Source organism: Polypterus senegalus, chromosome 13 (genome assembly GCF_016835505.1).
Source record: "Polypterus senegalus isolate Bchr_013 chromosome 13, ASM1683550v1, whole genome shotgun sequence".
NCBI lineage: Eukaryota > Metazoa > Chordata > Cladistia > Polypteriformes > Polypteridae > Polypterus > Polypterus senegalus.
In genome coordinates this window covers 34,101,478-34,335,876 of record NC_053166.1, presented here as the reverse complement: position 1 = coordinate 34,335,876, position 234,399 = coordinate 34,101,478, and the positions used below count along the sequence as shown (strand labels likewise).

At 40.6% G+C, this 234,399-nt stretch overlaps 1 protein-coding gene across 1 annotated transcript; it reads right to left on the bottom strand.

Moving 5' to 3' along the window:
* Positions 1-13,639: 13,639 nt before the first annotated feature.
* Positions 13,640-211,900, bottom strand: ppargc1b (peroxisome proliferator-activated receptor gamma, coactivator 1 beta). The gene is made up of 12 exons (XM_039774709.1): positions 211,823-211,900; positions 59,839-60,021; positions 54,609-54,803; positions 44,181-44,303; positions 43,076-44,030; positions 42,682-42,727; positions 33,176-33,240; positions 29,968-30,538; positions 29,651-29,702; positions 26,091-26,209; positions 25,185-25,321; positions 13,640-15,095 (listed from the first exon to the last, which is right to left on the bottom strand). Exons 1-12 carry the CDS (start codon positions 211,898-211,900, stop codon positions 15,004-15,006), a joined length of 2,616 nt encoding a protein of 871 aa, XP_039630643.1. The 3' UTR covers positions 13,640-15,003.
* Positions 211,901-234,399: the final 22,499 nt, after the last annotated feature.

The window sequence follows — 234,399 nt, the reverse complement described above, 5'->3', positions numbered from 1 at the left end:
AAGAAATGAGCTCATTTATGAACGTTGTCCTCACTTTATTGAAGGGTGAAGTTGACCATAAATTAAAGTCACAGTCTGGGGTTCAGAGAGCCTGTTGTCTCAGTTGAGACCCCCAAGGTGTGTGTCTCCTACATTGCATGGTGACTCAAACTAAGTGAGCCTGAGAGCGGCTGTGAGGGCCTTTGTGGTGGGCTGATATCCCAGCTAGCTTTGGCTCATTCTGCCTTATGGTCAGTCCTGAATTTCAGCGAGCTGATGGCTGATTGAAGAAGGATGATCTAGTCACATCTCCAAGTCTGTACGCTGGCACTGTGCGGGTTTCCTTCCACATCTCAAAGCAGCTTGAGTATCTGTGTGGACAACACCCTGGGATGGGCTGGCACCCCGTCCAAGGTTGGTTTGCACGTCGTGCCCTCTGCTGCCATGTCAGACTTTAACATTGCATTATAATTAATTACAATGATCAGGGGCATTAAATGCATGGATGGATGAAAGAAAGAAAGACAAAGGGGTCTAGTCAAGTGTTAGTGGGCGGTAACACAAAAGACTGAAGCAGACTTAAGGCCTTCCAGAGTCACACACTCCTTGGTGGGTTGGCCAACATTTCATGTCAGAGGAAGAACGTGGGAGGTCCCTTTCCTGAGAATATGAAGACCCCCCACCTGATAAACATCCTCATTTGTCAGGCTCTGCCCCTCTATGGGCACCCTAGACACCTGCAGAGAGGCTACCGCCATCTGGTGGTCCTTCGGTATTCATAACTGCCAGGCTAATCCCCTCAACGGGACCTTAAGGAGCCGTGAAGTGGCCAACTGCTTTGTGCCGCGGGTTCAGACCGTCAACAAGCACTTGACAGTCACATGCTGCTTTGGACACTCCAACCCCTTGGCATCGCCCATGCCAATATCCTTCCTTGCCCACAAGGTTCTGCACCTGCACTGCAAACTGACAGCTCCTTTAGAGGCAGCATTTTAAATTTGGGATAAATTAAATATGAACAAATCTTTTTGTTCGTATGCACAAAGAGCAGTTATATATAGAAGGTGACTCATGGGCCTTTGTGGAATTTGTCACGGCGGGCTTTTTGTGGCTCGTCTTCAAGAGCCGGTGAGTCACTCATCCTGCTGGGCAAAAAAGCAGCAGTCACTGGGTAGCACAGCGGCTCTCAGCCCCCAGCAGCACATGAAGAACGGATGCCATTTGTTCGGCTCCAGATGAGGTGGGACACGCGGTTAGCAGATGGGCTACATGCCACACGTAACTGAGACAGACATCTACGGTTTACAGACATACTCAGGCACTTCCACACTGCGTGGACATGCAGCCCGGGTTCACGTCTCCGTTTTCACTTCTGCCTAAACATTTTAGTTTGGCTCTTATTGTAAGAGGCACGGGCCGTGCCCACCACTCCTGCTGGAGTTGAACTTGTGACCTCAAACACAGCCACCCTGGCATGAATGAAATAAACACTGTAACAAAATAAAAAGCTAAATAAATGGTCCTTCGTACGGGGACTCAGTGATGACCCTCCATAATGTTTGGGACAAAGGCACATTTTTCATACCCCAATGCTCCACAGTTTCAAATTTCAATTCAGACAAGTCAGACATCGTGATTAAAGTGCCCACCGCAGACTTTCATTTAAGGGGATATACAGACATTCTGATCACACTGTTCAATTCAGGGCCCCATAATGTTTGGGACACAGCAATGGCAGGCTTATTAAAGCTGTCATATTTAGCTCTTTGTTGTGATTGAAGTCCATGATTTATACAGTGGACATCAGCAGGTGTTGAGGATCTTCTCTGGTGACGCTCTGCCAAGCCCCTAACGCAGCCATCTTCAGCTACTGCTTGTTTTGTCCCCTTAAGTTTTCACCTCAGTATACTGAAGGCCTGCTCAGTTGGACTTAAATTGGTTGACTGGCTTGGCCGTTCAAGGATTTTCCATTTCTTAGGTTTGAAAAACCTAATTGTACCTCATTTAAAATCTTATTGTAGAAAGAAGCGCCGGCCACAGAGTTTGGAGACATTGACTGGAACTTGAGAAGTTCAGATATTTCTCTACGCCTCAGAATTCACTGTGTGACTTCCATCAGAAGGTCCATCATCAGTGGCCAGGACCTGTGGCAGCCATACCTATCCAAGCCGTAACACCCCCACCACCATATTTAACAGATGAGGTGGTCTGCTTTAGATCTTGAGCAGTTCCTGTTCATCTCCACACTTCTCCTCTAACCTGAAGACCTTTTTCCAGAGATCTTCGGGCTCTTTTCAGTCCTTCATCACAAACTGTATTCTGGCCATCCTGTTTCTGTGGTTTGCATCTTGCAGTGTGGCCTCGGTATTTCTGTTCCCGACGTCTTCTCTGCTGATTGTCGTCTTTGACATGTCCACATCTGCCCCCTGAAGACAGTTTATGATCTGTCATGCAGGCATTGGGGGCTTATTCTTTACCGTAGAGAGGATTCTTCTGGCATCAGCAATGAGGGTTTTCCTTGGCCTATCAGTCCCTTTGTGATTACTGAGCTATCCAGATGGTTTTTTACTCTTGCTGTTATTCCAGACAGTTGATTTAGGTCACCTTAAGGTGTAACTGATGTCTCTAATGCACTTATTCTTCTTTGCCAGCCTCATAATGGCTTCTTTGAATTTCATTGGCTCTTCTTCTCATATTGAACATCAGCAACTGCAGACTCCAAAGGGTAGAAACAAGCTGAGGTATCTGATGAAGCAATGAAGCCCACCTGAGGAATCACAAACACCTGGGACGCCAATCGTCCCAAACATTATAGTACCCTGAAAATGGGGGACCTTGTAGAAAAAGTGTTGCGTGACTGAAATGTCTGCAAATCCCCTTAAATGAAAGTCTGCAATGTGCACTTTGATCACATATGAATGGTTTGATTTGTATTTTAAAATAATGAGAAGAGGGGTAAATCAAGGAAAAATGTGTCCAAAACATGCCACTGTGTCACTCCTGTCACACGGTCACTTCTGTTACTGTGTTGAGCAAATGGCCAGCTGGTCTGATCTTTTATTGGTACCAACACACCTTCTTATAGCCCCACCAATACATTCTGGGTGGGCCTGAGGGGGCCGAGCCTATCCAATAAGCAAGGCTGCTAATGAATGATTTTTAATGAAGGAAAAAATCCTCACTCATCTAAAATATAAATACTTGTCGATTCACAAACAATTAGAACAGGCCATGACCGCATTTCATACCCAGCCAGACACCTCCAGCAGGAGCTCGTGTGGCAGTGTAAAGTTGATGACATCACAGATATTAGCGTTACGTCCACAGGGCAGACGAGATATGGAGTGACCAGGAGAAGGACGTGAAATCAGAAACGGGTCCAAACTGGGAGAACAAAGAAAACGGTGTGACAAGGCCAAAACGAAGAGCAAAAAGGTCGACACACGAACACATGATGCGTAGAGTTTTTGCAACCAATAGAATTGTTCTTTTTTTTTTAATCTGTATAGATAGCTTGGATAGGGAAAGGTTGTTTTCTCGCAGTACCCGGGTTACGACCTCTCAGGACACGCCCATAAAAACAATCACATGTCCTGACAAAGGAAGCCCAACAGCACGGTGAATACGAAGCCTAACAATCAGAAAAGGCCTGAATCACATGACAGGACACATGAAGGCCCCCACATTGCTGTAGCAGCAGGACCTGCGGTGGCATTAGACACAAAGAAGACACCAAGCAGAGTCTCGCTGAATTTCGTGTTGTGAGTTAGCTGACAGTGGAGCACTTGGGCACGGACCACCCTAACCAGGCTGTACTGAGCGAATACTGAGGGGAGCGCCACCTGGGGCGAGATTTTACTTTGGATTCTTTCTGTGCTTTGTGGGGTGTGTGAGTGACCACAACTGTCATGGTGACGCGCTGCTCTGGTGTTGATTAATGCTAGCTGTGGCATTTGACTAACGTCATATCTGATCGAGATAGTCTAGTACTAAGCCTGCCGCAGTAGTTGGGGTGTTCACAGCCTGCAATGTCTTTAATGGCGGTCTGCATTTCACAAGTCACACGTCTGAGTTTGGATCTCATCAGGCCACATGTCACATGAGGTCACAGGTCTCATGTTGGACCTCATCAGAGCACATTTGCAGTTATCGTAATGTCACAGGTCTGATTGTGAACCTCATCAAGCCACATGTCACATGATGTCACATGTCTCAGTTTGGACCTCATCAGGCCACATATCACACAATGTCACAGGTGTCACATTGGACCTCATCAGTCCACATCTGCAGTTACCAGTGTCACAGATCTGATTTTGGACCTCATCAAGCCACATGTCACATGATGTCACAGGTCTCAGTTTGGACCTCATCAGATGACATCTGCAGTTCTCACAATTTCACAGATCTCATTTTGGACCTCATGAGGCCACATGTCACACAATGTCACAGGTCTGAGTTTGGAATTCATCAGGCCACATGTCACATGATGTCATGGGTGTCACATTGGACCGCATCAGTCCACATCTGCAGTTACCAGTGTCACAGATCTGATTTTGGACCTCATTAAGCCACATGTCACCTGATGTCACCTGTCTCAGTTTGGACCTCATCAGGCCACATCACATGATGTCACAGGTCTCAGTTTGGACCTCATCAGATGACATCTGCAGTTCTCACAGTTTCACAGATCTCATTTTGGACTTCATGAGGCCACATGTCACACAATGTCACAGGTCTGAGTTTGGAATTCATCAGGCCACATGTCACATGATGTCATGGGTGTCACATTGGACCGCATCAGTTCACATCTGCAGTTACCACAATGCTACAGGTCAGAGACTGGACCTCATCAGATGACCTCTGCTGTTCTCTCAATGTCACCTCCCAGATGACACTCTGCCTGCCATGTGTTGCTCCCGCACACACTTAACTGTCGTTTTCATCTCCTTCCATTCACTCAGCTGGAGGTAATGAAGTTCCATCTGTCACGTCTGGATAGCCTGGCCATGTCCTGGGTGCCTTTGATCTTCTGTTCGTCTCTGCTCTTCTTGCTAATACAGTAATGGAGTTGCACGCACACAGCCACTTAATGTCGTCTTCCTCTGTGGTGGGTGATCACTGACTCTGCCTTGGGCTCTGCTACACAGAGTGGGTGCCAACTGTCGACTTTTTGAAACTTTTCATACGCTGTGCACATCTGCTCAACTGACACCTTTACACAAGACAAGTCAATGGAGGTCACGCATTCATTCTTTTTCCTAGAGATGTGTATGTTGGGGGTGTTTTGGCATTTATTGTCCATTAGATTTAGGCTCTCAGTTCTGCCAAATTTAAACAATTTAAAAGCGATACAAAAGCCTAGATTCGGGGGGTTTGCGCTGTGCAGACATCTTCTCGCTACGTCTCGTCTTCTCATTCACGCTTTCTATCCACGTCTCTTGGAAATGCTGCCGATATGTCCAGATGATTCAGCATCTTGAAGCCCAGCACGGTTTTGGTGTTAAGTGGCATTGCTAACCTGTGTATTCAGTTTAGGGTTGTGGCCTTGTTGTGCGTACGCCAGCAGCAGTGACCGAGCTGGGATCTGAAACCTGAACTTGGAGCTGCGAGGCCAACAACTGCAACAAGGTGAGACTAAATATTAAAAAATGTATGAACTCGAGTAAATATGAGGGCTCAAGTCTAGTCAGTCGAGTTCAGGGTCATGGGGCAAAGTGCAGCGGGCTCATGCCATCAAAACTTGCACCATCATGAACCACTGGCAGCCAGTCACAAAATCTTAGGGTATATCTTGGGGTGGCCAAACATTTGCACGGTGCAACTGTACAAACAAAAACAATATGCTAATTTTGTATAAAATCTCGAAAAGGACTGCGTCACCTTTACCTCGATGCCTTTTGGCGATCAGCTCATCTTCTGCTCACTGTGTTCCTCTTCACAGTAACAGCCGCTTTAAGTGAGGCAGGCCGCCGTTGCTATTAGCTAAACAAACGAGCTCCACGGACTCAATGGTCTCCTCTTGTTCGTCACAAATCACGTGATAAACAAGACTGCGTTCAAATAACAAACTCCGTCGTATGTCGTAGAAACCCGGGCGAGCTCAGCTGACGGCTCGGCCTTCTGCTTCCCGACTCGAGGGCTCCCCTCATTCCCAATTTAAAACTTTTTAATCAACTTAATCTCGCTGGCTTTAAAGGATAAAGAAAACAAAAACAAAAAAAAAAAACTTATTTTCCACATGGGTTTTTATTACTTGGAGGCAAATCAATGAATAAATTTATTTCTTTATTTTACAGTTTATACGCAACATTTCTACAGTTTAATAATGTAAACAATCTCTCCAGAGAAATTTTCTTTAGTTTAAAAGAAAGACAGTTATTGTTCATTTAAAATTATTTACACGACTTAAAATAGATTTTTTTTATTTTACCATCAGATAATTTCAACTATTTTGGTAAAATTATCTATGAAACTAGAGGAATTTTAAAAGTTCAAAAATACAGAAATGCGTTTTTTTTTTTTCTTCACACGTCAGAGACATATGGAGGAAAAGAAACAAAAAAAGGGGAAAGAATGTGATTAAAAGACATTCAAGCTACATGCAACATAAATAATAAAAAAGCACACATACATAAAAATATACAATTTTACTGCTAAAAGTTACAAAAAATACACTAAATTAAAGTTACAAAAAATATATATATATATATCAAGTGCCCGTTTGAAAAAAAGAAAAAAAAAAAATCTGATAAAACAAACGAAAACCAGGAGGAAACAAAAAGTTCAATACACCACTTTAACCCAACCCATCTATAACCCCACGGCAGAGACAGCAAAAGATAAAATTCAATTAAAAATAAAACCAAATCTGCCGGGTCCGTCTGGAAGGAGCAGCACACGCGGGCACAACGCAATCCAGAGAGGGACCAAACAACTGTGTGGACACGGAGGGGCCGCCACGGGACACAATGCTCTCAGAAATTTACATCACACCACACCGCTCATCTTCAAACTAAACAAATCAAACGGGGGGAAATGGAGAAATGAAAAACCAAAAAAAGCTTCAGGAGATCTCCACGTCCACAGAGCTCAATTCTTACGCCTGAAGTCGAACCCCAGCCAGGATGGTGAGGAAAAAAAGGAAAAACAACATTAAAGCTTTGGACAAGAAAAGGACGGATTTAGTCAGCTACCTCTACACACATTCAGTAGTTTTTGTGTGTGCACATGTGCTTTAAAGCAAAAGAGAAAAAAACACATGCGTGTGCACACTGGAAAAACCGACATCGACTATGGCTGCGTTACAAAGTTGCGTTTCGTAAGTCACAGTACGCTAACGGGTAACAGGAGGGACAGAAAACACGGCATTCAAAAAACACACCGCCCTCCGACGAGAACAAGCCCACCCCAATGACGTGAACTGATGCTCGCACTGCGCTGGATGGCGTACTCGATGGGCGAACATCGAGCGGACCAAACAACGATCTGCACAGGAAATAAATCTGGAAGTAAAGGTGTCAGGATTGTTCACAGAAAGGCCGAGAAGCCAGCCATAAAGTGGGAGCTGATGAGGGGGGAACAGTTTAACATAAGCTAGACAGGCAGTGCTGCCCCCTAGTGGTTGGGGCATTGAACTTTAAGTTAGTTTAATCTTTAATCTCCATAAAACCTTTCACAAATGACTTCCGCCTTAAGCCAACAGTAACGTATCTTGAGCTTCTAAGTGGTCTTAAGTAAATACTCAGGGATAATAAAGTGTGTGCTGTGGACAACATGACAAGCCCAACCCAGGGCTGATTTAACACATCGATGGAGCGCACGTCCTCCTGGCGCTACGATGGGGTTGTTCAGGGACGTCTTAGCAAACATCGAATGGATCAAATGAACAATCGGCACAAACACTAAAGAAGAGTTAAAGGTTAACGAGTGTTTGAACAGCGCACCACAAGCCAGTTCATAAAGTGGGAGCCAATTAAGGGGGGCATTTCTGTATAAGCTGCCCCCTAGTGGTTAGGACATTAAACCACTTCAATCTCTACTCGCCACGAAATCTTTTAGTAAATGACTTGTGCTCTAAACCTCCTGTAAAGCCTCTCGGCCTACTAAGCTGTCTTCTTTAAATGCATCTGTCAAAGACTCCAGGATAATAAAGTGCGGACAACATGGAAAACCCCGTCCACGCGCCAGCAGCAGCAGCTTGAGGGACGTCTGACTTGAATGCACTGCTGTCACCATTTCAGTTCTCTCTTGCTGGTTTGATGAACCCCATTTGTAATTATCAAAAGCAAGAGCGTGGATGGGGTTAGCGCCTAATAAGTGCGAAAATTAGAAATGATGTTTAATGGGAGTACTGTATGCGCAACTCCCGTTTTCATCCTCCAGATCTATGCAAGTGTTTCAGTGATTATTAACTCTTTCAGGGCGGAGATCAACTTTTGTCGAAATTCAGGAGGGCTGTAAACGGTGACAAAACTCACCATTATGTTTTACTTTGACTCTCTTTGCTTCGCTGATTTGATCTCGATTCTTTGAACGTGCTTGAGTAGCGAAGAGCAAACAAACTCTAAAATGGCATCGACATCTGACGAGCGAATGTGCAAACAAAGCAAAATCCTCTATGGACAACGTTTTGTGTATTGCGCCGAATCGAACTCTGACTTGTCGGTCACTCTGATTTCGATGCTAGTAATCTGGAGATGGAGATCAAATTGAAACAGGGGTACCAGCATCATTGGTCCTCAGCTGACTGTGCTGCTGAACACCTTTGTGTAGCTGATATGCCTACAGCAACATTCGCCCGGGAGGACCGCCACTTATGATGACGAGAGGTGCCAATCAGATTGTGTTGCACTGTGAATGCCAATGCCCACCTGCAATGAGAAGACATCCAGGCACCCGGCCTACCAGAGATGCTGAACAGACACCAACAGCAGCCACAGCACGCAGCAACAGATGTTTTATGTTGATTTACGGGTGAAACTATGGCTGTGTGTGTTTTTCAGAAATGTGAGGTTTTTGGAAAAAATATTCAGCCCTCTAAAAGTTAAGCAGGGGTGTAGTGGAATTCTGGCTAAGTGCCGCATCTCTAATGCTAAGACAGCACCAGTATGAAGTTAGGCACGAACAACATCACGTCACACCACATCTGGGGAAGGAAAACAACATCTTTCAACGAAAAGAGTTCAAGTCTGACTGAAACAACGGAAACAGATGATGCGTCAGCTCGTAATTACATCAAGGTCTGCTCCGCTGTGCCACTGAATTTGGAAAGATTTTCAAAGACTTAGGTGAGTACGGAAATTTTTCAACTATTTTTTTTGTTTTAGTGGTAGAACCCATTCATCCATGAGAGAATTTTTAAAGTGCACGTCTTGGAGGGGACCTCACATACATATGTTTCATATAACGTACTCACTGAGTTTTAAAAACAAATGTCACAACAAAAGCTGTCAGGTGAGAATTTTTTATACTGCACTTCAGGCCAAGAAGCCATTAAGGCAGCTAACAGAAAGTCACGACGTGTGGAGTCCAAGTCAGGGAGGTTAAGCTTTAGAACGCACTGGGGAGGCCCCATCTGGAGTGCTGTGTGCAGTTTTGGTCTTCATATTCCAAGAAAGTCCGAAGAAGAGCGACAAGGCGGATCAGGACTGAGTGGTAAGAGCGATGAGGAGAGACTGAAGAAGCTGAACCTCATCAGTGTATGCAAACAGAGTTTAAGAGGGGAAATGAATCAGTACAGTGGACCCCAGCTGGTACTTCAACAGGAATACGGGGGCATCTGTGGAAACTTGTTAGGGGTAAACGTCACACAAGTGTACGTAAATGAAGTGACCAAGTAGTGCGGCTGACACTTTAGGGACCTTCAAGTTCATGTTATTTTGGGCATTCATGGTGAATAGAATGGAGGAGCCTGTTGGGCTGAATGGCTCGTTCTCGTAAATTACAGTCTAATGTTCTAAAAAGATGTTTCATGAACCTGCTGGATTCAACAGAAGCGAGAGGATGTTCTGGGAGGCGCAACAGGTGAGGAGTAAAAGTACCACTTTCAGCGCCAGGCTACTTTGTGAGATTTGACAACTGGATGGAAATGAAACAGCAATTTTTAGACGTTTCTAACAATTTTAGAAGTTTTAGTTTCTCGAGTTGGAGACAACTTTTATTTTAGAATAAACAAGCAGGACTTGCTAATGTAGCTGGTTACTTCACGTAACTAACACGTCTTAGTAGCTGAAGGTGGATGTCACCACTGGCTTCTTTAGGGCCTTCTTATTAAAGAGAGCCTCTGGACACCCGTGGCCCTGAACTGGACTAGACATGTTTGGGGCTGTTCTGTTCTGTCTTCTTATCGCTGCTGCTCAGCGTTGGCCCTTTGTGACACAGAAGGGTATGCTGGCTCAGCGTGTGACTGTGAGCGATTCACTGATATCGTCATCAGCACACACAAACGTTCGTAGCAGCTAAAGAATCTTATCTAAGACCCGGGTACGTTCAGCAGCTTCAACGCAGTCAGTCTGGCGTCGTCTGGTAGGATTAGAGCTTTTACCTAAAGTACGTCTTTTTGTCTCATCATGCTAAATTTCCAAAATAAAGTATAACCCTGTTTTATTTATGCCCAGGCAACACTGGTGACTTTGGCTAGTACAACAATAAATGTGTGTATTTTAATAAATAGATTTTTACTTCTAATCCCCTACATTGGATTTAAAGTTTATAAAATATTAATTTGTTGTGTTAACATCAATTGATTAGGGAAAGTAAAATGCCAGCTGAGCAGTTCACTGGGCTCTAAAGGCCATGTCACATGTCACAGAGGACGTTTCCAGTGATTTTCAGTTGTAGCCTTAGTGAGTCGGGGGCAGTCAGTGGCATCCTTCTGTGAAGGCCAGTCACATTGCCCGACAAACCCAATGGCTCACTCCAACTCGGCCGTGACTAGTTTAGTCGTGAGGATGGGCCCTGTGTGCATGACAGCTGACCACCAAGGAATGCTCATCCGGTGTTTTGGATCTCACAAACAGAAGAGAAACTCGTCTTTCTGATGTCTCATGTTTTATGTACCACGACAGAATGCAAGGAAGAAAAGAGAAAAGACTCTGACTGAAATCACCATAGCTGTTAACCCTTCGTACAGCACCGGCTCTGTCAGACAGCACTCTATTGGGTCATGAAAAAAGAGTCGATCACAAGTGACCCAGCAAATCAAGAAATCGCTAAATTTGACATGCCTAGTGATTTTCAATTATGTAAATTGACATGGAATAGCAACAAAAACTGCAAATGCAATCAGCAAGCCTGGCTTGGAGTCGTGTGATGGAACATTGGCGTGAGACGTCATCAAAGTGGACGACAGGACAGGTTTGTTTTCAAAGACACCCCACTAAGAGAACAAAGAAAATGTGATTTTGTTATTGCAAATTTAATAAAGTGCAAAGAATCTAAAGAAACCAGGGGGTGTCTTGGAAAAGAAACTTAACCGACCATCTTCAATTACCAAATAATAGTCAAGTAATCCTATGTTGAGCAGACTTTTTTAAGGATCTACTTCATCTTTGTTAATTTATTCCAGATTCTCGTGACCATTTGTGTTAAAAATAGTAGACACAAAGCCTCCTAATTTCCACCCAGCACCCTAAAGTACAGGACTCACTATGTGACTGAGAGAACTCTGCTGGATCAACCTGGCCTTAAAAGCCATAGTATACGAGTATATTAGAGATATCGAGACGCACAAATGGCCACTGCAGCCAAGGCATCAATGAAACCAGTGGCTCGAGAGAGCGGAGAAGCAGCGTCACTTAAACGAATACCCTGAAAGGTGATACATTTAATTACCAAGATGGTGACGTGTAGGTTCGAGTGTCATTCGAGCACAGTGTTATGTCACCAAGCTGTACGTCATCTGAAATGGCATGGCTCCCCGAACTGCTGCTGGGCACGTCAGGCCTAAGCTATCACCATTCATCTGAGAAAACATGCTGGCTTGTGCAACTCTTTTGTACCGCTGCTGTCTTAATTGTGAGCTATCAACGCACTCTTATTATTCCTCCTATGATGGTGTCCAGAGAGGCCAGCGGTTTGTTACCAGGATCTTTTTTCATGCAGATAAAAAGAATCCAAAACATACACAAATTAAGTGTAAAGGAGCAGAGCTCAGCCAGGCAGCAAATGAACTCTTTAGCGGCTTCGTCCGATGGCTTCATGCAGCGTGTGTACGTACATTTCATCAACGGAGATGTGTGTGTGTACTTTATCCCTCTCACAACACCACCATTTCGCAACAATCTGCTATCCAACGAACATCTAAGGCCAAGTCTTTCGTTTTTCTCTCTGGCAGCCATTCGTCCTCTACTGAAACTGACACAGCGAGATGTACGCCACACATTTCAAGTTAGTCCATAAGTACGACATTTATGTAAGCCGAGATACTGTAAACCCACACATTCTCTTACTGTAGAGTAGTATGACGCCCAAGTACAAGCGCATGGTTGGCGCTCCGCCTATCTTTAAGGTAACACAACCAATGAGCTTCAGTTTCATAATAAACAATAATTGCCAGCGCCATCGAATGGAGACGCCAAACAGGCACAGCCTTCGGAGTACTGCTGCTACCCGGTACTTAGACAGCTAATCATTTTCAAGGAGAAGTAGTTGTAAACACGTTCATTTTTACTTTCTTGTTTGCGAAGTATGGGGAAAGTATTGTAATTGTCCAAAAATTCAATTTCGAGATATCGATGAATTTTGACGTTTTAGACCTCTCGGAGTTGGAAAAAAACATTTTTGGAATTCTGTCTGTCTGTGTGTGTGTAAACACGATAACTTGATGATGCTTTCACTTGGGTCAACCAAATTTTGCTTACAAGCATTAGGTACAAAACATAGATTTCTATCAACTTTTGGACTATTTCCGCTAACCAGAAGTGGTACTTTTTTATTAATGCAACTGCAGAGTTCGACTTATTCATCTTTACTGTTATAATAATTGTTCAATAAATTATACATTTGATATGTTATTGATAGTTCTTTAATGTAGAAAATATAATCATTGTATTGCAGTTTACTCCTCGAATATCCATCCCCATATCCGAGTATACAAGAAAGTCTAGGAGAGACCTCTCCCGATTTTTCTTACAGAAAGAAAAGTAACACACCGAGTAGAGGTGAGAATTGAAACCAGAGGCTAGTCAGTACGGACCCCCACACAGTTTGATCTGATGGAGACTTTTGTTCATTGCAGCGCCTAATTCTGTTGTTGTGGGGCCATTTTCTTTTAACTGGATATTAATTAAAAAAAAAAAGAGGGAGATGTCAATGAGTTTTCCTACATGTGAGCACCTAGCCGACTGTATAACTGGACAGAACTTGTGAGAAACCCTGGTTTAAAGGAATGGAGGAGGCCATATAAATGACAGAGTCGTCTGTCAGAAAACACAATCTGCTGGCCTGTGTTTCGAGCTTGGTTACAACCAGAAAAAAATCAAAAAAAAAAAAAAGAAAGACAAAAAAATAAAAATAAAAAAGGACTCGTACACAGAGCTAAGGGAAAAATGACACGTCACAAAAGGATACAGATACACAGACACGTACAAACACACACACGCACATACAAGACACACAAAATACAGTATATGAGTGTATATAGATTTATATATGTGTGTATCTATCTTTATATATATTTGTATATTCATGTATATTAGAAGTTAAACAGGTAGATGAGATAACAGTTATTCTCAGTAACAAGGCAAGTGCTGAAGGATGGTTTGCACACTTTCTCCTCTCGGTAAACATAATTGGTGAGGACACGGAGAGAGAGGCTAACAAACACACACACACACACACACACACACACGCACACGCACATAGAGATTGTAAATGAGGTAGAAAGATTCCCTCTGGTAAGACAGCGATATGGGGATCTGCACCTCCTAGTCACAACTTTGTAACGAACGAGACCCCAATTGTTACATTGCTCGGGTTTCATTTCAGGTCAGGCGGTGCCACCTTTCTTTAGGGACGCACAGGCCAACTCTGGCTTTTGCATTTTGTTCGTACTCACGTGCCATCTTTCAAGCCCCCAAATTTTGATGGAGGCTCGAGACCACTGTTTGAGGAGAGCAGAGCTGCAACATCAGTAATCACAAACTGCTTTGCAATGATCGACTGAGGACAGTCAGTCGGGGCACAGATGGACGTTATGATTGTGCGGTGGGCTGCGCACAGGTGTCTCAGGCTCGCTTTTTTTTTTTGGTTCATTTAGCAGAGACAGCGATGGGGCTTAAGGCGATTTTTGCACCAAAACAAGTGCCAGAGCGACTTTTGCGTCAAGTGCTCAAATCTCACAGACAATCACCTCACAGGCTCAGTTCCCAGTGAGCACTGCCAGCACTGCACATGTAAGCTGAATGACCAAGGGAAGAGGAAATGTGTATCACCTCATTACAACTGCATAGATGACATCGAGGAAGCACTAAAAATTACAAACAGGAAGTGTTTTGCTTTTCATATTTCTACATAATTATTAGACATTTAAACCCATTTCTCGGTGGTCTTGCTTAGTATGCAAGAGGACACACACAGTTGAACATCCGACTCTAGTGAACAGTAAAGCAGCTCATCAAGATGGCAAATTCAGCAGTGACTCCACCAGCGGACACTAAACTGACACATATGCACTTCACAATGACCCTGGTTGGGTGGCATGGAATGGGACTAGCGACAAAAACAGAAAAATAATAATAAAAATAAGAGAATTAAAAAACAAAACAAAACAAAAATGTCGCTATGCAGCAGTGCCCGTTTAATAGCAGTGAAGCTGGGACAGGGCAACTATGACACGACTTCACAAACATGTAGGAAGCAGCTTTTGTTAATGTAAACTTTTTTTTTTCCTTTTCTTTTCTCACACAAAAGAGGCAAAGTCCTTTGCTTCTTTCCTATATTTAAGTGAACCCCCCGATTTTTAACACGTAAACATTGAGAGGTGCCCTGGTTGAGGTACTGAGGCTTGTCTCTTGTTAAGGCCCCTCAGCGATGCAGACTCTTCTGGGCCTCTTTCAGAAGGGAATCAAAGTCCATGGCATCGTACTTGCTCTTCACAGGTACTGGTCCACCTTCATCTGGGGAGACACAACATCAAGAGCACTCCATTATTATATAAGACGATTCTTACGGACATGAGCAGTGTCAACGAGGCAATATTTGAAAATATTTCTCAATATCTTATCAATGTTAAAATCACACTGCCGAGCTTTTCTGAAAGCAGAATAAGTAGAAAAAAAAAGGCCAACCAGCTAATTAAATGAGATCAGATATTATCAGTTATTATCCCTGACTGTGAATCTTGTTGGGAAATCCCAGCCACATGGGGCCCACCGGACCGAGTTTGGGAAACACTGCCCTGAAGTGTCGACTCCCCTCTAGACCAATAAAACCATTCCTTTGTTATAGTTTTGGAATTATTTCTTGCACCTGTCACCTGTTCTTTCAGACCAGTCTGAATTCCAACCAGACTAAGACTCACTGTGGCATCAACCAGCCAAGGCACCTGCCACTATTCAATAAGCGAATCTCCAGCCCACCTACTGCCTGTGTGCAGGCCTAAGATGGCTACTACAACTTCTGCACAATACCAACATGGAGGAATATAACTCAGACATCACTTGTAGCACTTGTCTACAACTCCCAGCTGCCCCGGTAATATTACACCATTGGGCCGATTCAGAGGGTGCAGGGATTGCTGGGAAGAGGGATAATCAAGTGGCCTCTTTAAAAAGAAGATGCAGGGGAGATCGCGATCATCCGTGTATATCTGTTCCTACACATTACACACTATTGGATTACAACTACAACCACTGTGAATTCAAGTCTAATCAGCATGTATGTGATTTCGTCTTGGTTGAATACGTCATCAGGGAACATCACGCCAAATCTTCACACTGCGACAGGAACCAGGTAGGACAAAATTTTACATTTTGTTCATAGGGGGTGTGGCAGTAAGGGGCGCTAGTGCTCCCTTGAACCCTCAGGTACCACGCTAGACACCAGGTAAAAGTCTAAGACTCTTTATTTTTCCTTAACACAGTGCACCAAGCACCCTGCACACTACTCATAAATTAAACACACTACAATAATATTCTCTCCTCCTCGCCCAGACACTTCGCCCTCCTACCTCCCGGCTTAGCTCAGTGTCTGGACTGGCCCATCGTCCTTTTATAGCCCCTGACCCGGAGGTGTTCCTGCCCGATCAGACCACTGTTCCTTATTCCTTCTGGGTCAGGGTAAACAGTCCTTTTCTTCAACCCGGGAGCACGTCGTTCCTTCCTGTCACGTGACCGTGACGTACTCCCGGGTTATAGGGCACACAAGAGCCCATTAGCCCCCCTACAGCGACTCCCAGTGGCCCCCAAGGTATCCAGCAGGGCTGTGTATAAATACTACAAAGTCCATTAGGCCCTGCTGGACCTCGGGGCGCGATCCTGCTGTCGGGAGAGCTCCTCCTGGCGGCTTTGGGGTGAGGACCGGAGCACGGAGCCGGCAGTCCTCCACAGGGGGAGACTCTGTTTGGACTTTATTGTGTTAACTGTTACTATATAGTGTCTGTTGTTTTGTTTGGCTTCATATAGGCAGTGTTTGTAAATAATTATTGCTGTCGAGTTGTTTAATAACACTGGCCAACAAGCATTTTGCTACTGGGATTCTTTTATCTGTACTTTGACAAATTTCACTTGCTGACTCCAAATCTAAAAAACGTTTTCGTCCAGCATGTCCCATTTTTTAGTTATGATGTTCCAGGTCTTGGACAACTAGGGTGACTGGACAACGAAGGCAATGCATTGCAGCATTTAAGAAATAAGTTTGGTTACAAGAAAAGTGAAGCCAAAATTAAAGAAGGTGTTTTTGTTGGCCCTGAAATCTGTGAACTGATGCCTGATGATGAGTTCATAAGGAAACTGAAGCCAACTGAATTAGTACCCTCCTTCGTGCAGATTGTCCAGAATTTTCTTGACAGTCACAGAGCAGAGAATTATACTGAGCGTGTGGAGAACCTGCTGAAAGCGTATCAGCTCACAGGAGCCAGAATGTCACTGAAGACACATTTTTTACATTCTCATCTCGACTTTTTCCCACCAAATCTAAGCGATGTCAGAGATGAGCATGGAGAAAGATTTCATCAAGATATAAAGGTGATGGAAAACTGATATCGGGGAAAAATTCACTCCGAGCATGATGGGTGACTACTGTTGGTTCTTACAAAGAGAGACGGGTGTGCAGTACAAGCGCAAAAGCGAGTGCCTCCAACATTTTTGGGCACACTGACCTCACTTTTATATTGAGGTAAATTGACATAAATATGCTTTAACGTGTCTCCGGTACAGTGGAACCTCGGGTCACGACCGTAATTTGTTCCAAAACTCTGGTCGCAACCCAATTTGTATGTGGTCTGAGACGTTCGTAACCCGAGGTTCCACTGTATCGTCTTCTGGTTTGTTTTCAGAATAAACACATCAAAACAATTTTGGTGGGACAGAGTCCAAACTCCAGATATTGTGTTGATATATTATATTGATATTCAAAAGTGTTAAAACGTCAATGCTGTGTATTTCAAACACCTGACGTGCTAGCTTAATTCCAATTTCACATATGAAATCAGTGTAAAAAAATGTAATAAAGTGCTGGTCTGAAGTTCCCAGAAGCAAAGAAAAAATATTTTTTTGTAGACCAGTGTAACTGTGTTTACGCCTTCTTTGTTTAATAGTTAGTTTATTATTATCCTAATTATCGATTCATTGAGCTTCTTTATCAGTGACCGGGTCAATGCTGGGTGTGTTCCTGGGGTCCCCGTAATTAAATAAACAAACCACTATCTTCGTGTGAATCGTTACGACCGCCCCACTCTCCTGGTTTGCCTAGGGTGACATCCCACTGACTCTCTCAGCATTTGTATCCACAACTCCCACTTGAAGAAGGCCTCCATGGGCTGCACTTGTGCTGTTTCATGAGTTAGTTCTAGTTTCTAGTTAGCTGGCCTTCTTTCTGTAACCAGGTGCACAAGTTGGTCATGCATTGATGTTTCCTCTCCATCTGTTTCTGCTTTGATGACAGTACCTGCTATGGGCACCCATACACAATTGAAATGAACCCGAATGGAGGAATTCTAGGTCGACCCACAAGCGGCTGTACCTTGACAAAATGGACTGTGGATCAAAGATAAGAGAAATACAGATCAAGAAGACTAAAAAGAAAGAAAAGAAGCAGCAATCGGTGGTTACTTACTAAAAGTCGGCAAGCAAAGAAACACCTTAGAAAAGTAGTTTAGATCCAATTTATTAAGATTTCTTAAAAAAAAACAAAAAAACAATATTTTTCGAATCAGGTGGGAAAGCTAGAACACTGCGTAGTGATTTAACAATGTCTACCGAGAATATAATAATGGATGACGCAACGGAGAGCAAGCTACCTGAATTTTCTTTATACTGCTGATTTTTTACCTGACTGTAAGATAAAGGCAGGCACCACAATCAAACGATTTTTAAAATGCAATGGAGGCTATAAGAGAAAGAGAGACACTTCATTTTAGCAATTTTGGGGAGTGAAATTCCATAGCTCTGCAGCTTAAATATTCTCCTGCAGGTCCGACTTGTGACAGATTAGTGCGCAGACTTTGTTATCTGCAATTCTATACTCTTCCGCTGCTGTCCATTATCCAAATGCACCCCAGTGGGTCTGTAAATTGCTTGATGCTGAATATGTGGCGGACTGGAGGGCTGATTTCACGATCCACATATCCGCACTTGGCTTCACCCGTCAAACACTCTCCCCATTCCAGCAACAGTCTCCACAAATTCTGCAGAGAATTCCACGGTTTTAGTGGTGCTACAAGATTTATATCATTTATTTGGTCCATTTGTAGACACTTCTAAATGAAAAACAATTGTAATTAAGTTGCCTGACAGGCCACTGGTTCTCACAATTTCAGCACTTCACTCTTGTCTATTTTCGGGGGAGCAGACTACACGCCACACCAGACTGGCCTACTCCTGGGAGGCCTTCCAACCAATTTCTCTTTTAGAATTTGTTTGGTTTTTTTGGCCAGATACTGTATTTTGCACTTTATGCTCCCTCAAATTTCTTTCCCAGTAAATTTAAGGAATTAAAATGCACTGGGAAAAATAAAACTGTCTCGCAGTTTGTCCAAAACCCTCTTAACATGTCTGCAATTGAGTGAAAACAACACTCATTTAGCTAATTAGCTGAAGTCTGCCTTGTTATTTGTGATTCATGGTTAATTGTCTACCGTCTAATAAAAAAGTAACAATAAACAACTTAAAATTCTTGACGAGCAACTGAACTTAATGAAGCAAAAAATAAAAACAGAAAAGTGACGACACTGCCACTAGTAAGGGAAGAGAAGTAAAAGTCACATTAGGAGCAGACTGGAGTGCCAGACTAGGCCATCTGATTAAATGAGAAGTTCATTTCAGTATAAGACACCAAATTATGAGACCGGTAGGAACAAAAGCCTGCCTGCCCTCCAGGACTAGGACTGTGCACCCCGCTTTATGGCAATGCCGAGTTTAATAAGCACCCAGAGGCCTCTCAGCAGCAGTAAAGTCTAAACGGCCCAATCTGTAAATAGAAAATAAATTTAAAATGCAGTTTGCATAAATACTCTTCACGTGGTGTCTTAAACGAAACAGTCTGGTCTGAGTACCATTTCATTTTTCTTTAGCACGCTAGTGTTTGATATGGGCAACAAGTAGTGGCTGACAAAGTCTACCTCAGCAGCAATCCTGTCATGTTCTCTGCAGCATGGGTCGCTCACGACAGCAGCAGAAGGCTTTACGGGCCCCATCTTGAAATGCTAGAAGAGCTGCTGACTCAAGACAACAGGAGAACGTCTCAGATCAGGCCGGTCCAGTGAGCACTGCTCCAGCGTGTAGACACTGTTATGTTTTAGGAACAGAAGAAATGTGACAAACGAAAGGAGACCACTCAGTTCATCAAACTCCTTTTTTTTAGCTAATTCCCAAGGCTGTCCCAAATACTTCTTCAAGATCGTCAAGGTTTCTGTTCCAACTCCATGGCTCAGTAGTTTGTTCCATATTCCCAGAACTCCTTGTGTCAGGGAGTGCTTCCTGGCTTCAGTCCAAAGTGTACTTACTTTTCTTCAATTCCCACTGGCGTCCTCAAATACACGATTCATCGTTAAGTTGAAGGAATTCTGCTGGTTCTGCTTTGCCTTCGTGCGTGTTGTGTTTTCATTGCACTTGTTTTAGCCCCATTTGAAATTGCAGTATGGCACATAAGTGGAAGTGTCCTTAATAAGAGTAAGTGAAATTGAAATGGGTGACCCCAATGGTGCGGCGAGTACCGAATTACTGGAGTCTGCACGTTCTCCTTATGCCCGCACACATTTACCCTCTAATCTCCCGAAGGTTAAGAGAGCTGAACCAGGCGGGTCGAACTGAGATGCTGGTGGGTCACAGTGGCTGCAGGTTTTGTAACGCAATCTAAAAAAGTACCCAATTACTGTTGTTAACTGAACCCATCACGTTACCCTGCTTTTAAATGACTTCTGTCTTCATTGTTTACTGATCTAACCGTCAACCAATACTGTAATGAGATGCAAAGCAAGTGAACAGACGATCAGGCCAACTTCATTCATTTTGCACTTTTCTGTCCATCATGCTATACCTGTCTGAATAAAATTTATAAAAGGGGAAACAGTGAAGATCTGAGAAATATTGATCTGCTCAAACCCACAAAACACTTTGTAGAATTCTCATTAAAAAAGAAAAACAACCATATTGCTGAGAAAGACCAAGAGAATTCAATGTGTTTCACCAACAGCTGCACAGGAAATTGGTGGTCCTCCAGGAGCTGAGACTGTCATCTTTTGGCTTGCTTTGCATCTTACTATCGTTTGGTTACGACTGGTTAAGAAAACACGAAATCAAGGCTTCAGTATGTTTGAAAGGCAAGTCAATGAAAATGAGGGGACATGCAGTGTGCTCCATTAGCAGAAGTTAGTGGCCATTAAACTGAGAGCATGGCTAGTGCAAAAACCAGTGGCTCTGATTTTGACGCCCCTGCTCTAAACTGAACCTGAACAAATCAGGGTGTGCAAAGCCCATCCAGGGACAGTTCCAGTTTCTTTTAAGAACCACAACTGACCGTACCCACGATAATAAAACCGCATCAGAACTGTTGCCCACAAAATAAATGTTGATTGATTCTACAAGCCAAACTGAACTGGTCCTGCACATGTTTATGATTGGGAACAATTACAAGTGACCAAGTAAGTACCAGAACAGCCATTTGTAAATGTGTACTTCATTTAAAATATTAGTATAACAATTCTATAAGCAGCATATTTAAAGTTGTGAGGTTAGTGATGATTCCTCACGAGCCCCCCATGCAGTCGGATGATGGTGCCCTCTGCCCCTATTACAGTATTACTTACCAAGTTCTGTGATTATTAAACATGCACTGTTTATTGTCGGTTTTACTACTGTTACTATACTAAGCGAGACTGCAGCTTTTTTTTCTGTGAAGCGTCCATATGACAATAAACTTGAAATTTACCTCTTGAAAACCTTCAAATGAACAGTTCATATACACATAAATGACACCTTAAACGAGAAACATCAAACTCAAACTCTGGAGGCCCACAGTGGCTGCGAACAACTTTCTTAACACATTGGCACCACATCCCAATGGTAATTTGCGAGGTAACACGTGGTGTCCATCTATAGGTCGCCTAATATTTAGCAGACAAAAGCGAGTACATTCATGGGTAACACGTGTAAAGAGAGGGGAGCAGGCATCTGACAAAAAAGAGACAAAATCAGTGTGGCATTACAGAACAATGCCAGTTATTAGCTATATTTTAGACATCATTTATTTTCACAGAAATAATTTCAATATGTAGAACCAGAACTATCTAAATATCTTGCAGTACTTAGCATCTCACCAGTATAAGCATAATATGAAAACTGCAACATTCAGTTGTAACAATTTGTGCAAAATCTAATTTGTTAGACCTGGCCAAGATATCGTGTGGCCAGCAGTAACAATTTTCTGTTTTGTGTGCGATGGAACTGATATATATATACATATATATATATATATATATATATATATATATATATAGAGAGAGAGAGAGAGAGAGAGAGAGAGAGAAGTAAATTTTTATTGTGAGTTTTGCTCATCAGGAACAAATTCACTTCTTTTCACTGAGGCAGTCAACGGGTCTAATAGTAACAAATTACAGCTTCTAATGGAACAGATATTCCTTGCCTTAATTTTATTTGACTTAAAATTTATAATCCTTAATTGTTTCTTTTTTACTTAATCAGCAACCAAACAGCAATGAAATGCATACGTTTTAGGAAGTAAAAATGTTAGGTTTGAATTCACAATGGGAGGTCTAAAAATCAAGAGTACACCTTATGAGAAGGATTTAGGAGTCGTAGTGGACTCGACACTATCAACTGCCAGACAGTCTTCAGAGGCCATTAAGAAGGCTAACAGAATGTTAAGATATTTAGCACCCTGATGTGTGGAGTACAAGTTCAAGGAGATTCTGCTCAAGCTTTATAACACACTGGTGAGGCCTCATCTGGAGTCCTGTGTGTAGTTTTGGTCTCCAGGCTACAAAAAGGACATGACAGCACTAGAAAAGGTCCAGAGAAGAGCGACTGGGCTGATTCCAGGGCTACAGGGGATGAATTATGAAGAAAGATTAAAATAGCTAAGCCTTTTCACTTTAAGGAAAAGAAGATTAAGAGGACACAGGATTTAAGTGTTTAATATTATGAAGAAAATTAGTCCAGTGGATCGAGACCATGACTTCAAAATGAGTTCATCAAGAACACGGGGACACAGTTGAAAACTTGTTAAAGGCAAATTTTGCACAAACATTAGGAAGTTTTTCTTTACACAGAGAACCAAAGACACATGGGATAAGTGACCAAGTAGTATGGTAGACAGTAGGACTTTACAGACTTTCAAAACTCCACTTCCTGATACCCATGATACCAAAAAAACATTGACATCTTGATGGTCTGTGTGTGTATGTCTGTGTGTCACAGTTTCTTGAGCTAAAACTGCCGGATGGAAAAAATACTAAACTCGAAACTTAATCCTGTTATGAGATGACAATGCGTTGATTATTGTAGTTTTTGAGCCACATCGTGCAAGAGAAAGACACACTCTAAGAACCCTCAAATACCGTAATTCTGCAATTAATTACATTTTCGTCAACTGCTGTCGTAAAAACTTGTTTTATGATCAGAAAGATCAGCATCAGAACAGTAAATAATTACTGAAATGTGATACAATAGTTTGGGTAACTTGGTAACTGCGGCGCATCGCCTACTGAAGCTCACGTCTGGAATTTTTTTTTTGGTGTCCGATGTCACACGTGTGTTTATAGGGGACAGCTGAAGAGCTCTAGGGACTGTAATTTTACGGCTGCTCCAGGGGCTTTTCTCTGCCTCCTTCCGCAGACCGGATGATTGACGGCTATAACACCTCTGATGTCACTTCCATGTCCATCCACCTGGACCCGCTTCTTCCTACCTGGAAGTACTGTAAACCTGAAGCTCTGCCATCTTTGGTTCAGTCTGAACTTGCATCTGAAAATCATTTCTGCAACTTATTGCATGTTTTTTGTTTATCAGTAAACCTTCATTTATGCAGGGTCCCCAGGCTGGTACCCCAACTCTTTATCGTTGCCTTGTCCTTCTCTTACAGCACCTTCAAGCTCATTAGCTGCAATCTCCCAAACTCAGTTTTTAATCAAATGAAGTCCCTTCTCTGTGGTTGTGCCCTCTTTTTATATTATTTAGGATGGAAAAAGCAGCACATTATTGTGAGCTCCTACATTGCTTATCATGGATGACATTGATTTTGGCTTTTAGTGGTTATAAAGATGTGTGCTATGAATGATGGAACTGTAAAAGTAATAGGAAAACATATAAAAGGTAATTACAATTACATAAGGTTAAAAGCAATGTTTATGATGCCGAGTCGTACTCCATTAGCTGTGTATCACTGTAGCGACAGTCTTAATCACTTTTTTAGCATATGTATTATTTTTCAATCAATAATGACACAATGTCCTCACACGTCCTAATTAACTCTAGATGGATAATCAATTATTTGGTATTTCCCAGAAGCTAATTTCTCCTTTTCAGCATCAGGTAATATGTTCCTATAATGAAGATGGGATTGCCTGGCTAAATATGACAGCGTCTTTGATATTGAAGAATCCAGTGAAGGGCGTTCCTTTAACTCTCCACCCCGTAGGCGCTGTAAGAAGCCGCACACGGATTTCAGCATCATTCGAAAAAAATGTAAAAAGAGAGATAAAGCAATGCAATCCAAACAAGGACATATTGTCATTAGATTGGTTTTGTTCAGACCTGACCCACTTTTTCTACATTTTGATTACAACCAAAACCTCCCAAGCATAACGTCCTAAAAATGACAAAAAAACTTTTTGTTTTGCTGGCACCTGAGGATACCTGACCTGATGCAGGACTCTACCACAACCGGATCTGGTCCCCCTGGTCCTTGAATTGGACTGGGTGGGTTTGCCAATGTTCAGTCTCACAGAGCCAGCCCCTATAATACATCTTGCTTAAAAGTGGGTGGGACAACTGGACAGCTCTCTGAGTGTTACTTTTCTAAACCAATCCAATGCCTCACAGAAGTGGCACCCAGACTGAGGGCGGTGATTTTGAACTGCAAAGAGTAGAGGTGCTCTTGTTAACCTGATCTGACAGACAGCAAGCTTCTGATTACGATAAACGGTCTACAGCCAAAACGGCACCTAAAAAGACCCCAATTAAACATACAAATGGGGGGGTCACATGTGTGGAAAATAAAAACAATATCGGTGGGCGGAGCCTTTTTAGCAGCAATATTCGCTACAAACCTTTCAAGCAGGTTGTCTCCTGACGTGTTCTCATTCGAGAATCATGTATGTCTTGCCATTGTTACATTGTTATAAAACTGAAATGTATCGTTTATTCAAGCAATGTAAGCAGCAGGTGGTCTAGAAAGACAATACTGTTAACAGTTACTAAATTGGGCTAAAATTGGGGTGGGGGGCGTTTACACGAAGGTCATTGATAGGCAAAAAGTCAAGGAGTCAAATGCAATTTAAAGAAACACCCAGTTTTGAAGCATCTACTTACCCAGGTCAATGTAGCGTTTTCTACAGAACTTTCTCAAACCCCCAAAGCTGATCTGGAAAGGGGTTTCCCGTTTCTTTTGTTGTGTCTGTGAGTCCTGTGTGTCATTGGGAGTGGAGCCAGCTTGTCGACATCGCTCTCTGGAGAAGTCAGAAAAAGAGAGGAAACAACTTTAGTTTATTCGCTGGTTTTTATTTCTCAAGATGGAAGCCCTTTTTATCAAGCATAAGCAGACGTCAATGCCAGGGCCTCAGCTCCTGCCGTATACTTTATATTAATTTATTAGATGGTTACTGTGAGTTCAATTAACAACTCGTACGAGTGTCAGACAGATTGGGTTTGTGAACCGATGCTGAACTGACTTTTTGGATGATGTGTAATAATTAGATTTGATTGGTTACTGTTAATCCAATGAGGAAATTCAGATGCATACAGCAGCAGAAACATGAAAAACAAGAATACAGACTCATGGGACATAAAATACAGCCAATCATTCAAACAATTAATAAATACAGTACATCAATAAAAATAAACAAATGTTTACCGCGCAGATATTTCAAAATGAACTTAAAGAGTATGTTGGGAGGAGACATTGAATTGCCTGATAGCAGTGGGCAGAAAAATGCGTAAAAAAATTTTTGTGAAGGAGCAAAGTACAATATTCTTCATTTGGTAATTTATGATATTAAGAGTGTCAAAAGAAAAACTGATAAAAATTAAGTTGTACAGAAGGTTTATGTATAAAATGGCCACAATGGCAGAAAAATCTAAAATTATGTATAAATCCATTCAACATGTTTTAAGAAGTTGGTCAGTGAGTTTGCAGGCAGTCTGACACTTGTATAAAATGGTGCATGTCGATAAAATAAATGAAACAATGAAGAAAAAAAACAAAACAGCACCACATACTTGTCTTTCACAGTGACCTTGCGCTCTTTTGGCTCTCCATGCGCCTCAAATCGATGCCAAAGTGCAGACTCCTTGACATTGCTTCGCAAGTTATGGACGTAGAGCATGTGACGCTCATTCTGAGGAACAAAACAGAACATACTGTAAGTCTATCTCGTAATTAGAAAATGCTTTGAAAAGTAAATTAAATAATAAAATAAGAAGTCCATGAAGAATGACTGGGAGGCCTACTGTGAGAATGAGCTAGTGTATGCTGTTTATATTGCATGTGTTTCCTTAATAAATGTACAGACTCTCGGTAACAACCAATGGCAAATATTAAGGCATAACATCTCAGTGTGAAGAGCAACAGAAAACTCTAACCAATGACGTTAAAGACACATTAAAACACAGCACTTATTACATTCATATTCAGAAATTTGATCCCATTGGAACACAAGAGTACTTTCTGGAAGTCGTTTATTTTACAATGTTGTAGTCATCCCCTGAGGTGGGCTGGCGCCCTGCCCGGGGTTTGTTTCCTGCCTTGTGCCCTGTGTTGGCTGGGATTGGCTCCAGCAGACCCCCGTGACCCTGTAGATAGGGTATAGAGGGTTGGATAATGGATGTATGGATGTAGTCATCCCACATGTGTTTGAGACGTTGTGAGCTTACGACTAGATACAAGACAACTGAATTATAATTATATCACACGGGTAATTTGACATTTTTTTCATGGACGGTATGATACTGTTTGCTGTTGTTCCAGGAGGGTCTCCGCTGAAACCCATGGTATCCACTCTCCATGTATAAATTCAATGTTTTTTCGGGCATCACTACAAATAATACAGGGTAAGTAACAGATACAAAAATTATAATTTCGAGGTGCAGTATTCCTCTAATTTTCAATTCAGTTCAGGGCATGGAATGCAAAACCAGGGTGCCAACCTTACTTAGGCTATTATTAATAATGAACCAGCGATTTGAGTGAGACTGAATTTATTTTGCTTTGCAAAAAGAATTGTGAAACTGTGCCTTTTCATGACCAGTTGTGCCACTGAGCCAGGATTTTTGGTGTTTAATATAAAGTATATTGTTTTTTTCCCCTCTCGCTATACTTTTCTCTCATCTGCAACCTTGTAGTGGTGCCGAGGAGGGGTCCACACTTTCCATCAGCCAGCAGAAGTGCACTGGGGTTGATAGGAGGCCGTCTGCTGAGTTTTTTCCTCAACTATATTGTGCTGGATGACCTCTTTCCTGCACAAGTAGGCCTTTTTGTCTCATCGTGGGTTGTCGTTAGTCATACTGGATTTCCAAACAAACACTATTCCCCTCTTTATTTTCATCTGCAGCCTTTTCTGAGAAAAAGGGGTGCGCGGCATTGCTAAACCCTTAAAGAGAAATGTTTCTTTCTCTTTGCCCCAAAAAGCCGTTATAATCTCCAAAAGAAAAACTGCACGTGAAACACCTTTTAGCGTCCATTTTGCAGAACCTAGCTGCCCTCGGCTCCCAATCATATTTTGTGATGCTGTATATTTTAGTACGTAATCTATGGAGTGCGATTCGGGGTGGCTGACAAGGACTGATAACGTCACATTTTTTATCAAAGCACAGCTTTATATTTTTACAGAGTCAGTGCAAATGTACACCCCATTTGCACACATAAGAAACATATTGAGAAAAAGGTAAAATAAATCACAAAGCATGCAGTAAGGCCAAGTCATGATGAAACAAAATGAAGTACAATTTTTTCTATAATGCATGACGAGTAGCCTTTGTTCAGCAGATGATCGAAAGAGAACGGCTGAGAATGCTGTGTCTGAGTGAGTAAAATTAATTTGGAATTGTTTCTTGCTGGTACTCAAATCTATTTTATGATCTAATTTTAGGGTTTGATGCCAATCCAGAATTGTGATCTGTAGCAATTTTAAATCAACTTTAAATGAATCCCCTTTGAATCATCTTAATAACATTACTGAATACTGCGACTTGGGTTGAAGTGCAGCAATCTTTGAGACACACGCAGACACCCCCCGGAGCCCCCTACTATAGATGCTTTCCATGGTCTACTGTATAATATTAATGTAATAAGTGCTGTCTACTGCCAGGGTCCTGTCAGTGTTCAGATGCCCACAACAAAGATTTCTTAATATACAAGTACAGTAAATGCCCAGAGATTCTGCTCCCTCTGATTTTCCTTATACGCTAATATAAACGTGAAACCCGTTTCATGGCACTCGAAGTCTGATCTCACCTATTTGCAGATCAGGTCCTCACTGCGGGCCACGAGTTAAGGTGGAGACGGAAATCATAGGATTGTATTTGCAGCCATGTGCAGCAGAAAAAAAATTCACGGAGTCCTATTGAGCACGAATGACATGTGAGACTGAATATTAATATTGCTGTGTTACCCTTAGATGTGAATTGATCAATGAGTGTCTATCCAGTGCCAAGAGGGGCGAGTAAGCCGTGGAAGCCCATTCATGTTTGGGATCAAGTCTTGTAATTGTTCCCCACGAATGCGTAATATCCAGTAAGTGCAGGTCTCATTATGTCCCTGCTCGTTGTACACACTGCCTGTTGCTATTACTGACTGGATGGTTTAGTGAGGTCCTCGTATCAACCCTACTGTAGTTTTTCGTGGCATCTGACGGAGCGCCTAGAAGATGATCAAACTGCACTCAAGAGGAAGTAAAGGTTGCAACAAGGTTTCTGTAGGTGAAACAGTGGAATGATCATTACAGCTCCCCTCCGGCTGACACCCCGACAGACCCTAACCCCACATTTCCCACAGGATCAGGGCTTCAGTCTCCACGTTTTCTGTATCCGTGGGGTTTATCAAGAACGTAACTTCTGCGGATTATGTGAACAGACTGTATTTGTAACGATCGTATATAGTGACTGACAGTGCATTTATTTATATGACAATCCTTTCCATTTTTTCCATTCTCTGACTGAAAATGACTTATTTCATCCTTATTCATTCTGCATACAGTAATTTTCATTTTCCATCTATCCATTATTAAACCTGTTTATGCAGATCAAGGATTTGGATAGCCAGAGCTTATTCCGGCATCAGTGGGTACAAGGGGGGGACTAACCTATTCTCTGGGTTTTAAATTGTCTGGTAGTAAATTTATTTAAATCCAATTAAAAAAACATTTCATTTTACAAACTGAATCATACTCTTGTATTTCTCACCAAACCTGGTAAAGAATTTAAATATTTATTTTGGCATAAAAGCAACTGCAGCTTCATAATCAATATGGTAGGTGTGACTCAAACACAAAGGAACTTATTATATGGCGCTTACATGTTGTATTCCAATTCCAAGCACTTTGAGCTACATTATTTGTATGAAAATGTGCTATATAAATAAATGCTGTTGTTGTTGACGCAAGTGTCCATTTGGGTCTTAATGCCAGATGATGGGAGTGTTGGAGCCTGATCCTTCACTTCAGAGTAGGACACAATTCCAGGACACAGTAAACACGTCTATTAACCTGACAGCATGTGTTCAGACTACTCATTTAGATAAGCACACAGCCCTGCTTCCACATTTGTTTTACTTTTTCACTTACATTGGTCTTGTTTCTTTGTTTTTCCACATGACAGGTCTCTGAATTCTCACAGCTAAGGAGATTAGAATGCAAAATGTTATTAATATTTTAGGAGTTTAACCTTCAGCAACAAAATAAATCAACTTATAAATAACAATATTCCCATGCGAAGCACACCTACTGCAAAACAGACACAGCTTTATGAAAATGCCTGCAGCCTAACAGATCACACTTTAATAACGGAGACTACACACCACTAGCTGGGCCACAGCAATGTCCACAGATGACTAAAAAGAGAGGTTTGCATGAAAAATAAAGTGTGCCTCGTGTGTCATTACCTGAAGGCTTGCCGACCACTTGGAGATCGAGACTGACAACACACTGTAGAACTTCCAGAGACCTGTGCCCGTGATGATCGTAGGTAAGGCTCCCTGGTGTTTCTGAGGGACAGAGCCAGGGGTGATCCTGAGCGGGACAGTAATGTGTTGCTCTTATTCCCCAGGCTTGGCTGGCATGGGTGCAATTTCTCAGGAAGTAGACTATGCTGCCTCTGGGGCCCACTGTTCAGGCCTTTCTCATTTTCATGTGCGCAGCCGCCAGGCAGAGTGGTAACAGACAATCGCTTGCGTCGCTCCCCTGCACTCTGCAAGCAGTAGTCGTGATCTCCAAAAATACGCTGAATGGTCTGGCCGCTGCCTTCTTGTCGCTGGTCTTCTTTTTCAGACATTGTACCTGTTCGGCACAGCTCTGCATACAGTTCAGTTTGCTCCAGAATCTTCCTTGACTGTGACCGTAACCCACTCCCTACCGACAGCCAAGAACCTTTTTGAGGGCAGTCGTTTTTCACCTCTGGTTTAAAAAGGTCATCATCTACTGTTTTGTGAGGTGGAGTTGTTGGTGGTGTGAGGCCTGAAAAGAAGTAAAAACAGAAAAAAAAAAATCATACGTTTTAAAATAAAAATACAAATAAAATATATATAAGAACATATAATGTATCTAGCAGAGATGCATGCTGACTAGGAATGGGCTCTTTAAGAACAGCGACCCCATTGAAAATACAGGGTGAGTCAAAGTTATGTTAACACTAATGGATTATTTTTGTTCTGCAGATAGATATACACCATGGGTGACAGATTAGTACTAGAGCAAAGAAGAGTGGTGGCAAGGTTGCAATTCATTGTATGGTGAAGAAGCGAATGTATATATAGCAGGAAAGTTCGTGATATCAATGACCTGAAGGACAGAATATGGACTGTGGTTATCATCTTTTCCCCACTTAATGTGTGTCCGGGCTTTAAATGGTTCTGTTGCTCGTTGGTTTTTGTGTGTTGAACATGATGGCGAACAGGTTGAGACATTCCTGTAAATCATCTTGCACATATGAAGTGTTTCTGCCATTCAAATGTTAAAATAATTTTGACTCACCCTGTATAAAATCCCACTCCCCAGTCTTGATGACTTGTTATATCAATGCCAACTTAAACCTCCTGAAAAAGGAGCTGAAGGAATCCCATGGAGCTGCACGACGTCAGTCTGTAGCCTCAGACAATCTTCTGTGTTCCTTCAGAAGAGCAGACGGTATTGTCCAGGGCATGACAGTCAGTTCTGAAGAGATTTTTAAGGAACCACGTGCTAATCTGATTGTGCACTCCACTACTGCATCAATTCAATTTCTTCTTGGGTAATATCTAATCGGTCACCTTCAAAAATATGCCTTAGTTGATGGTTTTATTCCAAGGATAAGATGAGAATATGCACTGGATGACCAAAGTACGTAGGAGATTAGGGCTCTGTGCACAGTCAAACTGGAACAGAAGATGGCCTTCCACAAATTGCTGCCACATAGACTGAGGTGCACAATTTCTAAAATACTTTGGTATGCTGTAGCTTTACCAGTAGCCTTCACTGGAACCCTGGAACCAGACCCAAACTCTAAAACACAGCCCCAAACCATTATCCGTCCTTCACTAAACTTTACAGTAAGGACTACGCAGTCCACAAGGTAGCGTTCTCCAGGCATCTGCCAAACCCAGATTCATCCAGCAGACTGACAGATAGTGAAGTGTGATTCATCATTCCAGAGTCCAATGGCGGTGTGCTTTACACCACTCCAGCCAACCCTTGGCATTGCACATAGTGATCTTAGGCTTGTGTGCAGCTACTTGGCCAAGAAAACCCATTTCATAAAGCTCTCGACACACAGTTCTTCTGCTGATGCCGCTTCCACAGGCAGTCTGGAATTGTTTTGTGAGTGATTCAACAGAGGATAGCCGGTTTTTATACACTTCAGCACTCAGTGGCCCTGCTCTTGTGTTTACATGGTCTACCACCTCATGGCTGAACATTTGTTGCTCCTAGATGCATCTACTTCACAATAATAGTCCTTACAGTTGACCCGGGCAGATCTAGCAGAGCAGAAATTTCACATAATGACTTGTGACAAAGGTGGCATCTTATTACAGGACCACATTTAGAGCCCATTCAACTGCCAACGTTTGAGACTGCATGGCTATGTTCTTGATTTATACACCTACTCTGTAGTCGGCAAGAAAATTCTCAGCAACATCCTTGAGTGCCTTCCATGCTACTTCGTCCAGCCCCACTAGCAGATCTTTGAACTACTTGTCATTGATGACGTGTTTGAGTTATGGACCAACAAAAATGCTTTCCTTAACTCTGGCATCAGTTATTTGTGGAAACATTCCTCTCAAACATTTTCCTTGGTCATCACTTTCACAGACTCGTCAGTCCAAGTTTTTGTTAGGTCCAAAAGTGGCTTATGGGCCGCACGTTTCTGCCTCAGAACCAAATGTTTACGGAGTGGCTAGTTGTATTTAATCTAATGAGACTCTTCATCACGGCTGTTTCCAGCAGTCCTTAGGATATCCAAGCTACAGGGCCATTGCTTTTAAATCACCACAGACATTCCAGTTGTAGTTTTGTACTATGTATGTATAATTAGAATATGAGAGGAAATCATAAACATAGGTGATTACAATATAATGGTAGATGATAGGAACATTTAATTGTGCTTTTTTGTGATCAACAGGCTGAAATTCATAAGAGATCCTCAAAAGTGTTTAGGAAGCAAAACTATTGTTGTTCAGCGTTAGCTCTCCTCTTTTCAGAGTTTATAATTTTAAAAGGTGGACAACCACTTTTGTATTGCAATTAACAAAACTAAATATCATTTTTCCTATGATCATATAAAAGACAAATGTTCACATCTCAATTTTTCATCTTCATTTATTAACGGAGTCTCAGTCAGCCCTGTTGCTGGACCCCCCCTTAAGTCGGCACTTTGTTAAATGAGTGACATTCAAAGGCTTTTACAGAAGGATTCCAAATGTCTCACAATGCCGCAATGGCACAAAAGTCTATTGTGGCACGTTACAATAAGCAGGAGCTCAAGACTATGACTCAGTTCAACAATATCAAGGCAGTTCTGCAGCACGACTGTTATGTTTGGGTGACAGTGAAAAGCAGGCGAGTTCACAGCCAAGTGCTCATTTTCTAGTAACAGGAAATAAGCATCCTTCAACTTACCAGCTGTTCCACACAATTCCACACTCAGTGTCTGTTCATAGTGTTTGCTGGGGAAGGCGGTGTCTCTAAATGAAGGAGATTAAAAAGCAAAAACAGAATATTAACTGTCATTATAAATGAAAAATATAACAGGCGATTTAAAATATTACTCTATGGCCTATATTTTCAGGTAACGGCAGCTGTAAAATGAAATACAGAACAGCATAATGGATTTAGTTTTTCATCTTCTATCTCTATTCCCCCTGCAGCCACCCCCAAAGATCTCTATTCATCCATCAATCTTTTGATCTTGCCTTTCACTGGACAGGCAGGAATGGCTTCTCAGTTGAAAGTTGGCCGCTTTCAAGCACACACTCACGCTTGGCACTAAGGACGGATTCGAGAATGGCTAAACATACATGTGAATACACATGCAAACTTCACACCAGCCATAAGCATGACATGATTCGAACGCAGGGCCCCGGATCTTCAAGGGCTAACATATTAAACACGGTGCCAGTGTGCCTGTGTTGTGTGAATGGATTTTGCAGCAGTGAGAGACCACTGTTATGTTTCAGTTAGGGCTCCCCTTCGGCTAGTGTTCAACATTTTTCATTTATATCTATTGTATTCATTTTTTGTGCTGATTATTTAGTCTCTGTATGTCAATGCGTTTGGTTTTAATGTGTGATTTGCTTTTGTGGGTGATCCTCCAAAAGACATGACCACCTGCTCATCACACAGTCCTTTGTGGTTCATTGAACGTGCTGGAGCGTGGCGAGTATCTTTTGTGATTTTTTTCTGTCTGTGCTTTTTATTAATTTTCCAGATTTTCTTCTGTTCTCTGGATCTGTTTATTAGGACATTGTTTGATTCAAGGTTACCCGTTTCAGGCAACTCCTTTTGCCTTGTGTGCTCTTCCAAGCTTCACTGTTAACAGAGCATTTTTTTTTTTAATAAATATTTTTATTTATAAAGATTCTATGCCCTGTTCATCAATAACCAGGGTTTGACAGTTTTTTCCCCTCTAGTAGGCATTTTAAATAATTTTTGGGACTTTGTGTTTAGGAGCTCTCTAGTTGACTACAGCTTCCAAGTTCACATTGACTATTAAGTTAATCTTTTGTGGTTTTTCTTCTGTGCTATTTCTATATATCAATCCTTTGACTATTCTTTGGCACGGCCTATACTGGGACATTGTTTGCTTCAAGACTGCATATTTCAAGCAACTCCTTTCGCCTTTTGTGCTCTTCTGAGATTCACTGTTAACACTGCAATTTTGTGAAAATAAATATTTTTATTTATTAAGATTCTATGCTTGCCCTTTTTATTTTTAGTCAGGGGTTGATGGCTGTCCCCCTCTAGTGGGAATTTTGAGTCATTTCTGGCTTTTGTTGAGGAACTCTTTAGTTTTCAACAGTTTCCAGGTTCACATTGACACTTTGATGAAAAGCACGCCAAGAACACAACACATAAATTAAAGAGACGTCACATATGCCGGGTAGGCACAAAATGTAATGTGAAGGGTTAACTTTAACCACTTGCTAGGAAACTACTGCTGCCATTCACTCAAACAAACCACAAATGTAGAACTTTTAGAAGACTCTTTGCACGAACACCGTTAGGATTGTGACCATATTACCGATTGCATTTTCATTATTTAAAGGAATACTCAAGCCAAAATGGTACATTTTTATATATGTTACTTAGCCCATGTGGTGATCGCGATTAAGTTTTTTTTTTCAATTCTGCATGAAAACATGAGATTAAAACTTTTTCTCGGCCATCACTACAACAGCATTGGGGGCCCCTGGGCAATGCACTCCTTACCAGCCTGCCCCAAACTACGCAGCTACTCTCAAGAATTAAAGTCTAAATAGTTAATAGAGTTAAACATATATTTATTAGTACAGTACTTTAAATAAAACAGATTTTAAGCAATAAGAATACATGCCATAAATCAAAGACTAATTAACACAAATATCCAAACAATCTAACAAGTTTTGAAGAACACAAATTTCAGCCTCTACTCAATACGTATCCGTAATACAAACTACATGGGGTTAGTAATATAAATAATACAGCATATTTAGTTGGGGTACTCCTTTAACAAATGTAGCAAAGATATACAAGAAATGAGACACATTTTAAAAACAGTCACCCACACACACAGGTCCTCCACATGATATCCTCTGCACCTACCCTTGGACTTTAGGCTGGCAAAGAGACCAGGTGGTCAGTGTAGCACTAGGACAGCTTCAGCTCAGTTTTCAAGGAGATGGATGGACAGGTGGTTTCAGAAACCAAATGACTACAATACCCATTACTCAAAATAAATAAATACAAATCTAAACCCAAAAACTATGGATATCTTTCTAAAGAGAGTAGAAATGCTTAATAATAAATATTCATACATAATACAAAGAAAATGCTAAGAACTGTTAACATTTATATCAGTTATACATACCAGTAGACAATGAGTCAGGGAAATCTGATTGTCTTTTAATTACAGACAACAGTTCCAAATATTTGTTTCAGATTCCAAGAAAAGAACCAATAAAGAACTGGAGTGGTCCATTAGCTGCCCCCAAGGTGCTCTGTGTCTTGAGCCAGCCATTCTCCAGACGGCCAAGAAACGCCTCAGAAGTCTCAAACATAGGGGGCTCGTGAGGAAGACACCCATTACAGTGGAACAGCCTGCGCGTTTCCTCCCTGGTCTTAGGCTCCTGTATCTCCTGGATGTCACTTGACGTAATGCTAGCTTTGGATACAACACCACGGGAACAGCTGCTGTACTGAGATGGCCTACCCCAGTCCTCTGGAGCCTGATATCTGGAATTGGAACACTCTGCACTGCATTCACATGTGATTGTCTGTTTATGTATAACTGTTATTAAACTAACCAATCCTAGTAAGTTAATGTTAATGTTAAATTCACATCAGTGTTTGCTTTATTCTAACGGAATGTTACTTCTGGATAACTAATGAAAGGTTTTATAAGCTCGCTCGGTTTAAATTCTAACACTCAGAAAGACAGATGAGAGCGTTTGCTTGCTAATGGAGAGGTGTCGAGGCATAAGGTTTTCTCGCCGTATGTTATATTGCACGCACTAGCATAACTATTAATGTAGTTCTTGACTTATGTCATATCTATAAAGAAACTTAAGAGATATAACTAAGACTAGCAAAATACCCGCGCTTCGGCGAAGTACTGCATTAAAATTTTTATTAAGAAGAAAAGTAAACCTTTTTAAACTGAGGGAAAATATGCCAATAATTATTTCTTAAGGATCTCTTTGTATGCCACGTTGTCAGTTCGGCCCTCCGGTTATAATATGACCAAGCTGTGCGCTGAGCTTACTTTTGAGCATGTAACGTACAGTTGGCCATGTGAACAGTAATCTTGTCTCAAATCTCGCAGCTTGGATTGCTGCTGTCATAATCGGTTTGAGTTTCATGGTTTGTTTCAATTATGACAGTATTTGCAGGACTTGTGTTGAAGTGACATGCGGCATCTGTCAAGCGTTGTAAGCACACAACCGGTTTCATCGATAAAATCACATCCAGCTTTTGAGAGTTTAAACATTCATAAACATCAAAGTGTCCACTACTGAAATCGTCACCTGTGAATCTAAGATGTTTAAGAGGTATTGGCGGGTTGTTGAAAGGTGTAAAATATTTGGCCATTTCGGTACACTTGAAAGCGACAACCGAACAATTCAGCGGCAGCCATCAACTCACATGCAGAACCATAGGTGAAGGGCTTAAGCATTTCACTCTTATAGAGCTCCTGTGTAGTATAATTACAGTAATCCCTCCTCGATCGCGGGGGTTGCGTTCCAGAATCCCCCGCGATAGACGAAAATCCGTGAAGTAGAAACCATATGTTTGTGTAGTTATTTTTATATATTTTAAGCCCTTATAAACTCTCCCACACTGTTAACATTATTAGAGCCCTCTAGACATGAAATAACACCCTTTAGTCAAAAGTTTAAACTGTTCTCTATGACAAGACAGAGATGACAGTTCTTTCTCACAATTAAAAGAATGCAAATAGATCTTCTTCTCTTCAGGAGCAGAGAATTTCAGAGGGAGAGAGAGAGCTCGCGAAGAAAAGCAAACAATCAAAAAATCAATACGTGTGCTTTTAAGTTTGCCGCAGCATTTTATAGGAGCGTTAGTATCTTCTAAGCAAACAGCCTCTGTGCAAACAGCCCCTCTGCTCACATCTCCGTCAGGCGCAGAGAACGTCAGAGAGAGAGAGCGAGATTAAAGCAACAATCAAAAAATCAATACGTGTGCTTTTAAATATGCCGAGCACCGCAATAAAGCAGCATTTTTTTAGAGGAGCGTCAGTATCTTTTAAGCAAACAGCACCTCTGCTCACAGCCCCTCCGTCAGGCGCAGAGAATGTCAGAGAGGGTGAGAGAGAGGCAGAGACAAGCAAACAAGCTCCGCGCGGGATGCATATCTTATAGCATTGAGGAGTTTTAGTTAATATGTAATACATGCTCTGATTGGGTAGCTTCTAAGCCATCCGCCAATAGCGTCCCTTGTATGAAATCAACAGGGCAAACAAACTGAGGAAGCGTGTAGCATAAATTAAAAGACCCACTGTCTGCAGAAATCCGCGAACCAGCGAAAAATCTGTGATATATATATTTAGATGTGCTTACATTTAAAATCCGTGATAGAGTGAAACCGCGAAAGTCAAAGCGCGATATAGCGAGGGATTACTGTATCTCCTGTACCGTCATCAGTCCACACCTTGAGCCTGTCCCAGTCATTCAATACATAAGACACAATGTTCCTCTGGATATCAAGAGTGAGCCTGATATGGCCGTGCAATATGATCATCTCGATAGACATGGTAATGGGGGTTGGAATGATAAAGGAAATGGGTACCTGAGCAATATAAAGTAAGTGTAAAATACCTACACAATAACTATAATTGTAATAAACAAACAATAAAACAGCGGAGAAGCCGTGGATTAAACAAAAAGGCTGTAGTTATCAGTAGGGAGACGTGAATCCCGTGCCGAAACAAGGAAGGGAATGTAGAGACCGGAGCGATGGAAGGTCTTACAGTATATAGGCAGGCAGCCAACAACGTGGGAGGCGCTGGGATGGAGGACCCAATGCCGCCTCACACGGCGACTGAGCTGCAGGCTATGGACGTATATATGTACGTAAGTAGGATTCAGTTAGCGTTGGGAACCCGTGTACCAAATTTCTTGAAGATGGGCCCATAAGTTACAAAGACTGTTGAAAAGTTCAATATGGCGGCTGACAGTGACATCATACATCATTGGTTTCGGTTAGCTCAGGGAAGCCGCCTACTAAATTTTGAGCAGATGGGGCCATAAATAAGAAAGTTCAACATGGCGTACGTTGTTGACCGTTATGACCATTACTCGTAGAATTTCGAAATACTTTTGTAAGTAAACTGTAAGGAATGAGACTGCCAAATTTCAGCCTTCTACCTACACGGGAAGTTGGAGAATTAGTGATGTTGGAAAGTTCAATATGGCGGCCTACAGTGGCGTCATACCATCGAAATAAGTAAGTACAGTGGTTTCGGTTAGCGCAGGGAAGCCGCCTACCAAATTTCGTGAAGATGGGGCCATAAATAAGAAAGGTCAACATGGCGGACGTTGTCGACTGTTACTTTATGTACGTGTAGAATTTCGAAATGAAACCTGCTTAACTTTTGTAAGTATGCTGTAAGGAATAAGCCTGCCAAACTTCAGCTTTCTACCTACATGGGAAGTTGGAGAATTAGTGATAAGTGAGTGAGTGAGTCAGTGAGGGCTTTGCCTTTTATTATTATAGATTTAAACCTGGAACTTCAGACAAGAATGTTTTTTTGTATTATCACTTATTCTTTTCAATTTGTTTTTGCATTTTTTTGTGATCAATTTTTTATTGAAATATAAAACAAACACTTTAAAGGAAACCATAGTCCTTTCTGATGGGAATTGAAATAAAAAAAAGCAAAAGAAGGATATGAAGTGCAAATGTAATGCAAATTTTAACAAAAGTTTTAACAGTGAGGAGACCCCTCCCTGAGTCTATGTTGAATGTAAAATAGAGTCTATATTAAAATAAAACAGAACCCCATGCTTGATGCCCACTCTCTACACTACCACCGTATAACATGACCCAACTCTGTTACATTAAAATTAATAGCGACAACAAACAGAATAAAGGAGCCCACGAGGCCCAGCCAGTGATTAGGGTGGCAGCCAGGACGTGAGCCCATCCGTGCTCGGACCAGCTATACCCTGTCTGCCCATTTTTTAATATAAGAACAAGAGCCCCTATTCAACTTCGCTGCTAACAACTCCAAAATGATCAGATTAAGAAAGGAAGACTTCCAGACAGAAAAAGAAAAAGAATCAGGGGTTTTCCAGCAAGTGCAATTTTGGCAGTGACTGTCCGTAACGCAAATAGCCTCTGCTAGATAAACGAAAAATGAAGTGAGGAAAAGTCTAAAAGTAGGGAAATGTGGGGAGGCAAAGGGATGCTAATAGAGAGAATGGAAGCAAGAAAATCGGACACTCCAGACTAAAAACTAAACACAACTGAAGAGTCTCAAAACAAATGCATAAATGAACTGGGGGTGTTCTGGGAGCAAAAGTGTCAATTTGGGTCAGATGAGAATCCCCATGCACACCATTTATGGTGTGGGGGGCAAATAATCAGTGAACAACTTTAAATGGAGTCTGTTGATGATTAGGATTCCTTGAAACCAATGAGAGATGTTTGTTCTGAATGTCACTAAACTTCAAAATGAAGATATGTGGACCAAGGAATTTTTGTGTTGGTGTCAATATCAATGTTCAAAACTTTCCAGTAGCTGCAGAATTTTGGAAACCTCAATGAAAAGGTGACTGCAGTTACAGATCTTGTATTGTGTTTGAATATTTATTTTGAAGCACATCCACTCTCTTTTGCATTATGTCAGAAAGTGAATGGTCAGACCTATTAATTATTCATTGTCTGCTTTAAGGGGGAAAAAAAAAGTGCACCATATTTCAACTTTGCAGAAAATGAGAGAACAGCCGCCCACTCATGGACGCACTCGCAGCAGTACACGAGTCTGTCTATAAAAACTATCACGCTACATGCTTGTGACAGCAGAGGAAGAGGTAAAATTAGCTCCTTGGCTGAAGTATTCAATTAAAGGCGAAAATGATTTATAACTCTTTTTTTAATGACTTCACATTTACTGATAAACCACAGTCTGTCGTGGCTGCAAATCCTACAATTCCACCCACACCTTAAAAGTCGCATCAGTCTGTCACAGGGTACAACAATCCACTGCAGTGACCCCGATTAACCATAAACACAACTGCTACTTGTAGACGCAGAAGATCGGCTCCAAAAACACTTGATAGCTTTTCAAAACCAGAAGATACTGCCATGTCCTGCGGTGGGTTGGCACCCTGCCCAGGATTGGTTCCTGCCTTGTGCCCTGTGTTGGTTGGGATTGGCTCCGGCAGACCCCCGTGACCCTGTGTTTGGATTCAGCGGGTTGGAAAATGGATGGATGGATGGATGGAAGATACTGCCAGCACAACGAACTCAATAACCATGCTGGTCTTCTTCCTAAGCATTCTACTCTTCAAGGGTCTCATTTATGAAACTTTGCGTGGATTTGAGTGTGAAAATATAAAAACGTCCAAAAAACAGGAAATTGCATCCACCAAAAATAAAAATCTGATTTATAAACCCTGGGGTACAAACATTTCAGTGCAATTTACCTTTATAAACTGTAATTATCTTGTTTAATGCGTGTGCATGAACCCACCTCTAACTCCACTGGATGCCACCCAGAAACAACCGTACATGGACTGTGCTAATGAACCTCATATATATGCAGTTGTGATGCTGCAGTATGCCAATGGCTGGTAGAGCAGCCTCCTTCTCGATGCATCAAGACCCCACCACCTGAATTCAAGAGTATCTGGCTGCGCTCCACAAATGAGCACGCAAGATCATGCGCAGCACTACAGGACCTCTCCTCTGTGTTCTGCGGGTCGAGGAATGGCATAATGTAATGGCACATGTATCGACATGATTATTGATACAATGAATAGTAAAGACCACAATGAACATTGAGGATTCAGGTAGTTACGTTACCATTAAACCAGCCAGTGCGTGGAGCACCATCATGTCTTCTAAAGCTACTCAGCCTTAAAATAAATAAATCACAGGTTGACCCAGGGCACCGAGCCATGACATTTGTCACTGTCATCTTGGCATCACAGATGGCTTGTGTGTTAATGGGAGGTTCCCACTCATGGTTAACAGAAGCAGCTTCAAACTCGCTAGGTGCCCTTATTGCAATATGAGTGCAGTAAATTTCTCCAGTTATGTTAGGAGAACTGGGCACTGCAGCACTTCTCTGGTCAGTTAATGGCTTCTGGCACAATGGGTATGATGGGAGTTTGGCTGACTGACCTGTCGGCCAGTTCCCTGAGAAGTAACAACAGGTAGCCGATATAAACTGATGAATAACTAAAAATGTATTTCAGTGTCAATACATGGCATTGGCCCTCTTAAAAGGAAACTACAAAAGAGTCTATATGTCATTTTCAACACTGTTAAAGTTTAAAATGCTTGTCACATCAACACACTTTGTAACAAAGGCTCAGTGATATGAACTGTTTCGCTGCATCTCTCTATTTGATCCACGGTGTCATGTGTATGGATGGGTCAGAGTTTCCACAAATATACACAAATCCTTTGTCAAGTTTTCTTTTATAAAACCCCACGTTTGCAGGGAAAGCTGTGTGTGCACATTTAAAGCCTCTTTTTATGCAAATACAAGTTTCATAAATCTGACCCCAGGTGCGTCATGTCCTCCTACACTCCCAAATCCAATTCCCCTGGATGAGGTGGAAAGGCAGCTTTTAACATCAGACCGGGGAGGTCTTCTGACCCACCAGAGGTGTGACAAAGAAGCACGGCTGGGTCAGATGGAGCTTCATACTGACAGGAGAAATCCTTCGCCGTATCTCCCTTCAGCGGCCCTAAGAAACCCAAACAGGGAGCCCATGGAGCTCCAGTGGGTGTCCAAAGGGGGCACTGCCAGACGGATGCTGCCAGCCAGTCTACTAAGATAATATTTTGCATAGCTCCGCATCACCATTCTGACATGAAGTCTGGAGAAGGTTCCATCAACCATCCTGTCTGGAATGCCAGCCAAACCATTCTCCTGATATTTACTCCATGAAATTAATTCACAAATTAGCTAGAATAGAAGTTAGCTGCCACACTGATCCTCCCACAAGCCAGGATTAGGAGGCGCTGATACTGAACAGCACTCGTTAATATATCAATAAAAATAAGAAGAATTACTTCACGGTACGTAGCTTAAGGGCTGACCAGACTGTATGTAAAGATCGTGATTTTCATAAGAGTGTAAAGGGGAAAATGTCAAGACCTGTCCTTCACCTGACCATCACTAACCTTTACAACACAACATGTTTATGATAACAGACATACAAAAGGTCACCTACCCCTCATGTTTGGAGGTCAATGGAAGAGTCAAGGAGGCGCGCTTCTCTGTAGGCAAAAAAGACAGAAAAAGGAAAAGTGTTATTAAATGAGTTACTAAGCATATGATTCTACTCAGCAGTGCTTTGACACTTTTAATCTGCTCATTCATGGAGGTGCTGCCCAATGATGCCAACTTCCTTCACTTAATTTTCTAGTCTTGATTCTTAGTGGACAGACAAATCATGAATACATTTCTGAATAAGATGGTACAGATTTGTGGAAATGGTTTACTTCGCTAAATGAAAACATTATAAAGTGTGCTCTTGCTCCTATATATCAGGTAGTGTAAAGATTGTGGTTTAAATAAAGCTGCCACTTTATACAAAGAAATGTTAAAACACCAGTAACGCTTACCGTTTAAAATTGCAGAGGTGTCATTAAGAGCCATGCCTTCAGGTTCCTTCTCAACCATGGAGCCGTGCTTTGGACCTTCTGGCACCTGGGAATGCAGACAGCTGGCCTTCACTGGCGTTGGCTCCTTCCTTTGATTTCCTGTGGTAGCTTTATCACCCTTGAGCCTTCCCAACGCTCTGCGAGGCTTTTTGGCAAAGCGTCCAGGACAGGACAGCAGTCTTCTAGAGCGTCTAACCGAATAGGAGTCTCCTTCTGCTTCCTTTCCTGGTTCTGCAGTTTGTTTCTGAACCTCTCGCTCCCCTCCCTCTTCCATTATGCTCAAGACCGAATCCTCTGCACGGCCTACGTTTGCTGGTTGCGACTCTGCCTTGCTGAGCTGCTCTCTTCTCACAGTGAGCTGAGGTAGACCCTGTTTGGGAGAGCCAGGGGTGGTGTAGGGAGGGCTGCAGATTCTGTAAGGCTTAGAGACGTCAAATGACGTACCAGTCTCTAAAAGCTCCCTGAGGACAGAATGTGAATCAACTGGTCTTATTTGAACATATCTTGTCCGATGAAGGCCACAGCCTTCTGAACGCTTAACCGACTTCAACCATGTAGGTTCTGCTGGTGCTGTCCTGGAGGGAAGGCAATCCGACTGAGCCAAGGCTGCACCATCACGCTCCTCCTTCCTGTTGGGGTTAGGGTGTTTGCGGGTGGGAAGGCAGTAGGGGTGCATGTACCTGATCAGATTCACCACAGAATCCAGCTCCTCTGCTGTCTGAAACTGCAGTCCACATGGAGAAGGGGGGATCTCGGCCTCACTCCAGGACTCCTCCTCAGAATCACTTGCACCATCACTACATGGCGAGGGCAGCTCTTCAGCCTCAGGCGAGGAAGTAAGGTGTCGGTGTAGCTCTGTACACTGGCGACTAGGTGGCAAGAAGACTTTGGACTTTCTCTCATAGCTGCCATTGAACTGTGGACATAAAAAATGCACATTAGGATGCAAAATTCTCAATAAAGGTGACTTAATCTGAACAATGCAAACAGATGAAAAGATGAGGGCAAAACAAGATATTAGGGAAAAAGGGGGGATGTTAATTTGACAAAACAGAAAAGCTGTCACCTTTACTGTAGGCCGTGAATATCTAGATTTGACACTTCTGTTGCCATGGCAATGAATGCTGCCTTGTCTGTGCGTATCATAATTGAGAGGCACATTGAAAGAAGCCAAAAGCAGTTTCTTCAGCTGTGAAGAGAATTTTGGGAACAACTGTAATTCACACATAATGGACAATTTACGTGAAAGCAACTCAATAAAACAGTTTAGGCTTTTTACACTGCTTAGTAGAAGCCCTTTAAAAACAGAAGATAAAAGGCAACCAGAATAAGGGTAAGCAGCTCCACAGTCTTAAGATGGTTATGGTGGTAACAGTATCAGGTCTGAGTAAAGTTACTTGTGCCCTTTTAGATTTTGTAATTTGTACAGTTCCTCATTGTGTAATTTTAAAGTATACAGATATTTCTAGCAAGGACCCAAGTTAACAAGTTATGGAGCTTTGAAAACTGCCAAGTAGTACAAAAAAAAGTCAAAATGACAGCCACTAAAATTTGTCTGTAATGTAAAGGGCTGGGAAAAATCTGTGAAAAATTTGATTTATGATTTTATTTGCACATGCAGAGGGCAGAAAGATATGGAAGAAGATGATCCGCTGTGGCGACCCCTAATGGGAGCAGCTGAAAGAAGAAGATCATCTATATAGTGTACGTATGTATATATTATGTACTTTATATATTATACATACACTGCATACATAGTATATTTAATGCATACTGTACTGTATATTTAATGTATATAGTGAAGGGGTGTGCCAGAATGCATCTAGAAACGAAGAAAAACGTAATATTTCCACACTGGAAAGAACTACATACAGAGCTAAAATGTTGTGTCTGCTATATCCTTACCTGTTCAGCATGAAAAATCACTTTTAACCTTTTTCCTCTTTAAGCTGCATATATACAGAGTATACAAATACACACACGTATAGAGAGTATATACACCAGTCAGCCGCAACATTAAAACCATCTGCCTAATCTTGTGTGTGCCACCAAAACATCTCTGATCTGTCAAAGCATGGACTCCACAGGACCTCTGAAGGTGTCCTGTGGTGTCTGCAGGCAGATTTTAGAATCTGTAAGTTGTGAGGTGGGGTCCTTCATGGCTCAGACGTGTTTTTCCAGCTAGCATCACAGATGCTCAATTGGATTGCGATCTGGGGAATTTGAAAGTCAAGACAACGCCTTGAACTCGTTGTCATGTTCCTTAAACCATTCCTGAACTATTTTTGCAGTGTCTGCAGGGCGCATTACCCTGCTGAAAGAGGTCACTGCTATCAGGGAATACCGTTGCCATGAAGGGATACATGTGGTCTGCACTAATCTTTAGGTAGGTGATACCTTGTCAACGTAAAAACCACATGAATGCTAAGGGTCAAGGTTTCCCAGCAGAACATTGCCCAGAGCATCACACTGCTACCATCAGCTTGCCTTCTTCCCATAGTACATCCTGATACCACACGACGATACATACACAGTCGGCCATCAATATGATATAAAATATTATACAGGTATATACAGCTAAACTTCCATTACAACGAATTCCCAGGGACTTAAAAAATATTTTGTTGTAATGAAAATTTCACAGTAATGAGATTCTGTATTTGTCACTATAGTGCTTTCTTTAACTTGCGCCCAGGCGTTTGCAATCATTTCTATAGCTTCTTTCACATTAATTTTAATCTCCTCCTGCCTACAAGTTATGCTGACAAGAATTTTACTCAGCATTTCCTTACTATAATACACTTTCTGGGTGCGAATGATGCGCAAATCCAATGGCTGAAGCACTGCTGTGCAGTTGGGTGGGAGGAATTCAACGCAAACCTTATCTAAATGTGGAAGCATGTTGTGGGCAGCACAGTTATCACTCAGAAGCCGAATCATCCTTTTCTTCTTCATATTGTGAGGTTTCTGAACTCTTTTGAGACCCCCCACCACCCACCCTATTGGGAACGACATGCTAAATTTGTCCCGAAGCGCGATTGCAGCGTCTGTGGAAGATTGTTTGTCCGTTGTCACAACAGCAGGCTCACAGAGCTGCAATGAATCGACACAGAAGCAAATCCTAAAAGAGTGGGGTCGCACTATAAGTCCCTGTCTTACACCCCAAAACACGAGGCTGAGTCTCAGTACTTTAGCAACACCAGCTTTATTGAGCTTGAAACAGGAATGGCACACTTATTTATTGTAGCATGATCTGCCACTCTGCTATACACAGACACAGCAGTCAGGGAGGGTTGTGGCCAGATCAGTGATCAAGTAATCCTGTTACCTGAATTTACATTGTTCCTTGCATCACCCATCGATATCTTTTCTGTTTACTTTGGCGGAGAGACGCAGCAGAGCTTTGAGCCTTCTGTTCTTCCGGCAACAGATAAACAGTCTTCTACAGACGTGTTGATCGCACTTCGGGACGCTCTTCTGCATGTTGTCCCATTGGGGGAGGTCCCAAGAGAGTTTACAAACCTCACATTTTCTTGAATGAGTGCCGCATTAATAGGCATGTTTTGTGAACGAGCATCACTGAACCACATAAAAACTGCTTTTTTGACGTCTTCAAATGCATCAGTTCACATACGTTTGCAACCCAAGATTTTTTTTCTTTTTTTGCGTGGTCTTTCAAGAAAGTTGACAATTCACTGGCAACGTCTTTTTTCTTTTTGCCGCAATCGAAAGCTGCAAAAAATGTAAAGTTTTTTTTTCTTTTCTAATATGAACTGTTATCGTTTTCTCATGTCTGCCGTTTCTACAGGAGGATGACAATAAGTTAAATTCCAATGAATGTTTTTCAAATGTTGACAAGCGATAAGCAAAAGGTATCACTGAGAACCACAGGAAACAAAAAAGGCAAAAAAAAAAAAAAATGTATGAGGAAAGTCCGAAGAAAGAAAAAAAAATTACAGTATTTCTGTTTGGGGATCGTTGTGCACAGCTGAACTAACTGCTCTGTGGATGATTGGGCACTTCGTTGTAATGAAAGTATCTGCTGAATGTACTTCATAGTAATGAGATTTCTAAAGACTCGCGTCATACGGGGAAACTGTCGGGACCATAAAAATACTTCATTGTAATGAAAATTTTGTTGTAAAGATATTCATTGTAACAGAATATATAAAAACACCTATATATATATATATATATATATATATATATATATATATATATAAATATATATAATATATATATATATATATATATATAGTATATTTATATATAATATATATAAATTGGCTCATCCTGGGTATGATGTTAATCTGCATCCAGCCCTGCAAGCAGGTCATCCATCTTACAGGGAAAACCTGGGGGTTGGTGACAGTAATGGCACTCTAGCCACCATCAAAAACCTCACACAGTTCCAGTGCGGTGCTGTGGTGTCACCTACTGCACTCTGGTCCCAGTCCAGGTGGTTCGTTATGTGGTGGGTGGTCCAGTTCTAACACTCACTTGCTCATTGTAAGCACTTCTAGCGATGCTCAGAGGTCAGCACTAGCATTCTGATCAGGTTATTATGCTCAATACGCAGCAAACTGCGATGCACAGTGTGTTCTGCCACCTTTATCTTATGGTCAGCATTAAGTTTTACAGCAATTTGTGTTACAGTAACTCTTCTGTGGAATCAGACCAGATGGGCTAGCCTTTGCTCTCCACAACAATCAATGATCCTTGGGCACCTATGAATCTGCCATTGCCTTGCCTTCTCTGGACCACCTTTGGTTGGTACTAAACACTGCAAATCAGGAACACACCACAAGATCTGCTGGTGGAGAGACTCTGTCCCAGTCGTCGAGCCATCACAGTTTGCCCCTTGACAGAGTAGCTCAGATCCTTAAGATTGTCCATTTTGTTTGCTTCCAACACATCACCTTCAAAAACTGGCTGTCCATTTGCTGCCTAACATATCCTACCACTTGACAGGTGCAATTGTAACGAGATAATCAAAGTTAATCACTTCACCTGTCAATGGTTTTAATGTGGGGGGTGACTGCTGTATGTTTTAAACCAAGGATAATTCCTGAGCCTGAGACTTTGGACCAGAGGTTGTTAAGTTTGGGGAAGGGGATGTAATCTACATAAATAGAATAATAAGCCATTTGGATGTTTGCTTATCTGTTGTTCAGCAATCACACAAAATGTTGCTCTAACTTAAAATATAGGCTATATGTTGTTATAATGGCAGGGGGAAAGCCCAAAATCCAGGGCTGACACAGGGACTACAATTCCCATCAGGCAGAAGGAGGGCACTAGGGCTGATAGGAATACATCTTCAGCACACACTTATGCTGTGTTTCATTTTAACTGGCAAGTCAGAATTTCCGAGTTACTAATTGGAATTTTCAACTATACTGTAATGCCCCTCACAAGTTAGATTTCCTACTAGGGCCTGGTATGTCAAGTCTGAGTTTATCCGATTTCAGGTTACGACATTAATCCAAACTGCAAACTTTAGTGAAAGCTGTAGTATTATGATGTCTATTAACACATCTGTGTAAGTGTGTCACATTACATCAGTCGTACACACAATACTGCCCTGCCTCTTTATGTCGACACATTGCTACTGTGTTTGGATGCACAAAATTTCACGTAATGCATTGTTCAGTAGTTGTCTCTATTCTGAAACAGCAAGCACAATAAAGGTTTTCCTAGAGGTGTCCGTATTGTGTTTTTGAATGTTTCACTGGAACGCAGTCAACTCGGGTGTGATGTCATTGCCAGCTCTGACATCTGACTCCCGAGGTTAAAGGAACACAGGAAACGTTTTGTAGCAGTCAAAGCGCGGCCTCAAAGACCACAGGCACTGTTTTCAACTAATTTCGGATAACAATTTCATTGTCTCACTGGATTAAAGCTTTTTTGTACGAGTATCTTTTTGTCTCATCATGAGCTGGCTTTATCCATGTTGAATTTCCAAAAGACGGTTTACTTTCCCTGTTTATTTATACCTGGGCAGTGGCGGGTACTTTGGCTAGTATAATACGAAATAATAACTAGAACGACATGAAAATTAATTTGTGCTGATCGCATTTCAGTGAACACATGAAATAACCTTGTTTCAAATGCAAATAATAATTCATTAATTTGTGCAAGAATGGAGATGAAAAAGAAGATTACAACATTATTATATTAAAGAAATTTGCAAATGACGGACAACTTTAAAGTGCTTTCTTTTTTAGGTGCAAACAACTTTTGCCATCATATTAATCCGTCTGCATCAACTCGATGACTCTGAGTGAACAAGTTTTGTTGAGATTTGGTTCTGATAATAATCAAAATAACTAACAACAAATGCGCTTGGCTAGGGAGGATGAGGCAGAAGTCACCTGCAGCCTTCTGGTAACAGAGGCTTGGCGAGAGTTGTGTCAAAGTCAACTGCTAGATTTCCCAACTACTCAGCACAGCCTCTGCCGAAATGCTGAGTGGCACTGAGCATCATATTAAATGTGGCGCCTGTGTTGAGAGGAACAGTTAAACACGCAAACTCTGAAAAACAAAGTGTACTTATTATCTGCTTCATGCACTGCTGAAGGCAATTTGATTCCGACTGTTCTTTTCTTTGACCACTCTGGTACATACTGTACTTGCTAAAATGAGCTCTGCAGATGGATTATTATAACAAAATTATCTGACAGGAATGTCTTTGATTTAGGGCCTAGGAAGAAAATACATTCTGGCCTGTACTGACAAGACAGAGAACTGCTTCTCAGCATAACAGACACCATAACCTTATACAATTACAATCAACAATAATGCACTGTCCTTTAAAATTAGCTTAACAGAACAAGGATATTTTAGAGAACAGATTTCTGCAAATGTTAGCATAACACATAACAGCAAAGGCAAATACCACAGGACACACAGGACCACAGGATTCTGAAGAATTAGGCTTCAGAAGAAATATTCCGTAGTATAGTATATAGTCTTGCAGAGCCAGACATGTAACACATACATCTGAAGACAACTGTGAGTGAATAATTAGACGGTTCACTGAGCATCACAATTCTAAACCAATCCAGCGCCTCGGCAAGGCGGAGCAAAGAGCAGTGGTGAGCTTGTTAGCAACGTCGAACCAACAGCAAACCTGTGCTTACAATAGATAAACCTTCTATAATGAAAAGCCTCCCAAATTACCCCAGGCAAACATAAAAATGTGTGTCACGTGTTAAAGACGAACATAACTTAATGGAAGGGGAAGACCATCCTGTAAAGCCAGATTATACTTCAGTATATAAAGACACCACTGGGCTAGGGGCAAACGTGAAAGATGCATGTTGTCTCTGTCACACGGTGTTACAACATTACAGTCAGATTCAATGTGAGGTTCAAAGAATTAGCAGCTTGTGTTCACGAAAAGATTTAGTATAAAATATGCGTTCAAAATAAACCTTGTGGTGTCACCTCCAGTTTACTGTTAACTCCCGTTAAGAGTGCTGATATCAAGGAGCCACAAAAGATGCCAACAACAGTCAGTTGTTGAAGTCAATTCCCCCAAAACAGTAAATGTGCCTAACAACACTGGCACCACTCCGGCAGAACCAAGGATGAGGAGGCTGCATAGCATCCCATCCACCTTCTGACTGCACGTCTAAACGTATAACTAAAGGAAATTAACAACACTTTCTAAATGGAAATACCAAGCATGGCAAACCAGAATTTTACATAAACACTCACCAGCCACGTTATCAGGTTAATGCAAATATCTAATCAGTAAGTCACACGGCAGCAACTCAATGCACACAACTTAAGCAAGCTTCAGTTACGTTGTGCTACTGAGCTCTTGAATGGATAACAGTAATTGTACCTTTTCATTTTTTATTAGAGTCACATCTTTTGTTGAGGTTTTTTTTTTTTGCTCTCTTTCAATCTTTACATACTGATTGTATGTAGTTGTCTAATACATGAGGAGAAATGGGACACAACAAACTCTAGCAGTTAAAATGCACGGACTGGTGTAAATCAGGGAAAGGGTTTTAGGGAGAAATCTTGTGTGCAGAGCCATTATAGTGGCAGATGTCAACATTATTTACTACAAAGGTTTGAATGGGTTGTCCCCAGATGTTTGTTCTCATTTAAGATCCACATCTGGCCCTATGAGACTAGCTAATAGAAACACTCTTAGTTTTGTTTTTAATGTAATAGGTAAGACTACCCTCTAAGGGTACCATCTCTTGCTTCACAACTCCAAAGACCCGTCTTCAGGACTCAGGCTGGCCAGTGGCTGCTTGTTATAAAGGCAGGCTCAGTTATGGGGTCCACTGTCGACCTGCTTGTGGTTGTAGTGGAGCAGAGAATGAAGACAAAACTGATGGTCATTATGAAAAATGTTGTACGTTCTCTTTCTGACACACTAGCGTTGAGGACTTCAGCCAATTAATTATTCAGCAAGAAGTGTGTCAAGAACCACAACTGGGCCTCCTTCATATCTATGGCAGTATGATAGATAGATAGATAGATAGATAGATAGATAGATAGATAGATAGATAGATAGATAGATAGATAGATAGATAGATAGATAGATAGATAGATAGATAGATAGATAGATAGATAGATAGATAGATAGATAGATAGATAGATAGATAGATAGATAGATAGATAGATAGATAGATAGATAGATAGATAGATAGATAGATAGATTATTAACCCCAAGGGGAAATTCACATAATCCAGCAGCAGTATACTGATACAAAAAACAATATTAAATTAAATAGTAATAAAAATGCATGTAAAAGCAGACAATAACTTTGAGTAATGTTCGCATTTTCTCCCATGGGTGGAATTGAAGAGTCGCATAGTGTGGAGGAGGAACGATCTCCTCAGTCTGTCAGTGGAGCAGGACGGTGACAAAAGTCTGTCACTGAAGCTACTCCTCTGTCAGGAGATGACACTGTTCAGTGGCTGCAGTGGATTCTTCATGATTGACAGGAGTTTGCTTAATGCCCGCCGCTCTGCCACAGATGTTAAACTGTCCAGCTTTACTCCTACAATAGAGCCTGCCTTCTAACAAGTTTGTCCAGGTGTGAGGCGTCTTTCATCTTTATGCTGCCTCCCCAGCACACCGCCGCGTAGAAGAGGGCACTCGCCACAACCGTCTGGTAGAACATCTGCAGCATCTTATTGCAGATGTTGAAGGACGCCAACCTTCTAAGAAAGTATAGTATGATGCTATGATGCCTCACTGCTCTTTTTATCCTTATCCTAGCCAAGTCAGACATTTTTCTTTTGTTTTAGTTATTCTGGTATGGCTTGTTGTTGTAAAATTTATTTATTTACTGTATTCATGGGGCTTCTGTAAAAAATCAATCAATCTATCTACCTTATAGTGCCTTTCCTAATCATCTGTCTGTCTGTCTAAAGGAAATGCAACCACTGGATACCATATGCACACATTGCCAGTGTCTCAGGTTACCAGATGGGCACAGTAGGCACTTTGACTTACTCACTGTGTTAGTCACTAACAGTTCCTTAACATTAGATAACACAGCATGGATACTTTGGATTACAAGCATACCCCAAAGACATGTTGATTGGTTTAACTGGAGATTCTAGACTGGCTCAGTGTGTGTGTATGAGTGTGTGCCCTGTGATGGACTGGCATTCCAACTAGCTCTGGTCTGCCTTGTACCCAGGGCTGCCAAGTCCTGTAACAGAAGCAATAGAATCATGAAATAGATGGATTGGTGGATGGGTTTTAACTTTGGTTTAGTAGCTGCCATTCTGCCAAGTACATCTATTTAAATTATGCTGCCCCATAAACTTGCTTAACTCTCAGGTGGTACATAAGCATACTTCAGGGATAAATAATATATTCACTATAGTTCTGTAAAACAATAATTATAGAAATAATTTTAATATCATACTGATAATTTGTATAAAGATAATTCTGTAAGTATATCATTATTAAAACATTTCAGAATACATGTATTTAAACTCTGGTTGAATTCCCATTTTTATTCTCTCAAAATGTAAAATGTATGCCTACTGTATATAATAAATATACATGTTCCTAATAATATGTTTCTACAAGGAAGCCCCAAAGGCCACCATCTAAAGAGTCTATTCTGACCCCACAAGGGCTATAGAAGGCTGCGGCGCCTTAGATTCCTGTACAAGGCGCTATATCACCTATCACTCTGCAGAGGCACAGTAACAACTGTAATCTATGGTTGCCTAGTGGCAGACTGTGAGTTTTATCCAATTATGAACACGCCGCTGAGACTCTGACTGCAATCTTAATTTCTAAGTTTTCTATTCATTGCACCTGCCATAAATAAGCAGCCAGGTTATCAATCAAATGTATGCCTATGCCAAACATTGAAATAGTCGTATCATAAAATAAGCAAACACATCTCAAATTAGAAAATTGGAAGAATCAGAAAAGAAAAAAATAAATAGCCGTTGGTGCAGTGGCACATTTTTTTAAGGATGGGTTTCTGAAGCTAGGTTTGTGACTGATCTTGAAGAGCTTGCTCTGAATTCTGAGCTGTGCAGCCGACAGCTAATCCATCACCAGCCACAGAAGGCCTCAGAACTCTTTATAAATTCCACACAAAGCAGCGGTAGCTGCCTGCTCAGAAACAAGTGTGGCTAAGCGAGTGGTGCGTGTATCTCATGACCTAGGCATGGAAATGGAGGGCTCAACACTTTTTTGCTGGGTCTCTGGGGCCTTGCTTTGTTGGGTTTATTGTATTTCATAAATTTTCTCTTGAAGTGTTTATCTGAACAATGCATCACCTCTGACAGGTCTCTGTTTAATGCTGGTGCTCTTCAAGTCGGCTTCGATGCTGTTGTTTCTTCAAAAGATCATTTGAAACCCTTCAAGCTGGGAGGCAGACACAGGCCATCAAAAGCAAACCATCGGTTACAATCCTAGCTGCCGGGTTTCAAATATACTAAGGAAATGTTTGAGAAGAGATCTTCAAACCAGCAGGAATAGACTAAAGGACTTTTTAGTGGCAGAACAGGAGTCGGGTATGTACAGGAAAGTGAGGCCGTCATGCAACAAACAAACTACTCTCTGATGTGATTACTGTATGTCATAACTTAACAAACCACTACCCACGTCAGAGAGACCTGCACCACATGAAAACCCTCCCAAGGTTATCACATGAAGGCTTAAACAAAAATGACACCAACTCTAGGACTTCCTCTCCACTCCACACTCAAATTGTCCAAACTGAAGTTACTACATAACTGCATGGAGACACCCGCTAAAGAAACTTTCCATCAGGAGCTCATTGTCAAGGCAGCTCACTGCAGTGTTATTATTTCAGCAGGAGCACAGATCAACAAGCCTGAAAGAAGGGGTCTGTTAAAATGGTAGCTATTGAGAAACAAAAAGCTCAAAATGAGAAAAATTCAGACCTTTGTTGCCTATCATACCCATGCTGTGGGGTAGTCAGAGGCCCATCCAAATCCACCTTAAACAGGAAGGAAGGGTTCTTACTAGAGACGGGTCTTCTGTCTCTGGGCTGGGGGGGGAAGGAAAAGGATCATTTTCTGAGGGGGGTTCCTCGTCATCCCCCTCAGACCCCTCACTCAATGAGGGGAACACAGACGACCCCCCCACCTCATCCACCTCAGCCATCTCGTCCAGACTTTCTGTGAGGGCAGCCAGCAGAGCTGCATTATCATCATCTATCTGTAAGGAGAAGATACAACAAAAAGAAAAGAGATCAAATAATTTTCCAAATCAGGCCTGAGAATATTAATCTTTTGCAAGAACGTCATTAGGTTGAAATTTAAGCAATTCTTCAAAGGAGTTTGAACCATCTTTAAAACATTCTTGCACAGGGCTGCTACGTCATAACAGAACCTGAACACCTCGTTCAACTCCATAGTCTCTCTCGAGACTGACCGATGCCTGCTTACCCACCTAAATCAATCAATGGTATCAACTTTTGATTTCTAAATCTTACAAACAGAATAATTAGCTGCACATAGATTTTTAAAGAGCAGTGCTGCTATGCTCTCAGGAAACAATATGTCTCAGTTTTTACCACAAAAACTGGATAGAGATCGCCATGTTGATTCATCTCATGAAATGCCATTTGCAGAACTTGTGACAGCAGTTCTCGTGCTTTCAAGGCGTGAGCTGAAGTGTAACACTCAATGCTGCCATGCACTCTTGTCTCACAGAAGACAGGTGAAGGTGTGGGGTGTTCTCTAGAAAAGTGGGGGAATTTGGCCCCATAAAAGGGGCATGTCCTTCATAAAAATGAAGGGAAATGGCATTTCTGAAAAATGCAAGGGACAGGCTTGAAGCTGCATTTACAAACATTTTACAAGCGGTCAGTGTGGGGGTATCCGTCTCTCCTGCCCTGAGCTCAGCGCTGCTGGAATTGGCTCTGGCCGCATGAGAGCCTGCATTACATTAGGCGAGTATGAGAGTGTTATTTCTAAACAAATAGAAAACTATGACCAGGGTCTGTCATGGTAGGTCTGTATAGGAAAACTCACACTAAACTTAAAGAGTTATTCAACACCATGCTTGGTCTCTATGAATCTCTTTTTAAATTAAAACTAGTTTTTGATAGATCTTACCAGGTTTGCTTTTAGTTGCTGGCAGTCATTGATTTAATAGAAAATAAATTTAACAACAGGTGTAAAATGAAAATGCAATTGTATAAAGTAAATCTTTCAGTTCGGAATAGAATATGATCTCCTCTGCGAGCTCCAAATCAGCTTTCTGGCATTGCCAATAACCACTGACCCTCTGTCAGCCTGAAGGAAGAGCCAGTATGAGTGGGGCATAACAGCAGAGACCTGACGTCTGACTCAAGTGTTACGTAGACAAGACCCAGGACAGTTTCTATCTTTGTGACACGATTGTTACCAGTTTTACTTTAATTTGCTCAATAACAACATACAAACAAACTCATAAATGTAACATCAAATTTTCAGAACACCAAGATGAAACAAGAAATATGTGACCAAGCCCCAGATCCATTTTACTGTAAATTGGTGAAGAATAAGAGCACATGTCCTAATCCAGCAAAAGACAATTTATCAGATTAACTCATTAAAGCGACTACGTCAAAAATTATGGAGTTTTTTTTTTTTCTTCAAAATGCAGGTCCACAAATTCAAAGATTAATGTAATATCTGCACTTCATGAATTTCATGTAGATACAGGAGCTTCCTTGGGTCTGTGAGTGGAAATGCTACACACTTGTATTAGTTAGCCAAGGAAGATGATAGTAACAAGCTAATCACAACAGCTCAGTAGAATTTTTCAATTGCTTAAGACAAGGAGATAGAATAATAAAATACTGCTATTGACATTGAAGCAACTATAAAGAATTTCAAAAGACAGATTTACTTTAATGTTTATTTGCTTAACAGCCACTTGAATCTAAAGTGATTTACAAAGAAGGTCAACATAATCAAGCAAACACCAACCCGGGGGGCTATTTAGGAACAAGCGTTACAGGACAAGGTTATAAAATTGATCATCACAAGTGAACAGCTGTGAACAAAATGCAAACAAGTAACAGTTCTTAGATTAATAAAAAACGTAATATGAGTTAGACAGAAATTCAACAAACAAGAAATTCCTGAAACGCTCCTTGAGCACATTAAGGGAAGTCAGAATTTCGAATGGAGGGGGCCAGCTCATACCATCAGCAATGATGTACACAGAAAAGAGTCTGGATTGAGATTTGGTGCCATGCACCACTCTCCCTGTTTCATCCAGATCGATCATTTTACATCTTCTGGCCTCCTCCAATCTCACATCAGTTTCTCAGACACATCAAATTTTATTGCAGCAGCACAGTTACCAATTTCTTTCACCACTTCAACGACTTTTGATTTAAAACAAGCTGCATATTTTCTTCTGATCGGATGCTTCATCGTAGGTAAGGGATGCTCTTACGATAAAGGTGCATGAGATACAAAAAACACAAATCAGTGCAAACGTCGCTTCAGAATAGTTTGGGTATTACCGTGTGGTCACGTGGACACAATAGAGCGAGAGGGAGAGTTAGGCGCGCACGCTGACACAAAACATTGCCGCACCCACATAGAAAATAAAGGCTGTGTGCTCCATGGTTACTCTCTCAGGTGGGCGTTAGCATAACATAACAGTTTTCTACCTTCGACTTATACAACTTATACAACCGACATTAGAAAATACCAGAAGTGATACTGTAAAATCAAGCCCCGACTTATCCAAGGGAGAACTTAAACACAGGTATATATGGTATATAATCCAATAAAAGTCCAAGTGATTGTGGAGGTTATAATCCATCAAATAAATAATCCATTAAAACAAGGTTGAAATTCCACAGCAGAAAACATTCTAAACATGCAGTGCATGGTGCATCCCTTTAAAACCGAAGTCTCCTCTGCTTACCCTGCACAGGCTTTGCAGCAGAGGGGGCATCCTACTGACTGGTACAGCCAACCTTTTCTCCTAGGATTGGGTCACTACTGTCCACGGCTCCCAGTAGGGATCTCAAAATAAGCTGAGAGTCTCTCCCTTCGTCTCCCACTGCCTTTCCTCAGACTTATGCGGGAGCCCCTACAAACATCGGGCCGGTTAGCTTAGCTGGAGTGGCCCTCCTCAGTGTCAGCCCTACAGTCCCCTAAGTGCTCTCCTCCTGGCTGCCAGCCTCCACTCTTCTCCCTGTCTTTCTTCTCCCCAGTCTTTAACCTCCATCTCTCTGTCTATTCAGTTTCTCTTTTCTCCCCTGCAGGCTCCTTTTATCTTGCCTAATTGGCCTGACTGGGCGCAGGTGCAAACCTTCGCACAGTCCGAGCTGTGAATGCGGCATCTGAGCAATCTGCTCACTTTTGCACATTTGTGCGTGATCAGCCAAGCTAACACAATCAACCTCAGAGCGGTGCCGTCTTACCCACACACACTGTGCCTGGACTTTCAGGTGTGATTATTTATTTACAAACATGCCCTTCGCCATGGACCATTCATCACAGACCTGAGTGGGTGAGTAGGACCACTGAATCTCAGAAGAGACTCCATATACATAGGTGCTGGTCCACTGACTACTCTGTAGGGAAGCATCACAAATTTGAGAAGAGTGACATGTGCCAGCCTTGGCTGATTGGACATCAGATGTGCTGCTGCATTTTGAATTTTCTGCAGCACATGCCGGTACTCCTGCCAGCAGAGACTTAGAGAAGACCAGTGGTGACAAGACCAACGCCTGTACAAGGCATTGTACTGCATACTCTGTCAGCTACAGGCTGATCGTGAAGTATGAATATGCAAGACCAACAGACCACAGCAACATGATCGGTGGAAGATAGCTGGTCATTGATCTCCAACCCAAGGTCGTGTATAGACTTGGTAGATGAGGAAAGAAACAAATAAAAGGGAACTATATTCTAATTACATTACATTTCAAAATACTTTGTTGCCTCTCATTTTGTGCGGATCACAATAAAAAGTATATGAGAATGAACAAACAAGTCAAGGTAAGAATGATCTCTGGATAAAGACGACAAAACACCAAAAACACAAATACAATTGTGACGGATGGTGGCCGGCGCCGTTACCTGGACAGGACACCTCCATAATGGAAAGACAGGAGAGATGACTTTTGAAGAGTGCTGTCTCCCCCAAAATTCTATGTGCAGCTGCCCCTCTCTATATGGCTATATGGGACTTGGTATTGGTCAGCTGAGCCTTGTTGGGTTCCGGGGATGCCACCAGGGGGAGCTGCAGTGACCTACTTTGGGCTTCCACCACACCCTAGAGTATTCTAGGTGGCTCATTAGGGAGGTGTGAAAGAAGCCCAAAGTAGGGCACTGCAGCTCCCTCTGTTGGCATCCCCGGAACCCAACAGGGCAGAGACGACCAATACCAAGTCCCATATAGCCTTGTGGGACTCCGAGGGGCTGTTGCACCCCACAGGGACTGGCAGAGATAACACCCTTCATAAGTCATCTCCCCTGTCCTTCCATCACGGAAGTGTCCCGGTCAGGTAATGGCACCGGCTGCCATCCATCACACAGAATTATAAGTTAAATGCATGTGAGTCAGAAATAAATTCATGGCAGCAACAAAGAAAAGGGAAGCCAAATCTCCCTTACAGTGTTATTCCCAAATAAAAATAAATTATGCTATTACTAAAGCAAATGTTTCAACAATGAGACTGTGTGTAGAAGGATACAACTACCAATATAAAATAAACTTGTTAAATCTGCATGCAATTGAGTGATTACCACAGCATATTTTCTGTGCATTATTAGAACTCCATTAGATAATGATTTACCAATGATTTCTTTCATAAATTAATAAACAAACATTATGGTTTTACTGTGAAACATCAGGAGAACAGCAACACAGGGATGACCCCAGGCAAAAAGAAGACAAAGAAATAAAAGTTTCTATTTCTATTCCGATGATCCTATAATAACTCAAAACATCCTGGGATTCTTTTTGGCCTGCTGTTTAGCCAAAAGCCTGTAGAATCAAAGAAATGGAAAATGGGATACAAAACAAACCTTATAGTTTTGCAAAAAACAATAATTCAACTTATGTGTCAATTTATAAAAAGGATTTCAGCAAATGGAGCAAACAAAATATGGGCTTTACTCTAACATTATACCCATTCAAAAATAACTAAAAACAAGAGCAATCATGTTAAAAAAAAAAATCATAATAGTTCTCCTCCATAAAGAGATGTAGGTTTCTGTCACACATTGCTTACCTCAAAAAGCTCTGAATCGGTCTTGGGATAATGGCTGGCAGCCGTGGAAATTTCGGACTGGTCACTGCACCACTGCAGTTCTCCAAGACAGTTAACAGAATCAAAATCACTCGACTCTAACTGTGACAGGTCAATTTCTGGGAAATCTGTGTCCAAGTGTTCTCCGCCCACCTCCTCTCCATACTGCAGGAAAAAGAAAAAGCAAAATATGCAGATGGGTCATTGTGTTCAGGTAAGAAGATGCTTGTGGCACAGGAGGCATTGCTGTCTGCTGTGAGATGCACATTTTCAGTCACTGCTGCAGTTTGCATTTCAGTTTATAGAGTGGCACAACATCATTTTGCTTCATAACAAATAATGCAATGCTTCATAAAACATACTAGAAGAAACTAAAAATGGCATTTGTAAAAAAACATGGCACCGATATGGAATAAAAATAAAGGGAGCAAAGTCAAAGCAGCACATAATACCAACTAACTCAAAATGAATGATTTCAAAATATTAATAAAGAACCATAGGCTACAGCTGAGCGCCTTGTAATGACAGTAACAGACTATTAGACCAGAGATGCCATCACAGTTTGGGTTATAGTGAAGCACTTGCCGGGCAAAAGCAAATAACAGACTTCATCAAAATGGCTTCTATGTATGACTCAAGACTTTGGAATTTTACTAAATACAAAGGAAACAAGTACGGTTCTGCAAAAAAATAGTTCATATAAAGCAAGCTGAAATTTTCCACGTTGGTAACACATTCTTTTTGTTTTCACCTTTGAAACATACTGTACAGCATCACGGTGATCACATTGGTGAGCTCACTTTCCTGATTCAAATAAGCATTGATCTAAGGATGTAAATGCAATGCCTGTATATGGTCAGATTTTTTTTTTTCTTTTTTCTCCAGCTGTCTAGAGTTTTTTTTTTGTTTTTTCTGTCCACCCTGGCCATCGGACCTTAGTCTTATTCTATGTTAACTAATGTTGACTTATTTTATTTCTCTTACTGTGTCTTTTATTTTTCTATTCTTCATTATGTAAAGCACTTTGAGCTACTTTTTGTATGAAAATGTGCTATATAAATAAATGTTGTGGATTCTGCAAGTATTTGACAATCAAACCTATCTATTTTGACAAAACACACAAAAAAATACAGGATGACATTGTTCACATCACTGATGTATACTTGCTAAGTAGTGGTCTTCAAAGAAACGTTAATGTTAGGATGTAAAAGCAATACTTTCATATGGTCAGAAGTTGCAACTATTTGATGATGTCCTCGATCGTCGCTGTGGATTTTTAAGTGTTAAAGCCACTTTAAAGCTAAGCATGTTGTTTGAAGACAGTAAAGTAAGGGGCCTTTCACATTGGGGAGCAGGATATGTGACAACTGTAGTTACACATCAAACAGTAATCTCTCCGCCAGTTGTTTACATACGTAAGAACTCCCACTTCCTTCTGTATCCCGCACTTGACAATTCTGACGAGCACATGCATTTCTCTGTGTTTGTCGTTCCTACATTTTGTATTCCGCACTTGACGCTTTTGACGAGCACATGCATTTCTCTGTGTTCACCACTGGCAGTTCACCACTACACATATGTCTGAACTAAGATAACAAGACCACAGCAATTCACTTGGTGATGAGGACGGGATAGGTGGAGTTTAGTGGAGATGCGCGACAGATGGACAGACATTACCATTTTATATACATAGATTCTATTGCTAAATCTATTTTACTAGTGTAGCAGGCTATATGTCCTAAAAAATATAACAAACCGTTTATGACCAATGACAGTAATATTACTTAAACACAAAATTTATTTTTTGTGAGCTGGAAAATACACTTTATTTATTTAAAATAAATATTTTTTCCCTCCAACAACTGAAATCGCAATTAGTTTGCTATAGTAACCAAAAATACATATATGCTATTATCTTGCATGTTCTTACAATATCTGTTATCTGATTCGGGACAAATGAGAGTAAAGCTTGTTTAGGATGTGAGGGCTCTAACTGGGCTTTTTACATAAAGCCAAGCCAGAGTGGATTTATGAAACACAAAATGACAAAATCTTTCATATTCATCATCATAGTGTCATGAATTTATTTATATAAAGTTATTTAGTTTGACCATGAGTGAAAATGTAAAGATAAAGCTGTGCACACACTGAAAGATTACTGACTGTATTGAATGCTTAATCCAAGGTCACCTGATTTATTGTTTGCTTCTGTTCTGCTGACATATGCCTGGAATTGTATATTACAGACAGGAGAACATCTAGGCCTGGATTGGTCATGACACATGCAGGCAGTGACATGAGCTTCAAAGGTCAGTGGAAGAAATTATCACCATTTTAATACCAAATAAACAGAGTACTCTCGTTGTTTTGTGAAGTGCAGTAACATAGAGTTTGGCCCTGGCTATCTTTCCAGTCTTTTTTCCTTGCTCTGTAGCACTGAAGCCATGGACGATACTGAAACAAATGAAATGCATGTACAACATCACACCAAAAGTAATTAGTAAAGCCAGGCACTCAGCAGGTTCTTCTCTCTTAAGAAATGATGTCCCAAAAGGAGGTGCAGATCTTTCTAAGTAATCGAATCTGATGAGGAAAGCACTCCCGATTCTCTTCATCAGCTTAATCTCTTGCTCATAACATGGCTTGGCTGGCAAATTCTAAAATTGTAACCTCCTTTCTAACCAGCAGCATACTCTCAAAGCCTCCTGTCGGAAGGTTTAAAGTGCTGCACATACCCAAGCTACTTTCCAAACTTCCATGTGAAGACCATATGTTCTTAGCATAACAACAAAGAATTTATCTTCAAATCAATGCACCCAAAACAAAGGCAGACCAGGCTACTGTCTATAGGTATAAATGAAAGAATATCATTAGTATAAAGTAAAATTTGGTATATGACTAGAGAACCGATGCTGAGCAAAAGAAATGGGGGCTACCAGAGAAATCAGCTGATATCACCAGGAAGTGCACTGCTCACAGTGTTCAGAAACAGTCTCTTCTCAGCTGATTAATAGTATTATCATGGAGACCACTACGGAACCGAACACTGCAGGTTCACATCTGACCACCAGCAATTTAAAACTGAGATACTTCATGGTGCGAGTCCACTGCAATTCACTTGGCGACGGGGATGGGATTTGCACGGCGGACAGGTGGGTTGTAGTGGCAGTGCCGTACAGAAAAGGTAGAGGCTGACAGAGAGACAGATCAATTGATGCCACCAGGAAGCACACCGCTCGCAGCGCTCAGAAACAGTGTCTGTGCAGCTGACTAAAGGAGTTTCTCCTATTAGCTCACACTGTAAGCAGACCGCTTCAGTGCCAGACATTGCAGGATCATGGCTGACCACTGGCAGCTTACCACAGTCCTAATCTTTCAAGTGAGATGCTTTGAGGTGAGAGTCCATGGCAATTCAACCACCCACATCTAATGACCACCCTGTATCAATCATATATCACACTCTTATATCTACACCACTCCAAAGGTCAGGAGACTTGATCGATGCTTTATGGAGATGTTTGTTTATTGCAAAAGTATGTACTGAATAATTCATTTCTAGTGATGTCCTTGATTGTTTTACATATAAACTGAAATTGTGCTCTAGGAGGAAGGGATGAAACAAAATAAAAATGATTAAAGTGATTCGTACATGATTAAAGAATTGGAAAGCCTATAAATGCGGTGGGCTGGTGCCCTGCCCGGGGTTTGTTTCCTGCCTTATGCCCTGTGTTGGTTGGGATTGGTTCCAGTAGACCCCCGTGACCTTGTAGTTGGGATGTAGCACGTTGGATAATGGATGAATGGAAAGCTTATAAAGTACAATGGGACCTCTTGGTAACTGTGAGCAGGTACTAAGCAGCTGCTAAGTAGACCTGGGGAGGATGAGGAGGCAGCTGTCAGAATTTACTGCTTGACTTCTGCCTCAAATTCATGTCAAGATCATCTGATCCCATTTTAAACATTTTGTTTTTGAATTTAGAAATGCAGGTACCTTCTCACTTTTAGTATCTAGGTGTTAATTCTTTTGTTCACATAACTAAACATTAACTATTGCATGTTTAATAATACAAAACTATATTTTGACACTGCAATCTTACTGCAAGTGAACACAGGCACACAACTCAAGATAACACTGGAATGCTGGGTATCGTATTGAATATACATGAACAACCATTTTATGCTCGAGAAACGAGTCAGAAATGCAGCATTTCAGATGTTGAGTCTTCATCAGCTATAGTTTGGCAGACATCTCTTACAACACTGAAGCAGCTATGAAATTCTCAATTTCAAAAACACCATAGATTATGCCCTGTAAAAAATACACCTCTTCAAATTATTGGTGCTGTTAATCCACAAATTTACAAAAAGGAACTCTGCGTTCTCAATGCTGTGTGAACAGAAAGAGAAAGTCTGTTATATGCTTTTGAAGCTTAGTGAAGCACAGTGTGGTAAAACACTTAGGGTCTCCTCACAATTATCTAACATTCCAAGCAGTTCATGCCAAATAAAGACACTGAGGCAGTGGGCACTGGACTGGATCTTCAATGTTTCAGGTTCAATCACAACACCGGGTCACTAAGTGGCCAAAAGCAGATCACATGTCTGCTCTTTGCACAAAGTACACAGGCTTAACATTGGGTGACATTGTGATATAACAGTCTCCATAATAAAATAACAGCTAGACATCTGCAAATAACTTCTGCTGAACGGTTCACCTGGAATGAGAACAGGAAGATCTCCAGCATAATTTGTTCAAGAGATGTCTTTAAGTGCTTGTGCGATGCAAATTATTCCCATTGTGCCTATCATTTGCTGTCTAGCTTATTGTTATTCTCTCAATCTCTGGGAGTCTGGGAAATGTCATTAGTACTACTGGCCTGGGAAAACCAGATTTAAAAACATTACTACGGTCTCACACTTCAAGGACGACATTCTGAAGAGGAGTTGCACATTCCTAAAATTTTTTGGATTGCTATGTCTGATAAGATGACATAATTATACACTTACATTAAAAACAACAACAAGCGAGTTCTCTTCCGTCTTTTACAGTCTGATCTAGTGGCTTTTTTTTTTACTCTTAGACGCAATATTATATAGAAACAGCATTACACATAGACCAACATTGCATATTTCTACTGTCAGGGTCACACCATTCGTAGTATGTGGTTAAAAGAAATTTTGATCATTACAGTCACAGGTGCACAGACAGATCAACACACATTTACATTTACACCATAACATTACGTCTTGCCTGAAGATGGGGCCTGAGTTGCCTTGAAAGCTTGCATATTGTAATCTTTCTACAACCCCAAATCAGAAAAACTTGGGACAGTGTGGAAAATGTGAATAAAAAAAAGAAAAAAGCAAGTTATAAATTCTCCTCAAATTTTATTTCATTGCAGACAGTATGAACACAAAATAATTAATGTTTTTTTTGTCAACATCATTTGATTTGTAAATAAATATCCATTCTTGCCATTCAGGCTTGCAATACATTTCAAAAAGAGTTGGGACAGTACAGCATTTACCACTTTGTACAGTTCCCCTGTCTTTTAACAACACTTAAAAGACGTTTAGGCATTGAAGAAATCAAGTGACTAAGTGTTGCAGGTGTTAGTTTGTCCCATTCTTCCTGCAAACAACGTTTTAGGTGCGCAACAGCACGGGGTCTTCGTTGTCGCATTTTTCGTTTCAAAATGCGCCAAACATTCTCTATAGGAGACAAATCAGGGCTGCAGGCAGGCCAGTCAAGCATCCGCACCCTCTGTTTACGCAGCCATGCCTTTGTCATGCGCGCAGTATGTGGTCTGGCATGGTCTTGCTGAAATAAGCACGGGCGTCCCTGGAAAAGACTTTGTCTTGAAGGCAGATTCCCTTAATTCTTTTCACTATGTTATGCACTGTAGAGGGAGAAATGCCCAAATCTCTTCCTATCTGTCTTTGAGAAACGTTTTTCTTCATCATTTCAAAGATTTTTGCCTGCACTTGGTGGCAGACTGGCGATCCTCTGCCCATCTTTGCTCCTAAAGGAGTAGGCCTTTCCTCGATGCTGCTTTTGTACCGAATCATGACTGCAATCACCTGTTAACATCACCAGTTTCAAATCACATCATTATTTAGTTATTATACCTCATTACTACCCCTGAATTGCCCCATCCCAATTTTTTTGGAATGTGTTGCAAGCCTGAATGGCATTGACCAAAAAAAAACATGAATTATCTTGTGTTCATACTGTCTGCAATGAAATAAATGTTAAGGGAAATTTGTAAATCACTGCTTTATTTTTTTATTCACATTTTCCACACTGTCCCAACTTTTTCTGATTTGGGGTTGTAGTTAGCCAATAAAAGGTGTCATTTTGCTTGACTTCTCACTACATTCATAAAGGCTAACACGGTACAACACCCTACCCTACAGTTCTAGACCATAATATTACCAAAGCCAGTGCAACAATACAATGCAAGAGGACAAAAAAAACGCAGGACTACAAAGCTCAGCAATGCTCAATGTCCACAGTAAAGTGCAGAGGGTAAAGTGACAGTACATAACTGGGGGAATGTTATATAGCTGTGGTGCTGGGTGACGTGTAGGAATTCTATAGTCTGAAAGCCTGGGGAATGAAACTTTTCCAAGACCTGGTTGTGCTGGTCCTAATGCTGCGGTATCTTCTACCTGACAGCGGGAGGTCAAACAGGGTGTGTGACAGGTGAGAGATGTTTTCCACAATGGTGGAGGTTCTACACAGACAGAGTGTGTGAAAAATGTCCTGGACCGAGGACAGGGAGAACCTATGATCCCCTCAGCTGTCCTCAGTTCATGCTGCAGAATCTTGCTATCATGGGCTTTGGGTGTTCCCAAACCACACACTGATACAGTTTGTGTGAAAGTGTTTCAGCCTCATCTTAAGTCACAAAACAAGCATGGAAGAATTCATTTTTGTCACAATGCCAATTGAATGTTTCTTATGCATTGCGTTTACCTGTTCTTTACTTCTCCATGTCTTATTAATACCCTGATTTGTTGTCCCCCACTGACTGACATGTGTTCTGTTCCTCCCTTACAGTACTATTCATGAAAAGTGTAGAGAGAATAAATAATGGATATATGTTTTGCTGGCTTTATGTCTTTCTATGTTGTGTTTAGTTTTTCTTTAACTGCAATAATGGACACTGTTTTATAATAAAAAGGTGTTATACACAATTGTAAGGTACTTCAAGGTGGCACAGACCTCAGCAAATAATAAAACCAGGACCATAAAAGTAAAGACAGCCAGACAGATAGCATTCAGAAAGTATTGAAACCCTTCACTTTCTTCACACTTTACTGTGTTGTAGATTTCATTCTAATTGGATAAATTTGCCCTTTTTTGCCCATTATCACTTAATAACTCATGACGAGAAAGTGAAAACATGTTTTCATAAAGATTTGCAAATTTATTAAACATTAAAAACAGAAATCTCTCATTTACTCAAGTATTCAGACACTTTGCTGTGACACTCCACATTGTGGTCAGGTGTATCCTGTTTCCTTCTGTTCTTTTTGAGATGTGTCCAGAATTTGACTGGGGTCCACCTGCGGTAAACTGAATTGATTGGACGGACATCATTTAGAAAGGCACATGTGCACCTGTATATATGAGGTCCACAATTCACACTGCATGTCAGGACAAAAACCAGGCCATTAAGTCCAAAGAACTCTCTGTAGACCTCAACAATCTAATTGTGGTGTGGCATACAGTATGTCAGGGCAAGGGATGAGATCATTTCTAAATCTTTGAATGTTTTCATAAGCACGGTGGCTTCAATATTTGTGTAACATAAGTCTAGAAGCAGCAGGTCTCTTTCTAGAGCTGGCCATTCAGTAAAACTGAGTAAGCAGGGAATAAGGGCCTTGATCAATGAGGTGACCAAGAACCCAACAATCAAACTAACAGAACTAAAAAAGTCTTCTGCTGAGATTTAGTGATTACTAAAGGACTGAAAGTTGATATAAAACAGATCATTGATATTGGTCTATCAGACCATTTTCTTCTACTTTTTAATATAGAAATAATGATAAAAAACACTCATGAGAAGCATATTGTTAAAAAACGCTTCTTTGATTCGCAGCAGCTTTAAAACTTACAAACATTTTAAGCAATCAGTCCGTTTATAGTGCCAGCTATAATAGCGAGGACAATGTAAATAGTAAGGTGGAAAGATTTAATTCTAAAGTGAGAGCTGCTGTTGACATAGTTGCACCTGAAAAGACAGTGAAAAAATCTTCTAGCATTGGTATACCATGGAAGACCCAAAGAGTGTCTGATTTAAAGAGAACATGCCGTAGAGCTGAGCGTCAATGGAGGAAGACTAAACTTACTATCCACCACGAAATATTAAAAGTCAAAATAACAGAATACAATCACACTGTCCGTCTTGAGAGACGCTGCTATTTCTCTAATATTATAAATAACAATGCTAGTAATCCTAGAGTCTTATTTTCAACAATTGATCACCTACTAAACCCAGGTAGCTCAAAGGAATGCCTCCTAAGTGCTTCCAGTGAAACCTGTGAGGCTGTCGCTGTATTTTTCAATCAAAAAATTAATGATATTAGAAATAACATAGTATATCTCCCCAACACTAAGGATCCCCCTAAACCCCAACATCCTGTTATAAACAAATTAAACTCTTTCACTAGGATAGATTTACCTGATTTACAAAAAATAATATCTCAATTAAAACCCTCCACCTGCGTCCTTGACCCGATACCAACAAGGTTTTTCAAAGAAGTATCAGGCGTGCTAATTGATAATGTTCTTGACATAGTAAATTGTCACTAGATACTGGGGTCTTCCCAGACTGTCTTAAGACTGCTGTAGTTAAACCCCTACTTAAGAAACATAATCTTGACCCCTCGGCTCTTGAAAATTTTAGACCCATCTCTAACTTGCCCTTCTTAAGTAAAGTTCTAGAGAAGGCAGTCATTATGCAGTTAAATGACCACCTCAATAAACATGCTATTCTTGATAAATTTCAGTCAGGTTTTAGAACAAATCACAGCACAGAAACTGCACTCGTTAAAGTAGTAAATGACTTGCGGGTAAATGCAGACAGAGGCCATTTATCTGTTCTCATCCTCTTAGATCTGAGTGCTGCATTTGACACCATTGATCACAACATTCTTAGAAATCGCCTTAGTCAATGGGTGGGCCTCTCTGGCAGTGTCTTAAATTGGTTTGAATCCTACCTGACAGGGAGAAAATATTTTGTTAGTTGTGGGAATTACAACTCAAGACACATGATATCCAATATGGTGTTCCACAAGGCTCTATCCTGGGTCCGCTGTTATTCTCAATCTACATGCTTCCGTTAGGTCAGATTATCTCAGGGCACAACGTGAGCTACCACAGCTATGCTGATGACACACAGCTGTACTTATCAATAGCACCTGATGACCCGATTCTATTGATTCACTAACACAATGTCTGACTAGTATCTCAGAATGGATGAATAGTAATTTTCTCAAGTTAAATAAAGAGAAAACTGAAATTTTAGTGATCAGCAATAATGGATACAATGAGGCTATTAGAAATAAACTGGATACATTAGGATTAAAAGTCAAGACGGAGGTAAAAAGCTTAGGGGTGATTGTTGACTGTAATCTGAATTTTAAATCACATATTAATCAGATCATTAGGACAGCATTTTTCACTTAAGAAACATAAGTAAAGTTAGACCTCTTTATCACTGAAAGATGCTGAGAAATTAGTTCACGCGTTTGTTTTCAGTCGACTAGATTACTGTAATGCACTCCTCTCTGGACTACCCAAAAAAGATATAAATCGTTTGCAACTAGTGCAGAATGCAGCTGCTAGAATCCTAACTAGGAAAAGAAAATCAGAACACATCACACCAGTCTTAGCGTCACTACACTGGTTACCTGTGTCATTCAGAATTGACTTTAAAATTCTGCTTATGGTTTATAAAGCCTTAAATAATCTCGCCCATCTTATATATCGGAATGTCTGACACCTTATATTCCAAATCGTAACCTCAGATCCTCAAATGAGTGTCTCCTTAGAATTCCAAGAACAAAACTTAAAAGAAGTGGTGAGGCGGCCTTCTGCTGCTATGCACCTAACATCTGGAATAGCCTGCCAATAGGAATTCGCCAGGCTGATACAGTAGAGCACTTTAAAACACTGCTGAAAACACATTACTTTAACATGGCCTTTTATAACTTCATTTTAATCGTAATTTAACTTAATCCTGATACTCTGTATGTTCAATTCATCATAACAACTATTCATGGTGGCTCTAAAATCGGTACTGACCCCTACTCTCTTTTCTGTTTCTTTTTCCGGTTTCTTTGTGGTGGTGGCCTGCGCCACCTCCACCTACTCAAAGCTTCATGATGCTCCAACAATGATGGACGGATTAAAAGGAAGAAGTCTACGTGACCATCATCATCATCAAGCCCTTCCGTGAGAACCCTAAATCCAAAGAGGACTGTTTCATTTATGTTAGGTAGAATGCCCAGAGGGGACTGGGCGGTCTCATGGTCTGGAATCCCTACAGATTTTATTTTTTCTCCAGCCGTCTGGAGTTTTTGTTTTTCTGTCCCCTGGCCATTGAACCTTACTCTTATTCGATGTTAATGTTGATTTATTTTTTATAATTATGTCTTTCATTTTTCTATTCTTTAATATGTAAAGCACTTTGAGCTACTGTTTGTATGAAAATGTGCTATATAAATAAATGTTGTAGATGGGAGAATCTGTCAGCAGCACTTCAAGCAGGCATTTATGGTAGAGAGGAAAAGCCACCCTTGAGTAAAAGGTATTTGACAGTTTAAAGGAATCAGAGAGAATACGGGAAAAGATTCTATGATCTGATGAGACAAAAAACTGAACTCTTTGGGCAGAACTCCAACTCTCCTGCCTAGTACCATCCATAGGATGAAGCATAGTGCTTCTCAGAGGCAGGGACAGGAAGACGTATCAGAACTGAAGGAATGATAAAGGCAACGAAAAGCTGAGGGGTTCTTGAAGAAAACCTGCTCCAGAGTGCATGCAACCTCAGACTAGGGTGACGGTTCACCTTTCAGCAAGACAATGATACAAAGCACGCAGTCGAGAGAACACTGAAGTGACTCTAGGACCAGCGTATGACTGTCCTTGAATGCCAAAGCCCAGACTTAAACCTCACAGAACATCTGTGGAGAGACATGTAATATAATGGAGCTTGAGAAGATCTGCCAAGAAGAATGGAATAAACTGCAAAAATCCAGGTGTGCAAAGCTTGTAAAGACTTACTAAAGATGACTCGCAGGTGTAATTGCCAATGGGGCTTCTACAAAGTACGGAATTAAGGGTCTGAATACTTATATGAATCACTGCTTTTTGCAGATGATGATGTCCTGTTTGCTTCATCGGGCCGTGATCTTCAGCTCTCTCTGAATCGGTTCGCAGCTGAGTGTGAAGCGGCTGGGATGGAAATCAGCACCTCCAAATCCGAGACCATGGTTCTCAGCCGGAAAAGGGTGGAGTGCCCTCTCAGGGTTGAGAGCGAGATCCTGCCCCAAGTGGAGGAGTTCAAGTATCTTGGGGTCTTGTTCACGAGTGAGGGAAGAATGGAGCGTGAGCTCGACAGGCGGATCGGTGCGGTGTCTGTAGTAATGCGGGCTCTGCATTGGTCTCTGGTGTTGAAAAAGGAGCTGAGCCGTAAGGCAAAGCTCTCAATTTACCAGTCGATCTACGCTCCTACCCTCACCTATGGTCATGAGCTATGGGTAGTGACCGAAAGAACGAGATCGCGAATACAAGCGGCTGAAATGAGTTTCCTCCGCAGGGTGTCTAGGCTTTCCCTTAAAGATAGGGTGAGAAATTCAATCATCCGGAATGGCTCAGAGTAGAGCCGCTGCTACTCCGCATCGAGAGGAGTCAGATGAGGTGGCTCGGGCATCTGATCAGGATGCCTCCTGGACGCCTCCCTGATGAGGTGTTCCAGGCACGTCCAACCGGGAGGAGGCCCCGGGGAAGACCCAGGACACGCTGGAGGGACTATGTCTCTCGGCTGGCCTGGGAATGCCTTGGGATTCCCCTGGAAGAGCTAGAAGAAGTGGCCGGGGAGAGGGAAGTCTGGGCATCTCTGCTCAAGCTGCTGCCCCTGCGACCCGATCTCGGATAAGCGGAAGAGGATGGATGGATGGATGGATGGATACTTATATGAATGAGAGATTTCAGTTTTTGATTTTTAATACGTTTGCGAGCCTTTCAAAAAACATGTCTATTTGGCATTAAAGGTATCAGAGTGTAGACTGATGGGCAAAAGTATCCATTTAAAATGAAATCTACAACACAATAAAGTCTGCAGAAGTGCAGGGGTCTGAATGCTTTTTGAATCCACTGCAGATAGATAATAGGTAATAATAATAATAATAATTCTTTGCATTTACATAGCGCTTTCTCACTACTCAAAGCGCTCAGCAATTGCAGGTTTGAGGGCCTTGCTCAAGGGCCCAACAGAGCAGAGTCCCTTTTGGCATTTACAGGATTTAAACCGGCAACCTTCCGATTGCCAGTGCAGATCCCTAGCCTCAGAGCCACCACTCCACCATTTTATTGACTACAAGACAGACACCACCACCACATAATACACCCAAGATGGTACAGTTAACGACATGTGAGAATATTCTAAATAAAACAAATGCGGTAATCTTGCAGCTCTTGTCTATAGCTGGTTAGGAAGGCACTGAGCAGGATGACCAGCATGTCAAGCTGAGGGTGTGAGACGTTGTTCATCCTTCCTGCTGCTGGTGCCTCCACAGGTCCCAGGCTAGTGCCCAGAATAGAGCCAGGATTCCGGATTGTTAATTATGTTGGCATCTCCTGTTCTCCTGCTACTGCCTCAATATAGCACGGCATCAAGGGGCGCACTTGTGACCACAGACAGTTAGAACATATGCACAAATGTTAAAGGACCTAAGCCTCCTCAGAACATACAGTTAACATCGGCCCTTTCCTGTGTTTGTATCTAAACGCATCTGACAAGACAGCCCCGTTCACACTTTGCTTTTTTAACCTGTTACAATGTGTTTCTGTCTGTAAAGGAAGGCCAAGAACAATAAGCGGTGATACATGAAGAGGTTTCCATTGTTACTTTGTCTTCTGCTATGATCATTTCTCCATTATGCTTTGTTTAAAACAAAACCAGTCCTTCTTGATAAAGAATATCTACGTGATCCTGAAGTTGGACACCAGATAGATATTTGTGGAAACTCCTTGCTCCGTCAGTTCATTTAGTAAAAAGTATAACGTTTTTATCTCTAATAATACTGTATAAAGCCACAAACTTAAAGCATAACCTTTAAAAACCGTTCTATAGTGCTTTACATGCTCCTTCTAGTATACCTGCTTTTATATGCATTATTCTTGCAAGTGCAGTACAGGCAGGTGAAGCACATTACTCAGTGGGGGACATAGACGGGGACTAAATTTAAAAATCTGTGGCCATTAGGACCGTCCACATGCCAGTATGAGAACAAATTCAAAGCCAATACAGGGGCTATCTTGGATTAATCCTGCAAGCTAAATAGCAGGCATACTATAAACACTCCTAAATTGTAGAAGATACCAAATTAATAGAAAGAAAAAATATATCTGTCAAAATTGTCTTTTGCTGCCACTCAAACCAAAGACAACACTTGTGACAGCCAGTGTATGAGACCAGCAAACCTTCCATCTGCTGTATTCCACTGAGGATTTGCAAACAAAATTAGGTTAATCACTGCATTAGGTAACAGGTGATTGTGTCACCCCTCCCAGGCATCCTTTTCCACAAATCTAATTTCCGTCTCAGGCTATAATACTTCCTAATTATAGTGCCATTTTGCCAGAGACACGGCACAAGGCTATCAGAAGTAAGGGGACTGCTTAATGCCAGTGTGCTTTCTCAGCCGAGGGAGCAGGCCTGCTCTCTGGGGAGCTGCCGCTAATATTTCTCCTGAATCCTGGGAGCCAGCGACTTGTCACAGAAGACACTGGGCCTAATGCCAGAGAAGCCATTTTGACCACATTCAGCTTACGCCAAGAGGGGATGAATAAATAAAGGGGACACATGATATGTGCATTCCCTGGCCACCCTCCCGCCATAAGCTCTTATTACCGTTTCTTTTTGAATTCTGTCAACAGGTCAGAGAGAGGTGACTAGCCACTTGGGCGCAGTAGGTCAGTGGGCACCTTTCTGGCACCCTCTGACATGTAAGATATGGAGTGCTGGAAGGTGTTTAGGGTGGCAACAGCCACAGCTGATTAGATACTGAAATTATTATGAGTGCAAACTTAAATATGAAAATATTTATATATGTTTATGAAAAGTGTGGAAGTCTGCATCCAACAAATCTTACATTGATAATAATGTACTTTTACTGTGATTATCTCATAATTGAGTTTATATTTCATTATTATAAATTAGGGTGGCATAGTGGTGCAGTGCTAGTGCTGCTGCCTCGCAGTAAGGGGAGCGAGGTTCACGTCCTGGGTCCACCCTGTATCTCCCTGAGGCTGCAGGGGTTTCTGCCAGTTTCCTCCCACAGGTTAGGTGGTCTGGCAATGCTAAATTGGGCCTGTTGTGTATGTGGGGGTATGTGTCTGTGTGTGTGTTCCCCTATGATGGACTGGTGCCCTGTCCAGGGATTTATCCTGCCTAGTGCCCTATGCTTGCTGGGATAGGCTCCAGACCCCCACAAGCCTGATAAGAATTAAGTGTGCTTAGACAATTGTATGGTATTATAGCTTAAAGGAACACTTCACACAAAAATAGTATTTTTTAGGATATTACTTACCACATGTAGTGTGTTATCATAGCTAAGAAAAATGTTTGATCTCCCATTTTCATGCACAACAAGAGAAAAGGGTTATGATACAACAGAACCCAAAGGTGACGAGCACTGGACAACAACAAATGTGAAAAATCTCCATGGGAAAAAAGAAAAAAAAAAAACACAAATCTCAAGTTACTCGTTTCACATAGTCCACACATCTCTTATCCCGTTGCATGTTCAAAACATGCAAAATCAAAGAATTGTTTGCTAAAATATTATTAACAGTTCATCATAAACAGGAAAGGCATTCCCATAATACTGTGCTTTTTGATCTGAAGATATGCCTCTCCCCCTCATTGATTGGTCAAGAGTCCTGTCTTCAATTCAAAAGCATTGTATTACAGGAAATGCCTTTCTAGTTTTTGAGGTACTCTGATTTTTTTGGAAGTAACTATTAATATTTTAGCAAAAAATGCACGTGTTGTGTATGTTTTGAGCAAACAACTGAATAACAGAAATGTGGAGTATGTAACACGAGTAACATCACTGGGGGTCTCAAGAGCTTTAATAAGAAGGACTACAACTTCATCTGCGACATCTGTCAGTTCTCCAGTGGCCAATTCACTGATAAAATACCCCAAATGCCAATGTATTTGGTTTAAAGTTAATTTAACAATGTTGACACCTACACCAAGCTGGGCTGCAGCAGGAGTGAAGGGGTCCTTCGTTACTTATGATACACACCATAAGCAACACAAGATCATAAAGTTATGGAGTGACACTGACTGCCAGTGCAGCTCCACGTGTGTGTTTGTAGTGCACACTGGACATGTACTGTATGTGGGACTGCTCTTCAATCCCATTCCCAAAGATCCTCTGGCTGCTTCCATCTGCTGCACTGTTCTCTAGTGTATGCCGTCAAAAAAAATGATAAAAGTAATTTAAAATCTGTTAACAGAGGAGTGTTACTTTAAACTGTATTTTGTAGGTGTGTCAGCAAAGAACTAAGAAAGCCACACAAAGCCTGTACGAGCTACAAAATTACAGAGACCAACACAATTCTTTATTTTTTTTTTCTTGTTTAATGCTAGCAGGGAGCATGTCTTGTTTTTGGAACATGAAACACAGTTCACTTAGTTCAGTTCCTTTCCATCTAAATCTAAAACAATTGAAAGGCTGCTCCAAATATCTGACTCCCATGTCGTTGTTATTTTGCTGTACTGGTCGGTGTTGACTGCCTCCTGCCTGGTCCATTATATCAATACACTGTGAATATCTGGTGCTCAGAAACGACACACCCGGATGGAATAATTTTAAAATTAATGGTTTTTGATCATATTCAAAGCAGTATTTTTACTGGATATTTACTGCAAATGTAGTCAGCTTGTCATCAGGCGTTTCTCACGTGACTGGGAAACAGTTCTGTACCCACGACTTTTACATTGAGTCTCACAGGACCCCAGTCCCAGTGCACACCTCTAATGCACATCCTCATTCGGCACATGCTATAAGAGATGAGAGTGTCATAATTTACAAACACTACACATGAAAACATTTAACCTGCCAATCATTACTGAATTGTAATGTGTCCTATAAAAGCTACAGGTCGCGAATTAGCATATACTAAAGATGGAGTCTGACTTGTAAGCTTTTTGGAGTTGGAGACAGAGAGGAAAGCTTTTGTTCAGTAACCTCACAAACCTGAGTGATACACACAAACAGGAATGCCACTTACATCTTTGCTGTCAACTGGGCATATCTTAACTGTGATAAACTTTAAATGTGCACAATAATCATTGACTTATGATAATCCAACGGAAACTACTTTCTTTAATGTGTGCTTAACATGGTTTGTATGCTCATGTGCGTAAATGTTGTATGGGTTAGCATTCTGCTGTTCATGCATTGCAGATCTGTCCATGCGCTCTGAGCCTTCAGTCAGTAAAGAGCACTTTACTGAAATGGAAAACAGTGGGACAGTGCAGAGTATGAGTACGTAATGGTGTCTTTGTAATGAATGAAGTTTCAGCCAATTAGTTGTTGTCTAACTTTGACGCACTGGATTTCCAAGTATACAGATTACCTTTAATTAGTGAAGTCAGTATTTCCATGGACATTTCTGTCTAATAACTTGAGTTTCCTGTAAATTCATAACTCTGAACTGGCTTGGAACAGGGATTTTATTCTCGGGCCTGCATTTTCTGTGTGTAGTTTTACAGACTGGCACTCCTTAATACATTTTTCTCTTAAATTTCAGGAAATATTAAATCATGGGTGTTTTGTACCAATAAGATAGAACTTTCATTTGTCCAAAGTGGATAGATAGATAGATAGATAGATAGATAGATAGATAGATAGATAGATAGATAGATAGATAGATACTTTGGTCTGGACAAACACCAGAATGATACAAAAGGAAGAAAATGAATAAGAAAAAAAGTTCAGACTTGGCGGTCCCAGTCCCAGTGAGGTAGTGAGACAGGTATATAACCTTTGATATAAGGAGCCCCGGTCGCATTTCCTGACACACTTCTGCTAAATAATTTGTTGGCTGAAAGTCATCAGTGTTGATGTGTCAGACAGAGGATGTGCAGCATTGTTCATAATGGCACCCAATTTTGTTCTAATTCTCTTCTTTGCTATGACCCCCAGGGGGTCCACAGTGTGCCCCATAATTGAGCCTGCCTGTTTAATTAGTTTGTTGATTTGGTGGGCCTCTCTTGAAGTGATGTTACCAGCCCTAAATGGATTATCCTTAATTAAATAATTTAATATTTCTGTAAATATTTGGCCTTCAGAATTTGAAAATAACAATTGGATTTAATCTGATTCCACAACAGAGGTGCTTCTGAAAGTTAAGGGTAAATGACACTCACTCCTCCAAGAGTGTAAGCAACCTACATCAAGAGTAAATGTATTAATGTAAGATGCTGGGCTATGGAGGCATGCAGCTGAGAATCTGCAAATGTGCATGTCATCTTGTTTATTGCGGGAGGGTTTATGCAAGTGAATTATTTATTTTATAAATTATACAGGAGAGAGCAGTAAGCCACCTGGAACAAGTATGTGCCTTCAGCAGTTCTGTAAACTTCCTCATGCTACATGCCTGGTGTTAACAGTAAAAGGGCTAATTATGGAGCTTATCCCTTCAATTATTTGCGGCGAATTACAGACACATATAGTTTGGGGAGCAGATGTTGAGAGATAAGGCTTCTATATTGTTTTCATGGGGAGTGATCACTAAAATTTCAGAATGTATACTACTGCTTTGTATAAACCAACAACCTGTTTTTGAGGCTATCAAATTAAATTCATGAAGAAAGACCCTTTTAAAGAGAAGACCAGGGGGAGGGACATATGACCAGCAGTACCTCCCCGGGACACGAGAGCAGCCCCCTGGTTAACATTGGGGCCACAGAACTGGAGCTTGCCGGGGGCACCTGGACAGCTCCAAAGTCTGGCCGTGAAGCACTTCTGCAATGCCTGGAGGTGCCGCCAGAGGAGAAGCTTTATATGCCAGAGGAGAGAGTTTATATGCAGCACTTCCTCCACACCCGGCAGTGCTGCAGGATGTCAATCGGGAGGCACCTGGAGCACTTCCGGACGCAGTATAAAGGAGGCCGCCTCACTCCTTTCAGGAGTTTGAGTCAAAAGGAGGAGGACAACGCTTGGAGGAGTGGAGTAGAGGAGGCAGAGTAAAGAAAAGAAGAAGAGAAAGAGAACTGGATATGGTAAATGAGGCACTGTGTTGTGTGTAGAACCTAAGAGGAAGAATAAACGCATCTGTCTTGAGACATTTCGTGTCCGTGTCTGGGGTTCAAAGTTCACTATATATATATGTGTATGTATACAGACACACACATGCCTGCGGGTTTGTTTCCTGCCTTGCGCCCTGTGTTGGCTGGGATTGGCTCCAGCAGACCCCCATGACCTTGTAGTTAGGATATAGCGGGTTGGTTAATGGATGGATGGACGGAGACACACACACATACAGTACATACACATATAAAAATGTATGTACAGTACATTATTATTATTTCTTTGTCACATGTCATGTCTCTGCCAATGTTAACAATGGTTTCCAGGTAATGGTTTGGACTTCCATTATCTGGCAATGAAAAAAAGCAAAAAAATCTTTGTAGATGGCGGGACGAAATACTCTCACCATAATAGATAAAGTACAACTATTTGAATTCTGTCATTTCTTATCTTACAACATTTTTTGTGGGCTTTTTAAAATGTCTGACGATATTACTCTTTGAAATAGTAGAAGAAGAAAAAAATATTTATTCCATCAATTTTTCTGGAACTTACTTTTCCAATACATGATTAAGGACATCGTCAGATCCAAGATGGAGGAAAGTTCTGAATGGGGCATCAGTCTCCTGCAAGGTGCACTTAAAGATAGGTTTGGCATTTTTCAATTTCATTAACAGTTTTGTGTGTAGGTTTTGGTAATGTTTCGACTTTGGTTATCATCTTCTGCTATTGTCTATTTAGTCAGTGTTCACGGTTTAGGTCTTTGGTTTTAGCAACTATTTCTCTGATTTATGGCACTGACCTTCAGTGCAGTTTCCTGGACCTATGCACATATCCCAGTCTGGTCAAACCCATCCTAGTGGTTAGCCGCATTCTCTCTCTCTCTTGACGGAAGGTAATTCTGGAGGGGCTGCTGGTAATAAAAGCGCAGGTGGGTGTTGTCCAAACTGCTGTCCAGCAGATTATTTGTGGATTTAACGACTGGTATGACATGTTGTCTGTACGTTTTCCCCATGATCATATGGGCCTTTTGAAAGATTATTTAGGGGAAGCCACTGTCCTGCAGTACCCACTTAAAAATAAACCTAATTTCAGGTTAAACTGGCCTAGGTCTAAAAGCCTAACATTTGCACAGAGAAAGAAAAAATGAATTTTAAAAACACACCATTCAAATGTACAGTATGTGAAATGGGTCAAGTCATCTGAAGATGATTATATTGTAGTAAATAAATTAATAAATCAGCCAGGCCAGTGCAGATGGGAAGTCTGCTGTCTATTGCTAATCATTTCTGTCAGATTTTGAAAATGAATAGGAAATCCATTAGTGGAGTTTTGTAGATGAGCTCAAGTTCCAGTCTACCCCGAGGGTATGAGTATCACTTTTGTAAGCAAACTGAATAAAATAAGAATAATAAAAATGGCAGGAGTATTATGAGTCCAACTAAATGTGCTTTCCATCTTCCCTTCAGTTTGTACAAAGCAGAAGGTTCAGAGCTGGGGCTGTCTGCTAAAAATACTCTCCTAATTATATGCCGCGGGTGGCGATTACTATACATTACACAAAAGTCTGCCAGAGATCCACAATCATGTGATCATGTGCCACACTGGTGTTCAGAAAAGCGTTGGTGATCCCACAGAACAATGCAGACAGGCTGCTGTTATCTCCTAAACAATCTGGTGGGTGGACAGAAGGCTGTTATGATCTCATGACATAGAGACTCTGCCGAAAAAACTCCAAAATGCCTACAAACTGATGCCAAAATCACAGAGCAGTGGCGAAATTAACCCCTGAAATCCAAAAAATTTGCCGACTCACTGGTTGTGTAATGAAAACTACCGTAAATGTGCACCACAGGTCATTCATATTCATACAGTGTTGCGTAAAAGGCTTCCTCTATAAGCTACAAGAGACCTGGAGGTCGCCTGACATGCAAGTGCTGCTTGACACAACCAAAGCTGCTCAGTAGCCGACAAAACCAGACGCACAGGCGTCCTGCCTTTAACGTTTAAGAATAGCAGGTTGTCACCAAGACTATCAGATCTGGAGAAGGCCAGAATTACCCATGCAAGCTAGAGTAAGTCCGCTGAAGGGCTGCTATTGGTCAGGTTCTGTGGGGAGAACAAGGTCAAGCAGAAGTGATGATTACTGGTTACAAATGAAAGACTCCTTTCACATAAATATAAAAAGTGCCAGCTTCACTTTCACCGTATTGTTTGCTGTTAAGTCGCTTTCACAAGTCTACACCGATGAAGGTGTCCTGCATGTCAGTTTCACAAGCCTCACTTACAGGAAGCCCACGGGCCTGTGATTCTGGTAGAAGTCAAAAGTGAGGTCCACGTTTCATTGTATTTTTATTTTTGTATATGCTACTAGCACATTCAATCTGTAATGTACTATTCTATCCATGGCTTTATTTCACAAAGACTCAAGTACCATTTGCTGAAAATTATACTGTAACACACAGTACAAGTGGTTTAGGGATTTTATGGTTTCACTTGCTTTTGAGTCAATTCATTTATGAGTTTTAGATTGAACGAAGAGCTTGTCTACAGATATAAATATAAAATGATATCCAGCACTGTTTTGGATCACAAAGTCCATCAAAATATGAGCTTCATTACGCAGAGTGGCCCACTTTAATGAGCATTACCGTTTTACAAGCACGGTCTTCACAGACTCTCCTGATTTTAAACTGCAAAGGAGCTTATAATGGCATGAATGATTCCATTCATTCCTGGTCTTAAACTGGGTATTTCATTACAGAATGGCTGGGAACCACAGCCAACCCCAGAAGAAACAGAAACGAAACTGGGATGAGCTGCAGGTCCATCCCGTGTGGACACTGAAAGAATCGATAAACCGCACAGAGACATTTCCTGGAGCTGTTTTTGTACCACATTCTGCGTATGCCGTCATCAGATCTATTAACAAAAGGCTTGGGGGAAAATGTTAAAATGCGAAGATAATTAATTTTAACATAAAGCAACCAGGGATAGAAGCCTGTTTTCAAGGAGAAATAAAGAGTGACACCATTCTGTGGAGTATACCATTAACTTCTCAACCTTTCGACACTCTCCTATGGTTTTACTGTGAAAATATTTTAAAAATCTGCACCTGTACAGAAAAGAACTTAACCAAAATAAGTCTCAGCAAGACGTTGGTTACATTTGTATAAAAATAGTAATATGACCTGCAGTTTTTTTGCTGTGTATGCAACAGTTCTGTACATACTGAAGCTGTGGCCTCCTCTGCACTACTTTGTCGTGGCCTAATCTGGCAGATACAGAATAATATAAGGGCTGGCACCCAGAACTTTCAAATTTTCTCCTATTAATGATATGTTTTAGCCAGGCACATGGTCAATGAAACTCAGTTGCAATGAAAAAAGACAAAAAAGGCAGAGCTTCATGAGAACTGAGTCTCTGGAAAGATGTCAGTAGAATATGACATGGGTAAAATATTATGTAACTTGTGAAGCATGTGGAACTACAGTCCTACAATAAAATACTACAAAAGGATGGAAATGAACAACAGTAAAGTCTCCACCCGTTGTTTACACACGCAATAACTTACACTTGATTGTGAATTTTGAATATGTATGTGCATATGTTTAATTGGCAGGCAGTTTGGTGTAGCGGTTAAGACTTTGGACTTCAAAACCTGATGTTGTAATGGGTTCAAATCCCACTACTGACACCATGTGATCATGAGCAAGACACTTGACCTGCCTGGGCTCCATCGGGGGAAAAAAAGGAATGCAACCAATCATACCTTAAATGTTACAAGTCGCCTTGGATAAAGGTGTCAGCCTAATAACAAGTAATATGTATCATGTCATGGGGGATTATCAATAGATGGGCTTGTGGAGACCGTGCTTTAAGTACAATAAATGTTCCTACCCACCAGGTTGCAGCAGCCTACATATTCTGAATTTCACAGGAATATCAGCTATTGAAATAAGACCAAGATCAAGGTTCTAGCGCCAGTAGCTCTCAAGTAACTGTGTTACAGATGGACAGACTATCCAGCATATAATAATAATAATAATACATTTTATTTATAGGCGCCTTTCAAACACTCAAGGACACCGTACATTATACACAGTATAGCATTTAGATGTTAATTCTGATTGAAAGAAGATAATTTGTGAAATGATTTTCTGATTTTTTTCTTTATGTAGTGCATCCAGAACTGTATGACACTTTAAGATAGTAAAATTCCAAATCTGAATTGATGACAAAGGTTTTTGAATGACATACTTGACATCAGAAAGGAGATTGGGATTGTCTGATTTAGCTGGAAAACATATTTATATTCAGATTTAGCATTCAACACACCATTATCGTTATGCATTTTGTGAGTACACCAGAGTGCGACTGATCTTGGTGGGTTGGTTACATTTTAATAAAAAGATACATGGAAAACAATGGGGAATCTTGTTTGCTTCAGTTGTTTGAAACAGCAAAAAGGTCTACATTTCTTAAGCTAATCATCCATGTTCTTTGTTCAAAGGGCTTTTTCAGCAGCATCAAAATTAAATCGGGGCCCAACTCTAGAAGAGAGGACAAGCCATCACGTAGTATGTACAGGAATAAAACGGAACAATTCAGAGTCCCTCATATATCTGTTTGAAATGAGGGAGGAAATCAGAATACTTGAAGCAAAAGCCACGCAGCCATGGAAAGTGAATGAGGAATGAAGACAGCAACAGCACAAATCTAAGTCAGACTTCGAGAGCTGTGACCAATCAGCAGTAAGCACAGCAACATCCTGCTGCACTCGATGAACCATCAAGACAGGAAACCCAGGAGCATTCATAAGGGAGACTAAGGAGAGTAGAAAGTGAGAAAATCTGCTTTTGCTTTGCCTTGCACATCATACTGTGTTATCCAATATTAAGCAACTGTTAGTCACCATCACTGCTAGTAAGTCACCGATGGAACTTTCAGACACCTGAAAACCTGAAACACTGGCAATGTATGCTCACACCATCCAGTAATGGCATTTCCTTTAGACAAGACAGACAGAGAGCACTTTGTTTGCCCAAAGGAGGAAATCTGCCTTTTTGCAGAAGTGTACTAAACACATAATTCAATTTTATCATAACAAACAAAAATCAACCCTTCCAATACACACCAGAACAACTAAAAGGAAAAAAACACACTAATAAGAAAGAAAAACCTCTGAGGTGGCTCAAAATAAAATGTCACAGTCACAGTGAGGCATTATACAGGCACATTGCTGTTGGTATAAAGGAGCCCCCGTAGAGTTTCTTGACACACCTCTGCTGAATAATACGAAGTCCTCAGTGTTACTGCGTCAGAGTTAGGATGTGCAGCATTGTTTATAATGGCATCCCATATGCGAGCCTGCCCTTCTCAATTAGCTTGTTAATTCAGGGATGTTACCAACCCAGCAGACCACAGCATTGATAATCCCACTGGCCATCAGATGTGCAGAATATGTACAGGATGTCACTACCCACATTAAAGGGACACAGTCTCCTGAGGAAAAAGTGTCCTCTCTCCCATGTCTTCTACAGGTCCTCTGTGTTACAAGACCAGCCCAACCTGTTATTAATGTGGACTCCCCCCCAACCCCAAGTACTTGTAAGAGCGTGCCATCTTTACATCCATCCCATGATTAGTGACCAGGCACAGAGGCTCTTTGGTGTGGTGAAATTGAATGAACAGTTACCTTGGTTTTGCTGATGTTAAGCTGCTTACAATTCTTTCTGCATCACGAAACAAAAGTTTCCACCTGCCTCCTACACTCTGTCTCACCCCCACCCCTTATCAATACACCCCATAAGTGCAGACTCACCTGAGTATTTCTGCAAGTGACATGACCTGGTACTATATTTATAGTCAGAAAATGAGACACGGCTGCTCCTTGTGGTGCTGCAGTGTTGCTCACACAGTCTTTGAGCCTCCCAAACTGCAGTCTTCCTGACAGATTGTCCATTATGCAGGACACTCCAGGCTCATCCACCTGCATATCATGCTTATAGTACAATTACTTAGTACATCTTCCCTCTCAAGTCAATTAGTATACTCTTCTTCTTCTTCCTCCTCTTCATCTTTTCTTTTTTTTTTTTTGCTTGATCAGCCTTCTCCATACAGCTTAGCCCTGCAGCTCTTCTTCAGTGAAACCCTTTTTCCTTCAGACCTTCTTTTACTTTATCCGTTCATCTAAGCTTTGGCCTCCCTCACTTTCTCTTCCCTTGTACTTACATTCCCATCAGTGTTTTCTCCAAACAATTCATTGTCTCTCCTCATCACATGTCCATACCACCTCAAACTACTTTCCTCTAGTTTCACTCCCACTTTTGCTTTACCTCCGATTGTCTCATTTCTTATTCTGTCTTTTTTGTGTAACTCCACACGCCCATCTCCAGATTCTCATTTCTGGGACATCTCATTTCTTCTGCTGCTCTCCCTTTACCGTCCATGCTTCAACCTCCATACATCATTGCTTGTTTCTAAGACTGTCAGTCAGTCAGTCTCCAACCCGCTATATACTAACACAGGGTCACAGGGGTCTGCTGGAGCCAATTCCAGCCAGCACAGGACACAAGGCAGGAACAAACCGTGGGCAGGGTGCCAGCCCACTACAGGGTATACACACACACACATATACAGCAAGCACACACTACGGACAATTTAGGATTGCCAATGCACCTAACCTGCATGTCTTTAGACCGTGGGAGGAAACCGAAGCACCCGGAAGAAACCCACACAGACACAGGGAGAACAAGCAAACTCCACGGAGGGAGGGAAGTGAACCCAGGTCTCCTTACTGCGAGGCAGCAGTACTACCACTGCGCCACCGTGCTACCCTGTTTCTAAGACAGTCATTCTTAATTCTTCGATCACACAATACTCCCGATACCTTCTTGCAGTTGTTTCATCCACCCAGCACTCCATGGGTTTTCTCTGTATCTAATTCTCCATCTTGGGCTACCACTGATCCTAGATGTTTAAATTGATCTGCTCTTTTCAGTAGCTCTCCCTACAGGCTAACTTCTGAATCCTGATTATATTTAAAATCACTTAGTAAATAATGTGTTAAAATAATAGCATTCTTTTTTACGAAACTAGCAAATTCTTTACAGTAAGTGAACATGTTTCTTCTGTGCAGGATTTTTCTGATCTGATCGGGTCTCCAGTGTCTTTTTCTGAGACAAAGATGTCAATGACACATGTTCTTAGTAAATGTACCACAGGGATTGTTTGTTGTAGGCTCTCTTTCTCTAGGTTGCAAAAATCTAATAAAATAGCAATAAATCCATTTAAACAGATGCTAAAATGTATGCTTTTTTAGGATTCTAAGTTGTGCATGCAATAAAATATACTTTGCGACTCGCAGATGTTACATTTAATCGTATAAAAATCAGAATAGCAGCATTGCACCAATAAACAACTGAGTGACAATAAAAACAAGAATGTGCTTCACATGGAGCTCATACTAGGGATGAGTCTGAACTATCAATAAATGGATCAGTGTTGTCTGCTTTGGAATTTAGATACTAAAGTGAAACATCGGCTGAGTCGGCTGGCCACACAGTCCATATTGGATGTACTCGGTCATAAATACTCTTCACAGAACAAACTGACATTTTGAGTTAACTGAATCAAGGCCTGTGGACAGCAGCAACACGCACTGTAGACGGCACAAACCCCTGAGGTCATTTGGCAGAAAGAGGATTAACACCAAAGCTTAATCTCTCTCTTTTTATTACATTATTATGAATGCAAAGCTTGTTGGCAATGCCAAGCAATAATGCAATTGAGAGTTGGTAGTGTTACTTCTAGTTCTCTAAATGAAATTCACTTGCTCTGTGCTGACCAAATGCTCTAAGAATTCACAAAGCAAGTCCCTATACAGCTTCATCAATATGAGTGGTGTTTCAAATGCAAGCGTGCATAGTGAGTAGTATAAAATGGAAGCCGTCATCAGCAATGATGCTACCTCCTACGTCTGTCCCATATCAACAAGCAAAAATGAACTTCCAATCACCCCTACAAAACACTCCTGGAGTGTTACAAAACACTCTCGTAATCCATAAGGCTCTGAGATCTAATTTATACTGCACAGTATATACTTTTATGACACATCTGTATTGTCCTTTCGATTTATACTCAATCACAAATAAGTAACACACAGTGCTAGGTTACTTTGCACCCTAGGCCAAGATTATTAGTGCGGCAACCAACTGTTCACTAGCTAACCAGTGCGGCTGGGTTTTACCCAATTATGATCTGCACCCTAGGAGAATGCCTAATTCACCTTAATGGTGGCGGTGGCCATGCATACGATATACATATATACAGAGGACACTTTATTCGGTTGTACAATTAATTTGAAATGGATGCATGTGCCATTCTTGCCCATCAATCTACACTCAAAAACCCAAAATGGCAAGCATGAAACATGATTTCAGAAAGGTCTGCACATTTATTACAAATCAGAAAATGAAATCTCTCATTTGCTGTAGATAAGCATTCAGACCCTTAGCTGTGACACTCCATATTGTGCTCAAGTGTGTCCTGTTTGCTTTAATTGTCTTTGAGATGTGTCCAGAACTTGATTGGAGTCCACCAGTGACAAACTGAACTGACTGAACATCGTTTAAAAAGGCACACATCTGTGTATATAAGGTCCCACATTTCACATTGCATACCTGGACAAAAACAAAACCATGAAGTCCAAGGAATTCTCTGTCAAACTTCTGGGATTAAATTAAAATAAAGAATAAATCAGAACAAGGGGATAAAACCCTTTCTAAAGCTCTGAGTGTTCCTAAGAGCAGACCGGCCTCAATAATTGTGAAATGGAAGAAGTTTCAGACCAGAAGGACTCTTCCAAGAAGTCAGGGAGGTGAGAACAAGAGCCCAACGGCTATTCTAACAGACTTTTGTAAGACCTGGTCATAAGGAAAACCTTCTCAGTAGCACTCCACCAATCAAGCATTTATGACAGACCACTTGGAGTTTGGCAAACAGATGTTAAAGAGCAGAAGGTAAAAGACTCTCTGGTTTGATGGGACCAAAAACTGAACTCAGGGCAGAAGTTTAAGCCCTTTGCCTGACGAAGACCAGGCACTGCTCACAACCTATCTAACGCTATGCCAATGGCGAAACATGGTGCTGGCAGCATCATGCCATGTGGGTGTATCTCAGTGGCAGGGAAACCAGTCAGAATTGAGGGAAAGATGAATAAATGTACAGCCAAATACAGGGAAGGAAACCTGCTCCAGAGTGCACTCGACCTCAGACTGACACAATGGTTCACCTTTCAGCATGACAATGACACAGAATATACTGTCAAGACCATGCTGGAGTGGTCTCCGACTGTCTTTGAGTGGCTCAGCTAAAGCCCACACTTAAACCCCATTGAACATCTGTGGAAAGTCCTGAAGATGGCAGTTTACAGAACTTTCCATCCAATCTAAACTAGCTTGAGGAGGTTTGCAGGAAAGAACGGGATAAACTGCCCAAATCCGGGTGCACAAAGCTTGTAGAGACTTACTCAAGAAGACTCAGAGCTGGAATTACTGCCAAAGGGGGTTCTACATAGTACTGAATTCAGGGTCTAAATACTTACATGAATGGGAGATTTCAGATTGATTTAAATGGACGTGTTTGCGGCACTTGGTGGCATTGTGGCACAATGGGTAGTGCTGCTGCAAATCAATTCAATTTTTGTCTTACCAGACCAGATAAGCATTTTCCTTATGGTCTTGGAATCTTTTAAATGTTTAGCTGCTCTACCATATATGTCTAAATGATGGGAGTTTTGCTGAGATGATTGTCCTGCTGACAGGCTCTCCCATCCCAGCAGATGACTTGTGGAGCTCTGTTAGTGTGACCAATGGGTTCTTGGTCACCTCCATGGCCATGGCCCTTCTTGCCCAGTTTGTCCAGATAGAAAACTCTAAGAGGGGTCCTGATGGTTCCAAACTTGATCCATGTCAGGATTATTGAGGCTACTGTGCCCGTGGGAACACTCAGAGCTTTAGAAATGGTTTTATTCACTTGCCCTGATCTATGCCTCACCACAGTTTGATCACAGAGATCTACAGAGAGTTCTTTCAACTTCATGACTTGATTTTTGTACTGACATACAGTACGAACTGCAGGACCTCACATACACAGGCGTGTGCCTTTCTGAATGATGTCCTATCAAATCAATTTGCCACAGGTGGACTCGACTGAAGTTCTGGAAACATCTCAAGGAGAATTAAAGCAAACAGGATGCACCTGAGCACAATTTATAGTGCCACAGAAAAGTGTTTGAGTACTTATACAAATGAGAGATTTCAGGTTTTGATTTTTAAATAAATTGCAAACCTTTCTGAAAACAAGTTTTCACTGATTCTCTCTGAATCCACTTAATACACAATGGCCTTGTCCAGAGCTGTCTCTTGCCTCGGGCAGAGTGCTGCTGGGATAGGCTCTGGACACAAGTGACACTTCTGACTGAATGTAGAGGTTTCACAAACTTATAGACATTTTCATCTAAAGGCTTACACTTAAACACTTAAATACAGATAAAGAACCGGATATCTATGTTTGATTTTTTTAAACAAGTATAATAAATATATATTTTAAATGGCCACCACCCCAAAACAAGTAGTTTTCATTTTGAGTTGTTAAATATTGAACCAAAATCCTATCACCCTTATTATTATGTGAATGGTAAGAACAGCTTAACAGCAGACAGAAATGACAGCCCATCAGTACCTTTAGAAATCAAGGCCGGTCAATCATGAAAATGTCAAGAACTTTGAAAGCTTATTTAAGTGCTGTTGCAAAAACTATTAGGCCTTCTAGCCTGCATGAGGACCGTCACATTAAAGTTAGACTCTGCTGCAGAAGATAAGGTTATTAGAGTCACCAGCCTTAGAAATTGTCAATTAACTGCACCTCAAATTACAGCCCAAATAAATGCTTCATGAAGTTCAAGCAGCAGACACAGAACAACATCAACTGTTCAGAGGGGAGTGCGTGATGCAGGCCTTCATGGCAGAACTGCTGTGAAATCATAACTGAAGGCGACGAAGTAGAAGGAGATGTGCTAGACACAGAATACCCAAGCAGTGGACACCTACCCTTTGGGCCGACGAGTCCACATTTGAGATTTTTGGATTCTAACCGCTGTGTCTTTGTGTGGCACAGAGAAGGTGAATGGAATGATATCTGCTTGTGTGGTTCTCTCTGTGAAGCATGAAGAAGGAGGTGTCAAATGTGAAGCGTGCTCTGCTGGTGACATTGTCAGCAGTTTATTAAGAAATGAAGACTTACTTAACCAGCACAGTTACCACAGTATTCTCCAACAGCACACTATCTCATCTGGTTTCTCTTTTTTGTTTTACCACCATATAATGACCCTAAGCATATCTCCAAGCTGTGTAAGAGCTATCTGCCAAAGAAGAGGAGTGATGGAGTACTGCTGGCCTCCACAATCACCTGGCCTAAACCCAGTAAGGGGCCATTTGGGGTGATTTGGGCTGGAGAGACAACAAGTACTCAGCATATATTGGAAATTCTTCTAGATGGCTGCAAAAGCATCCCAGGTGGGAATGCCATCAAGCTGATTTTCAGAATGCCAAGAAAGGGCAAGGCAGTGATCAAATAAAAGAGTGCAGCCATACCACCTGCATTTCAGAACAGGTAACCCACCTGAAGCTAAGCCAGTACTTGGATGGGAGACCATCTAGGAAAATGTGGGTTGCTGCTGGAGGAGGACAGCAGAGATGTTTACCATGTGGTCTGTGTGCGGGTGCCAGTGCCCCTGTGCTATAAAAATGGTACTGTCCATTAGATGAGATGAAAAACTGAGGTCTTGACTCTCTGTGGTAATAACTGATCATTGAGCATTTTTTGAAAAAAGAGATGTCCTGGCTAAACTGCCCATCATGGCCTTGTCCATTCTGGCCTCCATATCATCCCCAGTCTCTAACTTGCGAACTGCCCCTCTCTCCCAACCCTTCACTACCTAACAGCTAATGCGTGGTTAGCGTTCTGGCATAAGAATGGCTGCCATTGCATCATCCAGGTGGGTGCTACACATCAATGGTGGTTGTAGTGGCCCCCTGACTGTCTACGGTCTAAGCAAAAAGTGCAATATAAATTTAACTGTCTATCTATTTTGAAGAAACTAAAATGCAAGATGGCTCTTGTTTGTTTAATACTTTTTTGGTTACTGCAAGATTCCATATGTAATATTTCACAGTTTTGATATCTTCTCTGTTATTCTAAATTATAGAAAGAAGAAAAAAAAAATTTAGTGTGTCTGACATTTGGCTGGCATTGTATGCGTCATCCATCCATACATTCATCTTCTTAACCTGCTTACCCAGGGCAGAGTCACAGGGCAGCTGGAGCCTATCCCAGCAAGCATCTGGCACAAGGCAGGAACAACACCTGGATGGGACGCCATTCATTGCAGCACAAACCCACAGACACACAGACCAGGGTCAATTTAGCAACACTCATTCACCAAATCTGCACATCTTTGAATTATGGGAGGAACCTGGAAAATCTGGAGGAAACCCACACAGACACTGGGAGAACATGCAAACTGCACACAGGGAACACCCGAGACATGAATCTAAGTCTCCTTACTGTGAGGCAGAAGCAATACTACTAAGCAAATCTGCTGCCTTGGTTCACTTCATAGTTGTCAAATCAACTTAAGCATGTAAAGAAATGTGCTGACAGTACTACAGAGTTAAAACAAACCCACTTAATCCAAATTAGGGTAGCAGTGGGTATGACAGGCCTGGATGAGACAGCAGTCCATTACGGGGCCTACTCACGCATACAGCAATGGGGCCACTTTACACTCACTTAACATGCGGAGGATGTTCTGGCTCCACTAGACAATGACTAGGCATGGGTTTCAAATTCTAATGCACATTTAATTGTGTATAACCAGCAGAGAGTTTCTGCAGTCATTCATATAAAGAAAAGTGCAGCTAAGATGCTGACCCCTCCCTTACTACTCCACTCCTGAAATTACTTTAGAAAAAATGCAGAATCACTGTGATTTGTTGGCAACAACTGTTTAAACTTGTCTCATAAAAGACCTGGACATTCCAGCATACAGCACCTGAGATTGCATAACCTGCACAGTCATCGTGAATTTCAACCACGTGATCTACCTGGACCAGGGTCAGGGTTTATGGAAGTTTACAGGCAGGCCTTTTCATTCTTGACATCTTCGCCATGCTAAGGAATATGTTTCAGCAAATTACAGTCAAGTCTGAAACTTTTTCGTCTCGGTAGTCTCCATTTTCTCCCTCTAAAAGCATAACTAAGAAATGACGACCATTTCCTCCTTCTTCATGTGCATCCATAGAATAAGGAGTATTTTCACAAATTACCCTGCACTTTCCTTTCCAGATATGGCTCCTCTCAGGATACACTACTTCAATGCTTTATGATTTCTTCATTCTAAATGGGGTTGCTTTCTTATGTGCTCCAATTTCACCAGCTCTGCAGAGCATGGAAAAAGTAGTGAGCCAAACAGAAGGTGCTATATAAAATAAACGAGGCATGCAAATGCAAAAAGACAAAAACACACTCAGAAGAGAAAGACATCAAGTTAGCAGGAAACCAAAATAACCAACAGAAAAAAATCCTTCTGTCCTGCAGAATCTGCTGAAATCTCCAAAAGGCTAATGGCAAACATCACAGTCACAATCAGAAGGAAAAGTCCCAGGCCTCCCTTCATCGGTCTGAAGCTGCATCATAAACAAACATCCAGCTTCAAGAGGGCACACCATCTTAACAGCACGGTCATAGTAGTAGAATCAATACTGTGGGAAGTCTGAAAATTGAAACTACACCTTACGAGAAGGATTTAGGAGTCGTAGTGAAGTCGACGGTATGAACTACCAGACAGTGTTCAGAAGCCATTAAGAAGGCTAACAGAATGTCACGTTATATAGCGCCCTGATGTGTGGAGTGCAAGTTAAAGGTGTCAAGGTATATAAAGCTTTAGTAAGGCCTCACCTGGAGTTCTGTGTAAAGTTTGATCTCCATATTACCAAAAAAAAAACTACCAGTACTAGACAAAGTCCAGAGAAGTGCAACTAAGCTGATTACAGGACTGCGATTTATGAGGTTTGACGAGAGATTGAAAGAAGTGAACCTTTTCATTTTAAGCAAATGGAAATTAAAAGATGACATGATGAAAGTGTCAACTGCTAGACAGTGTTCAGAAGCCATTAAGAAGTCTAACAGAATGTCAGGTTATATAGCGCTCTGATGTATGGAGTACACGACCAAGGAGGTTCTACTCAAGCTTTATAACACACTGGTGAGGCCTCATCTGGAGTACTGTGTGCAGGTTTGGTCTCTGGGCAAAGTGGACATAGCAGGTGTCAGCAACAATTATAAAAAATTAATTTCATAATTTCATTAATAAATTCCACACTCTTATATCCGGATAAAAGCTCTTCTTTAGCATCTAGTCGAACCAAAAAAAAAGCAGCACCTTATCTCCAGACAGAAGATGGGCCAAGGCCAGGCCCGGACTCAAATGTGAAAGTTAAGAATTAAGATCCTGTAAGTGACGCTGTACTGATATGAAGAATGCTTTTTGAAACGTTTTGCCAGCTAAGTTTATTGTTCCCTGGTTTTCACATCATTATAATAAAATGTGATTTGTTTAGAGATCAGCATAAATAAAAGTCATGCGAACAGATTCCAAAATTTGACCTATAAAGCCGTACTGTAACTGTAGTGGCAGGAATATTGTTACATGTTCAGAGTGCAGTGAAATTATTACTTGCATGTCCGACCAACATGTACCTCACCAAGTACTACAATTAAGTAAATCTAACTTCAGGGGACAAAGACATTTTCAGCCATAAAACCAAAACTATATTTTAGGCCAGGGGTGTCAAACTCCAGGCCTGGAGGGCCGCAGTGGCTGCAGGTTTTCATTCTGACCCTTTTCCTAATTACTGACCAGTTTTCACTGCTATTTAACTCCTTTTCCCTTCATTTTAATTGTCCTATTTTTAAGGATTCAGTCCTCTGAATTGATTTGTTTCTTCCTGAAATGGCAGCCAAACAGAAATGAGATGTGAAACGAGCCAACAGATGAGCAGCTAAACTGGGATTTCAAACTCCAACCAATTTCATTCCAACCAATCTATTAATGAGAAGCTGATTCTTGCTGTTAATAAATTAAGCCCGTTATTTAATTCCATGGCTTTTTGCTGCTCTCATTCTGCCACAGCAGACATTTCCAAAACTGTTGATTTTCTGTTTGTCAAATGTTTTGGTGACCTGAGGGATCAGCCTTACTGAGACCTTCACTTTTCTTTAGTTTCAGATATTGTGTGATGGGCACTGGTGAGCTGCTCATGTGGCAGCTTGTTTTGTGTCTCATTATTGTTTGGCTGCTAATTAAAGAAAAAGAGACAACTAAGGGGCCTGGGTCAAGTTAATTAAAAGTAAAGCAAAAGAAGTTAATTAGCAGCAAAAACTGGTCACTAATGAAGAAGATGGTTAGAATGAAAACCTGCAGCCACTCCGGCACTCCAGGCCTGGAGTTGCACACCTATGTTTTTGGCCATGGAGAGGAACTGATTACTGCTCGCCACATCCTTACACGTAAAAACAGAGAACTGACGAAGCGTGAATATATCGTTCATATGCCTGTATCAAAGGCGCTATATAAAATAAGGACAAAGGTGTTTTTTTTTTCCTTCTTCTGTAGGCACACAAGCCCCTCATGATGTGCTGACAGCCAAAACAGACTCCTTCTCTTTAATTAAAGGCTTGGGGGATACATGAGAATGTGCCCTTCAATGTTCCAGGAGGAGGTTTCTCTAGAGATGTCTGGCATAAACAGAAGTGCATTTTACTGTTAAAGATCCTGTTCAGGTAAGTGATGCTACGAGTGTTTCGTGATTTTCTTTTTGTTTTAAACCCAAAGCCGTGAGAGGGGTGAGCAGTTCACTTATGCAGTAAGAGCTCTCCAAGGACAGACATGTGTCTTTGTGCGGTATGGTAGAGCTGTGGAGTGTGAATGCCGCTCACTCGGCAGTTAATGTATTGTTATGTGCTAAAAAAAAAAAAGTACTTAAGGGACAGCCAATCAAATTTGCGCTTTGTTTTTGCTGTAAAGTGATTTGTGACATTGTATACTGTGAAGGATGCTATATTATAAAAGAAAAAAGATTAACTGATGCTGCATGTGTTGCTATTACACTTCAAAGCTTCCTTAAGTTTATGTTTGCTGTCAAGAGAAGGGCATCCTGCTATACATCCTTTGTCCAGCTTGATGTTCTCTCAAATTCAAAACAAGACGCAGTCACTTAACATTTAGGAGGAAAATTACAAACGTAGCGTGCAAACAACAAATCACATTAATTTAGGGCAACGTCTGCCCAAGTCTAAGCCTCTTAACAAGCGTTTCAACCATCCCACGCATCATTAGCAACTGCAGGCATTAGTGTCTTTTTACTTGAAAATCCCAAATAGTGCCTTCTCACCATGACTTTTCAGAAAGACACCGGTTAGCAGTCACCTTTGAACAGACTGGCAGCCAGAAAACTCTTAAAACAAGCCTCCGCTTGTGTCCTATATAATTCAATAGCAATCTCGTTTTGTTTTTTTTTTTTTTTTTTTAATATCGACCTTTACCTTACCACATTCTTTCCTTCAAGGACACTAGGGTTGCTGTTGTGACTACTCATATTTCAATATTTCAGTTGGGTTTTACGATACCACAGGTAAGGGTGAGAAGTAATGCCAATAAAAACTTGGTGAACCAGACCACCAAGCTGTTTGCCAAATACAAAGAAAAACAAACAAAGGCCAAGATTCAGTTATAAGGATCCACCACAAACAGCATACAAAAGAAACAGTTAATAATGAAAAAGTCACACATGAAAAAGTGCAGAGTCATCATGACTTTCTCCTAAGTTCAGGTTTTGTTTCTTTTTTTTGAATTGCACAGTAGCATGCAAAGGTGCAGAGCGTGAGATCAGTGGGGTCCAACCAACTAAAGAACAGTTAGCCTTCTGCCAAACCTAATAGTAAATGAAATCTAAAATTTCTTCATGAGACAAAAGCAAGTGACATAGAGCACTATGGCTGAGTTATGGCTACTCCGTAGCGGCCTACTTGGAAATAATCTCACACTGATTTGAGTTTCGCTCCCCACAAGGACTTAGGAAAGCAATATTGTTTAATCTACTATTATAAGTCCCCTGATATCTTATATAGTGTCGTTCACATCTCTCCAGTTACAGCTGCGCCTATCTAACCACTAAAAGTCCATTTCCTCTATCTGTCCACCTATCTATGCATCTGTCCATTCATCCTTTAATTATCTCCTATATTTAATGAATATCTAAAGTCCATCCTATTCATTTGCAGTTTCCTCTCCCTAATACAGCACCTTTCACAACAATCTTTTGCTCACCTGAGCCACACCAGCTTGTGACTTTGTAAAGAGTTTTTCATGCAGTGAGCATCACTTAGTCTTTCTAACCATTTATTAGCAGACATCTCCATCTTTATATATAATACGCTACTGTGGCTGTTCGTTTCTCTGTCCAGGATTTTAAATCGCCTTTAGCTCGCAAACCGTTTGACCTATTGACCTGAAACTTAGTACACATGTACTATGTGACGTCTACTATCCGCTTTCAGGGTGATGATTGACCTCCAAGGTTATTCCTCTTTTTATTTTTATTTTATTGTAGAATCAGCTCTCGGTAGTGCCCAGCAGGGTGGCCGTGTGGCACATATGTACGGGCGCTGTTCTCATGCCCTACCACCTTCACCATTACTTCCCTTATCTGTTCATATCTTAAATCATTCTTGAGGCAGATTGAAGACTTAAGTGCCAGCTTAAGTGAAAAATTAAATAAAAGGTACTAAGTAATTGTAACACAAACACTGACTTAATCAGTTTTAACACGAAAAGATGCCGATTGAAGAAGAGAAGCAGCGGGCTGCTAGGGTGGAGAAAAGAAGAGCTGCTCAGGAAGCTGCAAGCGCATCAACCGCCGAGTAAACAAATGCTAAACGTACAGAGAAAGAGGATGAAAACTAGGAATGCTCAAGTCAAGTGTATTCAGTGCACATTATCATGCAGTGCGCCGTTACTGGTCTCTAATATTTAGTGAATTTCACAACTGTCTATTTTTCTAGCTAACTGATTTACAGAATGTTTCATATTTACCTGTAGCCATTATCTATATTTCTCGCCCTGTGATATGTCTGTCTGTCAAAATCTAACAAAGTTCTTTTTGTTTTAAATTTAGTAGATTTACTTATTTGGCTGACACCGACATCCAAGGCAACTTACAACATTTATGATACAATTGGTTACATTTCTTTTTGGTTTTCCAATTGGAGCACAGGCAGGTCAAGTGACCTGCTCATGACCACATGGTGTCAAGCAGTGGGATTTGAATCCACAAGTACAAAGCTTTAACCACTTCTCCGCACTACCTGTCTAGTATCTATCATAACAACACTACCACTGAGTGCCTTGTATATAACAAGATGGCAGAGGATCATTGTAATGATGGTCAAAAAATCCAATTGCTGGGCTTCTTTGAGTTTAAGTTTTTAAAGTTCTAGATGGATGTAGGAGACTTCACTGCAGTAACTAATTATAGTATTTTAAGCCATAGTTGAGTCTGCTGCTGACCAGGACAACAGTGAGCAACACACCACTGTCAAATCATCCTTCACTCTAATAGAAACGCTTTGTATTTAAATATCTCTTTCTATGCTGCAGGTGTTTATTATTTATTACGGTTATACTCGGCTCACACAGTATTGAAAATCTGTTATCCTATAGAAATTCCTTGGAGTCATTATGGTTGCAAAAGACTTCTTATACATAAAATGACTGATTGCGCACCTTTTACAATCTCCAGACGCCTGCATGCTTAGGCTTCTTTGTGCACTCCAATCTCTGCCAATCACCATTCCTACAGCTTTTCTCTGAGCCTTACCACAAAAAAAAAACTCATTTCTTGTGCCTCATTAAACTGACTTTTGTGATTTATTCTGCTGACGCCATCCTGATTCGACTATAATCACAATAAAAATGTGTTAGGCACTACAGTAAGTTTTCCATATTGAGTTAGTTTATAGGGGGTCCTAAACTCCAATATTAAAAATGAGATTTATGTCTTCGGAAACTAATTGGCCGTTATGATAATTAGATAAAAGTGTGATTCATTTTACTTCTTGATGAGTTATTCTTATATTAGAATACAGCTTTTAAATCACTCTTTACAAAATGAGCTACATAAAATTGGTTGATTGATTTAAATGGAAGTGTTTGTGACAGTTGGCGGCATTGTATCACAATGGGTAGTGCTGCTGCCAAAGAGTTCAACTTTTGCTTTATCAGACCTTTTCCTCATGGTATAAGAATCTTTTAAATGTTTAGCTACTCTACCATAAATGCTTAAATGATGGGAGTTTTGCTGAGGTGATCGTCCTTCTGACAGGCTCTCCCATCCCAGCAGATGACTTCTGAAGCTCTGTTAGCGTGACCATTGGGTTCTTGGTCACTTCCATGGCCCTCTAGGAGGGATCCTGATGGTTTCAAACTCCATCCATGTGAAAATTATTGAGGCCACTGTGATCTTGAGAACACTCAGAGCTTTAGAAATGGTTTTATCCACTTGCCCTGATCTATGCCTCACCACAATTTGATCACGGAGATCTACAGAGAGTTCTTTCAGCTTCATGGCTTGTTTTTTGCACTGACATACAGTATGAACTGCAGGACCTCACATACACAGGTGTCTGCATTTCTGAATGATGTCCTGTCAATTCAGTTTGCCACAGGTGGGCTCAACTGACGTTCTGGAAACATCTCAAGGAGAATTAAAGCAAACAGGATGCACCTGAGCACAATTTGTAGTGTAGGGTTTGAGTACTTATATAAACAAGAGATTTCAGTTTTTGATTTTTAATTAAATGGCAAACCTTTCTGAAAACAAGTTTTCACTGTCATTGTGGGTGTTTGCGTGATAAACTCATCCATTTAAAATTAAATCTACAACACAGTAAAGTGTGCAGAAAGTGAAGGTGTCTGAATAGTTTCAGAATACACTGTTGAAGAAAATTTTGCACACATCTTTACTGTATTCACTAGCAAGTTAGGCGAGAAGCACAAGGGGTCATCAAGCTCAAGGGGTCACATTGGTTGCCAGTGCATAAGTCTGAACCGGTGGCCTTATTTTTCCCTTACATTAATGCAGAAGACTATGACACAGGAAGTAAGATTAAAATAGTATAAGTAATACATTAAAATAAAAGCAATACATTTTTGACAATATAAAGAATGCTGGTGTTAGTTTCTTGATCATTCAAAACATGCATTTTAAATAATATAGATTGTATTAGAATCTTAAAACATTGAAAACAATGCTTGGAAAATCTCAGACGTTTATTGATTTACTTTTTTATTTTAGCTGATGAGCAAGGAGTTCATGCAGATAACCACTTAAAGGATGCATTAAAGCTACTTTAAAGCACTATTTACTTATTTTGAAATGATTATCTTAAAATGCATTTTAAAAACAAGAAAAAAATCATAATTACTATAAAGTAGTTGATGTGGGGTATTTGCTGTGTGGAGCTGGTGATAATGAAGAACATTTAAAACTCCTTGGTACAAGTGTAGCTAATGCCCACCTGGGCCACACCATCTAGTGACTTTGCAAAGAGTTATTCATGTATTGACCTTCAATTATTGTTATTAGGAGGCATCATGTTGTTGCTGATATAATAAATAATGCGTAGAGAAAGAGAAAACCTGAGCATAAAATATATTAACACTTGCTTGTTTAACAGACACTTTTACCTGAAGCGAAATAGAAAACAGGTCAACATAACTGAGTGAACACCAGACTGGGGACCAGTGAATGGTTAACAGATACGTCAAATTCAGATGCAATCTCCGCCTTTTTTTTTTTCTTTCAGTTTTGTCGTGGTACATAAAACATGAGACATCAGACAGACGAGCCTCTCTTCTGTTTGTGAGCTCCAAAGCATCTGTGTTCCTTCTTCCTCACCGCTGCAATATATGCATCGGACTTTTGGAGTTCTTTGATTTAGCGCCCTTCAATAACATAATGATTTATAGAAACTTGATTTCTGCAATGATATGTAAACCCTTATTCTGAGAAATCGGGTTATTGGTCTCTGACAAATCTGAATAACAGATTTAGATTCCTCAGTGAATAATCTGCTTATGTGGCAATGTAAATCCATACCTGGGTTACTGTTAAGGATTTCCTAGTCTATGCATGTCTGGTTAACTCTGTCAACCTGTGCACGATTTTTGCTTTGCGCTCACTTTCAGCAGCTATGGGTAGAAGCATCCACAAGATACATTTGTAGAGGCAAATGTTCGGGTGATCACATTATCTCTTCCTCCTATCTGAAATAACCTGTCTCAGCATTTCAGAAATCTCTACATTTATGTTGATGAGCTGAATGTACTCTGCTAAATTCAGCAGCACAATCTCAAGAGCAGCAGGGAAGCACGTTAAAGTAATGTGTTTTATGTAGTCTGATTACTTTTTAAATTAATGAGTAACCCAATGCAGCACTTATTAAAGAATAAATACCTGCGTTATTATTAATCCAGCACCACTGGGTTTAAGACAAGAGGTACACACACACTGGGGCCTTTGTAGGACTCAATTGCACAGCCAAGCAGAAACAGTTCACTTCATGCACTTCCATACTAGGAACTTATTAATATAGCATCACTTTGAATAAACAAATTTATAAAACACAAGAAAAGTATTACAGGTGTTATGCTTACTTTTAGATTCACATGGGCTGATGATGATGTTTAACTTGTTTTTGTTTACGGTGCAGTTTAATGATGTCGAGGCGCTTTGACAAAGCAGATCTCTTACCTGCGGTTGTAAATGCGGATTATTAAGAAACCAGACTTCTGCTTTAACCTTAGCTTGATTTATGTGTGTGCATGTAAACGCAATGAAGGTCAGCTCTCATGCTCACAAGCCCACCCCACGACTAAAGACAAAATCAAACTGATTAGACGTTGTCATGGTGAATGTCGGACTAGTTGGAGTGAGTCACTGGGCATGTCACACTACACAACCGGCTTCATGGACTTGCACCATCGACTGCCTCACTAAGATTATGGTAATGAGGGCTACGACTGAAAATTGCTATGGAATCCTTCAAGAAGCAGAAAATCCAGTCAGTCAAAGAATTTGCATATTTCTTTCATTTGCTGTTAAACATCTCTTTTATTTCGAAATTGCCCTCCCTACATTTCTTTAATTTTGTTTTTAATATTAATATGGACAACACAATATTGCAAATCAAGATGGGGATGTTCTGTGCGAATGTTTAGAATCGAATTTGGAGTGCATCGCTCCTTAGCAATGAATGCTTGGATGTTTCTTGAAATCTGCAAGGGAAAAAAGCAGAATTTATAAAAGGTTAAAAGAGTAAATTAAAAAACAAGACTAAATGTCATCAGCATGACGGAGGTGATGGGCACCCTCTCTTTCCCTGAATGCGGTAATGCTCTTCCATTGTTGGAAATCCTGAATAGGCGCTCCTATCTCGGTTTTCTTCTCCGTGTGCATCCCCCTTCGAGGCACATGACACCTCACTACATGTCTCTCGGGAGGATGGCTGACGCACGCTCCGGCATGGAGATAGAGCCTCCACTGCTCTCTGCAAGTGTTTGCAATTCAAGCAGTCGATGGTAGCTGATTAATTGAGTAGCCAGAGAACAAAAGCAGAATGAATTCTGTTCTAAATATGGGATCAGTTGAAAGCAACTATAAAAAGAACCGAGGTTAGCAGACAAGAAAGCAGCAGAACAAGTTAGCTTGTAAATGCAAACACCAGAAGGTCTAACTTAAGCAAGAAACAGGGTTAAAAAACTGCAGACAAGAAAACAGAAAATCAAATGCAGAATTTAGGTGACAGGCGATTACTACTGAAGAATTGGATGCCATGGATCGATAAGATACAGAATGTACTTGAGCTGAAAGTTTACACACATCAAGCTTAGAGGACTTCAGAGAAATATTATGTTGTCAGAATGAAAAAAGAAGTCTTTGGAAAAAAAGACATGAAGAACAGTCAGAATAGCTGACTAAATCCTAAGAAACCACATCCTCAGCAAGATTTACTTACTGTATGGTGGGGTCATAACAGTTTCGATGATGACAGGCCATTAAGTCTAGTATTGTATGCCACTTTTTGAAGTATTTTCTGTGTCCTTCCAAAATATCTTTGGATATCTTGACGATTTGCTCAATGCGCCTACCCAGCCCTCTATGGGATCTTTCTTTTTCTTTTGTACCCTAAAAAAACAAGCTTCCATTTGTGCCCTGTGTTCTTGTTGAAGAACTGATCTTAAAGTCAAATCTGACATTCTTTGATTACATATATTCCTGTTATAATTTCAAACACTTCTATCAGGTCAGTGCTTAACCCATTTGCTTATGCTACAAAGAAAAGCTTATTCAGTCTTTCCTCAGAGCACATGACACTTAGTTCTGGACCACTCAAGATAATATCTCTTGTTCATTTAATAAGTTAGTGAAACCAGATAATGTATGCCACATTCAAAGTGGTATGTCATGATACAAGTGGGTAGCACAGTATGGTTGACTAGTGTTATTACTGGTATCTCATAGCTCCAAGGACCTGAATTTGATTTGTGGTCCATTCACTATCTTTACGGGTAATCCTAGACTAATAAACAAGTCTAAAGAATAAACTGTATAAACTGTGACTCGGAGCTGGCCTAGTAAGAATGGGTGCAGATGTGAGCATAAGAAAGCCTCATAGTGAACTAGCATTCTATCAAGACATTGATTCTGCTCTGCGGACAGGCTTCAGTACCTCATAACTCTCTACTTGAATAAGACAACCATACATTCTCACATGAATCCATGGAGCAGGCTTACTAACAAAACACTGTATACTCATTTCCATACTTCTGCCTGGGCTAGTATTACTATGTGTGCATGAAAAAATTATTTGCAATGATACTTAGCACTGAATATGAAAGACTACGATATGTTCACAAAGTTGCTAGGTCAGCAAAATGATACAAAAGGAACAATTGCAATAAAATGTAGTTTTTCTTTTCCCTCCTAGGCCTTATAATTCTAGTTATGCCAAAGTTATGCTTTGTTTATTCTATATGATGTCATACACTGTTAATCTACTACATAACAAAACACTAAGGTGTGTGCGATCTGATTGGTCAGTTTGGCTTTTGCGACACGACAAAAGAAGAACCAATAAGTGTGAAACACACAAGGGGGAGTAAAGACACATGAGGCACAGTGAGACACACACCTTCCAAGATGGTAAGAATACAACCAAACTGAAGGCGAGAAAGGCATCTCGAAAAAAATGACTGAGAAGCAGGCCTTACGGAAATGTGCTTGAGAAAAGGAGTGCCGGTGAAGAGACGCTCACAAACATGTGAATACAGAAGAAAGGTGCTGAAGGTACACATAGGGCAAGAGAGAGCAAATATTTTTTAATCATTCTATTACCTGTCTTCAATGGGTACTGCGACTAGAATATGTTCAATAATCTGTATTGTTAATATTATTCACTTATTGACTCACGGTCATCATTGTTTGAAGAGTTAACCTGGAACAGATTTAAAACAGCCTGAACCAAAGACAAACACAGCAGAGATATGTGCACAAGGATTATTGATCTCATCATGACATTAAAAACAGGAGTACTGTATTAAATAACGATTGAGGTTAGTCCATTTTGGTTAGTCAGCTGTAGGACAACACCACCACTTGGAAGTTTGAAAACAAATGGGTACGTTCAAAGGGACAATTTTCTAACGGTCCTGTGTAAAATAAATCATCTTACCAACCAAATAAAGTTCTCGTGTCACCTCTGATGCGCGGAGCATGGTGTTTAATTGTACATGTGACTGAGGGCCTTGGCTCGCGCACACTTTACTTCAGATTTCTGATAATTCAACATGCTGGGAAGTTGCTGTATATAATTTTTTTTAACTAAATACAATAATATAGGAAGAATAAAAATGACAAGTAGAATATGTTTTCTCCATGTCAGAAAAAGATGCATTCCTAGAATAACATGAAATTTCATACTAATGATATACTAAAGTATTTCTTGAATTATAACAAATAGTCCAGTATATTGTATCATTAGTATGTAATTTCAGGACGTGTCTTTTTTGCTATATGGACCCTCACCTATCCACCATGTAAATAGTACCTTGGAGCATACTGTAAAAGTTTTTATGGAAAAAGAACAACTTCCAGTATGGTATGGTCATTGAAATTTGCAAGTAAATTCCTAACTGCCGAGCACAATACACAAATTTGACAGATTACTAATCAGCTGTGTGCTAGTGAAGTAGGACTACCAACATTTTATCGTTATCAGCCCACACAATTCAAATTAAAACTATAGCCAAAATATATTTTGCTTTCCCATACAGTTTCAACACAATCCAAATGTTACATGAACTGGACTGAATATCTCGCACAAATTCCATACGTAATTTTCAAGGAGTGAAGCATTGTAGCACAGTGCTCAGTGCTGTTACCTCACAACTGCACAATAAGGGGTCTGAAACGCAGCTCGTTCGGTGTAGGGGGGAGTTACCTATTCTCGTATTGACTGAGAAGGTTTCTGGATGATGTCTGGTGTTTCTGGTGACTCTAAACTAATCTATGACCCACCATTGGAATTTGCGGGCACAAAAAACTGATAAATGAAGGAAAGGGCAGACTAGTGACCATGGCATTGTACTGCATGTCAAAAACAAGTTTTAGTTTATTTGTTCATTTCGTTGTTAGTTAACAGTCATTGGACAAACACCATTCTGTTTTCAACTTGGTGCGGTTTAAAAGGAAATAATGTAGGCAAAGCACCCTGTTCTCCATTTTTCATTTTGATTATGACAACTCCAAATCTCTCTTTCACATTACAACTTTGTTGTGAAGCAGACCTAAAATTGTTTATTCCTAAATTAAAAATATTATATCATTATCTGTCAGGATGCTCTTGATTCTGTAGTCTTCCCAATATACAGTAAGTCTCTGAAATCCAATTTGGTTCTATGTCAAGCCAGTTGTCCTGCATCACATAAAAGTAAATCACAGGAGCAATCCCTGACACCGAGAGCTTGATGTTTAGTATGGATTGCTCCTGTTGGTGAAGCCAGGACATTTAAAAGGTGTGACAAGTAAGGCATAACAAGATTCCAGCACTATGAAAACTTCTAAATCACTGGTATTGTCTCCATTGACCAGCAGTGGGAGCGCTCTAGTTGAAGGAACGGGGTAACACTTATACTATACTGTACATTTGATTAGGAGCTTGCTTTACTGATCTATTTATGTACTCTGCTGCTATCAGTTTAATTAAACTACATTGATTTTGTGTATTCCATGATAGGCTCCACATGTTCATGATTGTACAATTAACCAAAAAAAGGACAAACACCACAATATTTACTATGGTACAAAGGAAGAAGAATGGGGAATTACAAACAACATCAAAACATAAAGATAAGAGTAACAAATAAAAAGCAGTAGCTAACAAAGCACCTCATTCATTAATGGAAATTTCAAAAAAGGAAATCTGTCTCATGACAATTTAATGCTGCCCTGCACAGACGCAATAAAGCAGGAGGTTTAATGGCTATTTCTCATTAACCTCAACATCATTACCATCTCACATTGATTCACATTGGAGACGTCACAGCGGGCTAAACATTCACCTGCTTTATCGTAAATGAGAAGCCCCAAGAAGGTTGACCTGAACTGTATAAAGTATCAGTTTTTCCTGTTTTACTATGATGAGAAGGTTTCCTTCCATAACATGTCATCTTCTGACCTTTGAAGAACAGGAAACAAAAAAGACAGAATAAAAGCCCTGGCAACAAGATCTGGATATTATTTACGTGTCTTTAATCTGTTTGGTTTGCACTTGTCGTTAATTAATGTTTTGTTTCTCCCAGTGGTTTCTACCTTGTGCAGTTATTTACTATTTTTCAGTTTCCGGTTGCTTAATATGTTTCAACTTTAACTTCTTCACTTGTCGGAGGTAGATTATATGCCATCCTCATTCTTGAACTCTACACATCACAATTCTGTCGGGTCCACTCTCTACAGATTGAAGGTAAGCTTTAAATCTGTGAAAAGCTGACGGCTCATTTCTCATTTTTTCCTCAAATGAGGCCATATTATTCATTGGTCACTGAAGAAATAGTAACCCCACTTTCTCATGCATTTGTGAATGTCACCTACTTAAGAAAATGTAAAATGTCCAAGGTGGATGGGGAAGACACAACATCCATTCTTACTTTCTCTTGGAATCTGTCAACTCGAGATCTAATCCATTGTCAGATGGCCAAATCTCAATTCCTGTTTTGATGGGACAGAAACTTGAATGATTTTTGCAATGTTTGACCATTGACGTGTGAGCATCTACACTGTATATGCACATTTTGTAAGGTTTACTACTTTACTGTCAATGTACTGTAACTAAAGTTGTACATTTGGGTTTAGAGCTCTGAGCCTGTCCTCAGGAAAGAGCGAATAATTGCATTTTTAGTAAAAAATTTTGTATATTCAGTGCTAGCTGCAGAACTGATGAGAACAATGGTTAAAAAGAATATTAGGAAAGTAAAAAGGCAGTTAGAGAGAAATATTGAGGAAAATGAGAAAAATGGCCAAAATAGATTCTGTCAGTAGATTATTTTATTAGTAAAATAATGGTAAAGGAGAAGATGAAGTACTGTATATTAAAAACAGTAAAGGTAAATCTTATGTTTTCATAAATTAACTAGTTAATAACCTCCTAGGTGTTACACAAACTACTAAGAAGTTACTCAGAGACTTGAAAATTGTACAGACTGAAGTTCTGCTTAAATTATAAAGGCTAAAATTCAGCAAATCGCTTGGATCAGATAACACTTATCCTAGAGTGCTTACCAAGTATATACTGTAGTTAGCAAATGGTGTGCAATTACATAGAAAAAGTAAATGAGCTGACCCAAGTTGCTACAGGCCAGTAACCCTTAACATATATCACATATAAATTAATGGAAACAATCATTAAATCACCCATCACACTACATTACGTTTCCAGATGTAGTCTTCTTTTACATAATCTTAGCAAGTCATGAACAGTTGACGTGTAATCTGGGAGAGCTCTAGTGTGTGTATGAGATTTGACAACCGATAAATGCACAAATTGTGAAAGAAAGGAAAGAAGAAAAAGTGAATTATATTTAGCACAAAGAGAAGTCTTGCATTTGTCATATAATGACAGAATGCAAAAAGAAATAAGGTAACGAGACTAAGGTGGAACTCACCATGCCTGGAAAAGCATTCAGTGAGGCAATGGCACTCTCCGACTGTCAAAATAATGCATGCAATGCAGTGCAACAGGAAAACTGAACCTGTCCTGAAAAGTCACAAGGGAGTTGTGAAGTCTGTCAACCCCTGTGATCCTTAGTTGCGTAATTTGAAAGCAACTGCATTTGTTAAGAGTGATATGATCTCTGACTTGAAATTGTGTACTGCGATATTTACTTCCGAAAAAAATTTTGAGCAGCATGTGTTAAGAACAGTGATATTTGTGAACAGTCCTTAACATGCAGGAATTTTATGATACAAAAGCAAAAGAGAAGAATATAACTTATTGATCTTAATTTTCAGAAGGATTATGATAAGCACTCAGGGACATCTTATACTTTGAAATACTTGTTAATGCTCTGCTACCTAAATGGATGTTGTATCTTAGAAGGGATCCACATCTCTCACACTGATAAAAGTTCAGGTTTTACTTGCTCATACTACTGCAACTATCACTGCTGCTGCTGCCAAGCAAACACAGCACAAGACATGGTTTCTTCTTTTCCAATAATTTTTAGCATGCTGGTAATTTTGCTTTTTTTATGAAGTTGATACCAAAAGAAGAATGTCATCTAGTACAATAGATCAAGTGGTATTCCACCCACTCCGAAGAAGCAACTACATCACTCAGTAAAACTCTGCCCAAGAACTGAGGAATCTGTTCTTACTGCTGACACATCAACAATATTTACACATGGGTTGTATGTTAACACATGTAATGAGTATAAAAAAGTGCAATTCTAGTAATTCTACCAACCGGTGCTGCTGGAACCCCAGTGCAATGGTGATTTGTTATAGGATGAGAATTGAATGCACAGATAACAAGTGGCTGCCCCAGCACCAAAAGAATTTTTCTAAATAGGTTACTTGACTGTCACCATAATAAGCCAAGAATTAATTAACAGGAAGAAATCTGTAGTATTTAAAATCTCATCTTTGAAATGTATACAAGTTTATAACTATAAGAGTACATTTAGATGTCAAAGAACATTTAAGTATGAATTGGCTTTGGCAACAACTATAGATAGGAATGAAGCCTGTAAAATATTGAATAATGTCATGAACTGAAAAGAAAAGATCGTAATAAAGGTACACAACTTTTCATGCATGTCTGTCTTTTAGGAAATACTCTTTGTTTCACACAGTATCTCTCTTTTTTGCAAATGATATAGTTCACAATAAGTGTACAAAAACATGTCTCATTTATGAATGGTGGCTGTTTAAACAACTTGGTCAGGGTCACCCAGGGCGAGCAAGTAGGTGGACACGACCGAGCAGTCTTGTTATTTGGTTAGGATGTTGTAATATACCTATAAAATATCCAAATCCATCCTAAGCTGAGTACATATAATTTAGACAGGAAAAAGCAGAACATGAAAAAGAAAGCCACTTGTAGAGCAGTCCTGAGGAGTTTTGACAGGAAAGTATGCTTTCCCACACAATCCACTGCTCCTTCTCTTTTCTCACAGACCAGTTTTCCTGGCTATGACATAGCATCGCTGTTTCAATGACCTCTATATATGCATACCCTGCATCAGTTTTATTGTTTTTCCTGAGTGCAGTTACACCTTGTACCCTGGGTTTGGCAAGTTTCGTTATCATTCAGTCAATCAATCTTTATTTTATAGGATACACTATAGCAAGGTGCTTTACTAAGTAAATAAAGGAACAATTTAAAACTATTCTAAACTAAACTGAAGGAAATTCAGATTATTGACGGATGGATGGACAAACAAAGGCTGAAAAATATAACCTGACCTCTCTAAAAATGCTGCCTTAATTATTTCATTTATCCATTATTCCCAGAAACCTTTCATACTCTAGCAGTAATTCTCATTGCCTTAAATTAAATTCTTGTCATATGCATCTTAAGTCTTTAATCCCAATCACATTCTGAAGTCAAAATCTTTAATGTTTGGTTCATGCAGTGGAAGCAATTTTCTGAGTTCTGGCATCTCTCAAAGCATGTCATAGAGGTACAGGAACTGGAGATGACCCCTCATTCCACCAGGGGTCTGGGGCGGATTCTGATTCTCCATATGTCTGTGTGGTGCAGATTAATCTGACAGCCAACTTTAAATTAGGGGCACAGTGGTGGTAGTGCTGCTGCTTCGCAGTAAGGAGACCAGGATTCGCACCTCCTTGCATGAACTATGCATGTTCTTTCAGGTGTTCTGGTTTCCTCTCACTGTCCAAAGACATGCAGGATAGGTAAACTGGCAACACTAATATGTGTTTGGTGTGCTTGTTCACCCTTCAATGCACTGGCACTCCATCCAGGTTTGTTCCTGCTTTGCACCCTATGCTAGCTTGGAAAGGCTCCTGTGAACTTGGTCTGGATTAAGTGGGTTAGAAAATGAGATGACATGAGTTTAATTTGGCATAGTATGGGATTCTGTGCCCGATGATGGAGAAGCACCACATCCAGGGTTGGTTTTAATGTTGTAGCTGATGCAGACAAGGTATGTATAGATACGTTGCTATCATGTAAAGCAAAGACAAGGGACAAGGTCAGCACTTACAAATACATTACATTTGTTAACATTAGCTGCCACAGCCAGTAAACTGATTAAACTGATCACTCTGTTTTTAATATTACTGATAATAGTGAAACTATTACTTGCACATGCTAATCAGCGTGCAATACTCAAAAGTCAACTGTCTCTGTGAAAGTTGTATATGGCCAGTTAGGATGTGGTGAGGTTAGAACAGACAGGGAGTTCTCTTCAATCGTAATCGAGGGTAAGCACATAGTGGCTGGCACCTTTGAAAAGGTGAAGTGTGTACCAGATGTGTGTATTTTCCACTGTAAAATCAAGACCTGACCACAATGAATGGTTATTTATCAATAATCTGAACTTATCCCAATCATAAAGGGCTATGTGTATTAACTGAAAGAATAAAACAGTTGGAGCAAACACTGCTTTAATATAATGAATAATGACACCTCATTGTATATTTTATCAAACCAAAATAAAAATATTGCTAAATTCCTTATGCAAAGCTATAATATATTTTTCAGAATTGCATCACAGCAGGACATATTAATATACGCAATTCAAAGTAATGTCTGTGTTTAGATACCACGGAAACCAAATATTATGAGGATGACTAATTTGACTTAATGCAAAAGAGATTTGTTTCTTCAAAGCTTTTCTATAAACTGCGACATAACTCCTTAATCCTTTTCATAAATTTCAAAAAGCATCCTTAGCACCACACGTTTTTGCAGTCCTCTAGGATAGTACCTTTAGCATATTATACAGGGGCGCCCGTGTCCCAGGAGTGTCCAGAAGCGTGTTGCTTCTGCTGTGTGCTCCTGGAAGGAGTTACCACATGGCTAACAGAGAAACCAGGAGAATCACACCACTGATGGTGCACTGGGCACGAGAACATCAAAAGTCCAACAAAACAGAGGACATCATTCAGTCCACCAACCTCATCTTGTGTGAGTCCATAAAAGGAGACCTGGGACTTGCTGGAGGCTTTATATCTATCTGGTGGCCTAGAAGCATTTGGGAATTCCCCAGAAAATGTAAAAAAATGTGTCAGTGAAGTCAGACCTGTTCAGCATGTTACCACTATGACCCTCGCTAGGCTAATGTACATAAGTATTCCTCCCGTAACTTTAACTAATCCACAGAACACAAGGAGAATGAAGCAATTGAATGGAATAAGACAAAGAGGAGGAGGAACTGTACGCAAAACCAAAATGAAGATCTGGAAAGAGAGCTACACAGGCAAAAAGCAGCTAGTCATTGGCTGTCTTAAAAATTACACTAAAATAAATAACAGGATAAAGCCTACTCTCCAAGAAAAACAAACTATTCGTAACTATTGCCATAACTACTACGATATAGGCACGGTTCTTTGCTATAGATAAACATCAATTGCATTTTACATAAAATTACATTCTCAAGCCTGCATAATCCATTTCAAGGTGGTAGCTGGTATGGGTGTTGTTAGGGCCTTCTACCCTGGTAACTATGGACACAAAGCAGGACAGGGTGCCAGCCCATAGCATGGCTCACTCATGCCCACACCTACTTTCAGAATATCAATTCCATTTAATCCAAGGTATACTTTTTAGAAATGTTTAAGGAAAAGCTGTTATTCATTTCCATAGAATAATTCATGTAGATGCTGTGAGACTATATAATCTACACAAAGAATAAAACCAGAAGTGGAATTTGAATCCAGAAGGTCAGAAGCATGCCACACTGTGCCTTCACATTCCCCACAATAACATTTTTTTCAAAATCAATATTCTCTATACACATCTGGAAGAAATTACTGTAACGTTACTGCTCCAAACACATCGGTCAATTCAGTAACTAGCCACATATATTTTACACTACAAAAATTTCCAAAGACTGAACGTTTCATTTTGCTACTTCTTCATTCAGCTTTTCCACATGCTCTCCTCTGAGCTGCTTCGTCTTGTGGGATTTCGAAGTGTGCAACACAACAAGAGACTGTCGTGTTTGTGATGCCTGGTCCTGTCACCCACCTAACCCTAAGCACTGTTCAGCTAACAAAACGCCCTAATGGCATTAACCGGTTACTTCCCTTATTAACCTAGAAACTAAAGCCATGTTTGTCCGATGCTGACAGATGAACCGACAAAACCAGAGTGTCGCTTCTCCCTTTCCCTTCTATGCACACAGATTTAACAGAAGCACAATTGACACACATAGCAGCTCAGAAGATTTACACCTGGATAAGCCAAACATGTGATCATGACCTACTAATTCAGAAACCATTTAAAGGTTTAACAGTGATAACTTTTTTAACGTCAGTCAAGCCAAAGAAGCTGTTCATTGACTTCAGGAAGCAGAAGGCAGGCCTCATTCCCATCTGCATCATTGAGGGCGCTTTTAATTGGGTAAGCAGCTTTAAATTTCTTGGTAGTAAACCATCACTGATGAACTGAAGTTGACACATTTCGGCTCTTGTCAGAAAGGCTCACCAGCACCTCTTAATTCCACAGACGCCTGAGGACGGCTCACATTTCTCCATCTGTTCTCATGAACTTCTACTAGTGCAGAGTGGTGTCCATTCACATGGGTTGTATCACATCCTGGTACAGCACCTGCTCAGCTTGAGACTGTAAAGGCTGACAGAGGATGGGGAAGGTGGCACCAGCAACGAACTGCCTTTTGTTCAGGACATACACAACACTCTGTGCCTAAAAAGGGGAAACAGTATCACTCAAGACCCTGGCCTTCCTGCACAGTTACTTCTCTCACTCCTTAGGAAATGGTACAGGACCTCTGGTACCTGCACCAGTAGATTTCTGCCCACAGGCTGCCAACAAGACTACTGAACAGCAAGTCATAAGAACAAATATTGTAACTTAAAAAACACTGTGTAGAGTAAGGACTGTAGGTATATATGCATATATATGTTTATGAATAAAATATTTCAAAAATACACACTGTATATAATTGTAAATACAGCAAATATATCTTGGAAGCAATTTATACTTTTTGTGTACGTCTGTCTTTTGTTGATATTCTAATATTGTCAGCTCTTCTGAGGAGACATGCAAGTAAGAACTTAATTTTATTATGCACACGTGGCATGAACTCAATTACATATTACACGTTTGTCAAAATGTGGATGCAGCTGCCAGTTATTTACACGCTTCACTAGAGGACTTGCAGGACAGGTGAAATGGAATCTGTGAACCGGCCAGGTGCAAGTATGTGCCCTCTGATAGACTGGCGTCAAATTCAGATATGATGTTCCCCAGTGACACCCGATGCTGGTAAGATGACATGCTGCCATCTGCCAACCTGTATGTGGCTAGGCAGACTTAGAAAAAGGAGGATCACTAAAGTAATTGGGAATGAGCAAGGTGGAGAAAATGAAAGGAAAAATCTCACTAAAGTTATCCGTCAATTGCTTACATTCAGCGTTAAAAGGATTCAGTACATCTATGTATTTTAAATCAAATTGAATAATGTGAATCAATCAAGTAATCTTCATATTGTAACATTCATATCAAATCTCACAGCAAAATAATTGAGAGAGCAACGCTCAAGATCAGCAGATAGAGATAATTCATACAATGACAATATTCTGCAATATTAATCTTTATTTCCTACCACTACACATCCACTGGATGTCTGGTTTTTCTTAAATTCAGGTAGTTCAATTGTGAAATGCAATTTATAAGGAGAAAGAGGAAGATCTTGCATTTGGAATCCATGTCATATAAAGACTTTACAGAGATGAAGCACCACAGCCCGCAGTAACCACACACAAAGACGTTTCTCGATAGTGAGAAGGCCTAATCTCACACGGACTTAAATGGCACACACGGTGCAACTGGGCATTGTGCAGTGTGTCACCAGTTGAGCATTTGAAAATAAATCAGATATCGATAAAACGCCACAACACTGACACTGCCAAGGTACCACCAAGCTTCTCTCCTCAACCTTTTAAACCATCCAACAACAAAATTCAGTTATATGGCACATTTTCATACAAATGATGTAGCTCCAAGTGCTGTACAAGATGCAGAAAGAAACTTTTATAAAAAAAAATTAAAATAAAATTAGGCAATACTAATTTTCTCCAACGAAGGATCACATGGTCAGACATCATGCAGGGAGATTTCTTTCGTGTCTGGTTCCTGGTGCAGGCAGTCTACGATGCCCTGCCAAGCCCAGCAAACCTCCATGTCTGGGGAAAGAGCGAGACACCATCCTGCCCACTTTGTTCAGGAAGAAGCTCTCTAGAACATCTACTCAACAGCTGCCCTAAGGCATTGGCAGACAGCCGCTACCAGTGGCGCCATGACAAGGTGCTCAAGGCAGTTGTTGAAAGCTTGACTGCAGCCATCAAGACAAGCAAACTCCTCCACGGCCCTAAGAAGTCAGTTACCTTCGTTAAAGCGGAAGAGCAATCCCAGGCAAAGGCAGTAACAACAGGCCTCTTCTACACAGCCTCTGACTGGCAGCTGCAGGCTGACTTGGGAAACCAGCTAAAGTTCCCGCAGCAAATTATAACAACACCACTCCGGCCAGACATGATCATTACATCTGAGGCCTCAAAACAGCTGATCATACTGGAACTGACAGTGCCCTGGGAAGAACGTATTGAGGAAGCTAGTGAGAGGAAACGCGCCAAGTACCAGGAACTGGTGGAGGAGTGCTGGGGCAGAGGCTGGAGGGTACTCTATGAGCCCATAGAAATTGGTTGCAGAGGATTTGCATGACACTCACTCTGTAGAGTCCTCACACGGTTGAGCATAACAGGAGCGGCCAAGAAGAGGGCCATTAAATCTGCAAGTGAAGCTGCAGAGAAAACCACAAGGTGGCTTTGGATAAAGAGGGCCGATCCGTAGATTGCTACTGGGATACAATTTGGGGAGTGATCAACCCCAGCTGGGTCGCCTGAGCAAGAGTGTATGATGTTGCGAGAACTGAAACGCCCAATGACCTCAGGATACATCACTGATGATGTGTCCTAGTGCATCCAGGTGATGCTTCTTATATAGGTAGTAACAAAGAATAAAGTATGGTCCAATGGCCAGGAGAATAGAAAAAAAAATCTGCAAGGGTTCTGAGGCCACGAGACCACCCTGCCCCCTTAGGCATTCTACCTAACACAACTGATCTCAATCGGTCCTCATGGTTTTCAGGCTTCATGTGGAAATCTGGCCTTCAATCCATCGATGTGGGGACTGAATGCTGCCTTGATCAGATGGTGGAGCAAGAATTCCACCACAGAAAACCGGAAAAAAAACAGCAGGGAAAGTAGGGTTTAGTATGGATTGTGAAGCCATGATAAAAACAGTAATTAAATGCATATCTTCTTATATAATACGCTACCGTGGCTGTTCATTTGTCTATCCAGGATTTTAAATTGCCTGTAGCTCGCAAGCCGTTTGACCTATTGACCTGAAATTTGGTACACATGTAATACGTGACGTCTACTATCTTTCGGGGTGATGATTGACCTCCAAAGTTATTCCTCTTTTTATTTTATTGTAGAATCAACTCTCCACCTTTGCCGTCACTTCCCCTACCTCTTCATATCTTAAATCATTCTTAAGTCTTCAATCTGCCTCAAGTACCAGCTTAAGTGAAAAATTAAGGAAAACGTACTAAGTAATTGCAATACAAACACTGACTTAATCAGTTTTAACGCGAAAAGATGCCGAAAGAAGAGAAGAAGCGGGCCGCTGGGGTGGAGAAAAGAAGAGCCGCTCAGGAAGCAGGAAGCGCATCAACCTCTGAGCAAACGAATGGTAAACGTACAGAGAAAGCAGATGAAAACTAGAAATACTCAAGTCAAGTGTATTCACTGCACGTTATCATGCAGTGCGCTGCTACTGGTACATAATATCAGAGTTCACTAAAATGAAGCTATGAGAAAGCCATGCTAAAGTAATGTTTTTTAAGCAATTTTTTTAAAGTGCTCCACCTTATTATCCATTATCCACAGTACAGGTAGTCCCCAGGTTACAGACATCCGAGCTACGACATACGAACGGGGCCACAGCTGCCACGCATGCGCCTCAGTAACTGCCGCTCCGTCATCTTCAGCCTGGGGACACTGCAAGCAGTGGCTGGATGGAGACAGGAGGGGGGCGATTTTGCTGCTCGCGCAGTGTAGTGTGCCTCGGGTGGCTCCCGGCAGCAAACAGTTTCACTGCCCGTCCACCACACACAGCTGCCCATTCATTCTTGGTGGATGGCCAGTAATGCTGCAAGCGGTGACCCGGATGTGGCTGAACGGAGGCCATTGAGGGTGAACGGGGCGTAGCATTGTAGTGTGCCTTGGATGGCTGCGTGTTGAATGGGGGCGGTGGTGCGGCAAACACTGCAGGCAGCATACTGTAGTGGGCTGGTGATGAACCGCCCCTCGCTGCCCCCATTCATTCTCAATAGCAAGCCTGCTTGCACTGTTACGCACATAGCAGGAAGTTGTCTCTTGTCAGTATAGGGTGGTCCAGATCTACTTATGCAGATCCAGATCATCTGGATGACTTTGATTTATGTGGGGACGATTCCAGTTTGGCACGAACACGATTCTCCATGTCGTCAGTTCGCACACTTCTCGATGGTCCGGGATTTTTCAGGTGATCTTCTATGTAATAAACTGAATAAGTTATAGCGTAATGAAAATTGCACGATCAGATCTGGACCAGCCTATACATCAGACGTGTTCATGTCTGGTGCCTTCCTGCTGTGATAACGTGTACAGTGCTGTGCAGAAGAGCTCATCTTAACCTTTTGTCTTCACCCTTCAAGAATGTCTCTGAAACACAAATCTGATGCAAGTGCTGGTGATACAGTGAAGAAGAGAAAAACCATCACCATTAGAAATAAAGTAGAAATAATACAAAGGTCAGAGAGAGGTGAAACTTCATCATTCATTGGCAGAGCACTTGGTTACAGTGGGTCAACAATAGCATTTATTAAAATAATGTACCTGTTCCAACTTACATACAAATTCAGCTTAAGTACAAACCTACAGTCCCGATCTCGTACATAACCCGGGGACTGCCTGTATACGTTTTTTTTTAACTCAATGAATAAAATCAACATTACAGGAAAGGAAGGCAAGGCCAATGTTAGCATTGGAATACTCCATCCAAAATGAATATTTTTTTATATATTACTTAGTCCCATGTCGTTTTGAAAAGTTTTGAATCTCATGTTTTTTGGCGACCCATCTCTTCCTCACATTCAATGCCCAAGAGTCCCAATTCCAATTCAAAAGCTCGATCCTGTGTCATTGTGTTTTCCCTGCATGCACTGCTCTGATTTTCTGGATGCATTTATTAAACAAAATTTTAGCAAAAATGTATGTGTTTTGCACATTCTGAGCATGCGACTACGTGATGTGACACGCAGGTTATGTGACATGAGCAACTTTTTTTCCCGGACTTTATTTATATTGTTTGTTATGGTCCAACATCGGTCTCCAAAAAAGATTTCTTCATTCTCTATGGAAACATGAAATTATTTTTTTTCTCAGCCACTATAAAAACTATATGGAGGAAGTAACCTATAAAAATGTATGTTATGATGGAGTATTCTTTTAAGGCTCAATGCAGAGGACTAGACTAGAGAGGACACCACAATGCCTTGGGCTATACGTATGTCCAATTTGAGCCACACGGGCTAGTTTACAGATAACTTTAAACTTCATATGCATATCACGGGAGTGTAGGGCACTGGAGGATGCAGTGAACACATCTGAACACCAGGGGAATGTCCACAGTTTGCATGGAGATTGGATTTGAACTTGAAACCCTAAAACTTTGAGGAGCAGCACTAACCACTGAGCTGCCATGCCACCCCAGTCAGAAATTAATCAATAAATAAATAAAACAATAGGCTGTAAAAAGCGCCTCTCACTTGGGTGGGTTATGTATGGTGTAAGCGGGCAGTGATAGCAGTCTTATTTAACAAAGAGATAAATTAGGAATCCAGACTAGAAAGAGTCTTTAGTGAAGATTTCAGGAATAGGATTAACTTCACCATATCACCATCTGTCAGCATGCTAGACTCAAAGCTGTAGTTTACTAGGTCATTCAGAGTGCCACAAAAAGAGACTGTACAACCAATTTAAAATAAAAAAAAAAAAAAACCTGAGATAACAATCCACTTATTTATCTGACAATTCATAAACATGGAATCAAAGTGCAAAGAGCCAAGGCGGCTAACTTGATGCATTAACAAACGCCAAACGTATCCTGCAACTTGCTGTAAACATAAAATATTTGACAAGTAAAAATAAACTAAAAGCATTGTTTTTGCCCAACTGACAGATGTATCGGAATATCAAAATGCTGCAAGCACTGCTCAGCATAACATTTACAATGAAATGGAGAAAGCATGTAGGAACGTGCTGTTGCTTAATAAATGTGACCGTTTACATTGTAAAATGAGCAATTATCAAAAAAAAACCTGCCATGTCATTGGATGGTAAAACAGACTCAAAACCATCAAGCTATCCTGACATGTAGCCAATTCACCTTAGAGATTCCCGGGAGTGGAATATGAAGGAGAGTTTGTTCAGGAGAATGGAGTACTTCTGGGTATTTACAGTACGTGGGATTCCTGATCCGCACAATCCCATTTGAGACATGTTGGGAGCTATAAGCTTATTATCAAAAGTTTGTGAAGGAGTTCAAGGCCAACACCCTGGGTGGGGCTTTTGGAAGGAATTTTCATTCAAAGGATTACACAGGAGCCGTCACTGAGTACACCGTCTGTGCTCTCGCAGACTATTAAGAAACAAAAGGCGCCCTCATATTGTATGGTAACTGCTCTGCTATCGTGCTGTTGTTACGATGAGCTCCATTATAATGTACAACATGAAATATAAAATGAAAACTATTTGTGCTTTTTCAGTTTCAGTGTGGGGGGACACCTTAACAGAGCAGTTTAGTGGGAGTGTCAGGCCAGCACTGAAGGATACAGAGCTCTAGTTTTTAAAATGGTGGGCCAATAACCAGCACTTTTCAGATGTACTTGAGGACAATGCAAGAAAGAACAAGGTTTCTCTTTATAAGATCACTGGAAAGTTGAGGCAGCATCAATAGCAACGTGTCTCATTAAAAGCCATTTCAACTTGAACAACTACAGAGAGAGAAGTGTCCAACATCATCCCATTTACCTGAAGAATAGCGGGGATGGATGGATAATGGAATGTCAATATTGCAAGCCCCGTTATTTAAACTTTATCTTTGAATAAAAGGCAAACTAGTCAGGAATTGAACTTATCAGAGTGTGCCACAAAAATTATACTCTTCTCCACACTGCCATTCACACAGCATAATAAACAGAAGCCATAAATAAAATACAGAGAAATAATAAGTATCCAGGAGGAGGTTCGTACTCACTCCTCTTAAAACCATACATTACAGATTCAAAGGACGCAGAGCAATAACTGCAGTTTCATTATGGAGAGGCATTTAGACCTCAACAAAATTGCCAGACATAAAAAAAGTTTTCGTTTTTAAATGGAACAACAGTGTGTCACCAGAAATCAATATTTTTATACAAGCACAAGTGATTGCACTTATATAAAGCTTTGGACTTTAAGCAGATCCAAATTGTTAATATATTATCTGTTCAGAGCTAAGGATTTGAATGTAATTCCCTGTAGCTGCCTCGCTGCTTGACACTAAGCCATCTCCATCTTGTGATAAAGTAGCAAAATTGTATTTCTGTGAACTATAATGTAGTTGAACATAAAGTATTATAGAAAGATGTTCATTATGGTTGATGCAGTTTAAAAAAAATGGATTACTTTGCACTAAACTAATGCTTATGGTAAAAGAGTATGAATACTGCTCACCATCCAGACACCTTATAACAGAAAGTCTGACCTGCATTAACACACTTTATCATGCAATCAGTCATATTAAACTTTATTTGATTACTTTGATTTAAAAAATCACTTAATTTGAGATTATTAGAAAAATTACAGTATGATGAGAACAGGCCGTTCATCCCAACAAGCTTCTGGTGAAGCACCTACAGTACAGGCCAAAAGTTTGGACACACCTTCTCATTCAATGTGTTTTCTTTATTTTCATGGTAGATTCTCACTGAAGGCATCAAAACTATGAATGAACACATGTGGAGTTATGTACTTAACAAAAAAAGGTGAAATAACTGAAAACATGTTTTATATTCTAGTTTCTTCAAAATAGCAGAGTGAAGGCAAAGGGGCCAACAAGTGCTAAACACCTCTGGGAACTCCTTCAAGACTGTTGGAAAACCATTTCAGGTGACTACCTGTTGAAGCTCATCGAGAGAATGCCAAGAGTGTGCAAAGCAGTAATCAGAGCAAAGGGTGGCTATTTTGAAGAAACTAGAATATAAAACATGTTTTTTGTTATTTCACCTTTTTTTGTTAAGTACATAACTCCACATGTGTTCATTCATAGTTTTGATGCCTTCAGTGAGAATCTACCATGAAAATAAAGAAAACACATTGAATGAGAAGGTGTGTCCAAACTTTTGGCCTGTACTGTACAAATGAACTCCTCTGTGAAGGACAGCATCCTTCTATATAAAAGCGGTCGGGATTGTCCTTCTATCCTGTGAGTGCTACGCAGGTGCGAAGTTTCACACACGCCCCGTCCATTTAGCAATGCACGATGGGATTTGTAGTTTCGTTTTCCAGGTAAAAGATGATTTTCTACTCCAGACTGTGCGATATCTTCTTCTTCTTTCTTACTATATAAAAGCGGTCGGGATTGTCCTTCCGTCCAGTGAGTGGAAAGCGTAGCGGTATTCCGCTTATCACCGACTTACTACTTGCAGCTTGCGGTACGAAGAGACATGATGTGAGCAGAGTTCTGGTGCTCCCATCGTTCCCTTGCTTTTGTGCGCGATGCGCTGGAAAAATAGACAAAATTATGTCTCTGGAAATAATTAATGTTGATGGAGTACAAATGCCTCACCGCGTAGTATATATCAGGGGGGGTTCAAAAGGGCGACCACAATATAGAAAAAAAGTTTAAATTTCATCACAAAAATAACAGAAACTACGAGTATTAAAGTAATACCGCTCAAAAGCAATATAACCAAATTAATGAGTTTGTATAAAATATCAAATTGATCTACATATTGAATTGCCTTAAGAAGTGGTCAACTTAAAAGTCGGTCGCCTTAAAAGGCGGGTCAGCCTAGTATAAAATAAATGTTGTCAGACAAACTACTGTGAATTGAACTTACATAAGCTGCTACAAATTTCTTTATTCACTAAAAAGACTAAAATGGTGACTCCAATTATAAACACAAGCAGTGCTACTCATCTAACATGTGTTGAAATCTAAATGATCAATGCAACATCTGCAGTGCACCATGCAGTGCCTATGTCTTTGTTATATGCCTTTTGATATGGGGTTTGTAAAAGCAGTGTTCGTGATGCACCATCTGTTGGAATGACAAATGCAAGGTATTTTATTACTACAAATGTTTGCAATGCACCATCATGAGGAATGACAGAGACATAGCAAACTGGATATACACACAAACAGACATTTATCCTTTTATTAAGATGAATAAGCAATATTAGTATAATATCTTATTTATAAACATCTACACTTTGAAGTGTGTGTGTCTGTCTGGCTGGGAAGTGAGAGGTGGAGTCGTGGTAAGGGCCCCACCATCTGAGGAAACAGAAAATTCGCTTAGCCACTAATACACAAGCGAGGCCAACATGTCAGCAAAACAAAACCTCAGAAGAAAGACAAAGTCGCTTAGCCACTAACATCGGCAAAACAGTGTCCCTTTAACTTTTTCTCCCGCCGCAGTGATGCGAGCACGTCAGCAAAATGAATCCACCTAGGAGACAGATGCCCTTTGTAGTTCCCTTCAATTACCTGACAGCTCTACATTTTGATTTTTTTCTGACGATTTCAATAGTTTCTAGGACCCTGGGTTTTACAGCAGGGGTTTACACAGCTAGTTATATAATATTAAGTCTGGTGAGACTAATTAGCACCACTCTTCAGGGTTGTTCTTGACTTGAATTCTGGTGCTCAGCTCCATCAGGTTTGAAGATGAATGCTCCTCTGAATTACAGTTGACTTTTGGAATTCTTTTTAAAAAGATTTGCCACAAAAGGTATTACATGGAGAATTAAAAATCATTTGCAACAGACTTTCCTGCTGACTTTAAACTGAAGTGATGCAGCCATGTGTACAAAAGGGACAATGTGGTGCCATATCTACTGCAAAAGTAGATGGAAGTTTCCAGACAAAGCCATTGATTACTTTCAAAGGTGGAATCACCACTAAAATCTGCTTAACCGATCAGTACACCTAAGACTGAAATGCCCACCCTGCTTCCTATTTGTTGCTCCTCATCAACGTGTACATTTAGTTAGGATTATGGTAAGCTGATAGTTTCCACACCTTACCATCAATCTGCATTGGCAGTTAAGGCCCCTCAGACTGATGCCGGCCATCTGTGGCTAAATACAGTTACAGTGGTGAGCTAGTGCTCACTCTCTACATATCCCAGAAGAAAAGTCACATCTGCACAACACTGAAATCCTTTCTGTTTCCTTTCCCGAGGCAACTTAACTAACTTTTGAAGAAAGGTCAGATATTTCAGGCGAGGGAGCAGAGGAAGGGGTGGACAGCATGACTCAGATTGGTCATTCTCATGTGTGGTGTGTCTCTCAAACAGGCTATGCTGTTAAAACTCCAAGCACTGGTATGGAAAGCACATTTTTCCCAGAGCTATTTTGGGGATGTTGCTGTTGTGGGCAAGTTGTGACACAGAAACAAAAAAATGATCAACTTCTTATTTATTTCTGAGGATGCAGAGGTCAGTGGCTTAGCTATTTATCTCTTTGATGTGTGCCACGGTGTCATCTATTTTGTGTGATTTTTCAAAGTCAGTCGCACAAGATGCTTAAATACTGCATGCACTGTGGACGCACAAGGACTGCTACAACAAGATTGTGGTATACCATACAGATCAACCAGTTAGTGTAGCTTAGTGTAGGGCTGAAAATTAAAGGACCTTGACTGAATTTCCCAATTCCCCAATCCACTTTGCTACATCTAAGAAGGTTATCTAACTTGCCTATACCCAAAAAAGTATTAGATTCTGTAAAATTGTGCTTTGTTTATGTGCTTAGAGATGGAGTTCATTAATGAGATAAAAACTGGTAGCCCATATGATCAAGAAAATAAATTACTCAGGGTGTTAAACATATTCTAGTAATCTTAGAGTTATTTACCAGCAAGCACAGAGGTGGGAAAGAACTGGGATTTTTGTTGCCTTTTTAAGTATAGTATGAGATTGCATTGGTTTGGACATATGCAGAGGAGAGATGCTGGGTATATTGGGAAAAGAATGCTAAGAATAGAGGTGTCAGATAAGAGGAATAGAGGAAAGCCTAAGAGAAGGTTTATGGATGTGGTGAGAGAGGATATGCAGGTGATGGGTGTGACAGAGTAAGATGTAGAGGACAAGAAGATATGGAACAAGATGATCTGCTGTGGCGAGCCCTAATGAGAGTAGCCAAAAGAAGAAGAAGATACTGTACAATATGATTAGTACTCCGGGTTTGTAAATGGAAGTATGCTGCATAAGAATATGATAAATTGGAGAAGAAGATGTCAAAGATGTCATATGCTTATTAGTTGTGGTAAATGTGGTTTGACAGTGTAGCCTACATAATAAGCCATTGTACTTTAAAGCAAATGTTTCTGATTCAATCCCTATCCTAAATCACTGACGCTGGGCATGTCACTTAATCAGCCCCTGCTCCAGTTGTTAAAAAATAAGAGGCAAAATCTCAGACGTTCCACCACAGCAGCTGGTTCAATAACTTGACAGGGTGAAGATCAGAGTATTACATTCACACGTCTGAATCTAAAATTGATTATTTGGATACTTGCCTACCAGGTAATGCTTGTGGTTGATCTGCTCCTTGCAACTGAGAGGACTTGGAGGATGTATGCCAAATGGCTGACCAACCACAAGCGTTACCTGGTAGGTAACCACCCAAATAATCAATTTGAGATTCAGACCCGTGAATTTATATTATATATATATATATTTATGTATATATATATATATATATATATATATATATATATATATATATATATATATATATATATATATATATATATATATATATATATACATATACAGTGGTGTGAAAAACTATTTGCCCCTTCCTGATTTCTTATTCTTTTGCATGTTTGTCACACAAAATGTTTCTGATCATCAAACACATTTAACCATTAGTCAAATATAACACAAGTAAACACAAAATGCAGTTTTTAAATGATGGTTTTATTATTTAGGAGAAAAAATCCAAACCTACATGGCCCTGTGTGAAAAAGTAATTGCCCCCTGAACCTAATAACTGGTTGGGCCACCCTTAGCAGCAATAACTGCAATCAAGCGTTTGCGATAACTTGCAATGAGTCTTTTACAGCGCTCTGGAGGAATTTTGGCTCACTCATCTTTGCAGAATTGTTGTAATTCAGCTTTATTTGAGGGTTTTCTAGCATGAACCGCCTTTTAAGGTCATGCCATAGCATCTCAATTGGATTCAAGTCAGGACTTTGACTAGGCCACTCCAAAGTCTTCATTTTGTTTTTCTTCAGCCATTCAGAGGTGGATTTGCTTGTGTGTTTTGGGTCATTGTCCTGTTGCAGCACCCAAGATCGCTTCAGCTTGAGTTGACGAACAGATGGCCGGACATTCTCCTTCAGGATTTTTTGGTAGACAGTAGAATTCATGGTTCCATCTATCACAGCAAGCCTTCCAGGTCCTGAAGCAGCAAAACAACCCCAGACCATCACACTACCACCACAATATTTTACTGTTGGTATGATGTTCTTTTTCTGAAATGCTGTGTTCCTTTTACGCCAGATGTAACGGGACATTTGCCTTCCAAAAGTTCAACTTTTGTCTCATCAGTCCACAAGGTATTTTCCCAAAAGTCTTGGCAATCATTGAGATGTTTCTTAGCAAAATTGAGACGAGCCCTAATGTTCTTGCTTAACAGTGGTTTGCGTCTTGGAAATCTGCCATGCAGGCCGTTTTTGCCCAGTCTCTTTCTTATAATGGAGTCGTGAACACTAACCTTAATTGAGGCAAGTGAGGCCTGCAGTTCTTTAGACATTGTCCTGGGGTCTTTTGTGACCTCTCGGATGAGTTGTCTCTGCGCTCTTGGGGTAATTTTGGTCGGCCGGCCACTCCTGGGAAGGTTCACCACTGTTCCATGCTTTTGCCATTTGTGGATAATGGCTCTCACTGTAGTTCGCTGGAGTCCCAAAGCTTTAGAAATGGCTTTATAACCTTTACCAGACTGATAGATCTCAATTACTTCTGTTCTCATTTGTTCCTGAATTTCTTTGGATCTTAGCATGATGTCTAGCTTTTGAGGTGCTTTTGGTCTACTTCTCTGTGTCAGGCAGCTCCTATTTAAGTGATTTCTTGATGGAAACAGGTGTGGCAGTAATCAGGCCTGGGGGTGGCTATGGAAATTGAACTCAGGTGTGATACACCACAGTTAGGTTATTTTTGAACAAGGGGGCAATTACTTTTTCACACAGGGCCATGTAGGTTTGGATTTTTTCTCCCTAAATAATAAAAACCATCATTTAAAAAGTGCATTTTGTGTTTACTTGTGTTATATTTGACTAATGGTTAAATGTGTTTTATGATCAGAAACATTTTGTGTGACAAACATGCAAAAGAATAAGAAATCAGGAAGGGGGCAAATAGTTTTTCACACCACTGTATATATTATATATATATATTTATTATATATATATAGTGAAGGACAGCCTGGTCCCATGCTTGGTGGCAGCCTCCCTGGCCGACGGTGATTCCCCAACCACCCGCAGGGCTCCATGCGAGATGGAGTCCTCCACAGCTTGGTTGGGGCCCGGGGTGGCCGGTAGGGGGGGCTGTCTGCTTCCCACAGCCCGGCTGAACGAGTCTTCAGCCCCACCCGGAAGTGAAATTAGGACCAGGTGGTTAATCAGCTAGCACGCTTCCGGGTGGGCTATAAAAGGGCCCAGCCACCACCACTCGAGGAGCCAGGGTCAGGAGGAGGAGGACTAAGCTTGAGGAGGAGTGGTGGAAGAAGAGAAGGATAGTTGGTTGTGTTTATTGTGCTTTGGGACTGTGTTTGGGCTGTGTGGCACGGGGAAGACGTGTCCCACAGCTGAAGAAACAATAAAAGTCTTTGTGTTTTTATACGTGCCTCCTTGTCTATCTGTGTTGGGTCAGGCGCCTATATAGCACCTTTGTTACAATATATATATACAGTATATATATATATATATATATATATGTGTGTATGTATATACTGTATATATAAATATATATATATATATATATACACACATAAAATAAGAGAGAGAGAAAGAGTAACTGCAAGGTGGTTCAGTGGCACTTAATCTCTAGGATCTGTGAGACTACTGTTCAGTATAAAAAGGTGCTATATAAAATGAAACATCTTTCATTTGTTGATTCTGAAGAAAACTTAAAATGTCAAAAAAAATTCTAGATAAGACAAAAGTGGAGCTAAATATACCAATATGCATTCATGCATCTGTCCATTTTCACTCCATTTAGCCTGTTTTGAGGTTGTGGAGAAGTCAAAGCCAATCTCAACCTTAACAGCAGCTGCTCCCACAAGGCTTGATCTTAAACCTGACTGGGATGGCATATGTCACAAATGCACTTCAATTGTCTAAAAGTTGTTAGAATGAGACATAAAAAAAAACATTGGACTCATTAAATACGTCTGAAAAGAACTGAACATTTTCAAGCATTTATTACTTACTCAGTAGGCATCATGGGAGCACGTAGTATGCACCCTTCATTTTTTTTTTTAAATGAGGAAATGAAGGACTGGATAGTTGCTGCTGTGTCAACTATTATGGTGACATGCTACGTACAGTCTGCAATGAATTAGATTACTGGATTAATGTGTGCCATGTGAGCCAAAGGGTCTCACAAACTCTCAATGTGCACCCTTTGGCTTACATGGCACACATTAATCCATTTTCCCAGGAAAAAGCTGTGGCAAATGATTTCAAACAACATGTTTCTATGATACTTAGTAAATGCTCAATTCTTGTTGAATCGCCCTTTAATGAAATACTCAGAAAAGAGCCTCTAGAGATTTGAAGGATATACCTTAAACACAGAACCAAAATGCCATTTCCTCAATCACAGCATTGCCTGATGTTTCTAAAGCTACACATCAACCCTGTCTGTGCATTCACTGAATTCCAGATGGACTAGAGACTACAAACGGTTTTCACAGTTGTTGTATTGCTGACTTTGAAGTCTTATTTAAAAGCTGGATGAAATAGTGAGAACTGCAAGTTACAAGTGGACATCGACCCTTGAACGCTGCCATTTTGCCAAGGATGCTCATCTAATTGCCCCAAAGGAGTCCCCAAAGAACAATTACACAAAACACACCCTTCTAGTTTGAGAAAGGTGCAAAGAGTTGTGGAGAAGAGAAAACAACAGTGGAAAGATAAAGAAGGAATGCGTGGATACCTTACACTGTCAACAACTACTCTCTCTTAAAATGAAATTAAAAGAATCAAATTATCCCCCAAAAGTATAATATGTACTGCCAGTGTTTGGCCCGAGAAAATTAAAGTTAGAATAAAGATGACGCAATCTTTTCATTGAAATGTCAGGAGAGGGCTGAGTTTTACAGATAAAGGAAGACGGGTACTGGAATTATATGACTAATTATCAAAATACAACAAACCTTTCTAAGCAATAATAAAAAGCATCTAAAATGCTTATCTTTTATAATTGTGCCTTTTAAATTTCAGCTCTGTCACGACATACAGAATAACCCAGTTCTGCACTAGTTACAGCTGACAATTCACAGCTCCAAAATTCTGTTTGTCACCTCATCTGTTATATATGCTGGCTATCCCTGGAATTTACTGATAAATCAATGGATTCAAGCTCACAGATCAGAGATGATGCAGACATTTCAAATGTCAAGGCCCACTGCGAATCCTCAGAATGTAAGGCCTGACCTTACTGTGTACAACAATACCGATACCCAGTCAGGCACCCAAAACAACCCAAAACTTACCTACGTATTATATCCTGTTCTGGAAAACTGGCAGATGTATTGGAGGAGGAAGCAAATGCCACCCAACAGATGTAAAGCACTAGGCTTCCAAGATATTATAGATTATCCTTTGTTAACAAGTAGACAATAAGAGCAAAAGAGGGATATTTACTTTAATTGAGTTTGAGTTTGGGTACAAGAGTGAATCAGCTGATTCAAAAGCAAATAGGCTTTTGTTTAGTCTTAATCTGTATGCTGCTGAGGTTTAAACTGTCCTGAAAACTCAACAGGCTCAGCCGGGAGTCACGATCACCTTTGTGTTCTGTAAAAATCAGACTTTTACATATGCAGTCCAACGTCCTCCCAGATTTAACTTCTTTTTTTTTTTTTACAACCAAACTATCTGTGCCACCCATCTAAGACATGTCAACATCTAAGTATTCAATGTAAACCGCAGCGTTAATGTTTGCAGTTGCACCATCTGCAGGAATATATTTTGTATTGTATCTAGGAAAAAAATGCATTTTATCTGATATTCCAACAGATGGCACATCACAAGCATTTGTAATAATAAAATGCATTACCTCAAATAGAAGGCAGTGTGGTGTACTGGTTAAAGCTTTGGACTTTGGACAAATCCTGAGGTTGTGGGTTCAAATCCTGCTACTCGCACTGTGTGACACTGAGCAAGTCACTTTAAACCAGGGTGTGCTCCAACTGGAAAACCAAAAGCTATGTAACCAATTGTATAATGAATAATCATAAATAATTGTATATAAATAATATTAGTTGCCTTGGATAAAGGCCTCAGCAAATTAAGTAAATGTTTGTGATGCACCATGTGCTAGAATGACAAGTGCAGTGCAGATTGCTCTGTTATTAGCTATTTCATAAAATCAGTGTGACTGTTTGTGATGTAGCATCAGATGGAATATCAAATGCAATACATTTTAGAACTACAAATGTTTGTGATCTACCATCTGTTGGAATGACAAATGCAATCCATTTTATTACTTCAAATGTTTTCGATGCACCGTATGCTGGAATGACAAGTTTGGTGCATATATCTCTGCTTTCTGCTATTTTGTAAGGGATTCATACAAGCAGTGTTAATGTTTGTGATACGTCATCTGTTGGAATAACAGAACAATAGCAACCTGACAGAAAACACTGATACATAGACACACAAACATTTATCCTTTTATTAAGGAGGTCAGGCAATGTTTGGGTTAAAAATGAGCTTTCCACCATTCTATGCCAGTGTATTCAACATGGAAACTCTTCACCTTTTAATTAGCATTTCTATTATTCAATTACAGTTAACAGGAATTGTCAGGGTCTGATTTCAGAAAGTCGGATGTTTAAAAGTTCAATACCTGATGTATTTCAGATTAATAACAAGAAAGACATGTTGTTTATACCATGTACTTCATCAGAATAAACATATAACTGAGAGAAAAAAAATACACAAAGATAAATCCATTTTCACTCTTACAAAAATGTACACAAATTATCCATCCATCCATTTTCTAACCCGCTGAATCCGAATACAGGGTCACGGGGGTCTGCTGGAGCCAATCCCAGCCAACACAGGGCACAAGGCAGGAACCAATCCTGGGCAGGGTGCCAACCCACCGTAGGTACACAAATTACTTAACAGTAATTCAAAAGTGGTTTCTAGTGTCAAGTCATATAAATTGGTAAGACCGATCAGATAATGCAATAACACTAAAACAATGTGGTTAAGCAAGCAACTTCACTGGAAAACACAGAAAGGGCACAAGGGAGCAGGAATCACCCAGCAAGCACAGCGTATCGTACGCTCTGGACTGGCACAAAACAACAACTGATTTAACTGGGAATATTCAAAGAGTTTTGAAATTCCCACAGAAAACTATGAAGTGTTTTGGAGATAAATAAAAAACAAAGGAAGAGAAACACAGATGGTTATGGAATCCCTAATCTGTGGCTATTCACATTTTTAAAAATATATGAATAAAAAATTACACACAATATTGCAGCAAGTCATTTCCCATGCCCACACAACACAGGGCTATACTGCTATAATCTTGCATGTCAAGCGTAAGGACTCACATTGACTTACATTCATAATGTAAATATGTACTATATATGACAATTATAACTGCTGTACTTCATATATATATCATATTATATATGGAAAAGATGAAAGCTCAGAAAGAATTAGAAGAAGGTCGGAGATGTATCTGCTTTTGCGGATGCATGATGGCACAGTCCTTAGATACATTAAAACGAATGTATATATGATACTATGAAAAATTAAGTATAGCCTTTGAAAAAGTGTGTGTTCTTCAAACTATTTGCATGAATGAATATTTCTTCTTTATTTCAGTAATAATGGTAGATAAAGGTGGTCTCGTTTTATAAAGAATATGGAAAATTAGTCTTTGCAATCATTAATCAATAAAAACATTACGTCATCTTTGACTGTGACTGACCCCAGACGTGCCTGTCAATCCCTTGATGTTATCCTGGGGTTTTTCAAGACTACCTCCATTTCTTTTAGTCAGCCCAATAGGCTGAATTCGATGGGGTAACCTAGCCTGGCTAGACTGTCAGTGGTTATCCATCCATCCATTATCCAACCCACTATATCCTAACTACAGGGTTACCGGTGTCTGCTTAGGCCAATCCCAGCTAACACAGGGTGCAATGTAGGAATCAAACCCCAGGCAGGGCGCCAGCCCACCGCAGCTGTCGGTGGTTATTCCATTTGTAAATGGTGTTTTGGAAAGCAAAGTGATTTGAGTACAGATTGCTCGTAATTGGCTTTAAAATCATTCCTTGACTCAACGTCATCAAGAATCTTTCTTCTGACATCTCTTGACTTTGGCCGTTTTTTTTGGAGAAAAATTACCTCAAATGTCTGTAGAACATAATCAAAGCGTCACTTCTGACTGTAATTTGGCCTGACCTAGTCTGAAGAGTGACACTTCCTGGCCGTGTCATCACCTAATGAACTGTGGTGCCATATCATAGAAATGGACCAAACTTATCAAACGACCCTCGTACATAAACTTTAAAATACCTGATTGTATTAGTACTGAATCTGAAATATAATTCATTCATTCTATAAATGACTCTAAATATATTATACATAATTCTGTTTCTAGACCAACAGTAGATGTGATGGTTCTGTTATTGGAATTCTAGAAGTGGCACAGATGTTAATATTGGAAGTCTGTGGGTAATTTGCAATATATCAGTTTCCATATTTTTTTAAACTGTGTTGTCTGAAACAGAAAAAATTCTTTGACCACAACACAATTATGATGTTTCCTCGTAGTTCTCGCTTCTATGAGCCCCAGAAAAGCTTTTGAGCAGGTAGAGACTATCTGTGCAGCTTTATTACAACATTGTGGCCAGTCATGACACGAGCCCAAGGCACTTATGCGTCTGCTTTTAAACGTTGCATGGGCACAGTCCAGACAGCTTCCCCGGCCATGTCCTCCAAACATTTTGTGATGTCGAGTCAAGTACATTCTCTGTGACCCATGGGAAGAATAAATTGTTACTGAACACATCCAACTTGGCTTTTGTACTTTTAAAGTGACAATTATGGGGAACCTGAAAATAATTAAAAATCAGTCACACCGATGAAGAGGGTATACAGCAAGCAGGCCAGTAGGGGTTATTCACATAAATGCTGCCATATTCTCTGCTTGGTAACACTTTGGGGCTTGTTGGGTTGTAGAAAATAAAAAACAAAATGAGTGAATTCACATACTAACATAAAATGACTCATTTGCATAATTAGCATAAACATTAAATTCAATAGTAAAACTAGTAGGCAAAATGTACATTTAATGAAAGACAAAGAGCAACTCCCAACACCCCAGAAAAACAGGAATATAAGCATTAAATGAATTTGCATTTCTATTTTTATATCTAAACATAAAATTATAGACATAACATCAAATTATAAATAACAGCATCTCACAAACCTACTTGGCTGAAGTCAGAAATAATCCTTCAGGTACAACAAGATCAATGGCTAATTCTGAGCCGTCCTAACTGAGTGTCGTGGAGGAAATGCGGTAATTTGTTTTAAATTTTCAATTTCAATTTTGACTTTCAATATAGAACAAACAATCTTGCAGTACGGCTGCCAAACTAGACAGAAAAATTAACATTAGAACAGCCATACATGTAAATATATTCAAATGCTGCTTAAGCATACTGTGTGCCACATATACCTTTCTCTTATCAATATCATTACTTTTTCGCCAGTGGCACGTCTCCAGAGCATGATGTGCTTATGACTTGGGTGCAGGTTCTTAAAATAAGCAAGTAAAAGTGCGGCCTTCAAATAAATAATAACCGACCACAAATCAAACAGGATTCTCCACACACAAAGGGACATAACCAAAGATAAAGCAGAATGATTAGCACACAAAATCCCAGACTACACCTCTCATGATCATTCAGGTATGTTATATACAATAAAAAGACGAAAGTAGTTCCGATTAGGAATGCAGAGCCCTGACTGAGTTGATATTTTGCAGAATGGGACACTAGTTGAGTCCTGCAGGCAACGGACAATGAATAACTAAACCACATTTGAAATGCTCGCTTACAGTTACAGAGGAAACATAACACAGATGAGCTTGATATTTATTTTTTATTACGCCTTTGTTCTCGGCAATTTATGTCAAGCCAGCAGCCACCAGACGCAGACTGAGTCTTAACTACCTGTTAGCTGGAGCAGGTAAATGAGTATTGCTGACATTAAAAAGGCTCTTTAAAACTGTGAAAAGGCAAATATGAAGTATGGCAATGCATAAAAACATTAAAACACAGGATGATAAGTCCTTGATGAAGAAATGTGAGTTAACGGGTCTCGCATTTGACCAAACATCAAAGAAATGTGCAAACTCACCAGGCAGAGATGAAACTTTGTTTGTTTGTAAATGTACTCATGGCTCCTCTAAAATCAAGACGCATGGCTGCTATGATGGGGTGTACAGCTGAAATCTGAAACACCCATTGGGGGTGATGGGTCATCACAGATTTCCTCCCACAATCCAAAGACATGCAGGTTAGGTGGATTGGCGATTCTAAATTGGCCCTAGTGTGTGCTTGGTGTGTGGGTGTGTTTGTGTGTGTCCTGTGGTGGGTTGGCACCCTGCCCAGGATTGGTTCCTGCCTTGTGCCCTGTGTTGGCTGGGATTGGCTCCAGCAGACCCCCGTGACCCTGTATTCGGATTCAGCGGGTTAGAAAATGGATGGATGGATGGATGGGTCATCACAGAATAAGTTTGGATCGATGCTATGTACGCATACTGGAGATGACAATATAATGTCTCTCTTCACCAAATAAAAAAATCACATTTTAATAGTAAGAATCCTAAAGACTGCTTGCAGGCATGCGTAATGTATACTACATTTTTCAGTTGCAAGTAAGCAGCTAACAGTGATTAATCAAAACCAAAAAAAATTGATTTGTTTTTATTCTAAATGATACATGGTGTAAGGTTCAGGAGTTGAAAAGATCTAGTATGCAAGATTGTAAGGAACAGTGATTAGAAATAGACCACGGACATCTTGACATAAAAGCTTAAAAGCACATCATTCTGAAAAATCGCACTGCCCACGCAAAAATGCAATGCACAAATATCTGGTGTTATGAAGAAAGAAATGCAATTCAGTTTCATTAATGCAATGATTAAATACTGAGGCAACACACATTTATGAAAATTACATTCAGTGGGCTTACACATTCAAGAAGGTTGCTTAATTCAGCTTGCCAGTAAGAATTAAATTCACCCGCATGTAATTGGAAACAGGCCATCTTGAGATAAGCTAAGCTCTGATCGACTGTACGTGGAAAGTGTAAGAAGGTACTGGAAACACAGCTTCTGGTGTTTCACAATGAAATGTCTCGAAAACAAATCTATCTCAAAGAGCATTAAAACTGCCTGCTACAGTTTTGAAAAAAGGGAAAACATTTTAAAATGGCCTGCACATCCTCATACTGTGTGAGGTGGAACAAAATCAACCACTAGAAATATGAGACCGCAATACTCTGTGCTGACGTAGGAGTTCTAATGGCACTGCCTGTTCCAATGAGGTAGACCGTTAAGTCTAATGAGAGCTTAGCTACTGCATTTCTGTTTAGGTTGTTAATTTTTTTAAAGGCACAAAGATGGTGCGATTGACTTACATCCTTAGGGATCTGACTTGCTCATAATTTGTCTCAAGTTTGTGTATTACCCGTTTACGTACACGGTTCTTGCCAGGTGTTCAAACTTCCTTTCAAATCCTACAGGTGCGCTGTTTAGATAAACTTTTGTGTGTAAGGTTGCCCTACATGAGCCAGTGAATGTGACCTGCTGCGACGGACTGGTGCCCAGTCCAGGTCTGGCCCAAGCCCTGCACCTGATTTAGCTGACATAGCTTTTTCCAGTGACTCCCTAACAGAATAACTGGGTTCCAGATATGGAAGGAGCAAAGGAACACATTCAGTTTTGTCTACCGAACATAAGCACTGCTCTGGTGCGTATGATGGAATACCAAATATCATACAGACTTCATTCATGCACACTGATAAATTCTGATATTGGCCATCACCATATGACAAAACAGTGAATTGGCTGCAATTGAACTCCTTCCATGAACTGCACAAGACAAAAGACGGCCAAATTTAATTCAAATAACTGTATCAAAACACACTTGTACTGTACAACATTCACATTAAATTACACTGAGCACCAAGCAGCCATGACTTCTTGAAGAAAGCACACATTATGAGACTATGGTAATTGAAAAACAAATAGAAACTGGCAACAAGAGAGCCAAAGTGCTGTGGTGCATCCTGTGTTAGGCAATTTCAGAAAAGAACGCCAACTTGGCACCCCATCTTTCTTCAACTTGAATTATGTTAATAACTGGGTTGCACAGTAACACAGTGGTTAGCCTGCCTGGGTCCTTTGGTTTCGAATCTCACACCCAGTGAGCCCAATCTCCTTGTGACTCTGGGGTCTTCAAAAGAGTAAAATTACATAGCAAAATTGGTCAAACTCACATACAAAACACACAGTGAATGCAACCAGAGGTGAACACGTCACATACAGGGCTAATAAATATCTCATTCTACTGTATTGTGGCTCGCAGTGCTTCTCTTACTTCTGATAAATTAAACAACAGGCCTGAACAGCACACAAGGGGAAGAGCTTTTGAAACTGCAGTGAAAAACATTAAATGAATATTCATTTGAACTCCAATATATTGTTATTTATTAGATTAGATATTAGATTAGATGAGATTAGATAAACTATAATAATTCCATGGGGAAATTCAAATACAAACAAAAGCAGAAGCATAAAAAACAAGAATACAGACTCACAGGACATATAATACAGCCAATCAATCAATTGCAATTAAATAAATAAGTACATCAGGTGGAAGCACTGAATTGCCTGATAGCAGTGGGCAGAAAAGACCCCTAGATGTGCTTCTTAGAACACCTCGTGGAATGAGCCTGTGGCTAAAAGTGCTCTAAGACAACACCTGCTGGAGAGGATGGTGAGGATTTTTTTATGATGGCATCCAATTTTGCCTCCATCCACTTTCCACAACAGCTTCCAGTGTGTCCATGGTTATCCCTGCAATGGAGCAGGCTTTCCTGATAAGTTTGTTCAGGCCTTGTGCTTATGTTAAGCTCAGGTTGCTTCTCCAGGAGACTGCAGCGTAGAACGCCAGCAGTTTACTGCACACATCAAAAGAATCTTCTTAGCAAGTTCAGTCTGCTCTGGCTCTTCTCGTACATTGCTTGAACATTCCCATTAATTTTGTGACTTCTCTCATTGCGCTAAGTATGAGAGTTCACTTGCGGTATCGATTTATTTGTGCGAACCCGAGAGAGACGCAGCAGACTAAGCCCACCTCACTCATACTCCAGACTCGGGACGTACCTTGCCTCCGCTTAAGTAGTTCTCTCGTTCGCTAGCTAACAAATTTAAATTGGGCTTTTTTCTATAATTTGCTTGAACATTCCGGTTGATTTTTCGACTTCTCTCATGGTGATAAGAATCATAGTTCACTTGAAGGAACGATATATTTGTGATAATCCGAGACAGGCTGCAGGCCGAGGGGAGGGGGAAGCGTGACGTCAGGAGTAGGGAGCCATGCAGGGCCCTTCTTACTCACGCATCAGGCTCCGTTTCAGTCGGTTTACCTCTGCATTTCGGAGTGTACCTTGCCTCCACTTAACTAGCGATACCTGTTTGTTTATTGATTTTTAAAGCTTGTCCTGTTTCACTACTATGCGGGCAGAGTTGGGGAGGGTCGGCGAGTTGATAAATAAAAGTGAATTATATCGACAGAGAAACAGATAGAAGTGTATTAATTAAAGGAAAGTTACCCATTTTCACAAAATGTAGTTTGAAACAACATATCAACCTGGGCTAGTATGTACACTGACAGAAGCAAATTACAGCCTGGGTTGGCGTGCTACATTTACCAAGGATGCTCCTTAAAAAATAAGTGTGATTTGCACATCTCCATGCTTCTCCACCTGCAAGTACACAAACTTCATATCTCATGATATCTTCCAATCTAACCAGAACCCCTTCATCAACTTTTTGCAAAACGGGGTTCACAGTATTATATGGTAGAAGAAAGGGGAAAAAATAGGGAAACTGCACATCACCCCAAGAAGAAACCTTAGAGCTTACACATAAGAAATCTGACAGACAAGATGAGCCCATTTAGTTCATGTCCACTTGTTTAGCTAATGGCTAAGCTGTCCTAGTATCTCATCCAGATACTCCTTAAAAGTTGTCCAGTTTTTTGCTTCAACTAAACAGGTCAGTAGTTTGTTCCAGATCCCCACAATTAGAGTCGACTTTCAGAAATGCTTTTACAGTTCAGCTACACCTCAATGGACAAACATAAGGGCTTCCCCATAACGGAAACATCAGCATACAGACAGAGTGGCACAACATACAGGTAAAGACTGACATGAAGAATGAAATGGAGTAGGACTTGTCACAGAAGCACAAATGAGTCAGGAGTTATTTAAAGAAGCAGGCCCTCCACACCAGGAGTGTGGCACTCCATGCACTGAATGGCCTTGAAAATATTCCACTTGGCAGCAACTTAGACAGAAAGAGGCTTGTGCAATCCGTAATTAGTGGAGCTGAAGACACTGATACCGCCAAGGAGTGCCAAGTCGCACAAGCGCTCATATCATCTCAGGACATTCGCATTCAGGTTCTTTCACGTGCTTTCTAAGTAACTTGACACTTTCTTCAGGAAGGGTTTTTTTTTTCCAGGTGTACATAAAGGTTACACACATATTGGAAGGGAGACTGCAGCTCTGTTTTCTACAGACCCAACTTGAAGAAAGGTCGCAATTTTTATACAGAAATTGATGGAGACTTGGGGGGAAAAAAAAAGTTAATTTTGAAACATGCTGTTCACAAACTGGTGGTTCTTTCTTCAAGTACATGTGCATTTGACGGAAAAGTCAAAGCTATAAAATTGGCCTGAGCTTTAAAGTAGCACACTTTATATGTGTATAAATTGGGAGCACTATCAAATATATTTATGCAGAATATAAAATGGAAAACCTTAACTACCTGACAGGAATCCAATATAGAGATTTTATAAATAAGGTTTAGGTTATATTTGTACACTTGTATACAGTATGGGACATCCTATACTAAGGTAATTCAAATACAGGAATGGCATTCTGTAATTCTGTACAACTTGCCAACATTTTAGATCTTATATTATGACTACAATAACAATCATCTATTTAATGAAACCTACATAATCTAACTTTACTTTACTACAGCATATGCATTAATTAAATAAATTCATCCACTTTCCATGCCATGCAAGCCCACCTGGTGCTGCAGCCCAGGCATGAACCAGGCCTGGAGTGGATGCTAGTCCGATGGAAACCAACCACACCCACACTCACTCAAAGTCGGGGCCAGTGTAGAGTCACCAATCAGATGTCAAACAAGGAAAAACCCCTGCGGAAAAAGCGGAAAATGTGCAAAATTCCACAGAATAAACCAGTCAAGATTCAAAGCCAGGTCTTTGATCTATAAGGCAGCAAAGTTAGCCCAGAGCCACCACAAAATAAACACAAAGAGATATGATTGCAGACAATGTGATAGGCCAAGATTATTCTTATCACACATATTGTATACTTGCCCGATTTCTTTTTCCACAGTTACTTACAGGATTCATGCAGGTGCAATATGTGTACAAAGATTACTTACAACTGGGCCACTGGCAAGCTAAGTGACCTGCTCAGTGTCGCACTATTAGAAAACTAATAGAACTGATCTGGCAACCTTTTGTGGTTTATAGTTCAGTGCCAAAGCCATTACAACTAACTGTCTAAAAGAGGAACCATAAAAAAATGAGTACTAATACAATGGCAGCGAGCTACACAACGAGGACTCATGATAGTATGCACTGGAAACACTTGAATTCCAGTTTCATTCACACTTCACTTTTCCATTCTTGTCCTGTGATAAGGTTATGACTTCAATGTGTCTCACGTTAATTACTTCTCTTTTACGCTCCACCCGTTAAACTTTTGGGAAGTCAGAGAAGAGGAGGGATGGTGTCTGCTAAATGTTGCACTGCAACAGCTCTTCTCTACCTCATAATAATGTATGGCCACCCAGGGTGGACCACTGCTTCCTTCTTCATTCCACTGGCAGTCTCAATGTAAATAAACACATTTACAGTGTCAGTAAGCTCCCTATCAAAGACTTGTGTACATTTTACAATGTTCAAATAAGAAATCTTAACATACCTACCTTGGTTGTATTACTGTTGTCAACTGCATACAATCTGCAATGCTAGAACTAAAAACAGTAATTTACAGAGACTGATCCTTCCATGTGAATTATAAATAAACAGAAAACGACTATTTAAATAAGTAAAATCACCCTTCTTTATTACAACTTGCCCAAATAAGCTGAGGTATAACAAGTTGTCTTTAGAAGTCACATAATTAACTAAATGAAGTGTTTCCCACGAGTTCATAGTAAAATTCACCTATGCCATGTCTGGAAAGTCCCACAGAGCCCGCTCTGAACAAAACTACACAATGAAGACAAAAGACTGGTGAAAGCAAAGCAAAGTAAAGTAAAGGATTTCGGAAAGCACCAACCAGAAGAGGAGCATACAAAGCTAGTCGAATCACTGAAAACACCTTAGCATACAATTAAGTCAATTGTTAAACAAACTAACTAAATAAAGTACAACTGCTCAAGGTGCTTCTCTGGCAAATATTGACTTACAGGATGGAGTTAAGTACACCTGAAGTCAGCCATTTTCCACTTATAAGAAATTTAACAGGACTTGTGCTACACGTGGGCAAAGGCAACCTCAATCATAAATACAAGATGGGACACACAGAAAGTAACCTCTGAAAACGATTTAGAGGTTTATGTTGACACAACATTTTCATTTTCTAAAAAATGCAAAGAAGCCATTAGAAAGGCAGATAAAGTATGTTAGGTTATGTCATAAGAAACTGTTTTTTAAATCAAGGGACATTATGCTCAAACTATTTAATGAACTAGTGAGACCACATCTGCAGTGCTGTGTGCAGTTCTGGTCACCATACTACAAGAAAGACATAGTAGTAGTTGAAGCTGTAAAGAGGAGAAAAACCAAGGACTTATCCTACTGTGACAGACTCAGAGAATTAAAAATGGTTAGACTCAAGCAGAGGAGACTGTATTGGTGCTTTTCCACTGCATAGTACGGCACGACACGGTTCAGTTCAGCTCACTTTTGGGGGGTTTTCCACTGGGAACAGTACCTGGTACCTGGTCCTTTTTTTAGTACCACCTCAGCCGAGGTTCCAAGCGCGCCGAACCGTTACCAAAACGTGACGTGTAAACTGCTGGTCACTGATTGGCCGGAGAAAATCGTCATTACTGCGTCACTGGCTATTCTTTTCTTTATACACGCGGAAGTTTGTGTCCCATCTCTCCATCGCTGGACGCAGTTTGTTGCATAAGTGGATGAATGTTTCTTCAGACATTCGAAAGTTCTCCAGCCACTGAGTGTTTGTAAAACCGGGAACAATCACATCCCACCACTCTGAAGCACGGTTAAATGTCCAAACAGATGGTCTGTTGCGACTTTTTGCAAAATGTGGAAGATCTGTAATATACAGAATCAGCATTTTAATGTTACACTGGCAGTTAAGTTCATTTTATGCTTTGCAACAGTGATAAAAGTTAGCTAGTGATGTGCTTTTTTTAGATGCTTAGCCTTGCACGTCGTTGAGCTAAAGTGTTGTCGTTGTCTGTGTGTTGTTGTAAAAGTTCCACGGTGTCACGGCAGTAGAGGCGGCGCAACTATAACGACACGTGAATAATCCCACCCACTCTAAAGCGGTACTAAACTGCAGTCGAAACGCAAACCGAGCCGAAGCAAGGTGAGCTGTACTGAACCGTGCTGTGCCGTACTATGCAGTGGAAAAGCGCCTTATGATGACCTAAACCAGGCACCAGGTCCTCAATGACCTAAACCAGGCACCAGGTCCTCAAAGTCATTGATAAAGTTGATCCAGCAACATTTTTTTAGCTTAAGGGTGAATCAGGTACTCGAGTACATCAGTGAACATTAAGGTAACGTGCATTTAAGACTGAATCCAGGAAGCACTTCTTTACGCAAAGAGTTGTGGGAGGCTGGAACAAACTACCGAGACATGGAGTTGAAGCAGAAACGTATTAGCTATTAGCGAAATAAACAGGTTTGATGGACTCTCCACTTGTTTGTCAAATTTCTTATGCCAACACATGGAATGAAAACTTTTCAGACTGTAATGACAAGAGCCACAGAGTGTTTGGTTGGCATGCTAAACCCTTTAATATATGGAGAACGCACTGCTTACCTACTTTCATATCTTTTACAGACTGGATAGTACAGCAGATTCATATTGCAATTAAATTAAGACGTAGTGCAATAATAAAACACCAGCTTGGTTAAAAAGACAAGCTATAATCTAGGATGGAGTGTGAAAGAGCCAAATGGCTTATGCCCCCATTTTGTAACACAATAAAATGTAAAATCGCTGAAGAAGTGTGAATATTTTTAGCATATTAGTCCTACTTGCTCATTTAGTACAAATCAAGGCTCTTAAACTCAGTTCCTGCCGGGTGGCAGTGGCTGGAGGTTTCCATTCAAATCAATTTGTTAATTAGAAGCCAATTCTCAGTATAAATGAAAGATGGATTAAGTGTATTTGTGAATGGATGGATGAATGTAATTAAAATTTGTGGATTTGTCCCGCTCTTATTCAGAAATGCTACAAGTTCCCAAAATGACTTTTCTGTGAAAATCACTTTCTGCAACAGGGGAGAACTGAACTTAATCTTCACGACCACCCCAATATTACTTTTAAAATGGATAGCTAAATAAAAACAGAAACTAGTGTAAACAGCATTAAGACAGCTGCTTGACTGCTGGGCAACTTGTGCAAGTGGTTAAGAAAGAAAAACATAAGGCCTTGAAGGAACCTAAGAGAATCTTTACAAGAAAATGAACTAATGTGAGGCAAACTAAGAGCATTCCATCTGAATAAACGTCTCAGCTGTAAAAGCTGGGCCTACAGTAAACATCTTCCTAAAGGTCAAAGTGAAATGAACACTGCTCGTAGTTTCTGAGATTGCAGAACAGGAACATATTTAATAATGAGTTCCATTAGGATTAATAATTGGTTTCTAATAAAAATAAATTGGTTGAAACAAATACTCCTGAACTAGACTTGATTTCACAAAACAGAATCTGACACTCCTGCTATAAGTCACTGTTAGATAGAGACAGCACTGACAGTGATGTAGCTATTACATCCGTTAATCCAAAATGGGGACTCTGCTTCTTTAAATCCATGCTAAGAAGAGTTTCTGCGTATATAGTGTGTGAACATGTTTAAGTGTATGTTTATCTGGCTCCAAACAAACCAGTGAGGCAGTATGGACAGGAGGAAGTTGGAGATGGCTCTGCTCTTAATAGTCTAACTGCAACTATAAGGCCAGGATAGCACATGTCTTTTTATTTTATTTCAAAGTTATTTAAAAAGCAAAAACATGACACATGAGGTACAGTAAGGAAGAACTCAAAAGCTAGAATTCTGCAACAGTAAGTGGTTATGCTTGTGTTAACTTTAGCTTCCTTTCTCCACCTCTCTTTTCTGCTTCACCCTTCATCTTACTCCCACACCTCTTCATTTAGTCTTAGACTAATCTTCCACTTATTTCCTGTATACAACATTGTTATTATTGTATTTGAATCGTCAGGAAAAGAATTACAAGAATGGCAGTTATGGAAGAAAACTACTGAAGACATTAATAATTTGAACTTTACTTAAAGAAACACTCCACCCAAAAATGGTATTTTTTTATAAGTTACTTACCTCATGTAGTTTGTAGTGGTGGTAAAGAAAACTTTTTAATCTTATGTTTTCATGCAGTATGGGGAGAAAAAAAACAGTGACAAAGGCTGTACGAAGGCAACCAATGTGAAAAACATCCATGAAAAAAGAAAAAAAATCTCATATTACTTGAGTTGTATAAATCACCAGTCAGTTATCCAGTCACATGTGCAAAACATGCAAAACACAAGCTTTTTTTGCTAAAATAATGTTAAATATGTACTTGTGGAATGATCAGCACACATCATAAACAGGAAACTGATATGCAGCATGAGTAACGCGAAATCTCTTTTACTTTTTTTCCATTGATGGTTTTCACGTCACTTCACATTGTATAGTTTTTGAGGGGTTGATGTGCTTGTTCAGCCTTCTTCAAACAGCTTGGTCCTGCACCTCCTGGCCAGTCAAGCTCTTTTCCTTCAGTTTTCTGTTGTACACTACTGGTCATTATTAGCTTTTGTTATGTCATAAACTTCTTTTTCTCCATTAATTGTTTTTCTTAGCCACCACAACAAAACTAAATGGGTTAAGTAACTTATAAAATATACTATTTTTGGGTGGAGTATAGATACTGTAAATTAAAGTTGTCTTACAATGATTGAATTTACAATAAATCCATCTAGATTTTCTATCCTCCTTTGTGTTAACAGGCCTCTTAGTGGATTTATGTACACTTTTACAAGTTTTTTATTCTCTAAAGACATCCAGTGAAACAGGACCTGGGGTGTGTCAGACTGGTACATATCAAATTTAACAAAAGTATCTTTTTTAAAAAAAAAAATGTGACCTATGTTGCTGCAAGTAGAGCCTTCCTACATTTGTTTACTATTCACATTTTAAAAGTACTGTAACACAGTAAATACGCTAACCGATTTTAAAGCGAAGACTTTAATCTACACAGGTTGTCATATGAGATGGACGTTTTGACTTCAAATTATCCAATTCTGCTTGAAGTATTAACAATGAAGCTTAACAAATACTTATTTGTACTTTATGAGGAGTGACTATGGCCTGTTGAACACTTTGGTGTACAGACTAATGTTGCGCTATTCTCACCAGCTACTTCCAGTTCACTAACATGTCATCAACGCACCAGCTACAACTTTCACTGCTTCTAGAGTTCATAGACATTTCATCCATCAGTCCATTCTCTGAATATAGTTATTCCTGCACAATGGGTGTGAGGGCTAAGACCACAGCCTAATCCAGCAGCACCAGCCATTAGGCAGGAATTGACCAAGTGCACACTGCCAGTAGCCCCCATTTAAGTGAGTATTGACGACTGTCATTGTCGGATGAACCATCTAGAAAAAAAACTTAGAAAAATGCTAAGATTTGAAGCCAGGTCTCTAGACAGCAACTCTAAACAGTCTGTCTTTTGTTATTTAATTTAAGGAAAAAAAAAAAAATATATCAAAAGAAAGATTTGTCTTTTCTTGTTTGATCTTGGCAGCATTAAGCCTTTCCTGGCCACCAATCTGCACATGTGGACAAACTGTGGCAGTGAGGTATTCCAAAGAAACCACAGATATTTTAGAAATCAAAACTGTGTTACGTTTCAGCCAGGATTCCTTCCCTGACTGGGATTCAAATTCCTTTTTTAGGTCAGTTTTGTTTATTTTTTATTTTTTTGTTCATGTCTCGTATTTGTATAATTATGCATTCTTTTATCATTTAGGGTCTATGTACATTCTTCCATGTTCCTTGTGTTTTGCAGATGGTTCCCTAAGAGACAAGGCCACCCATCTACTTCCACAAAAAGTACTGCAGTCAACCCTGCGAAGGCTGAGGAAACAAGGTGTGCATTGCGGTTCGATGCTTTCTATGCATTTGGGGATTCCTGGATTTCGGGACCTTTTTGTACTTTTTTTGACCACTAATTTCAGATTTTGCTTTTGGTCTGGTTTGCCTTAGATTGCATTTGCTGTTTTAGCCAACTCCTGCTGTGCCTTTTGTGCACTTTAGAACTTCATTATTTTCAGGGAATTTTTGAGCAATAAAAAATATTATTTTAAAAAAGGGTCATTGCTTCCCTTTTGCTACACAAGCCGACTGAAGTACATCATTCTGTCATGAAGTGCATTCAAATGAACCGCAAGGGACTGATGGTTTGCTCAGCCTTTACAGGGCTGAAGAGAGTCCCTTGGCGGAAATGAACAGGTGGCCCCGTCTCTTGGTGTACCACCCGCAAAACACAAGGAACATGGTAGGAAATACACAGACACACAGAAACTAAATGATCGATGGCACTGACAAAAATTATGCACAGAATACAACAACAATATTAACATGAACAAAAGAATCAAAAATGAACAAAAAACACATCAAAAGGAAACTGAGAGCGCGGCCAAGGAAGGAACCCTGGTTGAAAGATAACTTGTTGTTAAAAACAGAATATTTTGGACTTAAAAATTATAAACCTTTTATCATAAAATCCCACATCAATCTAAATAAGACCTAGTACTGTTTAGGCCTACCCCTAAACATATAGGTATTATTAAATACGCAAATAACTAAAAATCAATATAACGCTGGAAGGACATGGAACTCGGTCTCGGCCTTCCTACATGATCCAGGTGCATGGCCAGTAACAAGATTAGCGGTGATAACCTCTCCCAGAGGCACTTTCTATTCTCAGGCCTAAGTCTCTCCCTTGGCTCTTGATAATCCCCGTTTCTTAGTAGAGACGGTGCAATAAACTGTCCTCCAGTTTCTCATCTCCTACTGGAAGATTACACATAATACACTGTGAACTTCAACCGCAGTGCAGCCACAGGCAGCATATTAATCATCCCAAACTATGAAGGTAAGGGTCATTAAGATAAAGAGAGGCACCCCCTTCAATAGCTTCATGTACTTGCTTAACCTTCCCAGAAGCTGGAAGCCTGCCATTATGTTTTTTTTTCCTTTCTCTTTTCTTCATAGGCTCAAGTTACATATTAAAAATAATCTGTAGATATCAAAAAGTTGTGCTTTTATTGTTAGGCAGCTGACCTTCAACATGAACAAAGTACAGGCTGATAAATGAATGCTTTAGATGAGAAATCCGAGTGCACAACTCAGAACAATCAGTTCAGAGACATTTTTAAGTAAGAAAGTAATGTTGCTCTTTAAGGAAACTAAAGGAAAAAACCCACAGTTTAACGTAAAGCTTTGACAGTTACAGCACTTATAACAAAACAATCGTTTACCAAATAAATACTTACAGTATTTTGGGAAAGGAGGGCTCCAGGACCAATTCACATCACTTTACACCATTTAAACAGACATGTCTCAACATTTTTCAAGGTTTCAGTATTATGTGGGGCGTTTTTATTTTATTGTGCACCTTCCAATGAGAGCAAACAAAAAGCAATCAAAACCAAAGTTACCTATAAACGCAAGTGTGAATGAAATGAAAAGGACAAGAAAATCCTCTCCAAGCTATCACTGTGTTAGGTTCCTTCAGGCTGCACATTTTACTATCTCACTCCAATGCAGCTCACCCTGAAGCTGGCATGAATGGTAGGAAAAATAAACAAATGCACTGGATGACACATGGCACAGATCATACTCTAAGTAACTGCAGTGAAAAAATATCTACATGAAGGTGACTGCTTCAGGACCCTGGGTAAATAGCAGTTCCTGACTCAATCCACCAGATGGCAGTGAGGAGGCTTAGAGCTGTCATTTGGCTGGAAAGGCAAGTCTGATAGGCCAACAGTAAACTGCCACAATGTCCACCTCATCAGACAAGTTCTGCTGCCTGTGACCCTACAGAAAAATAACCCTGACCTGAGAGTATGGAGCTAATGGACTTATAATACACAAAAAAAAAAAAACACACTGTGGCAAGGTTCTAAAAATTGTTCCACTGTACAGTAGGTAACATAAATCTGAACATCTAGATGCATTTCATTTTACTTCAGTTCATTCTTACAATGTAGTACACTTCCATTTACATGTTAACTGTACTGAACAAATTTACATCCATCCAATTTCGTTTACATGATTACCTTAATAAAGAACAAGTGTCTATGTTGTGTGTGCCTGTGTATCTATGTGTTCGACCAGTTGCTAGCTTTCTGTTTTATGACATTTGGTAGGGGATTTGTAAAAGCAGTGCAAATGTTTGTGATGCACCATCTGTTGGAATGAAAAAATGCAAAACATTTTAATACTTCATGTATTAGAAAATACATTCCAATTCATGGTGCACTACATACAGTATGTAAATATGCTACATTGACTACTTAGATTTCAGCCCATCTTTGAGGTAGTGATTAAACTAAAACACAAAATAACAGGCTAGAAAAAAAAAAAACAGAAACAATGACAAAAAATACCAATGTTTGCAGAAGTTAAATACACAAGTATTTGTCTTGTAGATTAATGACATTATGAAAAATGCATAGCTAGAAAACTGCAAGTCTGAATGAGAGCCATACATCACATAATATGAACCATAGATAGATAGATAGATAGATAGATAGATAGATAGATAGATAGATAGATAGATAGATAGATAGATAGATAGATAGATAGATAAACAGAACTTTGTCGGCAGGGGAAAATTTGGTATGGGATTCATAAAAGCAGTACAAATGTTTGTGATGCACCATCTGTTGGAATGAAAAAATGCAATACATTTTTTACTTCATGCATTACTAAGCATATTCCAATAGATGGTATATAGATCTATATTGTATGTTTTTATATATCAACATAAGCAGCATACATAAATACAATATGCATATGTACATTCATACTGCAGTCTGTAGGTGACCACGAAGTTAGGGAAGGGAAAGGGTTGAGTAGAACATTTTCAGAATTTGGTAACGTTAAAAGTGGTGTCTTTCAGGGGTCATTGCTGGAGCTGCTGCCCTTTTTGATACACATAAGCAATCTGTATAGAACCAATAAGCTGGTTAAATTTACAGATGATACCAAACCAAGTGAACAGGTAGATGATGTAGAATCAGCCAAACCATTGCAGAGGGCCTTGGAAGATTTGTGTCAGATGAATTTTATTGTCAGTAAATGTAAAGTATGACACACATGGAGTAAAAATGTTACGTTTGAAATTAAAATGGAGGGTCTGAAACATTCAAGTACACCTTACACAGTGCTATGGAGACGTACTGGACTCATCACTGTGTATCTACATCAAGACAGAGTACAGAAAAGATCAAGAAGGCTAAGAGGATGTTCGGCCAAGGGAGTTTATGCTTAAGTTAATGTGGTCTCACTTGGAGTACTGTGTGCAGTTTTGGTCTCCAAAAGACACAGCAGCACTAGAGAAAATCCAGATGAGAGCGACTAGACTCATTCCAGGATTGAGTGGAGGAGACACTGAAGGATTTAAACATTTTTAGTTTAAGCAAATAGAGAATTACAGGGAGCGTGATTGAAGTGTTTAAAATTATGGAAGGAATTAGTGTCATGGATGTCAGCTGTTACTTTAAAATAAACTCTTCCACAACAACACGGGAACACGGTAGGAAATTTGTTAAAGCAGATTTAGCACAAATGTTAGAATGTTTTTCTTCACACAAAGAACCATAGACGTATGGAATAAGTTACCAAGTAGTGTAGTGAAGAGCAGGACTTTAGTGACCTTCAAATCTCAACGTCATGTTATTTTTAACAATCTAGATGTATAGGATGGATGAGATTTTTCGGCTGAATGGCCTGTTCTTGTTAGACTTGTTCTAATATGCTGTATATACACACACAAGCACACACACACAGTATATATACAGTACTACAAAACATTATATGAAAATAAGTATTATGTATATTCAACACTTTAACTTAATGTATCAATCCCAAGCCTTGTTGTATAAAGTGTTTAGGACAACAAAATTTAATCAAAAAGCAAAATGCAGCCTTACAATGAACAAAAAAAGTAATGCATACACATTATGGGAACAAAGCAGGGCTTCAGCCTGAGTGGGAGTATTCGAGGGGCACACAGCTCACCATGGGGCAACAGGCCTACAACTAAACTGACAGCATACTGAAGCCACAGCAGCCCAGAAAAACTAAGCTGGCTGCCTTGGTATTTTTGGCAGCCTTCTGTGACGAAACTAAGGTAGAGGTCATCTTTTACACACCCCTATGATATTGTCCATATTTCCAGGTAACTTCTTATCTCGACTCCTTTGTCATTCTTTACAAAAGGAGGACTGACTATTGCTGTGATCTGTTGCTGATCTTTGCCCTATTCCTTTGTTCTTGCATTAGCTGACTTAGCCACAACCCGAATAATACTGGGACGTGTTACAGTTCATTTTCTTACCTATACCCTTCCAGCGCGTCTCACCATCTCTCGGTGTTTCATTTTTCAGATTTAATAAGAAGATGTTACTGCTCGAGAGAGCCGCTAGTATATAGGCTACCATCCACCAGAGACCTGAACTTAATTAAATGGGTTTAAGAATGATATCAAGCAACATTATATAAAACAACAAAAATATTTAAATAATAGAGCACATTTTCATTAAAAGTGTAACCCAAATTACTTTAAAAATAGTAAAAGAAAAATTGAAATTAAATAAAAGTCATAAAAACAAGGTGCAGTAGAAAGGGAAAAATCCCTAAAAGGGGTGAATGGGAGTTCAATTACAACTGAACTCAGGAAGTTTGTAAATTTAAAGCTGGTCACGTTTCTTTTCCATACAGACAAACTGATCCAAAGTATGCCTAGGCTTTTTAAATATTTTATTACTCAGGCACCTTCCACTGCCTTTTATATAAAAGCAGCATTAAAACTGCAGTTTGTTTTAACAAGCAGCACACCAGTAAGATTTATGACCATTAAGGAGTGAGGCAACAATAGGCCACTTTGTGGTGCCCGGTCCAACTCCTTAGTGACTGCTTGCCAATGCATAATTAAGAGTATGCTTTTTGCCAAGCTAATTTCCTGCTGAGATCCTTGAAAACCTGATAATTGATGAAACAGGGCAAGAGAATTAAACCTGAGAGATGGTCACCTGTGCCAACTAAGGTGGTGCACCTCAAATATGAAAGATCTATGCACGCTAAGGGTCAGACCAGCCCCTAGCTCTAAAGAACTTCTCCCTTCTCAAATGCAGATGTCTGCAGTCAGCATCCCCCCAACTATGTGCATGCACACAAGCCTTTTCACGTCTGCTGCTGCTGAGGAACAAAGTGTTCCAAGTGATGTCAGCAGGCAAACTAGGCTAAGCACAAGACTTTCTCTTTGTGCTTCAGCACTGCACCAGCCTTAGAGGGGCTAACACACAACAGGAGCGTCGCACTGCAGGGAATCTCCTTACGTGTCTGTCTCCAAGCCCACAAGCCACACAATGAAGGTCTTCGGTCACGGCTCACTGATCAGCACTTCTAAATTGCACTGCAAGGTAGACGCTTTCCGCAGGAACATGGTGTCCTGTTTTTGCAAGATAGAACTTTAAAGACCGACCTGACAGGGGCCATTCTGCCAACAAGCAATGCACTGCATCCTAATTTGTCTTTCCTCCACTGCTGCACAGAAAACAACACTATCCTGATGTAGGCTGCTTGGCACACAAGAATGAACTATGTTGCCCAGGGCTTGTAACAAGAGGCCTGCAGCCAACGAAACTCGGCCTCCTTGGGAAGTAATTGAAATGCTAGTAAAGTGTTTCTAGTCCCCCAGGAGCCATTACACTTCTGTGGCCCACATTCAGTACATCAGCCCATTACCAGCTTTCAGTCACTCTGCACTTTTAATTGAGTGCCACTACAGCAGGGCTATGGGAGGAACAAGACACCCTTCTCCCCAGAAAAGTGACACGATGGTCATAACCTGTGGTTTCAGATTCAGCCAGTCTTCTTGTATTCCACCTTTCAATCCCTGTTTTACTAAAGCATATAGAACATCTCAGAAAATAAACACATTTTTATGAAAAAAGAAAACTTTTTATAAAGCCTAGAAAAAAACAAAAACCAAAGTGTTGGTTTGGTCTTATTTATAAGCAAATAGAGGACAATATGAACTTGGGAGTTTGTGACCATCCTGCATGTGATAGTGGTTAATGAAATGCTCTGTAAACACTTGAAACTTGCTTCACCACTATCACCTGACACACCTCCAGTATTGTGGTAGCCATTCACCTGCAAATATCCTCTTTTTTACATGAGAGCCACAAACTCACATTTCGAGAAGTTAATTCTCCTCCTAGCCCATGTCACATCAGCTAAGAGCTAAGGAAGTAAGTAACCAAGGCCAAAACGATGACACCATGTGCGAAAAGTGGAGATGCAACTGTCATGTCCCTAAATCACATATTCTAAAAACCTCAACTGCGTTTTGACCCCCTTGTCCACTGAAATCAAAAACAGGAAAGAAGACAAGAAGATGTCTGGCAGAGTCCCACACCCACTTCTCGACCTAACTCTAAGTGTGCAAACGCAGCTTTCACTGCATGCATACAAGGACCAGACAGATTGTACACAGCAGCCGTCCCAGAACCCCATACACTTATAGCATCTGTCGTAAAAACGTCACGGGATACTTCAGTCATAAGTCTTCTCTCTTAATTCCTAAAACACATACATCTCTCACCACCCCTCAAATATCTGTGCAAGGACAAAGAGCTGGTCTGCTTCTGCACACAGCTCCGGTTCTACTGATGGGGTGGAATTTATAATGTTCCTCCTGAATTGGAGGTTCAATTATTAGGTGTTGTCTGCATTCCAATCATTCCTAGAGAAGATGAGAAATTAGGTAACTGGAACACACCATCTAATCTGGCTTTTTGACTACAGGGAGCACATTTGGAGCACAAGCAACATTCTCGTGGTTACAAGGGCAATCTATGAGGCAGGGACTGATTAACCATCATGTTTAAAGAAATATTCCACCCCAAAAGTATTTTTGAATATGTTACTTAGCCCATATAGTTTGTAGTAATTGCTGAAAAAATATTTGAATCTTATGTCTTTGTCTATGATAGAACAGCCACCTATGGAGACCAATCACACAGAAAACAATATAAACAAGTCCAAGAAAAATCTCACGTCACTTGCATCACATAATCCACACATCAAGTCATCCAGTCATATGATAACAATGGGCTGCAGTAGTTGCTAAAATACTGATTTGAAGACAGAACTTGTGACCAACAAACAAGAGGAAGAAGCAGGTCTTCATTCAAAAGCTTGATTCCATGTGAACGTGTTTCCTCAGCGTGCACTGCTCTGATGGTTCCAGAAGTATTTATTTACCAATAATTTACCAAAAAATATATGTATTTTGCCCATTGTGAGCATACAACTTGATGGCCTGACATGTGGGTTATGTGACACGGATAATGTGAGGGTTTTCCTCAAGTTTATATTGTTTGTCTTGATAGTCAACTGTCTATCAGGAAATGTTTGCTATGTTCATGAAAGTGTGGGATGAAAAATTGTTCTTGACCATCACCATGAACCACATGGGGTAAGTAACATATATAAAAAAAAACATTTTTGCTTGGAGTATTTCTTTAAAGTCCTATGCTCAAGCCAATATACAACAGAAAAGGCTCATACTACTTAAGGTATCATCTATTAGCTCTAAGATGTGCTAGAGGAAGTCACTGCCAAGATACACATTTCATTCTGATTTCCATCCTTTTATATACAACAGGGTGACATGTCAAACTGATATGACGCAAGAACTTTGAAACGCCTCCCACCGGCTTGGCCCTGTCCCCCAAACAGCTGGCCCAATGTAAAAGACCCAGATGAAAAAGGACAGAAGGACTTCACTCCACGCTTGGCATTTCTTTGCCCTCACGTGGCGTGTGGCAAAAACAATTGGGCATTTGATTTTACAATAAAAGGAAGAGTACAGAGAACTCCAAGAAGCCTTTATTCTGTGCATGTCTGTGGTATTTTCATTATTCTTATACTGTCTGGCAGTTACTATATTTATCCACCTATTCATTTAATAAAGTTGCTTATTCTAATTCATGGATCTAAACATCCAGAGGCAATTCCTATTATTTTTTTATTGCATAGTATATATGCTGTACAGACACGCACATATACTTTTATAATCACGCTCATAACGTGAATATAAAGCTTGCACAAATCATATTTAAACATTTCAAAGAATGAGTACCAACAGATACAGGCAGTGAGTCAAGTATACCAAGACATGACAGGAATGCTAACAATTCAGTATCCCAGCAACTCGTCGTGTTTTTACATTTGTACAGTGTATTTATTTGATTCTCAATGCATGTTTAGTCTTTGCTATTGCTTACTAGGAAACAAGTCAAACACCAAGGCAGTCTGCATCCTAAAAAGTAGCTTAGACTGCATTTATACAAGCATAAATTACCTAAAACCATGGAAAACAAACTGGGGAAACCCACACTATACAAGGAGATAAGACTGGGGAGGCACAATGCACTGGAAGTATCTGCCAGAAGAAAGGACACCAAATATTCAGAGTGATGTTACTAAAACCTTGTGTATGAAGTGTTAACTTAAACTACTTGGCTGAACAAAACACAAGCCTTCCAAAGGAACTGCCCATCCCAAGAGGCCTGCCTTTTCAGCCTTCAGACAGCACTACCATTAGAAATGGGATTTCGTTTTAAGACTTGATTCCATTACAACTCAGTGTCATGCTCGGAGATCATTAAATTAATGAAGCTGCAGTTAGAAAAGCACAAACTTGCAGCATCATCTGGGGAAAAACACTCAATGCTTTAAATGTTGATGCCCTCACAATCTCCTGGATCATGGACTACTTGACCAGCAGACAGCAGTTTGTGTGGCTCAGAAACTGTGTGTCAGAAATGCTGGTGTCTAATATTGAAGCACCTCAGCAAGACAAAAAAGCTGGTGGTGGAATTCCTCCATGCCAAGGAGCCTCTCAGGGGTAGGATGTGGCAGTGGTGCAGAGCTACAAGTACCTGGGGTTTCACATAAACAGCAAACTGGAATGGTCTGACAACACAGTGGCACTGTACAAGAAGGGCCAGAGCAGACTGAACTTGCTAAGGAGACTCTTCCAGCAGTAAGCTGCTGGAAATGTTCTACCACACCACAGTAGCCAGTGTGGTTATCTACGCTGCAGTCGCCTGGGAAATCAACCTGGGCCAAAATAAGCACAAGGCCTGGACAAACTTATCAGGAATTCCTGCTCCATCACAGAGCTAATCCCGGACACACAGGAAGCTGTTGTGGAAAAAAAGGTGGTGGCAAAATGGGATGCCATCAAGAAAGGTCCCATCCAGGAGGTGCTCTCTTGGAACACTTTTAGCCACAGGCTCATTCCACCATGTGTCTTTTCTGCTCAATGGTATCAGGCAATTTAGAGCTTCTACCTGATGTACTCATTAAGTTTATCTTGAAATATCTGCACCATATACATTTACTTGTTTATTTATTTATTGATTGGTAGTATTATCTGTCCTATGAGTCTGTATCCTCGTTTTTTTGCATTTCTATTGCTGTATGCATTTGAATTTACCCTTGGTATTAATAAAATGTATCTAATGTAATCTAAAATTTAGGGTGATTAACGGTTCAAGGGGCTTTACAAAGTGACTTGGGCAACATACAGCTACTGGGTTAGCCTGCTCAGTCTTAACCATGAAGGTTGAGTTAGTGAGCACACACTGATCCAGCCATTTGCTTCTCGGTGGTGCTGCTGTCATTTTCCAAGGAATTCAATCTCTTTCTCACGCCATGGGGCATCAGACAGCTGTCGCTGACTACAAGGTTATGGATGTGTCCGCTGAACCGAGGCTTCCCCTGGTAGTGTCCCATTACAGGAGACACCCAGTGCAGACAGTTGGCAATGGCATAAATTTACTTCCTCTCTGTGCATCTGATGAACTAGTAGGGTGGTGTAAGGTTAAACTTGTGTACAATAAATTACACCACAGTTGCCCGACTTGATATCCTGCCATGAATTTTACCTTTAATGGGCATGATTCCAATAGGGCTAGACTGGAATCAAAAACTGACCCTAACATTTTATCCAAACATGCCCACCACAATCAACCAGACACCAATGATCCCTGCACTACCATCTGCATACATGTACACACATCATTTCTTTCTGCTTTGTAAGTTAAAGAGCGCAGTACAGTGACTTACATACAAGCAACGGCCGTGCAGATGCTTCAGTGCCCCCCTGAGTCTTACTGATACTCCTACCGCTGCTTTGTCCTTGTCCCAGTATACCACAATGCTATGCTAAACTCCTGATGCTCACCTTGGGCAAACCTTGACAAAAAAAATGAAGAATGTATGAGGGTATAACACATCGGCAAATTCGGGTTTCAGTCTTAACTAAACTTTTATTCATTGCTTACTAGCTAACATTCACTCCAAATGTGTTGGAAAGTTGGCACGCTTGTGAAATAAAGCATAGACATGTTTAGACGATTGTCCGATATTAAAACTAAGGAAACAAAACCAAACAAAGTTCTTTTAAGAACATAAGAAATGTGACAAACATGAGGAGACCATTCAGTCCATCAAGCCCGACAGCTAAGCTGTCCCAACATCTCATGAAGACTCTTCCTTGTATTTTAACTATAATGCACTTGCCTGGCAATGACATTAAAACCATTGTTTCTAAACATTCAACTTACCCTTCCACCTGTTTTCTGATTAATAACTCATTCATATTTACATTCATTCACTTAGCAGATGTTTTTATCCAAAACAACTTACAAAATTAAAAGTTAATTGGAGAATTCTGATGAACTGTCCTGACTTGTACGGCATAGTAATTAGCCACAATAAAAAAACTGTTCTGTGTGTAATTGTTACGATTTTCTTGTGAATTCTTGTGCAGTTCCTATTATTATATATTATGATGACAGGGTTTTCAGACTCATAAGAATTCCTGTTTGGGGTTTACTTTTGTCTAGAACCTGTTCTGAAAAAATTCATTGTTTAATCGTGTTTTACCATAACAACCTTTCTGTTCCCGTTTGGGCGCCATCATGTTAGGTTTCTGTTTCTGCTGTCTCCATGGGGATATTTCCCACAATTCCCTGGGGGTGCACTTGTTTGAGGTGTCAATTTTATAACGATAAAAAGGTCACTGGGGTATCCAAGTTTGATGGATAAACCTTGTTTCACTGCATTTTAAACAATGCTATTTAGTCTTTAGTGTTTTCTTGAATTCCTGCTATTATTCTTTTTTTTTATCCTTTGATGAAAGATCTCCTCGCCTGCCTGTTTAGATCTTTGGCTTGTTCGTTGACTTCCTATTCTTGTGGTTATGCTCATTTTTTATTTTATTACTGTCAGTATTGCAATATAAAGTCCTTCTCATTTAAAAATATTAAAAGCACCTCACAGAAATAAAAACATAAAAGTACCCTGACAGGTATTTAATGCAAATAACCCCCAAAATCGACATTACCTCACTCAAATGTTGAAAGCATCTGCACTATTATCTTTCACCACTTATTATAATTACATTAAAACCCAACAATTTAGTAAAATGACATAAATTGTCATGTTTCAAGCGGAGGAGTTTAGGTACCTTGGGGTCTTGTTCACAAGTGAGGGGAAAAGAGATGGTGAGATCCACAGCGGAACTGGGCGGCAGCACAGTCAAGCAGTCGTTATACTGATCTGTGGAGTGATGGTGGAGTTGAGCTCCATCAAGGCAAAGCTCTTGATTTTAAGAGTCAATCTTCATCCCTACCCTCACCTATGGTCATGAGCTTTGGGCAATGACCGAAAGAACGACATCACAGGTACAAGCACCCAAAATGAGCCTTCTCCAAATAGTGGCTGGGCTCTCCCCTTAGAGATAGAGTGAGAACTTTATACATTTCAGAGTAGAGCCACTGACCCTTCACATCAAGTGGAGCCAACTCAGGTGGTTCAGTCCCTGTAGAAGTTTTACAGTCACGGCCAACTGGGAGGAGACCCTAAGGAAGACCCAGCGCTTGATGGGAGGAATATATCTTCTACATGACCTGGGAATGCCGTACAATCCCACAGCATGTGTTGGCAAATGTGGCTGAGGAAATGGACATACAGGCTTAATTGCTAAGACGTTTAGCCCCCACTACTCTCTCCTGAATAAAGTGGTGGAAAATAAAATTTAGTAAAGTTTCTGATTTTACTTTCAGTGATAAGACCAGAAAGGGGGATAAAAAAACTTAAATTGTCAGTTTGAAGATCAGCAGTAATACAGCTGCTATTCAGACATGTTTAAGTCCTTAACCTCTGGTCCAAACTTCTGTAAGTGGCTCTCCTTGATATCAACTTTCTTCTCCTGTATATCCCATTCTATGCCTGTATCAGTCAGGTGTGCTACACGAGTCTTATGGGGAACACCCCATTCTCGTACTGCAAATTAATTCAATCACATGCTAACTGCAGGCTGATGGTACACCTATTACGTTCATTACAAGATGACCACTTCTGCAATCTCACAGGGCTGCAGACCCTCTCTCATAAATTTTTGTACACGTTTCTCCCCCTTGTTGCAGTTGCAGTGATCTACCAAAATCTTTCCTCCAATCTGTGTCTCTATGTTCTGCCAAAGTGAAAATAGCAGAGAAAAAAAAATTGAATGACAAAGGTCAAGGGACGTTTAGCAACAAGTGGTCTAAGGTATAAAAATAGAAAAGTGCCAAAAAAGTATTATGGAACTAATAAACCAAAATGCAAATGACTCTTTAAACACCGTAGAACTAATCTTGTGGTGTCAGCTAACATCCACAAGGTCTTAGTATTGAATCCAAAATCTTGGACAAAGGGAGTAGTGTGATATCACTTTAAATACCCTTTAAGAGATGACATTATGAGTCACGACAGGCAGTCGCATCATCCAAAAGAGTTGCTCGAGCCACAACCAAGATGGCCACCAAAACAGAAAATAACCTCATGGAAATACATTGTAAAATTAAGTGGAAATAACTATAAAACTTGGTGGAACCTTGAAAATCATAAAAAAGATTACAAAACGAGTACAAAAATGAGATCTGCACAGTTTTAAAGCCTGGAATCCAAACACTTGCAGGCAGGCCAGGATGCTACTGGGTGGCTGGAGGTTAGTAGGATCATGTGATTAGACAGGTGCACTGAGGATGTAGCGTAATCCACTCAAGTCACTCCTCCCCACCTCTTTTCATTCTGCCACATATTCTGTGGCCCTACAACCTGATCCACAGAGAGCTGTTCCATTAGTCCGATGGTCAGTCCACCCATGGGATGTACTGTCAAAGCTAAAAAAAAAAACTTGGAAAAACAACATTTGACAATATTCACAATTTGTATAATTAATAATAACTTTCTAAAGATAGTATACCAGCAGTTAACAAGAATGAAATAACAGCTACTTAAGCAGCAACACGTGTTTATAAAGTATAATCTAACCAAGCAGATTTGTATTTAGATAGGGATGGAAAGTGACAACATAAAAAGTTACTGTATTTAAAAGCAAAGAATGGTCACTGGGGATCATCAAAAATCCATCCTGCCTCTCCAGTCGATCTCACAAGTAAAACATCAAAATGTGTTTCTTTGCCAAGGAGGGCAAAGTTGGCATAATCAGAGAGAACTACAAAAAATGCTGAATCCAATTGGAAATAATGAGGCCCCCCCAAGTGTGAAGGGAACTCAAAGCTCCTATTAAGAGATTTGGTACAGAACAGTAAGTGCACTTGTGTCTTACAATCATTTTCACTCTTACATCAAAGGCAATACATTCTCTGTCAAAACACAAGTGTACTTGACTCTCACTCTAGGGAATGTTTCTTCCCTTGAAATGGGTAAGGGCCCTATGGTTTTATGTGTTGTTGTTGTTTTAGAGGACAGAACTGAGCAGTGGAGGCCCTCCTCTCAGAAGGGTGCAAGGGTCTCTTTTTCTTTGATGAGACTTCTAAAAGCACCATGATGTTCATAAGCATATGCATTGCTGCAATCATCTAATTAGATGACATCAACAATGCAGGCTCTATTCGGAATCGGGGTAGGCCCACAAGATTTTTATAGCAAACTAAGAACAGGAGGCAGCAGAAATGCAAGAATGTTAAGAAACAGTGAATGAATTTTTAATGTCCTCATACATAACTCTGTCCAAGCATTATGACAGCATCACTGTACTCTGGAAAAAATGTGCCCAAAGTAAAAATGTGAGCCAGTATTGCCAAATTCTAATAATACAATTTTACAATAGAGCTATTATTAGATCACTGTGTATTTTCAACTTAAATTGGATAAAATAGATTAAGGATCACTCAAGCCTTAAAATGAAATATTTTCAACTCCTTTTCATCAAAGGATGGGAAATACGATGGATAACAACATAGCCATCATTACTGCCACCCTGCAAGGCCCAACCTTGCATTAATGGGATATATTCAGTAATGAATCGTAAAGTGCTGCTGGGTTTGAGTTGACAAAAAAATTGCACAATGCTTTCTAACATTTCAAAAATTTTGGGGGCAAGGTAAAAAGGAATAGGTTTTTACATATAAAGTGCTCTGGGGAAATCCTCATTACTACCAACATCCATCCATTCATATTCTGCTGCTTATCTGGGTCAGGGTTGTGTTGGCAGCAGTCTAAGCAAAGACGTCCAGATATCTCTTTTCCTGGCCATCACCTCCAAGGCATTTCCAGGGCAGCCAAGTGTTATTCCTGGATCTGCCCCAAGGACGCCTCTTGTTTGGACATGCCTGAAACACCTCTTCAGAGAGGCTTACGGGGGCATCCTGATCAGATGCACGGACCACCTCAACTGGCACCTCTTGATATGGAAGGGTGGAAGCTCTACTTTGAGCTCTTCTCAAATGTCTGAACTCCTCACACTACTTCCAAGGCTAGGACCAGACACCTTCCAAAGAAAGTTCATTTCCGCTGCTAATATCTGTGGTCTCCTTCTTCCAGTCACTACCCAAAGCTCATGACTGTAGGCAAGTGTAGGATTGTATATGGACAGGTAGTTGACAGCTTTGCCTTGCGGCTCAGCTCACTCTTCACCACCACTGACCAGTACAACGTCTGTGTGTAACTGTGAATGCCACTCCAATCCACCCATCAATCTCCTACTCCCTTCTTTCTCACTCATTGATAACACCAGGAGATATTTAAACTCCTCAACTTGAGGTAGCACCCAGTCACCCAACCAGAGAGGTCACTCTATACTCTTTTCCAGTTGAAAAAAGCTGCAGGAGGTCGCCCCACTGGAGGATTTGTGGTTTGAGCAACAGTCAAAGGCAGGTGCTTTGCTAGATTGATCCCCAGATACTAAAACTGACTACCAACTATTAACCTATAAACCAAAATGCAGAGCCATGAACACAGTCTGATATAATACCCAAGGCATTCGGCAGATAAGAGAGAAGACACTTTAGCTTGAAGTCATTACTGATTTAATGGTGGCAGGAAAACACGAATCAATGTCTTTAACCTTCAATACTTCTGGGTTAGCGTTTGACCCTTAAACCATGTGATGCGAGTAATGAAGTTGATCTTTTCTAGCAAAGTGCAGAAGGGAGCAAGACAGTACAGTACAGACTCACAAGCAGGGAAGAAAACCAGAGTGTCTTCATGTAGAGGAAGTGTGATGAATAAACAAAAGCTACCTGACCTTACAGTCAAGATGCCCACAATGAGTGACTACCACTTTTACATCAAAACTTTTTATGGACTTCCTTTACCCTGCACGTTACATTTGTGTGAGTAAACAAGCTTGTGATTCTCCTCTGTAATATGCACTAGACCAGAGCATAAATGACTGTATACAAAAGTCCTAACACTGCTTAACCCAATCCATATATACAGAATATATGTATATATATATATATATATATATATATATATATATATATATATATATATATATATATATATATATACACACACACATACATACTCCAGCTGAAAGTATTAGGCACACCTGCTTATCTATGCAATTATCTAATCAGCTAATCACGTGGCAGCAGTGCAGTGCATAATATCATACAGATGCAGGTCACAAGCTTCAGTTAATGTTCACATCAAACACCAGAACAGTGTTCTGTGATCTCACTGACTTCGACTGTGGCATGATTGTTTCTGGAATTGTCATTCTCCTGGGATTTTCGTGCATAACACTCACTACAGTTTACCTAGAAGGGTGCGAAAAACAAAAAACTTTCCAGTGAGGGGTGGTTCCGTGGATGGAAACACCTTGTAGATGAGAGGGGTCAGAGGGGAATGACCAAGCTTTTCGGATATGACAGAAAGCTATAGAGACACAGAAAACCTCTCTGGGCAACTGTAGTGAGCAGAATAGAATCTTATAATGCACAACACGTCAAGAGCAGAAGACCACGTCGGGTTTCATTCCAATTAGCCAAGAACAGAAAGATGAAGCTGCAGTGGGCACATGCTAACCAAAGCTGGATAGCTGGAGACACGAAAAACATAGCCTGATCTGATGAATCCCGATATCTGCTAAGGTACACAAGTAAAAGGGTCAGAATTTGTTGCCAACAGCATGAATCCCTGCACCCATCCTGGCAAATGTCAACAGTCCAGGTTGTTGGTGGTGGTCTAACGGTGTGAAGAATGTTTTCTTGGCACAATTTGGGCCCGTTAACAGAAATTAACCATCACTCCAGTGCCACAGCCTTTATGAGTATTGTTGCTGATCATGCGTATTTCTTCACGGACACAATTTACCCATCTTTTAATGGCTAATTTCAACATGATAATGCACCGTGTCATAAAGCAAGAGTTACCTCAAACTGGCTCCATGAACATAACAATGAGTTCAGTGTTTTTCGTTGGCCTTCCCAATCTGCAGATCTGAATCTGATAGAACACCTTTGGGATGTGGATGAAAGGGAGATTTGCCGCCCGAATGTCAAACGGTAATTTTCCAATTTGCTTAGTCCTGAACAGGAGGTGCTGGAGCCTACATAGGGTGCCAGTCCATCATGAGGTGAACACACACTTACACACCCCAACTACACACTAGGGCCAATTTAGTATCACAAATCCATCTAACCCACATGTGTGGGAGGAAACCAGAGCTCCTGGAGGAAACCCACACAGACACTGGCAGAACATGCAAACTCCAAACAGGGAGGACCCAGGACATGAACCCAGATCTCCTCACTGCAAGACAACAGCACAACCACTGTTCCGCCCAAGCCTGAACGTGCAGCTCAGAAAACTGCCGAAACCGTGTGATGAAATCATGTCAATGTGGACCAAAATCTCAAAGGAATGTTTCTAACATCTTCTTCAATCCATGGCAAGAAGAACCAAGGCTGTTTCAAAAGTAAAAGAAGGCCCTACCAGGATTACTATAGTGGTCTTAATAATCTGCTCAGTGAGTGTATATGGTCAACATTGCTAATTTATAGCAGCACATTTCTGATGAAGAGATGAAAAAGAAAGTTATGTGCAAAAGTGACTAGGGATAATTGACTATACTACAGCATCTCCAGTATGAACACTGCAGGCAATTTTTCAATCCACAGAACTGGAAAAACAAGCAAACTGATTTCTGATAAAAAGCTCAGTTTGAATGAAATCAGAGAAAGGACCTTAAGTTACCTGTAAACTGGGCCATACGAAACACGATAGAAACGGATCAAGCACAGTGCCTTACTCATTCCCAGACAATGGTTCTGCCTTGAGCCGCTGACCCACATTTCCAAATGGTTTCAAGCCACACAAGCGGCAATCTCACTCACTGCTTTTAAAAGCAGCAGGGTAAAAACATCCAAAAATGGCAGGCTACTGTGTCACGTTCTTCTGGCATGATGCATCTTGCTTATCTTGAATGCAGAATTCCAAAGGGGTGCTAAGAAAAACTGGCACTATGCTTCATGTGAAGAGACGCGGGTGAACCCAATGGACTGCCTGGACCGAAAGCAGCAGCTATTCAAAGAGTCTGATACCACTGACCACCATTGCCCACGAGTCGCCATGCAGTTCCCACGGAATCCTAAATCTCATTTTCTCAAATGGCAACAATTATCTATGCTTATCGTTCTAATTGGCACTGCAAAGACTTTTTTTGTGAGTATAGCCATAACAATCCCAGGAAAGCAGCCCTGGTGGATCTGTAGCAAATTTTATTTTTGGCCACAGAAATTAAAAAAAGGAAAAAAACACATAGAAATTACTCCTACTCTCATGTATTTTCTGTGTCTTTTTATGTCTTTAGTCCCATAATTATAACTACTTTTAAACAGTTTATGAGAGGTGATATAAGGAAATTATGTCAGTTTAACTTTTCCTTATTCTCAAAGTACTAAATGTAAGATAATTAGAGATAATTACTCCATAAAATATATGTTTTTGGTTTATTTGAAACATGACTGCCTCTACAAACAAGAATTTATATTCTGGGAAACTTAACAGATATTTACTGTCTGTAAGAAGTAGACCATCATTACACCGACACTAAACCTCCCAACGTGAGCCACTTGCCTTCTAAGGCACAGCATTTCAGCCTTCGTGCAAGTAGTTTTTTTCTGTCCACCAGATAAATTATTAACGTCTGACTTATAACTAGGAGTCACCATTTTTCTCATGGGGTGCACTGCATAAAGGACATGACCAGATCTCAGAAGGTGGGTTTCCGGTTGTCTATAGAAAGGTGAATGATCTAAGGACCAAGTTTTAAGTGTCCATCTTGAGTGGGGTACTGCTAGTGGCAGAAGCCCACCTTCTGACATCTGGGGACGGGGTGTGCTATAGAGACGGCAGATTCAAGGCAAAATTTTAGAAACTGACCTTTTGATACTCTCTATATGCCAATTGGCTATCCTCTTCTCCTTGAGCTAATTACACAGAGATGTCTCTCTAAGCACACTTTGTAGTGGCGACATGAGACAAACTTCAAGTATAGGATTAGGTAAGGCAGGGCACAACCATCTGGGACAGGGTAAGGCTTCAGTTATCAAAAGGGTTTACAAAGGGTTTAAGGTTGAGCCCCTGAATGTCACCATAGGAATGAATATTGGTAAAATCAGATTAACAGGCAACAGCTCCGAGACATTTGGAAGAACATCTCAGTAAATATCGGTAGGCACTGCTTGTGAAGACAACATCCAGCAGGCTTGAATGAGGCCATACACCACACAAGTGGGCCAAAAGGCGTTAAATGTGGCGCTGTTTCATTTATATGTTTGTATGTGATTCTTCTACTCTGGATAATAGCAGGAGTTGGCATAAATTATAAGAGCACAGATAGCTGATCATTTCTCTTCTACAATCAGATAGATAGATAGATAGATAGATAGATAGATCTTTATTTGTCACCTTGGGGAAATTTGGTATAGGATTCGTAAAAGCAATGCAAGTGTTTGTGATGCACCATCTGTTGAAATTAAAAATGCAATACTTTTTATACTCTATGTATTACAGAATACATTCCGATAGATGGTACATACAAATGTATGGATATTCTGTGCCTTAGACACAATATGCAAGTATAGTCATATACATATGTACATTCATGCTGCAGTCTGTAGGCGACTACCATGTTGGCTCAAACAAATGAGGGAAAGGGTTGAGTAGAACTTTTTCAGAATTTGGTAAAGTTAAAAGTGTGATCTTTCTGGGGTCATTGCTGGAGCTGTTGCTCTTTTTAATATACATAAACAAACTGTATATAATCAATAAGCTGGTTAAGTTTGAAGATGAAACCAAACTAAGAGGACAGGTAGATGATGTAGAATCCGCCAAATCATTGCAGAAGGATTTGGAAAGCATATGGGCTTTAAAAGATTTGTGGCAGATGAATTTTAATGTCAGTAAATGTGAAGTATTACACACACGGAGTAAAAATATTACATTACAAATCACAATAGGTGGTCTGAAACTTTACAGTACACCTTACAATACGCCAAGGAAATGTAGTGGACTCATAGCTGTCTACATCAGGACAGAGTACAGAAATGATCAAGAAGGCTAAGAGGGTGTTAGGCCAAGGGAGGCTACGCTTAAGTTAATGTGGCCTCACCTGGAGTACTGTGTGTAGTTTTGGTCTCCAAAAAACACAGCAGTACTACAGATAGTCCAGAGGAGAGCGACTAGGCTCATTTACAGACAGACTCACAGGATGAGAGAGAGTAGGTGACCATAAATGTGATGTCTGATGGACTAGCATCAAGGCCGGTGCTGGTCCACAGTTTGGACCTAGTCTCTGGCTCACACGCAGCCAAGTAATGAAAGAAATAGATTTGAAAATGAATGCATATTTTGAAATAATGTGAGCAGAGTACATGAATTAAACATTCCTTAAAGTTTGTATTTTAATACAAAATATTTAAAAAGCATAAAACTTTTTCTATTAGGTGTTTATGCCTTTAGCCTCGGGCAGTGACTAGGCTGTACTCAAGAAATCATGATAGATGATCGAACATTTTATGCATCTTTTTTTTTTCTTTCTTTCACTCTTCTTGGAATAAGTAAAAGACGTGTGTCTGTATGTGTCCTCGATAACACTCAAACCAGACAGGAGAGTTCAAATCAGTTTTGGCATGGCTGGCTCACATGCTCATCTGCTGAGCTCATTAGTTTTGGGTACTTCCAGCTATTTCTGTCCAGTAGTCTTCATATAAACTAACTGAAAAATTGAAACAAAAAGTATGTTTTTTTCAATATTTTAAAATATAACAGATAAAGCAGATTCATTAGAAATAGTTACACCAATGTGGTGCATAAGATGGAAAAAGTCTCACAGTTATACAGAAAGAATAATTATTTGTCTTCTGTCCCCCATTAAAAAAACGTGTAACAGCCACACATGTTTAAAACGAGGCAAATATTGTTGGCAAGATAATAAATGCAACTTATCTTGTTTCTCAAATAAAACCAAAGCTTCTTTTATTCATTTTCTCTGACCCCAGACCTAAAACAAATGCTGCCAGAACGCACATCCACATTAAATGAAAACAGCTCTCAATTGCGCCTCCTCATCTTGTCATTTATTTCACAAATTTTTCATTAGTTCATTTTTCCCATGAGAACATTAATTTGGTTACCTAGGCTAAGGAAACATTTCTTCATATTAAATATGTCATATCATAGGTTTAAAAGGAGATTACGAGAGGTAAGACCATATGGAGAGAAGCAAGATCGCCGCCATAGTATTTGTAGGAACAAGTGTTCTGTTTAGCTACACTTTTGCAGGATTGCCCTTGCATTTGTTATTTTGGTGTATTATTTACCCCACTGATCTTTTTTTCCTGTTAAATAAAAGCCAGATTTAGTAATGAAAGGTTTTTAAAACCCTTTTTTGATTTAAAAGATACAGGCGCTGAGTAATAAAATAAAGCTGGTTGGCTTCAGAGGGCAATGCTGTCTCTCTCCTATATGAACCATACAGTGTATTGACACATTTGCTCATGAAGAGCTGGTCACAAACCGTCTCTCCTGCACTCGTTTTCAGCCTCCCACATTACCACATTGCAATGCCCCCCTGCATCTTTCTGGTATTCTATCCCCTTCTCTTTCTTTTTGTTTTATTTGATAGGCATGAGTATAGCCCCTGCATCAAATGACTTTCTAGGCCCTGGATGAGAGGAAGGACACAGTTCCGGCTGCAGTTTACCTAGATTTTCAAACAAAAGTAGGTCAGACCATTCCAGAGAGAGGCCAACAATTAAATTAACATCAGCAGGAATCCACTGTACTGCATCAACACAGTTAAAGGGATTTAAAAAAGAGCTCGCTCGAAGACAGGCCTGCTGAGGCTCGAGGTAACTTCTACAGTACCTTTAAGATTATAGCAGGGACACTGGTCTTAAAAAGTAAAAACCAAACACCACCATTGCTTGAACTGTAAAGTATATTCATTGAACACATTTTGAGGTTTGTCACTTTGCACGGGTACTCCATGCTTCCAATTTTATTAGCTATACATAACCAGTCTATTGGAATTCAGAGTAGATTGTGTGCAGTGATCCCAGCAAAGTGCTTCTGAGGTCACAAGGCTGCTTCAAGGCTAAACCTGTCGTCTGCACTTCCATTATCAGCCCATTTACGTAAAGGCAGTTTTAACTAAGGTTAGGCATCTCTGCACCAGTGCCCCATAAACTTCACACAGTAGGGCCCAAACAGTGAGTGGCCTCATTCTTTAATATCTAGCTAATTAACACCAAAATAAAATAAATTAATCAAATATCCACAGAGATTTTTCCGTAAATGATGAGAAATATGAGAGAATGACAGAAAGTCAGTGGTGTTGATCGATGAAAGTATTATCTGCCTGCTTTCAAGACTGGTCTGAATGAAACTAGGCTGCCTTTAGTCTTCTGCATCACTTTGTAAATCAATAGGCCGAGCTGAAAAAGAGAAGCAATGGCCTCCTGTTTATAGCCAAGCAGGCTACTCTGAAACGCCACAGCACTCAGGCAATATGCTTATGCTTGTCTGTAGGTAAACGAACAGGGGGCACATGAGGACATGTGCTCTTTTTTAGTAAGGTCAGCATTCTAGCCATTTGTTTTTTTTTAATTATATTAATTTTATTGCAATCATTCCATACAAATCAATCCATTTTTACAAAAAGTAGGATTGAGAACAAGTCGACCCCCACTCCTGAGAGAGAGAGCAAGGCCAACGGAGTAAAACTTAAGGCTTGTAAACACACCTAAATTGATAAGTTTGATAAGCCAATAGAGATGAATGGAGAAGAAAAACAAATGTGGAGATAACGGCTTCCTCTGCTAGCTATTTGTTTATTGGAGAGACATGGTGGTTCAGTGCTCGGCTTCAGCTACTGCTTCACAGGTTCAGCATCCTTGGATGAAATTCCATGCCCAGTAATAATTTGAAGCTGGCATATTTTACTGTACCACCTGAGAATATGCAAAAGTGTGCCCAGCAATCAACTTTGCCCAATGTGGGGTCCTGCTATGTGCTAAAGTTACCAGGCAATCTTGATGTGTATTAAGCACGCTTGAGAATATCACGTTTATAACGTATTAATTTACTTAGCTCAAACTTTTATCTAACATTTCTTACAAATCACTGCTCATGAGTACAACTTTGTTAATACTGTACATATTGTGTATGCTGGGTAATCAGCTACTCTCTTCTAATTAATACAGTAAATGCCATCCCTAATCACTTCACAGATAGAAATGTTTCTCTGTTTTTCATTATTTATTAATGTATATTTTCCTTACACATTTATCCAAGGTGATTTACAAGATTAGTATTTGCTACAGTTGTTTATATATACACACTGTATGTATATATATATATAGTGGGGAACAGCCCGGACACAGAAAGGCGGACACCAATGGTTGAACACCCAACACACGTTTATTATACATTTTGTAGTGATAACACAGCACACAACCCACTTTCACACCAAAAGTCCAGGCCTCTCACAATGCCTCTGCCTCTTAGGTCCGCCTCCACGCCTCTCCTCCCGAGCTCTTGCCTTCTTCCTCACGAATCTAGCCATCGAATGAATGGAGGCAGCCCCTCTTATACCTACCTGGATATGCTCCAGGTGCCTCCCAATGAACAACTGCCGGCACTCCCTGGTGTGGCGGAAGTGCCGGCTGTGCACCCGGAAGCACTCCGAGTGTCCCTGGTCTTCTTCCCCCCAGCACTTTCACCACACCCGGGCCAGGGCTCCACAGGCATCTGGGCGCCCCCTAGTGGTGGTGACAATGGGCCCCTATAGGGTTGAGCTTCTAAGCTCTGTTCCCATGGTACCCAAAGCCACCAGGACGGCCACCCCCTCGTGGTCTGGAGGAGGCATGAGCCATCCTCCGGTCCTTCTGGGCGTCCCGGTGGATACCACCCCCATCTGCTTGCCACAATATATATACATATATATGTGTGTAAAAAAAAAAAAAGGTGGCCCCATTTATGCAGTACCCGGATGTGCTCCAGGTGCTCTGTGATGATCTTCCAGCGGCACTTCCTGGTGTGGCGGAAGTGCCACATGAGCACCAAGAAGCACTACAGATGTCCCTGGAATTCCTTCTGGCAGTAACTCCAAGTGTGGTGGAAGTGCTGCCATCCAGGGTTCCATAATTGTCCGGGCACCCCCTGGTGGTGGCATCAGGCCCCAACAGGGATGAGTTTCCCAGCTCCATTCCCGTGGCCCCCATGCAGACCAGGGCGGCTGCCCTCTCGTGGCCCAGGGAAGGTAATGTCGCTCTTGTGGACCTCCCAGGCATCCCGGTTGGGTAGGGTCCCCAGGTGTCTGCCACAATATATATATATATATATATATGTATGTATGTACACACATACATTCACACATATATGCAGTTGTCATGCAGTCACATGTTTCAATACACTTCAGGTGAATTTTCTAAAACTCATTCACTTGATAACCCCTGCACAGATTTTATACTAACAAAGTATACATTTGGCATATCATTTAAGATGTCTACTTTGTGCAGGGCAAAAGTCATTTTGCCAACAATATTCACAGACCTCAGAGTATTTCACTTTTTTACTGACTGTATCAAAATTCCAGTGGGTCACAAGTTTACATACACTTTGTTAACTGTGCCTTTAAACAGCCTGGAAAATTCTAGAAAATGATAATTAGACAATTAGTTCTGATAGCCAGTTAGCCTAACTGGAGTCAACATGCAGATGTATGTCAAGGCCTTCCATCAAACTCACTGCCTCTTTGTTTGACAAACAAAAGAAATCAACCAGGAACTCAGGGGGAAAAAAAAAATTGTGGACCTCCACAAATCTGGTTCACCCTTGGGAACGATTTCCAAATTTCTGAAGATTCCACGTTCATCTGTACAAACAATAATATGCAAGTATAAACACCATGGGACCACACAGCCATTTAAGAAGGAGACGCATTCCATCTTATTGAGAAGGACGTACTTTGGCATGAAAAGTGCAAATCACCCTCAGAACAGCAGCAAAGGAATTTGTGAAGATGCTGGAGGAAACAGGTAGACATGTATCTGTGTATCTACATCAACATATCCTGAAAGACTGCTCTGCAAGGAAGATGCCACTGCTGCACAGCCGCCATTAAAAATCCAGACTGCAGTTTACAATGGCATATGGGGACAAAGAAATCTAAAGAAATGTCCTCTGCTCTGATAAATCCAAGATTAAACTGTTTGGCCATAATGACCATTTTTATGTTTGGAGGAAAAAGGGTGAAGTTTGAAAGCCAAAGAACACCATCCCACCCATCAAACATTTCCAGATAAGCATTCCTTAGTTTGTCAGCTCTTATGCACGCAAACCCACCCCTACGACTAAAGACAAACTTGTTTGATTTTGTTGGAGCGAGCTGTGCACTAGTGGGAATGAGTGACTGGGTATATCACATTACACGACCGGATTGACAGGAGCGCACCGCCAACTGCCTCAGACTCACTAAGTTTATGCAAATGAAAGACACAACTAAAAATCGTTGGAAAAGTCATCAGATGTGACACAGCCGTTCGTTGAGATCATACGGGAAGCCCTTCACTGTTCCATAGCACCTTTCAATACTAAACACCATCAAAAGACACTATTTCTTGTCTATACAGTAAAAGAACAGGCCGGTTAATTGATTCGGTCAATATTGTACAGTGTGGGGCATTCAACAAGCAGCTTTACGATTCATTAAGCCAAATTGGGTGCTCTACTAACATTTATTTCTTGCTGTTTCACTTGTTGACTATATTCACTAAGTCAATTTTAAACTATCCTCCAAAAATAGCAGGAGACCAATGTCTGAATCTTGCACCCAGTCTCTGTCACCATTGCAGAGTGTACACATTCTCCCTTACAGTTTTTCCCAACACATTCCCAGAGGTTTATGCATTAGGCTTTCAGAGGTGATAGTAAATTTGCTCTGGGCAAGTACGAGTGTGCTGTGACATGCCAGGGCTCTTCTCCAGAACTGTTTCCCACCTTGGGTCCACTTCTGGTGAGATAGGCTCTAGCATCCTGTGACCCTGAACTTTATTAAATGGGCAGACAGTCTTACGTTGCTGCAAACAAAGAAATTGATCAGAAGATGTAAGGCTGTGAATGGAAAAGAAAAAAAGAAAGAAAGAAACACTAGTAATTGTTTTCTGGTAAGCTTGGTTTTTTTTTTTTCTTCTTCATCTGGACAGTAAACCACAACAGATCTTCCTTTTTATCATCTGAATGAAAAATTTAAGTGATGTGGACTGCAAGCCAAACATGTTCACGTCCAGTGGGAACATCAGCTTGGAGTCTGTAAGTTAAAAGCTGTAATGGAAAGATTCTCTTTTAACAAAGTGAAAAAATAATCAGCTACATCAAGGAAGAGACAGTCTGATGCATTTCAGGCAACTATAAATCACAGACTGAGCACACTGCTGCGCATTTATCTTAAGGAAAATAACTGAACCCATTAAATAGGTGCTCATAAGGCATTAAAGTGCTCTATTCAATCACCTTTGTTTAAGAATTAAATCTTAACATTTTTTTAATATCAAAAAAGGCAAATCACTAGCAGGATTAGACTTTACACCAAAATGCACTTCATGCTGCATGGGCCTGGTGGCTCAGTGCTAAAGGACGCCTTCTTGACAGTCTGGGTCGTGTTGGCATATTCTGCACAGGAGATTTCATTCCCAAAACTCCTGTTGCTGTTTCACTCCATAAATACTACATCTAGCAAGCATTTTTTTGATTTGTAGTGCATTACAGTGCACACCACAATTTGTGTAAAAAGGGCCCCCATCATCATTTTCACTTTCCAAATGACACCTTCAGAACACACAGCAGGTTGTCTATGTCCTGATATGAGCTGGTGACTAATACATGAAATGAATATTTTAAAAATAAGGGATGAACTGAATGTTTCAGAATCATAAAAGTCGTATTGCGCATAACTGGCCTATTAAACTCAACACGCCTGAATGGAGATCCTGCTACTTTCCTGGCTCCGATTTTCAAGTGCTTCATCTCCAGTAACTGGTGCGGGACACAGGAAGGCATCATGGCTTGCATCAATCAGCTTTGCAGTGGTTCTCATACAGTATTTACAGCAGTGGTTGTCAACTTTTATTCCTCCAAAGCCCCACAGTGGACCACATGAACATGTCAGCCATCATGCGATTTCCCCTCCTGTACTTCTATTGCTGTCTTGCCTGATTTTCAGCTTAGACTTATTAACAAAATCATATCTACTGCTAGTGCTATAACACTGCTTATATTTTAAACCGCAAAGTAAAATTGAAAAGCCATTTCAAGAACAGCCTTACTGAATAAAATTTATTCCACTAGTGTACAAGTTTCTTAATTACAACATAAAATGAATAGGTATCATATTTTTTAAGGATAAATACAAACCAGTAATTACCAAAACACAGACTGTCACTTCAGATATATTGGATAACAACTCAATCTGCTCAGTACTCACTTGACTATTTATTTTACAAATAGCAAAATGAACAGTGTCTTCTTCTTCTTCTTTTTCTTTCAGCTGCTCCCATTAGCAGTTGCCAGAGCGGATCATCTTCTTCCATATCTTTCTTCTTCTTTGGCCACTAGTAGCCCAATTTCCGCCAGCACCCTGTTGGCTAACAGTACTGGTGGTGGTTGTTGTTAACCTGGGGCTCGACCGATCCGGGATGGAAATTTGTATTGTTGTCCACATATTGATTTGCCTAAATTTTACACCGGATGCCCTTCCTGACGTAACCCTACCCATTTATCCAGGCTTCAGACCGGCACAAAGAAACACACTGGTTTGTGCATCCCCTGTGGCTGGAGCAGTGAGGGGGTTATAGCTGGATGTAAATAGTTTCCTATTCACTTCCTTTTTTTTACTGCCTTAAAATGAACAGAGTGTAAGGCAGTAAAAGTGAACAGGAAACTATTTACATCCAGCTATAACCCCCTCACTGCTCTGGTTATGAGGGACAACCTAGCTACTAAAGTACCGTCCAGAGCTTTCTATCTGATTCACAGCTCACTATGGTCTTCTGCCTGGTGTCTGTCCCCAGGTCACCCCTCCATTATCTCTCTTCACTCTTCACTTTTCAACTCACTGCAGATTCCACACCAGTTGAAACCCCATCCCACCCTACTGCTCTTTTCACCAGAAGACTGCACACCATTTCAATCTGGCTAACACACCCACCAACCCTACACACTGACTCCGGCCCAGCCCTTACTTTTTATTTCCCCCAATCACAGTGCCAGGCTTTTTTTCCCCCTTCTCAGTGTCAGTCTTTTGCATATTGTCCTGATTTACGCAGCAGGCAGCTCTCCGTGAGTTGCTCTACGTTTCCCTTGCCAGATCCAAGTGTCTCACAGCCGCCATGCTGCATTCTAGTAGAGACCCAGCAATATTATAAATATTGATGAAGCCATCACTTTAAAAAGATAAGTTTGACAGTCCTGCTGTAGCTTGATTTTAAGTGATTTGACTATTTTGAATCATCATCATCTTTCAGCCCCCATGAATGTTTATTGAGTCCCTCTAGTAGGCTGCAGCCTCCAAAAGTTGAAACCACCTATATGGAACATTCTTCTCTTTGTTTGCTTGGATTTTCTCCAGGCAGCCTGGTTTCTTCTCATACCCCAAAGACATCTGTGTTAGGATGATATAAATTGGGCTGCAATCGAGTGGTAGGCCATCCAGGATTCCTGTCTTGTGCCTAATGCTAAGGATATACCCACCAGCACACTGCAGCCTCTGTATTGGAATAAACGGTGTTCAGAATCATCTATGGCTCTTTCATAGTCATGACAGAGTATACATAGAAAGAGAATCAAGTGTGCAGCGCACTACAAGGCAAATCCAACAGTATGGCGCATATACAAGAACAGATACAAACAGAAGAGTCAAGTCAATACTAAATTGGATAAGACACTCTAAAGTGCAAGGACAAGAAGGTTGATGTTAAGTGCCAAGACTTGAAAGGGTAAACCAAAGAAGTTCCACAAAATTCAGCAGCACAGACAGCAAGGCCAGTAAGAAAAATAAAAATAGGAAACTTAGCAGCCAACTAGTGTTTCTCTCCTTTAATTTTATATAGGGGGACCCATATGAGTGTGTTTCTGAGTGGGTCCTGCATTGGAGACTGCTGCCCCTAGATTGCACCAAATGCTGTTGAAATTGGCTCTGACCTTCATAATCCTAAAAAGGATTAAGAAAGTTTGAGAATGAAATGCTATGTTGTGTTTTTAAAGAGAATAATTAAAAGCAAAGCTTGCAATTTAAAATACCGGAATCAAATAGACTTGGTTCTGTAGACAGAAACAGATATACGCAGACTGTTTTAGGATTTGAACTGGTTAAACCCTTAGCCTCAAAAAAAAAGCAGCACAGACTGAAAACAGACAACACAAAATAAAAATTTAAACTTCTAAGACTCCGGAAACACAAAAACAGGCAACTACAACCAAGCATAGTGGGCAAATTTCTCAGTTGCTGGGTAAAGCACCAGCACTTTATTGAAGACTTTATAAAGGTAGATACTCCTTAGGTGGGACAACTTGTATATAAATAAACAAAAAAGCTTTACAAGCCCAAATCTTTTTTTTACAAAATGTCTGCCGAAGCCTACATACCTTTATGGGCATTGTAGACTTGCAAAAAAAGGAGGGCATAGGGGGCTTATTTGGTAGAAGAACCAGGTTAAAAATTAATAGTGTCTTGGGATGTGCGCTTTGCCTGACGCTGCAGTGTTTTCAGGTCCTGACAGCACATTCATTAAACATAAATTTTAACTATCAATTGCGCAAGGCCTTTTTTAAACCGTTCTTGTGCTTCGATACACTCTAGACAGACATCTTTATCTGATTAGACTCCACACAGAGTATGATGAGAAGTGAAGGAAGCCTGAATTGCTGTGATATTTTTGACTAATGTCACTCTTGAACCAGCCTAAATCCTGCTGCTTAAGTGAAACAAGCCAATTGAACATCCTGGATTACGCCACACTCAACTTATGTCAAAGTCCTGTTAATTCATATTAAAAAAAAAAAAAAAGCATGAGTGGCCACAGTTGACTCATCGTGCTCATGGATTTGTCCTCAATGACAATCTGTTGTTGGCTTCTCCAGCTATTTGTGCCAATTTTTTACTAATTTCCAGAACCTAACTTTGAAACAGATGTAAATATCAAACTATTCCCCACATCTAATCCATTCATTGAAATTATTTTTAAACAGAAATGTGCATACATGCATCCATTTGATGAAGTTTATTACAGGGGCCATCCTTAAGGCATCATCCATTAGGCAGGGTCCACCCTGAAACAGATGCCAGTCTGTTGCAGGGCATGAACACAAACCCACTCTTAATCACAAACAACCTAACTTGAACATGTGGGACAACAGAATGCCTTGTGGAACCAGCACATACATGGAGAGAGCAGTCAAATTCTACAAAATCAATGGCAGGATGGGAAGACACAAACAATTTATAAAAAAAATAATGCCCAACACATAATCATATGCCAGATGATGCTTTAACCGAGTTTTCCAAGACTAATGAAAGTAAAACTGAAAGGTGCCTTTTAAACAAAACTTTTAATTCTCAATCCACCCATCCATCTACTTTCTGAACCTGCATTTGCCATAATGGGTCATCAGGAACTAGAACCTAACACAATGGTGGAAATGAACGCAGAGACGGTGCCAGTCCATCACAGGGCACACTCACACACATATCCAAACTAACTTATACCAGGACTGTCACTCGTCAACCTATAATGCACTTTTTGGGATGAAACAGGAGATTCTAGAGGAAACATGCAACTTCCACACAAAGAATTATTGAGAAAGGAACCGAATCCTGGACCAAACCACTGTGCACCACTGATACAAATCACTGAATTAAGATTTGCTAAGCAGAAAATAGAGAAATGTATTCAAAAATTGAAAACGTGTAAGCTTTAAGAAGCTAACATTCTAACACAAAGTTTTGAAATACCTGGATTAAAAAAAAAAACACTTTTCTCTTTATTCTTTTTTAGGTTGTATGACTCAGTGGCTAAGCTAAGGCATCAGACTGTTAGCCTCAAAGTCACAACTTACACCGTGGATGTCCTGGAGCAAGTAACTTCTCCTGTTAGCTCTCATACTGTACTCCTTTAACTCCTAAGTAAAACCGGATAAGAAAATTAGAAAACGGATGTTTGGATGGAGAGATCATCTAATATCGGGCTGTATTCAACTGTTCAGAAAATGGGGAGGTTGTAAAAAATAAAACTTTAATGGAAAAGATGTTTACAATAAAGTTATGAATGCTGCTATGCTAAGGATGGACCAATATGTAAACTCGTGGCAGATACCGGACAAAACTGGAAAACAACGATTTTGCTTCCTGAACACGTTTTTTTATGTATTTTATGGTTTTGGCAAGCTGATTCCCCACAAAAATCATCTTTAAATTTTCCAGTTTTAAGAATACAATATGACAACTACTACCAGACCATCTGTGGTGATCTAAAAGTAGTCGCACCACTACTAGGAATGCAACTCAGATACACTAGGTACTTATGGGAGAACTTAGCTAAAGAGTCTCATTACATTAAAAAGAACTGGCTGCTCCATAAGCATTTGGTTCCAGGACAAAAAATGTGGTACATAAATTACTTGTCTGCCCAACAAAGATACATCTGATGCATTTTTATATAAAACATAGACTAATGGAAAAATTTGTGAACCTGATGAACAAGCAAGGTGAAGGATTTTGATACTGGAGACCGATGTTTCCATGAATAACTGATGCCAAAATTAAGGAGGACATTTTTGTTGGTACACAAATCAGACACGACTTCAATGACAAGAACTCTGAAGATCTGCTAGTGAGGCTGTTGAATGCCACATGAAAGGCATTCAACAATGCTGATGAGAATTTTCTTGGCAACTATAGAACACCAAACTATGTCCAGCTAGATAACAACATTCATCAAGTTTACAAAACCATGAAGTACAGCATGTCGCTAAAGATTCATCTGCTAATCTTGGTGCAGTCAGTGATGGACACGGTGTAAGGCTTCACCAAGACATTGTAATGATGGAAAAGTAGAGTCAGGACAAATGAGATCCATCCATGGACAATGAAGGGAGAAGGAGTAGATGCTGAATACAAACAAAAATCAGCAGCAAAATATTTCAAATGTAATGTGTTACTGTCATTCAATAAAAGTTTATTTGATGTTTTTTCAAATTCCTATGTGATATAGTCAATCTAAAATTATATTAATTACCAAAATATTTTTGGAGGCAAAATTTTCAGTTTGCTGTCCAGTTTAATCAATCTTTTGGGTTCATACACACAAACAGTGGACCAGTTTAGACTTACTCCTGACTCAAACCTGCATTTCTTTATAATGTAGGATGAAACTGGAAAGTCCACAAAGAATGCACACACTGCACTCAGTAATAAAGCCAGGGGTCAAACAAACATACCTTGAGCCGTGAGGCTACTGCACTAACCACTGCAATCCCATGTAGCTCTGAATGTGTGATTCTTGTGGCAGATTAGATCAGAGTAGCTGCATGTGGTTTCGGGACAAAAAACAAGCCAAAGACTCCCTAGCAGTTTTATTATATTCATGAAATTGGACAGGTGCAGGCTAACTATGAAGAATTACTCAGGGAAAAGGACGTGGACCCACCTGTGTTTACTGCCCCGCTGGCTTTCGTGAGAAGGCACTGGTGATACCATATCTAAGCCGTATCATTGGCATATGAGTCCTATTAATCTTTATCTTAAAAAAATATCTCCAGATAGAAAATATTTTTAGTGAAAACTCCAAGTCCTTTGTTGCTGAGGTATTTCACTTGTGCACTGTTGAGCCACATCGATTGCTTCATTTCGACGTTGTATCTCTTCATCTGTTTCATTAGCACAACGTTGTTGTTGTGCAGCACACAGGTTTTACATAGTTAGATGCGAGGTGCATACATGCGCATGCGCCATCTAGTGCTTGAGCGTGAGCAGAATTGACTGCTCCAAACACACACACAGGTCTTTCATTTAGATATGTCTAGATTAGTTAGATTAGATTAGATTAGGGAAATTGGGCTTTTTTTACAGAAAAACACTCCATGAACTGAAGACAGTTAAAGTAGCCAAACTCATGCTTCATTTTTTTAAAATGATGAAATACAAATTGCACTATGCTATTTGTAAATTGTTCTTCGTAAAGACACAAACTCAGTAAACATTCCAACCTTCATTACATAATTTTGAACTTCTAACTTTCTAAACCTGGAAGTCCACACTTCGACAGATGCCTCCCAGATCAATGGCTCCATTTCACACCAAATCTTCCTTCATGACCACCAGATTCGAGCTCTTTAAATGAGCCGCACAATGCAACAGAGCACAGGCAGGTTCAAAGATGAGCTCAGGGTGCAGTCAATCAGAGTCTGTCATTTTCTTGTCATTTCATTTCTCCTTAGCCACAAAGCCACCCTGCGGGACGCTTTGTTATTTGATTTTTGAATTGCACTCTTTCTCCAATAAGCTAAATAAATAAATAAAGGAAGCAGGGCTTTTTTGTTAAAAAAAATACAAAAGCCCTTTGCACATGTTTTATTTATTTTGACATATTAAAATGCGAGGCTAGGTGGGCCAGTTTTTTATTTATCCTTTTAAATCTCTTTAGGGTTCGCCATTCATTATTCATTCTCTTCTCTTAACTGATGAATCTGCTCCACTCATCCCCGCATGAAAAGGCAGGTTAAGTCACTCTTTGGTAAATATGACAACAGTTTATAAGATGATAAGGGTTTAATTAAACCCCTTCTCCTTTTTATCTTTTTCACAGAGTTTTGCAACGGCTTCCTTTTTCTTACTCACAAAGTCTGATTTCTATTATTCAGCCCTAACCAAATCTCCTGTAGGGCATCACAAGCCAAGGATTGAGCTGAGCTCTGTGCTACAATTGAAAATGATTTCTACCTCTGAGCTCCAATTCTACATCCCAAAAGTCGAGCTGTCACTTCTAACTAATGACCGCCCTGATAACTGATCAAAATTTGCATACCCTAGGACACAGAGTGAACTCAGCGCAGCCCGTGAATTTTGAACACAAGGAAGCTGCGGCAAAAACAGAAGAAAGTCTCTAAGTTTACTACAGCATTTATCTCAGGCAAACTACTGTTCAAAGTCCAGACTGTGCAAATAGCTTTTGTGAAGTGCTATCAAGTAAAGGATAAATATATACACATAAAAAATACTGTGTATTGTATTGATTATGTTGTCTTGATGTGTGTGAATGAGTGCATTGCTTGTGGGAGTAAATGTGCCCTGAAATGCCCTCCATCTATGGTTGGTTTCTGCCTTCTGGCCGGTGACGCCTTGAGAAACTCCAGCCCCATAACAACAACACTAACACTAATTTATTTCTTATACAGCCCAAAATCACACATGGAATACCTCAATGGGCTTTAACAGGCCCTGTTTTTTGACAGCCCCCCTAGCTTGACTTCCTAAGAAGACAAGAAAAAAAACCTTGTAAGGAAAAACATTCGGACTTGAGCATTAGTAGGCTTTGCACCCTAGGACCCAAATTACCCGATCTATTCTATAGCATTTCAGTAATTATTTACCGCTCTGATGCTGATCTTTCTTATCATAAAACAGGTCATTACAACACATTCAGCAAAAAGAATTTATAATTAATTGCAGAATTACGGTATTTGAGTGCTCCTCTAGAGAACTTCTTTCTCTTACACGATTTGGCTCAAAAACTAATCAGCACATTGTCATTTCATAACAGGCTGAAGTTTCAAGTTTAGTATTTTTCCATCTACCCATTTTAGCTTTAAAGAAACTGTGACACACAGACAGACACACACCCCATCATCAAGATATCAATGTTTTCGGTATCAGGGGACCCTAAAATGTAGAAATTCAAAGAAAACCGGAGATCTAAATTTTTGACAAATCTAAAGCTTTCGTTCTTCAGAGCAATTCAGAGATAGACCCTGTTTAAAGACAGATTTAGTGTGCAATGGGTGTCAAACACTGGGGTAAATACAACACACAAAACAGACCACAAGTGATCTTCACAGAGTTGGATGGCTGATCTGTCACTGCCACCTGAGAAATACAACATAAAAAGATAAACTACAGTAAAACCTTGGATTGCGAGTGACTTGGTCTACAAGTGTTTTGCAAGACGAGCAAAAATTAAAAATAAATTTTAACTTGATAAATGAGCGAGGTCTTCCAATACAAGTAGTACGTATACGCTTTGTCTGCCAAGCGTCACGTGATCACAACTGAGCCGATGGTTCTCTCTCTCTCTTGCTTCGGGATTGTGGGTAATCATCTCCCATACTCAGTCTCAGTCAGCATGCCTCACTAAACAAATTGTGATTGTATAGTCAACATTCATACTGATGTGTTATATTATTTAAAATTGGAGTTAGAGGATACTACTTACAGTAATATTTTGAAATAAGTTTATAGCATTGTGACCACCGTTTGGCTTGCTCTCTCTCTCGTCTGTATGCATAATTCTTTTTTTTTCGTAAAGCATTTTTTATTTTGTTTCCAAGTGTAGTGACTGTTCTTTAGTAACGGTACTAGATTAAGGACATTTGTAAAATGTGGGAAAGAGTGCAAAAGTTTGTAGAAAAGCATCACCAGAATAAGGCTGTAGCAGTGCAAGCGATGAATCTGTTTAATGACAATGCAATGTCACATTTCCACGAAATCCTTTAAAAGGAGGCAAAAACAACTGTCATAGGATAGGTTCCTTGTTAAAGTCGCGAAAAAAGAAAAAAATTCCAGTGAGCCAACAGATAGCAGTGATTCCGTTTGTTAGAGTGAAAGTCGTCCTACACAATAACCCTCCTCCTCTTCTCCTCCCTCTCGTCTCCCTCACACCAACCAAGATTCTTTTCAAAGGTAAAGTGCAGGTTAATTTGTTTTATGTATTTTTACTTTATATTTTGGATTAACCATTTTTGTATGAATATTTTTGGGTTGTGGAACAAATCATCTGAGTTTCCATTACTTCTTATAGGGAAATTTGCATTGATATACGAGTGCTTTGGATTACGAGCACGCTAACAGAAAGAATTATGCTCGCAAACCAAGGCACCACTGTACTTTGTTCTAGTATGGGGCTCCTCACCATGCCACGACGACTCTCAAGGCAAAAGCAAGAATAGATTATACCACTCACTAAGTCAACTACTTTGATTAAACAGGTTCAGTAAATGGATGAATACTTTTCAAATATATTTTACAGATGCCAGTTGCCAGTAACATAGAAGATGAACTGTTTTGCTGCTTAACTAAATCAAACCCACAGCAACACGTTAGACTGTAATCCATTTCAAATATGGCCATATCAATGCTCCTGTGAAATGCATGAGGGTTAGTGCTTATGAAGAAGGAAGCTATATAAAACAATGACAGGTTCCGTTTCTCCAGTTGCTGTAAGACTGATCCACACATAATTTTGCATTATCAATGCTTTCCTTGATATGGACAAAGGAGACTGGAGCCACAGCCAGAAGTTTCGAGTAGCAGGCAGGACACAATTTGACCACATGTTATAGACATGTATCCAGACCCATAAACACTTATACTGGGCTAGTTCAGAGTCACCAAATAGGCCTAATAGCATGTTTTTGGAATTGGGAGAAAACTGCAATTGCCAAAGAAAAAGCTCCATGCGGAAAAGCCTCCTGTCCTGAGAGCTTATGCCAGGCCTCTACAGTTATGAGGCAGCTGTGCTAGTAGCCATTGCTCTACTCTTCATCTTTCAATATTAGGTTGCAAGAGGTCAGACAATATCCCAGAAAAATTAAGCCAAACACAACAATACAATTAACGGAATTCCAAACAGATAATAAAACAGTTGGGCATGTAAAGGTTCAAATGGGGAATAATACAATAAAGCATAACGTACTTCAATTTCATTTCAAAGCAGTATAGAAATTAATTTGTTTCCTCAATAACTAAAATCAGGCTGGTCAGCCACTGGTACAGACAAATGCAATTTTTCTTTCTGAATTGTAATGTTCCACAAATGAAATTTACATACAGGGAGACTGACTTTTCCATTCCCAGACTTTCCACATTCTGCCACCCACTCCTGCTGACCTGCTCAGTTTGCACCGGCACTGTGATTTTTTTTTGCCATGGAAGTCTGGGGACCTCTTCTGCTGAAAGGCCCATCTGTCTATTTAAAAGATAACACCTGAAGATGCAATGTAAGACTTCCCCCCCCCCCTACTTCAAGACTAATTTTGCTGCATGATTCATAATTTACATGAAAATAAAATAAAATGGAAACTCTTCCAGACATAGCCATGCGTCTTCAACTCAAAAAAAAGACATGAGGGGTCTGCTAGCACTGTTTCAAGTTGTCCACTGAAAACGCCACCTTATGAATCACTGAAATGAAATTTCAAGGACTGCCCAAGCTTGTGGAATGCAAGAACAACAGCATAAAAGCAAGCAGAAAGAAAGACAAACGGATCACTCTCCACAACAAATAACTCTGCAGAAAAGAAGGTACAGCACTCTGGATTTTGATTTATTTATTCTCTGCAGAATGAGTCAAACAGTTGGTGTAAAGACCTTGTGCTAATGGTGTTCATACACACTGCCAGATTATTTTTTGTGCTGAGGAGTCAGGATGCTAACAAGAGGTTCATTCCTTCTTCAATTACAGTATACAATGCATTTTTGGTGTTCCTTTCAAATAAAATATAAAAAATGTAATATACAGAGGACATTTCAGAAAATAGTTTACAAAAGGAGCATGGTGACAAATGAATGAATTTGAGGACTGATTAGTCACTGTAACTACTGCAGATATCCCTAGAGATTAAAACATTAGTAGGAATGTGTAAGAGGCTTGTTTTTCAGTGGTGACCGCCATAGACACTAGGGAGAACGAATCAAATTCACCAACAATCCAGAATTTCCAATTGCTCCAATATTACTTTACTTAATATTCTAACGATAATGTAATTAAGTACAAGACAGCAATAACCCATGGAAGATATAGGTTGTGCCATGACAAGGACTTGCTGGTACTTGCAGACATTCTGGGGAGAGAAGGAAGAAAGTAACACCAACCCAGAGCCATAATATTAAGCACCATTACCTTCGTCAAAGAAGGAGCCCATCTTACAGCTCCTATATAGTCAGCCAAGGAAAGGGAGCTAAGAGTGGAATTGGGGAAGAAGCTACAGCACTCTGAAACATCCCTGTTGACTAGGTTGTGTCAAGATGTAGTTATATTTTGACTGTTGAGAAAAAGAAGACCATCTTAGTGTAGCTGACAATACCTTAGGAGAAAGGCTACAAAGAAGCAGCAAGTATCTGTGCAGGACTATAAGGATAAAGGCTGGCAGATAATGGCTGTTCACAGTGGAAGTGGGGTACAGAAGATTCCCTTCAGTTTTTTCAGCAATAGGACTCAGACAAGCAGAAAGAAGAATGGTGGGTGGGGAAGGCAACAAAAAGGGCCTATTGTTAGTTATGGGTTAAGAGGGAGGAGGTATGCTAGAAGCCAGGAGTTGATGGGCAGTGAACTGGCCACCCCTCTCAGCCCGCCACCTGGAGGATATAGCGTTTGAGCGACACAACACCTGAGGAAACCTGTGCTCCACCTGATGACATCAGCTTTTCGCCAAGGCAGCAGTCATTAAAAGGTGAGTGTTGTTGAGCGCATAAGATGGTATACTCATAATCTGTTTTCCTAAACTGTTTATCTATCGCTTCCCAAAATAACTGCTTATGCATGCTTAGGGTTTCATTTACAGATCAAAACTTCCATTTTTATTTTTTTTAATAACCTCCACATCAGTGAGGTCTTTCTTGAGGTTAGCCACTCGCCAGGTAGCTTGGAATGAAGCACTTTTTTGCTCGTTCTGGTTGAGTTGGTGAGTATTGTCCTGCTGTGATCATCGCTTGCTTTCAAGACTTGCTCCTGCCCTCAGATTGTGCTGGAAAAGATTCAATGAAAGTACTGTGCTTCTGAAGATGCTGGAACCTCATACTGTGCCCTCTTTGATCTTCAGCAGATCAGATAGTTCCACTGAGCTTCTATACCGGATTACATTTTACATCTTAAAGATGTCGGAAATTTTAATTTTTGCAAAATATGCAAAATACTGAAAAATTCATTCATGCGTTTACTTCTAGTAGGACTGGCCACTGCAATGGGCTATTCACAGGCTGTTCAAATCATTGTTTACACAGGTTTCAGTTAATTTAAAATGCTGCTACAAGAATTTACACAAACCAGAAAATGCAAATACACAACTCCAGTTCTTAAGTCCATGCACTGGCTCCCAGCAAAGCTTAGGGATGATTTTGAAATCCTCCTTTATCATATAAAGCTATAAATGGCCAAGGCCCTACAAACCAGAGGGCACATTAAGATTACAAGATGCTGGCCTACTTATGATTCCAAGGATTAATAAAAAACGAGGGAGACTGAGCATTAGTTACAGGGCCCTGAAGCTCTGGGTTGGTTTGCCTGCTAATATAAGAAGTGTCCCTATAGTATCAGCCTTTAAATCTGAGCTAAAGACTCATGACTTTACTATAGACTACCCTGACTAGAGCTGCTGATTGGATGCACATGACAAATTTCTGTTTGTTAGCCATATGTACAAAAATGTAACTAATACATCATTTGTAAACGGTTCCTAACCCTATTCAATTTTGTTTCTCTTCTCTGTATCTTTATGTGGCACTTTTCTCCTGCCTATGGAGAAGTCACCTCAGATAAAGAAGTACTGGAATCATCAGGCGAAAAGATTGATCATCAGACTCCAATAAAGAATGCCCAGGAAGGCAAAAGGAACCAGTTGGTCAAGGTCTACAGGACTGTGAGATTTTCTTTCATTTTCTCACAATTTTCACCTTTCTCCATTGTCAACTGGCCATAGTTTATCATTGAATTAATGAACAAATGTTGCTGGGCTCCATTTATGTTAATTAATTTTTACTTTGTGTTTTGTGTGTTATAACAAATTGATATAATTATATGTATTCATTCAGCTTTGAGTAATTACTATAATCTATACTTGAGAATTTCTCACAGATCTCAATGCCTGCACTCAGTGAAGAGCGCTATATAAAACCAAATTGTATTGCGTTATAGAGACTTAAGTTTCCATCCATTCATTTTTGAATTGATTTATCTTTATATCAATTTTCCACTTAAGGCATTTTGACTGAGACATTTATGTTATCTAATTGATTTTGATAAATAAAGGAGATGGCCCATTACATGACTTGTCAGCTGTAGACTTCACTTACATAATCTCAGCAAATCAAAGGCATCATGCTGTGCTTCCTTTAATCAGCAGTCACGTTATGCGACATCCCCAGCAGTCTGTCCAACTTGTCTGCGACTTGCCCAACAAAATCTAACAGGTTTGATTTTGTCTTAAGTTGCACGGACAGGTTCCATGTATGCGAGAGCTGACAGCCAATGAGCACTCGCCCAGAAGTACAACGCTCATAATGCAGTGACGAGAAACAAGGAACATGGGAGTTTTGGACCTCACAAACAGAAAAGAGGCTTGTCTCATGTTTTACATACATCAGTTGACTAGAACGAGAGACAACAAAAAATGGCCACAGGTTGCTGCTGCACTTTCCATACCTGTATTTCCAACACTTTACACCGGGACTGGCTCTGTTACATAGCATGTTATTAGCTGTGAGAAAAAGGGGAGAGCTTGCGATACTTTGGAAATATGAAGCTGTGCTGGTAAGTCGTCAGGTATTTTTCTGCAATTTCTAACCGTGTAATGTGACGCACTTTTAGCAGTTAACAAGCTTGACATCCCCTCCAACTAGACGGCAGGCAATGTGACATTGGCAACCTTGCAACGTGAATTTTGAATGTTACATCCTGGCTAACCTGTAATTGTTACATGATTGGGATATTCCACTGTGGATTTTCTTAAGGGAAAATTCTGAATTTAAATGCTTGAGCTTGCTCATTTGGAATGATAATAACACCAGAATGAATTCAGTGCAACATATGCTTAATTATTACTTTCTTGCAATGACATACATCTGACAGGATTGAACTCACTTAATGTGTGTGATGAAAATGAGAGGGTGATTGGATGAGAGGGTCCAAGAATGAATGAGATAGAGTATCTGTTAAAGGGCCTGACCTGGTCTTGCCAGGCACAAAGAGTACTTGCTCTGCCAGAATCTGGCCCCTTTAATATAGAATTATGTCATTCTCTCTATTTTATGGTGGCTTTGTCTATTAAAACCAGTCTTGGACCCCTCAGAGACTTTATTCCCTGGAATTCTAATGACAGGAGTTTTCTTTTCCTCTCTTTGTTGTCAACTGACAACATCTCAATTATAATGTTAATAGACTTAATAGACTTAAAGACTGCAAATGGTGTGTAGTTATAATTTTTTCTATAGCCAAAAAACAAAGTACTCAAGTAGTCAGTGAAGAGCTTGAGACAAAAGAGTAAGAGTGAGTCATACAATTAATGTCTAAATAAATCTTGACTTTTTTTAAAAGAGGGCTATATATCATTTTTAACTGTATCCCACCCTAATCTGTTAAGAGCATATACAAAAATGAACCTTAAGAACACGGCACACAAAGGTGACTGGCCTTCTGATTTGCTATGCTTGGATAACAAAAATGATCACACATAACAGTCATGCTAGCATTCGTTCTCAGTATCTGAGGAGCTCTCTTCCGTAAAGTCACCCATTGATCATTCTCACTCCCTCAGAAGCTGCAGGGTAAAAAATACAAGATAAAAGTAAAGCCATGTCCATTTTGACTCCCACCCTTGACGATCAATGAATAAAAAAGCCAATAATTAGTCAATGCTAATAAATGCATCATTTGCATCAATAAGACAATAACAAGTCATGAATGCTGATGTACAAGCCGGGGTTGAACAAACTAGTGAATCGATGAGCTGGACTCAACCCAAATGAGGTCTCGTTCACAGAGCTGATTTTCTGGGATTTGCCACTCTGTGTAGTCAGAATGGAGCACACCTTGGTTTAATGGTAAGGGCTGCCTACAGATATGCCCTGGACAGCGCAGAGAGGGGAATTAGCAGAGGGAGAGGTGGCAGACCAGCTCTCACAATAGCCACTGATGAAGTGATGCTCCTCACAGAAGAAGACTCGGCTTGTGCTGATGGGTAACCAGTACAGACAACCAACAAGTATATTTTAAGCAACTGTGCTTAACTAATAATAATAAATTATTATTATTATATTATTGTGTTTGCCCATTTCATGTCTACCATATAACCAAATCATGCAGCATAGTTCTGCACTTGCGAACTCAGCATATTCTTTCTCTTCACCTACTAAAATGACTTTAACAACAATCTTACAGATTTTATTCTACAGTTACTGGCATGTGTGGTTACATATGGAGGCCACTTTAACTTGTACTTTTGTGGTTAAAATTCAATCGCTGTCAATCTGCAGTTACAAGAAGCTATTTGGTAAAAATATTACCTGCCTCTCTCAACAAGACTAACATTTTCTTTTTGGTTCCCGAAGTCTCACATTGCAGGCACTAAAGTCAGTCAGTCATTTTCTAACCCGCTTAGTCCTGAATAGGGTCAACGGGGTTCCGCTGGAGCCTATCCTAGTAAGCATAGGGCACAGGAACAAACTCTGGACTGGGTGCCAATCCATCGCAGGGCAAACACACACACAGGCCAATTTAGCATCACCAATTCATCTTACCTGCATGTCTATGAACTGTGGCAGGAAATCCACGCAGACATGGGGAGAACATGCACTAGAGTTCTGATCCATTTTCACTGAAACAAGCAGTCCCTACAATTCAAAAATGGAAGTCCTGTTGGAATTTCTAATGCCATAATCATGTTATTTCAGGGCAGCACGGTGGCGCAGTGGGTAGCGCTGCTGCCTTGCAGTTAGGAGACCCGGGTTCGCTTCCCGGGTCCTCCCTGCGTGGAGTTTGCATGTATTCTCCCCGTGTCTGCATGGGTTTCCCCCCACAGTCCAAAGACATGCAGGTTAGGTGGATTGGCGATTCTAAATTGACCCTAGTGTGTGTGTATGTGTGTGTGTGCCTTGCAGTAGGCTGGCGCCCTGCCCAGGGTTTGTTTCCTGCCTTGTGCCCCGTGCTGGCTGGGATTGGCTCCAGCAGACCCCCGTGACCCTGTAGTTAGGATATAGCGGGTTGGATAATGGATGCATGGATGTTATTTCATTTTGTACTATCTAATAAGCATTTAAGTGTCATCTGTTCAACAACTTTATTAGAATTGTCCATGTATTTCTTTTGTTTGAAGGGAATCAATAATTGTGAAAATGTGTTACTCCAACTGGCCTTAAACCAGAAAGTTTGTTTAAATAAATGAGGTGGCTAGCAATGGTGTATATTTCCCAATCTCCTCTTTGAGATCTAAGGGCATTCTGGAAACAGTTATCTTCATAAAAATGACATGATGAACATAACACAGTGTTCAAACAATCAATAAAATAATGAACACCATCTTTTACAACTGTGAAACCAAATTATATATATATATTTATAAAAGATCAGTAATGGAGTAATAAATACATTTTATGCACTGTTTCTGCACTGAACGACAAAGGTTAATCACGGCTTTAGGAAACACTGAAGGGCAGGGCGATAATAAACTGAACTTTTGTTTATGATAAAAAATGACATGGAATGCACTTAAAATTATCAATAAATCCCATCAGTTGTGATTTTGTTTGAAATTCCAAAATAAAAAATGAAAGCCTAGTGTCAAAAATTAAGACTTCATGAAAATTAGACAATTGACACCTTCTTCCATCTATATCAGAAAGTAACTATAGATACCAGTGTTATAATTAATTGAACTCTAAATAAACTGGAAAAGGACAAGGACTGCACTTGAATTACCAATAAATATCTAAAATATGAGGGACAAAAATAGACATTTAAAAAAATACAATAAAACTATTCACTTTTTTCTTATGTGGGGAAAAAAGGTGTGTGGACTGTTTATTAAACTACAGACAACCATTAATTCTATTTTTTTAGAAAATGAAATGAAATTTTCAAATGATAAATGACCAAGGAACTGGTTATAGACTTTCGCTGCAATGAAGAGCCTCTATGTCCGGTAGCCATTCAAGGAGTACATGCGGGATGGCCTTATAAAGTAGTTGGGGGTCCACATTAATGGCAGGTTGAACTGGTCTCAGAACACAGAGAAACTGCATAAGAATGGGCACAGCAGGCACCTTTTTTCCTAGGAGATTGTGTTCCTTTAATGTGGGTAGTGACATCCTTCACATCTTCTACAACTCTGTGATGGTCAGTGTGATTTTCTATGCTGTAGTGTGCTGCGCTGATAACATCACTTCAAGGGAGGCCCACAAGATCAACAAGCTAATTGAAAGTGTAAGCTCAGTTACAGTACGCACTCTGGACAGCAAATTAGAGAATTAAAATAAAAGTGAATGCCATTCTGAATAATGCTGCACATCCTCTCCCTGACACAAGCACACAAAGGACTTTCAGCCAAAGAATTATTCAGCAAAAGTGTGTCAGGAAACGCTACAGGGGCTCCTTTATACCAACAGTAACACATCTACATAATGCCTCGCTGAGACTGTCACTGCCAAGTCAGAACTTTTCTTTCTGTTTAATTTTCTTGCTTTATAGTCATGCTGTTGTGTGTAAAGACATAAATGTGTGTGTATTTTTTTTTAATTTACTTACTTATCTACCTGTAGTATTTATGTATTTAATGAGCTTCTGTGAAAAGCTAAATTTCCTCCGGGGACAAGTTCGTTCTTTCTTTCTTTCTCTTTCTTTCTTTCACTCTAAGCATTGAGGATAGAGAAGTAAAATCAAAGGTTCACAAGTTTTTGCTGAAGATATGGAGCAGTGTTATAATTATCAAAATTGCCTACAAAGTCTTTTCTACTTTTACACGCTAGAAGCTTCTTCTCATGATGTCTAGCAGTAGCCACAATTAAATACCAATGTGTGTATTCATATACAGAGCCCCTCATGTAGGGATGGCAATTAAAGAGAAAAGCCATGCATGAGGACATTTCGGAAAATAGTAATAGTACAGTAATAAACTGTACATTCCATGCCTTTTGGAAATGATTATTATTACCGATTATTTGGCTGTTGACTAAAAGCGACTTACAACATTCAAAATACAATTGGTTACATCTCTTTTCTTGTTCCAGTTGGAGCTCAGGCAGGTGAAGTGACTTGCTCGTGGTCACACTGTGTCAGTATTGGGATTTGAACCCACAACCTCAGGGTTTGAAGTCCAAAGCGTTGATCATTTCGCCACCCTGCCTGCCTACACAATTCACAACTGTAACAATAAAGCTTAACAATTCAGCCATCAGGCCAAATGTGAGCGTGAGACACCAGTAATTTACTATGAATGCATTCAAATTTCTATTGGACAAACAATAACAGTCTGGCCAATAAATCACAAATGCATAAATCTGTGCATGCATTTGTAAGAAAGCCATCAATGTCTTTCAATAGATTTTCACTACCACACAATACCTGAAATTTTGAAAGTCCATCTCTCCCCATAAAATGCTGAAAGAAGACCATGTGCCTCCTTTGTGTTTTATTCTCGATTCAATTGTCAAAAAACCTCCTGCTTCAACTGACAATAAATAAATCAAGTGAAACATTCACCTTTGATTTATAAATTTAATGAATGAGGCAGCTCCAAAAGAGCCGATGCCTTAAAAGCTGATGTTGTCCCTGATATCACAGCTAAGTTCACAGAAGGCACTGAATTTGGGAACATCAACATTTCTCCAGTAGGCCATCATTTCTTCCAAAACGGCTTTTTGAATGAAATCTGGGGTACAACCCTGGACCCACACCTCTTATGTCAAACGACATCACAGCATACAGCCATTGTAATCCATCTACTGGATAAAAATGGAAATACAGTATGTTTTTGAACAGCAAAATGACATCATCCAAAATAAAACACATTAATGGGACTTTTTAAATGTTAGCAGTGGAAATTCTAATGGGTACAAAAATGATAGCAGGTGGAGCATGCTGGATTCATCTATTGAGAAAGCGTTTTGCATCCACGACTGTCAACGTTAAACTGCCACAACACTTGTACTTCCTCTCGGGTGTATTTGTGTAAGGGCGATACACACACACAGACACACAGCAGCACACATTCTTGTCAGCACGCTCTAACCACTCTGTCAAGATGTCCTTGACACTCTACATAAAAGTGAGCAATGTGCTCTCAAAACCACGGAGGCTTTGCCCTGCCATCATTCACCTCTCTTTATTCTACTGCCATCAAGCACTAAATAACAATTTAAAGCGAATCAGCATCTCTCATTCATACAATCTCATACGTCTTGTCCACTTTTACGTTTTTCCCGTGTGTTTCAGCAAAATCAATAAACTTGAACATTTTAATGTATTATAAAGCATATTCATGCACAGATGGAATGGATACCCGTCTCCCTCTGGTGAGCTCCTGGTAGTGATTGTTGCAAACCAAGCTCTGCCAGCAACCCTTGGCATGGACGCACAGATCTTCTAGCTAGCTGCTTACTGTCTCACTTGCTGACACTTCCTAGATCTTTTTTAAAGCAGAAGGTTCCTCTTTATAAGTTCACTCAAAACAATTTAGTCGTGACTGCCGCCTGAGTGTTGTTATGACATGGTAATTAAGTGACAAATAAGAATCATATTAGAATGAACAGGTAGGCCTTTTGGCAAAATATATACACTGAAAGCTGCAATATTCGCCACCTAATCCAACCCATAATCACTACAAACTGACATTTTGTTACTAAGATATTCAAGCAGATTCAGTGAGCAGAGTGGTACACAACTCTCCAGGTGGGAGCTTTTAGCTGTCTTTCCCTCACTCCCCTTCTCTCTCCTGTTCTCCACCTGTTATCCTAACGCAATGTTGGCTCTTACACGATCAATTTCATTACCTTGCTTGTAATCTTCTTTGACTTTTTTAAGGGCTACGACTACTAAAGGCAGTCATCTGCAGGTGGCCTGCAATATGGAAGTGGAGACTCGTATGTTGATTAGACACCAAACTCTACAAGGAGAAACTGATAGCACTCAGAAAGAAACTTGAAAAGGAAGAGCAAGTAGGTATGACTAAGAAGCCAAGGGAGGCCCAGAGGCCGCAGCGTTGGCCAGGCTGTTTGAGCTACAAAGCCGCAGGGTTTCTTTCATCACTTGTCACTGAACTCCCAGATAATTCAAATTTTCTTAGCATTTTTCATTTGATAATATGGCACACAACTCCAGCAATTGCATATTCATACAGATTACACTTTAAATTATTAACAGGGAAAATTGTTTGAATCCAGCCAATGGAAGATCAAGCAAAAGTGCAGAGAGCTTTGTAAAACATGTTGAGCTATATGCTTTGTATGAAAATGCGCTATAGAAACGCAGTATATGTTGTTGTTTTATACTGCCACTTAGATAAGTGTCGCTGCTATTGTTAATTTGGTTTTGACTGAGCAGAATATATACACATTTTATATATATATATATATATATATATATATATATATATATATATATATATATATGTGTGTACAAAATCCAACAACTGTCCAGTCCCTAAGGAATTGTATATTGTATTAAATTTAGTGTAAAAACCGTACTCTCTTCTCTAAAGGCTGATACTTAAACTTCTGCCTACACCACATGTACACTGTAGTCCGTGCCACCTATGGCGTATTTACAGTGCAACCTGAAACACACCTTCTCAAAAATGTGACTACGCGTCACGTCGATATGAACCTTGCAATTCTTGATTTGACCAGTTTGGCAATTGTGTATTTCCTGAAATGTGTTTCTGTACAACTTATGGTTTGGAAGTCGATGAATATGTGAAAAAGTGAAAAAAAATGTGAGGGACAAATGTGTTTGTCTATAGAAGAAAATGTGTAGCAACAGGAGTGGTGATCCTGGGCGGCAAACACTACCTGCTTTTTAACGGATCTTTCACTTTTGTTGCATTTCCTGCATGCTTCAATCACTGCCAGGCTCATCTGGTACGTAATACCACAATGGGATGAGAGGGAGTGCTGGTGCAAATCATGTCCTCTTACTTTCACTGTTACAGTGCAGAAAAGACACCCAGTGAGGGCGACTGACTCTGCTCCTTCCACTTCCCAGCCTACCCAAAGAAGGTGTCATTCTGTGATCGCAGCATCACGCAGAACGAAGCTCCATTCCTTTGACCCACTTTCAGATAACATTTCATTTAAGCCCTAAAGAGTCTGCTCCACATTTGTTTTTGTTTTTTTTTTTTTATCTTGCACAATAGAGCACCTGTTTGTTTACGTTTGAAGAAAAAAACCAACAAAATGAAACAGAGACAGCCAGGCTGGCATCCCAACATTTACTCTTTCTGATTCGCTATTCCTCGCACGACCACAACTGCCTTGGTAGGTGTTTAGTGTGGCTTTTGTGGTTCCTGCCTTTGTCCGAGTGGAGTGGAGTAAGTCGCTGTCTCCATGGAACACTAAACTGGAATGAAGGGATCTAAGAATGGGTGGAGAGGTGGTTGTTCTAAAAAATGACCTGTCACTCTCAAAAAAAAAAAAACATTATTTTACATTCCTCAATAAATCAAACACTAAAGTGCTGATCATTTTTATCTAAGCTATACCTATGTCACAAATACAAATATATCCACCAGAGTCTATCATTGTCTTATCATTTGTGTTATGAAGATACTTTGCATACAAGGCGTTTGTTTTTACATACACAGACTGTAATCACTTGTGTAATTGTTCCATTCATATATACTGTAGATAGATAGATAGACAGACAGACAGATGAAAGGCACTATATAACAAATAGATAGTGTTTCTTGACACACTTCTGCTGTTTGCACTTTGACAGACCTTATTAACTGATACAACAGTTCTGACACTTTTATCCAAAGTAGTCTTCAAGCTGAACAGTGTGGTTGTTTACAACTGCAGTTCAAATGGTTTCAGTCATTCAGTCAGGGTCACACAGAGACTCAAGACAGAACTGGTTAGCACCTCTCCAACCACTAAGCCAAAACAGTCAACCTGGCTATTGTATGTCATTTTCAAGAGATAGGAGACTGATGTGTGTTTGTGAATGCTCTCTCCATGTCCGCTTGGAATATTCTACAGGTGCTCTGTAGTTTTACCCCTACAGCCCAGAGAAGTGCGAGTTCACTGATTGTGGACCCTAAATGGCCCCTTGTGTGTGTGACTGAAACTTTCTGCCTTGAGCCCAATGCTTCTAGGACGGGCCTGTGACTCTTTAAATATTCATACTAAATAAATTGTGTATTCTGATTCTATTTTTACAAATATACACAGAATTAGACAATAAACATTCTGACACCACAGACATTCAAGAACCACAGACACCACAATAAAAAACGGAGACTGTGACAAGGGATTTGATTTGAATGCTAACTTCTTACATTTTTTCCTTTTCTTTGTAATAATGTTAATTGATCCTAAAACTACATTTGCAATTCCTAATAATCACATCACTGTCTCTTTAACCTGTAAAGCCCCTCCCAGGGTGCTTCAGAGAGTCCACTTGTTCACCCATTTACATGGCCAGCCTGTAGGCAGGTTAAGTGACCTGTGTACCGCTCAGGGTTACACTGGGAGAGAGGAACAGCATTTTTAAATAGTTTATCCTACAGGCCATACTGTCTGCATAACACATGAGCAGCACAAGCTTGGAGGTGTCAAGATTTTCTGCATTTGCAATGTGCTCTATAAGGTAAACTCAGAGGCGTCACAGACTAATAAAATCCATTACAAATCCACAAAGGCCACAGCGCTATCTCACTTGTGTCCGCCTGTGGCAACAGACGCATGACTACAAATGAAGAGCTGAAATGCTGCACTACTGGCACCCATCTTTATTTAAATGCTTTATAGTACTCCCAGGATGCTTTGCTTTGCCATGCTTCCTTTCATGCGTTCTTATACAAACTGGGTGAAAGAGCAGCATACCTGAGCAATCTTTACAGCCCAAGTCACCTCTGGCAAATGCAGCGAGACATTCAAGAACGCCAACACGTGTGTACCTAGTGTCAACATGCAACCAACATGCTGCCTCACAAATCACCAGCATGTCTTCTACTAGAGGGCAGAAGTGACTGGCACTCGATGGTGAAGGACAGTGCATGCGCTGCGTCCCTGTTCTTAATTCACCTCCATCCTAATGGAATTCCCTGACGGCAGCTGAACCGGTAAGAACCAGCAGCATACTTTCTATCAGCACTTTTTCTGGCTCATGGAGAGCAAGTTGAGAGGACAAATCTCTGTTGGTTACATTTTGTAGAATTTTGTGTGTGTGCGTGTGGTACTAGCACCCAGCTTGCTGCTTGTCACATATTATTAGTCTCTCTGCCAGACTGCCATGCTAGTCAATGCTCTCCTTTAATCAACCAATTCAAATTCAACACCGCACAGCTGCATAACAGCAGCTTTTACCGCAAGCACATTTGAAAACTGGGGTTTAAACAATTAATACAAAAAACTAACGAATGCACCATGTTCATTCCTGCTCTGTCACCATATTGCAAAATCTTACACAAATCATCTCTCCCTTAATAAGAGAATTATCACTGTGTAATAACAGAACCTGCATGTCGGGGAATGCAGGTAAGGGGATGCTGGTACCATTACAGCAAGGTGTCAAGGACAGGCGGTGCTGGATGATGGAGATGGTAGTGACGAGTGGAGCCAGGTACACTGCAGCATTCAGTAAGAGTCATCATGGCTCGCACACACATTGCAACAAATCCACAGCCATCTGGGGTAGAAATCCACTCACCTATAAAAGATTGCAAGCCAGACCAAGCAAATGTGCTGCTGCTCTTTAATAAGATTTTTTTTTTTTTTTTTAATTATGCCATTCAATACCCAAATCAAACCTTGATTTTTTTTTAGCTAAAAAGAATGGCAGGCACAGCAAGTCGGCATCTTACTGGCATAAAACAGGCCCACCACTAAACCTAAAAGCTACATAAGAGAAACCAAGCTCCTGGAATAAGTGCCAGAAGAAAGGGTGCAGAGGGGGGCTACTGCATCTCCTGTAGTGACAAACAACAGTAATTAAATGACGGGACTGTTTGGAAACCAGTGCTACTGACAATGAAGTTCAGCATCTCCATCTCAGAACAGTTTGTGATGGCTGCTGGCCATCGAGACAGGACCACATACTCTACAAACAATGATGACTTTTTTCAGTGTACTTAGTTAAATAAGCAAACTGGCAAGGATTTGGAGTCCATTCCATCAACCTTTTGCACAATGTAAACTTAAAGCCATTGCACATGCATCAATTATCCTAACATTTACATTTGCAACACTAAAGATCATAAGAAAAACAATTGCTCAGGCACAAGCAAAATCCTTCTGCCAAATTTGAAATCTTGAGGGTCAAGGGATACAAGACCCAGGATGTGCAACGTTCATACTTTAGGTCAGTGCCTCATCACTCCACAAAAGGCTGACAGTGTGAACACGTAATGGGCCATAAGTTAGTAGGACACAACCCCTCTCTCAATGAATACGAAGCCAGACAGCGAATGACAGAGGGGCCCTCTCCTCCTAACTTGTGTCCCACTAAAGCTTTAAAACTGATGTAATAGCAGACAAAGCCAGCGATTCGCTCCAAGGTTTGGAAAACTTGTGGTTACTAGGCCAGTTTCAGTTTCTTCTAAAGTGGAACTCGGCAAAATCCCTGACCCAGCTGCTCTTTCAGTGACCACAGTCTTTCCAAGCCACAACGTTCAGAATAAAGCAGGACAATGCCCTCAGATGTACAGCAGAGAGAGAAGGAAAAATAAAGTGAAAAAATGTAAAACCAACAGGGCTAGTTTATCAAACTTGTGAAATGAAGTAACCAGACTGAATGTTTTTAAACCATCAAAAAAATATGAAAGCATAATCCTGCCATTCTCCACTTGCTAACTAACCCCAGTGGATGAAGGCTCTGTGCAAAAGCCCAAAAATAACACACCCTTGGGCAATCGCTGGACGCTTTGAAAAGAGCAACGTTTTCATGCCAGGCAAAAGGACAACAGGTCGTGCACAGTTAACCTATATCAGCTTTCTCAACTTGGCTGCCACCGAGGTTGAAGATGCTCTCCGAAGTATGTGTGCTTCTCCGTCATTTCGCAGTCTCTTTCCAGATATGGAGTGCACCACTTTCTCTACTGCCCTGCTCAGCAGCCCAAAGTTACTGGTGGACAACTTTCAGGCCTCTGTGTGGCCCAGATTATAAAAATTGAAACCAGCGTGCCATCCCGACAGCCTCAGTCTGAAAAGCAAACCACTCAAAGTGTTACAAACCACCTAGCAAAATATCAGTTTAAAAAAAAAAAAAACAACAGTCCAAAGCAAAAAATCAGGTCTTATATAGCAAATCTTAAAGTCAAAGAAAGACGTGACGCCACAGAGGACTCCTCACTGAGCTATGGAAGTGTGCTATGGGCAATGGCATCTGCCCGTGGATTGAGAACTGACATGTCATGTAGGCACTTCTTCAGCTTCATCTGGTGCACAGCATCCACCTGTCATAAACCATTACATGATTTGTGTTTGGGGTGGCCATAGAAATTCACCCTTGGAATAAGTATATCCAATAGAAGAAAGTGCTTTACAAAAAAAATAATTTCCGTATATACTCGTGCATAAGTTCTCCCGCAGATAAGTCGGGACTTGATTTTACCGTATAATTTCTGGTATTTTATAATGTCAGTCGCATAAGTCGAATGCGGAAAACTCAAGCTATTGGTCCAAGAGATTATAATATACTAGTGCCCACCTGAGAGGGTAACCACAGGGTGCAGCAATGTGCTGTGTAAGCAAGTGGTCCTACATGACCACATGTTAATACCCAAACTATTCAGAAGTAACGATTGCACTGATTTGTGTTTTTTGTATCTCACACACCTTTATCGTAAGAGCATCCCTTATCTACGATGGAGCGTTCGATCAGAAGAGAATATGAAGTTGATTTTAAATTAAAAGTCACTGAAGTGGTGAAAGAACTTGGTAACTGCGTTGCTGCAACAAAATTTGATGCGTCTGAGAAACTGATGCAAGATTGGAAGAGGCAAGAAGATGAAAAAAAAAAGTGTCACATTTTTGAACGGGTGCATAAGTCGGGTCTGATTTTATGATCGATTTTTCGGGTTTCAAGACCCAACTTATACATGATATATATGTATGGTATGCATTTTGTTAACGCATTTTCCAATCCAGTACACTTCATCTATCACAGGAGCCATAAACCACCCTGTCAGAACTGTACACAAAGCAAGGAAAAATCTGTATACAGGCTGATACTGCATGGCAGGACACTCACAAAGGGCTAAGACTGAACCCTATCATGTAAGTAGGAAGAAACTGGTAGGAACCAGTCTGCCTAACGAAACTCAGAAAACTGCCATTGACTTGGTTGTTGTCATGTGTATACATATCCAGTCTGTCAATGTGTTACAAATGAGCAGGTTCACGTACTAAATGGATGGAAGGATAGAGCTTTACTACAAATAAATACTGACAGAGTCTGCTCTAGAGCTTAACCGCTGACAGATATGGGCAAAGTCTAGCACTTTAGCACCAACAAGTCACGTCAGCACGTTTACTAAATGCAAGATAGGGTCTTGCTACTGACAAATACAGGCAAAGTGTTCAGCTTTACTAGTGTCACGTAAAGGTAAGGTCTAGGGATTTAGTGAATCAGATACAAGACATGCCCAGAGGTTCACTATAGACATGTGCCAGCAGTTTCCAGATCTACAAATAAGAATGGGGAAAGTCGAGGGCCTTAGTCGCAACAAACACATTTAGAGTCTAGGGCTTTACTTCTGACAAATACAGTCAAGGTCTTGGGCTTTGATCCTGACAAACATTCATTGGCAAAATGTAGAGTTTTACTACCCTCTCACCACCAAACAAAAAATGAAAGCCTACAGTTTTACTTTCTGCAAATGTGTGCAAAGTTTAAAGACTGCTCTACTGACACATAAAAGGCTAGGTCTAAGGCTTTACTCCTGACAAGGATGACCAGGCCATAAGGCTTTACTCCCAAGAAACACCAGGAAGGTCATGGAGATTTACTCTTTACAAATAAAAGCAAAGTCTACAACTCAATTTCTGATAAATATAGTCAAGGTCTACAGCTTTGCTATTAATAAATTCTATATGAGCAAAGTCTAGGACTGTCTCAACAATGAATGAGCAAAACCTCGGAATTTACTATCAAAAAGTTGGCCAAAGTCAATAGCTTTACTCATAAAAACTACAGGCAAAGTCGAGGGCTTTAGTCCTGATAAAAGTCTAGGACATTCATGACAATAAATGAGCAAAGTCTACGGATTTATGACCGATAAATAAAGTCAAAGTCTAGTTTTTTCCTTCCAAGCATTACTACTGACAAGTATAAGACAACAAATAAGACAAAAAATACAGGCAAAGTCTAGTGTTCGCATGAGCGGTATTATAGGGTTGGCTTTAATCCCAAGAAATACAAGCAAATTCTATACCTGACATTTATGGGCATTTGATCCTGGTAAATATTGGTAAAATCTAGAGTTTTACTCCCAAAAAACCAAAAGCAAAGCCTAGAGCCTTACTCTCAGCAATTACGTGCAAAGTTTAAAGGCTGCTTTACTGTTAAATGAAGGCTGGATCTAGGGCTTTACGCCTGACATGTGTGACCTTGTTATGGGGCTTTACTCCCAAGAAATACAAGCAAAGTCAACATCTAGGGCAAAGTCTAGAGCAGGGGTAGGCAACGTCAGTCTGTCGTTCCAACCCAGTTGCTTGACAATCTAAGTCCTTATTTAATTTAATGGCTTGTGTGATCACCAAGGGGTGCACCAGCTCCGCAAAACCTGACACAACAGACATAGGTACAAGTCCAGCACACACAAGTCTTTTATTTTTAATGGGAAACACTTTCCTTTCTTGGTTTCCCACCTGGCCAGCACAGTGCACAGTCCATAGCACAATAAACACAATTAATGCACCAAGCGCTTTGTCTTCTCTTATTTCTTCATCTGTCTTTCCTTCCACCTCCACTCCTCCTGGCAAGCTTCATCCTCTTCCTCCCGACTCTAGCTTCCAGAATGAAGGCAGGCAGCGTCTTTTAAGCTGCACCTGGGAGTACTCCAGTTGGCTCATTATGGAGGTCTGCAATCACTCCTAGGTGTGGTGAGAGCCCAAAGTAAAGCCCTGCAGCTCCCCCTGGCGGCTGCCACGGAACCCAAGAGGGCTGAGCCAGACTTCAACTCCCATGGAGCCCTGTGGAGGACCGTGCCACAGCAACCCAGGGGGGCTACCATCTAGCTCTCCGGGGAAAGCAGTGCCCTGTATATATCTGTTCCCCCAGTCCTTCCACTACGACAACCTCCCGGCTGGAAAAAAAAACACAAACATCTATCACACTTGTTAGTCTGCAATGTTAGGTTCTTATATCACAGATATTTTTCTTTTCCAGGGATAGCATCCAAATGATTTGAAGCCTAAAATGGATAGTTTTCAGTCTGTCACATTTGTATCTTATTTATTTTATTAAACCAAACAACCCAGCCACAGAGGATGCACAAACCAGTGTGCTTCTTCGTGTAGGTCCCAAGCCCGGATAAATGGGGAGGGTTAGGTCAGGAAGGGAATCCAGTGTAAAATTTTGCCAAATCAGTATGCGCACAACAATTTTGGATGATCCACTGTGGCAACCCCTAACGAGAGCAGCCAAAAGAAGAAGATGTTTCATTAAACCAAACAGTGCATGATGAATCCACTCAGGGGTAAATGGAAAAAAGTCAGACAGAGAACTGCTTCCTCCTCCTTTGTCATTTACATCTCGTTGCGAATAAGGAGCCATTAAAGACAGTGAATGCAGCTGTTCAAGACTGAAATAAGCAATTAAGGGGAACCTTAATAAGCGAGACCACTAAAATGAAGCATCAAAACGTCACTTGAGCAATAAGTGCTTCACCAGCAAAAACTGACCTCTCATTAAGAAACAGGGTTGGAACAAAAACCTGCAGCCCTCCAGGACTGACATTGCCTACTGCTGGTCTAGAGATTTACTCCCGATAACATCTGGACGAAGGTCGCTACCTTTAACTGTCATCATCTAGCCTACCCCCTTATGCCTATTCATGTCAATATGAGCTGTTACACAAACAGAGGTGACATACCCTCTGCATCTGTACACAAGACAGAATGGCTCCATTCATTAGTTTAGTCAGTTTTGGGGTTGAGAACATTTGTGCCAACCTCCACGTCTTATGATGGTGTAAAAGAAAGGGAAGACAATGTTTCAGTCAAACATCAAACCTTTAACTCTATAAATGACCTTTCCTAGACTTCACAACACTTGGCTTCACATGAGCAATAGAAATTACATATTTGTAAACTTGCAACACAGACGAGGCAATGAATTTGCTCAGCATCACACAGTATGGCTCACCATGAGACAATGCAATTTCAAGTCAGGCAGTAAAGTACCACCTACAGCACTATATAAACTGATTAACAATACTATATTAAAGAAGCAGTCAGATACTCAACATTATAATCTTTAAATAGCATCCTACGAAACTAGCATGATGTCGAAAATGTAGAAAGGATCGTCTGAAATTAGCTCAAAGACCAACACAGGATGTGCTCTGACAATGTGAGCTTTACACACAGAAGAAGACATTTCTAAACATGTAAACACATTTCATAATGTCGTAACATTTCTTTATGGTGAAAATGTGTGAGGATACGAGTGCCCACGTATTTATTTGCTAACTAGGATGCCCAGGGCAGAAATACTTCAAAAAGACCAGAGGATTCTGAAAATAAAGTTGAGGGTCAGAGCAAATTTTAGAGTGGACTGAAGTCAAAGGCCTGAACACACAACTACCAAGATTACACTTTTAATTGCAGCATGCAATTTACTGATATGACCTGAACCCTCCACCAAGCCTCTCTTTGTCTTCTGACCCCAGGAAAGTAAAACATGCTAGTGGAGATGCAACTCTCCTGTCTCATCCTCATTATTGCAAAACAAAGGAGGACGTCAATTTAACACCAGGCTAAAGATCAAAAAAAAATATCCAACCATCCATTATTCAACCCGCTATATCCTAACTACAGGGTCACGGGGGTCTGCTGGCGCCAATTCCAGCCAACACAGGGCGCAAGGCAGGATGCAAACCCCGGGCAGGGCACTAGCCCACCTCAAAGCACGCGCACACACACACACTAGGGACAATTTAGAATCGCCAATGCACCTGACCTGCATGTCTTTGGACTGTGGGAGGAAACCGGAGCACCCGGAAGAGACCCACGCAGACGCGAGGTGAACATGCAAACTTCATGCAGGGAGGACCCAGGAAGCGAACCCGGGTCTCCTAACTGCGAGGCAGCAGCGCTACCCACTGCACCACCGTGTCATACATATAAAAAATATATATATATATGTAAAAATAATACTGGCCTGACAGAAATGTTCAATTTAGGGCACCGGCGTGTCTGCGTAGTCATAGAACCAGGCACATCATGATTGCTTCTTCAGGAATACATCATGCAGAATACTTAATACATGAAAGAATCCCCAAATGTTTACTTCCAATGTGAACTGCTCTGCCGCGATATGAGTTGTGAAAGGCGCTACACAGATATAGCGAGAAGGGTTGAAATCTAAAATTTGGAAATCATATCCAAGTTTTACAGGAATGTATCCATCTGTTTTTCTACAAATATGTTTCACATTAAGAAGCAACAGTAATTCATTTCTGGCTACCAATAAGAAGGCAAAATTATCTGCTTCATTACAAGTGACAAGAATCATAATATTCAATAATGAAGTGCCGAGCTCAGGCAGTCTTTAAATGGCAGCATCACTTGAATGCACGTTAGCCGGGAACTGGCAACAGCCTTATACCCGATGACAAATACGTCAGTTTAGAATCTTCCAAAAGGCACTCCGAGATGAGCAGCTGTACGATGTGCTTCGAAAATGAACAAGAAACCAGTTATAAGTTTAAGTACCAAGTGAAGGCAGGTGAGGAAGTGGTGCTTAACAGACATTCACATCCTCAAGGCTGCACTGGGAAGTGTACAGCTGCACAAAATATAAGTACAGTCTCTCTGCTTTTATTTTAGTTTTTATAGCGCCCCTCTAATTTTTGTGTGCATCCAGCTCATGGCAGTTTATAGCTCTGCTGTGCAATCTCTTCAGAATGCAATCAAGGACTGGGACTTGGATTTACATCCTAAACAGGCAGGTGGTGTAGAGGTTAAGACTCTGGACTTCAGACCCTGAGGTTGTGGGTTCATATCACACTACTGACACTGTGTGACCATGAACATGTCACTTCACTTGCCTGAGCTCCTATTGGAAAACCAAAAGAAATGTAACCAATTAGGTCATATAAATGATGGAAGTCACCTTGGATTAAGGCGTCAACCAAGTAAGTAAATGTAATGTAACTTTGGTTTTTAATTTATCACTCTGCGACTGATTGTCTTGTTAACTGTCCTGCATGTGTAATTATGCATTACGTATGGAACACAAAACAAAAAGTTAACATCTAAAATAAACAATAGTGATTTCATTCATAGGCAGTATACTTGATCCATTAGATTTAATTCATACTTTTATTTCTAGTAGGACTGACTACTGCAATGCGGTGTTCACTGGATGTTCAATTTTTTTTTATATACAGCTTTTAGTTAATCCAATTTTTCAAAAAATATTACGAGAACAAGAAAATATGAACACATAACTCCAGTTATTACATCCTTACACTGGCTCCCAGTTAAGTTTAGGGCAGATATCAAAGTTCTCATTTTAACATATTGTCTCAGGAGGCTGGGGGTCAGACCCAGGAGGGACGCCTGGAAGGACCAGGACGTGGTCTATACGTCCCCCGGGCCGCGAGGAGGTAACCGCCCTGGATGATGAGGGAAGCACGGGGAAGGAGCAAGGAGGTTCAAACCCACTGGGGCCCATGATCACCGCCAGGAGGTGCCCGAGTGTTGTGGAGCCCAGGAGATCGACACTTCCGCCAAACCTGGGAAGGTGGAGGAAGGACCTTCCAGGGACTCCCGGAGTGCTTCCGCGTGCAAGAGCAGCACTTCTGCCACACCAGGAAGTGCTGTCGGAAGAGTGTCATCAGGCACCTGGAGCACATCCGGGTGGAAATAAAAAGGGCCGCCTCACTCCAATCAGGGAGCTAGAGTCGGGAGCGGGAGCAGGACGAAGATCCCGTGAGGACAGGAAAGACGGCCCACGGACATTTGAGAGGAAGGCCCATGTTAAGGGTGTTTGGTGCAGGAGCATTGTGTGTTGTGTGGGACTGTAAACGTGTGTTTTGTAAAGTTGTGGTGTTTGTCTGATGGTGTTCGGACCCGTGCTCACAATATAAAGCCTTAAATGGCCAAGGTCTGGCTTAGTTATCTGAACTTATCATGACTTACAAAGCAGAAAGCACATTAAGATCTCAAGATGCCGGACTGCTTATGATTCCAAGGATTAATAAATAACAGTGGGAGGTTCAGCTTTTAGTTACAGGGCCCCTAAACTGTAGAATGATCTGCCTGCTACTATAACAGATGCCCCTTCAGCCATCAAATCCCGGCTGAAGACTCACTACTTTACTTAGCATACCCTGACTAGAGCCGTTGATTAACTGTGCATACTGCATCTCTGTTGTTAGTCATTAGTACTAAAACATAAGTAATATGGTATTGATAATTTGTTACTAACTCTCACCTATTCTGTTTCTCTTCTTGTTACTCAAATGTGGCATTTGGTGCCACAGCCCGACTACTAAGGTGTTTACCTGCCTAAGGAAAAGTCATCTCTGATGGAGGAGCACTGAAAACATTGGGTGGATGGGTTCCTTAATCAGATTGGCTGGTCCAGCACTGACTCAGCTGTGGATTGGTCAGCAGTGGGGAGACAGCTTGTTGGCTGAGGTCTCCAGGACTCGAAACAAATCAGGATCCTCATATGTGATATAATCCACTCTTGCATTTTGCTTTGTAGCTTGTGCTATTACTATTGTACTATTGTATTGTATTCCTGAGCTGGCAGTGACAGATCGGTCATCTAGCTATGTGAAAAGGATTACTTGGGTTCTGTTTTGTGTGTTGTATTTACCCCATATTTTGACACTCATTTCATCTACCTAGAAAAGGGTCTCTCTCTGAATTGCCTTTCCTAAGAATTTGTCTATTTTTTTCCTTACAAGGGATTTTTTTGGGAGTTTTTTTCTTGTCTTCTTTGGGAGTCAAGCCTGGGGGTCTGTCAAAAAGCAGGAACTGTTAAAGCCCATTGTGGCACTCCTTGTGTGATTTTGGGTTATACAAAAAAATAAATTGTTGTTGTACATCACCATTTCATTTTCTCTCTCTCTTATTCTTGCATCTACTTCATTATAATCTATGAGACAGATTTCTGTTGACTGTGCAGTTTGTTCCTGTCACATACAGACTGCTGATTCACTTGTCACTGCACATTAAATGTCTAATGCACTGCAAAAGGCACTACATTAAATGAATGTGAACAGGCCACGTGCCAGAGCAAGTCATCTGTTACTTTAAAATATAAAGAAAAACTAGAAATTGTAAAACCAACATTTGTCTTAGTGTTACAATTTAAAATGACACTCAAAGGCATTTAGATAACTTCAAATCCGATCGGTCTTTGCATTTATACTTGGATAAAGGCACGTTTGAGTGCCTCATATGGAAAGCGGCTGGAAGTAGTTCTGGCAGGCAATGCATACCTTTTTAAGGGCAAAAGCTACTACGGTTTGTCCCCTTTCATTCTATATTCATAATCCAAGGGCTGTGTCTTGTAATCCAATAAATCTGAAACTCAGGAAGCCTACTTTAAAAATGACTTGCTGTGTTCATGAAGGCAGCCTTAGAGAAACAATAACAGATTCTGAAATCCATATTTATTAGAAGGTAGAAACAAGCCTGGGAATGCTGCCTGGGGCTTATATGGAAAGGCCTGTGTGGTTTAAAGGCCAAAAAAAGAAAAAGTTATTGGTTAAGCCTCACAAAATTTAGGTTTTTCATTTTCTCATATTGTTATCTGTACCCTTACTTGGGAAGAAAAAAAAACTAGTACTTAAGATTGCAGGTTTCTCAGAAATAACATGTGGCTAAGTGAAAAGAATATACAAACATCTATTATTCAGCAATGCTGTATCTGAAACCATCTAAAGTTAAAAAACAATTATATTTCCTTGCAGGAAACTGTCAGGTTTCTCCACACAAACCTGTCTTAACCCACACTGCATATAAAAAGCAATTTAAAATGGTTCTTGTATGACAAGGCCACTGAGCGTCTCAGGCTGAGAACTGTATGCTGTAAAAGCACACACACACTGCGCATTTTGAATATACAAATATGTACATATAGTGTGGTGCACGCTGGCTACTTCACAGACTGGTTTACTGTCTCCATCCAGTTTATCCAATTGCCCATATTCTGTTTTGTCTGAGGGCACCACCAGTTTCCTCACAAATCCCAAAAACCCACAGTTCAGTCTGACTGCTGTCTCCAAGTTTACCTGGGCTTATGTGCAAGTGTGCCGAGCTGCGAAGCGGTGTCCCATCGAGACTTAATTCCAGCCAGGTTTAAAAAAAAAAAAGATGGTGCACTGCATGTATATTAACAAATATATAAATACATATCCACCGTAGACACACACACTCTCAGAAAAACCTGAGCAGCTGTTCAGAGTCAGGATCTAAAAAACAGGAGACCAATTCAGCTGGTTGATCTTAATCTGGAGATAAGGAAAGAGCGAAGCCAGACAGGAGCGTTAGCGTTCAATAGGAGAGGACTGGCAGAGATATTCTGGCTACATTTTAACAAAAATATACTGAGGAAGACCATTTCTTTGTTATTTTTAATACTATAAGGTTTTTTTTTTTTTTCCACCGCTGGAATCAATGAGTTCCTGTACGTTGTAGGCCCTGGACCACTTGAGATCCCTGGCCACTTTCATGTTTTGCATTTCAACTGCACAACAGAAACTGTACCCTTTATGTAAAATGAGGTGTAAAAGGAATCCCATTCAGGAGTTCACATGGGATCCCTCCACTGTACTGCTTCAAAGCCATCGCAGCTTCACAGGGGGGATTATTATTTTAATACGACTATGAAGAGAAATGCGTTGCGAAGTGCTGCGCTCCATCTTCACTGAAGTCTCCAAAAACTCCAAACTACTAACATACTTGTAAGATGCCAGTGTTTGTGGTCAGCCAATCATCACAATTCTTTGGCCTAGCACAAACCCACAATAGTTCCCGGCTGTACAAAAAGTACATACCCCGGAGAAGGAGATAAAAGAAGTACCAGGAACTACAAATGGCCTGAGTTCCTGTCGTGGGAACACTACCAAAGTTCTTAAATTTCTCAAAAGTCCCTTTTCCTGAAAAACGTTCCTGCAGTAGGACTGCACCGATAGTGTCATGCTGTCCTTTGTGCATGGCGAGGTTCTTTCATGTACAAATAGATGCATATTGCAAAAGTGTGTATGACACTTGACTCGCACAGAATACATTAATACAATAGTATAAGGTGTTATCTAAAAATCGTTCCTTTTATTTACCACAGAGGACTTGCCTTCAGTATGCCAAGGCCTAATTGTGAACTGTTACAATACAGAATCAAATATGCAATCACTTAAACAGTTGCTTACATTTATTTTACTACAATCAATGCAATCAGAATCATCTTATTTATTACACAACTTTCTCTTGTGTGGTTTACCAATAAATTTAAAAATGTGCTTTTTTGGGCTACAGAACACAGCCTTTTATGTATATTTCTGAGATTTAATGTTGTTTGCTTTGTGACAGCAACTCAGGCTTTCAAAATGTTCAAAATTACAGAGTCTCCTGTTCCCTTGTGATACAGAAACCTTTATTAGCATTAAGCAAGCAGTGCTGGACTGAAATGTACGAATATGGTAAAAATGTTACACAATGAGCTGATCTTTTAAACAGACTATATGACATTTGCTATTTAGCAAACCACCAAGCAAGATCTGATAACTGCTGAACTCGGCATTCTGCCTATAACAGATTTAAAATGTGCTTATATGCATGCCGTGCAATGCACAGTTCCTTCTGCATAAAGACCACAGTAAGCGGCCTGTTTAACACAAAGCAGACACGTGGCACATGATACTGTACTCAGATCCCAGCTGTACACACATCTTTTCTGTAATGGCCACATCAGTAATCTTATACTGTACATTAAATGGGATTGCACATTAATAAGAATTTCTGGAGTCTTTGTTCACACACAACATGTAAGTGATTGTAAGTGCACATACATACGCTGAAAACAGTGATGATATATTCAAAAGAGGCTGCACTTCTCAGGCCACTGCAATTAACAACAGTTTGTATCCAGAAGTGATATAAGTTAAGAGTAACTGGGGCAACCTGATCGTATGACCACTATCCTTAATCCTGAGACAGAGTGTCAGATATCACTACACTCTCTACTGCACACTGCCACTTGCTATAGTACTGTCCTACATCCTCTCTTCTCCCTTTGAATATTCACTGGTAACCAGACACAATATACCCTTCTTGAACTCACCTCTTCTCCCCCTGTCACTCTGCACTGTTTCATCTTGTCAATAGCCACACTTTGCCGGAAATTACTAAAGCACCTCAGTCCATTTCTCCTTTTCACACATTTATCACTTCCACATTTTTCCTTTTTCTCAGACAGATTCTGCACAGACATCCGATTGTTCACATATCGGCCTTTTCTTAATTTGTTTCTTGTTCTGTCTTCACTGGCCACGTCTCACTTCTTTCTGCTTCTCACACAGCTTGCACTAACATTGTCACTGAATGCCAGAGAGGTTGTTTTAAAATCTTCACACTACATGCGATTCCAAACAGCATATATCATTGTAAATATGCAGAAAAAAGAGAAAATCACATATGGGAATATATACAGTACAACTGTCTGGATGCATTAAATACCATATACACATTTATATACACACAAATACATATGAATACATACAGAACAGTTGTGTGGGTGCATTAAGTAATGTATACACACGTACAACACAAGATGAATATATACAACGGTTTGGGTGCATTAAATAATGCATACACACATGCATACAAACACATACAAATATGTACTGTACAGTACAACTGTCTGAGTGTATTAAATACTATATACAAATTTACATACACACAAACACATGAATATAGATTATTGATGGTATGCTTGTTGTGAACCACTACAAGTATAGTTTAGATTCTGTACACAACAAACACATTATAGAGTATAAAATATATATTGTTTGGATTCATGATCAACCCTGAGAGCTCACGGTGCTTCAGAAAACTCCAAGCTGTGTTGACCCATGCCAAACACCCATCCAGCCCCATCAATGGGCACTTCACCTTAGTCAATGATTTCAGATGTGCAAACAAAACTGGGGGGTATCATGGCGATCTGACACAGCAGTTTGTCTCTGGTGGTATCACTTCTGTCATCCAATGATAGGTCCTATTCCAAGATCCAGGAGGAATAGAAAAGTCAAGGTAAGCATGTGAGCGGTTTTATACATGGCAAAGAGACCATTAAATCCATCAAACTAATTTGTTGAGCCATTAGCCAAGTTTTCCCAGTATTTTATTCTAATATATGTTTTTAAATGTCTAGTTAATGGCAGAGGTGTGTGCCATAGCAGTACTATGCAACTCTACACTAACACATCATATAAACCAGACAGGCAAATTAGACAGTTGCTCAAGTACAGAAAAACATGCAATGACTTTGACCAAACAATGCTCAGCGTTAAGTCATCCTAGGAAAGTACAGGGTGCAAGACAGGACAAGGCACCAGACTATCAACAGGGTGAACACCCTCACACTACACTAGGACCAGACTACCTGATCTGCATGATTGTAGACCATAGGAGGAAGCCAACGATCACAAAGGAAACCTACGCAGACACAGGGAGAACTCCATGCAGGGAGGATCCCAAACGCAGTTCCTGGTCTCCTTACCATCACTCTGCTGCCCACCTTTGATTGTCAGTCAGACAGTCATTTTCCAACCTGCTATATCCTAACACAGGGGTCTGCTCTCATTTCTTATTCTTCCTTTTTTGTAATTCCACAAATTCATCTTAATATTCTCATTTCTGCCACATGTAACTTCTGCTCTTGATTTACTGTCCATGCCTCAGCTCCATACATCATTTCTGGACTTACCACTGTCTTAAAGCCTCACCTTTAACCTTTGCCTTAATTCTTTGATCAAACAATACTCCTGATATCTCCTTTCAATTGTTTCATCCACACAACGCTATATGGGCTATGTCTTCATCTAATTCTCCAAAGCGGGCTACCACTGATCACATATTTAAACTTCCCCACTATTTCTGTAGCTCTCCTTGTTGGCTAACTTTTGAATCTTTATCATTATTAAAACTAAGAGATCCTATCTTTATGTGTTTAACCTGCATGAAAGCCGTTTCTGCGATAGCAATCCTTCTCTTGATTTCCTGATTACATATTGTGTTAATATGCAACCTGGGTAACAACAAGTGATCCATCTGCTTAACCTTTCCAGATTTTAATTTTAACTGGCATTCTGGCACTTTGTGCTTCGTAAAACGATATTCAACCGGAATTCAGTAGGGAGCAAAGATTAATGAAACATGACACTTTCGGAAAGATTACGGCAGTAAACGCAGAAAACACAGTTATCGCGTAAGAAAAAAAAATGAAACACGTCCGAATCAGTCTGCTTTCCGGACGGGCGGGGGAGAGGGTTGGTAGGAAGAGTAGAGGGGCGTGCGTCTGACGTCAAAGTGACGTCAGAGGAGCCGCCCCATTTACTCCTGTTACGCATACGGTACTACGGCCGAGCACATGACTGCAGCAGAGCTGGCAAGCACTTGGGAAAATCACGAGGTTTTGCCCTGGTTACGAAGGAAGTCGACTGCATTATGTTATACAAGCGCGAGTCTCTCAAGTATAGTCCGATTTTAGTACAAAATGACAGTAAAAGCCTCTCTCATTACCCTGTCGTTTGCACGTTAAAGTCACACTTTGCCAGTCGATTTGACTGCACAAATGCCAGCCAAAATCGGTGTTGGCGGTTTGCCAATACAAAGAAAACGTTTCCAGTGTCTTGGACTCGGGGTTTTACTATCAATAGTGCAGCTTTACGCAAGCTGTTTCCGAGTCGCCAACAGCGAGCACGCCCTCGGCGGAGGGATCAGGAAGACTTTTTTTTTTTTTGCTTGTTCAGTAAAGTTAACCTTTGCCCCCCTTTTGTGAATATGTTACTTAGTTCTTAGAAGGGGCACCATGTGAAAGTCCATGATGCCTAGGAGGGTCGCTCCAGCGCTACTGGAGCGGCACGCGCGTGATTCGCATGGAGATCTGCTTCCAAGTACCGAAACCTGTCAGGACGTACAGTAATAACGCGCGATAATTCGCATTCATGGCATGAATTACCCAGCGTGGAAATGATTTCCTTAACTCGGTTAACTTCCCCGAGTCTTTCAAACGTATCTTTAATTTTAGAAAATCATGGATGTTAATGTAACAGAGTGAATACGGTTTCATTTTTACTTTATTTGCATACAATTAATTCTTGCCCACTACTCATGTGGATAACCCAACCTGGACTGAAAGCCAGCACATCACGGTTACTGGAGCGACCGGGTGTTGCTTGACATCCATAATGCATGCTTTGGGACCAATCGATCGATTAGTGTATGACTAAAATGATACCTAATGCCTTTTAAGTATATCAAATCCAAAATTCATTAAACATTCACTTTCTTTTATATCCCGTCCAAACAAAAATAGTTGGCGTTTAAAATACAGATAAACTTGACTGTTTAAAATGATCGTCATAAACTGTCCAGAAATTAATAACGGCGAACTGTTCATTTTAGTCTCGCAATGCTAAATGATTTAATTAAACGCACCAGAAAAGACGCATTGAAACGCCAGGCGTCTTCCATAAATGCACGAAGGTCGCTTTGATTTTTTTTTTTCTTTTCAGCAAAGGGGGTCAATCGCCTTCCTTTTAGTCCAAACGGGAAATAATGTGCCTGCGGTGCGCAAAGTGCATCAGCGTTAAACTGGCTTACGTAACTGGTCGCCAGTATTAAAAGAACACGACAGGAAGGAACAGAACTGTTCAAAGCGAAAAGAACCAACTCGGGCAGCAATGTCAAGTCTGGACCGTTAAAGTAATAAAGGAACTGATAAGACCCCCCGCCCCTCCACCACCCCCCAAAACCAGCCGCCACGTATCAAATTAAAGTTAGATCTTACTCGTCATTTTTATCTAATCTTACTGCATATCTTCAAAAATAATATATCCTGTAATCTGCAAGAATAGACAATTAGGCGCTATTATGGCGCAAAGGTCTTAACGACTAGGAATGTGCACAAGTTCATTACTAGTTTATAGCCGGTGACAAAATACCCGCAAGTCAATAGTTTTTTCGTTCATGAATATATGTATATTTTTATAAACCAATATTTTAAAAATCTAGATAGTTTAAATAAATAACTGGAGACCTCTACAATCCTCCTGCAGGCAGTGGCACCCACGTGTCCGAAGCGGGGAGCGTGTTGCCTTTCGGCTTTTTGTAACGCCTACGTAAAGAAAAAATTAAGTAAAAACATTTATACATTCAATGAAGTTATTTTTTACATTATTATATTAATCTGCACACATGATGCACAAAGCTGCCCAATAGATGTGACAGCGCTGCAACTGAAGCTTAAATGACATTTCTCGTTTATCCCCCACGTGAAGCAAGCGCTACGTCAAGAAGCCGGCTGAGGCTCCGGGATACCGGCTTCCGCAGGTTATCTCTTTACGCTCCAGTAAACGTGACACATATCTCCGGCACCCGGCCCCCCATGCAACCTGCACCCTAGATATGCACATCGGGACCCCTTTTCCTTACCTCACTCCCGTCATTTTCTGTCAAGAATTTGTAAAAGAAGGAGAGCTCATCATCAAGAAGAGAGGCACAGTCCGCCATCTTCTAGCGAATGAGAGCCGGCAGTTTGAGGGAGTCGGGTAGACAGACAGGGAGCTGGACTTCTCGTCTCCGGCAGGGGGCGCGACACTTTGAGACGCGGCGAAGCTGAATCATAGCACGCGTTGTGCCAAGAACGGACAGGAAAAAAGAATGAGAACAACTCCTGCTAGCTCATTTGTGAACGCTGCTCTACTGGGAGAAAACAAGGATCGATCAGTAATAGTTTAATACGGCACCTTTCACTTGCGCGAAGTATCAAAGGCCTTTCAGTTAGAATAAGGCAAGGGGTCAGTATATTGCTGGGGAATATCAAGAGAAAATGTAAATGAGATCAGTTTTTATTTCACAATATTTTATCTTTCACTAGGAATGCTGTCAAAATCCTAATTGGAATTTGTAATTATCATGCATCGTCCGTGAATCCTATCACGCTAAGGAACAATACAATTAATTTATGGGTTACTTAACAAAAATGTAATTATTCATCCACTTTGTCCAATTTAGTCTTGTGGGTTGGGGCTTAAGTACCAATTCCAGCAACCTGGAGCGCAAGGCAGGAATGCACCCTGGATCAGGCACCAGTCTGCATACATCCATGCTGGGCCAAATTAGAAGGATCAAGCAAGTCAAATTAAGTGGCTTTATTGTCATACCGTACATCTTGCCTGAAGAAGGGGCCTGAGTTGCCTCGAAAGCTTGCATATTGTAATCTTTTTAGTTAACTAATAAACCAATAAAAGGTGTCATTTTGCTTGACTTTTCTCTCTATTGTCATACCATCCATATACTGTATTGCAGTGATTAAAGTATGCCAGGACTGTGGGTCAATATATACATAAACACAGGAGAAGACCAAAATAAATACTATTCTATACCATAATGTAAATAATTAATAATAGACAACTTGTATAGATACTAATAAATCAATAAATGATAACATCTAATAATAATAAAAAACATTAGCAGCAAAAGTAACAAATGTACAGCAGAGAGTTCAGAGTCCAGACACCCAAGGAGCAGAAGCTTTTGCGTAACCTAGCAGAACTGGCTCAGATGCTGCAGAACCTCCTGTCAGTTGGGATTGATACAAACATACCATGGGAGAGGTGGGAACAGCCCCCCTAGCTGCAGGGTTTACAGATGCAGTGCTTCATAAAGATATCTTTAATGAGAGGCAGAGAGTTCCCAGTGATCTTTTTCTGATGTGTGCTCTATTTTTGCAGTCAGAGACAATGCAGTCCCCAAGCCAGACAGTGATGCAGACTGGCAGAATGCTCTGAATGGTACCTCTGTAGAATGTGGTGAGAATGGGGTTGTGCCAGGCTTGTCTTTCTCAGACACCAAAGAAAGTGGAGACTCTGCTGCATCTTCTGGGCTATGGAGGTGGTGTCAATTGACCAAGTATTGTCAATAATATTCAATTAATAGAACACCTGCATTCACTGAGCAACTCATTAGAAACACCTGTAAACCTGCATATCTATGTGATTATCTAATCAGCCAATCCTGTGGCAGTAGCACAATGCATACAATTATGCAGGTACAGGTCAGGAGTTTCAGTTACTGTTTACATCAAACACCAGAATGGGGAAAATGAGAGATCTAAGTGATTTCGGCCATGGCACACACCTTGTTTTGAGTCTTTCTATAGCTGCTGATCTCCTGGGATTTTCACACACAACAGTCTCTAGACGTTACTCAGAACAGTGCAGTAAGCCAAAAACATCCAGTCAGCGACAGTCTTGCGGACGGAATGCCTTATTGATGAGAGAGATCAAGAGAGAATGGCCGGGCTGGTTCAAGCTGATAGAAAGGCTATGGAACCACAAGTAACCACTCTGTGGTGCGCAGATAAGCATCTCACAATGTATAACATGTCGAACCTTGAGGAGGATGAGCTACAGCAGCAGAAAACCACATTGGATTCTACTCTCATCAGCCAACAACAGAAAGCAGAGCTGCAGTGGACACAGGTTTATCCAAACTGGACAGATGAAGACTGGAAAAATGCAGCCTAGTTTGGTGAATCTCAATTTCTGTTTAGGCACACAGATGGTAAAGTCATAACTTAATGCCAACAGCAGGAATCCATGCACACAAACTGCCTTGAGTGACAGTCCAGGCTGGTGGTGGTGTAGTGGTGTGAGGAATGTTTTCTTGATACACTTTGAGCCCATCAACTTAAATCAATCATCACTTGAATGCCACAGCCTGTCTGAGTATTGTTACCAACATCATAATGCACCATGTTACAAAGCAAAAGTCATCTCAAACTGGTTTCATGAACATGACGATAGCCATCCCAGTCACTAGATCTGAATCCAGTAGAACACCTGTAGGATGTGGTAGAACAGGAGATTCACAGCATGAATGTACAACTGACAAATCTGCAGAAACTGCAGTCATGTCAGCATGAAGCAGGAATCCTAAAGGAATGTTTCCAGTATCTTGTTGAATCCTTGCCATGAAGAACTGAGGCTGTTTAGAGAGCAAAAAAGAGGCCCAACCCTGTATCAGTATCAGCGGCCCTAAAAATTTGCTTAGTGAATGTATGTCTTTGACCTGTGGAAGGTCAGGACAGGTCTGCTGAGGTTGGTCAGCATGCACTGCTACAGCTCTTTACCGCAACCAACACACAATGAAACAGCTTGGGATCCTGGTTGGCAACCCCACGGGCAGACAAGTAGTCCTGTCCCACCCTCCAGAAATGACCCACTGTCTGCCGCAGCCAGGGGTAATGTGGGTGTCCCTTTGCCTGGTCCAGCCACTCGGGCCCTCAAGAATGAGATTCCTGCGAGCTGGATCACCCTCAGGGAATCACGCCACATGGCCATAGTGCCATAACTGACACTCCCTCACAATGCAGGCAATGTGCCTCATTCAGGACTCAGTGAGCAAATGATCATTCAAAACAAAGTCAAACCAGCGAAGAGACACAGGACTGAAGGAGTCCAGTCTTCAACTCAGGTCTCTGGATAGCGTCCATGTCTCGCGCCCATATAGCAAGACAGGAAGCACCAGGACTCCAAACACTTGGACCTTCATCCTTTTGTAGAGATATCAGGAGCGCCACACACCTCTTTCCATTGAACTCCTGACCCCCCATGCTCTCCCAATCCGTCTACTGACTTCATAGGAAGAGTCAAGGTAAGTACCTCTCCACAGACAGACTCACTGCTGATGGCTGTGCCTAAGAGGTCATTAAAGGCCTGGAGGCAATCCCACAAAGAACCAGAGGGAATGTGTAGTGTCCACACAGACAGTGACTGGGTACAGGATTGTAACCTCATCCCCTGGAGCTATTGAGCAGAAGAACAAAACACTGTTACCATATTAGTCAACCTATTGTTCTTTTAAATAACACCCCCCTCTTCTGATCACTATGAATTTATAACTCTTAAATGAGAATCAAAGATGGATTATTACCTTACATTGTCTGTGACTGCTGTCTTACTAGACAAAGTGGTAAATAAATCTGGATTTTTTGTAGCAACCATAGAGTTGGAGCTCCAACGCAAGGCCATTTAAACAGAACCAAACGTGAGGTAGTTCTTAGCTTATTTACAAACGCTGTAATATTGGGGAAAATGCAACAGAAAAAAATGTATTTAAATAGCAGCCTTCTTTGAGAGTGCCATGCAAAGGCCTAACAAAATACAATTTGAGGAGAACCAATATATGTACAATTTAGTAAATGTCATCAAATGCAAATCAATGTTCATTTTATATAGCATCTTTCATGGCAAGAATCATCATACTGCCTTATAATTAAAATCAAAGACTGGTCAAAAGTAATAAAACTTGGACAAAAGTATTCAATACCCCCATTCACCAAAAAAAAGGAAAGAAAATGAAAACGTTCCAGAAACTCCCAGTTGCATTTTATTCAGTTTATTCTTCACACCAGTAAATCCCCTGCGTGGGACGACGATTTTAAAATAGAAGATTCAGATGTGCTTGTGGCGTGACTTACCAGAGCGTTTCAAGCCCTTGATACATTGAAGACTAATGAAACCCATGGACTGATCCGGATTTTACCAATTCTATTAAAAGAAATGAAATATGTCATTTATAAACCCTTATCCGACATATTTGAACTGTCACTTGAGAAAGGAGAAATACCTGAGGACTGGAAAGTTGAAAATGCGACTCCAATCTTCAAGAAGGCAGACAAAATGAATCCTGGTACTCACAGACTTACTTATACGTCTTACTTCTGTTCCATAAAGAATTATGGAAATTATAATAATAAATAAGGTAGAAAATATTCTAAATAGCAGTCAGCATGAGTTTATGAGAAGATCCCGTCACACCACTCTTTTAGATTTTTTTTCAACAGGCAACTGCAGTAGTTGACAAAAACAAAGCAAATGACATAATTTACTTAGACTTTCAAAAAGCTTTTGCTGGAGACCACAATGAAGATTAATTTTGAAACTAGAAGCTGTAAGCATCAGAGGGAACCTAGAAAACTGGATCTCAAGTTGGTTAACTGGCAGGAGACAAAGAATTACAGGTAAGAGGAGACATGCCACATGGAGTGAAGTCATCATTGGAGTTCTTCAGGGGTCTGGCTTTAGACCATTACTTTTTGTAATTTATATTAATGACACTGATTCAGGTATAGTTAGTAAACTTATGATGACACCAAAATTGAAGCAATAGCAGACAGTGAGGAGGCAGCCAAATAATTCAAAAAGACATGGACCTGGGGGGACACCTGGAAAATGCAGTTTAATGTAGAAAAGGGCAAAGTGCAGCAAGTGGGCAAAATGAACATCAGTTATGAATACAAGATGGGAGACACTGTCATACAGGAAGCAATGTCTGAAAAAAAGATTAAGGGGTTTATGTTGATAGAAAGTTTTCATTGTCTAAGCAATGTCTAGAAGTGATTAGAAAGGCAAACACAATATTAGGTTATATTGTAATGCACTCGTGAGACCTCCTCTGGTGACCACACTACAAGAAAAACATTGCAGCGCTTGAAACTGTGCAGAGGAGAGCAAGGATCTGTCATATTGTGACCTGTTTAGTCTCAAGACTGTGTGGGGACCTAATCCAGGTATTTAAAATCCTCAAAGCCATTGATAAAGTAGATTGAGCAGAATTCTTTCACCTTAAAGATGAACCCCGTAGTCAAGGACATCAGTGGAAATTATGGGGAAGTGAATTTAGGACTGAAGCAAGAAAGCACTTATTTACTAGAAGAGGTGTGGAGATCTGGAGTGAATGATATGACCCCCTGTGAGCAGGCGTTCATTGCAACCAAGCTCTCAATCAGATGCTATCTTGCTAATCCATCATTTCATATTTTATTCTTACATCACTTAAAGTCTACATTTTGAAATAGCTTGACACACTTCTGCTGAATAATTCATTGACTGAAAGTTCTCAGAGGATGTGCAGCATTGTTCATAAGGGCACTCAGTTTTGTTTTAATTCTCTCCTTTGCTACAATCTCCAGGGGTCCAGAGTCCATCCCATAATTAAGCTTGCCCCTTAATCAGCTTCTTGATTTGGTGGGCCTCTCTGGAAGTGTTGTTACCAGCTCAGTACACCACAGCGTACAAAATCACACTGGCCATCACAGAGTTATAGAAGATGTGAAGGATGTCACTACCCACAGGATCACAGTCCCCTAAGGAAAAAGAGCCTGCTCTGCCCTTTCTTCTACAGTTCCTCGGTGTTGTGAGACTAGTCCAACCTGTCCTTGATGTAGACCCCCTCTACCCACTTCCATATCCACTCACTGTATAGAGACCAGACAACGAGGCTCTTTGGTGTGGTGAAAGTCAATAACCAGTTTCTTGGTTTTGCTGATGCTAAGACGCAGAAAATTCTTTTGCACCAAGAAATTAAGTTCTCCACCTGACCCCATATGCTTTGTTTCATCCCCCTTTATCAATACACCCCATAAGTGTAGAATCATCTGAGCATTTCTGCGAGTAACATGACCTGCTGTTGTATTTATAGTCAGAGGTGTACAGAGTAAAGTGTAAAGGAGACAGGGCTGTTCCTTGTGCTGCTCCAGTGTTGCTTACACAGTCCTTGAGCATCACAAACTGCGGTCTGCCACACTGACAGTCCATTATCCAGGACGCCCCAGGCTTGTCCACCTGCATATCTCTGAGTTTACCTTTCATTAGGGATTGCTGGATGGTACTGAAGGAGCTGGAGAAATCATAAAACATAATCCTCCCAGTGCTGCCAGTTTTGTCCAGTTGAGAATAAGCCTTGTGGAGCAGAGAGATAATTGCATCCTCCACTCCAGTCTTTGCTCGGTAGGGAAACCACAGTGGGTCCAGGTGGTCAACCACAAGAGGACTCATATAGTCCAGGACCAGTCTCTCAAAGGTCTTCATAATGTGAGACTTGAGTGTCATTGGTCTTTATTTATTAAGTGAAGAGGTGTCTTCCATCTTTGGAACAGGACCATGCAGGACGTTTTCCACATCAGTGGCACTTTCTGAAGCCTTAGGGATAGACTGAACAGGTGACAGAGGACACCCCAGAGTTTGTGAGCACAGGCCTTAAGAACTCAAGGACAGACTCCGTCTGGTCCAGTGGCTTTTCCTGTGTGTAGCTTCTTCAGTTGTCTCCACACTGATGGTAAGAGGTGGGTTTGTCACTGACCATTCTAGTTGATGTCGTAGGAGTAGTTGATATAGTAGGGATGGTGTAGGAAGACTGGTCATTGGAAGAAGGTGGCAATGAGAGGGAAAATCTATTTAAAAATCGGTTCAGGACATTAGCTTTGTTCACATCCCTGGTGCACGCAGTGCATGCTCATGCTAGACAATCTAATGTGTATAATTTAAAGAGGAAACACCCAGACGAGAACTTCATTCACATAGCTGATGTCTGTGCCAGGATTCATAACGAAACTCTTTGAAATGTGAAGCAGCAGAATGTACTATTGGGCCACGTGTCTCTGTTAAAATGGTCACTCTCAAGGGACTCTTTTCCCACTTCAGTGAAAAAAAAAACTATTATAACTGTTATACAATATCAGCAGACAATGTGGTGTGTTGGGAGCTTAAATAAAAGCCACATTTAAAAGCCAGCCTTATGTGTCCCCTGACATGTCCTTTTAGTTTGCATTTTCTTTTTAAGTCATGAAATATATTATTGAATACAGCAAATGTTTGAGTATTAGTATAGAGTGGTAGCTGATGGTCAAAACTGTGGTTAGAATTGTCTGTTCAACAATTGTCAACTCACTGATCAGAAGTGACCAAGGTTTATAATTTAACAGTGCTTAGCTTGACACCATTCATGGAACTTGTGTTGAATAAAACTGTCAGGTCATTTCTAACCAACTTAATCCAGGCCAGGGTCACCTATCCCAGCTAGCATGGGCTACCAGGCTGGAACAAACCCAGGATAACAGTCCATCGCAGGGTGAACACACCCACCCACACACCAGGGCCAACTAACAGTAGCGTCACCAGTTCACCTAACGTGCATGTCTTTGAAAAGTGGGAGGAAACCACTGGAAAACTATGTAGACATGGGGAGAGAATGCAAAATCCACGTATGGAGTGCCTGGGACGCCAACCTGGGTTTTCTTACTGTGTGGCAGAAACACTACCGCTTCATCAAAGTGATGCCCACACTTTTAGGTGTGTAAATAAATATGGTGTGTATTCCCTATGTGCTTAAGAATGAGGGTTGGTCATTTGATTTCTCGTGCATATCTTCACCTATCCAAATGTGACAGTAGGTGTCAGATCCAATGACACACAAGCGTGGAAATCACTACAGGGGCTTATGCTGAACTAATATGAGGAAGGAAAAGAGTGTAACCTTTTCGCTAACCTTTTGTTTTTTTTTTTTTTCTCTAGAATCGAGGAAGAGAAACCACCGGAAGACCAATGAAGTACTTTCCAACATCCGTGAAGCCACTCCCCTTCCAATCTCAACCATATACAAACTGAGCCTCCCCCAGAAGCTGCTGTTCACTGTTGGACCAGCTTCAGAGGAGAATGGAGCTCTGCCTCTGAATCCTCTTTATCTAATGGCGTTATTCCAAACCTTGATGAGCATAATGGTGCTTTCTTTCACTATTGTCCTTTGGAGAATAAAATTAAACAGGGCATCCTCCAGGACCCCAACCCTCAATTTCCTGTTTCTGTTTTTCTTTCATAGGAGTCACAGTTTAATTTGAAAAAAGCAAATGCTGAAAGAGTTCTAAAGCACAATAATGAACTTCTAAAGTGCAGAGAGAAAAAACACAATGGCCTGTGCTGTGACCTGCAGGGGGCGCATCAGCCACCTAAAACCAACACAGACAGACACCAGGCACAAGTTCAAAGCACAACACACATTTTCATTTATGGGGGAAACATTTCCCAAATGTTCCCCCCTGCACAGTCCCAGCACACAGTACAATAAAAGAGCACTTTACTTACATCTTTCTCTTTATCTCAGTCCTTGCACCTCCACTCCTCTTCCAGAGAGCTTCGTCTCCCCAAATGAAGGCAGGTGGCTCCTTTTATGCTACACCTGGGAGTGTTCCATGTGGCCCATTAGGGAGGTCTGGAATCACTCCCAGGTGTGGTGAAAGCCCAAAGTGGGGCACCGGCAGCTACCATGGAACCAAACAGGGCTGTGCCGGACTCCAACTCCCATGGAGCCCTGCAGGAATCTGGGGTGCCGCTGCAACCTAGGGGTGCTGCCATCTAACGCTTCGGGGGAAGGCAGTGCCCTGTGTACATCTGAGCCCCCAGTCTTTCCTCTACGACAGCCTCCCAGCCGGGAAAGTGCCCTGGCCATCCATCACAGTGCATGCTGCATATATGTATTGATAAGTTTCCCCACAGTGTTCAATAATCTAATCATCTATCTATCTATCTATCTATCTATCTATCTATCTATCTATCTATCTATCTATCTATCTATCTATCTATCTTTTCTTTAATAATAAATAGTTGTAGTCAGAAGCAGTTTTACCATTTTATCTAAAAATAATTTGGTTTTCATATCCATTACATTCAGAGAGAGAGACATATTATAATAAGGCAATAACCGGGCAGGACCAACTCATTCTCACCTTGGATCTTTTGGTTTACTGCTACTGTTAGCTTGATAATAAATGGGCCATCCACTGTCACTGTGGTAAGTTCTGCTACTTCATAGTTCAGGAAATCCAAGTATTTAGCATTTCTTACCCCTTTGTGTGAGTTTCACAAGGTTTCTCCCATGTTGTAAGACAGTGTCAGGTTAAACAGTTACTTTATTTTGGCTTGATGGACATGTGTGTGTAGGTATAGCCTTTGACAGATTGGTGCCTGCTCCAGACTTTGTGGCTCACGTGCACACTGCGCTGACAAGATAAGCTTTGGCTCCTTGCAACCCTGAACTATAACATGATTCACCTGTGAATGTGTCTCTTCTGAATTTTGTGAAAAGGGCCCATTACAATAAAAAGAACACAAGCCACAAGCAAATCCTAATATGTTTGTTTGACATCTTACCTTTTGCCAATTGGCTAAAAATGATGTTTCCTGATTGGCAGATGTTGTCTTTTTTACAATATATAATAATAATAATAATAATAATAATAATAATAATAATAATAATAATAATAATACATTTGATAATGTGAATTTGCTGTGCCCATGCCCTAAACAACATAGAGCTGAATTATTAGTTTTCAATCAGTGCTATGGTATTATTTAGTTGCTTTTTTGTGTTAGAGTAATGAATTTTTTTAGAAAGAAAGAAAGAAAGAAAGAAAGTGGTTACATCAAAGGTTGGATTTGTTCCCTTAATTGTCTTTTTTTATTAAACTGTAAGAACTGGATGTACTTTTCCTCTCCGTCATAAAAAACAATATTCTGTCTGTAACATTATACTGGACAAGAGTCAGCATCTAGTCAGCAGTAAGCCAATGTAATTTGTATGCTGTGAAATCCTGGCAATTTCACAAAAAGCAATCTAAAATATTTCAGACATTAAAAGCAAAAATTTGTATCAACACCATAAAAAAGGAGTATCAATTTTGATGCGATTTGTTGTTATACAGGCTCTCATTACCATTTTCATTCTAGTCATATATATGTATCTTCCTAACATTGAGAATCATTCATTCTTTCTCTTATTTTTGAGCACCTGATTCAGGGTTGGGAAGTCACAGTATATCAAACGAACCATCCCAGGATGGGACATCATCTATCTATTCTCACTCACATGCGCATAGGAGACAGCTTAAGGGCATTGGTGGACTGCCAGACCAGCAGTTGGCACTGTTTATTGATGCTTTCTCTCATCTTCCCTCTGTAGAAAGGAAGAGTAACAGCCACTACACCTCTGACATCACTTCCATGTCCGTCCGTCTGGACACTCCCCTTCCTGCCACTTAAACTCATAACCCAGCAATCGGACATCTTGAGTCAGTTCTGTTATAAACTCGCGTCTGTGAAGACTTTTCCTTAATTGTTGCATGCTTTTCTTTGCTTTAGGCCTTTCAAACATACAGGGACACCAAGGTGGTGCCCAAACACTTTATTGTTGTTTGTGTCCTATTTTACACTATCCACAATCTATTCATTTTCTAGATTACTTAGAATTACGATTTTTCAGGGTGAAATGCAGCCAGAGCTTATACAGTACATTAAGCATAAGTCACAAGGCAGGAATCTCTGGATGAGACGTGACTCCTTTTTAATCTTTTCATCTTTTGTGAAAGATCTCTCACCGTTTATCTTCTGTTTCTACTGTTTAATTCACTTCTCTTCCCACTTTGTACAATCCTGGCTCTGGTCTGAATTTCTTTTTCAAGGTTATGGATTGCTGAAAGTGTCTCCCTGCAGCAAAAGCAGACTTACACTTGGTTTGCACCCAAAACTATTATTTAAATGAGAATCTAAAAAAGATCTCACACCCAATTTAATACTCCACTAAAAATATGTTTGAGAATGACTGTAATGTTCCTAATTATATTTCAGGCTTAATTTTCCTTATTCTGTACTGGAGTAACTGGCTAAGCAGCTACATTAACTTTTAGTCTACATTAGTAATCAGTGAAACAGGCAAGTTTTGTTTCACAAACAGTTTACGAAGGGGACACTAAAATTTATTTTGCAGGCAATTTCATTATGTTAAACCACAAAACTCACCTTTTTGTGTATTTTACGGTTTTCCTGAAGTGTAAAACAAGGAGTATTGCTCCCTAAAGTCTTGTTCTCATTTGCATGCTTACTTGTGTTTCGTTTCAGCTGCTGCTCAATGCAGGTGAATGCCTGCACGACTGTAATATCAACGCTATTGATGACCCTCATTCATGTCACTACAGAGAAGTGCAGTGCATTTGTTAAAAATGTGACAGACTGCATATTCTTTACATGAAAATACCCCAAAGCACACCATTGTGCACATTATGTGTTTTCTCCATAGGTAAAACTCACCACACAGGAAGCCCCCCGACCCATTACCTTAAGCCACTGTTTTCTGTTTCTTAATTCCTGTAGAAGATGTTAAGGACATGCACTCACCAAGCACTGTGGAGCTTTGAATTTCTTTGATGTCTCCAATGCACCTTTTGGATTTCAAACACCTACACTGCCATTATAATTGGCAAAGTGGGCATCTTCCTATCAGAACAACAATGGCAGCTGAACAAAATGTCTACACACAACAGGAAATCAGTGCGGTGACTTTTTCCCCCACTAGATATCCTTATATACTGCATATGTGGAACTTGTCATGTTTCAGCCAGGGCAAGTTCTCTGGCTGGTGTTCAGATTTGTGTTTTATGTCTCTTTTGTTCATTTTTGATTCTATAATTTATGTTGTTTTTGTTTATGTACTGTATGTGCTGCCTGTGTTATAACCCATGTCTTTTGTGGGTGTTCTGCCAAGAGGCAGGGCTACCTGCCAATCACCACAAGGAACTGCCCTCTGCCATATAAATCCAGAGGGTCTCCCACAGTTCCTGATGGTTCATTTTGAAAGTGTCTGGGAGTAGTGAGTGTTCTGTTGCGCTTTTCTGTAACTTGTGAATTATTGGATTTTCAACCTGTCTGCTCTGTTTTTAACCTTGCTCTGGAAGACCTTCGTCGGCTGGATTGTCCTTTGTTTTAAGAAACTCCAATTTGCCTTTTGTGCTGTACGCATCTTGCTTTTCTTTCAGAGCATCTTTGTGGAAATAAAACATTTTTATTTTTATAAAGTTATGTGTTTGCCCCTGTTTGGCAGTTTTCTCTTCTAGTAGATATTTTTGGAAGCTGGAACTTGAGAGGTTTACTTACCTTGGCAGTGACATTCATGTCTCTGGTAAATCCTCCTATGAAGTTAGTGGACGGATTGGGAGAGCATTGGGGTCATGAGGTCGCTGGAAAGGGGTGTGTGGTGCTCCCGATATCTCTGCAAAAGGTCCAAGTCTTTAGAGTCCTGGTGCTTCCTGTCTTGCTATATGGTTACGAGACATGGACGCTATCCAGTGACCCAGACGAAGACAGGACTCCTTTGGTACTGTGTCTCTCCGGAAAATCCTTGGGTACCATTGGTTTGACTTTGTGTCGAATGAGCATTTGCTCATGGAGTCCCAAATGAGGCACATTACCTGCATTGTGAGGGAGCTTCAGTTATGACACTACGGACATGTGGCGTGTTTCCCCAAGGGTGATCCGGCTATTAAGATCCTCATTGTTGGGGACCTGAGTGGCTGGACCAGGACAGGGGGCTGCCCACGTAACACCTGGCTGCGGCAGATAGAGGGCCATTTCCGGAGGGTGGGACTGGACCGCGTGTCTGCCTGGGGGGTTGCAAACCGGGATCCTGAGTTGTTTCGTTGTGTAGTGGGTGCAGCAACAAACTGTACCAGTGCATGCTCTCCAACTTGACTTGATTTGACTTACATGCTTTGGAGCTCTTAAGACATAAAAGAGTTGGTGCATGTAAACACTTCCAGACAGGACATATACAGATGTCACGCATGCGTATCAGAGGGTCGCCTCCCAGGTTTATCGGAGGTAAGTGATACCACCAGAGCGACTGGGGGCGCAGTTGCTAATATTATTGTCTCTTTTGTCATCTACAGCAGCAAGAGTACGCTCACTGAGGACAATTGACAATTGATTAATGGCCAGAGGGCTATAAAAGAACAGACACCCCAGAGAATGGCACCTCATATTGGACCTGAACTGTGAACAGTACGGAGCCCCTGAAGACGACCCACTTGATCCCCTTTAAAGCTGTCACAAAGACTCTTATTTAGTTTACCTTATACAGTATTACCTCTCTATACACCATTGGGCTTTCTTTTTGTTTGAATTTAAATAATTTTGGATTAAAGGGGATGACCCGGCCTGCATCCCAACATTTCCTTGACATTTCAAGTGCCTTTCCAATCGTCCATACAACTTTATTTTTTGTTTCAATGGCACAAATGTCACTGGAAGTGAACCATAGTGAATTTCTTTGCAAAGTAAAATACTGAGCTCAGATTTGCTGTTAATTATCTCTAATCCACATGTACTCATCCCATTTCCACCCGCCATTCCATTATTAACCTTAGGAAGCTGGAGCTTATCTCAGCAGCATTAAGCAGTAGGCTGAGTCCAGCCCAGCAGTTGATCACCAGACAGACTTACCTGCTGATTCCAATTCAAGGTAAAGAGAATCATGGAACACAAGGCAGGGGCCCTCACTAGTACCTATGATCCATTGTTAAAACCACTGCTAAAGGACTTGCCTGAAGCAGGAAGTCAATCCAAAGCAAAGAAAGTCAACAAGCCAGTATATCTGAAGTAAAGTCAAAAAACAGAACAGAGGACCAAAAATACAAAAATTACAATAAGCACAGAAGAATCACAAAACTCACCAAACATGTTCACGCGCATTCTAAAGCAATCCACCAGAAACTGTGGGAGACCATTCTAATTTATAGGGAAGAGGGCGGTTCCTGGTGTTGATTTTGGTGGACCACCCACTAAACACATGGAACATAACAGAAAACAACATTAACATGAAACAATGACCCAAAAGAGAATAAAAATCTTTAAAATAAAGGCATGAATCCCATCCAGGAGAGGAACAATTGTCAAAATATAACAATGCCAATCAAAGGCCTCTATGAGCCCTGTGGTGGGCTGGCACCCTGCCCGGGGTTTCTTTCCTGCTTTACGCCCTGTGTTGGCTGGGATTGGCTCCAGCAGACCCCCGTGACCCTGTAGTTAGGATAATTGATGGCTGGATGGATGGATGGAGGCCTCTATGATCCAGTGCCTATCCCACCAGCACTGAGTGCACACAATTAACCATTCTTAGATCCATCCATTATCCAACCTGCTATATCCTAACTACAGGGTCACGGGGGTCTGCTGGAGCCAATCCCAGACAACACAGGGCACAAAGCAGGAAACAAACCCCGGGCAGGGCGCCAGCCCACCGCAGGACGCACACACACACACACACACACACACACACACCCACACCAAGCTCACACTAGGGACAAGTTAGAATCGGCAATGCACCTAACCTGCATGTCTTTGGACTGTGGGAGGAAACCGGAGTACCAGGAGGAAACCCACGCAGACACAGGGAGAACATGCATGACAGGCCGATATTTATTCTCACCCATGCAATTTAAAAACCTGATAATACCAATGGTTGTTCAGGGGGCATCAGACACAATCCTCATAGCATAAGACGCAGTTCAGAAATCAACCCTGAAGAGAGTGTTAGTAAGAGTACGCATGTCCATTTTGACAAATTAATTTCAGAACTCACAATTATAAACTGTCAATAAATTAACAGCAAATAGGTCTCAGTGAAGGGCCTTGCTTACAAGACCCTTTAATCCAGAATGAAGTGCTGATGGAAGCTAACAAGAAGTCTTCATTTGGTATGGCAAAGACCACAGCAACAGAATTCACAGCAAACTGTACCAAGACAATAAGATACAAGACAATTTAAATAATGTCAAGCTCTTCACCTTGAATAGAATTTGTTAGTTGGGTAAACATCTGCTTTGTCATTGACATTTCAGGTGTTTCAGTTAGCAGCAGTAATTAAGACAGTATATGCAAACATTTTAAGGTGTAGTCATGATCCTAATTCCACACCTGTTAATTGTCAATTTATGTCTCTTTGCTTTCTGTGCATTTTAACCTCTGTGTATTGATTTTTTTTCAAGGATTCTTGATTAGCTTGTGGCAAGCTGGCACAAGGGACTGGTGCTGCTGCCTGACAACTTCAGGTCTTGGGCTTGATTGTTTGTGTGGAGTATGCATGAGGTCCTGATCTATGTGTTTGTGTGGCTTTTCTCTGGTCTCTCCCGTATTCCAAAGATGTGCATATAGCACCCGTTATGAATGAGTGTCCTTCATTATTAATATCACATAGTTGGCAGATACTTTTAAACTTAAGTGGCTTACACTGACCTGGGTATTTTTGCATAATGATTTAAGTTAAGCTTTTCTGTGTTTTTGAAATGCTGACCCTTGTGTCATTGCTGGCTGAAATGCAAGTTTCACATCTGTCATCTGCACATCCTCCCTATCACTTGGTCTGCTCTCATGAGCTCCTCTTGGGTATGATTGGATCCCATAATTGCTGTGACTGTAACTTGCTAGGCTGGACTCATGAGCTCTACCAATAGATTGTGACCACCAGGACGGGCGTCTGGCTCCCCAAACACCCAAACACACCAGCCACAGGCACAAGTGTTGCACCAAACAAGGCTTTTATTTCTGTTGTTTTTGCAGACACGTTTCCAAATAAATGTATCCCCACAGCACCAAGCACAATCCCAAGCACAATATAGTACCTTTTGCTTTCAATTCTATCTTGTCCTTCCATCTCCTCAACTGACAAGCTTCATCCCTCTTTCTTCCAGATCTGGCTCCCCGAGTGCAGTGAGGTGCCTCCTTTTTATGCTGCTCCTGGGAGTGTTCCCGGTGGCTTGTTAGCTGGACCTGGAGTCACTCCCAGATGTGGTGAAGGCCTAATGTAGCAGGGCTCTGCCACCTCAACAGCTCCCCCTGGCAACATCCACGGAAGCCAGCAGGGCTGCAGCGAACTCCCATGAAGCTCTGCGGGAATCCGAGGTGACGCTGCAACCCAGGGGGGCTGACATCTAGTGCTCTGGGAGAGGCCTTGTTCTGTTCTCTTTCCAATATATTGGTCTCCTGGCCGGGAGAGGGCCACAGTAGTCTGTCACAATATTTAATCCCACATTAATAAACTATACAGCTTGTTGATTATTTGAATTAATGATAAGTCAAGTAAGATGGGCTAAAGACCTTTTTTTGTCTTGGTCCCTCTAAACTCTGTATGTTAAGTTGGGTTAAGCGTAATATAACTGCAAGTTTTCATGAGCATCCACTGAGCTGTTTTGGAGTAAAGTGTGATTTGTAATGTTGGTCCTCCCATTATGAATCCTCAATGAAACTCTTGAAATGCCAGGAAGCCCACATTATATCCATAAGAATTCCTTATAAACACTTTGAAATCACTTCCATTTTCACTGGTATGAGAAAATCCCCACATATGATATGTCATTCTATTCAACTTGATGTCTAGTTATGCAGATCATCAAACTTTTTGCAGACCCCCTTATTTTTGATGCTCTAGACCTGAAATCCTCTTTAGGCCATTTTTGGGCAAAATATTGTGTAGGAAACTACAATCTTATGATAAAAAGTAAGCGGATGGGTGTCTTCAGCAGAAATGATCCGAAGAACTTGAAGCTGTGCATGCCACATCGAGCAAACCCCCCAAGTTAATCTCATAAAGGAAAATGAGGACTCACAGTTACTCCGTTTTCACAAGACTTTGGAAAAATGGGGTTTGGTAATACAGGCATGTGGAGTGTCACTTTACACTAGTTCAAGGTTGCCAATCATGAACATGATAATATATTTTGTATTTGACTCTTTAGCGGTGATCCTAGCCCTCTAAACTCCTAGTAGTTTAAAACACGTCACATTTCAAACATAACCCTGTGGGGTTTGCACTCTTTCAAGGTGATTATGAATATGAGGTTATATTTGATCCTTTATTTGGGATCTAACACTCCGTGGACCTTTATCGGAAGGTGAAAAATGACACATTTCTATTACATTTGAGAATATTTAGACTTTAATCATTTAAACTGAATCAGACATTTTAATATTTCAAATATTTGACACAACTGTTCTTATTTATTATGTACTTCTACATCATGAACGTTAGAACACTATGGACAAGAACAGGCCATTCGGACCCCCAAAGCCCACCAATCCTACCCACTTAATTCCTCCAATATAACATCAAAGTTAGTTTTGACGGTCCGGTCCCTAAAGTCCTACTGCCTACCACACTGTTTGGTTGCTTATTCCCTTGTGTCTGTGGTTATTTGTGTTAAGAAAAACTTCCTAAAGCTTGTACAAAATTTACCCTTTACAAGTTTCCAAATGTGTCCTCATTTTAAAGAAACAGTCTCGATCCAATCTATTAATTCCCTTCATAATTTTAAATACTTCAATCATGTCACCTCTTAATCTTCTTTTGCTTAAACAATTAAGGCTCAGCTCTTTTAATCTTTCCTCATAACTCATCCCCTGTAGTCCTGGAATCAGTCTAGTCGCTCTTCTCTGGACCTTTTCTAGAGCTGCTATGTCCTTTTTGTAGCCTGAAGCCCAAAACTGCACACAGGACTCCAGATGAAGCCTCACCAGTGTGTTATAAAGGTTGAGCAGAACCTCCATGGCTTTGTACTCCACACATCAAGGTGCCATATAACCTAACATTCTGTTAGCCTTCTTAATGGCTTCTGAACACTGCCTGGCAGTTGATAGCTTAGAGTCCACTACGACTCCTTCTCATATGAGGTACTTTTGATTTTCAGACGTTTGTGGAGGCTGGCCCAGACACAGACAGGCAGACACGTTCATGTCACCCACAAACACGTTTATTTAAACTATATACACAGTTCAAGGTGTACCACAAACCCCCAAAGTCCCCAAAATCCTGGCCACACAATGCCTTTCTTCAGACCGCCTCCTTCTCTCTTCTCCAGCTCAGTCCACTTCACTCCCGACTCTCGCACTGAATAAAGGGAGGCAGCACCTTTATTCATCACCCGGTTGTGCTCCAGGTGGGTTCCGGCAATCTTCCACGGACACACCCCCGTGTGGTGGAAGTGCCAGCTGCATCCCCAGAAGCACTCTGGGTGTCCCTGCTCCTCTTTCCCCCAGCACTTCCTGGTGTGGCAGAAGTGCTGAGGTCCAGGGCTCCAAAGGCATGGGGGCGCTCCCTGGTGGCGACCACGGGCCCCAACATGGTGGAGCTTCAAAGCTCTGTACCCGTGGCCCCCAAAGGAAACAGGGTGGTCGCCCCCAGATAGTCTGGGGAATGGCGCAAGCCCTCCTCCGGTCCTCCTGGGCGTCCCGGCTGGGTCGCCACCCCAGCCACCTCTGACACGTTCAATTGATTATTCAAACCTAACGTTTTTACTTCCTATGTGTAATACTTAACATTTACTTACATTACTTTTCATCTGCCACAAATCTGCCCAAGCCTGTAAGCTGTCCAAGTCTCTCAGTAATGATTCAATGGATTCTACTTTATGCATCATTCTACATCATGACATTTCTTATGAACACCCCAAATTAGGAAGACATACAAACGTAGCTCTTATGAAGTAATACATATTTTTTGTGTTGGTCCCCCATCACACCATACCATCATTTACAATAAATCACTGATGTGGAATGTAGCCTCCACTGTAAGTATGTTCAAGCCTAAACAATTTGCCAAATTCATTATCATCAGCTGAACCAATTTGGTGTGGTGACAACTTTTTGCTTTTGCACCAACACCGCATTAAAACCCCATTTATCAGTGGAACCAATTTAGATTGTATCAACAGTAATATGCATACAAAATTTCATGAACTTTAACACAGACATTTTGGAGTGATGCAGTTGTTGGCCTTCATCGCATTATAACTAACTACCCTTTCCGATGAAAATTCTGAAACACCATGAAGCCTGGTTTTTAAGTTGGTTCACATTCATTATAAATACAAAACTTCATTCATATTAACTAAGCTACTTTGGAATAATGAGTAATATACTGCCTATATTTTCATTTTGTCCAATGGCAACATACCGTATTTACTCGTGTACCACGCGCCCTCGTGTAAGACGCGCACCCTAATTTTTACAAAGAAAATCGCAAAAAAAGTTTTGGCCCGTGTATGACGCGCGTTGTGATTGTATAGGAAGCGTTTAGAGAGAGAGAGCACTGTCGAGCGAGAGAGAGTGCGAGTGCGCGAGCAAGTCAAAGAGACAGAGAGCACGAGTGGGCGAGCAAGTGAAAAAGAGAGAGAGCACGAGTGGGCGAGCAAGCGAGCGAGGGAGAGCGCGAGTGCACAAGCAAGCGAGCGAACGAGTGAGCGAGCCTAAGCAGAAGAAGTTTCCAAGTGTATGACACGCACCTGATTTTCTAATGCTAATTTTCGGGAAAAAATGTGTGCGTGGTACACGGGTAAATACGGTATATGGAAAATGTAATGAAAATCAGTTCAGTTGTTTTTGTGTGGTTCGGAACAAATAGACAAACAAACAGACAAGATACAACCTAAGGGGTTGAAATGAGGACCTTAGTGTGCAAAATACTTAAAGAATATCAAATGAAGCCAAAGAATTCTAAAGAAAGAGATTTTATTTATATAGATTACAGTTGTTTATACTGTATATATACATTTTTTACACGTGAAATGTAGACAGGCTAAGTGATTTGCTCAGGGTCCCAGACCAATTCAGAGTAAGGGACTGAGCCAGCAGAGCTGTGGTTTAGAGGGTAACCTCATCTCAGGAAGGATCAGCTGAAGTGTGGTTTACTATTATGAGATGAAGTGACATTCCAAGAGGTGTTGGATTAAACGGCTATGTGGAGCGTCGTAAATAAATGATAATGTATTGAGAAATATTCACATGCTGGGAAGAGCCTCCTAATGTAATTCCTGAAAAAGAAAGAACAAACTGAATGTACGCAGGAGGGGATCAGCAGTAAGACCTGACAGACAGCAGAGTGAAGTCAGTGTCTGTATGGTGAGTAGAGAGAAGACAGCAAAAAGAGACTGCAATACGTACAGGGCAGCAGATCTGACATGGAAAGGGAAAGGGAGTACCGGCACAGTTAAATATGATAGATAAATGATGAAGTGTCATGGACACCGACTCCGAGTTCAGTGGAATGGAACCTCAAAGCTAAATGAGCAAGGTGGGTTTCCTTTTTTCTTTTTATTAGCAAAATAATTGTGAGGTTTGCCAAAAACAGCAATGAAAAAACCAAACAGTACTTTAATAATAACTCAAAATCTAGTTTTTCTAACCGACTTATTCCAAATAGGCTAGACTATTATCTTTGAATGCAAGGCAGCAACCAGTCTTGGATATGGTGGCAGTCCATTGCAGGGCAAAGTAAATTAACCAGGCTGAAACACTCACTGAGCAAGTTATTGGGAGTATTGCACTAATAATGGGTGTGGGCCTCCTTTTCCTCAATGGCACAGATTTCACAAGATGATGGAAACACTTCTTTGAGATTCTGGTCCATGATGACATGATTACCTCTTGCAGTTTCTGCAGATTTGTCAGCTGCACATTCATGCTGTGCATCTCCCGTTCTACCACATCCCAAAGGTGTTCGACTGGATTCAGTTCTGATGACTGGGATGGCCACTGAAGCACACTGAACTCATCGTCATGTTCTTGAAACCAGTGTGAGATGACTTTTACTTTGTGACATGGCGCATTATCATGCTGGACGTAGCCATTAAAAGGTGGGTAAACTGTGACCATGAATATACATGGTCAGCAGCAACACTCAAATACTCCATGGCATTCATGCAATGATTGATTGGTATTAACAGGCCCAAAGTGTGCCAAAAAACATTCCCCACACCACTACACAACAACCACCACCAGCCAGGACTGTTGACACAAAGCTGGTTAGTTGCATGGAAAGATGCTCTTTTGACCCAAAAAATCCATATGCCTCAGCAGAAATCGAGATTTGTCAGACAAGGCTATGTTTAACAGACTTCGAGTGCCCAGTTCTGGTGAGCCTGTGCCCACTGCAGCCTCAGCTTTCTGTTCTTGGCTGACACGAGTGGAACCCAATGTGGTCTTCTGTTGTTGTAGCCCATCCGCCTGAAGGTTTGACATGTTGCGCATTCTGAGATGCTTTTCTGCTCACCACAGTTGTACAGAAAGGGTATCTGAGTCACCGTAGCCTTTCTGTCTGGTCATTCTCTTCTGGCCTCTCTCATCAACAAGGCATTTCTGTCTGAAGAACTTCTCTCAGTGGATGTTTTTGTTTTTCACACCTTTCTGATTAAGCGGTAAAGGAGAAGTCCTAGGAGATCAGCTGTTAAACAGACCAACAAATACTCAAACCAGCCTGTCTGGCACGAATAATCATGCCACTAAGATCATGTTTTCCCCATTCTGGTGTCTGATGTGAACATTAACTGAAGTTCCTGACCTGTATCTGCATGAGTTTATGCACTGTGCCACAGTCACGTGATTGGCTTATTAGATAATTACATGGATAAGACGGTGTACAGGTGTTCCTAATCATGAGTGTATGTCTACATAATGTGGGAATAAAACCACAAGCAGGCACAGGGTGAATGTGCAGACAGACAGACAGACAGACAGACGGTGACCGGGCAGGGAATTGCACTCAGGTCCATGCAGCTGGGAGGCAGCAGTCTTAACCACTGTACCACTCATTCAGTAATGTCGTTTTAATTTTTTTTTTCCTCTTAAAAGCACGCCCACCCACGAAGAGCATTATGCCCTGCAATCCATTATGTGAGTTACTCAATAAATATAATAACCACAGAAGTTTTATCGGGAGAGAGCGGCCCTTTTTTTAGTCACATGCTGTTCATCTTACAACCTCCATTCTAAACTACACATTTTCATTTCTGACTTGCTCTGAATGACCAATTACTGTGTGACATAGGGCTATCGATCCATTTTCTACAAGTTTTATGAATGTCCTTATCTTGCAGCCAACTCCCACTATATCCGCAGAAACAGATAATTATTCCTTCTGACTTACCTCAAAAAGGAGCTAAGAACTTGAGGGGCGAGTGGGGTATTTTGAACTCCTGCCCCTCTCACACTTGCAGTTTCTGCCGCAATGGGGAAATGTAAATCACTGGCAGCTGACAGGGCACAGAAAAAAAATTGCTCAGCTAGTTTCAATTAGCAGCTTAAATCCCAAGCCATGTGAAGGGAATGTCTGAAGCACTCTGGGTATGCAGTGTGTGTGTGTGTGCCCTCCAACTGCCCGGCGTGCCATTTAGACTTGGTGGGAGCAGTAACTGTGAAAGGTGACATGTAAATATTGATTGCTTGTATCCTGCTCAGCTCCTCATCATGTCCTGCACAGATCGGACAGGCCCAGAGGCAGGTCTGTGAAGGGGAGAAACCAGAAAAATAAATTGACACAAAGTGCTGTGGCATCGCCTGATGCTAAAAGAAGACAAT

Bases quoted from the DNA above. Each gene is read 5' to 3' on its own strand.
- ppargc1b (XM_039774709.1), bottom strand. From the start codon at position 211,900: ATGGCGGACTGTGCCTCTCTTCTTGATGATGAGCTCTCCTTCTTTTAC. The intron at 42,728-43,075 runs GTAAGCGTTACT...TTTTGCCTACAG, and splicing joins CACCTCTGCAATTTTAAACG to AGAAGCGCGCCTCCTTGACT. The intron at 30,539-33,175 runs GTAAGTTGAAGG...ACTTCTTTTCAG, and splicing joins GGAATTGTGTGGAACAGCTG to GCCTCACACCACCAACAACT.